This window comes from Cavia porcellus, unplaced genomic scaffold (assembly GCF_034190915.1).
Source record: "Cavia porcellus strain 051 isolate PalLab524CR breed Dunkin Hartley unplaced genomic scaffold, mCavPor4.1 scaffold_24, whole genome shotgun sequence".
Taxonomy (NCBI): domain Eukaryota; kingdom Metazoa; phylum Chordata; class Mammalia; order Rodentia; family Caviidae; genus Cavia; species Cavia porcellus.
The window spans coordinates 13,163,678-13,452,035 of NW_026947507.1; the positions used below are offsets into that span (position 1 = coordinate 13,163,678).

Sequence of the window (288,358 nt, forward strand, 5' to 3'; positions counted from 1 at the left end):
TGAAGGTATCTGCAGCTATTTTGAAGACAACAACAGGCATTATGGTAACCATTGTTGATTTCATATTGTTTTGAAGTCCTGTATTACTTACACTGGTTTGTTTTCATTTGTTTTATTTTCCTTGGTTTTATCCTCTTTAAAATAAAAACAATAAAAGGCATTGTATACAAAAATATAAAAATCTACACTAAATTCTCCATTCTCATTAAGTCCTTGGTATTATCTGCTTGCCAATAATGGTTTTTCATAAAATGGTGTTTAAAGACATGTTTCTTTAGGTAATGTTTGCTTAAAAGAAATTATTTTATGACCTTTAATAAAATGATGCTCTTCTTTTTGTCTTCTCTCCCATTTCTGAGATCTGTTTGGCTTAAATGAATAATACAGTGAGCTTTTTCGGAGAAATAGGTTAAAAGGGCAAACTGTTGAGATAGAAGATTTTAGCTAGCAATTTCCAACGAGAACACAAGATTTCCTTTTTATCATCTCTGTCAGAGAAGGAGAGCAGGATGTGGAGTGTAAGGACATGACAGGCAGAAAATACTGTCTTGTGACACCAAGTTTCAAAAGAAGAGATTTTAGAAAATAGTCAGATATTTTTTGTGTAATTCTTTTATTTTATTTGATGCTACTGGCTTATTGATGCTTTGAAGTTACTCAAAATATTGCTTGCAAATCCCAGTGTAACTCTATGAGGTTTACTTCAATGGTCACACTTTTCATAAGACATAGGAGGTTAAAAAAAAAAAGTTAGTGTGTGTTATAGTCAGTATATATAAGGGAAAAGATTTAATACAGGACACAAAATTTATAGGATTACTTTACAATATTCACCCAAAGGGTCAAATGCAAAAGTATGCAGAAGACCTGTCCATGCACTAGAGACTCAAAGAATTCAGGGCCTGGATCCCAATGCAATGTCCTACACAAGTCCAGGTGAAGACCTCGAGCCCACAGCAATGTCTCATACAAATCTGGCTCAAGGTTCTGCACTGGGAAAATTCAAAGTTCAGTGGTTGAAGCTAAAGAGTCTGTGCCAGTGGGATGAAGGATCTGTGCCAGCGGGCTGAGAGCTCTGCACTGGAGCCAAGAAGTGATTCTCAAGGTAAGGACCAGAGCTTCCCCAAGAGCCACAGCCATCATCATCAACAGTGAGGACCTGCGCTCCTCTAATAATAACAGCTGAGTTCTTATCAGAAAAAAACATCATAAAAAGTTTCTCCAGAATAATCAACAGCACATCGTCTTCTCCTTCTAGTTTCCTTTTTATGTTGCTGGCAACACTCAGGTGGACCTTCCATACCCAGCACTATACTGATTCACCTCAGCTGGGTGTTTCAAATTGACCATTAGTTAATCCACCACAGTATATTTTTTCAGTTGGACAGAAGATGTTTAACAGACCACTCTATGGCTCCCCATTGATGAAGTCTCTAGTAATACTAGCTAAAGATCAGGTCTGAGTCCCCCCTACATGGACTTCCAACTTTAAGGAAAAGGGGAACCTTGTTTGCAGTGTAAGGAGCTTACTCCATGCAGCCAGCCCTTGAAATTGAGATGCAGGCAGAAAGAATGGCAGTGGTAGGGACCCTGTTGGATGAATCAGTAGAAATTTGATTGAACAAAAATTTAAACATGTATTCTGGAAAAAAATTGAAAGTAGTTCAGGCCTTTTTCAGCTTAGGAGACACACTATCAATGAAGAGGCCACTAAGTATAAATGATTGTGACAAATGCTGCCATCCCAGTTTCCAGGGCTCTACTCTTTGCTTCTATGAACCATGTTCAAACAAATGTCTAGCTGTTAGGTATTCTACTTAGCATTCTTCCTGATTTATAAATGCTTTAAAACTTTACTCCTAAAATAGACAAGGAAGGTGCTGATGCCATAGAAAGAATATGATTTTGAAGTAAATCAAATCTAGTTCAAATCCTCTGTACCTACACATTTATAACATTAGACTGTATCTTTCTACCCCAAATATGTACATAAATAACTATTAGCCAAGGTACTATAAAAGAGTAACTTAGATATATAGCATAATACCCGGCACAGGACAGGTGATCAGTGAAGTTTACTTGTCTCTATTGTTTGCCCTGGCAGGGGTTGAGCAGTCCCCGGGATTTACCTACATTGGCTGTGGGGGTAGTAGACAAAGTTTTGAATCATGCCATGTCGCATACCAGATGTGAGATCCCATGTTTCTGTTTTAAATAAGAGGCAATGACAGTGATAGAATAGGTGTGCCACATAGTAGGATGCTAAATGTTTAGTTTATATGTTTAAACTTAGAAATAGGGCATTGCTCACACCCTGTGAGAGCCTCACATATGGCTATATCCTCTGAACTCGTTCCCAGACTATTTGCCACTTCAGGTTCTGCTTCATGTGTCTGTCATTGCCTTAAGAGAAGTCCCACTGAATGACTAAGCCAGGTATGAAGGCTGACTTAAGGTTCTATAAAAACCCATGAAATATTTTATTCCAAAACAAGTTTCTCTTCACCTTCATCTTTACTGCTCAGTGTAATCTAATTTTACCTGCAACACCAATTCTGAGATAGGAATAGGCTTCTCTCCTGAGGTCTGGTCACGTTTTGTGTTTCGGAATGGCTCTGACCTGTCATATCCCTCCTTTCTCTCCCTTCTCAGGGCTTGCTTTCAGACTCAGCATGATTTAAACCTATGAAAGAAAAGTTAGTCTCAATAAACTGAAGAGTAAGTCTAAGAATGATCTAATGATCTCAATGCTCATGTTTTAAAAGAAAGTGACTGTTTCATAAAGGACTGGTCATTGCTAGTTCAGTAAAATAATTTTCTGCATTATCCATGGACCTACCTGACTTTAGTGCATAATTATTGATAAATAATGATGAGCAATTTTCAAAAGAAACCAGCAGAATCTTTTAAAACTAGGTAAGGGAAGTTAAAAATCTCTATGTTCTTAGCATGTATACCCTATATAACACATACAGAACACCTAGTATTTAAAAGCACTTTCAACCTAACAACAGGCAGGAGACTAGAAAGATTCCACTAGAATTTTGTAAAGTGGAGTGAAATGCAAGGTTTTCATTCCCAAAATTTATGCATCCCACATCAAACCCAAAGATCAGAAGAGTAAATGGTGAGAAAGAAGAGGTGTTTCATCACCAGATGGTTAAATGTGGTGTGACAGTGTTCTATTAGAAGTTTGAAACATTTAACACATGTTCACTTCAATTCAAACACACCCAGTAGAAAACATCTGGAGACACATACACGGAACTGTGCTATGGGAAACATCTGTATATAAGTTACACACTGTGTTGGTTATTTGTCTGTTGGCTCCTAACTCCACTCTCATTCTGTCGTCCTTCTCTGTAGAGGGGCAGAAACCTGAGAACTACATTTCCCAGACTCCTTAGCTGAATGATTTCCAGTAAGGCTCTACCAATGGGAGATTACTTGTGGGAGTCTGGAAGGAAGGTGGAAGGGAAGTGTTTTCATCTGATGAAGTCTTTGGCAGTGCTGGCAGTAGCACCAACAGCAACAGGAGTGGTGGCGGGTGAATGTGATTCAGTTCAGCCAGGAAAATTTCAGTCGTAGAGGTGAGAGGTGCTTCTGCAGCTGCCGCTGCCCAGCTTTCCCTAGTTCTAGATCTGGCAGCATCAGTGACAGGAAGGAGTTTAGCTTTTTGTTTTTTTGTTTCCTGAAAAGTTTCCAGCATAACAAAAGGACAGCAAAAGGGCACTCATGGATTCGGGATAACATCAGTTTTTCTTTATTTAGGCAGTAGGATGGTGGTAACACCTTGCAGTTACTAATTTCTAAACTATCTTCCCTTTTTTCCCTCCAGTCCGTCAGCATATTGGTAGCCAGTTTCTTATGTTCTGCTCCCGCTACTGAAATTCTTAAAGTAGTTTCAGTTTGGCTGACTGGATACTGGCCAATGCACATGGGTCCAAAGTAGGCACAAAAGGTGAAGGCAAATCAAATTAAAATTCCAAAATGTTCAATCCTGTACCCCATTTGTGTTTAGAGATTTATAAAAGACAATGCATAAGCAACTGTTTACCCTAAAAGTCTACAAAAACTTAGCTCCCTTTTGTTGATCCTGTAGTCTCCTCCAGGGAAAAGAGGTTAATGCAATAAGCATTCTAGACAAAAGACTTTCCTTTGAGAAATTGTGACTCATAATCTTAATTACTAATGGCATTAGTAAAAAGTATCTTTCACCAAGAATCTTTCATATATTAGGTATTTAAAGTGTCGTTTAATTTGTCATGCTGACCCTAGAAATAGGACATTATTTTTATACATATGAGGAAAAAAAAGATTTGTAATAGCACTGTGCATTGTTTAGTGGTGTCATGAAGCAAAATTTCAACAAATTGAGCTTTAAAAATCTAGATACGTTTTGTTACTGATTTATGAATCTGGCAGCATCTAGTCTCCAAAATTGAGAAGATCCTTCAGGGTTTGTCTAGCAGTGGAATTTTTAAGGTAACTTGAGCATTAATAAGGAAACTGTGTTTTTCAAAAGCATACTGATTAACATCAGGTTACTTCCCTTGTATGGGTGAAAGCAGATGGAACTTTCTTTTGGTGCCAACTCAGCCTCTTTTGGTGCCAACTGAGCCTCTTTTGATTGGACGCTGTAGATCTCTTAGGGTTTGTTTTGGAAAATAGGCCTATTTGAGGATTTTTCTATTTTTTAAAGTTTTGGTTTCATTATATGATGTTTAACCCCAGTAACTCCAGTTTGGTTTGGTCTGTGGGGTTCTATATAGGAGCACAATCCAAAACAATAGCCTACCTTCAATTTTATGTAACAAAGGCTACCTGTTCCTCTTTTTTAGGATGCATACTTTTTGCAGGACTTTGTCATGTCCTTGTCCAGTGGTGCAGTCTAATTCTTCACTCTGTAGAATTTGAGATCACCTGTGATATTCTTTGGCCCAAAGAATGTGCCAGGAAAGACATTTGAGTTCTGCAGGCCAGACCCAAGGGATCTGGTAGGTTCTGTCTTCATCCACATGGGACTTTGTCCAGTAATATCCCAGAGTGCAGCAGGCTTAGCTATAGAAAGACAGGACGCTATGTGGAGAAGCCACAAGATGCCCCAGCCAGCAGCCAGAACCAATCACCAGGGATGTGCGTGTGGCTGTCTCTGACCTTCTCTTCAACTGGCTTTCACTGAATACAACTGCAGCCAAGGCAAAACTAGAATGCAAACAGCCAGGCTGACCTATGAAATTACACAAAAAAATAAATCATTGTCTCAAGCCACTAAATCTGCTATATAATAATAGCAGCGCGGATAAGAATACATAATGCATGTAAATTTTAAAAGTTTATTACCATAAAAAACATATTACCATTAATCTCCCTTAAAATATTCCTCCTTAATTTGAGCTCACTTATCTTACCATTTCTGACACATTTTGAAGCAGTTCTGAAAATCTGCTTTTATAACTTTATGGGGGTAATTAAAAATACAGAGAATGCTGCTACCAATTGCCACACAGTGAGAAAGCAGACTCCTAGAAATATTGTGATGTGTCCACATTCACCTTATTCACCTGACCTGACACTGTGTGACTTTTGGCCCATTCCCAATGCAAAGTGACCAGGACAAGTAAACATTTTGAATCCGTTCAGGACACTGAGGCAGCCATCAGAAAGTGGCATAAACAGTGGTGGAAACAAGAAATGCTTTGAGCAGGCAATGTGTCTTTTACTGTAACACATTTTAAAAATTTAAGCATTAATTGTATTGTATGATCATACATCATATAGCCAATAAAGTGGTGATTTATAATTTCTTTGTGTCAATATCCATTTTATCTTCATTTTTCTGCAGCTGTCCCAATTCCTTTTGCAATATTTGCTAAAAAAAAAATGCTCATCATTATTCTGGGTTGTTTGATTTTATTGGCTGTGATGGTATGAATAGCTATTTTGAAGAAAATAAGACATCATAATAGCTAGTGCTGATTTAATATCTTGTTTTAAGTCCCATCAAGCTTTTGTTCTTCTGTCTCCATCGGTTTTATCATGTTGTATTTTATTGGATTGTATTATATGTAGTAGTACAAACAAAAATTTTTATAGACGAGGAGATGATATAGAAACCATTGTTTATTTTCTGTTAGTTGGTTCTGAATACCCTGTAATACTTTCATTCTGTTGAATGGTTTTGCACTGTCTTGATATGTTTGATGCTATAGTATACGAAGTTATACTCAAATATTTCAAGGAAAGAGACACTATGGTAACTACTGTTATGTTGGGTTGTCTTGTGAAACACTATGTTGCTTAAATTGTTCTGTTCTGACCTGTGCTTTTGTGTTGTTATGTTCTCTTTATCTCAATTTCCTTCTTTTATTTACTTTTAATGAAAAAAATGCTTATCTTTCCTAGTTAGGGGTTAGTCACATGACTCAATCCAGTCTAATGGGATGCCCTGTCTATAGAATGAATGAATGAATTCATTACCAATACCTCCTTATTCATTGTGCTTTCCCAGGGAAATGAAAAGAGAGTAGTCAAAACGTGTGTTACACAGAAATAATCCAAGAGAATTTCCCTAATTTAGCAAAAGGTAAAGATACTCAGATGTATGAGGCATACAGGACCCCAGCCACTTACAACCCAAACAGAACTACACCCAGGCATATAATAATCAAAATTCCAGAAATCCAATATAAGAACAGAATATTAAAAGCCGTCAGAGACAAGAAACAGATCACTTACAAGGAAACACCCATCAGAATTACAGCAGACTTCTCAGCACAAACCATCAAATCATGAAGAGTGTGGGGGGAAATAATTCAAGCTTTGAAAGATAATAACCTCCAGCCAAGATTGATATATCCTGCACAATTGTTCCTAGAAATTGATGGAAAAACAAGGTGCTTCCAGGATAAAGAGGAACTAGGGGAATTTGCAACCACCAATTCAACTCTACAGAGAATACTGCAGGATAGTCTAAAAAAAGAAAAATACCAAGATTCCAGAAACAGTGGCAGAGAGGCCACAATGAATGGAGCAGAAAGCAAAATGAAGAAGACAAACTGACAACTAATGACAGAAAAAGAGCTCAACAGAAATGAGGCAGAGAAGGTTGGATGGTAGGAACAGTTATTTTGGAGAAAACAAGACATCATAATAGCAAGTGCTGATTCAATATCATCTTGTTTTGAAGTCCCATCAAGTTTTTGTTCTTCTGTCTCCATAGGTCCTAATACATTGTATTTTATTGGATTTTATTATATGTGATAATATAAACAAAAACTTTTATAGACAAGGAGATTATACAGAAACCATTGTTCATTTTCTGTTAGTTGGTTCTAAATACCCTGTAATACTGTCACTCTCTTAAATGGTTTTACATTGTCTTGATATGTTTGATGGTACAGTATACGAAGTTATACTCAAATATTTCAAGGAAAGAGACACTATGGTAACTATTTTTATGTCGGGATATCTTGTGGTGAAACACTGTTTTGCTTAAATGGTTATGTTTTGACCTGTGCTGTTTTGTTGTTATGTCCTCTATTATCTCAATCTCCTTTTTTATTATTTACTTTTTTATTTTTATCTTTTTAATTAAGGGAAAAATTTAAAAAGCAGGATATATTATAATAACCTACTTTGATTTCCTATTAACTTGATTTGAAACTCTGTATTGCTCTCACCATCTTGTTTTGACTGATTTTCCTCTATTCTGTTATGCTTGATAGTACCAAGTTTGAGAGTATAGGCAACAACTGTGAAGATAAGATTCATTATGACGCCCATTCTGATTTGACTATTATCTTCTCTTGAAGTCCTCCAATGTCTCCGATGTTTTGGTTTTATTGGTTTTGTTCTTTACTGTTTTGTTCAATTTTATTATAACTGATGATATAGGCAATTATTTTTAAGATAGCATGAGGCATTATGGTAACCATTGTTGATCACCTTGTATTCTGTTTTTACATTATGTACTATGTCCATCCTTTTGATTTGACTGACTCTGTTTTGTTATGTCACATTTGGTTTTACCCTCTTCAAAAAAAGTAATAAGAACTGTGAGAGTAATAAAACCCAAAATGTGTAATTGTCATTGTACAGAAGAGAGGAAAAGAAAGTGCTCTAAAGGATATAACTGCATGTATATTTAAGTGTATAAGACAGATAACCATATTACTGAGTTTTATTGGATCATTGAATAGAACTGTTTGCAATCTCACTGTTTGAATGTCTACTTTATATGCTTTAATTTTGTAACTTGAACACCTATTTCTAAGATGACAATATGTAATCTATTAAATAGTGATTTCCTACTGTTTATTCTTTCTGAAATTCTGTATACCTTGTACCCTTTTTCTGTTTTTTTTTTCTCCTTAAAAAAAATTTTAAAAAAATGTGTGTTACAAAATGATTAGAAAAAGAACAAGAAGTAAGGCCCTGGATACAGAAAAATCAGCTGTCAGATAAACACTACAGTGATGGGGTCACCAAAGGCTGGGTGGACTCAGGCAGACGGGAAGGGCTCGGGAAAGGACAGACAGGTACATACTTCACCCACCCTATTCCTCCTCATAAATTAAAGATTTGACACGAATCTTTGACTTCTAGCAGTAAACATGGTGTTATATTGGTCCATCTCCTATTAAGCAATGTTGCAGCCACTTTGATATGTGCCTTGCACCTGCAATAAAAGTTCCAGAGTGATTAGAACACAGATCTGTACTCTCGTCCCTGGACCCCTCACCCCACTTTCTACACAGAAGGTTCCCATTTGTTTCTCTCTAGAGTTACAGGCTGAGTGGGTTTGCTTCACTCAAACAGCAATGTCATATTTGGCATAAACTGCAAGTAACAATCTTAATTCAGGAGTCTGAAACAAGGGTAAGGGCTCCTTGTTCCTGCAGGATTTTTTTCGTAAGTCACTTGAGAGTCATAAAGAGAACTCCAAGAATTAAATATGCATGGGTGTGGGTGGATACAGGGTTTTTTTGTTTTGTTTTGGTTTTTTTTTTGAGGGAGAAGAAGGTATGAGTCAAGTTTCAGGGCAGATTTTGGTCCCAAATAGGAAATAAGGGGAAAGGGAATACCCAAAAAAGGGGATATTTCACAATCTCCACTTTAAGAAGATGCCCACACCCTTGTTTTTCACATCCTTTTATCGGGTGCTGAACTGTCTGTCAAAGATGCTTCGGTTATTTTTTTTTTCAATACAAAAAGAATTTTGTAAGTAATAAAACTCCAAAAGAATATGGAGGAAAGACTGATACATTATATTTACATAAACTAAACCACCTACCAGACACTAACTCAGAGACTAAGGAAAGTGCCACAAAGCCTAGACAAATACAAGAATTATACTTATTGTTTACTTATTGATTGATTGGTGTGGGGATAAGAATTAAAAGGGGAGGAGCATCTGAGGGAGACGTGTTGTGTTTGTCCAGCACCACACTGTTTTTGTCACTGTGGCTTTGTCTTTTTCAACTTTTGTTTTGTTTTGTTTGAGACACGATCTCACTGTAAGTTCAGAGTGGCGTTGGACTCACTATGTGGCTCAAATGACAATGAGGGTATCCTCCTGCTTCAGCCTCCTGAGTGCTGAGATGTAGGTAGGTAGCATGCTCAGTTTAGTAGCATAGCAATATAACTTGAAATCTGGGATTGTGATGTCTGCCAGTTTGCTTTTGTTGCCAGGATTGCTTTTGCTATTCTGGATATCTTCTGGTTCCATGTGAATTTTAAGATTCTTTTCTCTAATTCTGTGAGGAATACTGTTGGTTTTTTTTTTTAATAGAAATTGTTTACACCTATATATTAGTTTTAAAAGTATGCCCACCTTGATAATATTTGTTCTGCCAGTTGAGAACAGAAGATATATTTCTATTTTCTGATACCTTCTTTGAACTCCTTTTTCAGGGTACTATAGTTTTCATTACCAGAGATCTTTCATTTCTTTTGCTAGGCTAATTCTGAAGTATCTATCTTTTCTTAAAACTATTACAAATACTATTATTTCTCAGTAGGTTCATTATTTACATACAGGAATGCAATTGATTTTTGTGTTTTGAGTTTGTCTCCTGCTACATTATTGAATTTGTTTATACATTCTAAGTGTCTTTTGGTGGAATTTTTTGTGTCTTCTATGTAAAGGATCATATTGCCTGCATATGAAGATAATTTGGCTTCTTTCTTATTTATCTTTTTTATTACTTTTTCTTGTCTGGTTACTCTGGCTAAAGTTTTGAATACATACTATCTTGAATAGGACTGATGATAATGGACATCCTTGTCTTAGTCCTAATTTTAGAAAAAAAGCTTTTAGATTTTCTCCATTTAATATGACATTGGGACTAGGCCTGTTATAAATGACTTTTATCAGGATGAGATAAGCTCCTTCTATACTTATTTTTCTTCAGGTATTTTATCATGAATGAATGTTGGATTTTGTCAAAGGCATTTTTGTGTATGTTTTGAGATTGTCATGTGATTTTTGTTCTCGCTTTTGTTTATGTGATGTGTTGCATCTATTCATTTGTATATGTTGAACTATTCTTGCATTCCTTGGATAAAGCATACTTGGCATGATGTATGATCGTTGTAATGATTTTTTGCATTCTGTTTGTCACAATTTTGTTGAGGATCTTTGCATCTCTGTTCATTAATGAGTTTGGCCTGTACTTTTCTGTTTTAGTTGAGTTACATTGATTGAATACTAAATATTAAACCAACTTAGAATTCTTAGAATAAATCCTACTCATTTGAGGCATATAATACTTCTTATATAATGAATATGTTTTGTTAAAATTTTGTTTAGGACATTTGCATCTATGTTCATGAAAAATGTTAATCTCCTTTTTTCTTGTGATTTTGATGTCAGTGTAATATTAGTTTAGATGAATAAATTGGAAATTATTTTTTCTTATTCTACTTTTTGGGCAGGTTTATATAAGACTGAGAATATAGTTGAGTATCCTTAATTCACAAATTGAAAATCAGAAATGTTCTCAAATCTGAAACTTTTTGAGCATCAATATTCTACCATTGAAGAAAAATTACAATTGACCTCATATGAGTTGTAGCCAAAATATGCTCTAAATCTACACTAAAATACTGTATAAAACCACTTTTAGGCTATGCTAGTAAGGCTTACAACTGAATTTCTTATTTAGATTGGGTCCCATCCCAAGATACCCACTGTGTATATGCAAATTTTCCAAAATCTGAAAGTTCATATACACTTATCCCCAGCATTTGGGATAGGGGATATTGAACTTGTATTTCCTCCTTAAATGTTTAAAAGAAACTATCATTGAGGCCAACTTGGTCTGATGATTTATTTATGTGAAGATCTTTATGATTCATCTTTTCTTTTGTGTAGTTTTAATAAGAAACCTGATACAATCTTCATTTTTGTTTCTCTATTCGGAATATCCTTCTGAAAGGCAATAATACCTGCTAAAGGGACACAAATGATAGGATTTCTATAATATTACATGTTTACTATCTTGAGAGTGTTATGCATTTTTACATTTTTAAGTTTCTTTTATTGAAACTTTTCATAAGGAATCTCAGATTAGACCTTTGAAATCTCTCAGGGCTGGGAAATCAAGCCAAGAATTCATTACTAGACTTCATTTGAAATTCTTAAAAATTTGTAGAATTCTTCTCTTCATGAGGTCTCCAAAATATCCTATGGTTTCTCCTGTTAGGAAGTAAGTTTTCTGACATCCCAGTAGGTCTGGGAATCCTGTAAGTCAGCTATGATGGTGTGTTTCCCAAAAAAGCTTCATAAACACTATAGAGAAAATAGTTAACCTTATTTCCTTTACACCATCTGTTTGTATCTGATTTTATGCACCATTCTCATATAAAACACTCCAGCCAAAGCCTTGATTATATAACCAGATTGTCCAATTGTATCTTGTTTCAAGGAGGACATACTCTTACTGAACACATATAAATAATTATATTGCCATGGAAATAAGAATATTCAATAACAGTTTTTGAATATGGAAGTATTAGGTAGATAGAAAAATATCAATGTTTCATTTTTGTCTACAGATATAATCGATTAAATAATATGTGTTACAAGTTTCTCTTAAGGAAAAGAGTTCCGTCTACCCATAAGGTACTATGCTAAAGAACCAACAATATTCCAAACAAAAAGCTGTAAAAATTGTAATTCTTCTTTAAATCACTCAGTGCTTTGTGTTTAGTTCTCGTTTTGCTTAATTTTGCGTTAGAAGTTTCTTGAACTTGTCAGCTTCTCATCTAGAGTTCTGAAAATCCTTGCTCAGTTCAGCTATAGGACATTAAAATTATTTAAGCAATTTTTACTCTAGCTTGTCTGTCATGGTGTTTTCATGGGTCCCTGAGATAGTCCCTTTTTGTTAAAGGTGTATCAATCTGATTTACAGCTGATGGCAAGAACTTTGAGAAAAGAAACAGAGAAAAACAAAAGCTATCTGTAGATAACAAAAGAGCTGGAGATGACCCTAGGTCCATAACAGTTCATTTGACAAGGAAAATTTGTCCTATGATATACTTTACTCATAAATAATAATTGGAATTATAACTGATGGACTAATACTGTAACATATCATGGGCAGTAAAGGGTTGTCAAACTCCTAGGAAGTTAATATAGTCTCTGAAATATTCATATTATTATTATTATTTTTTTGTCTTTTCCCTTTTTATCGGTACTGGGGATCGAACTCATGACTGCCTGCTTGCAAGGCAAGTGCTTATGCTGCTGAGCTAAATCCCCAGCCCTGAAATATTCATATTATTAATATTTATTTATAAAAGTCTGGGGATGTAGCTCAGTGGTATCATGCATGCCTAGCTTGTGTGAGGCCTGAGTTTGATCCCCAAGAATTGCCAATTTTTTTAAATTTTGCACATACAAATATGATCTATGGAAGGTTAAGTATCTCTTTTCATTTAACAATTGTCATACTTCAACATATCAAATTAACCTAACTATTTTTAACATTTTCATTTTTACATATAAAACAAAAACCCTTTAAGATTTTCCAGGAACTCACTGGAAACTCCCTAAGTCAAGATTTGATTTGGGGAAAGAAAAATTTAAAGAAAAAATGTCAAAATGGGAGTAAATAAAATCTTAGACACTATGAATACTTGGCTGTCTATTTAACCAAAGTGATAACAAAAGATTTCAAAAGTAATTATAAATGTAACATCATTATACATGAGAGAACAGCTTTTTCAAAAGGTAAGAAAACTTATTTCTCTTATTACCAGTCAAGGAAAGCATAGGAAATTAGTCTGGCAAGAAATGGAATTTTTATTTAATAGGTGGATTTCTTAAAAGAAGGAAGAGAAAAGAAAACAGATACAAGTTTGTAAATATACACTTAAGATAGCTAAGATGATTGTACTCCTAATTCTATTAGTTCTTAGAACAAAACAGCTAACAGCCATAGGATTAGATCAATTTTGCATATTTATATCTGGTAACCTGAGTAAATCTTTTGAAGATAACTATGAAAAATAACAACCTTAGTTATGTTCCTACCACCTTGATTTGAAAGCTTATATTGTTATTGTTTTGGGATCTTCATTAGTGTTACTTATTTGTCTATTTTATTTCTTGCTTTTGTTTTGTTTTTCCCTCTAATACAAAAAGGATAGTTGTTCATGTATTCATGCCTAGATCTTTTCCTAAAGAATTTATAAGAATTGATTTTATTACATGTGATGGTATCAACAGCTACTTAGAAAAAGCCCTGAGACATTATAGTAGCCACTGCTGATTTCCTATCATCTTGTCCAATAATGGTTTTATTCTTTGTTTTGATGGGTTTTAGTCTGTTTTCTATTATTCTATTCAATTTCAATATGTGTGAAGGTATAGTCAGCTATTTTGAAGAGAACAAGAGACTTTACGGTGGCCTTTGTTGGTTTTCAAGGCCTGTAATGCTTTCATTCTTTTGTTTTGATTGGTTTTATACTTTTATCTTGATTGCATTCATTGTGTGTGAAGATATGGACAACTATTTTGAAGAAAACAAGAGACATTATGGTAGCCACTGCTGATTTCCTGTTGTCTTATTTTGAAATCCTGTGTTGCTTGCATTGTTTTGTTTTGATTTGCTTTGTTCTGTTTTGCTTTGTTTTGTTCTCTTTAAAATAAAAAGGCAAGAAAAAAACTTTTATAATATTTCATTAAGGGCAGATTAATAATCCAAGAAAATGCTCTTATTTATTTATTTAGAGAAAGGATCTTACTAGGTAGGTTAGGCTGGGCTTGAACTCACTGTGCAGCACAGGCTGGTGTCAAACTCCAAACAATCCTCCTGACTCAGCCTCTTGGGTGCTGAGATTACTGGTGTATGCCACCATGCCTGGAAAAAATTGTGATTTTTAACAGAGAGGAAATCAAACTAGTTTTCCATCAGTGAACTTTAAGATTAAATTTCATTTTTAAAAACCTTGCAGGTAAAATCAACACTCTCTAGCCACTTTTGTCTGCATAAGAGACAATTTCTTTTCCAAGACTTATTTTCTGCAAAACTTTCTCATCTTTTTATATTCCTTTAGTATTTGTCCTAAAATTTTTCTCTTTTTCATTATAGAACATTCAGTCTTTTTACTTTAGAACAAAATTACTCTTTTTCACTAATAAAAACTCATCTGACAATCCCTGCATACTTACATGCAAAGTTCTTTGCCTTTATGATTTATTAGATCATATATTATTTGCACACATATATTATTTATAATTTTTAACACCAGAAAACTAGAATATAAACAATTTGTGAATTGTCTGTTGTGGACTAGGAATCTGTAACAGACTGGCAAATTTTACGAGTATACCATCTCACTAATTTTATGGTCATCTGCTTCCTCATACTGTGATTTTTCAACATGACAAAAAAAGCCTTATTTGTTAATAGATTCAAATATATTTAGTCTCTTTGAACTATATAAAAATAAGGCGCCTAAAGCATATAAAGGTAAACTTACATATGGTTTTTAAAATAAAATATAAATTTATGCTTAATCTTTTGATAGCTTATTTTACGTACTTTTATTTTTAGTACTAAGCATTGAACCCAGGCCTTTTGCATTGAGTTACATTCTTAATCTTTTTAACTTTTTTTTTTTTTGAGACAGAGTCTTGCTAGGTTGCTAAGTTGCTCAGGCTGTGTTGGAGTTTGCAATCCTTCTATCTCAACCTTCCAGAATGCTGGGATTAGAGACATGTGCCGTCACTTACAAATTATTAATGGGATATCTATTACTTAATGCACCTTAGCATAAGGTTTTGAATTACCAAGAGGAATTTGAAACTATTTTAAATCAGGCATATTAAAACATTAAACAAAGCTAGCCATTATTTCAAGTTATTTGCCTGTTAACTTTTTTTTCAGCTCATGCACATTAAGTACGTATCAAAAATCACACACATGAAACCCTGAAAATAGTTAAGCACTTTTTTGTGTGTGTAACTCTTGCACTTGATATGCATGAAGTAATGGATATCAAATAATTTGTTTTACTGCATTTTTAATGTACATTATATAAGTACATGTGTACTTATATTGAATTTCTAATTTTAATAAACTTGTAGCTCTAAAAATTTTTCTAATCTAGTATATCTGGTAGATATAATATTACTGTAATCTTAACTCTGCAGTATATTTTATATTTTTTTCTTTGCCTGAACTGTGTATCTGGCAGGTGGAACAAATTAAGAGTTACCTGCTCATTTGTGGACATAATTTTTCATCAATGATTGTGGCAAGATTTTGGGGGCTGTAATATGTAGTTGCTTGGCAGGGTGGTGGGGGGTGGGTTGGGGAGAGGTCCTGAAATCCTCCAAAGGCCCCCAGTTCAACTGACTATAGATATCAAGGGACCAGAGTGGGAAGGGAAGTGGCTGGAGGAGTGGACAGAGGATGGGATGGAGGGAAGGAGGTCACAGTCCAGGTTGCTGAAGGAAAGAACAAAGTTGATAATGAAGGAGAAGCGGAGGCAGTGGGAAGGGTGAGATTTATAGGAGCTGGTTAGTCACTAAAGTTCACAACTGTCCTTGGTAAAATCATGCCAACAGGAAGGAGGCAGACAAAGCATCAATGTGGTGGAGCACTAATCAGCAGGGACTTGAGACTGGTGGTTCCCAGATGACTGAATGCTCCCCTGGGAGAAACAGGATCACACAGAAAGCACAATGATCTCATGCAAACACAGGAAAACGCTCCAACCCAGAAGTCAAAGGAGAAATTCTGATTTGAAACTAGCACCCATGAAGGACACACAGTCCAAAGAGTACTTTTTAAAAAAATAACCCTGACACTCTGACTCAGATAGCATCCTCAGAATCTGAGATTTGTTGTTGTTGTTCTGTTGTTTGAGACAGTGTCTTACTATGTAGCTCATAGTAAACCTTGCACTCTGGGCAAGCCTCCTTCAGCATTGTGAGCGCTGGGATTACATGATATCCTGCTCAGACTCAAGACTCAAAGCCTACTCTTGCTGTGTACTTCAAAAGTCTGATACTGGAGCACGGGTGCAGGTATTGAGCTCCCCCATCCATCAGTCGAGTGCAAAGACCAAGTCTTCAAAAGTGTCCACTCACCTTCTCTGTCGGAGGAGCCCAGCGACTAACTGATCCTGCCCATTTCTTGGCACTATATTCTTAAAGACGTTATTCTCACAGTTAATAACATGGTATGGAAAATTTTATTCAAGAATATTTTGATAAATGTCAAAACTATTGAAGTAAGAGAGTGAGACCAAGAGCTGCCTCTTTAAATGTTGCGGCAAAGACCCTGGAGATCTGTGGCCAAGGACACAACGAGGACATGGGGGTGTCTGTGGGTAGAGAATTCTCAAGCATTGTAATTAGTAAGAAAGCAATCAAGTGGAAGAGCATTGTTGCCAAACTGACTTAGAACTCTTTTTAAAGGCAGACCAGCGTGATCCAACGTCAGAAAATTCTCCATAAATTGACTTAACAGATTTCTTGGTATATCTAGACAAGGCAGGCTGCACGCTGTGGCTGGGGACTAGGTGTGAAACTAAGGCACAGAAGAGTTGATCCATAAGTTTAGCCCCTGCGGTCGTCTTTGTCAAAGCCTCTCTCTCCATACGGTATGTTGGCTCATATCAGTAGGGAAGATATTGTGGATCTCTCATAGCAAAAAAAAAAAAAAAAAAAAAAAAGCATCAGGGCATTCACAAGTTCTGAAAGTAAATGCTGGTGTCTGAACTGGTTGCTTAAGGTAAAAACTATTTTTTATCCTATGATTTGGACATACTCCCCGCAAAGTTCTTGTGTTGGAAATTTAATCTTCAAAATCACATGTTAATGGCATTTGGATGGAGGGGAAAGGCTTGAGCAGGTAATTACTATCAGGTGGCTCATGACAGCAGGTTCCCCATGATGAATGGCAATAATGGATTTTTAGGAAGCAGAAGAGAGGCCTAAGCTCACATGCTTCCTTTGTCTAGCCGTCTGATACCTCTGCCAAGTGATGATGTAGCTCAGTGAAGCACCACACTCTTCAACTTCCTACCTTCCAGAACCAAGAGCTATTAAATCTCCATTAGTTATAGATTACTCAGGCAATAGTGTTCAGTTATAGCAACAGAAAAAGGGCTAAAACACTTAGCTAACTTTCATTTTATGAACCCGTGAACAAAATCAGCTCTTACTCTGGTTCTTATCATTTCACCAATAGGATTGATCCAAAGCATAGGCAATAAAAAGGAATTTTAACTGTCTGACAGTGGACAGATTCTGCTAGACTCCAGGCTAGGAGGACAGGACAGAGAGAAGGATTGCTTAAAACGGAAGCCTACATGTAGGCTTAGATCTCTAGCCCGGGCTCTGGTTAGAAATGTTAAAAGGTCATAGCAAAAATGTCACACTATCTGTAACTACCTTTTAAAAAATTTCTGTGGTATAAGAATTATGATATCTATCTCTGGGATTTTAACTGACAGCCAGGTGCAGCTCACTAATATTGAAAAACAAGATACTTTTTAGGACTGAGTACATAATCCAGGGGTTTATTGAAATTGGAAAGACCTTAGAAATTCTTGCTCTAGAGGAAGATGTGAAATTTCCCTTATTTTTATCGTAAGTAAGTACCAATAGCTTTGTTATTTACAATGATAAATTTGAGAAATAATTTTCATTGATGAAATAAGAAATGTTCAAAATATGGAGGCTCATTGGAAATACTACCCTTGTACAAACAGGATACTATTATGTAGGAAGCCTATGGGAGATATGGCCCCTGCCAAATGCAGTCTCCGTTTTAGGATTTGAAACAGGACCTGTATCAACAAATTACAAGAAGGTCATTGCACCCACATCTGAAGGAACGGTCAGTTATATTTTGTTGTTAGAATATTGTTACACCTGTTTAAGTGACTCTGTCAGGCAAGGCATTGGTCACAGTGCCAAAACGACAGGGAACCAGCCCTTCACAGAGTTTACAGGACTGGCAGAGCAGTTTTTTGAGCCTATTGGCTTCTATTTATTTGATGGCCAGATTCAGTCTGAGAACTGCTTTCACCGTGACACACCATCTGTTAATGAAACCAAGGAAAGGAGATCTACAGCCTTCACCCCCCTCTATTCCAGGCCCACAGAAGCTACACACAAGTGTTTGAGTCTTTCTTCCCTTAGTACTGCATGAAGACACTGCAGTTCTTCTACTGAAAGGATTTAGAATACTTAACTGTGATGTCAAAGTAGGATCAGCTAAAAGAATGCTCCGAGGAGTCAGTTTTAAAGTGTGCATATTTGTGTTTATATGTTAGTATGTGTACCTGAGTGAACTCTGGCTTTTGAATGATAAAATAGTCCAGCCAGGCATGATGGCACACACCTGTAATCTCAGCACCCAGGAGGCTGACACAGAAGGATCTCAGGGAGTTCAAGGCCAGCCTGGACTATGTAGCCAGACCTGATCTCAGAACAACAAAAATACCAAAAATACTGTAGCCAACCAAATTCCCTAAAGCTACAAATACTGCTCATGTACTACCTGAGCCAAGCATGTCCTTTTTAATTTAAAAAAGTTCAGAGAACACCCTCCACTTCAATTTCCTCTGCACCCAGGCAATTATTGTATTCGTTTCTCCTTTTAATATCTTTCAATGCCACCTCATGGTGTGGTGCGCTGTTGCTCTCTGACCCCCATCTCATGGCTTTGTGCTATGCATGGAACATTCAGCAACTCTGTAGTTTTCTGTCAGTCAGCTTTTTTTGCAAGTAAGAAAACGTCTACTCCTTGCTGTTTACACTGTGAGACTCCTTTTGGGAATGCTAGGAATAAAAAAAGACCATTAGAATTCCTCAGATTCATTTATATTCTAGACACTTAAAAAAAGCATATTTCCTGGGTAATCATAATATTAGCACTACGGTCAGTTGTGAGCCAAAACACTACTAGGGATGAATGATTTTAGACAATGTTTTGGCATGATTTTATAGTAGACAAGTGACTGTCTACATCCACTTTTCATTGTAAAACTTATTTTTCTGATACACACTCATGTGCACCTTTGAATATGTATATGTGTAATGATAACTGTCATTCAAAAACTGCAGAGAGTGCCACGCCACTTCAGTGAAAAGTCGTGCTAAAGGAGCTACTGTTGGTTTAACTTTTTCCCTCTTTTGACCTTGATCTAAGTTTTGTGGCCACTCTGGTATAAACATACTATCGCACATCTGTTAAGTTTAAATGATTCCATGTCGTTGAATGGCAATAAAGATTTCAGAAAGGACCTTTGCTCTTTGTTAATAGCAAAATAAACGTTTCTATAGGAGAGCAGTTATCTCTTTTTGAAAGGCTTGAGGATGAGTATAGGGGCAGATTTGCAAGAGAAAAGCATACAAATTTATTGAATACAAAATTTCCCTTTCCTTTTTTGTTAGCATATGGTTTCCATACATGAGTAAATTCCTTGCTGGATACTGGTACATAAACATATCACATTTGATGGGTCTTACTTCCCCTCGCCATCCACTTCCTCCTTGTCTATCCGCAACCCCAGATTCCCATCCTATCTCCATAAAATCTATCTCTGATTCCTATAAAGTATCTTTTATTTGGTTCTTAACTTTTGGTGTCTGATTTATTTCACTTACTACAATGGTCTCAAGCTGCATCCATTTTCCCACAAATGACTCAAACTTATCTTTCTTTATGGCAAGTAGTATTCTATAATACTATTTTCTTTATCCATTCATCTATTGTTACTATATAGGCTGCTACCAAGATTTAGCTATTAGACACTGTGCTGTTATAAACATGGCTGTGCATGTAACTTTGTAATATGGTGCCTTTAACTCTTTTGGGAAGACCCCCAGAAGATGTATTGTTGATACAGTCCCCATTTGTTAATTGTCTTTTTAACTTGATATGGTCCCATTTGTTGTCTGTAATTCTTGTACAATTGTAATTCTGTTCAGAAAGTCCTTGCTTATGTCTGTCTCTTTAAGAGTTTTACAAAGTTTTAGTTCCAGTAGATTTTCTGTTTTGATATTTAGATCTTTGATTAAATTTTGATTTAATTTTAGTGCAGTATGAGAGATATAGATCTAGATTCATTCTTCTGCATGTGAACAACCAGTTTCCCCAACATCATTAAAGAGGCTGTCTTTTCTTCAGTGTATACATTTGGCCCCTTCGTCAAAGACTAAATGGATGAAGGTGACTAGGGTTGTTTCTGCATCCTCAATTTTGTCCCATTGATCAACATATCAGTTTTTATGACTGTATCATGCTATTTTGTCACTGTAGTGCTGTAATACAATTTGAAATCTGAGATCATGATGACGCCTTCTGATTTCTTCTTGTTGCTCAGGATTATTCTGGCTATTTTGGATCACTTCTGGTTCCACATATATTTTAGGATTTTTTTTCTAGTTCTGTGAGAAGTGGTATGGGAGGTTTAATGTACTAGAAGTACATTAAATCTGTATAACACTTTGGTAATATGAAAGTTTTGGCAATATTGGTTCCATTTATACAGAAATAGGGGATGTCTATTTTCTGTTTTCCTCTTTGATTTCTTTTTCAAAATACTATAAGTTTTCATTATAGAGATCTTTTACTTCCTTAGTTATATTAATTCCTGGGTATTTAATTTTTTGAAGCTATATAAATGGGATTATTTTCCTGATTTCTTTCTTGGTCAGTTCATTGTTGGTGTGCAGGAATGAATGCTATTGGTTTTGCATAGCACTACTTTGCTGACTTTGATCATTAGTTATAGGAGTTTTTAGGTAGATTTTAATGGGTCTTGCATGTGAGGATTATGTCATCTGTGAGTAAGAGTAGTTTAACTTCTTTCTTTCCGATGTAAATTCTTTTTCTTTGTTTCCCTTTCATAGTTGTTCTTCAAATCTTTCTCTTTTTTTTGGGACCGGGGATCAAACTCATGACCTCGCGCTTGCCAGGCAGGTGCTTAAGCCACTGAGCTAAATCCCTGGCTCTGCATGATTGTTCTTGCTAAATTTTTACATACTACATTGGATAGGAATAGTGATAGTGGCTGAATTTGTCTTATTTTTCATTTTAGAAGAATGCTTTCAGTTTTTCTCCATTTATTATGATGTTGGCAGTGAGTTTGTCATAAATTGTATCAGTTTGAGATAAGGCTCTATAACTATTTTTTTTTTATCATGAATGGATGTTGGAAAATTGTCAAGGGCTTTTTCTGTTTCAATTGAGATGACCATGTGATTTTTATACTACTGCTTGTATCGTATATTGCATGTCTTGTTTTATGTATGCTAAACCTTGCATTCTTGAGACTAAGTCAATTTAGCCTCAGTGCATGATCTCTATAGTAATTTGTAGCAGTCTCTCTGCCAGTATATTGTGGTGATTTCATATCGGTTTCTATGGAGATTATCCTTTAGTTTCTTCCTTGTCCTTCTATTTTTTTAAGTCCTTGTTCTGTTTTGGCACTAGAGTGAGGCCAACTTGAGGCAACAAGTATGGCCTGTTCCTTCCCTTTCAGTTTCACAGAAGATTTTGGAAGTATTGGCATTAGTTCTTCCCTGAAGTTCTGAAGTTCTGGTGGACTTCTGGGTGAATCTCTTAAGTCTTGGGCTTTTCTTACTGGTTTTTTAATAAAAGTTTTTATTATTGCCTCTATTTTATCACCTATTATTGGTCTGTCCAGGATTTTTAAAAGTTCTTCTTCCAATTTTGGTAATTCATAAATGTCTAGGAAGCTCATCATTTTTATAATGATTTCCAATTTAATGAAATGTAAGTTTTCAAAATACTTTTTTATGATCCTCTGGTTTTCTGGGATGTCAGTTGTGATTTTACCTGTCTATTCCTAATTGCACTGATAGAAGCATTTATCTAAGGATTTATCAATCTTGTTTATCTTTTTAAAACACCAACTCTGATTTGTTGAAGTTTTGTATCTTTTCTTAGTCTGTTTCATTAATTTCACTGTTCTTTATAATTTCTTTTCTTCTAGTTTTGAATTCGAATTTTTATTTTTCTAGGACCATGAGACGTACCTATTAGCTTATTTGTTTTAGAGTTAGTACATTCTTTTTTGAGACAAGGTATATATGTAGTCCATGTTGGCTTCAAAGTTTTGGCAGACCTCCTATCTCAGCCTCCTGAATGCTGGGATTATAAGCATAAGCCACCTTCTCAGTTGCTAAATTCTTTTAATGAATGTATTCACAGCTAAAAACTGCCTTCTTAAAATAGCTTTCATTGAGTCTCACAGACTGTATTTGTGTTATTTGATTCTAGGAACTTTTAAATTTCTTCTGTTATCTATTGGTTATTTGGCAACATATTGCTTAGTCTCCATGTTTTTGTGTAGTTTCTGCTGATTTCGAGTTTCATTACACTATGATCTATTGGAAGCTGATCAGGCTTCAAATCTCAGAGATGAGTATATGGAAAAGGATTAAATAAAGACAGTGTAAATATGGTTTGTGAGAAGTCCAGGAAGGTCACAACGCTCTTGGAACTAAAACCAAGACTTCTCTGGATTGGCCATAATATTTATTGGGTCCTTAACAATTCAGGGGATGTGCAGAAACTGGAGGGGACATCTAAGGCAAAAGCCTGTGGAGGGAGCATGGAAATGAGCAGGGCCTTGACAAGTTAGAACAAAGACATTTAAAGCTGTAAATCTTGCTAATTAAGAGAACTGTTTGATCTCTAAGGTTGGCAGTATATTGCTCTGGAACATGGAGTGTCCCCCACACAGCTGAAGTCTTATCTTGCCTTCATAGGCATGAATATGAGATTTTCAAACACAGTTAGAGGTTCCTTTGTGGCCAGCAATCCCTTACACAAGTCTGTGCCCAACAATGATCTAATAGTATTCAAGGGATTATTTCAAATTTTTTTGTATTTATTTAAGCATGCTTTATTGTCCCGACCTGTGGGTAAGTCAATGGAGACCCTAGAGGGGGAGTGGGGATGAGAAAAAAAGACAAGAGACGCGAAGAATAGAGACAAGACAGTGTTCTGATCAAGTCTCGTTTATTAAAAAAAGGGGCAGTGTTTATATAGAATGTTAGGGAATGAGGTAGTTGGGTTCCAACAGGTCAGCAGATAACCTAGCAACAGTGGGAAGTCTTAGTGAGACAGGGGATTACAAGTAGAGGTAGTTCAAAACTTCTGCACATAGGAAATCACCGAGCGTGGGCTCATTATCATAACCGCTGCATGGGCCAACCCACAGGGGCATGTAACTTCGGAGAAAATAGAAATTTAACTCCTAGAAGACGTTAAGATGGCTGTTGTCTGTTGATATAAGACGGTGGCTAATTACAGGGTCTCCCACACTTGATGACCTACGATATGATCTATTTGGGAAAAAGTTCTGTGTGCTGGTGAAAAAATGTGTTTTCTGTTGTTGTTGGATGAAACCCTTTAAAGTATTTGTTAAGTCAGTTTCACTCTTGTTGCATGGTGCAATTTGATTTTGAAAATTCTTTGGTCGATTTTTTTTTTAGTTGAGCTATTTTTGCAGACGGATGTACTAAAGTCCTCCACTATGGTTGTATTGGTGTCTATGTGTCCTTTTATGCTTTATAAAGTTGCCAATGTTTGCTGCATAAATATTTATAATTGTTACCGCTTCCTGTTGAATTGCTCCTTTTACAATTATCCAATGGCCATCTTTAGTTCTTCAAATCAATTTTGGCTTGAAGTCTTATGTATTTGAAACTAAATTAGCCACTCTTGTTATTTTCACACTCTAGGTGTATGGAATATTGCTTTTTACCCTTTCACTTTCAAATCTATAATCTTTCTTTTGGATGAGGTATGTCTTTTGAGGCAAACTATGGTTTTGTCTTGTTTTCTGATCCAGTCTGTGTCTTTTGATTGGGGAGATTAGACGGTTAACATTAAGGACTGTTAACATTAGTGTAAATTATTTACTGAATACGATCATTACATTATTTTCCATGTTTGTTTCTTTATTTTCTTGTTATATTTGATACACTGTCAACTTGAGAAGTTTAGAAATTTAACTGAGACTCAGCAGGGAGCCAGAGTCTTTACTTTGCAAATATCCTGAGGCTATGCAAGAGGAGGGCCTAGAGATGGTGTGAGTGCTACACCCACCCTGAAGGAGGAGTGGCTTGTGTGCAGTATAATGGAGGAAAAGAGGCTTGCTCTCTCCCTGCTTTTGCTCTTGCTGCTTTGTTGTCTTCTGCCATCTGAAAGTGTTACCCTTGTGCCATGCTACTCTGTCTTGGAGCCAGTTGACTATAGGCTGAAACCTCCACAAACTCTGAGCTAAATAAACCTTCACTTCCTTAATTTTGGGTACCAGATATTTTGTCCCAGCAACAGAAAAAAGTGACCAAGACACTTGTTTATGCTTCCAGTTAGATGTATACTTTCCTTTGAGCTCTTTGGTGGGCTCTCTTTTTCTGCCTAGCATTCCCCTGAATATTTTCTGCAATGCCAATTAACTGATCATTTATTTTTCTAGTTCTTTGTCATAGAAAGTGTTTACTTCTTTATCAATTTTGAAGGATAATTTTGTAGCACATAGAAGTTTCAGTTGACAGTATTTATTTATTTATTTATTTATTTATTGTTTTAGGGATTGGAAAACTTCACTCCAAGCTCTCCTGGTCTTTAGAGTTTGTGCTAAGAAACTTACTGTTATTCTAATAGGCTTACCTTTACTTGGTGTTTTTCTCTAACACCTTTTAGTAGTATTTCTCTCTCTTTCTCTCTTCTGACTACTGACTTACTTTTCCATTGGATGAGGTCAGTCAGTGATGTGGTGTGTGACTTAGGGTTGCATTCATTTCAGTGTCTCTTGGCATTTATGTCTTTCTGACTCCTTTTTTTTGGGGGGGAGATGGGGATCCAACTCATGATCGCATGCTTGCAAGGCAGGTGCTTATGCCACTGAGCTAAATCTCCAGCCCCTTAATTTATGTCTTTCTGTGCACCTTAAGTCACTGTTATTTCTGCCTAACTTTCCAGCTAATGAGCTTGTGAGGCATCCTCCACTTGCTCTGGAGGAGCATCTGTCCATACGCTCCTGGATGTGGCAACCATTCAAGCTGAGGATTATCCCTGATCGTATTGGCAAATGGGTAAAGCAAATAGACCACCGAGCTTCATGGGGAAACGGCTGTGAGGAGGGAATCAGGTAGTCTGCTGGACTTCCTTCCAGCTCTTTCAGACCCGGCTCCCTCAGGAAGCCGCACAATGCTCTCCTGCTTTCTAACACCGAAGGAAAGACTTCTGTGTCCTTCTTTGGCCTGATTTTGTCATCGATTAAATTTCTCAAAGAGTATATGACTCGCCTACTTCATGATGTCTTTTGTGGCTGTCTTTCAACCACAATGTGCTAGAGGGATCCCAGAAACTCTGAAGTGTAGTTGTGTGTAGCTCAGTCTTAGAAGTTTACCCTTTCCCCAAATGGTTCTTGATTATATCACTTCCAAATGTGATGGATGCTGCAGTTGATTTCTTCTCCAACTCTGTCTTGTCAAGCATGTCTGTTTCAGATAAATCCCCATGCTGTATTTGCAGATTACAATAATCATGGGTTTTTCTTGTGGCTAGTGCTACTAGCCAGGTCTGATTTTTTTTTTTTTTCTGGGACTGCTGAACCGCTCTGGCCTTTCCTTGTGTTTGTGGAGACAGGTAGCCTCCCCTGGGAGCTAGAGTTAGTGTTACAGGCTATTTCCCTCGTTTCTCCACATTGTCTTCAGCTTCTCCTATTTGTTTATGATTTCTAGTTCTTGTGTTAGCTTTTCCTTGATTTCTGGACTCTTCTTTTTCTCTTCACTAAGTCTTTGTTTTTCCATGCTGTATCTCCCTTCCAGATCTCAGAGATACTTTGATATTCTGCCAACCTTTCCTCTGTCATCTTTAGTTTTCCTAAATATAACTTTTTCATGATGTGGGATTTTCATATGAGAATGAAGACCAAAGAATGACTTAAAGCTGAATCTTTTTAATAGTAAGTTTAATGGAAAATGGACAGCTATGGAGAAATATGATTGGTGAAGGGAATGACCTAATGATAATAAACTTAACAGGTCTATTGGTTCAGCATCGTCTCTGCAATTCTTCATCCTCAGAAATAAAGATGTTCTTTTTGTCTGAGTACAGCAAGGGCATTTTTCATAATGGTTTTAGGGTTTGCTTTAGTAGGAAGTTAGAAGATTCCTCCTGGGTTTTATGAGCTGCTTTGGGGGCAGAAAAGCAGGAAAAAGTTACAGAGATCTTGAATTTTGTTCCTAAAATTCCTTCAGTTTAAAATATCCATCATGCCAATCATTACTTAACCACTCTGAACCTAGAGTTTTTTGCTTTGTAAAATGTAAGTAGTATTCCCCCATGTCCCATGACATTTTAATTAGGAGAATAGAAGAAAGTACTATACCAGTTTGTGGAAGACAGTGTTACCATCTTTTGGGGTGCTGAAGTTTCCTCCTGGTGGTTTTTAGATTCTTCCTGACCTAAGCAAAGAATTGACCAAGACAAGTTTAAATGGTAGCAGTTTTATTAAAAATAAGAAAAGAAACAAGTTCTGCCCAAGCAATTTTGGGCCAAGTAAAAGCAGAAATATATCCTACAGTGCAATGTTGGACCAACATGCAAGAGAGAACACAGTGACAAAAACTCAGTGTGGACTCTCATTTTTGGGTCCCACACTCCTCATGATGATGTCAGGTCTAGGACATCCTAGGACATATCAAAAACCTACTGCAGTTCTCCTAAACAGTCCCCGTGCAAGGCTTTGGGAACTCTTCTGTGGCTGTGTTCCAGGATCATGTCATACCTCCTTTCCCATACAGTTTTAGCCATGCTCTACTTTTCCGTCTTAATAGTAGATGTTTAATAAATGTTAGAGCTCTCAGTCTTATTTTAAAAACAATACTGTAGGTGTACTCCATGCATATCTCTTATTTAATTTTTACTTTTGAAACCCCAAGTAGGTTGTAAAACTCTTGAGAATAGGGACCTTATACTCTTTTTGGCTTTTAAAAAATCAATAGCAATATCATACGGAATTGGTGCATATTAATTTTTGTCAAGTAAATACCACTGCTTGTTAAATCACACTAGAATAAAATAGTGCTGACATTATATAGCCTCCTTTAATATCTGCAGATAGTCTGGAGGTTACTGTTATGAATCAAGGAAGTCCCTTAGTATTGAGAATGGGACACTTGGCCCGGCATGAGATATTTAGAGAGGAATAGAAAAGGTTTGGAGAGCTGGTAGTCTCTTCCTCTGTGCTCTAAGACAGAAATGGGAGAGCACATCCTGCTTTGATTCAACACCTAATTGGTACTCAGGCAGCATCTGTGCAGACAAGAAGAAAAAGAATACACAGTCTCCTAACTTTCATGATCCTTTCAAAGTCTAGAAAATCCCTATTGGCTATGTGTACAGAGGCGTGCACACAAGTGAGAGCAAACAGCAAGTTGTACATTCTCTGAAGTCCACATGGTTGAACTTGAGCTTGACAAAACATCTTGTGTAGCAAATACACCTGGAACCATCTTAAGGTTAAAACAGCACGGTTTGGACAGCAAAAGCTTTTATTTTGCTCTGCCTTGCTCAGCTGGTCGCCCTGAAGGTTAGGCCTACTCTGGCTTGCAGAATCATGGTTTTTCCCTCTTCGTCATTTTAAAATTCATTAAATGTGAGATTGGGAAAATGTGGAGACTTACTCAAAGCCAGAAAGCCCTCAGACCCAAGAAGTTCCAGCTATTTCCACTTTTCCAGAATCAATCCCCTTTTTCCATGTTCAGTGCCATCTCATTAAGACATAGCTTTCTGTCAATTCCATTGTTTTTGTTTTGGATCCGCTAAGCCTGAGTTTGGTCAATAACTTTCAATTCAATGACTGTCAGCCATTCATTTGTCCACTTATTCAATAACTCCAGCATCTGCTGTGTTCCCATTATGTGCCAGTAACTGAATTTTATGGAGGCACACACAGTAGCTCAGAGAATAAATAACTTCCCCAATGCCAATAGCTGCTATGAAATAGAACTCAGATGCAAGTCCTCAGAATTTAAACCCCATTCTTTTTATTCAATACATCTTATAACTGCATCTAGCAAAAAACAGAAAAGTGATGATGATATAACTATAATTATTGTTCATTTCACTCAGTGGACTTTTCAGCTATATTATTCAACTGGCTGCCGCTATTACCTTACTAAATACCTTCGTCTTTATTTTTTCCAGTCAATGTGCCTTCAATTCAGGAGGAGAAAAATAGATTTCAGATGGGAGATTAGAATGATTCATTTATAATGTGCTATATCTTGATTGTAAGAGTTCCCTTTTTAAAAATAAAATAATATAACATCTGATTTGGGGTTCAGAAAATTCTGGTGCTTTAACATGCAGAAAAGCCTGAGAAAGAAGGTGCCTTAGAATCAAGGTCCCCACAAACACAGGGAGAGGCTTTCTCTGCCATTTTTGTATCTGTCTTACAGTCAAAAAGAACAGAATTGTCCTCTACCCCAGCCCTGAAACCTCATTATCTGTAACAGAAGACTGAGAAAAGTGATCAAACCTGGCCAACCTTTGTCCCAAGATAATGTCTGTCTCTTGGGCTCAATCAAATTTCAGAAAGAATAATTCATAAGTAAATTGTGATATCACAGGTCTACTTATTCTCCTTAATAAACATTTATTATTCTCCTAACATTGCCTGTGCCGCTTCATTCCCTCTTCCCAATAAGAGGTTATATAAGCTTTAGCCATCTGGTCCTACTTGGAAACTGATACTAACGCTACATGTTACTAAAGTGCATGTTACTAAAGTGTATGACTTTTCTCTTAATAATCTGCCATCATTAATGTCTTCTTAACCTGTCTGCTCATTTCAGTGAAGCCTCAGAGGATGGAGTGGGACTCTCCATTTGCTCCTATACCTGAGGAGGAAGATGACCTTTTCCCTTCTGTCCTCTTAGAAATTAAACTGACAAAACCAAATCAAAAAACCAAAAAAGCCTAGACTAACAAAACTGAGACAAAAGCTGATGTAATTATATTGGTAAGCACTGGTGTTCACAGAGAAATGAGACTCAAGGAGGCAAAATTTGGGGTTCATGTACTATGGTAGACTAGACAAAGCAAAAGAGGTTTTAAACTTCTTGGGCAGGGGAGGTAAATTATGGGAAAGTAAAAGGCAGAAATATGCAATGAATTGCCTACTTACTCAGATTTTTTCACAATTAATTGTCATCGTAAGTATTAAGAGTAGTCTCTGCAATCTATAGAATGAAACAAAACCCTGCTAGCTTCAGACAGAGGAATTATACCCAGATTATATAAGGAACTAAAAAATGTTGACACCAAAAACAAAACAAGAAAAAAAAATGCTCACTCACTAAATGAATGGATACTTCTCAAAAGAAGAAGTACAAATAAATGGCCAATAAGTACATGAAAAAAATCTGATATTCTTAGCCATCAGGAAAATACAAATCAGAACGACACCGAGATTGTATCTCACCCCCATGAAACTGGCTATCATCAGGAACACAGAAAGCAATTCTATAAATGCTGATGAGGGTGTGGGAGAAAGGGGAACTTTTCTACACTGTGGTAATACAAATTAGGGCATAAATTATGGAAATTAATATGGAGGTTCCTCAAAAAATTTTAATATCAACTACCATTTGATCCAACTACATTACTCTTTGGTATGTCCCTGAAAGAATTAAAGTGAACACATCACAGAAAAATCTCTGTATTTATGTTTATTGCAATACAATTCACAAGAACCAAGCAATGGAAACAGCTTAGGTGCCCATCAACAGATAAATGGATAAAAAATGTGGTATGTAAACTAATGGAATATTATTCAGCCATTAAAAAATAAAATCATGTTACTTGCAAGAAAATGAATGTGACTGGAAACAATTATGCTAAGTAAGACAAGCCAGACTTAGAAAATCAAATATCACATAATTTCTCTCATATGAGAAATCCAGAAAGAAAGAAATCAAATAGAGAGAGATGTCATGAAAGTAGAAGAAAGTCTATTAGAGAAAGAGAAAGTGTTCAGGAAAAGGGTAACACAGGGGATAAGAGATAGAAGAGGAATCATCAGAGTGTATCATGTATAACGACATGAACCCAATGGTGTATATAACTCATATGCCCTAATGAAGGGGAAAAAATGAAACATTTACAAATGGGAATTTCTTTCCTGTTTTTAGACAGGATAATGGAAGGCAAAGGACTAATTGGTTTTAACACAAAATATCCTTTATACCAAAGTAGCATCTTGTGGGGTGGCAGATTCTGGTATCCTTCATACTTAAAAAGCTTGGGTCTATAGTACTACTTGCTAGGCATTAGTGCACATTATTTGCACTACTATTTATCTCTTTTATAAGGATATAAGCTACTTACGGGGAGGAGAATAAAATTTATTTTTGGAACCAAAGCGTGCATTGCAGTAGCTTTACTCATGATGCGTAGTCCTAGATCATTTCTATCATTCCAGAGACTCTGTACCCATTAAGCAGCAGCTACCTTTCCCCTCCCCCTTCAAGCCTCTGTGCTCCTTCTGTCTCCGTGAATCTCTCAATCCTAGCTGCCCCCTCCCTATATGGTGCATGAGGCAGCATTTGTACTTTCTGTGTCTGGTTTCTTTTACTCAGCAAGGTTCATCTCAATGGCAGCATGATGTCAGAATTCTGTTCATTTTAATGGAAGAATAATGATTTATTGTGTAAATATTCTGCTTTGTGTTCATTTATTGATCTGACTTTTAGTTTGACAAAATTTGGCTTTGCTGCTGTTATGTTGGGCTTGGCTCTCAGTAGACTGAATAGTAGGGCTCACTGAATATGTCACGATCCTTCCAACTCGTGTGTGTGTGTGTGTGTGTGTGTGTGTGTGTGTGTGTGTGCGTGTGTCTGAGACAGGGTCTCACTATGCAGGCATCAAGCAATCCATATAGACACCTTCCTATTTGCCAAGAGATTATGGAAATTTGGCCTTCATAGGCAAGGTATATGTCAACTATGATATTGATAATAACTCAGATTGTGCTAGATTTCATGAGCCAAATGACAGAGGTCTTGCCTGATTTGCAGACAGAATTTTGTGGCAGGGGATTAGGAGGCAAGGTATAGGCAATGGGGACTTCCTTGAAGCAGAATTCTCATTGTCAATACTTTTGGGAAGTGGCCAATCAGAGGAGAAGAAATTAGGAACAAGAGGCAGAGTTTTACATTTCTGTTAAGAAAAACTTTTGCTCTCTGTGAATTTCTGGCAGATTGGCCTCACCTACAGGATGTTCTGTGCTCCTATGTGGGGCCAGCCTGGACTGCTTCCAGTAAAATCCCACAAGTGTTCCAAAACCATCATTTTTGAGATCATACCTTGTGTGTGTGTGCACGCGGGTGTGTGTGTGTGTGTGTGTGTGTGTGTGTGTGTGTGTGTGTGTGTGTATGTGTTTGAGACAAGGTCTCAGGCTGGCATTGAGCTCACTTTGTAGCCCAGGCTTGAACTTGCAATGATCCTCCTGCCTCAGCCTCTCATCTTTGTTCAGGCTGGCCTTGAATTCACTATGGAGCCCAGGATATTTTCAAACTTGTAGTAATCCTTCTGCCTCAGCTGGTACAGGTGCTGGGGTTACAGGTGCATGCCATCACATCTCTCTTAAACTCTGCAAGGCCTTATCAAAAGTTTTACCACTAACTACTATGGATTCAGTATGGAGAATCCCCAAAATATAAAACTAGACGTTCCATTTAACCCAACTGTTCTCCTTCTAAGTATCTTCCCCAAAGAATTGAAAGCATCATGCCACAGTGATATATGCATAACCATCTTTACAGCAGCCCAATTTATAATAGCTAAATCTTGGAAACAGTCCATATGCCCATACAAGGATGAATGGATAAAGAAAATGTGTTGTTTATATATAACAGAATACCATGCTGCCATAAAGAAGGATAAACTTGAGTCTTTTACAGGAAAATGGATGCACCTTGAGACCTTAATTTTTTTGTGTGTCTTTTTGAGACAGAGTCTCATTATGCAGTTCAGGCTGAGCATGAGCTCACTTTGTAGCCCAGGCTAGCCTCAAACCTGCAATGATTCCTTTGCCTCAGCCTCTAGAGTGCTAGGGTTATAGGTGTGTGCCACCACACCTGGCTGAGACTTCAATCTTAAAAGAAAGAAATCAGACACACAAGCTTAAACGTTGCATTTTTTCTGTTGTGTGAGAAACTCAAAGGGTAAATAAGTAGCATAACAGAGGATAGATATTGGGAAATAGGAAGAATATGCTCAAAAGGGAAGGGGAACAATGGAGAGGGGAGGGAAGGAAGGGGAAAAAAGGAGAGAATTGAAAGTAAAAATGGAAAAAAAGCTTTTGTAAATGAGGAGGGCAAGAAGGGTTGAAAGGAAGGGAGGATAATGAGGAGAAGAACTAAGATATATTATATATAGAGACAAATTCCCTATGGTGATAAATAGATACTCATTAAAAACAGTTAAAAACAATTAAAATCTGTCTTGGTTACTTGTTTTTCATTGCTGAGACAAAATACCTGACATCCAAAGTTAGGGAAGGAAAGGTTTATTCCTTACAGTTCTTGGAAATCTCAGTCCATACTCAGTTGGCTTCAAATGGCAGGAGAGCATGGAGGGCTGCCATTCATGGCTGGCTGTAAACAGCAAGGTGTGAACTGACAAGGAGACACACACCTGCTTCCTGCCATTACATAGTATTCTGGCTCCATCCCTAGTGGGGTGTCGCACTCATGCCACCAATCTGAGCGCTAGACAATGAACCAATCACAAATGCTAGATTTGGTCCAGTCCATAATTCATAAGGCTTGGGGGCCACTGACATAAACCATGACAAAATCATACCCCACTTTCAGCAGAATGTAGAGGGGAATGAAGCAGAGTAGACTGCAAGGGAGAGAGCAGATGCCCCTGTCTAGAGGCTCCAATGGGGTGGTACAAATCACCGGAGTGATGGCCAACTCTGACATGTTAACAACCCAATGGAACCCAGTTATGCAGCTCAGGGCAGGAAAGAAGAGACTAGCTGATATTCACAAGGAACCTCGTCCTGAACATGCAGGACAGGACCCAAGGCACCTCCAGAAATATCAGAAAGGCCCTTTGAGTATTTTAATTTCCTGGTTGGGCAGATGGGGAGGTAACTGACAGCAATTAAAATATGAATGGAAACCTGGCCCTTTGCTGTAGCCACCAATAGTGGAAACTGGGTCCTTTGATCAAAAAAGGTGGTAATACTTGTCTGGAGCTTTAGAGATTATGAAATGATCCATTAATATCATCTCTGAACTTTCCACAATAATTTTGGGGAGAGGTATAGGCATTGTAATCATTATTATACAAATGTAATACTTGTGGCTCAAAAACGTGTAAGTGACTTGCCCACAGTCATACAGTTATTAAGCCAGAGAGCAAGGACACAACCCTAAGTCTCAGGACTCTAAATTCAGGGCTTTCTCTGTAATACGTGGGGGTGAGGCAGGGGATAGACCACCCTAGCCTGCTGTCTGTCATAGGTGAATCATTGCAGTATGTACATGATTGAAACCTTATTTTGAGATGGGATCTTTGCAGATGTAATCAAATTGAGATGAGGTCATTAAAGTGGGCTTTAATACATTCTGACTGGTATCCTTGTGGGAACAGGAGAATTTGGGCACAGACAGATACAGAGAGAAGAATGCCATGTGAAGACACAAACAGAGAGGAAAGGTGGCCATGTGAAGACAGCGGCAGATTAGAGGGATGCAGCTACAAGCCAAGGAGTTCCTGGAGGCGCTACACACTGGAGTTGGTAAGGAGAGATCCTCCCTTCATTTATTTGGAGGGAACGTAGCTATGCCAGCACGTTGATTTTGGGCTTCTGGTCTAAAGACCTGTGACAGAACATTTCTGTCATTTTACACTTTCCCCACCCTCCAGTTGTGATACTTAGCTACAGCAGCCCTAGGAGACATATTCCTACCGATGCAGTTAGAAACAGAGATGCCGATGGACAGATTCAAGGGAAGCTGTGTGAGTGCTCTGGCTTTGGCCTTGAGCTTTCCTTTTGATGTCTTGCTTCAGGGTGACTGGCAAAGGGAGGGCTGGTATGCTAAGGCAACTAGTATTCACTCCATGGTGTTCATGACACCCATTATGCAGATGATGCCAGGTCAAGTTCTCTGGGAAATGTGTCTTTAATTTTTCTCTCCTAGCTACCCCAGATACAACTGATGAACTGTGATTTGACCAGGCTTCAGACTCATATCATTTTGCTTGTACTTTTCTATTGAAACCTTAGTATCACTTGATCTTAGCTAAAAGGTCAAGAAACTATCAATTCAACTGAACTATATTATATTGCTTCTGTGTTTTCTTCTTTTGAAAATAGTTCAAATTTTATTGAACAAGTTATGCATTTTAACTTTTCCTTTGAAATAAACAGACTTTTAGAACAGTTTTAGGCTTATCGCAAAATCGAGCAGAAAGTGCAGACCATTCTCAGAAACTCTTTGCTTCTGTATACACGCAGCCTCCCCAACTATCAATACCCAGATAATTTGTTACAAGAGATAAACCCTAAATTAACACATCGTCATCACTCAATGTCCATAGTCAAAGCAAGAGTTCACTCATGTGGTGTCAATTTCCTCTTTACAATGTATTTTTAAAACTTTTTATATACTGTGGTTTTCTCATCATCTCCAAGCCCATGATATTGGGAAGGCTTATGGTCACTTTTTTCCCTTAAGAAACTTAAGCAAATAGCTAACAAGCAATAGGACCAAGACTGAGGTCCACAAGTCAGATTGCCAAATCTGGTGTGGTGGTGCTGTCTTTTGAACTTTCTGTAGTTGCCACCCACACAGAGTGGCTTGTGCCAAATGTTTAGATGTCCTGCATCGTACCAGCACACGATAGGAGCTTAATAGCTATTTATTTCATTGGAGGTGAAAGTCTTTTGGCTCAATATCCTGTACTTTGTCCTAAAAATTCACTCCAAGGAAGGGTCATGAAATTTTCCCATAGAGCCTCAGCTCTATCTCTTTCCTTTCTTCTGAATTTCCCAGGGCGTTGACTTCATGGCTTGCTTAATCCCTCCATGTGTTGATAGGTGGGCAAGAGTGAGACTTCAACAGTTTCTGTGCAAAACTGACTTCTAGGGCTGGCTGGATTAGAGGGTGGGCCATTACTCATGCACTGCTTACCTTCACATCTGAGAAGTATCCCCTATAGCTGTGCAGCAAACACCTCCCAGTGCTGAAATGCAGCCTCTACTGGAGCAAAACAGGATGCTTGGTTCCCATTGCATGTTAAAACTGACCAAAGGTCCAAGAGAAAAAGTAAAAAAAAAAAAAAAAAAAAAACCCACAAAAAAACAAAATACAAAAAAAACCCATCAAAGCCCCCCCTAGAGCAGCAGGGAAATTCCACGCAATCAGATTCTAGTTCTTTCATACTGGTGGTAGCTTGCTGAATGATGAGCCACCAGTCCTGCGACTGTGCCTCTGAAGAATGACTCATCAAGGCATTGGTGGTACTGATGCAAATGTCAGCCCCAGCCCCTGTTATGAGCTAAAGGTCAGCAAATGAGCCCTCTGATATTTGGGGTCTGGGGGAGCAAATGAATACTGAAAAAATCTGCAGTGCCAAGACACACCCATCTATCTGGCTTCCACAGGGCCAGGTAGTGACTCTGGAACTGTTTCCGGAGGCAGCAGATGCAGGGGCAGCCAGGCATTTAGCTGGCCTGGTGAGTGTGGTCTGTCTTCTGTCCTTCAGACTGAGTTATATTTGCCTGTCCTGTAGGATGAATTATGTTTGGCTTACACTTTTTCCTATCTTGAGTACAGCATGCAGGGTAACCACACATCCTCTAAGATGTGATAAAAATGAGGTCAAGAGATCTGAATCAAACTAGATGTTGTTACTATGCGAAGAACTCAAATATGTCTTCTGCAGTGAAGGGAACATTGGGAATGGAGAAGCCTCTCCTCTGCCCCATCTCTTTGAGAAATTTTTTGTCTGGGGTAACCTCTGTCCTCTGGAATCTCATCTTTCCTTTGGTTCTCCCTGATCTTAAAGCTTTGTCTTATTTAACTTTAACAGAGCAGAGAAACATTAATGGGAAAAGAAACATGGCACAAATGTCCTTGGCTTTCCCCTCGGTGTCACAGAACTACACACTTTGAGCTAATGGCTTTGAGGAATAACGACCAATATGGTTTTCTCCAACTTCCAAGAATAAGAGGTAGATTGTAGGAGGTTGAGGATGGCTAGAACTTGAAAATAATAGTGCAACACATCTACTCTGGTGTATGCAGTGGCTGAAGCTGGAGATCAATCACAGGTGTGGGGCTAAAGCAAGGTCAACTCTGAGAACATGCAGAGCCCAAGGCGAACTGCATAGCCCAGCTCTTCCAGCTCTGAAAAGGCAAGGTACCCAGGCCAGCCAGGAAAAGGAGTTGCTAGGCAGGGAGGTTGAAATTGACATCATCCCCTGGAATGTATAAATAAGTGTGCTGTGGTGGTTGAGCAGTTTCTTTTCTCTCAGGAGAGAGGGCTCCACCTGACCTCAGCTTTTATCCCTTTTCTTTATTTTCCCATCCTCTCACCATCCTTTCCCCTGGGAGCTTCAAGAGCTGCACTGGTACATGGCACTCAGGACGTAGTACCGTCCACTAAAAGAACAAAATGGGGGTGGATGTGTGGGGGATTCTCTGTCCTGTGGAAAGGCTTTATCGAGCAGACCCAGCTCTAGGCCCTGTGCCCTGCCCTTGAGGTCTATCCTCACTTTGCAAGGAGAAATTTCTAGAACCCAAACCTGACTATGCATACTATAAATTCTGCAGATTCAGTGTTGGTTCCCAGCCTCAGCAGTTAGAAGAGACCCCTCAGAGTAGGCTCCAGTTTATCTCTGTAGCAGGTTACTCACAGCTCCACAAATAGCCAGTGCCCTTTGTTCCAGTTTTCTTTTATGCCTAACTTGTACTTTAAGACTCAGGCTCTGAGAGATTTCTGAGATGGCTGCCTAGCACTGACCACTTGATCTGAGTTAGGGGCTTGGCGCTAGGGGCCTGACATGCTGTGTCTCTGCTATAACATTAAGCATATACGGTGAGTCTTCTTCCCTGTGTTGTCATTAAATTATGAGATCCTCAAGTACAGGAAGCATGTCTCCTTTTTGCTTTTTGCAGTACACATTTCTAAAATATATATATACTGAATCCATATTTTCTGCCTGTTGCAGTGTGGTAAGCTCTGTAGATGCATCCATAAAAATATAAAAATATAAAAATGAAAGTGATTGTTACCTATTAATTCTAAGGGTAGCAAAGCATCATAAGTCGAGTGGCAGACATTTAGTGAATCACAGGTTGGGTGGATGGAAATCCCAGATCTGCAGTGGGCTGCGTCCTCCTGGAAGGTGTGAGGAAGAGAGAATGTGCTCCACTCCTTCCCCCGGCTTCTGGTGGTTATTGGCCATCTTTGGTTTGTAGAAGCATCACTCCAATTTCTGCCTTCATTTTGATGAAACTTCCTCCTGTACCCAAATTTTTGCCTTTTTAGGAGATAATTTGGTAGACTGAATTAGAAGCTACCCTGATGACTTCATTTTAACTTGATTAGGTCTGTAAAAACACTCCTCTCCAAATAAGATCACTGAGGAGCTCCGCCTGTATGAAACTGTCAGGCCCAGCTTGGTGCTGCCCAACATGGTGCTGGACTCTAAGAGGACAGCATGTCCCTCCAATACTGATTTCTAGGTTTTTCTTCCAAGCCCTAATAGAATTTTCCATTTTTCCCACGGGCTCTAGCGTCTCCCCAATCAGCTGTCAATATGTCATTCTGTCCGCCCCTTCAAACTCTACCCCTGTCAAACTGAATAAAGGCCCATGGTTTCTTGTCTGCCTGGAAGGAGTCTTATGTTCTTCTCCTGTGCCCCACAAATGGCCTTTTTCTTTTTCCTGCCTTTGGTTTTTCTACCGTGCCAAAAAACCCTAACAGTCACATTCTAGGGGGTAAGATTTCAACTTCTAAATTGAGAGGAATAAGATGCCATGCATAAAATGGCCACCATGGGGCTTGTGATGTAGTTGGAGGTGCAGACAGTGCAGAATGAGGGTGGCCAGACGGACAACGGCTTGTGCTCACCTCCAAGGCATGTCCAGTCTCGACCTGCTGATCAGGTAACACTTCCACAGCGAGACTACTTACCCAGAAGAGATAAGTTGGAATTACTCATGAGATAGGAAAATCAGGGGTGGAAAGGAATGCTCACAGCAAAGGAAACAGCATGAGGGCAAACCCTAAGGCAAGAGAGAGCTAGCTCTTTGCAAAGCTTGAAGAACCTGATTATCAGAGCATAGGAGAGTGGTATCAAAAGTGGGCAGGAAGGAAAGGGAGATCAGCTTGGGAAATGGTGGGGTGGGGAACTCCTTTCATGCATAGGGACAGAGGAACAGGAAAGCCACAGTGACCCTGTCCTCTAGGGAAAATGAACAAGTTACCCAGGGTGATGGGGTAGCTGGGCGTGAGAGCTGGTGAATGGTTTGGATTTGAGTTCTTCTGCCTTGGGCAAAGCTCAGCAGGATGTTCCTGTAGGTCTCTGCTCAAAGGCACCGAGAGGCAGTGTCCACACTGACTATGGGTTTGTATGTTCCTTGGGGTTTTTTGGTGTAAGCATGGAACTCAGTTTTTCTGTTATTATTGTGAACATTGCTATTGCTGAGGAGATATGCCCAAGGATGGAGCAACACTGTGCTGTATCATATCGTAAAAGCCACCTGTGTGGTGTCTTGGGGATGGGAAATGGGAAGGTCATTTGTTCCCTGGCAATAGGTTATAAAGTCATCATGTGAGTAGAAATAATATTCAGTGGTTCATGAAAGGAGAAGAGCAATGACCAGGGAAGAAAGCCTGGGGAAGGCATGCTGGATTTCACCTCTCACAGAGCCTCAGAGTTGCCCAAGCCTAGGGCAGTGTGCTTAGGCGAGGTGAGAAGTATGTCTGTCTGTACAGTTTAACTGATTGTTCAACCCTGAGAATGCCTGCCTCCTTGGGCTTGGGCACCTGCATGCTCCATTGTCCAGTCACCAGGCTATCCTGGGTGCCAGATGGAGAAGGCAATGGCTCAGCCTAATTGACCTGTGCATGACCGTGGACCTTGCTCAAAGCCTTGTGAAACAGGTTTTCTTACCTCATCTTTCATGTCAGCTGTGTATCCGCTCCAGGACTGGGCAGGGCAAGGATCAGTGAGAGTGACAGGTGATAACACAGAAACTGAGCCAAGCACCATGGCGACAAAGCGCCCCCACAACAAGGTGACCTCTCCTTGACCTCTATCTCTTTTCTAGGGGTGACGAGTGGACATCAAAGTCTCTTCCTATCGTAGTTAAGAAGATACAGAGCCTCATGTTCTTCCAGATCTTGGAAATGAGATTAAGTTACTAATAGAATGGGAAAGTAGATACATAAATTACGAGGATGTCCCCAGTGTTCACTTAGGAACAAGGGACTGAAGGTACATAAGCAGTATGGCTGGAACTTAACAATACAATGCTGAATGAGAAGAAATAGTAGGGGATGTATGACACTGTACACAAGGTAAGTCAGAATATATGACTTAAACCACAATATTTTTAAGGAATTGGCACAAATAAAAATACAAAATTAAGCACATGCCAACAGTTACCTCTCAGGAGATGTGGGGGGAAAAGCTAATAAATAACCAAGGGAAAGGCCTGCACGCCAAGCAATGATAATGTGATTATGTCTTCAATCCCAGCAGCCAGAGGTACAAAAAAAGAAAATCCTGAACAAGTAAACAGAAACCAACACAGCTCCCCCTACCCCAGTGTCGGGAACTTTGTAACATATCTGGTAGGCTTTGTTGACAATGGGTGGAGACTGACATGGCCTTTCCTTTTTGTTATTCTTTTGACAGAGCCATTATTCCCGGTGTTCCATTAATGAAAATTCATAACGTCCATTTATCTATCCATTCATAAAAATTTATGAGGTTTTCCTAATTGTAAGACCTTCTCCTTGCTCTGGAAGGGGCAGAGATATGAATATCTTCTCCACCTCTTTCTTAAAGAAGTTTTTTTTTTTTTAATTCTTTTTACTAGTAGTAGGTTTATTTGTTTGTTTGTTTTTTGTTTTTGACACAGATTCTTTCTGTATTGCCCAGGCTATCCTTGAACTTCTAGTACTCCTGCCTCAGCCTTCCAAGTAACAGGGATTATAGATATCTGCCACTGTACTCAGCTACTAAAGAAGATTTTAGTTCAACCACGTATTAGGTATTAGAGACTTTGTAAACTTGGACTTACTGGGCTATATACATACAGCTTGCAAAGACAATATTAACAATGTCACTTTTATCTTCTCTAGTTACAATGGAAGAGGAGATAAGAGAAGTAATAGTTGGAATTAGAAAGTTGCATCGTTTGATTTTATGAGTTAAACCCCAAAACAACCAAGAAATATCTGCCACTAAATAATAACAGTACCCAGCATCCCCTTTTAAATTACAATGTATTAGGAGCTGATCAGGGTCCCAGTCTTATGGGACAAGCTTACAGTAAAGGATAAAATAAAAGAGTCAATTCAGTATGGATGTGGGGGTCTAGGAAGGTAAAAGCTCCTGAGACTAAGACAAAAGATCTCTTTGGAGTGACCAGCATTTTTGGGGTCATTAACATACCAGGATGGTGAAGGAAAGTACCTGGAATACCTGAGACAAACGGAGCATGAAAATGAATGAGGCCTTGAGAAAGTAAAGCAAAGACATTCCAAGTAGAAAATCTTTGTACAATGAGAGAACTGTTTGATCTCTAAGGTTAGCAGAATTGCCCTTGAAAATTAGGGCAGCATCTGCAGCCGTCAGGTTATCTTGCCTTCAGATGTGTCCTGGTGTCACAGACCACTATAAATCTCTACTGTGACCATTGGTATGGGGAGTTCTATTTCTGCATCAATTAATTCTAAAGCTGGCTCAGCACCACCTCATGTGATCTCTATCAACATGGTTAATTTGTGTTGTCTCTGTTACTGATTGATTTAATTAGGTTTTATTTTGGTCAATTTCTTCTGTCTTTTTTAAAGAACTTGGTTTTTAGTTTATTAATTTTCTCTAGTATTTTTCTTTTTCCTCTGTTTTATCAATTTGCACTCCAATCTTTTTTATACCCTTTCTGGTGCACTGAGTTTCAATTGCGTTTTTGTTCATTTGTGTAGCTTTTGTATTTTGATACGTAGTGAGGTCTTGGACTTGATATCTTTCTGCTATAAGAAGCATTAAGTGTTAAAATTTCCCTCTAAGAACTGCTTTAAGTTAACCTATACTTCACAATATGTTGTATTTCCTTTTTCTCTTTCTCAGAGTACTGTAAAAAATTTCTAACACTATTTAAAATACGTCTGATTTCCCTTTGGCACCTTTCTTGGACTATAGATTTTTTAGAATTGTGCTATTCTGTCTCTAAATATTTGAAGATTTTTGAAATATCTTTCTATAATGCCTCTAATTCAACTACATTCCTTTTAAATTAGTGAACACTATGACTTTAATCTTTTGAATATTGAGATCTTTATTATGTTATAGGATGTGATCTATCCTTGTGTAAGTTCAGCATTTATATAAAAAATTGTATATGCGGTTGATGCTAGGTATTGTTAAAAAATTCCCATTAGATCTAATTGGTTGATATATACTTGTCTGCTATATTGTTGATTTCTCATTATTTATCCTATTGATTACTGATGGGGAATTTTAGAACTCTCTGGCAAAAGTTATGGATTTGTTTATTTCTCTTTGTTGTTCTATCCATTTTGTTTCATGTAATTTCAAGCTGTGATGTCAGGTGAATAAATGTTCAGTATTTTTATAACTTCTTGAATACTCGACCTTTTAACCATTAAAAAGTGATCTTCTTAATGGCTTATAGTAATTTTTATTTTGAAATTTGATCTCCATACTAGTAAAATAGTCATACTAGCTTTCTTTTAATTGATATTATCATGATATAGTATTTCTCACAATATTTTTCTATTAATCTATTTTTTTAAATTTAAAATGTGCTTTTCCTAGACAGCATATGCATTTTGATGCAATCTAACAGTCTCTGACTTTTAATTATAGTGTTTAGGCCATTTATATTTAATTTTACTAGTCATATAATTGGCTTAAAATTTAAAACATTCTTTTTTGCTTTCTATATTTTTATCTCTTCTTTGTTAATTTTTGTCCTTTTTGTTTAGTGTTTTCTTTATAGTCTAAAATTTACATCTCTAACAAATCACAGTCTAACTAAAAATAATTTTTTATCATTTTATATGAAATACATTATCAGTTGTACTGTCACTTGGGGTCTGTTTAACCTCTCATATATGTAGTTTTCATCAAATTTTGAAAACTTTGGATATTATTTTTCAAATATTTATTGTTTTCTCTCACTCTTTATAGATCCTACTTACATACATGAGGCTGCCCATAACTCAATGGGCAGATGTCCCACAAATCAATGGGACGCTGCTCATTTTTATTTTCAGCCATTTCTCCTGTCTGTGTTATATTTTGTACAGTTTTCATTGCTCTGTTTTAAAATTCACCAATCTTTTCTTCTTCAGTGTTTAATATTCCATTAATACCATTCACCGAACTTCTCAATTCAGACCCTGGAAGATTCACTTTCAGAAGTTCAAATTCTGTCTTTGTATCTTTTTCTTGACTCCTGTTCAGTTAATATGTTCAGTCTACCTGTTATATTTTTATGTGGAATGTAAGTGGAGTAATTGTTACTATTTGTGTCTACTAACTATATTATTTATATATATATCTGTTTTTAAAAGATATTTACTTTTCTTATTAATATGGGTATATATTCTTGCTTCTTTAAAAACTGGTAATTGTGGGGCTGGGGATTTAGCTCAGTGGCATAAGCACCTGCCTTGCAAGCAGGCGGTCATGAGTTCGATCCCTGGTACTGATAAAAAGAAAAAAAAAGTGTAAAAAAAAAAACCTGGTAATTGTTTATTAGATGCCAGACATTACAAATTTTATTTGAGTTTTATGCATATTTATATTTATCTAAATATTCTTGAATTTCAATATGGAATGCAATTTTAATTGAGGGGAGGCTTGATTTTAAGGTACTTCAGGGGGAGCACGATAGCTTTTGGTCAAAGCATACTTCTTCCTAATACTAAGGCTAAACCCTCCTGAGATCTTTATGAACTGCAAGGCTTTTTTCAGGATTGGTTGGGTAGAATACCAGCAGGGCCCCTCGTGTTCCTTTTAGCCAGTTCTCTCTCCTGCCTTGGTAATTTCCTCAGAGGCATACTCTGGTCAGCTTTTACCCAGAATCTTAAGGTCACTCCTCTGCAGGTATTTTGTAGCTTTCATTTCTTCAGTGCTCTGTCCCACAAAGTAGCTGAAGTCATAAAACCTACGGGGCTCAGCTAGGGTTCCTCTTCTTTATACCAAGCCTTAGATACACCCTCGTGGCAGTAAGATTGGTCAGTCACATGACTCACCTATCTTTGGGAAGGTGAGCCTGGAACACTTGATGCCTGATATCCAATACCTAAATACCACCACTGTATACATCTTGTGCAGTTTTTAAAATTGTTTCAAGTAGAAGAGTAAACCTGGTTCCTGTCTTCATCCTGTTTGGAAGTACAGATCTGGTCATTTCCCCCCTGTATACCCAAGCCCAATCTCTTTGTGCTCAAGCCTCTGAATCTTGCCTAGATGCAAATATATTTTTTCATTATCACTGAATAATATTTTGGTGATAAAGTTTTTGGGTAGTGTTTTCCTTTTCTTTTGACATTCCACAATGCTTCCTAATATTCTTTGTGATTCTTAGTGTTGTAGAAAAGAAGTCAAATCAGCTAATTTTTCTAATGTATGTAATGTGTTCTAAATGTTTTCTATTTGTTTATAATGATTAGAATTTTTAAAAATTAGAATATGATCACCACTGGTTGGAATGTATTAAACTTTTCAAACTGTAGATTCAGACTTTCTTCAAGCAAGATATACTTCTAATTCTTTAATCATATCTTTCCTCCATGGAATAGTTTTCTTCTATTGGAAATCCTAATACAGGTCCACAATCTCTCACTTGAAGTGGGTGTGTATTTAAAAAATTTCCAACAGAAAGACATAAACTGAACTGATAGAAAGCTTTTTTAGCCAGTAAAAATATGAGTGTAAATATTCATATAGTTTACTGCTTCAAAAACTAAAATGTTTGAATTCCAATATTCTCCTCAGGAGGTTATATAATATATGCAATATGCAAATATACAAGACAGTATAATTTCTAAAAACTGAAAAATCTGAATTCCAAAAGCTATTCTGGCTTTAGCAGTATCAGATATTTGATTGCAAATGTGTAATTGATAGAACTATGGGGGACCGGCGGTGGCTGAAAAGATAAGAAGTATGAAATATAAATGACCTTTATATTGAGAATGCGGGGAGAGACACCCCGGATCCTCTGGGGGGCAGCATCTCCCCCCTGGGTCAATGATCTCTCAGGAACACGTGGAGTGGAGGCATATATGTAGCTTAGGTTGGGGGTGGAGCTTGAGGGGGCATTAGGGATGCACAGGTAGCCCATTGGTATTCTTTTGGAGCTAGAGGTAAATTCCTAGAGGTGGGGGAGAAGGAGCTCCTTGGTTTTGCCTCTAAGGCTTCACTGGCTACAGTGTCCTGTCTGGGCCAAAACTCTTTCAGTAATCACATATTTATTTCCCTAGATCTATCCTCAAGGCTAACTTTCCCCTCGATATAACTCAAATTTGATTTTTCCCTCTAAAATTTCATACTCTTCTCCGTTTGATTTTCCCAACTACTAATGGGCTGGCACAGTAGCTTTTATTGTTATTCTGGTATCTTAAGAGCAACCATTTAGGAGACTATTGTTATTCAAAGGATTATTACTGACAGTTTCCAAGAGGTGAGGTCCTACCATTGCACGTGGGGTCATAGGGAGAAGCATGGGCTTGATCCAGAGACAGAGCAACTCAAAGAAAACATGCAAAGAGCGTTCACTGGGATATCTGTGGGAGAACAGTAAGGCAGGGTAAGCAAACAGTATTGGCTAGGTTAAGTGATTTCAGTCCACTCCAGGGCATCAAAGCTAACTGTTTGGTATCTGGTCCTGGGGTACTTAGGGCAGGGAGAACAGGACTCTGCATATTCTAGAGCTATGCTTTAGATAAAAGCCTAGATGAAAGGAGCTGGTCAGCAGTATGGATTTTGGAATGGCTAATTTGCATATGAAAAGCATACCTGCGGGTTAGTCCTTTGTTATCTGTAGGAATTAGCATCCATGGGAGGGGCATCTCCCCAGAATCAGTAAGACTTTCAGAGCATCAAAAAATGTAGAAAATGGAAAAGCATGATTTGAACAATAGGCACATCTTTGGAAGTGGGGTATTATTCAAGGTAACAAAAAGTCAGCAACATTCCACATCCTGTGCTTACCACTCTCTGAATGTTATCTCTAGATCTTATAACAGCCTTGTAAATATGATATTCAGTATGCACTTTATTCAGTTTAGATGAGAAATATGAGGGGTTTTCTCCTCCCCTGAGATACTAAATAGCTAATAGTTGTCATACAATGTCTAAGAGTCACAATTCAAAGTCAGATCTGCCTAGTGAAAATTCATTCTTTTAAAATAAGTATTGATATTCCAAATTTGTAAATCGTAACCACCTATCAGTGAAAACTGAAAGGGTTTTGGCCCAGATAGGACACTGTAGCCAGGAAAGCCTCAACTGGAAGCAGGAAGCCCCAATCTCCCCCGCCCCTAGGAAGTTACCTGTGATGCCATCTTCCTGCCCCTAGAAATTTACATGTGGCGCCAAACCTAGGACCAATGGGCTACCAGTACATCCCTAATGCCCGCCTTAGGTTCCACCCCAAACTAAGGCTATTTACATGCCCCCACGCCACATGTCCACAGAGAGATCGCCCGACGCCAGCGGTGGGGGTGCTGGTCATCTCTCTCAGTGTTCTCAGAATAAAGGCCGCTTTTTATTTTATACTTTTCATCTTTTGGAAATATTTTTCATCTTTTGGAAATAATCCTAGCAAAAACAATCCTCTGCAAGTTGGAGAGGATCAGTGACTTTATGAATTCTTGTTTCTCTTCATCACTCTTTACAAGAACCCAGAAATTAGCCAGAGATAGTGTCACACACCTGTAATCCCAGCCCTTGGTGAGGTTATTTTTGCATTTAAGTCCAGCCTGGGCCACAAAGTGAGTTCAAGGTCAGTCTGAACTACATAGCAAGACCCTGTTTCAAGAAACAACAAAACAAAACAAGAAGTACGATTTGAATCATCCATATTCATTTCATGAGAAAACTATCCTGCCAGTGCTGAGAACATAGATACAAGTACAGAACATAGTGAAACTTATGATAGAAGATCGCCTATCATGTGGAGCTAAGGAGACTTTCGCTGTATTTCACGGTGGGGGGATATTGAGATCATGGATAGCTACTCTTAGTGTGCTGAGCTGCAGTCTGATTTCCTTGGAAAGGGCATCGTGGTATTTTTCTAGTCACTCTGCTGTCATTTCTGTCTTACAATCTGCAAATATCTAACGGTCATTGTTTAATGACAGGAACTATTGACTCTTTTCTTCAACAAACACTTCTAGGAAGCTGTTTTCTCCTCCCTTCTTACAGCCATCGTAACCGTTGTTACTAACCCATGTTCGCTAGACTGCAAATGGGCTGTTTGTTTTTAATAAGCCTGATGTCATATCCAAGAAAAATAAATCCTTAAAACTTTACTGGGTTCCTTTATACTTGTAGTATTTCAGAATAAATTTTTATAACTTTATGCATCCCTTCCAACTACTTTGGAAAGTGTAACTCATACAGAAATGTGTTTCTATTGTAAGAACAGATGAGGAAATACTCACAATTATTTTATAGATAAAATACTTGTGGTGCCAGGATCCAGAGGTTGACTAATTCAGTTAATCTTCATACCTGCCTTATAAATAGGTACTAAGATGACTCATTTTTTAGATGTGAAAGTTGAAATTCAGAAAGTCAAGTCTTATATCAAAGCTGCACAGCATTAAGAGTGATGCTGATACTTTGACTTGCTGTAATTCCAAGTTAGAGTCTTTGCCACAAAACACCTTGCTAATTCACATGAATCTTAGTACACACATTTTCCATTACGTATGCCGATTCCATTACAGATCAGCTTTCTAGTTCTAGAGGTCAAACCAAGGATAGATTCTTTTTTCTTCTTAGTAAATAAGATTTATCTAGAAAATACAGACTCTTAAGGGATTGGTAAAACCAAGGCAAACTTCTCTAATGGGAAGAAAATGAAGGATCTTTGGACAAAAGAAAAAGGAGGAGGTGCACAACCCCAATTTTTGCTAGTGAGAGCACAGGCAGTCTTGGGCCATTTGTGGGTCTCCAAGACCTGCTGTTTCCTGTGTGTAGGGGCAGTCCTGCTTCCTGGGGAGAGTGACCAAGCATTTGGGATCTGTAATCCCTGTCATAACTCATCTACTTATCTTTTAGCAGTAGCAGCTAGAGTCTAATCACACTCAACATAGAAAATCTGCTACTTTATCATGACTCTGTGTCAGCCAGCTTTATAAATTAAGGATCAATATGGAGAACGTTGATTTGGAACCTAAATGTATCCCCAAAGCACATGTGTTAAAGGTTTGGTCCCAAGTATAAAAAGTGGTGCAAACAAGGTGGAACTTTTAGAAGGTGGGGGCCAAGGAGGGGACATTGGGACCTTAGTCTCGTCTCTCTCTCTCTCTCTCTCTCTGTCACTTTGTCTCTCTGTGGGCCTCCCTTTCTCCCTGTCTGTCTGGGTCTCTGTGTGTCAGGCTGTCTGTCTCTGTCTCTCTCTCTGTGTCTCTCTATCTCTGTCTCTCTATCTCTGTGTCTGTCTCTCTCTCCCTTCTTATCACCTTGAGATGTACAGCTTTGCCCCACCATGTGCTCTGCACCATGATATTCAGCCTCACCCCAGCCCAAAATGTACTGTGCAAGCCGCCCACGGGCTGAAACCTCGGAAACCAGGAACCACAGTAAACTTTTTTTCTATTGATTTTCTCAGGTATTTTGCCATAGAGATACAAAGCTGAGTACCTCAGAGACCAGGAAGGACAGTCTTGTATGAAGTTATATTTGTTAGAGGACCACTAGTCTTCAAAGTGAGTTTTTCCTGAGGCCCCATCCATTGCAATACACTGTGAGGGATTATTCTCCAAACTATCCAGATCTTACCGAACATGTGGACAAAAGAAATGTGAATAACATAAAATACTATTTTTTAATTAGAGTAGCAAACATCAGAATTTTGAGCATGTAGAGTATACCAGAGTGTTTTCTAGTAGGACTATTACTGCGGTCACATTGGTAGGCAATTTGGCAGTAGCTATTAAAATAAAAACATCTCCTTTATGACTCAGCTGTTCCATTTCTCTGAGACTCCCCAGAGCAACATTTGCACAAACAGAAGATATGATGCACCATTATTATCTTGTTAGCAAAATTAAAGTAGTCCAAGTACCCAGCAGTAGACGAATACCTCAAGAAACTGTTGTTCTGAGAATGTAATCCTCCTCAGTAGTTACAGAAAACAATGCAAGTTTCTTTTTAAAATTTAAAACAATTTTATGTTTTTCTTAAGTTTATTGGTACAGTTTAGATATACATAATGATCACATTCATCGTAGAAAATTTGTGTCTATACATGATATATCTCGATCCCATTTTTTTCCTCATTTCCCTCCCCTCCCTCCAATCCCTGCTTCTTTCCTTGTTTACAAAAGCTTTGTTTCCATTTTATCCTTCTTTTCTCATTTTTTTCTTTTCCTTTTCTTCCTTTGCCCCTCCCTGCTTTCTAGTTCTCCTTCCCATCTGAACAATTTCTTCCCAATTCACAATATCTATAGTTCATTTTGGTCATTTACACCTTCATTTTATCACCCCAGAGAGACAATGTGATTTATTTCACTTAAGAGTGTGTCTTGAGGTGTACCCTAGAAATGTCTCAAATTTATCCTTCTTTATGGCTGAATAGTACTCCATTGTATAAAAAATTCTTCTTAATCCATGCATTGGTTGACTGGCATTTGAGCTGTTTCCAAGATTTAGCTATTACAAGTGTGCTGCTATAAACATGGTTGTGCATATATCACTGTGGTATGATGCTTTTAATTCTTTCTGAAAGATACCCAGAAGGGAATAAATGGCTCAAATGGGACCTCTAGTCTTAGTTTTTTGAGGAAAGTCCACACTGATTTCCACAGTGGTTGCATCAATCTATTGTCCCACAAAGAGTAAATAAGCATTCTTTTTCTCCACAGGCCCACCAGCCTTTGTTATTGGCTGATTTATTGATAATAGCCATTTTTTCTGGAGTGAGATGGAATCTCAGCATTGTTTTAATTTGCATCTATCAAATGCTAAACATTTTTTCATAAATTTATTTTCTGTTTCTACTTCTTCACCTGAGAAGTGTGCATTCGTGTTGGATGCCATTTTGGATTGAGTCTTTAACTTTGGGGTGTCTGAGTTTTTTCATTTCTTTATATGTTCTGTATATTAATCTTTTGAGAGACAACTGGTAAAAATTTTTCCCTCTCAGTGAGTTTGTCTCTTCACCCTGTTGGTGATTTCTTTGACTGTGTAAAATTTTCTTTTTAATAGAATGAAATCCCAGTTGATTCTTGGTGATATTTCCTGTGCAGTCAGGATTTTATTCATGAAGTCTCTGCCTACAACAATGTATTCAAGAGTACTATTGTATCTTCTAGCAGATTCAGTTTTTCTATTTTAATATTTAGATCTCTGATTAATTTCAATTTTAATTTAGTGCATGGTGAAAGACATTGGTCTGATTTTAATCTTCAGCATACAGAAAGCCAGTTTTCCCGCAGCATTTATTAGAGGCTAATTTTTTCCCAGGGAAACTGTTTGTTCCCTCTGTCAAAGATAAGGTGGCTGAGGTAGGTTGGAGCTGTTTCTGCATCTTCTAATCTGTTCCCTTGATTCCTGGGTCTGTATTTTTTTTTTTATCACAGTAGTATAATTCCACATCAGGGAATGTGATGCCCTCTATCTTGCATTTGTTGTCCAAAACTGTTTTTCCTATTTATGTCTCTTCTGGTTCCAAATGACTGTTAGGAATGTTTTCCCTATATCTGTGAGATATGATAATGCTATTTTGATTAGAACTACATTAAATCTTTACAACAATTTTGGGAGTACGAACATTTTCACTATGTTGGCTTTCCCTCCCCAAGAGCAAGGGATGTCTTTCCATTTTCTGGTGTTCTTTTTGATTTCCTCTTTCAGAATACTGTGGTTTTCAATTCAAAGATCTTTTACTTTCTTCAGTTGATTCCTGAGTATTTCATTTTTGGGGGGGGGTGCTATTTTGAAAGGTGTGGTTTTCCTAATTTCTCTCTCAGTGAGTTTGTTATTTGTGTATAACACAATTTTACAGATTTTTGAGTGCTGACTCTGTATCTATCCAGCTACACTGCTGAGTTTAGTCATTAATTCTAGAAGTCTTTTGGTGGAGTTTTAGAGGTCTTCTATGTAGTGTATTATGTCATCTGTGAATAATGATAATTTAACATCTTCCTTTCCTATCTTTACTCCCTTTATTTCTTTCTCTTGTCTAGTTGTTCTGGATAATGTTTCCAGGACTATATTGAATAGGAATAGTGATAGTGGACAACCTTACTTTGTGTCTGATTTTAGAGTGAAAGCTTTTGGCTTTTGACCCTTTACTATGATGTTGACTGTCAGTTTGTCATAAATGCCCTTTATTGGATTGAGTTAAAGACCATCAATTCCAATTTCCTTTAGGGTTTTAATCATGAATGGGTATTGGACCTTATCAAATACCTTTTACACATTTATTGAAATTATTATGTGATTTTTGTACTTGACTCTGTTGATGTTATATATTACATTTATTAGTTTGCATATGTTGAACCCTTCATCCCTGGCCTGGATCCTACTTCATCATGGTGAATAATCTTCATGAGGTTTTGCTGCATTCAGTTTGCCATATCTAACTGAGGATTTTTGCATCTATATTCATCAGGAAGATTGGTCTGTAGTTCTGTTTATGATTGGATCTTTCTCTGGTTTTGGTATCAAGGTAATACTTGCTTCCAGGATTGAGTTTGGAAGTACTGCTTCTCTTCAATTTCATTAAATAGTTTGAGGAGTTGTGGCATTAGATATTCTCTAAATTTCTTGTAGAATTCAACAATTTCTCGTAGAATTCAACATAAGGACTTGGGGTTTACTTTGTTGGTAAATTTTTAATATATCTTCAATTTCATTGGCATATATTGGGTAATTTAGAAAATTTGTAACTTCTTGATTCAGCTTTGATAATTTGTGTGTATCCAGGAATCTGTCCATTTCTTATATGTTTTCCTTGTTATTAGAATAAAGTTTCTCAAAGTAGGTATCGATGATCTTCAGGATATTTACAGGATCCATTGTGCTTTCACCCTTTTCATTCCAAATTGCATAGATCTGAGCCTTTTTCTTCTTTTTTGATAAGATTGGATAAGAGTTTATCAATTTTATTTAATCTTTCAAAGAACCAACTCTTCATTGACTCTCTGTATTGTTTTCTTAATCTCAATTGCATTAATTTCTGCTCTGATCTTTATAATTTCCTCCTTTGTATGAGCTTTGGGCTTGAATTAATCTTCTTTGTCTACAAGTTTGAGGTTCAATATTAGGTTATTAATTGGAGTTTGCTCTGTTCTTCTAATGTAGTGCTACAATTTTTTTCCTAGAAGTATTTTCATTGTATCTTTAAATTCTAGTATGCTGTATCAGAATTATTTAATTGTAGAAGCAGTCTAATTTCTTTATCTGTGATTCATCAGTTGTTCAGGAAGGTGCTATTTAATTTCTATGTGTTTATGTAACTTTTGTGATTTCTTTTGCCATTAGTTTCCTATTTCATTGTATTACAAACTGATAATTTGTGTGAGATAATTTCAATTCCTTTGCATTTATTTAAGCATGTTCTTTGAGCTAGTATCTGGTCTGTTTTGGAAAACATTTCATGTGCAGCGGAGAAAACTGTGTATTCTGATATTGTGGGGTAGAACACTGTAGATATCTACTAAAACCATTGGTTCAAAATTTGGTTCACTTCTAATATATCATTGTTCATATTTTTGTCTAGTGATCTATTTATTTGTGACAGTCAAATATTGAGGTCCTAGACTGAATTGTGTTAGTACTCATTTGATTTTTTCAAGTCCATTAATATTTGCTTTATATAGTTGGATGTACCACCATTTGGTACTACATATTTATGATTATTATCTCTTCTTTTTGGAATGTTCCCTTAACAAGGGATGAACATTCTTCATCTCTTTTGATCAGTCTTGATTTTAAGTTCATTTTGTTCTACAAAAAGAATAGCTACTCTTTCTCTTTTCCAGTTTCCTGTCACATGAATTACTGTTTTCCATCATTTGACTTTGCACTCTGAATTCTTTATGAGTTAAATTTATTTCTTATATGCAGCATATGGTTGGACCTTGTTTCTTGATCCATTCTGCCAGTCTGTTTCTTTTGACTGCTGAATTGAGACCATTTACATTGATGGTTATAACTGATGTGTATTGGCTCTTCCTTGTCATTTTATTTTCCTGTTGTTGGTTCCCTGTCTTTCTCCTTTGATTAATTGCTTGCCTTGCTTGTTGAATTCTTTCTATTGGTGTTTTTGGAGTTGTAGTCTTTTTTATCTCTTTCTAAAATATCCTTAGAACATTTTGGAGAGTTGGCTTGGTGGTCATGAATTTCCTTGGATGTTCTTTGTTATGGAAGTATCTTATTTCTCCCTTGATTTTGAAAGATAGTTTTTGGAAGGTATATCAATCAGCATTGGAGATTTTCTTTCAGAACTTTAAGAAAACTACAAGCTTTCCATGAATTAAGGATTTGTGTTGAGAAGTCTACTACTTCTGATAGGCTCTCCCTTACAGGTGATGCTTCTTTTCTCTAATAGCTTTTAATATTCTGTTCTTTTGTTGGCTTTCTATAATCTTAATTATATGCTTTGGTGTAGAATTATTTTGGTCATGACTAATTATAGTTCTATATGCCTTGCTTATCTCTATGTCAAGTTCTTTTTCCATGCTTGGGAAGTTTTCTGCCTTTACTATCTTTACCTTGGGTCAATCAGCTATTTATACTTTCAATAAAATTTTTAATCTACTGGATATCTTGGAATCTGTTTCTTCATTTCTTTCCTGTGTTGGGCATTCATGCTTTCTATGGTTTTCCTAAACTTCTTTATTTTTTAAAAATCTGTATCTGCTCAAGAATTCCTGAGCAAGCCCTTCATTTTGATCATCATCAGTTTTTTCACTTGAGAGATTATTTCTGATCTGATTCCTCATTCATTTTTTTTAACTTCTGCTGCTACCAGTTCAGAAAATTCAAATGGGTGGCTTCTGATTTCCTCTATCTTGTTGTTTCCTGGACTTGTGATGAGTAAGTCGGAGGTCTGGGGTTGCATTTTGTTTCTGTGTGTTGTCACTTTCTATTTGTAAAATTTTGTTTTCCATGTTGATGCTTGTAAATTGCTTATGGTAGATAGCCTTATGAAAGGTATGGAGGCTTTCCTAGGAAATGTCTATTGCTCAGAGATGTCTTCTAGGTATAACTATTAATTTGGTACTTTTAATATTAGGAGCATGCTTGTAATTATTTAATAAAATCCAACATAAGTATCACACAAAATTGTGGATGTTCTCTAAAAGTCAAGAATTAATATTAGAAAATTAAGTACTAAAATTACTCACAAAGAAACCCTTTAATGGAACAGATTTAATATGATGGAAAGGAAAAGAGATAAAGGAAAGAGAACAGGGAAAAAACGTGGATGATAAAAGAAGTAGAGAGTGAAAGAGAGAGGAGAGAGAGACTGAAATTTTTGCTATTTATTTTTAACTTCAATAACAGTTATTTTCCACCTCTGGTAACACTGGAATTTGAGTAGATTTGTGTCCTTACTGATAGAATTTTTGGCGTGGCTAAAAAGATAAGAAATATGAAATAAAAGTGGCCTTTATTCCGAGCATGTGGAGAGAGAAAATCCACCCCTGACCACTGAAGTCTGGCTTTCTCTTTGCCAGACACAAGGTGTAGGGGGCATACATATAGCTTAGGTTTGGGGTGGTGCCTAACGGGCATTACTGTTGCACAGGTAGCCCATTGTAATTCATTTTGTGCCACAGGTAAATTGCCTTAGGGGCAGGAATATGATCTCAAGATAGAGCCCCTTGGATCCACCTCCCAGCCTCCCACTGCTGCAGCATCCCATTCAGGGCAAAATCCTTTCATTCCTGTCTTTTTATTATTAGAAAAAAGGGCAAAGTTTTTTTTTCTTTTACTATTTCCTGCTGAAAGGAGGCGCTGTTATGGGGTTTAGGAGGGTCGACAGGATGATAGTCGAGTGCATGTAGAAGTTGGTGCCAGGTGTTTTAACCAGGATAACTTTATCACTGGTGAATGCCCCCATGTTAGACTGGAAAAACAAAGAGACAAGGTGTCATGAGGATGCAGGCCACTATCATATTTAAGGGCCCAGGTGAGGTAGAAGGAAAGGTGCCTTTGATTTAGATATGTCATTTTATCAGGACCATGTTGAGGTAGAATCATTGCCACGGTAAGGTCGAATTCTGAAAAATAAGTGCGGGGTTTAGAGGAATGAAGTTATGAGAGGTGATTATTTCCCCATCTGAAAGTGTAAAAGCTAAGAGGGTAGATAGGTAAGGCTTGTCTCTGATCCAGGAGTTGAGCTGGAAAGTATGGCAGGGGGAGGCCATGGCTGTATCACTATAGGGAAGGTAAGGGCCTAGGCTTTCAGGAATGTCATGTGTAACCAAACAGCTGAGGGTAGACAGAACTAAGACAGTTGTCACATAGAACAATACAAAGATGATCTTACGCATGATGTGGGAGTCTTTGGGAAAGACTGATAGGAGTCCTGTTGTAAAAATGATAATTAATAAAACATAAAAATTAGGAACCAAATTGGATAACAAAACATGACTTAGCCTGAGAGCTGTGGCTGTGGGGCCTTCATGAAACAGAAATAGGTAGGTGACAGAAGATGAGATGACCACTCAGAATGATCAGATTTAGGGCTGGGAGGGACTGCTTAGCCTGAGTGATGTGAAACCAGGATAGGAGTCCAACAATTTTGACCACTGTGGGGTTGTCAAGGAGACCAGATGGGGGCCGCTTCACCTTGGTTGTAGTCCTGTGTATTTAGAACATTTGAGATAAATTAGATATCCTGGGGATATGGGAGGATCTGGTTTGGCCCCTCCAGAGGGTTGAGGAAGGCAGAGATCAGCATGTTGTCGTAACAGATGTTGGAGGAAGGAGAGGACTGGGATATAGTCAGCAAGAGGAGGGAGACTTTAGGGAGTAGGAAGATTGTGGAATAAGAATGGCCTGCCATACATAATTTCAAAAGGACTTAAAAAGGTAGGAGCCCAGGAAAGTGCCCTGAGCTTGGCTAAGGTTAAGGGCGGAAGTTGAGGCCAAGGTTGGTATAGTTCTAAAGTGAGTTTTGTAAGGTGTGTCTTTATGAGGCCATTTGCCTTTTCTACTTTTCCTGAGGATTGTTGATAGTATGGGATATGTAGGTGCCAGGTGATGTGTAAGTTTGAGGGTAGCTGTTGAATGATCTGAGAAATAAAGGCAGGACCATTATCTGACTGAATACTCTGAGGTAGGCCAAACCTTGGGATGATTTCCTGTAATAGGACTTTAGTAACTACATCAGCTGTTTCCCTGGTTGTGGGAAAGGCTTCTATTCACCCTGAAAAAGTACAAACAAAGGTGAGAAGATATTTGAGAGTTTTATGGCAGGGCATATCTGTAAAATCTAACTGCCAGTCCTGACCAGGGATGTGTCCTCAAAATTGATGGGTAGAAAAGGAAGGGGGTGCTATGTGTCCCTGAGGAGAGGGCCTAGCACAGAGATGACATGTGTGAGTAATCTGAAGAATTAGTCTTTAGAGAAGGGTGTGTGACTCCTGGGGCTAAGAGTTTGTATAGGGCCTGTGATCCTATACGGAAACAGTTGTGTAAGTCAGAGATGATGTCTAGGGCCTGCTGATCTGGGAGAACCAGTTTTGATCCCTGGAAAATCCATTCCTGAGTATTTAGTGTGTAACCTGGTTTATGAAGTAGCTGTAGCTGCTCTGGTGAATAATTAGGTTGAGGAAGACTGTTTGGGACTACCGGGAGAAGATGAGAAGGGCAGGGCCCTTGTGCAGCTAACTTGGCCTGTGAATCTGCAAAGGCAAACTTGGCCTGTGAATCTGCAAAGGCATTGCCTTGAGCGATAGGATCTGTAGAGTTCTGGCGTCTTCTACAATGAATAACTGCTACCTGCTTTGGGAGTTGTGCTGCCTCTAAAAGTTTAAGGATAAGAGGTGCATTAATGATGGGGGTTCCCTGAGAGTTAATAAAACCCCGTTCTTGCCAGATAGAGGCATGAGAGTGTAAAATGCTAAATGTATACTTTGAATCAATGTATATATTAATGACTTTGTCCTTGGCTAGTGTAAGAGCCCTTGTAAGGGCAATAAGTTCTGCCCTCGGGGAAGAGGTCCCAGGTGGCAGTGGATTTGCCTTTATAACTTTTGACCAGTTAACTATTGCATATCCTGCCTTTTTTTGGCTGTCTGTGTTTGTTGAACTGCCATCTATGAACCATGTGTCAAAGGCCAAGGAGAGAGGTGTGCTACTGATGTGAGGGAAAGGGGTGGGGGTCGTCTGTAAGACCTCAATACAGTCATGGAGAGGAAGGCCATCTAAGGTGGGAAGTAAGGTTGCCACGTTAAGAGGACCACTAGTTGCAATAGAGATGCAAGGGTCTTGAGAGAGGACTAGGTGTACCTGTTGAAGGTGAGAAGGGGTCATCAGAGCAGGGAGTGCCTTGTGTGAGATAAGCTCATGTGGATGATGAGGTGAGTGTACTGTAATAGACTGCCCTAACGTAAATGTTTTAGCCTCGTGTGTCAGAAAGGCCGCAGCCGCAAGGGCTCAGAGACAAGGAGCCCATCCTTTTACTATGTTATCTAACTGTTTTGACAAGTAGGCTACTGCTTGAAAAGAAGGTCCCTTTGTGTGTCCTAGTACACCTAGAGCATGTGTCCGGCAGAGAGAAAGCCAGACTTCAGTGGTCGGGGGTGGGGATTGGGGGGGGTTCTCTCTCCACATTCTTAAAATAAAGGCCACTTTAATTTCATATTTCTTATCTTTTTAGCCACGCCGAAAATTCTATCACTTACACATTTCCACATGCTTGAAAGTGGGAAGTTTAACAAGATAGGGAATGGGGAAGAGTACGATTGGTAAACTCAGATAAATAAAAGAAATAATAAAAGGTCAAAGAAATAAGGAAGCTTAGAAAGAATTCTGAATCTATTAGCCATGAGTACAAGTCCTTTTCTTTATCATTCTTTTACTGCAACTGAGAAACACCATTTCACCTGTTGCTCTTAGAGCTGCACCTAGTGTTTGCTGATTGTGCAGAGGATGAACAATGTAAAGTCCTGAGTATGCTTTACAATAAGTGGGCTAGGAAGGAAGCCTCGGAGGACCAGCTTAGACTGGAAGGCAGATACTTTCTCAGTGCTTAGCCCTTCAGCCCAGAGAAACTGGTGGAACCAGCTTTAGAAATCTGAACAACAATGCACTTTGTTTCTGTGGTGAAGGCTATAAACATTTAAATGCTGTTATGGGTGATTTGTCAATGGACTTACTTAACTTGCAGTCTGATTCCAAGCGTCCTATTATTTCTGCTTTTGAACAATACTGACACCAAGCATTTCAATGGGCTGACAGGAAAATAAGATCATGAAGGGAGAGGTGAGAGGAAATGATATGAATATGTGTGCACACACATGCATGTACACACACACACACACATGTTTACACACAAAAGGGACCCCAGCAGAATGGTAAATATAGCTCAGAGGAGAGTTAAGGGAATAAGGGCTATGTGGGCATTAAAAAAACTATTTTGGACAAGGTTTAGCTTAGAAATAAAACCGGTTCATGTCCTACAGGGCAATAAGACATATCTTTGCAGGTATCTTTTCTGTTAAACAAAAATTGTTTGCATTTACCAGACAAAAATCTGTAAGTTCACATGTAACTTTACAAAATGTGGACCTTTACCCAGAGGTAGATAGCAAATCAAACAAATGTGCATTCCATCAGACAATTAAGTGGTTTATAATATATTAAAGGGATATGCTGCCAACCCTGTGACTTATTCTAGAGTTTTGGTATTTTCTTAACATTGCTATCAAAAACAATGGTGATACAGCATTTTGAAGTTAATCACTAAAAAGCCAAAACTATTGGTTCTAGTTCTCAGGTTGGCTTTACAAACATGTAGAATAGCCAACTTTTGTTTCCTCTGTCAGAAACATTGGGGGACATGTCTTAATTGCTTTTTTCTTGTTGCTGAGACAAAATACCTGACACAGAAATTTAAAGGGGAAAGGGTTTATTTAGCTCACAGTTTGTAGAAGTTTCAGTCCATAATTAGCTGACTCCACAGCAAGGCAGCACAGGGCAAGCGTCCATAGAGTCAGAAGACAGAAAAAGCACCAAGAGGGAGAGGGACAGGGACAGGGACAGGGAGAAAAAGAGAGAGAGACACAGGCCTATTTCTTTCCTTAATATTGTGTTCAGGCTATCCATCCTAAGGTGATGTAGCACTCACACCCATAATCCTAGAATTGGACCATGAAATAATTGAAAGGATTTTTCCCTGGATGGGAAGCTGCAGTGGTGGGAGACTGGGAGGCGGAACCAAGGGGGCTCTATCTTGAGGTCACCTTTCCCGCCCCTAAGCAATTTACCTGTGGCGCAAAATGAATTCCAATGGGCTACCTGTGCATCAGTAATGCCCCTTAGTCACCACCCTAAACCTAAGCTATATGTATGCCCCACACCATGTGTCGGGCAGAGAGAAAGCCAGACCCCGGAGGTCATGGAGTCTCTCTCTGCATTCTTAAAATTAAGGCTACTTTTATTTCATATTTCTTATCTTTTTAGCCATGCCGAACATTCTATCAATAATGAAAATATGAATCAGAATGCTTTTGGATTTGGGTACAATAGTGTGGTATTAAAGTTTGCATCTAAAGTGCCCCCACTCACCCAACCAAAAGATCATATGCTGAAAACGTGGTCTCGAGCTGACAGCACTACCGGGAGGTAATAGGGACTGGAGGAGGTGGGGCCTTGTTGGAGGAAGGTCTTATACATTTGAAGGTATTTTTGGCCCTTGTCCCTCCTCTTGCTCTTGGTGCCTCCTGTCCATGATGAGGTGAGCCACTTTGCTCCACCACATTTTCCCTGCTGTACTGTTCCACCTCACCAGGAGTCTAGAAACATCAGAACCAAGGGACAGTGGGTTAAATTCTCTGAAACTCTGAGCCAAAATAAACACCACATCCTCTAGGTTGACTCAGGGGTTTTATCATAGCAATGAAAAGCTGATTAACATATATATCTATTAAAACCCTAAGGTTCAGGCTAGTAGTAACACAACAGGATTTCATTTGCTGTGAAATAATGCACATGGGTGCTTTTCCATATTTTTCATGTCATGGAACACATAGCAAATGACAATATTTTTCCAGCCACTGGGTTCAGTAGAGAAACTGACTGGTTCAGCAAGATTGGCTGCCCAGATTCTCCTACATCTCTAGGAAAAGGCCTCTGGGGACCATTTTTATTCCTCTGGCTCTCATAGCAGGCAAAACATTGAGGCTGGTTGTGAGAATTGACTGGACTGGTAGAAGATTGTCTGTTAGAAGAAAGGGTGAAGTGAGCTTTAGTTCAGGGAGTTTGAGGAAACGCTGCAGACTGACCTGTCCAAGAGCCTGGGCCTTTTCTACGTAGTCTACATGGGCCTGAAGAACACTGAGAAGCTGACAAGTAGAGACTGGCCTTGGGCCACTTTGGTGGCAATGGGGAGACAGGACTATTCTAGGACACTGACATTTCCATGACCAGGGTAGAGCAGTTCTGCTATTTTGAGATCATCTCTTGCCTCCTGCTGTAGAAACCTCAGCTTCTTGCTGAGCTTGCCAGTGGGTAATGTTCCCATGAACAGCATGGCTAAGATGGATCTGTGGCCTGTGGTGTGCAGCTTGCTGGAGATGCCAGATTGATGTGTCAGCCCAAACATGGGGCTCAGTGCCTGGAAGTACACTTAGGGGAGTATGCTGCCCTCTGGCTAAGCACACCAGCAAACTGTGAATGTAGCCAACTCACAAAGCATGTAGGAAGCTGCTTCCCTGTACCCCAAGTCCTGGACGGTGTATTCTCTTACATACCCTGAACCTAATTGCAACACTGAGCTGACTCCACCACTTAACTCAACAACCAGACACTGGACCAGTGACCAGAGCAGCACACAGGGGACCTTGCCTGGCTGCAACCTTGACTTGCAGCCCTGTTTCTGGGACACTTGACAGCACAGTGCCAAAAAGATCCTTCTAGTGTTATTTTTAAAAAATTCTTTCTTTCTTTCTTTCTTTCTTTCTTTCTTTCTTTCTTTCTTTCTTTCTTTCTTTTCTTTCTCTCTCTTTCTTTCTTTCTTTCTTCCTTGCTTTCATGAGAACTGTAGCATTCATTAAAAAGAAGACATTTTTTAAAACGTCTGACCAGTTCCCCCGACGCCCAGCCTGCCCGGGCCTCCCAGGCTGGCAAAGGCAGCATCTCTCCCGGGCCTCCCTGCAGCACAGCAATGGTCAGCTTGTTTACACCAGGCATGAAGTTCCTGCCTCACTGGTTATAGCTCTGAATGAAGAGCAAAAGTGAAACCTTGAAATGAGAAATAAAGCAGACCACGCTCTGGGGGAGGAGAGTATAATTTCTGCCCACGAGAAGAAGTGAGAAACCAGTCTTTCAAAATCAATAGTCAAAATTCAGCTGTAGCATGGTCCCAGAACTCCTCACATTCTTCCCAGATGTGTACAGAGAATGTTTACTTTGCTTCTGTCTTACTGTTCTGCTTTCCTTCATGAGCCTACACCCACTAGGTCATAGGAAAAACAAACCAGCTCTGTGTTAGTATGATCTGGTAAACGGCCTGTGTGCAATAATATAAACTGTTCCAAGGTTAAGGGGAGCACTCAGTCTTTGCAGCAGTAATACGCGAGCTCTTGGATTTCATTGCCTCCCGGTTCCTCTTTGATATAATACCTGTACTATGGATGAATTGGCCATTGTAATTAATTTTCTAAAATGAACACATTTTTTTTTCAATTTTAAAAACATGTTCCTAAGTTAGCAAACGATGCATATGAAAACATCTACAACTCTTTCCAAGTCAACATCCTATCCCCAGGTAAATACTGTTAGTTAGATCTTTCCAAATGTGTTCTCTGTAGATGTACAAGCATAGCATAATCTTAAAAACAGATGGGTTTTCAAATTTTTACATGGAATCACAATATAAAGCTTATTTTATAATTTTTTGTTTATTTCTCTTTGAGGCGAGTCTCACCAGGTTTCCTGACTGACCTTGAACTCCAGAGCTCAAACAATTCTCCTCCTTTGGCCTCTTGAATTGCTTGGATTAGAAATGAATGCCACCAACCCTGGCTTCTTTAGCATTCCCTTAACAGCCATTCTTGTCAGATGAATCCAGGGCAGAGGAAAGGATTGAGAGAAAAAAGAAGCGCTAATAATTGCTCTCGGAAAACAGACATAAGTTGATGATGTTTGTTCAACCTGGTTCTGGAGGACAGGTGTAGCTTTTGCAACCTCGTGGAAGAAGAAACACTTATGTGTCTATACTTACTCTCCAGTCTGTGCCAGAGGTGACTTCTGGGCTACTTCCTGTCCTATTGTCTGCTGAAGTGCGGCTGGCCTCTTCTGAAACCTTTGGGATAATGAGCTGCAGCCCCATTGAAATGCATCCTTGCTTTCTGTTCATCTGTCACCAGCTCGCCTTCTATCTCTCAGCCATCGCCTGTGCCATCTTAGTGAGCTGCTAAGCGACAGCTGGGGTTCTTTGGGGAACTGAAACTTCTTCCTCTGACTGCCAACCCTGAGGTTCTCAGGAATCCCCTTGTTGAGCTCGGTGTTTCTAAGGTCCCCCTCTTCCCGCTCAAAGGCTGGTCTTGAGAGGGGAGTTAAATTAAGTCCAGGGTTTGTTCCCCTTTGTCTGTCTCTCCTTCCCTTCCGCTTGAAGTCTCTCTGATCCAGACAGGCAAGCTGTAGACTTCGTGTTTCCTCGGGTTACGTTGTCCTTCTGTCCCAGACCACACCATGGCTCAGCTGTCACTGATAAATTGGAGGATTTAGTCTGTGTGGAAAATTGATCTGAGTGTGTGACTTGGGTCATCTAATTGGTTTTTAATCTACATAAAATTGAGAAAAACCTCTCAACAGCAATCTGTTTTCGAGTTGACCACTTTACTGAAGACACACACACAAATCCAAATCAATAGCAATGTTGAACAAAGTATATATAGTATATATATACCCTTTTCTCAAAGCACTCAATCCTATTTTATCAAAGAGCAGAAGGCCTTAATTACCTACCACACACGTGTGTGATACAAGGCTTCGTATTTCCGAGTCCTGCCACACTCTTTGGCTGTTTTACTGGTGTCTTTTTTTTCCCCAGCTCAAGATAGGGAAAGAGGGAAAGAAAAGTGAGAAAAGGGGCTCCCACCACCCACATAACTGTAACTGCTGCAGCTCATCAAAACAAGAGTCCAAAACAGTTGCTGGAAAGTACCTTGAATGGTCCCTTCATAGAAACAGCAGCAAAGAGAAAAAAACAGCAATCAATGGTGACATCAGGCTGTCACACTCCCCTTACTGGTCCTGCATTTATGCCCTCTTTTATAGATTTTCCCACTAGCTCGTTGGGTCCTAGTCCCTCCTTTAAGCTTCTCCTAGAATTTGAGATAATCAGGTTCTGTCCTCATGCCTACATGGTCAGCGCTGCTGGCACCTTGAAGGAGAAAACATAAGGGTAATGAGCCAGCCAGGGAGTGGTGGCACTATGGCACCAAGGGATTTGGGAAAAGGCAGTCCTGGGTCTGAATCTACGACTTTGAGTCTCAGTTTTGTCATGTGTAAAATGAAGTATTCTCATCTGGTTAGGCTGCTGTGGAGGAACTGAATATGTCCATGGCTCACATCCTCTCCTTTGGAGTTAGTTTGGTGTTTTTTTGTATATGACACCACATGAAGATACATCATAAAGTGGTAAAAATGTCCCACTCAAATCTCCAGCATTCAATGTAATCTCTCCATAATTCACTTCTTGGGCCAGGGGTGTAACTCAGTGGTACAGCACCAGTCTGGCAAGTGTGAGGCCCTGAGTTCAAATCTCAGCACAAAAAAAAAGTCTTCATATCTTACGCATCATCAGCTATTTGTTTGGCATAATGCTCAGAAATTATAAAAAAAATGGAAACAATTAATATTATTTTAGAGCAGTAAGTATGTTTGATGTCATCATTCAAATCATCACACTTTTAGTCTGCAGACTCACAAGTACTTTACAGTCTGTAAATTCACAAGGAAGAACCTGATTCAGATGTTGGGATATCCCCTCACCACAGTCTCTACTGGTGAAAAATAATGCCAAAACAAAACCTAAGAGACTCGACTTTTGTTCTGAAAACTTCTAAGCAGCTGAAACATCAGGTCTTGGGCGCAGCTTGGGAGGAAACACTATGCTATCTGGAAACTTCTCAGTTCCCAGGGAAACTCCCAGCTGACACTCCAGAGGCTGCAGATGAAGTGTTTGCTGGTTCTGAGGAGCTGACAGGAAAGCCTGGAGAGAAGGACTCAACCTCAGGGAATTCCTCCTCTGCACAGTTGACTCACAGCCCAGCAGCTCTGCTTGCTCTATGACAGGAGTTCTCGCCTCCAGCTACGGGCACTGACCCCAGTGGAAACTGCCCAAACTGCTGTGGCCTGGCAGTGCAGGGCACAGAGCCCAGAGGTCCTAGTACCATTTCCTCTCAGGTGTAAGCTCTGAAAGTTTTTGGTTTCCTCACGATCCCTTAATAAACTCATTTGTGAGCCATTTCAGTGACCTGGAACACCCAGCTGGCCCAAATGCATTTTTAGCTCAAACCTCAGCCCAATTTGAACCACTCCTGCTTTTCTTCTTGGAAACAGGAAGCAGGGATGGGAAAGGAGGGCACAGAAGAGCAGGGTGGGGATAAATGGAAATAACACCTGCTGTGACAGGTGTTTGATTCCGTCAGTGGGGCACTGGCCAGGGTGAGTGGGTAGTGTAGTACAGAGTGGGTAGTATAGTGCTGGTGTCAAAGAAAGAAACAAAATCAGACATTAAAGCAGCGAGTAATATATTAATGCATAAGTAATAGAGCCCAATATAGACTCAACACAATTTCAACTTGTCCAGGGGTAACTGAGCACAAAGGGAGAAGGAGAGGGAGGAGGGTGAACAGGAGCACAGTAGGCTCAGGAAGGTGAAGTTATAAAAATCAGGAAAAGGGGTGCCCCCGCATGAAATGTATTTGGATTTGTTAGTGGCACTCGGGGAAGTTGGATTCCTTTCCACCACAAAGGTAGGCTGGGCGACAAAGATGGCTGAAACAAAGAGTAGATATTTTAGGAGCCTTGGGTTTTCTTAGGAAGGATTCTAAGGGGGTTAATACCATCTCAGGAATGTGGTCTTGGGTGGTTAGAAGCCATGGAAGGGTATGTGTAAATGTCCCCAGATCAAGATTGAAGCCTAGTGGAGAAGAAACTCAGGGAAGCCTGACTAGAGTTGGGTCCAGGAGAAATTCTTAGTGGTTACCTTTATGTTAAACATCTTCAAAAGTAGCCCTTCCTGTGAGCTCCCTGTGATTCTGTGGCCAGGCTCACTAAACATGTATTCAGGGTTGCAATGTACAGGATGAGCAGAGCTTGGGAAAGCAAGGGACCAATTCTAGCTCTGTCCCGGGCTGCTGAGAGAGGGCAGAGCCCAGTAAACTCAGACAGTCGGTGAAAATAGCCAGGCATTGGGGATGGATCTTGGTCCACCTCCTTCTAACACTCACTGCAGACAGATGAATTCATTGTGGCTCCATTCATGACAGCCACACATTGTCACAGCTACCTCTGTGGCAGCCTCACAGAGAGCCAGGATGGTAGAGTTTCTGTTAAGCCCTTTAATGGACTGAGTAGGTGTGGTGCCACAGGGGACAGAGCTGTAGAAGTATTGACCTTCCTGGCCATATGCAAACTCTGTCAGGAACCTTTGAAGGTTGCTTTGTGGGCCCCAAGATCTTCTTGGAACCTGAAGGGTCCTGGAGACAAAGTTCTGGTCTTGTCCAGCAATGACTGAGAAGTCACATAGTACCCCAAAATAGAGGTTCACAAGGGAGTATTTTATTTTTATCTTAGTGACTGCTTGTTGTTAAAGGAGGGGTGAGATTCTAGGAAATAACTCCTCATTTTTAGTATTGACATGAGTCCAGAAGATCCAGTGGATTTTGACCTGTAACCCTAGATGGGCGTTAGAAATGCCATGAAGTGACCCTATACGAGGCAGTTAGCCTCCTCTTCATTCATTCATTCATTCATTCATTCATTCATTCATTCATTCAGCTAACAGACTCCCATTATCTGCCGTGGCTCTGTCCTGAGTACTAGAGAGAACAAAACAGAAAATTTTCACCCTGACTCATGGGATTGACATTGTAGGGAACAGAAGTATGCACTTTTCTTTTAGAAATACTTTTGAAGTATGGCATGTAGGAAAGAGTCAAAAAATAAAAAAGAGGAAGAGAGTAAGGAAAGGAAAAGAAGTGGGAAAGCAGAAAGAGAAGAGCTAGAAGCAGAGAAGCCCGTATCAGAGCCTGGAAGATCTGTCGCACATCTTCAGGGTACGGCTAGTGATCACCATGGTTACTGGGCCCTGAGAGCCAGCCAGCCCTGAAGCTGAAAGCATATTTCTGTTATGACTGTGTCATTCATATGTGACAGTTCCAAAGCCTCTGTGTGAATTGACTAAAATTCACTGGCACATATCTTCTACTGAGAAAATGACCCGGAAGTTTCTAAGACCAGGCATATCTAAAAAAAAACTCAAAATATTTTACGCAGAAGGTAGTAGGGCTTCCTTTGAGTTTGTGATGATTTTATCGGAATATGGTAGCAAATATAGAAAGCAAGCCTGGTGTATGGAAAATTGGGCTGCCGTCGATGAGGAAGGGTTGCAGGCCTAGGAAAGTCTGAAGCATGGATATTGCCAGGACAGACCTGGGTGGGAATGCACTGTAAGGTGCCCAAGCTGGCATGAAGCCTGAGGTCTGTGAATGCAGGCCTTCCAGTTCATAGGCAGAGCATGGCCACACTTGACAAAGGTTAACTTGCCCCCTTTTCTCCTTTCCCAGGGTTCAGATCTAGTCACTTGACCTTCAGGAAGACTTCATGTATGCACAGGACATCAAAGTCTGCTTTGTTTCATTTTTCCCAACACTATACTGGTTCCCAGAATTCTGGTGGGGAAGGGAGAGTCCCTCCGCCTTCCAGAGCGGGAAGCCAAGATTGGAGGGAAGAAGCGCAACAAAGTGGCTGCTCTTGCACGTGTCCTTTCATGCTCCACCCCATCCCCACTTGCATTCTCACCACACTACCCACTGGGGTGTGCCCCATGTTCTTGGGAATCCAGCAGCCACCAAACCTAGTCTCACTGAATGTCCCCAGTATTTGAGCTATCTCAGTATCAAAATCCAAAAAGAAAAGTAGCCTTTCCCACTGATTTCAGCTAAGACAACTGAGACTTTTAAAAGAATAAAGATTGTTTAATCAACAAGAAGAGAAAAGGAAACAAAATTGCAAATAACTGTGGGTGAATTTCTAAAACAAATATGTCTCTAATAAGCATCTAAATCCTCCTGGCGGTTTGACTCAGCCTAGGATGAGCTCCAGGCTATTAGACACTAGACTAAGCTCTTCACCTACTGAATTTAGCTGGAAGCATTTGGGTTTCCCACCCTTTCAGAACCAGCCTGCAATTTAGAGGAATGGGGTGGGGTGGTTTCCTGGTGATCCCTGCTGTGTTGGAGCTGTCCAACAGTTTCATCCCCACGTGCTGCTTCTACTCACTTGATAAAGACAATCACTCCATCTGACCTGCTGTCTTACGTCAGGCACTGTCCTAAATTTTTCACAGAATGTCAGAAGGAGGGATGGATGGATGAACAGTGGTAGCTGTTTGAATGCTTATGATGATCCAGTAGATACTCTGAAAAGAGTGTGAGGAATTGGCAGAGTGGAGTAGGAAAGAGGCCAGGGGTTTAGTGCACAGGTGAAGCTGTAGCTTAGGTGGAGCTAGGGAAAGAGATGCGGCAAGGCCAATTGGCATGTTTTTATGGACATTTTATTTCAGTAGCTTCTGATTTTGGAGTGAAACAATGAAGTTTATGAGGAGTTTGAAGACATGGTGAAGGAGGGGCTGCCGGTCTGGAAGGAAAGATTTGACTTCAGAGTGAGAAACAGGCTGGACTAAGGAAATGGTATGAAAATTTCTCACTTGAGACTTATGACCACAAATTTAGGTTGAGATCAAGTGTCACGGCTTTGGGATTTCCCCCAGCCCTTCAGATGCAGACTATGTGCACGGCTGGAATGAATTGGGCCATGGTTTTATTTGGGGAATAAGAAAGCAAAGAGGACAAGGGCATCTGAAATTTATAAAAGACGGGGAAGTTGTCAAGATCTCTCAGGAGATGAGGGCTGTGGGAGTATACAAAGGATGAAAAGACATCAGGTGGACTGGAAGACAGCATAGAAAGGCAGGATTAGTAGAGAGCAGCATTTGAGAGGGTTAATGATTATATGCTCTAGGGTTTTAGAAGGAGCAAATGGGATAGGTAAGAGATGTTTGGGAGTTGGAGTTATGGACAGGTATTACTTTTTGAGCATGCTGTGATTATGAATTAGGGTGTTATCTGGAAGATGGATAAGGCAAGAAAAGGGAATATGATTATTAGTAAGCAAATTTCACACTGCAAAAAGGAGGATTACTTTGGGAGGATTACTGAAATCAGTGGTTGACAAAGTATAAGTGATTCAAAATAAAGTTTTATTGGAGCACAGATGTGCCCAATTGCTTATGTATTACCCGGTTCATGCTACAGTACTAAGGCTGCAAGCGGAAAATATCTATTATCTGAACTTTAACAGAAAAAAATTTGCCCACTCTTGACTTAACTGGATATTGGATATGGTTGATAGTCTTAAGTGAGCATTGTTTAACAACAATAACAACATTAACAACAGCATGTAACTGGAAGTAACTTTGACTGAATTAAGGAATAATTCTTCTGTCCTGTATAATAATAAGGAATAATTCTTCTGACCTGTATAAATTCCACTTGTATTATGTGATTCCAATTAAGTCCACTCTAAGCATAACAAAATACTTTGGGATTAACATATTAATGTTTTATCCTGAGAATCTCAGCTTCATCTGCAGAGTCAGGAAACTAATTCTTCAGAAGATCTTTCCAAGCTCCTTTCCTTGGCTCCTGGCTGTTCAGTAACACATCAACTAGCTGGTTTTCTTCATAACAAGTCTACATTTGTGCAGAAGAAGTGGCATGGAGTATGTTTACTTGCTGTGAAAAACCACTTCTTTTCAGTTTTTGTAGATGTTCAGGATTTAAGATACAACTTTGTCACAGTGTGTATAAGTTTCATTGTGTAACTTTTCTTTGTTATTACATGTATGTCATCTCTTTTCTATTTTGAAAGTATACATAACACTCATGACTTATTTCTATAGTTAAATTAAATTATTATTAGTGATTGTTTTTGATAAAAATTTGAGTCACCTCTTGTGAGATAGAAATGAGTGAGGAACTATGTATAGTATATTTTCTTAGCCCACGCGTGGTGGGTTGATAACTGATGGTCAACTTGTAACACCAGCTGAACTGAATCAGCATGGTGCTAAGGGTCGATGGCCCGCCTGAGGACTGTTGCCAAGATGAACAGGACAACTAGAGAGGAAGAGGTTAGCATTGTTGGTTCTCCGTAGTGTTGTTGGTTTTCCTGTTGTCACTGGTTCTTCTGGGGAGTTTGTCAAACTTCATTCTTGATATAAACTTGGCCATTCTTATCGTCAGAGGAGCTCAGGACCTTGTTATCACTGAGAATGGCTGTGGTTCGCTTGGGGGAGCTCTGCTCCTTACTTTGGGAATCGCTTCCTGGCTCCAGAGGGAAAGGTGGTGTGCTGTTCTAGGAAAAGCTTGCCACACTGGCTTCCAGACATGAACTTGGCTATTCTCATCCTCAGAGGTGCTCAGGACCTTGTTGTAGCTGAGGATGGCTGTGGTATTTTTGGGGAAGCCTCCTGCCTCCAGTGCAGAAACCTTAAGCTTCTGGCACAGAGCTTTGATCCCATTGGCACACACTTTCTAGCCTCCACCATGGACCTTTGGGTCTTCTTAGTGCAGGTCCGTGGGACAGACTTGCATGAGTCATTGTCATGGGCTCTAGACCTTCAGCTGGACTCTTGCAGGACACTGCTGTGGGATGCAGGCCCTCAGCTGGATTCTTTGAGCCTTAGTGTGTGGGCAGATTTCCTGCACTTCTTGTATTTCACTCTTTGAGTGACTATTAGAAAATAACTCTGTAAATTATATGTCCTACATTGTGTTATTCACTAAAAATATCTTTTCAGTGTTTTCTCACACAATGGCTTGCTGTTGAATTTTTGAGTCTTACTTATTATGCTTAAAAACTTTCGATATGCATGTAGTGCCAGTGACTTCTGTCTCTTACCAAGCTGCTGATATGTAACAAAAGTCACACTGATTTTGCATTTTTCTTTAAGTAATTTCAAGAATTTGATTCTGTATTATGGACATACTCAGTGTTTCTGAAGGAAATAGTCATGTTTTGAGTTCTAATTAATTCTCCTTGGTAGAAGTTGTTTCATTTTTAAACTTAGGTGTAGTCCATATCAGAAAATTGTTCTTCCTTGGACTATTGTTTTTATTCAAGTGCTCTGGTTTCTTCTTCAGAAATACCAATATTATCCATAGAATAGTTCGGGATACTCTGTCATCTTCTGTCCTGTGATTTTCATCTCTGTGTACTTTTCTTCGCGTTCTAAAGGAGAATCTCAAGTTGCTTTGATATATATTCTTTCTGCTTCTTCAGTTCTGCACTTCACTAACTCCAAGGTGTTCTTTTTTTTTTCTTTTCCCCTTTTTTTCCTGTACCAGGGATCGAACTCACGACCCTTATGCTGCTGAGCTAAATCCTCAGCCCCCTCCAAGGTGTTCTTAATTTTGCCAGACTTTCTTATTATCTTATCTGCCATGCTATTCAAGCCAGAAACCCAAATCATGCTTAAAACACCACAGTCCCTTATATCTGTATCTGGCTCATCACCAGTAAATAGCTGTTTCTACCTCTCAAAATTTCTCTAAACTGTCCATTTCTCTTGACTTTTACTGCTATTACTGAACTTCAGTTCAAAGTGCCACCGACATCCTCTGCCTTTTTGTTTTCTCTGTTGTCCCTTCCAGTCCATTCATGACAAGGTAGAATATTAATGTGTACAGATATGTATTTAAATACATGCAAATGTGTGCAATATGTGTGTAAACATGGTCACATACTCACACATGTGTACTTGCATACACAGATACGCACATTGTCACATGTATATGTACACTCAATGGCTTCCTTTTGTATTGTGACCCAAGGTACTTTAGCTCCAAATGTTCTCCATGAACTGATTGCCACTTATGTCTCTGAATTCTCCCTGTACTTTTATCAGGCACACTGATCTTTTTGGTTCTTCAAACATGAAGAATTCTCACCTTCAAGTGCAATGCTTTCTTATGCCAGTAACACTTGTCCTTTCCACAGCTGGCTCAGACTAAACAATGTTCCTTACATAAACCTTCTCAAACTACTCTCCAGTACAATCGGCCACCAGATCTACGAGGTCCACATCCACGTAGATGGATCACGAATATTCGTAAAAACTTTGCATATAACTGAACATGCATAGAGTTTTCCTATTTGTCATTCCCTAAGTAATATAGTGTAACAATCGCTCATAACACTTGTGTTGTATTGCAGATTATGAGTAACATACAGGTGCTAGAAGTACACAGGAGAATGTGAAGAATTTATATAGAAATGCTGCCCTATTTTGTATGAGGAACTATTCTGGTATCCACAGTGGCTTCCAGAGAAAAACTTCCATAGACACCAAGGAATTATGTCATCTGCTATTCCTTATATCAGCGATTTGTTTATTTTCCTGAATAGATTATTCATTATTGTATTGTTTATAAACCTACAATATACAAGCTGCATCACAAGTGCCATCATGTCTGTTCAACATGTCCCTGCGCTCTCCATCCCTAGCCTGAGACCTGAATCATAACAGGGTCTTGTTTTGTTTTTTTTTTGAGACAATGTTTCTTAGTTTGGGATGCTGCCTATGCTAACCTCAGACTTATGATCCTCCTGCCTCTGCCTCACCAGTGCTGGGATTATAGGCACGCACCACCATGTTGGGTTATAATGGTTCTTAATATTTACTGAAAGTATTAGTTATCCATGTTCATGTTCCTTGATTTTCATCTCATCTTAGATCTTCTGGTTTTTGGTCTCTGTTTAATAATGGCTGGCTTTTTATACCCTATCCAGGAAACTCATTTCCTGAATCATCTACATTCTGCTAATAGGTTATTTTTAGAGGTTTGATTCTTTCCATCATCTAAATAAACTCTTTTCCTTCCTTCCTCTGTCCCCCTCCTTTCTTTTTTCTTATAGTACTGGAGATTGAATGCAGGGCCTCCCACTGGGAAAGCACTTGATCACTGAGCCACAGCTCCAGCCCTTTTTGGCCTTTAGTTTTATTTTGAGATAAGGTGTTGCCCCGTTGCCCTGGCTGACCTTGTACTCACAATCCTTCTGCATCAGACTCGAGAGTAGCTGCGGCTATAGGTGCGAGCCACTGTGTACGGCTATGAATTCCTTTTTCTATTGCTTTTCTAAAATTAGTTTTCCCCATACAGTTTTATACCCTTACTTATTCATCCTTAAGTGAAGTGTTTCTTAGGAGACAGGGCAACTGGTGGGCGGCAGCCTTGCCCCCTGCTGAGGGGTCCTCCTCCCAGAGGATGAGGAATCAGTTTCTTTTTTTTTTTTTTTTTTTTTTGGTCTTTTTCCTTTTTATCGGTACCAGGGATCAAACTCACGACTGCCTGCTTATAAGACAGGCACTTATGCCACTGAGCTAAATCCCCAGCCGAGGAATCAGTTTCAAAGCTTGTTCCCAGTGTCTAACATTGACCTATGGTTCTAACTGGTTCTTTGAGACTCTTCTAAGTCAAGGAGGGCATGGAATTTAATCTAACACACTGCTAAACGGGTTTCTTTCCTATGCTTGTCTTCAAAAGAGAATGTTCTTATGGGCGCAGCTTGAAACCATACTCATAAGTGAACTAAATCAAACTCGCATCTGTGAACACCGAATAGTTTCCCTAGTGTAGGAAATGATTCAAATATATAAAAGTACGTGATAATCATGATTCCCCATTATGTGGCCTTGAAGCCTTATAAAATTTTCACTCATTAATTGGAATGGCTTTATTCTGGGCTGTTTGATATTATGGCCTGTGATGCAATGAACAGCTAATTTGAAGAAAATAAGACATCATAATAGCTAGTGATGATTTAATACCATCTTGTCTTAAAGCCGCACCAAACTATGGCTCTTCTGTCTCCATTGATTTTATCATGTTGTAGCTTGCTGGATTTTATCATATGTGGTAGTATAAACAAAAATTGTTATAGACAAAGAGACAATATAGAAACCATTAATCATTATTTCTGTTAGCTGGTTCTAAATACTCTACAATGCTTTCATCCACTTGAATGGTGCTACACAGTCTTGATATGTTTGATGCTATAGCATACGAAGTTATATTCAAATATTTCAAAGAAAAAGACACTATGGTAACTCCTATTAAGTCGGGTTATTTGGTGGTTAAGCACTAGGTTGCTGAAAGTGTCATGCTTTAACCTGTATTGTTATGTTGTTATGCCCCCTTTTATCTCATCCTCTCCCTTATTCATTAAAAAATTATTTAATTTTTTAAATTCCTTTTTTAAGCTAAGGGGAAAAAGTCAAAAATCTAGCAGGATATATTATAGTAACTTTTTTGATTTCCTATCAACTTGAAGTCCTATAATACCCCCGTTATCTTGTTTTGACTGATTAGACTCTATTCTGCTCTGTATGAAAGTATCAAGTATCAGAGTATAGGCAGCTACTTTGAAGGCAATAAGATTCACTATGATGCCCATTCTGGTTTGACTATTATCCTCTTTTGAGGTGCTGTAAGATTTTAGGTTTAGGTTTTATTGGTCTTGTTCTCTAGTGTTATGTTTAACTTTATAATACCTAAAGAGAGACAATTCTTCTTAAGGATATAAGAGGCATTACGGTAACCATTGTTGATAACCTTGTACTCTGTTTTTACATCATGTGCTATGTCTATCCTTGGTTTTGACTGACAGCTTTGTTTTATCATGCTTGATTTTATTCTCTTACAAAAAAAAAAGTAATAAGATCTAAGGGAGCAATAAAGCCCAAAATGTGTAAATTTTGTTGTAATAAAGAGAGGGAAAGAAAAGTGCCCTGAACGATGCAACAGCAAGGGTGTTTAGGTGTGTTACATAAAAGACCATATTAATAGTTTGGATTGGATTACTGAACACAACTCTTTGCAGTCTCACTGTTTGAATGTTTGCTTTGTGTGCTTTGATCCTGTGACCTGAAACACCGTTTCTAAGATGATAGCGAGTAATCTATTAACTGGTGATAGCATACTGTTGTTTTTTTTTTTTTTTTTCTTTTCTGTAGTTCTGAATTACTTGTACCCTTACACTGTTTTGTTTTGTTCTGCTTTTTTTTTTTTTTTCTCTTTTTCCTTTTAAATAAAATGTTTAAAAAAAGAGAGAATGTTCTTGTAAGGACTGTTTTCCCTAAAATGTAATGGCTGCACACAATTTCTTCTCCTTTCTGTACAAGTGGTTTTGTTTTGCCTCTTTTTTTTTTGTTTGTTTGTCTTGTGCCCCACCTCCACCCCAAGTTTCTGTCTTGAATGAGGGCAGATTAAAAGGGAACTGGAATGAGAGATTCCCAATAAGGAACTGGGGGACTCAAGCAGTTAACTCCACTGTGATTTTGAAATGTTGCAGAGTTCAGCCCCTTGAGTCCTGGAGTGAGAGAGTACACTAGAAGTAAGAATTTTCTCCCGATCTTTTTTAGGTGATCTCAGTTTCCTGCGGTAAAACCTGACTTCAGCCAGTTGGTGACTCTGCCTGCCCCCTGTTCTCCTGGCATGTAGTCACACGGCCTTGTCCTGTATTTTCCATTCAGTTTGCCACTGAGCTTGGTTTTGTAATGCTGTAAACTTTCATTTCTTTTTTTTCTGGAGACTGAGAAAAGTTGCATTTTAGGGATGCTGGTGAGATCTCATTATGAACCAAAATTTTATTATTTTTTATGATAGACTCTGAGCTAATTTTTTTCAAAACAGCATAATGACCATCCAGTATATGCCTTTTTCTTAATCACCATGGTTTAGAAATGTGCATTAAAGGAAATTAAAAGAGAAATTTTGTATTACCATATTTGATTGAGACTATAAAGTATTTCTTCCTCTTTGCTACAGTGAACACTTATTCTGTACTTTCTAGCCTATTAAATCTCCCCTTTCTTTTCTATTTTCATCTATATTGGAACAGGTATGGTCTAGAAAAAACGTTTCTTGAATTTGTTTTTTTTTAACAAGGATATTATATTTTTTTACAGAGTATGAATTTATTATGGGTAAAGCAGAACCAGAGGAATTAACAGAACATGTACATATTATTCAGCAACAGGGACATTTAAAAATATAAATGAAAAAAATATATAAATGAAAATATTTTAGTAAATGAATCATATATTTAATGACGCACATAGGAACATAAATAGAATATAGTTAGTAGGTGTTTTATATATAAGTGGAATTATAAAGCATGTGTGGTATCACTCAATATCAGAATTTAAAATATGTACTACATGCAATTACAGTAGGTATAAGCTTGAAATTTACGCACACACTACAAGGCATCTTATTTACTTTCAAGGCAATAATCTAGGGACCAAAAGTAAGCTTTAGTGCATAGTGGCACACAAGCTCTAGACTGTAGATTAACACAAAATGGTGAGCAAATACTCACAATATGCCTATTGATGTGGTAAAGCTAAAAACCATTTCAGTTAAAAGCAGTTACAGGGTTAAGCGATAAAATAGTATTTTGAAACGAGAGCCTCCCCTAGTGGCTATTCACTTGCTGGATTCTAAAACTGCTAAGAACTCCATGGTTTCAGGAAGGCATCTTTTCCAAGTTGCTGTCTTTGTGCTTTTATTTAATATCTGTGTGCTTGACTTAGATTTCAGCCTTCACCACCTCCTTTATCAGGAACCCTCTTACGTTGTTAGTGGATGTGTCTGTGCAAGCCGACTCACTTTTGCTCCATTTGTAGGGTATCACAGGCAGCTGGAGATTCTGTAGTTCGAGATTATTGGGTGGCACACGAGAGGGGGGTCTTTAGTCCTAGGACCACATGTTTTGTGAGAGGAGCTGCGTTCCACATGCCTGGCTTGCTGGCAAGTCGTGTAGTTGTCCTGGGGCCTCTAGAGAAGAAATTCCAAGCTTACTTTCAAATATCATTAATGTAGGGATTTGAACATTAAATCAACAATACATGAACATTTAGGGTACACATTTGAACCATAGCAGTGACCTTGTTTGATCCCTAGATCTGCGCTCCTAGAAGTTCACGTAAGTGACAGGCTGAAGACACTGCTGTACTCTGAAGCTAATACATAAGTTTGTGATTCAAGACTGTCCTGTGCCTTTGCGGCCCCCTCCAACCTTATGACAGGCATTGATAGTCAACTGCCGCAGTCTGCTAAGGAGCACTCCACTACAGAGGATTCCTCCTGTCCTCCTCATCACACAGCTCTAGACACTCCCTCTTCTGGTACACTTGATCCTTCTTGAAGCATTTACCGAGCTTGTCTTTGAATTGCATTATCCTCATGTTCAGAGACCAAGTCTCGTACAATGACTGTTTCGGATTTGGTTTTGTGACTTCCTAGCATATGGGTATTCCACATTCCACAAAGCTACTCCAGCTTCTGCCAGTCAAAGGTTAATACCCAAAGAAGGTGAAAATCTGCTTTAAAATTGCTGGCGAAAGGTGGACTGAGTGGCAGGAATATAGATTTGGGTTTGTGTAGCAGTGTGGGTTTCCATAGAGACAAGATGCAATTGAATCAAACCCATGAGTAAACTTTTCCACACTGTTTTCAAGACTGAAATTAGACTGGGAAAGGGTATTTACTGACTAAGCAGATACAGTTAGAATTTTGACAGTAAAACCCTCCAAATAGGTACAGCCAAGGAAGAGGGAAGTGATTCCCCCCACAAATGTGCAAAACCCCAGATTGAGCCTCATGTGCTATTTCAGGGTGGCCTATATGCAGAATAGTCCAGTTTTGGGAATAAAGGTTATTGCAGTACAATCTGGAAACCCACCACCCTCAAGAAACCCTTCATCAGCACAGTGGGTATAATTTGAGGTCTTTGGGTTTAGTGAAAAACAGTATCATGCTTTGTGAGCCCAGAGTCTCCCACTAACTGAGACCCAGTCAGGAAGGCCAGAGGTGTGATGTGCTGCGGTTGGAAGGTAAAGCCTGGGACACCTCTGAGCTGCAACCCCTGAATTAGGGCCTTAGTTCGCCAGAGCTGGCAGTGACGTGGAACACTGCTGCTGTCACTTTCCCTCGGCTGTGTAAACTGGGGAGCTTGGGATGACTGGGCGGAGGAGGTGGAGGAGGAGAAAGCAAAGGTACTGTCTCCCCGCCTGCCTTCCACCTCCACAGAAGCAGGAGTTGAGATCCCACTCAGCTTCAGTGATGGGAAAAGCTCTCTGCCAGGATCTTGGGTGTGTGTGTGTGTGTGTGTGTGTGTGATGTTTAGTAAGTTGTTTATAAGAAATGAGAACCTCGGTTGGTAAGGATAAATTACATTTTTGAGAGAGAACACAGAACACAGGTAGCTCTAGAGCTGAGGAACAATTCTGGATTTTTGACATAAGGCTCAAATTTGCAGCTTTCTAATTGCTATACTTGGAAATTTTATCCCCCCCCCAAACTCATGATGAGGTTTAAGTGTTACCTTAATAGTGTTAATAGGTGGGAACTTTGTGAGCTGGTTACACCTTGAGAACTCAACACCTTGAGAACATAATTCTGGGTGTGGTTAGTGCTGTTATAAAGGGGTGAATCAACCCCCTCTCACCCTCTCTTGCCTTGAGCCTCTGTCATGTGATGATGCCAGAAGGCCCTGACCAGTGGCTGACACCTTTGTATTGGACTTCCCAGCTTCCACACTGTGACCCAATACATTGCTTTTCCTCATAAATTTCTTGCATGTCTTGCACTGTTCTGTGGGCTCTCTCTGTTGGAGATTTCATCTTCTTGGAATTTAGCTCATGCAGCTTATTTTTGAATTATGCATCAGTGAAATGTTAGGAAATTTTTATACCACTCTTACCAATTTTGATGGTGGTGACAGCAACAAATTTCTGGCAGTTTCCTTTATAGGAACTCAATTGAGGACCAGAGATATAGTCTAAATTCAGCTGCTTTATCCTCTTACCTCTGTGCCACACACTGAGTGTCAGCAGGATAGTTGCGCAAGGGATGTGTGCTCACATTTTCTCACATGCTGACCAGTGGGTTTGTTTGCCCTGGCTCAACAACTGGGGTGATGCCTGGGTCACCCGGAGAATCCCACCTAGTTTTTCTGATCACTTTGGTTCATCTGCTACCTTAATTCCACTTTCCCATGGAATCCACCTTAAACACAGGCTCCAAGATTAGGCTGTGCACCTCTTTGAGAGGCCACTATTCTGCCTTACCACACAGCACCTCCAGTTTATGAGGAGCAGTCCAGTATAGTCTCGACTTTTGAAGATCCAAAAGTTCTGAGTTTCAGCCATTTGGGAGGAGTGATATACTGAAGGCCCCTGACATGTTTTAATGGTTTTACTTCTTGATTACTAGGCTAGTAATGTGTTAACATTTCAACATTCCTTTGTTGATCTCAGTTATGATACTGAGATATTCAATTCTCATAGGAACCATTTGAAATTAGTGTTATCACTCTAAGATTTGTGTAGATGGAAGCACAAAATTATATTCCTTTATCTAAGGCTCATTCATAAAACACCGACAAGAAAATTCAGATTTTTTAGGTCTTTGGTGATCTTAGCCTCCCTGCACATTTCTGTCCTTTGGCCACTAGAGGGAGACAAGTCTTTAAAGAATTGTTGCTTTTCATGTTTGTTTTTGGGTATGGTTAGATGAAAATACTGCCTGTTTGAACATGGTATTCAAGGCTGACCTCATGGGCTGACAGTGAGGGAGATAGTCCTGCCCTCATTTCCAATGCAAACCTCAACGAACAACTTTTGCCATCCTCTCTGTGGCTCACTGTTCTGTAGTAACCCCTGATAATCAAAGCTAGGGTCTTGAGAACCCAGCCATTGATGCAGTAACGTTAAAAAAAAGCCTCTGTTTTTTTCTCCCTTTGATAGTTAACTCTGTGCAACAAAAGTCCAATAAATTGTCAGAACTGCTATATAAAAACATAGATTCTCAAAGATTCTGCAAGTGCTATCGTGTAGTGTCTAAAACAGCAAAACTGCGTAACAGAGAAGCCCTCACTTTACAATCATAAGTCATCTGACTGATGCTGTTCCGAAGTTTGGGAAATGATGCATTTTCTCTGTTAAATTTCTGGGTTCCCTGGTGTGGGATTTGTTATTGAGAACTTCTAGTTTAAAATATGAAACTTTTATAGTAAAGAGTGTCCTTCTTATGAACTAAAATGTCTTACACGGTAATCATGGGAAAAAAAGGAGCCATAAATGCCAAACAGCCAATTTAAGAGTGTAGTGATGGTAGGCAGGGTTTCCCAGGAATAAAGTAGTTTAGCCAAGTGTTGAGTATGATACACCTTTAACACGTGAAGGGCCATCAGTGTCACGTGCCTTCTCTCTCTTACACCTGTGCAGAGAGTCTGATTCATCCCTAAAATCACTGCCATAAAAAGTCTTTGTTACAAATTGGGAATATATGACATATTGTTTATGTTTTAAGAAAGTAAAATTCTCTCAAACTATGAATGTAAATTAATGATACAGCTTGAAGAAGCCAGATGCATTATTTTTTATTCACATTTTGGAAATGGACAACAAGATAGATATATGTAAACATAAGTGAAGGTCAAAATACCATCTCTATTAAAATATCAGGAAAGTCTTTTTGCAGTGTAGATGAATACATGGAAATAGTGCCTGTGTAGGACACACTTCTCTTTTATACCAAAGAGATGCCGATACAGAATGGCTTTGTCTTTGTTTACTGCTGTGACTGAACACGGCAGAGTAAGTAACCTTGGCTACAGTCTGAAGGCTGCAAGCTCAAATTCAGTGGCTGCAAGGAGGGAGGTCCTCACTGCTAGTAAGGACTGTCTGCGTCCCACAGCAGTGGAGAGCGTCAAATGGCAGGAGAGAAACGTGGAAGAGACAAAGCTACGCGAGCTTTCACAAACAGACCCATTTTTTCTTCTTCTTTTGACCTTTGTTCATACATGTTTGCAGTGCATAATGATTACATTCATTGTGGGAAATTGGTACATGAATAGAGCACATTTTAATTCCCTTCTTTTCCTCCTGCCTCTATGATCCTTTTGTTTTTCCAGCATCTGATTCATTTATTTATCTAAGACCTTATGAAGTTAATTATCTTATACACAGATTGAAAACTGTACTAATTGGACAATGAACCCATGAAACATGTAAGGCAATTACAGTAAGTCAAGGCACCTTAGAAACTTTTAGATACATTGTCTGCACTGGATTGTAATACCATTTTTCTCCCTTTCTCATTTTTCCTATTGCTGGTCATTTATTTTGTAATACATATATGTATATATATATTATACATATATTGCTGTACATCTATCTATCTATCTATCTATCTATCTATCTATCTATCTATCTATTTATATTAGGTTTTTCATGTAAGAGAAACCATGAAATATTTCAGCTCAATCCATTTGCCTACAAATGGCTCTTTTTCCTTCTTTATGGCAGAATAGTATTCCATTAAATATAAATACCACATTTTAATCCATTTCTCTGTCAGTGGACATATAGACTGTTTCTAAGATTTAGTTATGAATTTTGTTCTTATAAACATGGGTATGCATACTTTAATGTGATACGATGTCTTTAACTCTTCTTGGGAGATTTATGATTATCTTGTTTTTCATTATTTGTTTTAGAAAGTTAGGCACCTGTATTTGGTGGGTATATTTTTGTAATTGTTAACTCTTCTTGTTACATTGTCCCCTTACCTTGTATGTAGTGGCCTTCCTTTTCTCTTCTGATCAGCTTTAACATGAAATCTATTTTGTCTGAAGTTAGGATAACAACTCCCCCTTTCCTCAATGCCTATTGCATGGAACATTGTTTTCCATTCTTTGATCTTTAACCTGGAAGTATCTCTTTGAATTAAATGGGTGTCTTGTGTGCTGCACATTTTTGGGTTTTCTTTCTTGATTCATTCTGCCAATCTGTGTCCTTTGACTGAGGAATCAGGATCATTCACATTGATAGCTGTTACTGAGAGTTACTGACTTGTTCTTGTCATTGTGCTGTTTTCTGGTTGCTGATCCCCCCATTTTTCCTCTTTTACTTAGCTAATTTTTGCCCCCGGTTGGTCAGGTATATTGATTCTTTTTGACTTATTGACATTGTTGGCTTCACTGTCTCTTTCTAGGATATCCCTGAGAAATTTTGTAATGCTGGTTTGGTTGTCATGAATTTATTGAGTTCTTCACTATTGTAGAAACACTGTACTTTATTTCCTTAAAGGAAAGCTTTGTAGGATACATAAGTTGGAGTTGAAAGCTGTTATCTTTTAGGGCTTGAAACACTTCGCGCCAAGCCCTCCTGGACTTTAAAATTTATATAGAGAAGCCTGTTGTGATTCTAATGGGTTTGCTTTTGTATATGATTTGTTATCTTTCCATTACAGCTTTTAAGATTCGTCCCTGTGATAGTTTCTGAAATTTTGAGTATAGTGTGGAGAAGTTCTTTTTGGTCATGGTTATGGTATCCTGTATGCCTCATTTGTCTTTCCAAATACAAGGAAAGAAATAAACACAAAGTTTTCTGCCATTATTTCTGTAAACCAGTTTTTATGCTATTTGTGCTGTCTTCTGATTTTTCACTCTTTCCAATTATTATGTTAGTGGTTATAGAATTGACTCTATTTTATTTTATCTTATTGTTATTAAGGTGTCTTTGAGTAGTTGGTCTTTGAAGCCATACTTGTCTTCTAGTTCTGAAATTCTGTCCTCAGCTTGGTCCATCCTGCTATCCTACTTTGAGTATAAATTTTAATCTCTTGGATTTCTAATTGAAATCTTTCCCAAACTCTAATTCTTTGTTAAACTGGAACAGATACAGTCTTACAAAAACCCATTATCCATTAATCCATGGATGTATTAATTAATTTATGAGAGCAAAACACTCACAACCTAATCACCTTTTAAAGTTCTCATCTAGTCTCACTTCTTAATTCTTCCTAATGGGGATTAAATTTCATTGGGGGTTTTAATGGGGACATTCAAGTTATAGCAGGCCTAAATAAATAGCACATTTTCCTTCTGTTGTGTTAACTTTCAACAGTAAGGAGGTTGTTTGTGAATGGCAGTAAGGGCTTGTTTATGAATTCTACAAAAAACAGGAACCTAGGCTGGTGAGACATTTGCCATACAACTTCTGTTTCTGGATCTAAAGAGACGATTTCTGTTGTTCCTGCTTTCCATCCCATAGGAAGGAGGGAACAGGCAGTGCATTGAAAATAACTCTGCTATTATGGGGAAATAACTTCTTCTACAGTACTAAATACAATTTGATGGTCTCTCTTGTCTGCAAAGTAGACTGAGAAATAGGGTCTCTAGCTAAGAGGCAATGCACTCAGCTAAAACTCAGATGAAATAGAAAATAGAGTCAAGAGACAGTTCAGTTTCCTTGGGTAGTCAACTTTTCTGGCCACGAACATTTTCATGTATTTCTGTCTTCATATGGAGAATAAGTGTATTTACTCCTCCAAGAGAAACAGTCTTGGGTCATGTCAGCTCAAAGTCTGAGAACTCTGGGTGATTATACCATTTCAACAGGTCTAAGCAGGGCTTTTTGTGGCCTAATAATGTATAAACAGAAGACTTGCTCACTGTATAGAGCAGGAAAGGATCACTAGAGGAGAAGGCAGAAAGACAAGCTCAGGAGCCACTCGTCCACAGAAATGAGCAGGTTACGCTGCACTTGAGGATGTTCCTCTGAAGCTTTATTAGAATTGTGTAGTGAATACATCAGGTCCTGCACTGTTCTTTGTTTTTATTACTGCCTCAATTTTTATTACCTTTTATTGATCTATTTATGGCTTTTATATATTTTGGCCCAATTTTTGGTAACTCATATTTGCGTAGGCATTTCTCCATTTCTTCTAGGTTCCCCAGTTCATGGAAATATAAGTTTTTGAAATAGTTTTTTATATCCATCAAGATTTCCATTGTGTCCTTTATCTTTTTTAAATTCTAATTGCGTGGACATGGGCGTCCCTCCCCCCTTTTTAAGTACATTTGGCTTTGGGTATAATAATCTTGTTCACGCCTTTTCAAAGAACCAATTCTTTGATCCTTTGCAATTTTAAAATTTTCTTTTTTTTTAAAATTTTTTAAATTTTATTTAAGGAGAAAAAAAAGCAGAGAAAGAGTACAAGTTATACAGATTTACAGAAAAAAATAAACAGTAGGAAATCACTAGTTAATGGATTACATATTGTCATCTTAGAAATAATTGTTCAAGTCACAAAACTAAAGCTTGTAAAGTGAACATTCCAACAGTGAGACTGCAAACAGTTCTGTTCAATGATCCAGTAAAACTCAGTGATATCATTTTCTATCTTATACACTTAAATATACATGCAGTTATATCGTTTAGAGCACTTTCTTTTCCTCTCTTTTGTACAGTGACTATTACACATTTTGGGTTTCATTGCTCCCACGGTTCTTATTGCTTTTTTGGAAGAGAGTAGAACCAAATGTGATCTAACAGAACAGAATCAATCAAATCAAAAGGGTGAACATAATAGATAATGTAAAAGCATAATACAAGGTGATCAATAATAGTTACCATAATGCCTCCCGCTATCTCTAATAGAATTGCCTATATCATCAGTTATAATAAAATTGAACAAAACAGTAAAGAACAAAACCAACAAAACCAAAACATTGGAGACATTATAGGTCTTCAAAAGTAGATAAAACTCAATGAGAATGGGCGTCATAATGAATCTCACTATCTTCACAGCTGTTGCCTAAACTTTTGAACCTGGTACTATCAAGCAAAACAAAATAGAGGGACATCAGTCAAGAACAAGATAGTGAGAGTAATACAGGGCTTTAAATCAAGATAATGGAAAGTCAAAGTGGGTTACTATAATATATCCTGCTATTTTTATTTATTTTTCCCTTAATTAAAAGGATAAAAATAAAAAAGGAAATAATGGGGGCTGGGAATTTAGCTCAGTGGCATAAGCGCCTGCCTTGGAAGCAGGCAGTCGTGAGTTCGATCCCTGGTACTGATAAAAACGAAAAAGACAAAAAAAAAAAAAAAAGTAAATAATGAAGTGGAGATTGAGATAAAAGAGGGCATAACAGCAAAACAGCGCAGATCAAAACATAACCATTTAAGCAGAATAGTGTTTCACCACAAGATAATCATGAAATAAAAGTAGTTACCATATTGTCTCTTTCCTTGAAATCCTTGAGTATAACTTTGTATACTGTAGCATCAAATATATCAAAACAATGTAAAACCATTTAAGAGAATGACAGCATTACAGGGTATTTAGAATCAACTAACAGAAAATGAACAATGGTTTCTGTATAATCTCCTTGTCTTTAAAAGTTTTTGCTTATATTATCGTACATAATAAAATCCAGTAAGATACAACCTGTTTAACCAATGGGGACAGAAGAACAAAAGCTTGATGAGACTTCAAAACAAGATGATACTAAATCAGTATTACCTATTAAGACATCATTTTCTCCAAAATAGCTATTCCTATCATCCAATCTTCTCTGCTTCATTTCTGTTGAGCTCTTTTTCTGTCATTAGTTGTCAGTTTGTCTTCTTCATTTTGTTTTCTGCTCCATTCATTGTGGCCTCTCTGCCACTATTTCTGGATTCTTTGTATTTTTCTTTTTTAGAATATCCTGCAGTATTCTCTGTAGAATTGAATTGGTGGTTGCAAATTCCCCTAGTTCCTCTTTATCCTGGAAGCACCTTGTTTTTCCATCAATTTCCAGGGATAGTTGTGCAGGATATCTCAATCTTGGCTGGAGATTATTATCTTTCAAAGCTTGAATTATTCCCCCCCCCATGCTCTTCGTAATTTGATGGTTTGTGCAGAGAAATCTGCTGTAATTCTGATGGGTGTTCCCTTGTAAGTGGTCTGTTTCTTGTCTCTGACAGCTTTTAATATTCTGTTCTTGTATTGAATTTCTGGAATTTTTATTATTATATGCCTGGGTGTTGCTCTGTTTGGGTTGTAGGTGGCTGGGGTCCTGTATGCCTCATACATCTGAGTATCTTTACCTTTTGCTAAATTAGGAAAATTCTCCTGGATTATTTCTGTGAGTAGCTTTTGTAGTTCATTTGTTTGTGTCCCTACTTCTTCTTTTATGTTCTTAATTCTTAAGTTATAGATCCTCTTATCATCTTCTAGTCTTTGTATTATTGCTGTTTGTTTCTTTGTTACTTTTAAGAAGTTTTTCATTTCATTCTCCCATATTAAAAATCTGCCCTCCAGTTCAGATAGTCTGTCCTTAGTTTCTTTCAAGCTGTTATGCCAGTTTTCGATAGAGTTTTTAGTTTCCTGGTAGTCTCTTTGAACCTGCTTCACGTATTCTATGCTTTCTCTATTTTCTCCATCAAACAATTCTCCCCTCTTTTTCTGTTCTTCCATTCCACCATCTGTTTTTTCTTGGGTGGTGCTTAGCATTTCTCTAACTATTCTGCTTATTTCTAGCTTCAGGTCATTAATAACTTCATTCCTGAACTGATCTATGAGGCTCTCTAGATGGCGCTTTATGTCTATTGGTGCGGTGTCTGCTATTGCCTGTTTCTCAGGATTGGGGGCCAAGGAGCCTTTCTTGTTGCTGCCTCTTCCCATATTCTTTGTTCCTTATATATGCAAGCTTATATAGGAGGCCCAGCTTCCCTCTCTGTCAGCCACAGCTTGATCGAATTGCGCTGGCTAGGTGTTCCCGCCCACCGCAGCACACCAGGAAATTGCAGACCAGGCAGCCTACGCGGGGCCCGCCCCTCCAGGCCACCCTCAGGATCTGGGATCTGGGTTGTGCTAGCCTACTGGGTCTCAGCCAGCAGCGTCACGTAGGCTAGGCACTTCTCACCAATCCCGCTTGAGAGGGGGATACGTGGCTGAAGTCGCTTCAGTGCCCTGCTCCCGCAAATCTGCCCAGTCCCAGAATGTCCTCCGCTGGAGTCTCTTAAACTGTGGAAGAGTGTCAGTTTCTCTCACTCACCTCACCGCAAGTCAATGCACAGCTCCCCACCCGTCCTGTTTTCAACTCTGTTCGTCGATTCCCGTTCTCAGAGCTTCCGCATGTCTCTCTCTGCCGAGCCGATGTAGACACAGCTGCCGCACAGCAGGAAACCCAAATCACAGCTTCCAATGGTGCAGGCTCCAGCTTCCACCCTGAGGCTTTTCTGTTCGTGTTATAGCACCAGGACTGCATTCCAAGTTGGTTTCTCTCAGCCCAGTTTGTTCCTGGGTCAGCAGAGCATATCTCCACCTGCTTATGACTCCTACTCCGCACCATTCTTGAATTCTAGGCCGAGTGTTTCAGAGAGCCTCCGTAGCTGCTGCTATCTGTCCGCCATGTTCTCCCGGAAGTCCTTAAAATTTTCAATTTCATTAATTTTGCTCAGATTTTTACAAATCCTTTTATTGTACTAGTTTTGGATTTGGGTTATTCTGAATTTTCTAAGATCTGGAGATGCATAAGTAGGTCTTTTTTTGGAATTGCTCTATTTCTTAATCCTTGCATTCACAGCTATCCATTTTCCTCTTAAGAGTGCTTTCATTGTACTCTGGGGTTTGGTATATTGTACTTCCATTGTCATTTGATTCAAGGAAATTTTAAAGTTCTTCCCAGATTTATTCTCTAATCCATTGATTATTCAATGTGTTATTTAATCTTCATGTGTTTGTACAGAGTCTATCATTTCTTTTGCTTTCTAATTTCGTTCCTCTATGATTTGATAGTATATAAGGGTGGCCAGGGATCTAGCTCAGCGGCATAAATGCCTACCTGGCAAGCGCAAAGTTGTGAGTTTGATCCTTGTACCAAAAAAAAAGTTAGTATATGAAGGCTCATGTAAGATTGTATTTATTTAAGTATGCCTTATGGCCAAAGACATGATCTATTTTAGAAAAAGTTTCATGTGCTATTAATAAAAGGTATGTATTCTGTTTTTGTCTGAAATATTTGTAGATAAATGTTAAATCCACTTGTTTAATTCCAAAATTTCTTTGTTGATTTTTAGTCTAGTTGACTTGTCTATTTGTGAAGTATTAAAGTCCCTGCTATGATTGCATTGGTGTCTATCTGTCTTTTTATGTCTCGAGTTTTGTTTTATGAAGTTGGGTGTGCAAACATTCATTCCATATATATTTTCAATTATTATTTTTTCTTTGTGAACTGTCCCCTTTACCAGCTATGTAGTGCTGAGTTTTGGTTTTAAATTTACTCTGTCTTTGAAAAGGTACCTTCTGCTCTTGCTTGCTTTTGGGCTTTATTGCATGAGGTATTATTTTCCATCCTTTCATTTTCAGTCTGTGTATTTTCTTTTGGATCAAGTATGTCTTGTGCAGGCAACACTCAATTTAATTTTGATTTTTAATGCTATCTGTCAGTCTGAGCTTTTGGTTAGGAAGTTAAGACTCCTGACATTGAGAATTATTATTAGGGAGATACTATTTATTGAATCCTGTCATTGCATTTTTTCCATACTAATTCCATTTTTTCTTTTTATTTAATTACTCTCCCAAATAAATGCATACTTTCCTTCCTCTCTCTCTCTCTCTCTCTCTCTCTCTCTCTGTCTCTCTCTACTTCTTTTTTTGTAACCAGGATGGAACTCACAACGTCACACCTGCCAGACATGCTTATGCCCCTGAGGTAAATCCCCATGCCTAGATGCATACTTTTCTTTGGACTTTTTGGTTCTGATTAGCCTCCAGGTCTCTAACTAGGATTCCATTTAATATTTTCTGCAATTTTGGTTTAGTGGTCATGTATTTCTTTAGGATTTCTGTGTCCTGGAAAGTCTTTACTTTTGACCATTTTGGAGGTTAATTCATACTTGCTTTTTTTTAGAGCTTGAAAAACTTTTGTCCAACTTATCTTAGTTTTTCTTGGGCAGAAAAACCTGCTGTTATTTTGATAGGCTTGTCTTTATAGGTTACTTGCTGTTTATTCTAACAGATTTTAATATTTTCTCTTTTTGTTGAATTTCTGCAGTTTTGATTATGATGTGTTGTGATGCTTCTTTTCTGATTATGGCTATTTAGGGTTCAAATTGCCCCTTATACTTGAAAATTAAATTCTTTACTTAGATATGGAAACTTTTCTACTATGATTTCAGTGTGTACATTTTTATAGTTTTTGAATCATCTTCTAATTTTTCCTTTATTCCTCTAATTCAGACTTTTTTTTTTTTTTGAGTCATCTAGCAGCTGCTGGATCCATCTTCCATGGTATATTGTTTAGGACGTCGCTGAGTATGTGACCTATTACATCAGTGTTGTCTTCAAGTTCTGATAATCTGTCCAAACCTTGGTCAAATCTGCTATCCATCTGCTACCCATTTTTTCCACTGAATTTTTCAGTGGTCAAATTTGTACCCATTCCTTCCACTGAATTTTTCATATCCTAACTTTCTGTTTGGCTTCTCTTCATAATTTTTACTTTTTACCTAAATGGTTACTCATATCCTGTATTATCTTAACTTCATAAGCTTATTGCGTTGATTTATCATATTTTTAGTGCTTTTGTGCTGCAGGCTGAAGATCAGTTAGGTAAAAAAACCTCACCATAGAGATATGTTTAATTAGATTCTGTCTTTGTGTGATGTGGTTAGTGGGTTTAGTTACGTTTTGACATTTGTACTTCTCTTCAATCTATGTAAGTTAATATTTGAGGGTCTTCTTAGTTCAGCTTCCTTCTGGGATCTTGACCCCCAGCACCACTTAAGAGAGGAAAAAACAAATGTTGATGACACTTGTGTTTGGCTAGACAGTTGCCCTCTGCCCAAGAGTTGAGGTTAGCTTTCTGGATACTGAGCATGAACTCAGGCCATGCACTTGCAAGACAGACACTTAAGCCACTGAGCTAAATCCCCAGCCCTTTCTGGACTGTTCCATTCTCTTCTCTTCTTGTCTTCAGTTTCTCTGTGATTTCTAACTTTCTTATTGGCTCCTCATTGAATCCTGGAGCTTTTCTTTCCTTTCTCTTCACTAACTTACTATTTTCCAGGTGTCTGGCTTCCAGGTCCTAGAGAGACTGATTTAACATCCTCATAAATGACATAGAGGTAGTTGTAGTTTTAAAGGTCAATGTTTACATTTTCTCAGGCAAATTCCTTTACCTATGTGTAACTGAAGCTCCCTTTTCTCCTCTGCAAAGTGAAGAAATAAGGACTGAGTTATTTATGTAATCTCATCTATATTTACAACCACGTACTTTGTGGAGCATACTCCCTTCTTTTAAAGTAGTTCTTCCCTCCAGCAGCAACCAAGACTTGGCAAATTTTTGTCAAGGTGTTTTAAATTTACATGCTGCTTCATTTTACCTTCATATTTCACATTTTAAATACAAATTCAAACACACTCTTTTTGACAAATTATTTTTTCCAGTTTTCTTAAAAAACAACACTGAACAGTTTCTACTTATTTTAAATGAGTTTCTACATTTCAACTCTTGTGATTATTAAAAATTGATCGTATTTCCCTCTGCAAGCATGGTGATTTTCTATTTATCCAGCAATGACATAAAGTGCATTAGGTCATTTGAGTAAGAGAATTTGAGCCAGGATTCAGAATTCTTCATTCTTGATGGTTGTGCTGAGATCATTTCCCTAGCTTTATTTTGAAGATAAAGTTCCTTTGTTACCTTGAATCATGGTTTAAATTAGGTTAACTTCCCTCCTTTTTCTGATTTATATGATGAGGTGATTGCTTAAAGATGGTAATTCTCCTGCAGTCCAAATCTTGACAAATGGTACCACTCTGTCATCTAAGGCAGAACCTTGGGAATTATCCAAGATGCTTCCCTCTCCCTTACCACCCACATGTTCCATTAATCACCACATCTTGCTGATATTTTTAAACATGTTTGTAGCATAATATCAAAATATCAAAAAGCATAATATAAATAACAACTGTGAACCCATCATTGGGTATTTGGAATTATAACATCTTGTCCCATATGTATCAGGTATTTTTTTAATAAGTAGATTAATACATACAAAGGTGAAACCACCTGTCCAATTCTGACATTTTTCTTTTCTTTTCTTTTTTTTTCCTATCGGTACCAGGGATTGAACTCACGACTGCCTGCTTGCAAGGCAGGTGCTTATGCCACTGAGCTAAATCCCCAGCCCTGACATTTTTATTTTCAATGGCAGACCTCTGTCCTGATTTTGGTATTTTTAGTTTGCATGGGCTTTGTATTATTACCATAGAAAGTGTCATACTGCATGTCTATCTGTACATATTTTATACTTTATGTCTATCATCAACTTATCTCATTCAACATGATTCTTCTTTTAAAATTTTATTTTATTTTTAAAAAAAGAGGGTAAAACTAAACAACAAAGCAGAACAAAGCAGATCAGAAGAAAACAGATTGTAAGTGACACAGATTTCAAAATAAGACATCTGGAGATCTACAGTGGCTGTCATAATGTTTTCTTCTAAATAGTTGTCCATATCTTCACACATAATGAATTCATACAAAACAAAATAGTATAAAACTGATCTGAACAGAGTAATGAAGGCATTACAGGCCTTCAAAACCAGACAATATGAAAATTAAAAATGGCTGCCATAATATCTCTTGTTCTCTTCAAAATAGCTGTCCATACCTTCATGTATCAACATGGTTCTTGAGATCTATCTGAAAACTAGACATTTAAGACTAATTCACTATTTTGCTCAGTTTTATAATATTCTACTACATAAATAATTATGTCATTTTCAAAAATTCTTGACATCTAGATAATTTCTACTTTTTTATTACAAACACTGCTGCAATAAACATTCTTGTGTCTGTCTTCCTGTATAGACAGACACATAGCTCTTCTCTGGGGGCACAGTGACTGTGGTGCACTGGAGTCCTGCAAATACCATAGATGCAGATATCTTAGGATGTTTATCTCCTTTACAGTAAGGGTAGGTGGCTGGGGACCTGAGGTATTAGGGATGTTTGGGTTGTGATCAGCAGCAGCCTTCTGCATCTGCCCAGTGAGTGGTTTGACCTTTGTCTAGAATGGTGTTGGTACCACATGGATAAATGCTTGGCTACATAAATCAATCAAAAGGGAATAATCCATATTCACAGTGACCTTATGACCTAATATTATTTTTTTAATTTAAAAATCTAATTTTTATTGAACATATTGGAAGTACGTATTGTTTACATTCATCATGGAAAGTTGGTACATGACACAGCTTAGGCTTTATTATTATCCTTATGTTATAGATAAGGAGCCTGAAACACAGAGGTAGTTATGTAACTTGACCAGAGTAAACTGAGCAAGTGGTGGAAGTGGTGACTAATGCCTCTGTGCCGTCGGGTGAAGTCTGCTGTGTTCCTCCAGGTGAGTACCCAGCAATGGATACACTAGCTCTTCAGGTAAATGCATCTTCAAGCTGCCTAGAAAACGCCACATCGCCCTTCAGAAGGTCTATACCCACAGTTCCACCAGAATCACGTGAAAGCTTCTGTGTCAATTCAATGGTTAAGCAAAGTTTACGTCTGTCATGTGCATTTTTCTTGATTTATAGTGTGACTGAGCAGCTTTTCATAAACGTTATTGTGTTCATGCTTTCTTGTTACGTGACTGTTCATATTCCATGTCCTTTCTCTTGTGTTTCCTTGCTGTTTTCTGAGAGTTCATTATCTATCTGGATACTAATTCATGGTGTTGCATATTTTTTGTGTATATCTCCCTCCAGTTCCCAAGAACTGATATATTGAGCTATATAGTTCAAATACTATATTTTAATTTTAAATTTGCTTTTTTTTAAAGAGGAATACCTACAAATCACTATTTCTGAGAAAATCTATAGTTTTTCTATACTAGTTGAGTAAATTAGAACTACCTCAGTGTCAGATATCAGAGAAGGTTAAGGATTTAACTTCCCAAGCAGAGTGAATATAAACAATATATGAAAAAGATAGCTTATATCTTTCATAATTTTTGTTTTTATTTTTTATTTTGTTTTTATTTTTAGTACATATTCACAGTACATAATAATTACGTTCTCTGTGGGGAATTGGTACAGGTGCAAAACACATTTTAATTCTTTTTTTTTTCAAAACAGGATTTTGTTATCAGTTCAGGCTGGCCGTGAATTTATCATGTAGCCTGGGCTGACCTTGAACTTGTGGTGATCCTCCTGCCTGAGCCTCCTGAGGGCTGGAATTACAAGCATGCACCACTACACCTGTTTAAACCATTTTTCATCCTCTTTGCCTCCCTTCTTTCCCTTCCTCCATCTCGTGATTTTCTCATCTGAGAAAAATCCATCTCCCACCACTTATTTCTTTAATGAACAAATCATGTCCATGATTTTCTTGAACAAAGCTGTATATTGGATTCTTTTTTGTTTGTTTGTTTTATTTGAAAGAGAAAAAAGTAGTCATAAAATAAAACAGTTTCAAAATAGGCTAGTAGGAGAGAGGTAGTAATTAATACATTATGTATAGTTGTCTACGTAGTACTTATTCAGAGTACAAGATGTAGGTCCACACAATGTTAGCACAGATATTTTCAATGAGCTAAGAGAAACTTAGCTATCTTGTGTTTGATCCTAATTAAAGATTATAAATTATTTGTCATTGGAAAAATCAAAAAAATTTTTTAATCAAAAAATATTTTGACATTACATAAAGTCTCTGACTGTGAGAGTAAGGACTCTTAGAAACTTTCCTATCATAAAACACAGAGTAAATGTAAACTTACTTCTTATGGAGGGACATACTCTAAATAACATTCTTTCATATCTTCAAAATACAGGGGAGTTGTTAGTCTATCACTTTGCATTTTCAAAACACATATCTTCTCAAGTTTTCTGCTACTAATGATCAGGATTCTAGTTTTAATTTGATCCTTTTAACATTTTATCTTGAAAAACTTTTAAACTTATGGAAAATTGCAAAAATTATGTGGATTGTTCTTATAAACACTTCTATCAACTTCTCCTAATGTAAAGTCACCTGTAACATGGCTATCAAAATTAAGAAATTAACATTAATAAGTACAACTGACTACAGTCCTTATATGGATTTACCAATTTAGCCTCAACTCCTCCTCTGCTCAGGGTCTCATATAGGATCTCACATTGCACACCTTGAACCAGTGAAAAATTGGGTCTTGCTACGTGTCTTACTTTTTGTGTTGCTGAGACAAAATATTCAGCACACAATGTTAAAGTGCGAAAACTTTTTTAGCTCACAGTCTGTAGAGGTTTCAGTGCATAATCTGCTGGCTCCAAGGCAGGAGCAACAGTTTATGGCGGTAGAAGACAGAAAAAGCAACAAGGCAAGAAAAAAACAAGCCTCTTTCTGTCCCCTATCCTGTATTCAGTCTACCTGGATTAGGGTGGTGCCAAATCAATCAATGGACTGATCCCGCCCTTTCCCAGCATTGCACTATGAATCACATACTCTAGAGTCAACCACCTCCAAAAAACCCTATGACCACTTGAGGCTTTGGGGGACATCTGGAAACGAACCATAACACCATGTCAACCCCAACTGCCTCGACTGGGGACAGTTTCTTGGTTTTCCTTCATTTCTCATGATATTGATAATCTTGAGGGACATTAGGTAAATGCCTAATCTTATTTCATTGATGTTTTCCCTTGATTAGACTGAGGTTTTGAGTTTTTTGAAAGAGCATCACTGAGTGAAGTACTGCTCTCATCTCATTATCTTGGAGGTAAATGACTTCACAGGCAACATTCACCTTCATCCTTAGGTTAACATCGTATTTTCAATGTTTTTCCACTATAGATTTACTTTTTTCTCTCTCTTCCACTCTATTCTTTGGTAGCAAGCCCTTCAGTCAGTTCACAATTGATGAATAGGTATGCACCTGCTCCTGAAATGGGAAATATTATCAATATTGTTTAGAATTTTTGAAAGGATGGTTTATTAATTCTCCCCTATATGAGTGATTATTTATTTAAAACAGCATGGACTTGTATATTCATTTGACATTTTTGGTTATATTCCAATATTACAGTATGTACTTCATTGTCTAAATTGTTACAACATTGATCATTTAGGGCTCTTTCAGGTTGGTTTGTATGTCCCTTTGACATGCTTCATTTTTTTGGCATTTCCTTACTTTCTGATTCTGTCAATAATTTTAGCATCCACCAGTAAATGCCACCTGCATTAGCTATTTCTGTAGTGTTCCTCTTAGTTTATTAAAGAAAAACTAAAGAAATTTAGAGTGTATTATTTTTTCTTTGACACAGGCTGTGATCTTTTCAAGTTTTAAGTATTGAATGTATCCTCCCTATCTTCAAACACAAGCTTTAAAAGATCTGGGTTTAAATCTTCAGTCTATCTGGATACACACTTCTGCCACCAAATGTATGGCATTTTTTTCCTCCATTCTAAACAATCCTCCAGTGTGCTCTCTCCCTCCTCTCTCTGTCTCTCCACTCCTCTCTCTCAATTCTCTTTTTTTCTCTCTCTTTCTCTCTCTTGGTTTTTGAGGCAAGGTCCCACTATGTAGTCCAGGCTGACCTTGAACTCATTATGTAGCCCAATCTGTCCTTAAACTTGCAGAGATCCTTCTGCCTCAGCCTTCCAAGTGCTGGGATTGCATTCCAGCCGCATGCATTCCACCACATTCAGCTGCAGTTCTGGATACCAGCTGAGTATCTGGAGTTAGAACAGGCACCACAGGTTGAGGGCTCACAAGACTCCCCTCACTCAGACACCAACTGAATTCCCTACATTACCTCACCTCTTGTACTTATGGCTGCCTGGTTATATAAATCAAGGGTTCCCATGACACCCTTATCGGGCTACATCATTTACTATACTGCTTTATGGAACTCAGAAATACTCCATCGGCTAGTACTGCTTTATTATGAAGGTCACAGATCAGGAGCAGGCAAAGGCAAACGATACAGAAAGCCAGGAGGGAGGGAAGGCATGCACAGATCCATGGCCTCTTTTTATGTGCCATCCTCCTGTCCCTGCCAGGGGTTCAAGATTCTGGAAGCGCTCTGAACTCTATTGCTTAAGATTTTTATGGCAGTTTCAGTAGGTAGGCATGATTAACTAAATCACTGACCAGCAAAAGTTAATCAACATCAAAAGCTTTCCATCCGACAGCTCCCAGTCAATCACGTGACCATGAGTGTAAAGAACAATGCTCTGCAGAGCTGTGTTACTGAGCCCTGATGTTTGGTAGGTTAGGGATATTGAATGCATTTTCAATTTATGATGCTTTCGTGTTGTGGTGGTTTTACTGAAACAACTCTGTCATTACGTTAAAGAGTATCTATACATGATTTCCATAATGGGAGTTTTTCTTTGTTTTTGCATAATATAAAAATTCTACTCAATAAGAGACCTTTGCTCTTTAAAGGAAATTTATGCTCAAATTTGGAATTATTTTATCACTTAACAAAAGTTTGAGGTTGAATCCCCAGCAAAGGTAAGGAGAGAAGTGTGGCATCTTGAGTATCTGGAAATGTCTCCCTTGTTGGGATGTGAGGTAGGGGTCAGCAATTTGTTGTGCTGGAAAAATGCAGCCTGGCTCCTTACACAGGAGCTGTGCTGAAAAGGCCCCATGTCGCCCTCTCCAAGAAGTCCTCAGGAGACCAGTGGGCAGCTGCAGGGCCTGCATGGGAAGGCCCTCCACTGTCTGGGCAGGAGACCTGAGAGAGAGAAAATAGCAGCAGAAAATGGGTACATTTTTCTCAGTCCCATTTCTGCTCCTGTGATTTCTGGCTGGACAGGTACTGGCAGGAAAGTGGACTTTCTGTTGTTGGATGCTGAGACTCATCATTTTCTGGGGATCCACCAGATCCTGCCCTGAGTAGGGCTCTACACCTTAGTTACAGGAAGAAGAATTTCCTTAGTTGTAGATTGCTAAAGTCTTGATCCATGGTGGCAGTGGTTACAGAGTGGAGATTTCATGGACCTTTGCCTTGTGTTGGAGTCTTGGCCTCCAGTCAAAAATAGTTCCACACTATTGAATCTGCCTTTGTTTAGGGGTTGGCCCCATGGAACCCAGTGTTGTCATACTGGGTTGTTTCTCTTATCCTATTCTTTCCCTTTGATCATATTATTTGAAGCAAATCCTGGGCTGCTTCACTTTCTTTTTAGAGTCTATGTTTTAAGAAAATTTTCATTGTGTGTGTGTGTGTGAGAGAGAGAGAGAGAGAGAGAGAGAGAGAGAGAGAGAGAGAGAGAGAAAGAGAGAGAGAGAGGGACAGAAAGACAGAGAGACAGAGAGAGACAGACCAACAGAGACAGACAGAGACAGAGAGAGATGTTTTAAAAGGCTTGGATATATTTACACAAGGTGCTCAGATTGGAATGACAATTTTCTGGACACATAATTTTAGGTCCAAACTTACTCTTGAAACTTTAAAATATCATCCCTTTCACTTTTTGAAGCTAGTGTTATTGTGAAAAAGGCTAAAACCAGTGTAACTCTTGTTCCCATGTATGTATAACCTTGGGCTAAAGTTTCATTGGTCACCTGGACCCATAATGCTCAGCTCAGGCTAGTGGACCATGGTAATATTTTATATATCTAAGAATTAATGTAGATTCTAGCCAGAACCTGAACATTTGTATTATTTCCAGTTCCCTGACACATAGTCATTCTGATATATGATCTGGGGGAAAGATTGGGAGAAACAGGAACAGTACATATTTTTGCAATTTCCAAGTTCTCTGTCCTTATTCATGGAGACAATCATTCAAAGATCCTTAGTGTATACAGATTCAAGTCTTAAAATTATTGCAGAGGCCAAGACTGTCGATTTAAACTAGAATTCTGTCCATTATACTTAGAACTCTTCCACTTACATAGAGCAAGTATCCTTATTAGTAGAAATTCCATATATTCTTTTCCAGGAGCACCATTAGCCAATGCCATAGGCCTCTAAGTGCCAGACAAGTGTGATTATAGTTGTGATTTTCTGCTCCATTATGATAGCCATTACCACCATGTCAGTTAAAGACCACTGATTCTATGTTTGAAGTGAGACAAAACATCATGCTTGGGAGTACGTGGTAGAGAGAGCTGCTCCTTTCATGGGGCTCAGGATGCAGAAAGAGAGAGTAAAAGGCAGAGGTCCCAATATACCCTTCAAGGTTCTCCCCAGTGACTTATTTTCTCTAACTGGGCCCTGGCTCTTAACGTTTTCATCATCTCTGAATGGCACCCCTAGTTGAGCAGCAAACTTTCAACGCATGAATGTGGGTCACAACAGGCCTTGTGCAATGACTATTAAACACTTTGATTTGCTGGTTTAATCAATTGCCCTTTAGCTCTTATTTTCAAATGTTTCTAGTTGAAAAGGCATATGAATAAGAGTTCACTAGGACTAGGGGCTGGGGATTTAGCTCAGCGGCATAAGTGCCTGCCTTACAAGCAGGCAGTTGTGAGTTCGGTACCCATAAAAAGGAAACACACACACACACACACACACACACACACACACACACACACAGAGTTCACTAGGATTTACTTGGTTTGAATTCCATCCTGTATATTTCTTTGCTCCTTCATATATGACTATGGATATGAAAGATGCTTATTTAGCAGTAATTTGCTGATCCAACTAGATTATAAAACAATATGATCATGACTGTTATCATAAAACAATGCAAATTACATAAGCCATGCCTTCACCTCAGATACATCACAGCAATATCCATAGAGCCTTGAGAACCTTGGAGTGGTTTCGGAAAATATTTGTTCAGAGCTTCCCTCCTCAATAGTTGCATGGGGCACTCAGGGAGCCATATTTTGGATATACCCCTGTAAGAGCAGAGAAAAGTAGATAGTCCATTCATGTTTATCTTTATGATTTGAAGTGTCTACATGTTCTTAAAGCTAGGCCATCCACGGTGCAGATCATAAGGGCATTCTTTCTTATTGTAGCTCCTGGATCAGGGTCCAGAAAATTTTGAATGCTAAAGAACTGACAGAGCACGGCACATAGTGGAATCTACTGCTTCCTTGCATCTCACCATGGAAAGCAATTCTTTTAAAGTGTGTGATGCTTGGTACCTATACATCTGTCATTTCTCCAGCACATTACCCCTTGCCTTCCCTTCCCTCCCCTCCCCTCCCCTCCCCTCACTTCCCTTCCCTTCCCTTCCTTCTTTCTCCCTTCCTCTCTGCTCACCTCCTATCTCTTCTCCTCCCTTTTCCTTTTCTTTATCCTCTCTTCTTCACTCTTTTTGTTCCTTTCCTTTATTCTTCTACTCCTTTTTTTTTCTTGTTCAGACCAAGAATAATATCCTGTAACTCAAATAAATAACAGTGTGTCTTCAAACTAAAAAACATTAAGAGTAAACTCCCCTCTTTCAAAAACATTTTAATAAGAAAAAAATTCATTACAGTTGCAAAAAAGCATTACCTTTTATTGGAAAAAATGAAATTTGACGCTTAAGTCACCTGAGATGAAAATGGTAATTTGTTGAGGTGTTTCAGCATGGTTTTGAATGTGACATTGAGCCTTGAGAAGATTTGATTTTAAACACAATAGAACAAAAGAATAAGGAGAGGCGTGGACAGTGGGGGGAGGGGTGGGGGTGGTTAGGAGAACCGCTGTAGAATCCCCAGAGGGGAGTGGCTGGTGTGAGAGTCTGCTGAGTCCCTGGAAAGATGGGTCTGAAACCTTGCCTGGTCCATCGAGATCTAAGCAATAGTGTAACACTGACATCTAACTTTAAGTACTTGCTATGACATGTATGGTTTATCTGCTTTTACATTGATTATCTCATTCAATTTTAGATTAGAGGGAAGACTCACTCTAGGGAGACCCCCGGATCTAGGGACTTAGTGCTAAGCCTAAGGTGTCCCTGCTCAGTGGTGCCTGGCTGTCTTTTGCTGACCTCCTTGGTGCTTTTCCATTTCAAATTACCATCTTCAAACTCTTCATCCATTTTCATTCTCTGGAGGAGGCTGTCCCAGACAACCTGTCAGAAAGGATCCCTGGAATCTTTTCTCTGGTTCTGTGCCTCCTCTCTAAACCAGATCCTCTTACAAATGGCTTTCGTCACTCATAGTTATTTGTATTTGAAAAAAATAAAGTAATAAGCTTGCATATATATGCATATGAAGAACAAAAAAATGCCTTACACTTAGACAAGCACTTGGTCTGTTTTTAGCTGGTATTTCTTTAGAGGTAGTGTTGTAAAGTTTTCAAATAGGGTCACCTAAATTCCTTGTCTGTTGTTTACATACTAAACTAAGAGCTTTTGGTTACTAAATTGTAGGTGAAGAAGTCACAAAGTTTAAATCAGGCAGTGATGTGGGAGGACAGCAAATTTAAAGATGGCCTTTTCCCTGGTTCCTCCCTTAAGTTAGGACAGTAACGAAGTTTGTGTTGTCTTTGCCATCTTCTAAATTTCACCTCTCTCTGAGTTTGTATTTCGGGAACATTCACCCAAAATAATACAGGTTGGATTCTCTCCCCTAGTGTTAAGTCTGGGTCATTTGAGAGCTCAGCCTACCCAAAGGCAGTAGATCTCTTAGTCTTTGTAGTAAAGGGTGAGCAGAGATGTTTTCTTAAAAGGGAGTGCTGCTCCTTTAAATTCTGAGAGTGAACTTGGCTCAGGAAGGCCAGCAGCTCAAGGTCCAGCCCCTAGAAGAGAGAATAGCTACAGATCCTCCATCCTCAGTCTTTGCAAGGGGACAGCTGTGCCAGCCAGGCTCTGGCAGGCTCCTGGCAGCATGGCATTGAAGCTCGGGGCTCTCCTGCTGGCCCTGGTGCTCAGCCTAGCTCAGCCAGCCTCTGCCCACAGGAAGCTCCTGGTGTTTCTCCTGGATGGATTTCGTTCAGACTACATCAGTGATGAGGCTCTGGAATCACTGCCTGGTTTCAGAGAGATTGTGAGCAGGGGAGTAAAAGTGGATTACTTGACTCCAGATTTTCCTAGTCTCTCATATCCTAATTACTACACCCTAATGACTGGTGAGTACCAAGCAGCCTCTTTTTGGAGGGAAGGGGAGGCTTCACATTAGTGCCTGGCATTGGGAGTCTTATTTAAATGTGCAGGTTTTCTTAGTTCCTTGAGATGCAAAAGATGCACAAGAGTGTCCATTCTTGGCTAACATTTTCTTTTTCATAATGGTGTTGTTCCCCAAAGCTATCCCAAGGATTTATTCTGGATTGTCAATGTGGACAAAAGAAGACTATATCAGTAGATGATATTTGATGATGCTTAAAAATGTCTATTTGTTTTACAAATAAAAATTCTACCTAACAGTATGTTTTCTAAATTCAAGTGCAAAAAATGGACAGGTATCCATGTGTCTGTGTCAAATTTCTTTTGTCCCTTTGCTTCTCAGTCACCTGTCATCCTAGGTTTATGTTTGTTGGCTGGTTTATCAATGTGGTAATTGTACAAGTTCCCCATGGACTCCCCAGATGGGAGTCTTGTTCCTGGACTACTTGGAGGAAGTTTTAGATCAGACCCTTCAATGCCTCTTCCCTCCCTTGTCTTTTTGGATCAGATAAAAAGAACAAAGATGAAAATAGTTGTGTGGTTCAGGTTCCAGCAACAGTTTTAACTTCTAGCATCTTTAGCAAGGAGGCAAGTAAACAAGAACACACTCCCTCCAAAGGAACAAAACTTCAGTTAACTCAGACTGCCTGAGTTTGGTTCAGCCGATTGCCTAAAGATGACTTGCTTCTGTAATTGCTAGAACTCCAAATGTGATTCCACAAGCCTGATCCTTCATGTGTACAGTAGTTATGCAGCCTTCTTTCTGCTTACATTGTTGAATTTGTCGCTTTTGATCTGTTTTTCAGTTAACTTTTGTGAGGGCCAACAAGAAGCTTTCAGAATTTAGCAAACAGTCCAGGCAGGCTGTTAAGAATGCATTGTTATTGCAGGTTATGCAGGACTTAACTATGTCTTCTGAGTCTCGGGCGTAACTTTTTTAAATTATGTAAACAGGAAGGGGATGAGAACTCTGATATCTCACGACAGATCTCTGTAGAACATGAAAATCAAAGGAGTCCAAAATATGGATATTCTTAGCTCTGTGTCCTGAGCACAAGGAGAACCTAATAAATTATGTTAACAGAAAGAAATGAAAACTAACTCTGCAATCTCTAACTTCATATATGGGTACTATACATAGGTACTTTGTTCATAAAAATGCTAGAGGCTGATGCTCAAAATAAGAAAAAAGATGCTTTGGTGAAACAGTGAAGACTTGGAGAGAAAAAATATCAGACTATACACAAGCAAGGAATTTATTTATTTGTTTTTCTATTTCCCCAACAGACAAATAACCAGTCTCCAAGATAAACAGAATTAACAAAAGAGTCTCTCGCGCCCTCTTGGCACACTTCTGCCCTCTGGGGAAGCAGTTTGCAGGCTGCTGGGTCACACATAGCTGTTATTGTTGTCCCAGCCCAACTGCGGCTCTGGGCTGGGAGTTCCACACATGCAGACCACCCCCCCTCCAGTTGTCTTTCACAGCTTTGCTGCGAGACACAATTCATAAACTGCCACGTGCAGCTTCCTCAATTGCAGTGGAAAATGAACAAAATGCATTTTAGGCCGTCAGACTCCAGTAAGCTAAGAAAGACCGTTAAAATCCCCATAGAGAAACCAAGCCAGTGACATGTCCTTTTGCTTGTCAGACTCACACTTCTGATTTGACATAAGAAATAATTTGCACAAAGCCTCTGTCACATGGAGATGTACCTTCTTTTCAAGCTCTGGGTGTTCTCATTTGTCTCTTAGGTCCAAAGGACCCTTTTGAACTTTTTTTTTAATTGGTACCAGGGATCGAACTCATGACCACCTGCTTGCAAGGCAGGTGCTTATGCCGCTGAGCTAAATCCCCAGCCCCCAGAGGACCCTTTTGAGAGTGGAAGAGTACAGTTCCAAGAGTCTAACAAAGACTTTACCCTCACTTTTGAACCAAGGCTGGTCAGAGGAGGTCACAGAATCTCCAACATGCTATGCCGATATATTTTCAGATAAAAAAATGTATTACCTAACTTGACAGTCAGCTTGGTACGTAAGTTAACTTTTCCATTTTTTCTAGAAAAATACTGTACCAGGATGTTCTACAAAGCCTCATGTTTATGGGCAAATGTCTTTGGGAATGATTTATCTTGTATCTGTTGAGAAAACACAGCTCTGAAACAGACTTTGCAGGTGAGGTGATGGCAGGTCATGAAGCTATCATCTCCAACATCCTAGAAATGACTCAGGGATACGTTTAGATGATTTAATTAAATATAACTGTACTTATTTTCTACCTATTATTGAAGAACTCTCCTTTTTTGTATGAAGATGTATGTATCCATTGGGGACTATACTTAAACATATGGATTGAGCATTTGAGGGTTTTACGGGCCAACAAAATTGATATGTGAGATCTTTTTGGTACCAAAAGATACTCTTTTTTAGCATTCCTAGGAATTCACAAGAGAGGATGTGAACTCACTTCATTTCTTGAATTTTTGTGCCTAAAACAGAAAACCCTTTGTGTTCCTCTCCTTGCATAGTGAAGAATGAAGGGTTACTAGGAAAAAAAAAAAAAGATAGTCTTCAAGTTAGTAGAACTTGCTCAGAGTCCGTACAGGGAAGACTTTGGCAAACCAGGGCACTGCACTGCACTGTCCTGGACCTCAGTTTCCCCAGTAAGGTAAAATGAGATGAACTCCCAAGCACCAAACAGGCCAGGATATCAAGTAGTGCTGAGTGCAGACACGAAAGTAATCAATAATGGGGAACTTAGAAAATTAAGACTGGCCCCATTCTATAGTTTGGTTCCCAAGGCTTCATGTATTGAAGGTTGGTGCTTAGGGTGTGGTATTGAGAAATACTGTGGAACTTTAGAGGTAGGACCTAAAGAGAGGTCTTTAGGTCCCTGATGCAATCTGCCCTCATAAGGGACAGAGAAAGTTCTTCTGGGCTCTGTGTGCTCTTGCCAGAGTGAGACGCCTTATAACACTAAAAGCCTAGCCTCTCATATGTTCTCTGGCTTCCTGTTTTGGAATGGAATTTCTGCCACTCAGGTGTGTTCCCACCATGATGTTATCTGTGTTCACCAGAGCCCAACCAATGGAGCCTCCCAATCTGAGAGTTTCAGAACTACAGAACTATGAATCAAATTACCTCCTTTTCTTTATAAAATTACATAGCCTTGGATATTTTACTACAGTAACAAAAAATATGCTACACTCTAATATCCTACACTTGAGAGGCCTTCACATAGAAACTCAGCAAATGGCTAAAACTCCTTAGAGAAGAATTTCACATGGGAATCACACAGATGAGAATGGAAAACCAACTCATACTGTAAGAAACCTTGGAAATCAGCTAGCTGTGGGATGATTACTTTTTTTTTTACTCCAAACATATTTGCATTGGGACAAATGTGAATAAAATTTCAGTAGTAATCAAGAAAATGAAACAAGGAATTTATTGCTGGGAATGTTGAATCTTAAGCCCTTTTATCCAGTTATCTTACATTCCAATTGAGGAGGAAAGACGTTAGGAGAGTTGATAATCTCTTTAATATTCTAAGTGAATGAGAAGGGGTTGTGTGATGAATTGTGCCCCATGATCCACCAAATTCAAGGTGACATCCCAATCCCCAGTAGCTTAAAATGTTAACTGTGTTTGGAGAGAAGCTGTTTTGAAAGATGATTAAGGTAAAGTGGGGCCATTAGAGAAGGACATATTTCAGTATAATTGGTGCTCTTATGGGAAGAAGAAGAGACACCAGTTATATGCGTGCACAGAGTAAAGGTCGTGTTACTACTCAGCAAGGAAGAGGCGTTCTGCAAGTCAACGTGACAGGCCCCAGAAGAAACCAACTCTGTCCACACCTTGATCTTGACCCTTTAACTTCCAGAAATTGTGAAACAATAAATGGCTGTTGTTAAAGCCATTCAGTCTGTGATACCTGTTACAGAGCTCAAGCAAACCAAAGCACAAAGGATCAGAGTAGCTTCCTAGTACATGACAAAGGACAGTAGAGAGGAAAATATTTTAAAGATGGCTCTAGTCTGGAAGAAACAGCCCTAAGCATGGCTTCATTGATTAGATCTGACTTTAGGTATAAACTCTTTTTCCAAGGATCTGTGTGTAGATCAACTTAATGCAACTGCAGTTTAAATGTTACAGAGTGTTTTCTGTTTCAGTTTCTCACATTGGGTCTTTGTATAAAGTTTTTCTCTCCTTAATGATAAATTCACATTTGATTTAGTGAAATTTAACAAAATCAATGGAGGAAGGTGTGATTTGTTCAATCAGGTCAAAGATTTCTCAAGTAAGAGAAATTCTGCTTATTTTTTTAAGACATTATAATTTAGTGTTGTTTTGCTAAAGCTGATGGCAGTGTTTCTTTGCAATTTTTGAATTCTTCTGGTTAAGATGTTGGAGAAAGTAGCCTAGAAATGCCCTGAGTAGCAGAGAAGCTAGTCCAGAATTATATGTTTACTGTGAACTATCCACAAGACCCAAACATGCAGAAATACATTACAGTATCACCATTTCAAAGTATACAGTATACCGTCATTTCAACATTTAAAAACTAGTAAATAAAGTACAGAGAGGTTGAGGGATTTGTCCTAGATGTCTCAGAAGCTCAGTAACAGAATTGAGGCTGGAAAAGATACTGAAGGCCTGATTCCCATGCAGCCCTAATGTAGTGCTGAGCCTGAGTCTTGGGCTGGCCAGGAGGCTGTGCATGGTGCCTTGAGATTCAGATCAGAGGTCTTCTCGGGACCAGCCCACATGGCAGTGAGAACCTGAATAATACTGATTTATTAATCCTCCATCAAAGCAAAAGTTGAGATGTTAACTGCTCAGAATTATTATCTGTGCCAGTGCATTTCCCATCACATTCCTAGAAACTGTATGTGATGCAAATTCTTACTAGCTTTCAAGGACCCAACATTCTGCAGCAATAGACTGTAACAAGGTATGCATCCTCCTACTTTTAAGAAAACATCTGATTTAAATTAAAACAGTCCTTGTTTGGACCAAAGAAAATGATTGCAGAAGATACTTGCGCAATTGCATTTTGAATAAAGCCCACACCCTCAGCCTTCTAACGAACTCAGGCTGTTGAGAAGAGGTGTCCACAAGCCTCCACCCATCTGTAACACCAGGGAGAATGGACACAGCCTCTTTCTCCTATCTGCCCTCCCAGATCAGCACTGACCTGGAATTACCCCTGCATGTTGCTCCTTAGATTTAGATACATCCTCAAATAAGTGATCTGCCTTTGGGATACCCTATTCTTCCTTGCCTGTATCTCTTATACCAAGTTCATACACTGGTGATCTCTTAGTGCTCCAGAGTTTACCCTTCATGCTAATTTCCTTACAATCGTCCCTCTTCCTGACAGTCCACTTGGGTACCAGGACCCCTTCTCCTCTCTCCTCCCAGTCCTGCCTCTGTGTCCTTTTCACCTTCCTGATCTTTTTCTATCACGGCCTGAGTCAGCTGCAGTGTCAGGGTCCATCTCAAAGTGTCCACACCTCCCTCCTTTGCTCCCACCTGGTCAAAACACCCCACCCAGCCCCATGGCTGCCTGGCACCACCTCCCTGCTCTCACTCCTCAGCTCTCAACCCTCCAGACCCTCTCATCTGTCCTCCATGGAGAAGCCAGAGCAGTTCTTGTGAAACACACATCTGTTCATTCAAATCCTCCAGGAGATTTAGTCTTCACTGCAAGTGAAATCCAAAACCTTCACAGAACTGGCTGCGTGGGCTGTCCTAACTTAATTCCAACCTTTTCCCCAATGGTCTTCTCTGGCAGCCACACATTCATTACTTGAGTGTCCCGCTGGTCCAGACATGTGTCCACTGCAGGACAGCTGCATTTTCTGCTTCTTCTAGTTAAGTGCTTTTCTCTTAGAGAGACTCAAGGTTTGATTCTCTTTTTTCAGATCTCTTCTCCAAATCCCTGTAGCACAGACATGTCTTTCCCAGTCACTGTAACTAACATTGCCTACCATCATTCATTTTCTATTCTTCTTTATTTCTTTTTCATCATAGCAGCAGCTTGCTTAGTTATTTCCATCTCCTCAAAATAAAATGAATTAAAGAAACATTTTAATGATGATCCAAACATGCAAAGTTTCAGGGAAACTGAAGATTATCCCAATTTGCTTTTAGATACTTTTAAACCAATAAGGAGGATATAAAAAGCAAAAATTGTGCTGTGCTCATATGAAAGTACTTGAGAGCCATTCAGGTAAACTGATTATCATTTATGCCAGATAATCTTATTATTCTCAAAGTATGTCTTTTAATTTTGTTTTAAATTATATTTAAAATAAGGTTGGAGGCGGCAAGAGGGTTGGAGGGAGAGTCATACATGAGAAGTGCCCCAGATATCAAAGGGGACAAGATGAAGGGAAAAATTTAACTAGAACAACAGATGTCACCATACAGCCAAGATTGCTGAAGCTGACAAATCAAAAGCAGCCGTAAGCAAAGAGCAGGCAACTCATGGTCGTCTCAGGGACCTGTGAGGGGGGTTTTCTCTGGTCCTGGCTGTCAGACTTAGGGGCGAATCTGGTTTTCAGGGCCATCTTGGTGTTCTCAAGACCCAGCTCATAATACTTATGTGGCCAGTCTGGATCTTCAGACATCATGAGAAGCTCCTTAGATATTTTAGGACATGAGGGCGTGTTAGAGGCTGACTTGTATCCACCTTGAAATTCGTGCTGTGGAGTTCTAACCCTCATATCTCAGAAGGTGACTACATTAGGAGATAGGGTTTTTAACTAGATAATTATAAAATGAGGTCATCAGGATAGGGTTTAAACTAATATCTTTGGTATATTTATAAAAAGAGGAAATAAGAACCAAAATAGGCCCAGCAGCAAAAGCGTGTCAAGACACACAGAGAGGATGGACGTCCATGAGCCAAGCAGCAGGCCTGAGGACCAGCCCTGCTGACACCTTGTTCTTGGACTACCAGCCTCCAGAACCGTGACTGCACATGTTTCCTTGGTTTCAGCTACACAGTCTGAGGTGCTTTGTTATAACAGGCCCCAGAACTTAACCAACCACGATTGTAATGCTAGGCTGCTCATGGAAGAGTGAAGAGTTATCAGACAGGCCGCTTGGACCCTCAAGCCTACTAACTGTGAGATTCCAGTAAGTCTTGCCCTGAAATCAAGAAACTTAAGGTATTTTAGATTCCTAGGGTTCCACAACAAATTACTACATATTGGGTGGTTTACAACAAAAGGCTAGAAGTCTGAAATCAAGGCGTTAGCAGGAACATGCATGCAAACATGTTCATGCCTTCTCTTAGCTGTTAATGTTGCTTCTGATCCTTGATATTCTTTGGTTTGCAAATATATCTTTGCATCCATGATCCAAGATGTTCTCCCTATGTGCCTTTCTCTGTGTTTCTTCTCTCCTTGTGTTGTAGTCAGGAGTTGTGTGGAGAACAAGTAGAATCAGGACATGGATTTTATAATATTATTTTTATAATGGTCATCGCGACTTAACACAAGAAAATGCAGGAAATCCATCCACAACACCAAAGACAGAATATTTAGTCAAGGACCTAAATCCCACAGCAATGTCCTACGTAAGTCCAGATAAAAACCCAGAGCTCATGACAATGCCTCCCACGAGTCCAACTGGAGGTCCAGAGTCCACAAGAAGGACTCATGCCAGTCTCTTACGGATCCGTGCCAGGAAGGCCCAAAGGTCAGAGGTGAAAGGAAGTCCATGCCAGCGGGGTGAAGGAGCTGTGCTGGTGGGATGAGGGTTCCACACTGCAGCCAAGAAGTCACACTCAAAGACCAGGGCTGTCCTGAAAGACACCACAGCCATCCTCAGCGACACAGAGGCCCCGAGCTCCTTCGATGACAAGCACAGTTGGGTACATGCCAGAAAGCTAGTGTGAGAAGTTCATCCTGGAGACCAAGTGGCACACGTCTTCCTCTCTGGAGCCAGGAAGCAATGCTCGATGTGAGGACCAAAGTTTCTCCAGGAGAACCAATGGCTCAAACAGCAATTCATGGAAGAACCCACAATGCCTTCATGCAACAACACAGTAATGCCTCAATGCCTCAACAACCTCCTTCTCCTTCTCCACCTATTTATGATGGCAACTTTCCTTAGGTGGAGCATCTTCACTCAGTGCCATGCTGATGTAATCCAGCTGGCATTAAGTTGACCACCAGTTCTTAATCCATAACACCTTGTAAGGATAACAACCATATTAAATTAAGATGTGCTCTAATAATCTCTTCTTGAGTACATTTATAACTACCTCATTTCTAAAAGGGATGTACACAGAGGGCTAGAACTTCAACATGTTTCTTCCATTCAACCTGTAACATGCTGCAGTGGCAATCCACTACAGTTATCAATGTAACTGGTGGTCACCTTAAACATCAGCTGAACTCAATCATTGTGGCCATGAGCATGGATGACCCACCAGAGGACTGTTGCCAGCATAAAAAGGAGACCTTGGAGCTGGGGATTTAGCTCAGTGGCATAAGTGCCTGCCTGGCAAGCATGAGATCATGAGTTCAATCCCTGGTACCAAAAACAAAACAAAAAACAAAAAGGAGACCTTGAGAGGAAGAGTAGCATTGTGTGTTCTCCTAAGTGTTGCTGTTATTTGGGGCTGTTCGTTCTCCTGGAGAAGCTTGTCATGCTGATTTCCCTGATATGAATTCGGTCATTATCATTGGAGGAGCGTGGGACCTTGTCACTGAGAATGGCTGTGGTTCACTTTGGAGGAGCTCTGATCCTTGAGCATCACTTTATGACTCTGGAGGGGAAAATATGTGCTATTTAATCTCCAGGAGAAGATTGTCACATTGGCTTCCTGAGGTGAACTTGGCTGTTCTCATCTTTGGAGGAGCTCAGGACCTCACTGTCTCTGAGGATGGCTGTAGTACTTTTTAGGGGTCTTTATTTTGAGTGTGACTTCTTGGCTTCAGTGTAGAACCCTCAACCTACTAGCACAGATCCTTCACCATGCTAGCATAGACTCTCCAGCTTTCCACTGCTGACCTTTGGCTCTTCCCGGCTCAGATCCATGGAACAGACTTGCATGAGTCATTGCGGTGGACTCTAGGTTTTTAGCTGAACTCATGCAGGTTACTGCTATGGGATCCAGGCCCTTAGCTGGATTTTCTGTCTTTAGTGTTGTGGACAGATTTTCTTGTATTTAACTCTAGGTGACCATCATAAATAATAAGTTCTATGTCCTATATGTAGTTGTTCTTCTTGCAACCTTAACTACAACACATGTAGTGTAGTGCAAAGTGTTACGAATTTACTATTGATGGTCTAATTTCATCTATTTTGTCACTTTTCAACTTCCAGAATTTGAATATCACTCTTCTAGTTTTAATATTTTTCTTGATAAAATTAAAGAAGTAAAACTTCCCTAATAGGTTTTTTGTGGGGACAGGGATAAAATACATGTGTGAAATTACCATTATTAAAACCACATATTACACATGGTATCAGTAAGGTTAGATTAACATATGGCATTAACATGAAATTCCAAACTATACTTGAGTCTTTAAATTTCTCATTCATATTCTGGCCTTTGGTAATTAACTCTCCTCTTTTTTCTCTTCATTCTGGGGCCCAGGCTGAAAAAAGGGGGCTTATAAACGAGACATGCTATTCCCACACAGAAAAGCAGGGATAACTTTTAATGTTAATGAAATGTGTCACAAATACCACATTAGTATTGGTTGCATTGTATAAATTTGTAGGATTTAATGTCCTCCGAAAACCTAGATGAGAAAAAGATTTTTAAAAACACCCTTAATATAAAATAACAACTGAAGGGTGGAATAGCAATACAGAAGGCCAAGAGAAGAAGTGTTTCAGAGCTATGAACAGTGTGCAGTTTAAATGAATGGCAGATAAAGAAGTGTCTGCAACTGAGACACAGAGGTGCTATTGGGGGTTTTAAGGGACTTCCCCATCTCCCTGGAGAAACCACGTGGTTTCGTACTGATACCATGTGCAAGTATAGATACCATGTAGATCTACAATTAAATATTGGAAGTGAGCAGAAAGATTTTAGTAAATGATAAATTTTGGGCCAAATATTGAGAGAAATGAAACTCATGCAAAGGCTGTGTTGATAGATGGGATGTAGCACAGCCAGCCTGAGAGAGGTGAACATGAATAAGAAAGAGGAAGGATTTTTTTGTGTGTGTCTTTTTTCTTTTTATCAGTACCAGGGATCAAACTCACAACTGCCTGCTTGCAAGGCAGGTGCTTATGCCGCTGAGCTATATCTCCAGTCCCAAGAGGAAGGATTTTAAACCTGTTTAGCAATTGTGTCAGGGTTGGAGGGCAACAGATAAATGACTTGGTAAAGAAAAAGAAAAAAAAAAACAACAAAAGAAAGAGGAGGAAATACATGCAAATAATAGAAGCTTTGAAAACTAAACCAGAGACAGTACAGCAAGTCCCTCCTCTATCCTTTCCCACTTCAAATATTTGGGCAGCTATTCTTTGTGAAGGGCAAGAGTTGAGTTTGAAGAGCACCCTTGATGTAGGACTTGCTGATTGGCTGAGACATCACTATGAAAGAATTGAAAGGACGGGAGCTTGAACTGATTCCAAGGCTGCGAGATACTCACAAGTCTGAATAAAGGAGCTCCTATTAGCACAGATGGGAAAACTTCAGGGGATGTTTATTTCAGTGAGATTTATTTGGGAAGTAAACTCTCATCAAATTATATTTCAAATAGAGCATGATATTCACTGGGCTTTAGCCCTTTAGAAAAATCAGAAATAATGTGTTAAAGGAGAGTTCTAGAAACATGTAGCATGACCATATGAAGTAGAGAAAACAATCCTTGGGTCTCAATATTTTTCTTGTCACCCAGCTTGTAAAAAATATTTCTCATAGTTACACAAGTAAAACATGTTTTCTCATTTGCAAGAATTTTGGTCTAAATTTTGTTACTTATTTCCCAGGGACACTTAGCAACAACCTTCTGCACTCCCACTTAAAACCACAGTCTCTGTGATAAACCCTGGTGAAACTGCCCAAAGAAGGAGTCGGGTAGGTAAGGTATCAGGCAACAGAAGCCATAAAGAGCTCTAATCTAAGAAAAAGATGTGTTGCAAGTATTTACAAAAATAATGTCTCCTGGCACATCATTATTTAAGCTTCCATCAACAAACTTCTTTACAATGAAATGCTACTTTTTTTTTTCATTTCTGTTTTTCATTTTTATTAGTACCAGGGATCGAACTCACGACTACCTGCTTCCAAGGCAGGCGCTTATGCCGCCGAGCTAAATCCCCAGCCCCTGAAATGCCACTTTTAAAAGAGTACACTTCTCTTGGCTTTCATGATGATGATAAGGGCTCCTTATATATGGCACTTGACTGCTAGAAAGTCATCCCCTGAAGGAGGGAGCAGTGAGGGTCATGGATAAAGCTTTAGAATGTGGTGAAAGCTTTTGATTAGAATAACAGCAAACCCTTTTCCAAAGATTCATCCACATGGAGCCATTGTGATCAACAAACCATAGCCCATCTGACACGGCTCTTGCTTCCTCGGAGCCCAGTGTTGATTGCTAGGACCACATGCCTCCTGGAGCTCTGGGAGTCTGGTGGAGTCATGCTGGTCTCAGGATCAGCTTCTCCGGGAATGTGATACCAAACATGGGTTGAAGGAATTTAAAATTAACTCAGAGGGAGCCTGACTCAGCATGTTAACATTTCTTTCGGGGACTCTTTAAATAACACCTACTCATGTTTCATAGTACCTCTCTGTGAATAAAGCCATTGTGTCCTAGTCTAACTAGGCAGCGACTGGGACAGGCCGGGGACTCCTGTGGGTCCTGTGGACAACATTTGGCGCATGTTGGACACTTTGCTTGACCTTAGCCAGCACCTATCCTCAGCTCTTTTGGTAGCAAGGAAACAGGTCCAGCAGCCAGCTCTTAGAATGTTGTGGATAGATCTGTTGAGACAAAGGACTGTCCAGCCTGAAATCATAAATGAACTCTGAGTCTGAAATCCTGCATATAATTTACTCCTGGAAGATTAATTCTCCCTGACTGTCTTTAAGAGGAAGAGCTCTGTGGTCACTGAGTCTGAGTGAGGCAGCCTCTGTGGGGTCACTGCAAATGCCTGCAGCAAGAACACGAACCTGTGTGCTGTGGATCACCAATGGAGTGGGCCCGGTTCCCAGGCCTGTCACTGCCTGTTGTGAGCGGCCTTGTCCATTCGCCTCAGTATGTGCACGCAAAGGCTCTGATGTAAGGCACTGGTGGACCAGAGAGGGCCCAGGAATGTGAGTCACAGGACCAGCTTTTTTCCAATTCTACTTTCTTCTGAATCAACTGGGACTTTGGGTAAGTTGCACTATCCTCCTAGTCCTGGGTTCTTTTTGCTTTAAAATGAGAGGATTGGATGGGTGAAACTCTGGGATTCATTATACATTAGTGAGTGCCAAATGTACACTGGGGATGTTCTAGGTATCTGGGATGTGATAGTGAGGTCCCAAGGACAGAAACAGAAGGGAAGAATAATTGGAAAGGCCTCTGCATTAGACTCTGTACCCTCTGACCCTGTAGGCTCACAGCAACTCCACTTGGGCTGAGTTTAGGCATTTGAAGAATGTCATCTTCAGATAACCCCACTGGATGCTGAGAGTCCCTGACAAGGACTCTGACCTGAGGAGAGTTAGGGGGAGCAGCTGGAAGTCCCCATGTCTGTAGCTGTAGTGGTTGAGATACCGACAGAATTTGCCTAAAGGAGTCCTGGGTCTAGGTCTCTTTCATATTCTGCACACAAATTAAATAAATTTGCCCACTGGCTCTGCAGCATGTCTGGTTTTTCCCTGTAAAATTATAACAGGTAAACTTAAGAAAAAAGTCTGCTTTAATGGTTGAAGGCAAAAACCTTTAACCCAGGTGTCTGGGAGAAAACCTCAGATACTATATTCTTCAGTCGCTCATTAGCAGACCATGGTCCTAGTGCAGAGCACACTCCCCAGCCCCTTTCAATCACTACCGTGAAACCTGGACTTATGAAAACATGCCTAAGGATCATTCCTTCAGGTCCATCCAACCTGACTATGCGAACTCAGGTGTTTTCCTTCCCTCTCTGGGTGCCAGTTTGTAAAGTAGTTGGTCTGGAAGACATTCCATCCCTGGGCTAGCCAAAGATGCAAGATGTGGTGACACTGAGATTGGGGATAGGAAGGCATGAGGACCTCGGAGAAGACAACAGGATCTACATTCTTGGGTCCAGCAGCTCTTGGAAAAAGCTGCCAAGTCACTTAGCCTCAGATGTTCCCACCAGTGTGTTCTGTGTGTAAGTGATCAGCTACTTTAAAATCTTTTCACTTATGTTTTTCAGTCGTGGTCACATAGGCTCCATAGTGTGAAGCAGACTCTCTTCCTCCCTTCCTTCCAGACAGGTAGAAGGTGGCACTAAGTTATCCCTGACACCTACATTCAGGGGTGTTAAGGACCAGCAAATGACTTTTGCCAATTGTAAGAAAAATATAACTTTAAAAATATATACGGAGCCAGGGGTGCTGGTGTACACCTGTGATCCCAGTACTCAAGAGGCTGAGGCAGGAGGATAGCTGCAAATTTTAAGTCACCCTGGACTTAAAGCCAGTCTGAACTATATAGCAAAACCCTGTCTCAAAAAACAAGAAACCCCATAAGGAATTAATAGTGATTATGATTCCCTACTGAAGTGTCAATTATATAGATGAGAGATAAAGATGTCTTGTTGCCTATCTTTTATTTTATCCATTTGAAATGTGAAATAAAAATGCCTATATTTCTCAGAACATGCTCATTTCTAGCTAAATAAGCAGAAATTTTAATTCAACATTAAGACATGGATTTATGATTCAGTGAAATATATTCATATATAAGTCTTTAAAAGACTTTTCCAGCTTAGTATGTATAAGGCTAGTGTGTGAGAGACAAAGTGTGGTAGTTCGGGTTAGTGTTTCTTAAATTGTATTGCAGGCCATTGAGGAGCAACCAGCCAGGACTCAGAAGGCTCACTATTATCTTTTGAACAGCATTGGCCTGCCACTGTCCCGCTGAACAACAGGGCTAGTGACAAGCTATGAGGCCCGCTGCAGCCTCTGAATGTCTTCCACTCCCAACGTGGTCCCTTAAACTGTCCCCGTAGGCTGGGTCAGCCCATACATCAATTTACCTTGCTGTTAGTCCACACTCTCTCCGGAGCTCAGTACAGGGCAGCCAGTCACCACATCTGGACGCAGTGTTTGCTCAAAAGAGACTTTTGATTTATGCTTGTTGGACATCTTTGGCTGTCTGACACCACAGTGGAAGACTTACCTTGTTTCTTTCTTCTGTACTCTAGAGTTTTGCTGCTGAATGCTGTCCTTGATGTTCCTCTGTTTTCTAACAGCCTTGCTAGTGCATTCACATGCCTAATTTGATCTCCCTGAATTCTGCATTCTTTTGGTCCATATTCTTAGGTCTCCAAGTTACCTCCACTCATTTTCACACTGAACATCCGTCTCATCCCCAGTGCCAAAAGCAATACCATTGCCATGTTCAGCCTGTCACCTTGGACTTTTCATCACTCGGATCTTTGTTTTTTTTAAGGGGGGTGTCTTTGTGGGTGGATCCAAATTCAGGCTCCAGTTACTCCTAGTCGAGTTCGTTCTTCTGCAGTTTAGCCATCTGGCCTCAGTGATACCCTTCTATGTGCATTCCTGTGTGTGACTTTCATAGTTCATCTTAGCATGTTTTGAGTAAAATATAACATTAAACTATGTGAATGGGCTTGGGAATATGTAAAAAAATTCACTGTATCCCAGTTCAAATCTCCCTCAAAGACATTTAAAATTATAAAGTTGTAAAGCAAATGTCAGAAATGCTACTACATTTGTCTTATGGAGCAGAGTAGAATACTAAGGTCTGAGACTTCAGGTCTAAGAGCCCAGGAGAAGACTTCATCAAATATGGATCTCTGAGTCGGGCCAACATCTGTCCTCTCTCGAGAGTCAAGGATGGAAGCCCAGGCTTTCCTTCTGAGCACCTCCAGCTTGTTTTCTCAGGTTTCTCTGTTTCCCTAAGTTCTCATCTTTGCTCTGCTTTTTCACAACTGGGCTTCCATGAGTGGCTCTTGCTTGGTTGCTCATTCCTATTACCATCTCTCACAATGTGCAAGCCAAAAATAAAGACGGGATTCAAAGCTGTGTGTGTGTGTGTGTGTGTGTGTGTGTGTGTGTGTGTGTGTGTAGATCTCATCAAAGATATCCTAGAGGGTAGAGTCACTAGAACATTAGGTGTGGTGTTTGGACTTCACCATTCTCCCTACTTATACCGTGGGTAATAACTGAAGGCTGGAGGCAATTCCTTCAGCTCCTGTCATAATCTCACAAGTCCTGATGGAACAGATTGGAAAATCTGGATACATTGACTCAGGCTTGTAATTAGAATACTCTGGTGGTGGTGGTGGGGCGTTTAGGCAGGAAAACGAAAAGTTCGAGCCTGACCTGGGCAAGTGAATGACCTAATGAGACTCTGTCGCAAAATAAAAAATAGAACGGGCTAGAGACACATCTCAGGACAAAGTCCCTGAGTTCAGTCCCCAGTACCACCAAACAACAACAACAACAAAAAGCATGTCCTCCAAATTTACTCTTAGCTTGTGTCAACATGTATCACAACTTTTAGCTTAAATCAAATGAAAACAATTGTGACTTTATTTTCCTGATAGCCCACCACCTGTTGGACTCAAGTTCTGAGCTGATTAGCCAGCTGTGTATGTATCTTGAAAATGTACCTCAGGAGCTTCCTTCGAGGGATAAACTAACTTTCTATCAAGAGGTTACTAGGGTCCTTGTGACCATTTTCAAAACCCTAGTACGATGGGTCTTTAAAAGCATTGTCTCTCTTCACTCCACTGTCGCTGTGAGGAGGCCACCCTGAGAACAGTCTTTGCTTTGGCTGGTAATACCCATTGCCTTTGTAAGTCCTCCTCCTATCCTCTCCACCAGACTCCAGCTTTCTTCCACTCACCTTGCTCTTCTAGGCCAAAATAAGATATTCTTGCACCAGAAGACTTTGACTGGTAGATTTCAGAACCAGTTAATGCCTTGAGATCTGATTTTTTTCCATCTGGCAATTTTCCATTTTTTGTCTGAATCACAGATTCTGGTAATTACACTGCCCTACAGTGTTACTGTATACAGTGCGTTTACACATGCATATTATCCATTTAAGGATCTACCAATCATCTACTAATGTAAGATGTGCTGTTCTCAGGATAACAAAGACATGACATATTTTTGAGAAAGCTTGCAATTAATTTGAAGGAATTAAATATGTGTTGAAATAAATATATCCATAGGACAAAATAGAAAAGACACAAGAGAAGCAGAGATCACTTCTGTGAGTGCGAGAAGAGGAGTGTTTGCTGAGATGATAGTTATTTGAGTAAAGTCTGAAAAGCTTTGGCCCTTGGAGGAAGGGTCTTACAAATAGATGACAAAACACAAGCCAAAAGTCAGAGACAAGAGTGACAAGGGGAGCTGGGCCTTGAGGCAGCTAGTCTTCCTGTTTTGAGAAATGTAGGTTTAACGACCAAAGGAGATCACTGGAGTCTAGGATGACAATGATAGTCTCTAAATCAGGTTCCCAGTTGCAGAATAAACCTAAGGTCAAGAATTTGACAGGTTCTTTGGAGCTAGAATTGTAGGACCGATTGTATTAGGGAGATTAGACAGAAAACATCTCAGGATTGGATTAATCTATCAGTCTCCATGTAAAGTGGATCTAAATTCCATAAACTTAGGTGTACAAGAAACAGTGTATTTCTGTATTTACTTTAAGTAAATGGAAATTTATGGATGATCCTTGAAGACACTTATGTGAAACCAGTTCAGAGACCAAAAGAAGTACGCTTGTTGCCAAGAACTGGGAGCTGGTAAATGTTAGTGTTTGGTGCATCTAGATTCTTCAGTTTGGGCTAAGAAAAATATCTGGGACTGGCAATCTAGCTTAGTGGCATAAGTGCCTGCCTGGCAAGCACTAGGTCATGCGTTTGATCCTCAGTATCAAAAAAAATCTAACTCCAATGGTCAGCCCACTGGTCCTCAGGCTATACAAAGGTCCTCGAGTCACATGGAGTTCTAAAGGCCTGGGGCCATGGCCCTTATCATTGGCCCACACTGGTGGTCATGTGTTCCCCAGATCCAGGCTTTGTTGCTTTGAATTGAAAACCTTGTGCTTCCCACATTGCATCTCACAGACATCAGCATCAGTCCTCTGTGAAGTCCTTCTACTCCCATGGACAAGGCAACTCTTACTTATTTCTTCCTGTCTGGGAAAACTTTCTACCAGGACCAGCTCCAGTGACAGCATCACAGTGTGCTCGAAGGAGCTCAGGAAGCAATGCTGTATCAGCTGTTCCAGAAACTATGACCTCTTTAAAAAAAAAAAGAATGGGTATCTCCTTGACCCATGTACATGGGAAATACACAGGTAGAAAATATGCTAGTTACTATTTCAATAAAGTATTTCAACATAGTACTACCTCAGTGGTTCATATTCTTGCACTTTTGGCCATGAAGACTTAAAAATATCAGTCTATCAGTGATCCTTACAGTAGTGGAAAATTATATGAATAGATGAGTCCTCTTGAGAAGACTATGGCAAGAGAAGAGAAATGAGGCAAGATGGACCTGAAAGCTTGCGCACATTTAGGGATTATGATACAGAAGGAATGGGATACCACGGGAGAAAAGGAAAAAGCACAGGTCTATCTAAGACCATCTTCACAAAGGCCTAAAACTAAATTTAGGATTTCAGCAAGTTCCAAGAAGTAAGGAAAGATGAAATTCAAGCAGAAGACTACTACTATCAAATAGAGAAATTAAATAAAATAACCAAGCAATCATTAGGTTTGAAAATATGTACTACATATTGGAGAGACCACTAAGGAAATGGAAAGAAAGACTAGCACCAAAGTAAATTCTGCATTAGGAGGGTTTGGAGGTTGATATTTTCCTGAACAGCTGAGAATCTGGAGGATCTGACTTACTTATCAATATGACAATTAAGTTCTACTATACATGGATCTATATTGTTGTGACCCTAATTGGCCTTTTAAACATGGCCAACAGATGTAAGGTTGAATTTATATTCAACAAAATTAGTGGTTTTTCACAGCATTAGATTTATTTTATTTTTTAAAAGCAAAACAGAAAAAAAGGTAGAAATAATACAGAATTTCAAAAAAAAGTGAGAAATCAACACCAGTTAATATGTTACACACATTATTATCTTAGAAGTAATTGCTCAAGTTACAAAATCAAGGCATAAAAATGAATGAACTAACAGAGAATTAGTAGTATAGTTATCTATCTTGCACACTTAAACATACATACACTTGTATGTGTATATGTACAAGTTGTTTTTTCCTTTCGAGCATTTTCTTTCTCTCTCATTATTACAATGTCTGATGTACATTTTGGATCTTATTACTCTTTCAGTTTTTTATTATTATTTATTTTTACACTAGAAAGACAGTATGATATTTACAAATGTGAGTCTGATAAAATTAGTGTGTTTTAAGTGTATAATAATTTTAGTATACTTACAGAGTGGTGCAATCATTCCCACAATATAATTTTAGAATTTTCCATATTCCAAAAAACAAACCTTTGCCTCATAGAAACTCTCCATTACCATCCCCAGCCTAAAGCAACCACAACCTTTGCTGGGTATTTTGTATAAATGATATTGTTATGGCCTGTATCTAGATGTGCCTCAAAGCCTCAAGTAGTTATAGTTTGGACTTTTTCAGAGGTGGTTGGATCTAGATTATGTGATGCTAGGATTGATTCATGGTGCAGTGCCAGGATAAAGGGCTCTAGGAGTATGGGGGTGAGCACTACCCACCCCTAAGTAGCCTGGATAAGGTATAAAAGAGAAAGAACTTTAGTCACCCCACTTGCTTGCTTTGTTACCTTCTGCCTGCCATGAACTGTTTCTCCCCTGTAATCCCTGTCTGCCACATCTTCTGCCTTGGAGCCAGGTGATTTTGGACTGAAACCTCTATGTACTGTGAGCAAAATATTGCTTTCACCCTTTAACCTTGGATGTCAGGTATTTTGTCTCAACAATGAGATAAAAGTAACTAAGACAGGTAACACTATATCATTCTTGTTTATTACCAAGAAGTATCCCATTGTATGAATAGACCACATTTTAAAAAATATTTTCATTACACAGTTAGGCTAGTTCTCCTTTTTGGTTGCTGTGAATAATGCTTGTTTTTTGGTCTTGCTGTGAATAACGCTGTTTTTAACATTTGGGTACAAGTCTTTGTGTGGACATATTGTCAATTCTCCTGGGCTTAAGAGTAAGATTGCCAGGCTATATGGTAATTTAACATTTTGAGAAATTGTTAATTTTTTTCAAAATAGCTGCACCATTTTATATTCTCACAAGCAGTGTGTGAGAGTACCTATTTCTCTAAATCCTCAGCAAAACTTTGATTTTTTTAAAATTGTAGTCATTTGAGTCATATACAAACTGGCATTTCTTTGTGGTTTTGATTTTTCATTGCACTAATGATTAATGATGTTAAGCATCTTTTCCTGTGCTTTTTGGATATTTGATAATATCTTTAGAGAACTGTCTCTTCAGATTTTTATTTGCCTTTAAAATTAACCTCTGCATTTTTAGCTCTAAGAATCATTTCCTTATTCTGGATATAAATTCTTTATGAGATACATGAGTTGCAACTCATGACGTGGTTTGTCTTTTCAACTTTTTGATGGAGTGTCTTGAAGTGTGAAAACATTTAATATTAATGAAATCCTATTTGTCAATTTTTCTATCACCATTTGTCCTTTATCTGTCATAACTAAGAAATAATTGCCTGAACGAACATTATGAGGGCTTATTCCAATGTTTTCTTCTAACAGTTTTATACTTTAGCTGCATTTAGATTTGTGACTCACTTTGAGGTGTGTGTGTGTGTGTGTGTATAATGTGAGGTAACTGCCTCAGCATCATTGTTGGAGATACTCTCCCCCCCCCTTTTTTGAAATATTTGTCAAGACCCAACTAAAACAAAATATTAGGGTTTATTACTGAGTTTCCAATTTTATTCCATTGATACATATGTCTATCCTTATGCAAAGATCAAATTGCCATAAATAGTACAGCTTTATGGTAAATTTTGAAATTGGGATGTGCAAGTCCTCTAATTTTGTTCTTTTTGAAGATTGTTGCAGCTTTTCTGAATCACTTGTAGTTTTGTATGGCAAGTAAGATGGTCGTGTCAATTTATATAGAAGAACCACTGAGAGTTTTGATGGAGACTGTGTTGAATGTGTATATAAGTTTGGGGAATATGAATCCTAATAATAATAAATCTCCTGATCATGAACATGGGATGTCTTTCCATGTATTTTGATTCTAGCTTGCATCAATGGTGTTTTGTAGTTCTCAGTACCAGTCTTGTATTCCTTTTTTTAAACATTTCTAAATATTTTTGATATGGTGAATGGAATTATTTTCTAATTTCATTTTTCATCATACATAAATTATAACTGATTTTTAGTGTTGAACTTGTATTTTTGTATCTTGATGAATTTTTAAAATAATTCTCATGACATTTAATTGAATTTTTTAGGATTTTCTGTCTATAAAGATATACAATATCACATTTTTTGCAAATAAAGACACTTTCCTTGGAGATGAGGTCTTGCTACATAGTTCAGGCTTGCCTTGAAGTCATCATGTAGCCCAGACTGGCGTTGAACTCATGATGATTCTCTTGCCTTAGCCTTCCAACTGCTGAGATTACAGGTGTGTATCACCACATCCATGGACAATCACTTCTATTCTAATAAGGATACTTTCAACTGATTTATATAATCACCTTGAGATTTATTTAAGGACATTTTACAGAAGAGATAACTTAACTCTAGAGGGGTTAAGTACCTTGTCTGAGATCACTTGATCAGGAAATGAGACCATCAGGATCATACCAGAGGACCCTGTCACACACTTTCAAGTGTTCCACACGATTTCCGGTTGGCTGAGTCAGAATCTGAGAAAACAATGGGTGGCCTATGTTTCTGCAGCACTCACATTGTGCTCCTTTGTTATAACAAGCCAGATTTGATCAAGGAGGGAGTAGAATGTACATTTCCCAAATGTCGTATCTATTCTGTGGCATTCTCACTGCTGGGCAAATATAATCCTCATAGAACCCTGTAAGGTGGTCACAGTTATTCATACTTTACAGAGGAGGTAACCATGGCTCCGAGATTAAATCACTCATCAAGATCACATAAGTGGAAGAACTGTGAGCCCAAATTCCTCTGATTCTCCCATGACATCAGCTGCCTTTTCCTTCCTATTCCCGAGAAGTGACTCTCGGGGCACCACCACCCTGTGTAACCATCTGAGTGTGTGTCCCTTACACAGTGGGGCTGTAGCTGCACAATCCACGTGACATACGCCTGCACACAGAGACACCCATAGTGCACGAGTCACTGCCTTTCCAGGGATCCTCCAGAATAAGCAACCTCATGGGTAACTGTTTTTTAAACCCTCCTTTGTGTGTCTCAATGAACAATGTGAACAATAAGCTCTCTGGGGTTGAATATAAAAGAGAGGATTCAACCTCAGACACTTAGCTACTCATCTGAGATGGCTAAGGCTGCACAGTTGTGAAAATGGTTTAAACAGGCTTCTTTTGATAAGCCACATCTGGGATAGTGACCAGACCACCAAAATGTAGCTCTAGAGTAGCTGGTTCTAATTACACTTGGCCATAGGGACTTGAGACAGCATGGTGGTCCCGGTGAGGGCAGGCTCTGACTCCCGATCCTAGTCAACTGACACTTTGTAGGAACCTAAAGCATGCTTTTGTGCTTTTGTTCTAAATTACTTGTGACTATTTTATCCTAGATAACTAGCCAGTTTTCTTCTAACTATTCTTTTCCCCATTCCATTCTCACTCCTTACAGAAAGAAAATTCCTGTTGCTAATCTAGCAAGGATGATAGTTTTAGTCTTATCATAAACAAAAGATCCAAATGAAAATGCACAGGTCACCTCAGATGTAGCTCTGCTGTTCTATTTGCTCTTTTCTACCCTGGGCCAGTCGCCACCCAACCCACAATAGGTTCTAGGATCGCAAAACAGATATGGTTATACTTAACTATTTTACGAACTTTGTCAAATATTGTAAGAGGCCAGTCGGCACCAAATAAACTCTTAACAGTTCACCTTTTCAGGAAATTGCAGATTGGTGAGTGGTCCAGTGCTCCGGTGGTTTAAATTTTTTTTTTTTCCTTCACATTGCCCAAAGGATTTTAGGTTTTGTAATTATAACCAAGAGTCTGGAAAAGTCTTTGGAAATAGCAGCTCCCTCAGGCGACTCGGTGTGAGGTACAAGGTATCCTATTTTAGCTCAGCTTCCATTTCCAGGTGGTTTCGTGGTCAGCAAGAAAATATGAAATTTTTAATAACATGAAATAAAAAGACAGTCTTTTGCCAAAACAAGATTACTTTCCATTTCACTTGGCCATATTTTATATTCTCACAGTTCATTGCCAAATTCAGCCTCTTCCCCTCACAGGAGCTCCCATTCTGAGCTCGTCACATGTCAGTCACTTCTTGGGACCAGTCCCCTCTTGCCTGTCTCTTGGAGATCTTCACATGAGGAAAGACTCAGGTTCTAGTCTGGGCTATGGAGACATAGAAACTTGATTTCCTTGGGCAAAGTCATTTTGGACTCATTTCTTTTCTAAAAAATGAAGGGACAAGGACTACAAGAATAAATTCAGATACTGCTGAGAAATCCTCTTTATTATCTACTCTTTCAATAGCTTCTGATCTGTTTCTCCCTGCTTACCTCTGACCTTCTTGCCTTCTGCTCGGGGTTTCTATTTAATTCTGTGTCCTCTTCACTGCTCTTGTTGCCAAAGTAGAACAAAACCTCAGCTTAGTGCAAGCGATGAAGTCTCCTGTCTGTACATGTACTGTTCAGAACACGAATGCAGTTTTTCATACACATCCTTCTCCTAAGTAAGGCTCAAAGTTTTGAAAAGAGGAAAACACAGCCTCACTGGAGGTAGTGCTGAGACGTTAGAAACTTAGGCCAGAGACTTCTCTGCTCAAAATCACATCCTTCGCCATGAATTTCCCTGAGGAACAAAGTTGAATTCTTTTGGGGAAATACCTAATGGGCTCAATCCCCCTCTGGTTTGTAATATAGTAACCCCCACTTAGAGCCGTGGCAGTGAAAGGGGACCCACTGAGAGAAGAAGCATGAGGGACTATTTATTATATCAGGGAAGCATGAGGGACTATTTATTATATCAACTGCAATCTCCTGCCCCAGCTCAGCACTGCCTCCTCAGCAGGGAGAGATGTTCCTTCCCAGTCTCAGCTCTGAGGCAGCCCGACAGCCTGAGAGTGAGGGGCGGATCACAAATGGAAAGTTGAGAAAATTAAATTTTAAAGGAATGACAAATGCATTTGCTTGCTTAATTGCTTTGTCATTTTGCTTCCTAGCAATCTTTCTGTATCTGTTCTGGTTCAAGTCTAAGTGTTAGCAAGGCAAGAGCTTGACTTCTGCGTGGAAAGTACTATGTCTTCTATCCCACAGGGACACAAATGAAATGCAAAAAGCCCTGTGTCCATGGCCCAGGGGATTAACAATTAACTTCACATTTATGGAGCTTATGAGATCTGTATTTTTAAATAATCTTCCATTTAACAGGTGGTGCATTTTCCTGAATCATTGCTCATCAGAATTGTTTCTCCTTCACATTAAATTGGTCCTAGATTTTTAGACCTCAAGGGCAATTGTCATCCTCTTTCACCTGTGGCTTCTTCCACACTGGCGCCCTCTCAGGGTGAGACACCTGCCCGTGGGCCAGGTTATTCAGAGTAGCGCAGCTCCGGGCTGAAAGTTCAGTTTGTGTGCTTGCCTGTAATACAAGCATCCCACAGGTTTCCAGAATTATGGATAAGATTGGGAAAGGAGCCATGAAACGGCAGTTGGTGAGGAAATTACCTTCTTTGCTTGAAACACAAACCGAGGACAATGTTTGATTTTGTAAAACAGAACTGTGCTGATATTTTAAGAACATGTTTGCTTTCTAAGTCTTGGAATTTACCCCCACAGAAGCCAACCTCGGATAATATTTTCTTAAGGAGACACCTCTAGGAGAGGCTTAAGACACAATGTAAACCAAGACTTGACTTGGAGAATTGAAACGTAATTCCAAGAATAAAAACAAAAGACCACTGGGTTTGTGTAACCCGTGGCCACGCCACATTCTTTCCTGCCTGGTCTTGGTAAGAGCATGCTGCTTCAGAGTGAGCTCACGAAAGGGCTTGTAACAGGATCCTCTGCTTCCATAATGACCTAGTCTGACTCCAACATTCAGTATCAATCTTATTTTTATGAAAAAACGTATGCCTCATGAGATAAGGGACTTTATCTTGTTCAGTGCAATTCCCCAGCTCTGGGACAAGTCCAGCCTCATTCATTCATTCATTCATTCATTCATTCAACAGTATTTTCAGAATAGTCTCCATGTGGACATAACAGATGTTCATCATTCATTTATTCAAAAGTATCTATAGCTTTCTGTGGGCCAGGAAACACACACCTCCAGGCCACGGAAGGACACATGAACAAAGCAGGACAAAGTTTGTGAAAATGATAAGTTTGTTTATCAGGAAATGATACAGACAAACAAATAAATACAATGTCAAGTGGCAACATATTCTGTGAAGAAAGTTAGAGAAGTTTAGGGGCACCTAGAGCCACCAGAGAGTGCCATTTTCTATACAGTAGTGTGGAAATAGATTTTTCTAAAAAATTTTATTAGTGTATAATAATATTACCTGGTGGAAGGGTTTATTCTGGGAAGTTGGTAGGAAGCACACTTAATGTATCTTTTTTTTTACACTTAAGGTATCTTGATCAGTTTCAATTCCTTACTGTTATCCTTCTTTCTTCCCCTTCTGCTTGCCTCCTTCCCATCTCCATTAAGTCGACCTTCTGATTTCTGTTTCTCTCTATATTAGTTGATTAATTTATGTTTTTTTAAGTTTCTCATATAAGAGAAATTATGTTTAATTTTTGGAGTCTGGCTAAGTTCACTTAACATAAATGGTTTCTAGTTTGGGAACGTAAACTAACACAATTATTATGAAAACTGAAATGCGCAAATGATTAAACATAGAAATACAATTTGACCAAGGTTTATCACTCGAGTATATTCCTGAGAGAATACATGCATGTTCATGTTTATAGCCGTGCAGTTCACAATATCTAAGCAGTAGAAACAGCCTAGATGTCACCAACAGATTCATATGTATCTATTAACATATATTATACATTATATGAATGTCCAGCCATACAGAGTAGTGAAACAGGTCATTTTCTGTAAGTGCCTTTCTGATAAGATGGACATTGAGTAGAGACCTGAAGAAAGTAACGGAGCTGGCTGTGAAAGCAAAACTTGCCAAGCCAAGGGAACAACAAAGGAAAGCCCTCTGAAGCCAGCACATGCTTGAGATGTCAGAACAACAGCCTAGAACTTGCACAAATGCAGTAAACTGGAATGCTGGGGGGCGCGGAAGATGAAGCCTTGTAGGTGAAAAGTGGTGTGGTGGCCCTGACAGTGTGGCACCCAGATCTCCTGCTGCAGGGGGCAGAGGTCATTGACATTTTCAGGTTGCTGACTCCTTGAGTCTGTCAGTAGATTTTAAAGCCTCATTTCTCCCAGGCTGTACCTGACAAGAGACAATAAGGGAGGTTCTAGTGCAGCCTGTTCCTCCAATGAGTGACTTGGGTTTGAGTACAGCCTTCCATCTAGCCAAACTTCCTTAGAATTTCACAGGCTCTTTCTATCCACCTCTTGCTTTCCCATCTTCTTTGACAAATGTTAGATGTTCACAAAGATTTTCTTTATCTAGAACAAGTGCAGTAACATTTTTCTGTCCTGCTCTTGTCTTGATGTCAGCTTCTCAAAGGCCTTGAACTGAGAAGAGGACAGAGCAGGTCCCCGTAGGTTATGGAGCGGACTTTGGCTCATATGCTGAGTACAAGGGAAACCTTTGGAGGGGTTTGAGTAGACAATGATGTGGCAAAACTTCCAATTTAGAAAGGTGAAAACTTATATTATCCTGAGGAAACTCTGCCTATGGCCCAATAATGTCTAGTCTCAGGTATATGCTCTAAAGAAATTGGTACGCTGTGTTGTCAAAGTGTTTGGTATGAATTTAATGCAGTGTAACCTGTTTTTTAATGTACTATTTTAGTTATCTAATGACTCGTACAGATGCTCCTTAATCTATATTGGAGTTACTTCTTTCTGTCTCTCGTCTCTCTCATCTTCTTTCTTTCTTTCCATGCTATTGAGGATTAAACTCAAGGCCTTGTGCATACTTGGCAGTATCTCCAGCTGGAGTGACATCATGTCACAACCATGACAAAGTGAAAGTATCTCAAGTCAAAAAAAGTATTTAATACACCTCACCTACTGAACATCGTAACTTAGCAATAGCACACTGTAGAATATTGGTTGTGTACCATTGTGTTCAGGCTCATGCGTTCCCTCTGTGGTGACAGACTGCAAGGCCTGGACAGCAAAGAAAATGAATGTGCTGACAATTTTATCTCATGCTTTGATGTTTCACAGGCCTATGTTAATTCTAATGATTAAAAGTCACTTTGAAGAAGGTTCAACTGTCAGATTTCTTTATACACTGCTCCAGTCTGAGAGTGCCCAGTGTAACAGTCTATCACTCAGAAGTCAGTTGCTCGCATCTAGTGCTACCTTGAGCTCTGAACCTTGGCAAAGTCCTCTGTTATGGCTTGCAGTTAGATATTCCCCAAAGCCTTATGTTTGCATATGTGTAGCCTTTTGGAGGTGGCTGGATCTAGAGTGTGTGGGTATATATTAGGGTGTAGATTGGCTTAGCAGAGCTCTTGATGTGGATAATGGGAAGTCACATCCTGTGTGTGGGTGACCCCAACCAATTGGTTTGTATCCCAAGTGGAATAAAGGGAAAGATGAGAGGCCATCTGATTGCTTTTGTCTTGCATGCTCTGCCATGGACTGTTACTCCTCTGCCAGGCCTCTCAGCCTAAAGCCAGCTGACTGTAGACTGAAATCTCTACAAACCCTTCTATCTTAATCTTTGGGTGTAGAGTATTTTGTCCCAGCAGTGAAAAACATAACTAAGACATCTTCCCCTCCTGAACTTCATTGTGACCGCTTGGAGAGGCAGCAAGGCACTGTGCTCAAAAGCTCTACTCCAGAATGACTATGCTAACATAATGGTCTTGAGCAGGCCATTTAAACTGTCCAAGCTTCCATCTGCTCACCTATTGTTATGCTTTGTGTCTAGATGCCCCCCAAAGCCCCATGCAGTTTTAGATGGGGATTTTTTTTTTGGGTAACTGAATCTAGAGTATGACTGATTCATAGTGTAATGCTGGGATTAAGGTACTGGGATTTAAGGTGATTATTTCTGAATCAGTTCATTGATTGGATTGGCACCACCCTAATCCCAGTAAGCTGAATACAATGTAAAGGCCAGGAAGAGCCTTCTCTCTTGTTCTTGTTTGTTATTTTTGCTGTTTCCTGCTGCCATGAACTGTTTGCCCATCATGTGCCACCTGCCTCGGGGCCAGCCAATTATGAACTGAAACATCTACAAACTTTGAACTAAATAAACTTTTCCACCTCTAACCTTGAGTGTTGTACATTTTGTCTCAACACAAGAGAAAAGTAACTAGAATGCCTATTAAAAAAGAAAATAGTGGTAGTACTTGCTGCACAGGGTTGGTGTGGGAATAAGACTAACAATGCTGGAAATGTACTTCCTATTCTAGCTGGGGTAGACTTGGTATTTGAAACCTGTTAGCTGTGATGGTGAAGATGTTGCTTGGAGAAGACGATCTATTGACCAAAGGTGCGGCATCTGGAGTCAGCACACTGGTGTCAGACTGCTAATTCTATCCTATGACTTTGGGATACTGACTGAATCTAAATCTCTGTTCAGTAGAAACAAGAATGTTATGTGGCTTATAAGACTGTTTTGTGCTGACTATGTTTGTTCAGAACCTCTCTTTTACTTTATTACTGCCCCACATACACCAGGCACCTTTGTGTACATCTGGCTCTGTGCCATTGGTGGGACAAGATGTTACTGTGGTGTGATAGTTTATAGATGATCTGGCCCAGGTAATCTACTCCCGGGGTCTTTTCTCATACTAAAACATTCTGATTGTAAAAGAATCTCTACTATCTCAATATTTCAGAACAGTAACTCATCTCAAAATCTCCAGTTATAGGTAAAGTTTTTATTTATCGAGATTACCGTGTTACTGACCTACATGTTGATAATGTGTAGATTTCCATTCTAGTAATAGTTTTGCTTCTTTGCAATGGTGTGATACAATGCACCCCTTGCAATAGTGAGCTGAAGCAAAAGCTTTTCTGCCATTTACTCTTTTTATTTCAATTTCAAATTTTTTATTAGTACACGTGTTTGCAGTACGTAGTTTTACGTTCCTTTTGAGAAGTTAGTGCATGTATATAACACATTCACTCTGTTTTTCATCCCATTCCTTTCTCACCTGGGTTGCTGCTCTCCGCTTTGTAAAATGCATATGCCACAGAAGGCTGATGTGGTCGTTCTGGAAATCACTTAGGACAGTGATTGGCATATAATAAAAGTTGCTGTTCTTGGATGGTTATCATTTGTTATTATTACCTATGTTAGAGGTACATAACACCTTGCATATTTCATTGGCTAAGGGCTGAAGCTTTAAGATCTCATCTGTTATTTTGGAGTTGACTACAATAAATCTATTTGTATCCTCTCTTGTTTCTTCTCTCTCATTTCAAAAGTTGTGCTTAGAGCGTCTTCTAAGAACTTCTCTTTTATTATTCAGTAGAGTGTGTTCATATGATCTTTTTCCCTTCTTGTCTAAATTATACTAATTTCTAACTGAATTAGATTTTTCCTCAAGTCTCTTTTCTTCAGGATTATAAAAATGATAATCTTCAGGATACTCTGACCAAACCACTAAGTGTTGTCCTTGAGTAGATCACGGGCAAAGGCCCTCACTGCTTGGTTTAGTGTGTTGGATATTTTCCACGTATACCTTGGCTGACATTCTTCCTGCTTATGCTCAATAGTATGTCATAAAACCCTGAAAAGCTGTGCTCGTGTGTTCCTAATCCTGTGCTTTTCACCATGTCTAACACTGAACCATGAGAATCATACATACTCTGGAAATGAGTGAGTGTTTAAATCCTACTGAGTCTAAGACCTTTTTCAACTTTAATTCTTTCTTTTGGGAATAAGATTTCCCATGGTGACTTGCCAGCATGTAAGTAGGAAAACTACTTTCTATTTCCTTAGACATTTTCAGACTTTTCAGATTTAGCCACTTGACTCCTTTGGGAGAATGGCAAAATTCCTAGAATAAAATGCTAAGTGCATGAGCACACACACACACACACACACACACACACACACACACACACACACACCACATAACAAAGATAATGTCCTCATTCTTTTTTAGCATAACTCAGTCTTTCACTCCAAACAGTTGTGCATGAACTACCTTAAGAGAATTTCAAATCGATATCATTTGTGTCCAGGATGATGAGCAAAATCTGGTTGAACATTGCTATTGGTTTTGTTCAGACTGTTTCTATCATTATGTTGAATGTCTGTGGTCATAAATCCCATCTTTCATTTGGTTTTACCTTGGTTATCTTCTAGAAGTTGAGTTACTGGATCTAAGCATTTAGTTAACACTTTTTAAGGTCCTTGGTAAATATTACTGGGTTATTCTTCCAGCAAAGGGCATGCTTATGAGCTTCCTGTAGTAAGGCATGAGTGCAAAATTTTCCACCCTCTTGATCACTATTTTTTAACTCTATATTTTGAAATGTGAGTCTGATTAGTTTCTACCTTAACCATTTTGACCACGTGACATATCTTAGAGTCATCAATGTGTATCGGCCTTCTGTGGGCAGTAAGACTGGAGGATAGAATCCCCCTCTAGCCTTAAACTCAAGAGGAGAAGGTGGAGCAAACATAATTACCCACAGGAGCCCAGCTCCTTCTCACAGTGCCCGCTGCTTGCCTTTGGTCCATGCCACCTCACCTCCTTGCCAATCTCCCCGCTTCCATCCTGGTTTCATCCTCCACACAAATGGCAGGTGGTGTGGGAGAGACAGGAGACTGTTTATGCTGAAGTCCTTATGCCCACTAGTGGTGACTGGTGACCAGCCTGACATCACCAAGGAGGGGCAGGGAGTTCAGCAAAAGGAAGGAAATGTAAGTTTCATCACTTGGGGGAGAATGAAGGTGCTTCAGGATGGAGCTATTGGCTGAATTTCTCTCATAAGGTTTAGGAACAAGAAGCTTCTCCCTCCAAACACTCATAATCCTTAAAGCTCCTAGAAGTCCCTTGATAGAAGGAAAATCCCTCAGCACGCCCCCCAGAGTAAAATCTAAATCCACACGTGGTGTCCGCCCCTACCTACCTCTGCAGCATCACTCCCTTGTTCCCAAGCTCCCCGAGTTCCTCTTTCTAAGAGCACTCTTGTCCCTCTGGGGCTCACCATGGCTGCCTCTTTGTCGTTATCCATGATGTATCTCAGTGCCACCTCCTGTCCTCAGAGACGTGTTCCGAGGCCCCCAGAGCCAAGGCATCACCTTCTCCAGGGGTTCTGCATTGCTCAACTTCACCACCTTCTCACAGCTTCCTGCCCTGTCTTCTCTACTAGTTCATGTTTGTTAACTCTCTTCCCTGTCGTTTATTTCTCCGTCCCAGCACCCAAAACACTGCATTAAAGAAAAGCATTTTAAACAGCATGTTACATGACCATACAAGTCTGTAAGTAACTATATCAATACATCCACTTACCCTACCAGTGCAAGAACTGGAGTTAAAATATAAATACAGTGTGAGAATAATTTCTTTTTTAAATGATGGAAGTATGATTACACACACACACATACACACATTGATGTATGTGGTTCTAATGCTTATCCCTTAACGAGTTTTTCTCAGACTGTACTGTCCAAGGAAAGATGCCACAGCAAATCTCATTCTAAGTGTTCCTTATACGGTGCTCGTTAATAATCACCCATCACGTGGTATGTCCCCTTTTGGAACCTAATGGACTTCTGGGGCAATTCAGACCAATGGATACAGTAGATGTTTGTGTGACTCCTGGCTGAAAGTCATAGAAATGCCAAGCTTTTTCTCATTGTTCTTTCTTTCTTCTTCTTTTTTAAAAAATTTTATTTAAAAGGAAAAAGAGAAAAAACAAAACAAAACAAAGCCGTGTAGGGGTACAAGCAATACAGAACTACAAAAAAAAAAAAAAAACAAAACAGTAAGAAATCACCAGTTAATGTTCTTTCTTAGACAGAGCTGCCATGCAGTGGGGAGACCACACAGCCATGTGGAGAGGACACAGCAGGTGTAGCAGTAGTAACCCATCGAGGTCCTCACCTGTTGGTGAGCCACATCAATGACCTGCACCACCTTCCAGCTCTTAGGCTCCCCCAGCCTTTGAGCTCCCCCTGTTGACACCACTTTCAGCAGAGGCATATGCCTTCCTCACGGATTTGTGAGCTGAATAAATGACTATTGCTATTTTAAGCTGCTAAAGGTTTGAGGTGCCTCTTACACAGCAACAGAGCGGTGAGGCACCCATGCACTCCAGGGTAAGAGATGCAAAACCCAAACAAAAATCTCCCCAAATCCTGCCTGTTTCCAAAGAAGAATTTCATTCAGAAAGGGCAAGATTTTGCAGCTCTAATGGAAGGATGAGATGGCGGTGACGATCATCAGTGATTGCTACAACCATTAGGTGAAGGCAGTGGGAAATTGTACAGAAGATGGACTGGGAAGAGACCATCGGAACTCACTGATCCTTATTAGTGGGCATTAGGAGGCACGAAGTGTGATTTGAGGGCAAGCAGCCAGCACCACCTCCAGGGGATTCTTGTCTACGGGATCAAACCTGATTCTCCAGATCAGATATCATCCTCTGTATTAAACCAGTGCAGTAGTGAGGATAAGAAATATGTGAATGACATCACAGTGATGCAATCAGCCAGATCTAGAATGTGGAATGTTTTTTGGACAAACAACCCCCTTTTCTCAATTAATACATAGCGGATAAATAATAAATAACTCAACTGGAGGAGAAACATGATAGATTAAAGGAAACTAAGAGACATAACCAGATACAACATGCGGGTTTTGTTTAGGTGATGATTTGAAGAAAACATGAGCACAGAGGTATTTTTTATTTCACTCTATTTTATTAGTACATGATACCATGACATGACAATGAGATTTATTCTGGGAAGTCGATATATGCATTTAACATGCCTTACTTATTTGAGTCATCCATGCCCCCCCCCCACCCTCTTCTGGTCTCCAGAAGTTTATCTCCTGGTTTCCTGTCTTCTCTCATTTATTTATTTATTTGGTTTTTCAAAGTACAGAAAACATGCAGTATTTGATTTTCTGAGTTGCTGATTTTACTTCACATGATGGTTTCTAGTACCATCCATTTTCTTGCAAATGATGTAATTTCATTATTCTTTAACATTCCACATTTGTATGTATATACATTTTCTTTATTTATCTGTTGATGGGCATGTAGGCTGATTCCACAGCTTAGCTATTATGGAATCTTGTCTAGAAAAATGGGTATGTAGCTATCATTATAACATACAGTCTGTGATTCTTTTGAGAATATGCCTGGGTCTAGTATAGCTGGATCAAATGATATTTCTATGCTTACTCTTTTGAGGAATCTCCATAATGATTTCTGTAATGACTGTACTAGCTTACATTCCTGTCAACAATACAGGAGGGTTCCTTGTTCCTTAACCAGCATTTACTGGTTTTTATATTCTGATGACAGCTATTCTAAGCTCTAAGACTATCAATGCAGTTTTAATTTGCATTTTTCTGATGACTAGGGTTGTCAAAAATTGTTTCATATACTTTTTGGCTATGTGAATGTTTTTCTTTTGAGAAATATTTGGTTTATTTGTCCATTTTTATTGGATTCATTGTTTTATGGTGGTTAATTTTTAAACAATTTTTGTAGACACTAGATATTACTCCACTATCAACAAAGTAGCAGAGATTTTTTTCCCATTCATTGGGCTGTCCATTCAGTCAGTTAATTGTATACTTTGCTGTGGAGAAGCTTTCTAATTTGGTGTATGTTAGGTTTTTGGTGCTGTTGAGAGGCAAAGAAAGAGAGAGGTAAGAAAAAGCCTTTATTGCTGGCGCGGGAAGAGTGCAGAGTTTGCAAGGACACCAAAGAAGATCAAGCTAGGAGTTGCTTTTATGGGATCAGGATGGGGCGGAGACTACCTGAGCAGACAGGTCATCACGTTGGGAGAGGACTGGAGGACTTTTTGACAAAGGGGCTGGGGACCACCTGAGAGAATATTGGGACTGCAATTGGAGGACCTTTGGCATTATGCAAAAGGGCGACAGACAGTTTATTGTTTTGGGACCAGAAGATGAGCACAGGAGTCAGTGTAGGATAGATATGCTGTTGTTTTAGGGGTCAGCACCATGACAAACTGCCATCATATAGAACCAGGCAGAGTCCCATGCAAGCAGAACCCATCAGTATAGTTACGGATTCTTGACACTATTTCTTGTATTTTTGGAGTCCTGTTCAGGACCTATGACTTGCCTGGACCTATGACTTTGTCTATAGTTTTCTCCCACTAGTTCCAAAGTTTCTTGTACATATATTGTTAAGAAAATCAGGAAAATCTGAACATGGACTGGTATTTAGGGACACTAAGAAATTATGGTGCATCTTGTTGAGTGTGGTAACAAGACTGTAGTTTTCTTGCAATGACCTTCAGTATTGGAGATAAGCAAGAAGTATTTATTATTTAGGATCCACATGGGATTTGCTTTAAAAAAATGCTCCTATGTGGTGAGAAAGAACTATGAAGCCAGAGCTTCCTGGTGTTTGTTGTTATTTATCACTCTATTGTTGTACACTTGAAAATCTCCATGTAGAGAGTTTTGAAGTTGGGTCTAAGTTCTTCAGGGGGAATAAACTTAGGCTGTCAACATTGTAATGCAGTTCCTGTGAGATTTGCTGAGGGAGTGAACTTTGTGGGATGGAGCAAAGATACGCTGCTGAGGCCTCGTGCTCCGGCCTTGCACAGCTGAGGGCCAGCATCTTGGTTCCAAAGGTTTTCATTGGCCTCTCAGCTAGGGCACAGCCTAAGTGCTCTGAGCTCCACAGAAAGATGCCGCCACAGACCGATGGTCACTCTTTGGTGACTGATGCAGGCAGACGAGCACAGGACAAGATAAAATGAAACAAGCAACAGAAATCCAGCACCTGTATTTTGAGTGAGAGGAGGCTCTGGTGGCTCTGCCCCACAGAAGCACAGGAAGGGTCTGGGGGTGAAGGGGGAGCAGAACTAAGGGCTTCTCTCTACCTCCCTCATCCTCCCTCTGCTGTCTCTCTTGCCCTGGGTACAGCCAGGGTTTGATTTTCCAGGGCACAGATATGCATACTGAGGATGTTTCTTTCCAGCTTGACCATCAAAAAGAATTGATTCTCTTGGCATAAGGGACACAGAGTCAGTGCTGGGATGAGATTTCTGTCCTTTGCTGCCTTTGAAAATTTCCATAATGGAGAATTTTTAATCTAGACTAAAAATCCAGCCTGGATCCTGGATCAATTGTCACTTTGGCCAGCATTGGGCTCCCTCTCTGGCTCATTTTGGATGCTCACCTGTCTCAATAGCCAGAGAAGCCTGGACAAGCAGTCTTCTGGGTAGGTCTCGAGTGGAGAAGAGGAATTTCTTGAAGGAGAATTAGTTGTTCCTAGAAGGGCAAAGGAGCACTAGGAGTCAAATGTCCACTGCCATGACCATTACAAATTGGAGCAAAAACATCATTGATTTTAACCAAAAGAGAAATGAAGACGAGGAAGGGGAGAAGGAGCCGGGGTCAAGGCTAATAAATACCAAATATGAAGCAAAAGTTTAAAACACAGAAGTCAAGCAAAAACGGGGACTGGAGTGGGAGTGGAGAGGAGAATGAGGATGCGGACAGAGGAGACTTCCGGACAATGCCCTGGGCCTTATTTCTCAGGTGCAGTGTTCACTTTGTTGCCGTGACTAAGGGCGACCACTCTAGCATGTGTGGTGGCCGGCCTTGCTCCTCCTCTGTCTATATTCATGGCATTTTTAGCATCTTCACAGGCAGCTCCAAGAATCCTTTGAACCTTGCGGCATCCTCAAACCGGAAGATGCAAAAATGGATCACAGGGTTGGTGCAGCAGCATCTCGACAGGATGCTGGGAGAGGCTGCGAGTGGGAGCATTCTAATCGCCAGTAGAGGGCAGTGGCGGACCAGGCATTTCCCAAGCACAAGAAGGAAGCGTTCTCAGCCATCCAGAGGCCCACATCCGGCCAGTTTCTTCTGAGTGTATCGTGAGCTGTCTTGCCATCCTCCCACCTTCCCTGTTCGTGAGCAAAGCAGATATATAGTAAAGCTTCTTTTATTTTTCCTCCAAGGGGATTTGAGAGTTTGACTTCGAAGATGCTGTGTAAATACCATGTAAGAAATAATCTGCCTCACCTCCCAGAAAACCATAAAAAATGCATACTTTGATATTGTTGACTTGCTGTTAGTATGCATTCACTCAGGGCCTTCAGTGTCCCTGGACACTGCACTAAATCATGAAAATCATTCCACCTGAAATCATTCCACTCTGCCAGGTGCAAAGCTTATCAAGTTCCACCCTGGCACCGCAAAAAGGGGGGAAATCCCTCTCCGATGGGAAAACCTAGATTCAGCGAGTTGTGTGAGGTACCACAGCTAGGGAGTGGTGGAAACAGGATTTGAACTTTCATTGACTGGGCTCCAAAATTTGTTCTGCGAGGCTACATGCTTCTTATTGGCCCTGAATTTCTACCTTCACATCCTACCTTATGTTTCTGTTTTTAATTTAAAAGGCTTCCCTAGTGCTAGTGCTGTCTACTGCTTGAACTGGGCAACTACCACATCAAAAAGATACTTCTCACTGCTAGCAAAGTGACAAATTGCTCATTTGGGTTATTCTTTCATCCATGAGGGAAATTATCTCCCAGCATATTTTATATATGTTAAGAACATCCAAGAAAAATGACACACACCAATCAGTCAGAGTAGTGCAGTGTTCACACCAGGCACTTCTGTTAATAAGATGATCTTTAATAATTATCAATTGGGAAATATAAAGTGTGGTTACAGTGATGACATTAGCTGTAGTGACAACGTTAACTCTCGTGTCTTAAGAGACTGATCTCATTTCTTCGTGACCACTTATGGCCCACGCTGTGACTTCAGGCCACCATCATACCTACCTCATATCTTCTAGCAGTAGTAAATAAAATCATCCACATTGACAAAAATGAGTTTTTAAAAATGTATAGGATGTAACAAACATTATATGCTTACATTAAATAGTTTAAAACTAAACAGATTTTTGCTTGTGAAGAAGACACAATAAAAGTGAAAAATATTTACCCTTCCATGCAGAGAAACCACACAAACAGCCTAAAATATATGAATAGTATTTCTTCCCATGTGAAAGATTGAAAAGTTTCACAACTCAAGAGGAATTGGGCAGGCAGAAATAGTGAACCCAAGATGCACCCTTGTTCTGCTGAGGCCTACTTTGATAAATAAGCACAAGAAGAAAATAATCTCAGAGAGATTTTAGGACTTTTAAATGAAAATTAAAAGGATGTTGAGGCCCAGAAATAATGGCCAGCATCAAGAAATCAAATAATAACAAATGCTGAGAAGGCTGTGGTGGAGGTGGAGGTGGAAAAGGGAGCTGTCCAGACTGTCGATGGGAATGTAAACTGGTGTGACCACTTTGGAAATCAGTGTGGAGATTCCTCAAAAACTGAAACTAGAATGTCCATTTGACCCAAGTATTCTCCTTCTAGGTTTCTTCCCAAAAGAATTAAAGATATTATATTACAGTGTTAACATTTTTATGTCAGCACAATTCATAATAGCTAAATTTTGAAAGTGGCTTACATGCCCATTAGCTGATAAATGGACCAAGAAAATATGCTATTTATACACAATAGATTACTTCTGTGTCATAAAGAAAGATAATCCTGAATCATTTGTGGTGTAATGGATGTACCTTGAGACCATAATATTATGTCATATAATTTATATTTTAATTTATATTCATTATAAAAAAAGACCAAATTAAAAGCTAGCAAGTTTGTGAGACAAATATTTCTCAAAGAAAAAGAGTATCAAGAGGTAGTGGGAGAGAGGAGGTAAGGAAGGGAAAGGAGATGAAAAAAGAAATTAAGGGTGTGTCAGGATGTGTCATGTGCATGTACCAACTCCACACAAGGCATGTAAACATGTACTGCAACCATGTATAAAAGAAAAAAAGGAAAGGAATCAAGAGATGGATGGAAGGGGAGAGAGGAAAGGAAAAGTGGGATTAAGAAAGGAATGAAGATATATTATGTACATGTACTAATTCCCACAAGGGATGTACGCATTATGTACTAAGATAATGTACTAATAAAAAATACTGACAGCATTAAAAATCAACAAATGCTATGCTCTGAATATTTATGTCATACCCCTCCTGCAAGTCTTTACTTCCAAGGGGATGGTGTTAGGAGGTGGAGCCTTTGGGACTAGGTCCCGGGGGCGAAGCACTCACAAGTGGATGTAGTGACTCAAAAGGGCCTCTTGTCTTTTCTGATGGGTGGGGTCGGAGTGAGATGCCTGTCTCCTGAGGGAGCAGCTCCCACCAGACTGAATCTGCTGCTGTTTGATTTCAACGTCTAGCCTACTCCACTGTGAGTAATAGATGTTTATGGTTTATAAGCAAAAATAATAAAAGAAAGAAGGAAAGATGGAAGAAAAAGAGAAAGAAAGAAGAAAGGAAGAAAGGAAGAAAGAAAGAAAGAAAGAAAGAAAGAAAGAAAGAAAGGAAGAAAGAAAGAAAGAAATGTTCTTTTATTGGCTTCTTGCTGAAAAATTAATTTTGGTTGATTAGTTGGTTCCTTCCAATCTGGGCCACTGAAATTAACTGTTAGTTCCTACACTAAGCGGTTGGGTCTCATCATTTTCTATCAGCTCCTGGAATTAATGGTGTGTCCAGTAATAATTTAATATATAAACCCTTTTGTTAGAGATCAGCCCTGGGTCAATCCGGGTTCTACACCAACTGAGAAGTTTGCCTGGAGAATATGGCGTGTATCCAAGACCTCGCTGTGCCTTTTGTTGACTGCATTAAACTGTCTCCCAGTCCCCACCACTGCCCCAGCCAGGTCCTGAGGCATCCTGCTGCCCTTAGTGTCAGATGGAGCGACTCTTCCACCTGCGGCCAGGCAGTGTGTGAGGGTTAGGACCTGTCCTGCCATTCACCAGCCTCATTAGTGTGAGGACAGCAGCCAACCTGTGTTCCTGGGGGAGAGGAGGAAACTCAGCAGATGGAAGATGGAAATTTTACCTTAGCAAGAGGGTGGATGTGCTTCAGAAGAGAGGTTTTGACTAAATTTCACATATAGAAGTAGGAGTGCTTAAAATAAGAAATGTCTCCCTTCAGGGATCTACCATCCTTTGAAGGCACTAAAGGAACTCAACAAAATGGTATGTCTTTAAAAATCTTATTTTCTGTGTAATAATTCAGCTGTTTTCAAATGTTGCACAGAGGCAAAGATGGAGTAAATTGGAAACTTCTTAGAGCTTTGATTAAAAAGAGCTTTATAACAGTATAAACATTTAAAATCAAAACTTACACTTTTGTTCTCACTCAGAGAAATGATTTTTTTTCCTTTTACAATATTCTAGTTGTTATGGATTTGCACCATGTTAGGGGGCACTTCAAGAATTAAGTAAAATTAAAGAGTATGGTTTTTTAGTTCAGTGATCTTAAAACTATGAGAGTGCATGTCTCTAATCAAAAATATCTCCCCTTTAACATTTTAGGGCTATTTTTGTTGCAGTCCCCACACTTCACACTATAATCAAAGCCTGTTATCTCGGTCTTGCAATATTTGTGACTCAGACTCTAATCATGACTTGTGTCTGGCACATACATCAGTTGCTTTTACAGAGTGCAAATTGTGAACTTTTTCTTTCAATTTAATCTTGCATATTTCATTTGAAATCACCTTTTTAACCTACTCAAGATCTGTGTTTGAGTAAGTTGAGAAAATGAAATGTTATTTCCTAACAGAGGTGATCTGCAAAGCAAATTTCAATTTGTAAATCAGATAGCTTGAGCAATGGATTGTTAATCCCTCCATGTCTCTTGAGTGGAAAGTAGTCATTCAAAAGTTCACTAATCTAAGAGTGTCTGACTAATCCTTAAACTCTTCAAATCCTCAAGGAAAAGTAGCCAGAGGAGCCTAGTAGTCTGAAAGTCTGTGTTATTTAAGATTCTTAAGCTTCCTGGCTCTGAATCTGCTATATAAAGATACTTCTTGGAACCATGTCATCTGAAGCGATGTATATACATTCAATCTAAAATGCAACCATTAACCTGAGACCCTAGATTTCAGAACCTTTGGAGCCTTTCTTTCCACAGCTGGATTCTTTCCAGGGGAGAGGAAAGCTAGGATTACCATCTCTTTTGTTAGGATTGTGTATCTGACAGCATTCCCTCCTTTAGAGATATTTAAGATAATTTTTGTGTGCTATAGTTCATTGCAAGAGAGAAGAGTATGTCTGGTATTGTGCAGATCTGGGCACCTCTGTGTGTTCTCTTCACTGAAAGTCTGAATTAGACCTAATTCATAAGGCAATTGCTATTATGATGACCAAGGCCTGTGAATGGAAGAGATGGCGTGATAGGAACAGTGGTGGTGACCACAAAGGTAAAGAGTTTGAATCAGAGAGACCTAACTTTGTGCCAGAACTGTGCCTTCTCCCCAGCCACTCAGCCACTTGTGCTGTCGTTCACTCACCTGAAAAGTGAGGATAATGCCATCTCTTAGAGTTACATTTAAGACTATGGATTTCATCCCTCCAGAATCTAACTCAACCCTGGAATGCCAGAGACTGTGCTTTCTGAGTGGGCTCAGCCCTGGGATCTCACCACCCAGCCTGAAGTTTCCCCTGAATTTATCCTGTCTGGGAGGCGGAGGTTTTCTAGGTTGCAGATTAGTAAGCACAGCAACCATAACATCTACTCTTTTTTTTTTTGAAGGCATATTAAGTGCTGGGAATTATCTGAGGGGGATATACTAGTTATTTTCTCATTGCTGGGACAAAATACTTAACCTACAAGTTAAAGCAAGAGCACTTTAGTTTAGTTCACAGTTTGTGAAAGTTTCAGTCCATAGTCAACTGACTCCTAGGCAATGTGGCATGGCAGAGGAGAGACAGCCCATGGCAGGGCAGGGAAGAGGCAGAATGTCCCCTCCCCTCTTTATTTATTTCAGCCTACAAGCCTATTGGTTGGGTGCCACTCACCCCAGGGTTTTTCTTTTCTCTTTAGTGAATCCATTCAGCCACACCTAGAGTCATGCTAACCCAATCAGTAGACCAATCCAGTTATCCTGCAGCCATAATCCATATTCACACATCCTAGATCCACCTATGCATGCATGAGGATTTGGGAGGACGTCTATACACATGCCATAATATGGGGTATGTTCCAAGACCACCACGGGATGCCTATAACCACTGATAGTATTTTTTTGTATCAGAAATTGAACTCAGGATCTTAAGTTTGTCAGACAGGCACTTCACCACTGAGCTATATCTCCAGCCCAACCACTGGTAGTATTAAACCATGTTTTTTCATGCATATATTCCTTTGACAAAGTTTAATTTATAAACTTGGTATAGTAAGATCAACACTAATAACTGATAATGAAATATAACAGTTATAATAATATACTACAAGAAAAGTTATGTGAATGTAGCCTTTCTCAAAATTTCTTTCTATGCTCTACTCGCTGTTCTTATGAGGATACAAGATGATACAATGCCTACATATTGAGATGAAGGAAGGTAAATGATGCAGTACCTGTGAGGTATTATCGTTGACCACTCCCAGGAAGTCATTCTGATTTGTGTGATGAAATCTCAGATCCTTCTGCTCCATGACAGGGAACACAAATTATTCCTTGCCCAATGTATCCCTGGTGTATATGCTACCCACCTGTTAAGATTTAGTAGCTGTCTTATTTATGAGATACATATATTGTCACAGCACCACAGTGCTTGTGTCCAAGTAAAGAATGGCATGCAACTTAAAACATATGGATTATTTACTTCTAGACTTTTCCATTTCATATTATCATGAATGAAACCTTGGGGAACAACTGTATTGAGTGTCAACTCATATACTGTGTTAGGAGTAAGGACTCTGGGCCCAGGCTGCCTGAGTTGTATGGCTTGGCTCTGTTGTATGACACGTGTGAGATTTTGGCAAACCACCTCCTTTGGACTTAAGTTACTTTACTTATAAAAGGAGAAGGGCCTAATAATAGGATTGTCCCCCTAGGCTATTCTGAGAATAATGCTATATTGGTTTCCTGGGCTTGTTATAATAAAGTGTCACAAATTTAGTGGTTTAGAACAACAGAAATTTATTCTGTGTTTTGGAGGTCAAAACTGAGAAAGCCAAATGTCAGCAAGGCTACATGCCCTTTGAAGGACTTGGGATGATTCCGCCTTGATCCTGTCGGCTTTTAGTTTCCCTAGCAGTTCTTGGCTTATAGATGACTGTATTCCCCCTGAGTCTGTCCACATCTTTTCCCTTGTGTGTTTCTGTCATTATGTTTAAATTTCTTCTTTGCATAAGAACACCAATCATGTTAGATTAAGGATCATTCTATTGACCTCCTTTTAATATTTGTAAGATGATATTTATAAGAATTCAGTTTTTAAATAACATCATTCTGGAGTGCTGGGTTTAAAAGTTGAACACGTACACCCATAAGGGGTGTACTTAGAACAATATCTGGAACGCGGTAGCACTGACTGTCATCTCTTCCCCATCCTCTCCCCACTCTTTCCTTCCTTCTCTTGCTTATAACACTAGGCTTGAACTCAGGGTCCAATGAAGGCTGGGCAAAGATACTTTGGGGTGTCTTTAATAGTTCAGCCCCATTTTATGCTCACTGCAATCTAATCAAGGTAGTATTAATATTCTTATTTTGGAGATAGAAAAGGTGAAGCTTTCAGAAGTTAAGGATAGTCTCAATTCCCACAGCTAGAGTGGGAACGACCCTACCCAAACTGCTGTCTGACTGCATACCTTTTACCTGCTTGATGTTGCCACCACCTCCTAGATATGGACTGATTGGCTGCAGCCAGGCTCCCCACACCTGTCATGCATGATTCAAAAAGCAGATTTCCAACAGGAAGACTCAGGGCTGGCCTTTAACTCTGGACTAGACTCTCAGCTGAGTGCTGCCTCTAGGCAAAAATGTTTGTGTTATAAAAGAATGATTCCCAAGAATCTTATTAGTATTTTGTAACCTGTATTTACATCACTACATTTTAACTAAATATATATGCCTAAAATACCACCTCATTTTTCTCTTTTGACCAGCTGGTTTTGATGTTTGGTAGACACAGCCCCAGTAATCTAATGGAACACTCATAGACCTCAGAAAAACAAAATGAATGACTTTTAGAAATTAAAGAGTAATATCTGTCTCTGAAGGTGATTATACACAAGGAAGTAAGAAGACTTCTATATACAGTCCTTATGGCACAATGACGTTTCTGTTAGTGATGGATTACTTGAGTTATCCTAGTTCCATAAGATTATATCACTTAGAGATGTCATAGATGACTTCATTTGTAGAAGTACATTCTGTGATATTCACACAATGATGAAATCACCTACCAATGCATTTCTCAGACATTTTCCTGTCATTAATTGATGCATGGCTATAATCAAGAAATTCTTCATTGGCCATAAAATCTGATTGTTTAGTGATACAATCAGCTATGCAGTTGTTTTTCTGCATATATGTTTGGAGGCATAAATAAAATGGCAAAAAAATTGCTGAGCATCTTGTTGAAACCAGTATATGTTTGTGTTCCAGAGTACAAATGTAACTACTAAATCTATTTATCATGAAAGTGAAGCTTAAGGTACATTATGTTACAAGCCAAGAAATCAAGGTTGAGGTCACCTTTTTCTTTGGATTTTCACCCTTCTCACCTTGTGATAGTTGTATCCTGGGTCAGATGTTCAACCCCTTCACACCTAAAGTACATAAAATGCACGAGTTATTCCTGTAACCCCTGAAATTACAGGTAAAAAGTTAGACGAGGAAGCCACCTGAGGTCTTCTCCATTTCTGAGATGTGAGTGGTACCATGAGATCTCTCAAATCCCACTTCAGGGGATGTCCAGCCCACCTGCTTTCTGGTGTCTAGTTAAGGCCCTTTACCTTGTGACCAATGTGATTTTTTTTTTGCCATGAACATGAAATAAGATGTTAATAATAATATCATTAAGACGGGCTGGGGATTTAGCTCAGCGGCATAAGCTCTGCCTTGCAAGCAGGCGGTCATGAGTTTGATCCCCGGTACCGGTAAAAAGATTTAAAAAAAGATTAATGATATCAGCAAGAATGAAGAGAGGGAAAGGAAAATTAGAGGAGGAGGAAGGGAAGGGGATTAAAAAAAGAAATAAAATGTAATGTGTATGTGTGCCAACTCCCCAAGATGACTGTAAAATGCATATACTGAAAATATGTACTAATAAAACTTTAAAATACACAATATAAAAGTGGAAAGGGAGATGGCCACATGCAGAAGGGGCTAGGGCAAGGGGTGTTGTCACTTTACAACAATGTGCTGTCCCAAGAACTAATCCAGTCACTGGAGATTTAGTCCCCTCCCATGAGGTCACACAAGCCTATTGATCAGATGGAGCCTCCATGACCCTAGTGACTTCCTCTAGGTCTCATCTCTTAATGGTTGTGTCCCCTCCAAGCCTGCACCCTGGGACCAATCTTCCTGCACATAAAAGTCTGGTGAGAAAACAATATCCAAGCCATAGCAATGAGGACAGCAGTTGTGACCAAAAGGATGAAGATATCCTTGAGGATGTGACACCAGCAAAAGACCTCATGTAAAAGGAACTTATGAGGTTATTTAATGGCATTGAATGCACAAAGAATAAAATTTTGGAAGCTAATACAAGCCTAGAGTGTAACAATCCACCAAAGCATAATAAAAACGTTATATTGTGTTTTGGTCTAGAAGAAAGTGAACACTATTCAAACCATTTTGTTAAGTTTTTAACTAAGAAATAAAACTCCAATTCTCAATGTTTGAAGTTGCAGTATACTAGTACTTCATCGTTTTATTATGTGTCTTCATTTGTCTATGTTACTAGTTGTAATTGACAGTAAGAACAATGTTAATATTTTGATAATGTTTCAGTTTTTGTTTTTTGAGACAGGGTTTCACTTTATAGATGAGGCTGGTCTTGAACTCATGACAGTCCTGGCTCAGTCTCCTGATAACTGAGATTACAAGTGCATGCTATCTTATGCTGCTTTGACCACATTTTTAATGGTTATTTTTCCCACTGATTATTAAGATAGTTTCATATGGTTTCATCTTTCAAAGGCGTTTTCATAGTCCCATACTCCATGCAAAAGAGATACTGTATTTTATAATAGCTATTATCACAACAATTACTCAGATAAGAAAATGAGGCTTGAGAGAGTCTAAGCTACTTGTCCAAGATTATACACTTAGTAAATAGAAGAGCTCCTGTTTGTGGTGCCTCACTGTTTTCCAACTGGTCTAAAATGAAGACTTATCTTTACATGTCTAGCAGCTATATATTATTTGACAAATGCATTGTATTAGTACATTTTTGTATTACAATAAAAAATACCTAACTCTGCATGACTTACAAAATAGAGAAATTTATTTGGCTTATTATCGCAAGATCCAAACATTTGGTACCAGCATTCTGGTAATTCTGTCTCCACCACCCCCAGCTGCAGCATAACATAGCTGAGAAGTGGAAAGGAAAAGGGTCATATGCCAAAGATGTCAAGAAAGTGGGGTGGCTGTACTTTACAATAACCTGTTCTCTTGAGAAATAACTCATCTTATGAAAACTACACGATTTCCTTCCAGAGGCAGAGCTTCCTTGGCTGAATCACCTCCCCCTGAGCCTGACTTCTTAAAGGTTTCACCACCTCCTAACACCCCACAATGGAGTGCAAGCTTCTAGCACACAAACACTTGGGGGGCCATGCCCTAACCAAACCACAGCAGGCATGTTGAATGAATTTTTTAAAAAACAGTAAAGGAAGTAAAAGAAGACACAGGATGTGAAGGCTAGCTGCCATTGGAAATATATAATGTGGTGCAGAGTTGTTCAGGCTTGCTAAAAAAGCTCTAGAGATGGTCATTAATTACATCAGAACACAAGTGAATAAGACTATAAGAAATAAAAAATGAAAATGTCGTATTCAGTGACATTAATATGGCACTTCTACACAGGGAGCTATTCCATGTGCTCTCTCAGAGACAATGGAGCTCAAATGTTAAAGACCCACAGAGATGTCCTTTGATTCTCATTCCTGAATACCACCTGAGATTGTATTGTCTGACGGAGTCAGGGAAGTTTCTACCAAATCCTTAAGCAAGAGTCAAATAACCAAACTGTAGCAAAGCTCTGTTTGCAAAGTGCAAACTAGAGAAAAATCAAGAAGATTTGCAGATGTACAAAAATAGAGATGGGTCAGGCAGTAGCATGGAGATGAGCATTTGTGGGCTGCAGAAGTGAGAACGCTGTGTTTTGTTTTGTTCTGTTCTGTTCTTTCAGCCACCGCTTCTAACCAGGCAACAAAAATGAAAGAGCCAAAGAGCGAGGATAGGTAAGAAAATCAGCTTGAATAAGAGCAGGCTGAGACCGTCAGTCCTACTGTAGTCATGGAAGGGAGGTCGAGTCAGCTAGGAGAGGAGATTTGGGGCAGAAGAGAGAAGGTATAAATATGTCTTCCTACTGGATTCAGAAAGGTCCAGAACAAAGGGACACCCCTGGGGATTGGGATAGCATCTGCAGTTGAGCCTTTGAGAACACACCTTCTGATTTCAAGTGAGCCAACCCACCAAAACAACCGACTTTCTGAATATGAGTTTGAGATGACTTTCTTGTTGAAGAGCTCTACGATATAGAAATTCTCTAGGAAAATGTTTTCTGACTCTGTCTTTGCCCATCTTGTATTTGTCTCTGACTTTGTCTCTGTTGCTGTCTGGGTTTCAGTTTTTTACTCCAAGGGCAGAGAGTCAAGGAGGTTAAGAGTTTGGACGCTTTGGGGTTCAGAGTCCTGCACATGAATAGAGAGGAGGAGAAATGTACTAAATGACACTGGGTGGTTTGGGAGATATGCGAGTTCTTCAGCAATTATATTTGTTTACTTCCTGCTGCTTTAAATCTGGTATTTTCTGAAAACTACTTCACAGGAGGCCTTAGCTTGTATTTGGGTTTAAAATGGTTCAACAGTTCAAATCTGAAGGCAGAGATGTTGCCTATTGGGTAACTTCCTATTGTTCCCATATCTGATATCCCTACCTTTTCTGGTCTTTCATTGATGGTTAGTTGAGAGCTCTTTTTTGGTCAGTGATCTCAGTAATACCTTTCATATCCACTTCCAATTTTGCATTTCTGAAAAGTTTCCTTCATATCAGCATCATCAGGTGAGATGTTCTCGCTACACTTGGGAGGGTGACAGAGACCATATACTGGGAAAAACTGATTCCATTGGATGCTATCATGATTATCTTTCCCTGTGAAAGGTAAACAAGCATCATCAGGATGACAAAAGTTCTTGATATGGAAATAATTATTTTGAATAAGGGCGAAAATTAAATTTTAGTTATAAGAGTGCTCTTGAAGTTTCATATAACTGAACCAATAAGAAGTATGTTCTTACTTAATGAGTTGGGTGGTGCATACTTGGAGTTGTGTCCTGTAACATGGTAGGTGAGGATGGGTATGATTTTCCAGTTATGCCTGCAACCTGGTCCCTTTCTAGCCTCCATCCTAGGAAATACGTCTCTTTCCTGTATAAGACCTTCTGTTGAGTGTTAAGGATGGGGACCATTTATTCCTATTTCAAGTTCTCTGCCTGTTACAGTGTATAATAATATGACTGTACATGTATGAACATTTAATAAATGTGAGTTAAAGTTCCTTAACCATTGGAAGAATTGTTCAATATCTTAGTTTTTTAAAAAAATTAATAACCCACATATAAAGCTTTAGTTAAGATCAAGGAGATCTTTGGGCAAAAACCATTGTGTTTAGGTTTTTGAGTTTTAAATTCCAGGTGTCAGTTGTAGAATGCCTTGCTTTCTGTGATGAAATGAAAGGTTTTTCCTTTGTGTTAGTTTCAGTGTCCAAATTTTCAAAATCGTATTTTATTGTTTCTTTTTGTTTTTGTTTAAAAATAAAATGTTGGTGAGAAAGAGACCAAAAGAAACAAAACAGCAAACAAACAAACAAACAAACAAAAAGGCCACTTTGATTAAGCCCAGTTAGGGAGTTCAGTGAAGCCCGTTTCACACTAGTGCCAAGTGACGCTCACTAAAATTGCAGTAATTTTTGATGCACTTGCCAATGTTTGTGTTATTTTTACTTTAAAGATGTAACAGATTGCTCCAAAATAAATAATTTAAGCCTAATATTTCAAAAGAGTCCAACGCTTGCGTCTTTTGCTTCTGGCTTCTCTTCTGGGACTGAGCTGTGCCCCTCAGTACCAGCCCTCATTTCTATAGAACAGTCTATTTGGAGAGTTGTTTTCTGGCTTTGTTTTTCAAAGCTGAGTATTCTTTTCCACCATCCTATTCCAAATGTCACAGATTGCATCATTGTTCAGCACTGAAGAAATAACTCCCTTTGACTCAAGAGAGGAGAGAACAGACACGAGATCAGTTAAGGTGCTGATCGTGTGGGAGGAGGATTTGGAAGCAGTGCAGAGAGAGCTGTGGGGTGAGAACATATCCCAGGTCTCCCAGAAATCAATTGTTTCTATTTTGATTGGTATTTAGACGTCAAGCCATGAACTGAGAGCCTAACACTATGTACAACATCCTCATTATAACTTAAAACAGCTTAAATTTGCCTGCCTGGCCTCTCCGAATGGGATCCCCATCCTCAGTCAATTAGTAGACATCTCACCAGATTGTTGGTTTTTATAGTACAGTCCAAAAAAGAAGAAAGATCTATAATTTAAGGAATCAACAGAAAATCTTGATGATGTTCTAGACTTCCAAAATGAGTATGAATTGCTTTTATATTCAGAAAAAAAAAAGAAACCCACAAAAATCTGACAGCTTTGTGTTCTCATTCATGCAGGTCGTCATTGTGAAGTCCATCAGATGACTGGCAACTACATGTGGGATCCCAGCACCAATAAGTCATTTGATATCGGCGTTAACAGAGATAGCTTGATGCCACTGTGGTGGAATGGATCAGAGCCTCTGTGGGTCACTCTGACCAAGGCCAAAAGAAAGGTCCACATGTATTATTGGCCAGGTGAGTATGCTGGCCTCCAGCATCCTCCAGTCTTCCAAATAAAACAACATGGAGTCTTCCAGAGAAAGGAATGCTCTTGTTTAAAGGCTGTGCCATGATTTCAAAAGTGAGATTCTTACTTAAGAAAAGTCTTAAATGTCTTAAATTTTTGCTTTGAACTAACATGCCAAAAAAAATGCCATTCCCTGTTTCCTTTGACTTGATAATACTGCTGCAATATATCATGTTTCTTTCATGTGCAAAAATTTAGGTAAGTGGCAGATATCAATTATAATATGTTTGTTAAATATTAAAAAATAATTGGTGTACCGTTTCTATAGATATTTGAGCTCCCACACAGTATTGAAAAGAGAATTCAAAGACCTCATAACTTTTTGGTAGTTCAAAAAGTAGTTTTCTCTGTGTCAAAACTCCCTTTGTCAATCCTAGATGACTAAAGAACTACATTATTTTACTTACTGCAACTGTAACCTTCCTTGTTTACTGTGAGAAGTCCTTGGAATACTTCCACACTGGCAGTTAATATATTTCATTAAGGATGAGCGAGTGCAATGCTAACAATATAACCAATTTACCATTGATGGTATTCACTCATTCATTAAGTGGTAAGTAACTTGACTTTTCCAAGCTCATGGCCAAAAGCACTTTTCTCCTGATTTTCAGTGTTGTAAAACTTGTAATTGACAGTAGGGACAAAGAAATAAGGGGAAGCCTAGAAGAAAGGAAAAACTGAAAAAAAAAAAAAAAAAAACCCTAAGTGAACAGCAGCCTAGTAGGACATGGGGAAAAGCCACTTGAAGGTATCTCAATGGCTTTGTTTAGTGGGAGGGAACTGTGGAAATGTGCTGGGTTATGGGGAAGGGAGGCCTTCATGTGTAGGGAGCCTGGAGAATAGAATGAGTAAGCAAGGCTGAAGCACGGATGGCCCACAGGAGGGCAAGAGCTTTGGTAGGAGTCTGGAGGAGGCTGTATGGAGGGGCCACATGGAGAGCTGCTCAGGGCACTCAAGGGTGTGCTAGCTCTCAGAGAAGCATAGAACTCATACAGATGGAGACACAAAAAGCACCCACATCCGGGCTGTGATGGGAGCCACAAGAGCTGACACAGTGAAAGGCATGCATAGGTGAGCTCAGGAAGTCCAGAGCAGGGTGCAATGTCAAAACCCAGCAATAAATAGATAAATTAATAAATAATCAGGCATAGACTCGCCTTGGTAACAGAGGTGGTTTGAGGGGAATCAGTAAGAATTCTGAAGACACGTGGAGTTCTGTCCATCACCTAGCCTGGCATGAGAAGTTTGTAAGCAGGGGAGGGTTTAGGAGACCTGTCTTATCTCAGATTGAGACTCAGCTTTTCACAGATTTGGGTGTTAATTAAGGATGCAAATCAGTGCCCGGGCCAGTTTAATGAGACACAACTGGAGGAACCAAATTCATGGTTGAGCCAATCACAATGAGTCCTAAACTCTAAAGATTTTAGTGCACTTCAAATTTATTCTCAGAAGTATTATTATCAACAAACACAAGAGGTCATATGTATAGACAAAAGAGAGGGAATAGATTGGGCTCATTACCTTAGCAACCAAAACCACTTTAAAGAACCATTAAGATGAATATTGCCACAACACCATAGGCAATACCTTCCATAATAGCTGGTTGGTTTCCCTTGCTGTATCTTAAGTTCTTCGTGCTTTTCAGAGCACCTCCCCCACAAACATGCCCCAACTCTTCATGTGACTCTTCCCTATCTAATCCATTGTCCGTGTGATTTTTCCACAGCCATGGATACAAATGCTGTGGCAAAATGAGGGAGGGGGAATCCTAAAAAGGGAAAGTTGCCATATTCTAAGCTTCTTTCTGCAGCATTACAGAGCATTATGTTTTCTCTCATTTGGCAGAATATGAATTTATATATCACTGAGGAGCTAGTGAATTTCAAAGCTAACTTGCATGTAAAATATCTCATTGCTTCTCCAAAACACTTCCTGAAGGGCAGGAAGAGGCCAATCACTTCCTTTGACTCACAGTTTAATAGCTAATGTGATGTGACAAAAATGTCTTAAGACCAGCTACGGTGTTAACAATCAGGAGGAGAGAAGCTAAAGTAATAGCTTCCTAGAATTTGCACAGTGACTTAAATGAAGATGCTGTGTTGAAGCCTTGATAGAAATTAGATGAAACATTTCTTAGACACTATCTAGTCCTTCAAATCTGGTTACCCAAGAAACAGCTCTTAGAGAGTTGGTTGTTACTTCTTCCCAGCCCAGCCAGCAGTGCCCTGGGAACTTCATGCCTCCTAGTCAATGACTGAGAGACTAGTGGTTTAACTGCGTCCTTTTGGTCTGCACCCTGTTCACCTCCAGCCTCAGCCAACAGCCCCGTAAGTGCTCATTTGTCTCTGGACATTAAGTGAAGTGCAGTGGCATTTCTTCCAAACATTACTTGATTTTATTTTTCTTCTTCAACACTCTTCATCCTTCCCTACTCCCTGTGAGACATTGTACAGACCTCTCGATGGGGCCTGGAAAATTTTCATTGCTCCAGTGGGCTGTGTTATGACACTTTGAGTCTCCACTAAGTCAATATTTAGAAGTGCAATTTAGAAATGGCAGCAGTTCAAATCTTCTTGTCAGGTAGATAAACCCTCAGACTGAAAAATTGATCAGTGGTGAGGAGTCCAACCTACCCCACCTCAAACCTTGTGATATTTAATACTGTCAACAGACCCTTTAGATTCCCATCCAGTGTTATCATTGAGGATTGTGGGGAGAAATGTGCCTTAAGAAATGAACCCCAACCCCAAGTTAACCAGGAAGACATGACTGGGACCCAGTGCTGTTCTGTAAAGGAGAAGAGATAAATTTGTATTTTTCACTAATGTTATTCCTCTATCCAAGCTCTTCAGTTTGATGTCAAAGGAATTTTGTTGAAGGACAAAAGGAAAATGTTCCAATATTTATTTCATATTGGAGAGCAACTAAAGCAAAGCATATTGGAGAGCAAGCAGCGGAGGATTTCTTGAAGGAGGAGTGAGGGAATTGGTGTGGATGCTAAGATACTGTATAGCAAGCGTTTAAACTTCTTGGACAAGCAGTGCTACCTTACACAGTGGCAGTGGTTTCTGAAAAGCATTCTTACACCTTTATAAAATACTGAAAAAGGAATAAAAATTGGTACCTTTTAATAACCTGTGGTTAAAACTCTGACATTCCAAGTCTATATCTTTCATCATCCATTTCGCAGCTGTAATTCCCTACAACAAAATAGGAAGTCTTGAGTACAAACCACTCCTATGCCCCTGGAATGGCGCTGAGTGTGGGTCTGGACTTTTCTCCCTATCACTTCCTGTCTAGTGCAAATGTTTAGACCAACAAGATACCATTATTTAGAGAAGCACACATTGCCACCTGCTTTCTCTCCCTCCCTTTCCAGAACTGCAGTGAGTGGGGAGTTAGCATGCAGGTGTTCAGTTCAGCTACCCTTGCATTTTGGTTGTTATAAGAGAGGACATTTTTTTTTCTGTGTAAGTGAGTAGCACATACTGACTATTGGTTAAAAGTTATTAGTTACCTACAAATTCTTCCTTTTTCCTGCTGTGGTGGGGCCTGACACTCTTCCTTTAAGTTGACCTCAGCTGTATACAGCTCAGACAAAGGGAAAACTATGAGCCTATTGTTTATCCTATACATCTATGAGTCAAGATTATACCTGAGTCATTAGTTCTATACACAGGATATCAAAAAATGGAATATTTTTCAGGCAGACATTTAACAATGCTAATAAAAAATATCTGTATAGTCACTAAATTTCCCAGTAAAATTCACCAGTTTGGCATTAGACTTTAAGATTTATGTAATTTTAGAACTAAAATAGGCTTAATACATAATGTGCTCATTCCAACACTTAGAAATAAAGAAACTCCTTAGGGAACAGATTAAAAAGTATAGATCTCAGGTTTGGGGGTGGTAGAGTGTTTGCATAACATGCATGAGATGCTTGGTTCAATCTTTAGCACCTTAAAAAGCAAGAACCCTACAGGCCTCCTTTGCAGAAAAATACACCCACGCATACTACACTTGCAGTTTGTGCTTACATAATACCAGAAAATACAAGATTAGTATTATCAAGTTAATTTTTGTTATAGTAATGTATATATACTTATGATACCAGACTGATTTTATTTTATAGGATGTAAACATGTTAACAACTCATCAAAGTATCAAATGTTACTTAAAGTCCTTTAATTAATATTTTCAGGCACTGGTAGGCCTGGGACAAAATTCTGTAAGGCTCTGAGTGGACATCACATTACATCATATCCTTTGTCAGTAACTTTGGCAGGCTCTGGATCACTAATATTTTCCTGTGTCAGCAGGAAAGGATTACAAATCCACATTTGACATGTGAGATTGTCTCAAAAAAAAAAAAACCAACTGATCTGCAAAATCATCCCACAGAATTTCTAGGCAGCAACAATTTCTGCTGCAGAGAAACTGAGAGGTGTTTCCTTTCTAGACTTCTGGCTGCAGGAGCAATTCCTCTGGCTTTGAAAGTTTAGATAACTGTCTGTTTGCATCTATTCTTCTTTTGCAAGATGGTCTTGGGCAAAAGAGCTCCTAGTTCTTTTTTTTCCAGCCACATCCATTATGTTGATTAGAAGTCTTACAGAGAAATCCAGGGATGAATTTCCATTTTCACAAATCATGGTGAATCCATTTCTTTGCAAAACCTCTTTTAAAGAGGATAACTCAAGGCTGTGGAATGGGGTGTCAGCTAAATACTGACACTGTCAGCTAAATACTGATACTGACTCCCTCACTGTGTACCTCTTCCTTGAGAACTCTAATGAAGGAAATAGATAATCTAATATTTGCCCAGATAAATGTAAAAAGCACAGTTATGAAAGGTATAATAATGGGAAAAATGATTATGACATCATCTAATAAGGGATCGGGTGTCAAAGATTTCCCAGGACCTGAGTTAACACCTGGGAGGATGGGAAAGGTGCAAGAGTGGGGTGTGGGCAGAAAGGAGGACCAGAGTGAAGGAATTCTGCTTGTGAAGGTCCTATGAGGAAGGAGAAGAAGCACAGAAAGGCCAAGAAGCTTCAAGAGGGGAGAATGGACGTGATATGGATAAGGCAGAGAGGCTGAAGACAGGGCAGGAAGCCTGAGCCAAGCTGAAGAACAGTTTTGCGTAAGAGCAATGAGAAGTCATTGGAAAGTTTTAAGGATGGAATGACAGGATTATAGTGCATCTCAAAAACAAAACCAAACAACTCTGGCTGCAAAGTGGAGAATGGAACGGAGGCATCGGAATGGATGATTAAAGGGTGACTGGGAGGGGAAAAGTATGTGAACACACAGAAGGAATAAGCATAGCTTATGGTAACAGAGGTGGTGAACAATGGCTAAACTGGACACATACCCAGGAATTAAAATTGGCAGGACTTGGTGATGGATGGATTTGGGTAGGAAAATGGCAATGACAGGCATGACATTTGGTTTTTAGCTCACTGAACTATGTGGATGGTGGATTGTCAATGAAATTGGAGAAACTAAGAGGGGAGCAATTTGGAGGCAGAGCAAATTGGCTCTGAGTTGCCTATTGGAGAAATTACAAAGTTTCATGTGTTTTTTTGCTTGTTTACATTTTTCTAATTTTTTGTAGCTAAGATACACTGATTGTATAGCAAGAAAGGCAATTTAGTTTGTTTCAACTAATGTTTAAATGTTCTCAACATTATTAGTCACACCTGGGAATATGTAAATATACATCATATTCGGTATTATAAATAATCAAAAGATAAGGTACACCAGAAGATGTGTATAAGTTATAAGCAAATAATATGCCCTCCTATATAAAGGATTTAAGCATATATTTTCATACTCTATGGAGTCTTAAAGCAAGCAGATATATAAAGAAATTAGCTGTTTCAGTTTCATTGGTAGATTAATAAAATTATTTCCATGTAAATTACTTTCAACTCAGATTTATTTTAACCCAACTACATATTGGTTTACTTATTTGTGGATTAATCATTTGGCCTTGATGGATCGATAAAAAGGAATATCCTAACATGTGTTAGAGAACATCTCTAGGAGGATTTCCAACTGCATTTACCTGCCCTCAACTTCCTAATCTATGTCTCAGGGGCCCGTGTTCTGGGCAGTCAGGGGCAGAAGGTTTTCTCCAAAAAAGAAACTTGGGAATCAGTTTGCTGTGCTGTTTATTGATGTATTAATACTGACTCTTTTCTTCTGAGGCCTGTATTCCAGATACATGGGACCCTGACTGTATATGCCACATCCCTGCTATCAGGAAACTTACCATTTAATACTGCAGCCAGCTATGTAAAAAGCAATCATCCCAGGGTGACATGTGCAGTGAAGACCAACCTTGGGTTTTAGCACGTCCTTTTGCAGCTTTTGTGGTGGCTCCCTATCCTAAAACCAATGGAGTACCTCCTTAGAAATGGAAAATAAAATGGCATTTGATTTAATGCTGAAGGAAAAAAATTAAAGGAAATATGGGAAAGGATAGAAAGGAAAGGAAGGAAGCAGGGAGAGAGGGAAGAGAGGAAAAGGAAAAAGCCAGCAGGGAGGGAACAGTAAGGTGATATAATAGAAAGGAAGAAGAAAAGAGAAGATGAACACAGCAGAGGGAGAGTGCAGTCGAGCATCCCCGAAGCTAGGTTTTAGGGGACAGAAAATTTGTCAGGCTCCTGTGCTGCTTTTGTGAAGGTCTAGGACACACCCTCCTCCTGGCAGTACCCTCCTGGCAGCGCTCAGCCTCATAGCTGTGAACTCTCTTCTGCCCCGTTGCTTACACCGTTCCTTCACTTCTCTCCGCCCTCTCACATGAACAAGATATTTCAACTAGGGCCAGTAACTCATTATCTACAGCTATACAACATTCCATTCCAACAGTCCTCAATGCCTCTCTAATCTAAAGGAGCAAGTAACTTGACTATTGTAGCCTTTGGTAGGATGCAGTGAAGAAAAAAATTTTGTGCTGTAAAGTTAGTCACCATTGAGGGATCCTGGTGGCCTCTTCTTGGGCTGATACTGATACATGCTTTGTGCCATGCTTGTACTGTTCCTGTTCATGGGCTTTAGTAGGGTCAAGGTTCATCTCCACCAGGATGGCCATCTGACCCAGAGCAGATGCTAATGTGGGAAGCTCCTGAGCTCAGCGACACAGCCCTGCCACTTCTATTGGCTTTGTCCCTGAGAACAGGCACTGAAAGCTGATCTTCTGGCTCCCAGAGTGCTCCCGTAAGGCCCCTCTTCCTGCAAGGATCATCCAAGGGACTCCAGGGAAATGCTGCTCTCTACATCCTCCCTCTCCAGGTCTTCTAAACTGAGGAATTTGAAGTTTAGAGAACACACAAACAGGAAGCAAGTGAGCTGGATGGTCATCTGTGGTGGTCTGACTCCAAATCACATGCAAGTTTTCATGTGCTGTCACCTTATCTCTGGCCACGTCTGGCAAGGGCTTTGCACTGATGGAGCATCCAACCAGCCTTTAGATTTGTGAGGCCAGCTTCCCAGAGCATATCCCAGGGGTGGTGGATTCAGAAGGGCAGGAACTCAGCAAAGATAATACCTTTCTGTTAGTCCTCAGAAGAAGAATATGACCATGTCTTTGATTTCTGGTGTCTAAGAGCATCCTAAATCCACTTTTCAAGGTCTGGCTTCCTACTAAGTCTATGCTATATTCTTTTGTTGGTGTAAAACACCTCCTGGAGCAAGACCAGTATGTGTGCAAGGGACCACCCAGCCTTTGCTATGCCTTTCTTAACCAAGTCTGTAGCCACTGGCATTGAGTTGAGCATTTCTCAGGGATTTCAATGTTATGAAACAGAGTGGTAGCAATTTTATCCTGCTTAAGCCCTTCATTGCAGACAGCTGACCACTCCCATGCCTGCTCTTCCTATTCTCCCTACACTGCACTTCCAGCACTTCACTGGGGCTCTTGGGGAACTATGGTCAAAGACATTTAAAGAAAAGGGTCAGAACACAGGTTCCACATCTGGTTAGCCACTGTCTAACTATATTCCCTGGGGAGAATCACTTAAACTTTTTGTGCTCCTGTTTTATCACCTGTCAAGCCAGAGTGATGATATGTACGTCTCAGGTGTGTTGAACATGTTAAATAAGGTAGTTGATATGTACAAGATGTGATTACAGTATGTTTTTAGGAGTTACACTCTATCTCCAGCTTCAGGTTCTATAAAGGGGCTTAACCTGCATTCATTCGAATGTATCATGTGAGTTTACCCTGAATCAAAACTAAAGCTGCAGTGTCACACAAGGAACACAAATGCACATAAGCTGAAGAGTGAAAAGCAAATGATGTTTTAAACTGCAAGGGAATTCTAGGATGGACTGGAAAGGCTGGTAAGGGACAGCAGGCTTTCTAGGGAAGAGATGGACAGAAGCAGCCAGTCATCATAAGGAGCGAGTATGTGAAGAAGTAGAGGACAGCCTTACATTTCGATGCCTAGAGATCAGGAATCAGGACTCAATGAGCAAAGTACACCATGCACATGATGGGCGCAGAGGTGGAGCTTCTTTTCCCCAGCTACTCAGTCATTAGACTGGCTTGTCCAGCAGAGTTGGCTTCCTGCTACTCACTCAAAGACTGCAGAGAGATGGCTTGCAGCGCCACAGAGACAGCACTCACTCCCTGTCCCTGTTATTCCAAGCCATCTGAAAGCCTAGGAGACCAAGAGACTCCAGGTATTGGGATAAGACTAGTGTGTAAGGGCTTGGTGGTGACAGAGGGTGGAAAGGAATCTCTTCATAAGGGCTAGAATTCTAACAATCTAGGTGATCTCTGCAGAAAAGAGCTTGTGGGTATTTTGTGTCTTGGGTAGGCGGAGGCTACTATTATCCAAATAGCAGGAAAACATCTTTGAAGAGAAGACTTTAGTCAGGAATACCATGTGGTGCAGAAAAATCAAGATGTTCCCTTTGTTTGGAGCATGGTCACTGGTCTCAAGACTGAGATCTTTGAAGTGTATGCTTCACACATGAAGATGCTATTGCTAGCTGTGGTCAAGGCGACCCAGACCATACTGTAATTTCAGTAGCTGTCATCCATTCTTTACATGGCCTCACTCAGGAGGAGTTACATTCCTGAGTATGGGCCAGAGGTTTTTCCTGATCTAACACTAACCAGCAAATATTGAGATTATAACCTTATCTTTGGCCTCATTAAGCAGAGACTCAGCACGGCTAAAGGCATGATTTCCTTCTGATCTTGCTTTCTAGTTAGTTATTTTTTCTGCCCAATAGGTCATTTTCAGTTGAGTTTTCAGAATCAGCTTTAATAGATGAACTACTTCTCATGTAATTTGTCTTCCCCAGCTTGCTTTCATCCCTGTATGTGAGGCAAAGTTTCAGGAGCATCCTGTGCTCCTGCTAGCCCACTTCTCCCCTCCCTACATCAGAAAAGGGCCACCACCATAGGTCTCCTTGCCCCATAGGCCAGGCTAACCCTGGGGAAAGAATCTCTGTGATCAAAGGCCATACTTCTCCCCAAAGACATGTTCCCACAAGCTCCTGTGCCTCAGATGTATTTTCCTGGTAAAGGTTACATGTTTCTACGAGAGTTAATTGGCTTAGCTGTTTTAATAAGCTCTCTTGAGACATGTATTCAACAGTTGCACACCTGTCTCACATCATATAAAATGCAGCTTGCTGGTGTTATTGTTACAAGATGTGTCAAAATTGGCAAGCAGGAGCTACACTTGGAAGGAGAGACCTGTGTTCTAGGGAGTTCACAGAAATGTCATTTTTATAAGCATAACTTGATGGTCTTTGTACAAAGTAGCCAGGAAAACAGCGTACCTGGTGCAAAATACCAGACCTAGTAGGCAAGGAGACCTTGAGTCATTCACATCTCCCATCTGATGTCTTTGTTAGCTGTGAAATAGTGGAGTTTGATGTAAAGCTGCTGGATATGGGTGTGAAAATTGTTAATTACATGATCTGTAAGGGATTGATTTATGTCATAGATATTATACATTTGCATGTTTGTTTTGACAATTTTTTGGGTGATGATTTATGAAAAACCAAGTGTATTAAAATAACTGTCTGATGGATGGAAGTTCAGTGTTTTGAAATTCCTTTAAGACTTTTATTTTGTACAATGGTGCATAGGTAGTTGTTCTTTATAAAGTTCCTCTGTATTTTATGCTCAGGACACATTCAGTAGGTTGTAGGAAGTAGCATGTAGTGCTAATGTTCAGCAAGCAGGCTTATTAGAGACAAATATAAGATTAGGTCATGAAAAATGAACCCCAATTAAGAATAATTCCTTTCCAATTTGGGAATCATAAGAAAATAAGATGGTGTAAAGAAAAAGCATGCTCTCAAAGTTAGCAGAAAGCCACAATCTTACTCCCAGATCCCTGCCTTTGTTCATTTCCTCATGGGTCCCCATGGCAGATTCAGAAACCATGCTCTTTTTTGCCTTATTTTGGGCAACCACTAATGATCTTACTGGACCAAATTCTATGCTCCCTGAAGCCGTGGAAATGGCCCAGAGGCAGCAGCATAAAGATTGAGCAATGCCCGTCTATGTTCACAGACAGCTTGTAATGGATTCAGGGGAAAGGTCCACAGACACCTGATTAGAGAGCTATCTCAGAGACCCACACAACATGACTCCTTCCAGTCTGCTGATCTATGTCAGATAAAGACTAAAGAAAACCAAAGAAAGCATCTAAACAAATCCACCTGGGAATAATTAGCTTTACTCTCTCTAAAACTACCAATTCAGTTTACTGTGTGCTATATTACATTGCCACTGTAGTTCATTTCTTTCTGGCTTTCCTTCATCAGCCATTTCTTCATTCTGGATTTTACATTAACAATAAGGTGAAATGCTTTTCCTTCCGAGATTTCACCCAGGAGACACCATCTGGACAGAGCAGGGTGTACTTGCCGCAGCCTTTGTCTGGCTGGATACTCATCCTGCCCTTTCTCGGGTCCATGTGGAGTTCTGTAGCTTCCATCCAAGTTAATGGTGTCTGTAGGACTTGCATTTGGAGCATCTCTGATGGAACTGATAAGGATCCTTTCACCCTATTGTCTGGCTCTCTGATTATTTAAATATATAATAAATTATAAAACCTCATTGGCTCTTCTATGAAGAGCCTCTATCTCTCTCTGTTCTGCTTACAGAGCTACAGTTGTGCGATGAATCCAAGGAGAACAGGTTACATATCTCATTTCTCCACTCCACTTCACTCCTATGTGAACATTACATAGAACAGAGCTACTGCTGAACACTTTCCTAGCTTAGGTGTCTTCAAATTGGGTTCTGAAGGCTATTGAAGGACAAGAATAATTTTAAGGGAATAGTTTAATGACCTCCAATTCTCATAATTATTACTGAAGTTTCTTGACTGACAGTATACCCCTCACTTATTGTATTTAAGGCATGTTAGCGCTCGTCCATGAAGAATCTTGGGAAGGTACACTGCTACTGCCATTACCGCATTGTTCAAAAACCTCCAGCGCCAAACAGATGGACAGCTCAAAATATTGGTGTAAACGTTTGGAAATTATTTAAGAAAAACGTAACTGACTTGTCAACTGAAATATTTTAAAATTTATGGTAGATCATTGTGTGAATTTTGGCATTCAGAGAAGTAGTTCAAAGAATAAAATGTCATTGGCACAAACGACTTTTATTTCCATCTACTTATTTATATGAATAACTTAACACTTACATTTAATGAAGAGATTTTGAATTTATCTACTTCTAGAGATTAGTCATATTCATTCATGAATATATGAATTAATTTTAAGAAGCTTCTCTGTTCATTTCCTTAAGAAATGTATTCCTAAACCAGGACAATGGCATGTACCGATAGTCCCAGGTATGCAGAAGGCTGAGCAGGAGGATGGCTTGAGCCAGCCTAGGCAATATAGCAAGAATTTGACTTGAAAAACAGAGTGGAGGAGGGTAAATTCACTTTTAAAAAGTTGCAAAGTTTTTAAATTTAAAAATCATTTATTGAAATCTTAAGTTGTACTTGGTACAGTGACAGGCTAAGTTGTTGTGAAACAATTTTTCTGTCTGTGAACTAGAAATGCTGATGGGCATGGTGTATGCGTGTACACGTGTGATAGATCAGAGGTGTACCAAGACCTAGAGAAAGGGTTGCATTTGCATATTGGTGCCATCGCTCTACTCCAGTCGAATGCTGATCTCAAAAGCAGTTAAGCAGCAAAGCACCTGGGCTGCACTTCTGGCAGAATCATAGGATCAGGAAAGGACAAACATTTAAAAAAGAAAAAAAATTGAAGTTCAGGATCCACCAAGGGAAGAGACCCAGTAAGCAACCCACACTTTCTAATGGGAAAATGAAGGGCAACATCTTAGGAGAAAGAGGAGCTAGAAATAGACAAAGAACAAATGCTTCTTAAAAACCAGGTTGAGTTTTGAATCATTTTAATTCCTAACTAAATCTGTTCTGGATAGAAGTGGGCTGTCCATAGCCTAAGTGCTCATCAAATGCTTTCTAGAAGATAATAACATATGGAGAATCAAATAATTTATGATTTTTCATGTTCAACATGTATACCATTCAATTAAAAAAAAAAACTCAAATTATCAGAAAACCAGGAGTGGCCAAAAAAGTAACAATAAATGCAGCACAAAATAGACTCAAAGCCAAAAATGAGTCACGTAGCAGAGAGCACTGTAAAAGAGCTATGGAGCCAGGCACGGGGGTACATTTCCACAATCTCAGCAGTTGGGAGGGTGAGACAGGAGGATTATCAGGGCAGCCTGAGCTCCTAGTGGGCTCAAGGCCAGCCTGAACTGCATAGCAAGACCTGGCTCTGCAAATAAATAAATAAATAAATAAATAAATAAATAAATACATAAATATATAAAGTGTTAGGTACTTCAGTAGTGAATAGTATTAATTTCAGAACTGAAAATCAAAGAATGAGAAAAATCTTAAAAGTAGGCAGAGAAAGTTGTTTAAAGGAACAATAATAAGACTAACAGCTGACTTTCCCATATTGCCACCAGGTATAAAAGAAATATTACATTCTTCAGACGTAAGGAACATAGTTACAGATGGAAGGTAAGAGGTGGAAGAAAGAGTGAAGAATAAGACAAAGTGTAAATATGAAAGTAAAAATAATGTTTTAATAATTATAATCTTATGAAATATTACAAATCAAAATCCTACAGAGAATGAAAACAGGGCACCTGAAGCCCAAAAGATGTGAGAGTGTATTGTATAATATATTCAAAAGTTAAGTGTTGATCCAGGCATAGTAAGGCATACTTATAAACCCAACTAGACAGGAGACTGAGGCAAGAGAATACAGAGTTTGAAGCCTACCAGGAAAACTTAGACCCCCTGACTCAAAATACAATAAAAAAATCATGAGGATGTAACTTGGTGATAGAACACTTGCCTTCTTCCGTACCCCCTCAAAATTATTCAAAGGTCTCTGCATTGTCTGGTAAGTTATAGCTGTGAAAAGTTATTTTAAATTTTATTGAGTAATATTTCAATTTTGATCACCTATAGGACACTTTACAATGAAGAAACTAACCCAAATGTATAAATAACAAGCTAATAAATAGCCAACTAGTGGGAGAAGGGAAGTGTATCATCTTCATCATCATCATCATCATCATCATCATTTAACTCAAGAAAGGCAAAGTTATCAAATATGTGATGAATACAAGACATTACAGGGCTTATTTAACTAGCAAGTTATCAGTTAACACAGTAAATGTAATTTTAACATAGAATAACTTTTTACATTTACTAATATTTTTCTATTATGTTATGAATTATTCTTGCTAAACAGGGATTATATTCATGTAAAGTTCAAAAGCAAGCAGAACTAATGTGCAATGTTAGAAAAGTGTTTATATTTGAAAGAAGATCGACTAGAGAGAGGATGGCAGGAGGATAGTGTGTAATGTTGATGCTCTGGCTCTTGATCTGAGAACTGGTTACAGCGCTCAATTCATACAACAGTACATGTAGCATATTTTCAGCTATTTTGAGTTATGTTAAACTTTAAAAGAATTTATGTTGAAAACAGTATCATTCCACCAAATAAAGACAACAAATGACATAAGATCCTCATTAAGGATAAAAATAAAAATTTTATAGTGTTAAAACATTACAAACAATACCATTTAAAAATATACATCACATAAACACTACAAGATCTGGTACTGTTATATTAATATCAGACAATGTAGACACTAAATCTAAAATATTTTTAAGTTAAAGACATTTCATATTGATATAAAGTTCACCTACCAGGAACATATAACAATCCTAACTGTGCTGCTCCTTGTTATATACTCTCAAAGTAAATAAAGCAAAAACTAAAAGAACTAAATGAAGATATAGACAAATCCACAGTGATAACAAGATCCTATAATACACCTTTTAACTAATAGAATTAGAAAGCAAATATTAGTAGATACAGAGAATTTTTGCAACATAGTTTGCAGGTTTACCTAATTGTGGTATCACCAGACAACTGCACTCAGCAATAGTCGAGTGCACATCATTTTCCAGTACACATGAATATTGATAAAAAATGACCATATAACAACCATAATATATCTGTCAACAAATTTTAAAAAGTCTGAAACCATGTAGAATGTGTTCATAAATTACAATACAATTAAAATAATAATAAAATATTTTTTGTTTTTTTGAGACAGAGTCACACTATGTAATTCATTCTGGCATTAAACTCAGTATGTAACCCAAGATGGTCTCCATCTTCGCTGCAATCCTTCTGTGTCAGCTTCTCAGATGTTAAGATCACAGGCTTGTGCAACCTTGCTTAGCTAAAAGTTATTTCTAATCCTCATACAGTTCAAAAATAACTAGAAACTTTTAAATAATTCATGGTTTGAAGAATTATGGAATTTTAGAAAACACCTTGAACTGACTGAGAATGAAAATAATTTCTATGATGCAGTAAGATAAGTGGAGGAAACAGAAGTATGTTCAGTAAGGAATTAATAGTCATGCACATGTATATTAAATAAGAAAAAAAGGGGGACTGGGGATTTAGCTCAGCGGCATAAGTGCCTGACTTGAAAGCAGGCAGTCTTGAGTTCGATCCCTGGTACCGATAAAAATGAAAAAGACAAAAAAAGAAAAAGAAAAAAGGCTGAAAACAAGTGCTCTTGTCCTCCATCTCAAAACAAATTAAATTCCCTCAAATAGGAAAAAGACAATAAGATATAAGAAGAAATAAATAAAATAGACTTAAATATACAATAAAAAAGTGGACAATGCCACATTTGTTCTTTAAAATAATAATAATCAAGTGAATGAAATCTTTACAAAGCTTATCAAGAACAGAGAAGACAAAGATAACTAATAATAAAATGGGAAGATGAGCATCAATATAAATTCTAAGAGATGAGAAAACTAGAAATAGACTATGAAAATGTATTTGAAAGTTAAGGTGAAATAGATAAATTTCTGAGGAAAAAATATCAAAACTGAAAAAATGAAACATAAATAGAAAGAAATGCTTCTATATTCATTTTTAAATGTTCCCTAAAAGAATATTCTCACATTAAATGCTTCCAAAAGTAAAATTTTCATAAAAACGCATAAAATCTCTCAGTAAACAAAGCTAGAATTTATTAGAATATACTTGGATAACTAACACTGTATATGGAAATTAGTTGTAGAAAATCCTGATTTATTATAGATCTAAGGAAAAATGCAAAACTAGTTTCTCAAACAAAGCAGTTAAGTATCTATGGAACCACACTGTGCTTGCCACTGCCCAGGTGATCCTGTCCTCCATCCAGAGGACTGTGCTGGGCCTGAGAGATCTCCAGAGACATGGTAGGGCCCCATGTAGGGCATACCTGATAGACAGGTAGCACTTGCAGCCTGAAAAACAGCCAGAAGCTAAGGTAACAATGTGAGCCACATCAATACTCCTAGGCTAGTCAGCCCAGGAACAATACAGAACTCACCAACTACCCCCGCAGGATGAATTCAGGTGACTGGCCCCTGCCCTAGAGCTCATGAACAGTCACTGGGGGAATGCCAGCCACACGATGCACAGGGCTGATGCACACGATGCACAGGGATGAGACTAGCAAGACAAAATGACCAACAGACAGTAAATTAATTTTGCTTAAGGACAAGGACACATGGACTAGAACTAGAAAATGACAAAGTAAAAAAAAAACAAAATACAAACTCAGACCCCTCGCCCACCCAGAACAAGTACAAGAGAAGAAGAAATTGTCATAGAAGAAATTGAAAGACACACAAATGAAAATTCTGAAAAGATAGCAAGTAAAATTTAAAAAAATCCATCAAGCTACAGAAGAAATCAAATCAGAAATAATTTTACTGATAAAAAAAGAACATCCATAATGAAGGAATTGCTCAGCATTACTAAAGAAGACATGGATTTTAAAAAAATAAAGGAGCATAAGAAAATGATGGAAACTTTTAATGAATGATATAAGAAAGAAATAGAATGCATGAAGCAGATTCAAAGTGATAATCAAGAAATTAAAAATTCCATTGAAAGCTCGAAAATCCTCTTGGATGAAACCAAAAGTAGACTCTCAGATCTTGAAGACAGGATTGTAGCTAGTGATCACAAACGGAAAGATCTCTTAAGAATAACAAGGGACAATGAAATAACTATTCAACAGTTCCAAGAACACGTAAAGAGAAATAATGTAAGACTCATAAGTGTCCATGAAAAAGCAGGTGTCAACACAAAGGACACACAAAAAACTTACTTGCTAAAGTAATAGTAGAAAATTTCCCAAGGATGGAAATAGAATCTCACATATAGATAAGTGAGGCGGATAACACTCCAAACAATCATAATTAAAATAAATCTACACCCAGACACGCAATAATCAAGATCCCAGAGATTCAGCACAAAAGCAGAATATTAAAATATGTTACAGAAATGAAACAGATTACCTGTGAAGGAAGCCTATTAGAATCACAGCTGACTTCTCAACAAAAACCCTCAAATCAAGAAGAGCTCGAAATACAGTTATTTCAAGCACTGAAAGAAACAACTTCCAACCCGGATTGATGTACTCTGAAAAACTATCTTTCAAAATTAATGGAGAAGTTAGGTACTTCCATGACGAAGAACAACTGAAGAAATTCATGACTTCAAAACTAACACTACAAAGAAAGATACGTAGAGATCCATATCTACATAGAAATAAAAATGCCCACAATTCAAAGAACAAAACCAGAAAGAAAACAGCAGACAGGGCAGGCAATTAAACAGAGGGGAAAAAATAGGGAAAATAACATGACAAAGATAAGCAACATACATCAGTTATCCTACCAATGTAAATGGCCTCAGTTCACCAATTAAAAGAAATGGATTGGGAGAATGAATCAAGAAATAAGAACCAACAATGTACTGTATATAAAAAACACACTGAGCTCAAAAAGAAACTCATAAATTGAAAGTCAAAGGATGGAAAACAATACTCCATGCAACAGGAACCCAGAAAAAAAGCAAGGTAGCTATTCTATTTGCAGGCAATATGTACTTCATATAAAAAATGATTCAGAGGCAAAGAAGGTCATTACACACTTGTTAAGGAAAAAATTCAAGAGGAAGAGATAACAATTATAAATACATATGCACCAAAATAACAATTATAAATACATATGCACTAAATATGGAATACCTAACTATACAAGAAAAATATCAATAGAGACAAAAAATCAAATAAGCAGTGACACAATTGTCCAAATACTCCATTATCACAGATAGATCAACTAGACAAAAATCAGCAATGAAATAGAATAACAGAACCAAACGTGTGAACAAATGGACTTAGTAGAGCGTTCTACTCAACAACATCAGAATACATTTCCTGCTCAGCTGCACACTGATCATTCTCTGAAACAGACCATTTACTGGCCCTTAGAAAACTACTTCAGTAAATACAAAGAAACTGAAATTATCCCGTACGTGTTATCTGACCTTAGTGCAATGAAATCAGAAATTAATGGTGAAAGAAACCACAAAAACTCTGTTAACACATGGAAATTAAGTAAAACCTTCCTGAACAATCAATGGGTCACTGATGAAATTAAAAAAGAAATTAAACAATATGTATGATCAAATGAAAATGCAAATACATGATACCAGAATCTGTGAGAGGCAACGAAAGTAGCCTAAGGGGAAATTATGGTGGTGAATTCTCACATCAGGAAAACAGAACAAGCAAAATAAACAATCTAATTCTTCTAACTCAAGAAGAAGTCAACAAACAACAAATCCTGGAGTGGAAAAAGGAACCCTTCTGTACTGTTGGTCAGTGTAAACCAGTATACGAGCTGTGGTAATCAGTATGGAGATTTCTTTAAAAACTAGGATTGGAGGTCCCATTCACACCAGCTATTTCATTTCTGGGTATTTTCCTAGGAGAATTAAAAACATCATACTGCAATGACATATGTGCCCCTGTGTAAGCAGCATCATTTGTAATAACTAAATCTTGGAAACAACCCAAATTCCCATTAACTGATGAATGAATAAAAAATGTATATTTATACAACGGAGCACTACTCAGCTATAAAGAATAATCAACTTGAGGCTTTTATAGGTAAATGGATACAACTTGAGACAATACTGATAAGTGAAATAAATCAGACGTACATGTTAAGCATCAAATTGTCTCTCTAGTGTGAAAAACTAAAAGAATAAATACGATTCAAAATGTGTAATAGATATTGTGAAGTTAAAGGAGAAGAAATTGCTTGAAAGGAAAGAACAACTGAGACGGAGGAAAGGAGAAAAGAGGGAGGATAGGAATGTGTGTGTGTGTGTGTGTGTTGCTTATCTCTATTAGTTCATTGAAAAGAATGCTTTTTGCTGACATTTTTTATCAGTTTTTCATTTCTTTATCTTATAATCTGAGCAACTGCTTTAAAATAACAATACATGATGTGTTACCCATTGTTAATCTTCTTTTATCTTATTTTGAAATTCTGTATCATTGTTTTTATTTTTTCTTTTTAAAAATAAAAAGCAACCTTGAATTAAAAAATATTTTGTATGGCTGGGGATTTAGCTCAGCGGCATAAGCACCTGCCTTACAAGCAGGTGGTCGTGAGTTCAATCCCTGGTACCGATAAAGAAAAATGAAAAAGATAAAAAAAAAATATTTTGTAGGTAGAAAAAGTGCCACTAATAATATAGAAAAATGATAAATGAAATAATCATTAAATTAGAAGCTTCCCTTCTTGAAAAGACTTTCAAAAGGGCAAAAAATCACAAAGAGGACAGAGATACAGTAAACAAAATGTTCATATCTAGAATCATAACAAGTCCTATAATTAAAATTGTCAACTGGGTAGTAAAATAGAAGAGATTTGAGCTAAAGTTGTACACAATTAGTCATTCAAATGGTAACATACGTAAAGATAGTCAACGTCATTATTTATTAGAATATGCAAAATAATCCTAACATGATATAACTCTTCACACCCACGGTAATGGTTAACTTTATGTGTCACCTTGAATGGCCAGGGAGTGCCCATATTAAACGTTTTGGGGTAGTGTCTGTGAAGGACTTTCCTGATATGATGAGCTGTGAATCAGTGGGCTCAGTAAAACTGTTTGTTCTCCTAAATGTGGGTGAGCCTTGTCCAACCACTGCAGGCCTGAACAGAACAAAATGCAAAGGGCGGGGAGCTCATCTCCTCCTGCCTAGTGGCTTCAGCTGGCACAGACATCTGTTTTCAGTGCTCCAGAGTATCAGGCCTTTGAACTTAGACTGAACAACAAGCACCAACTTTCCTGAATTTGAAGCGAAGCAACAGATGGCAGTTTGAGAGAAGTCTGTCTGTCTGCTTGACTGTCTGTCTATCTGTTTGTTCTATTGGTTCTGTGGAGAACACCGACTACACACACTATGATGGAAGATGGTTACTTTATAAAATCCAGCAAATCTAAATACTGATAAAAATACAGGAACCAAAATTCCCATAAACTGCTGATGGGAACAAATTGATAGAAGAACTTTGAAAAACTCCTTGGTATTAATAAAGGTGAACGTACATATACTCCAAATTTAACAATTCTATACTTTGTTAACAAATCAGACCTAAGTGCACCAAAGAACGTGTGCACAAATGTTTGTGTCAGTGATGTCCATAATATTTAAAAACCAGAGGCAGGTCAAATGTCTAAAGGACCAATGATAGAGTCATACAGTGGTGGTTTTTATTTTAACTGCTATATTGGAAGTAAGTTGGAAACATCACTAAAAAGTAAGTTTTGGGTTTCTTATTACAGCAACAAAGGATTTATTTTGGATAATTTAAAGAAAACATGATTAAATACAAAAGTGAATTATGATCTGTTTTTATCAATTAGGAGTTATCTACTGCAAATAACAGAGAACATATTAAGAGGGGGTAAATATATGGATTTATTTGTGTTATATAAGAAGTGTTTTATGTGGTTCGCAGGCTTAACAATGCCATTTTTGAAACTCAGACTCTCTTTATTGCCCATATGCATTGCAGACCAAGTTGCAATGGTTAAACTATAGATTTAGCCTTTATGTTCATCCACAGATACATGGACAAAGAAATGTGGCATACATACAGAGTGGAATATTAACTAGCCATAAGGAAGTCTCAAATCACGTCATTTTCAGGAAAATCGATAGAGATCATCGCATTAATAGAATAAACCAGACTCTGAAAAACAGGTCACATGTTTTTTCTCGTATATGAGATCTTTAAAAACATAACAGAGAGTTGCCATGAAAGCAGAAGGGGAACTATCAGAGAAGGATAAGTGAGGGGAAGGAAGCAGAAGGGGAGAAAAAGGAGGCAATGGAAGGACCGAGATGATCAAAGCATATTACGTGAATGAATGAATCTGCCAAAGGAAATCCATTAATCAGTATAATAAATATGCATTAATAACATTTTAAAATAATCTCCTGTGATGAAATAAAGCTTCTCACTCTCAGTTTCTCAGATTTCAATGCCAGTTGTTGGTCCACAGGGGAATCCAAGGAAGTCAGAAAGCTTTCCTTTTTCTATTTTAAGACATACAAATGTAACAGGGAAGTTGAGGATGACGGCTGTTTAGACACCCCTTCCCCAAGTCCACCCAGCCAGTCACTAGTTCTTGACCTTTTTCACGTTTCGTTCTATTTACTCCACTCTTTTTTAGACTTAAGTGTGCTTTAAATATTTATGAAAAGGAATTCACCCTTTACAAATTATTTTGGTCTTCTACCACTCATAATGTCAATAAATGCAAATGACATCATTATTCTGAGTCTGCATGATATTTCCTCATGTGAACATACCATTATTAAACCACACCTGTCTTCCCACAAGTTTAAACTGTTGCCTTCGTATTACAAATCTTGGTTTGTTAAGATGTGTTCCTAGACATGGCTTGCTAGGCAAAGCATGCATATAATAAAAATGTAATGAATTCTGCCCAACCACCCTAGTCTCAGTGGATGAGTGCTACCCAAGAATCCACGTCAAGAATCCCACACACATAGTGGGATTCTTGCAATTTGCCTTACCTGCAATTTGCTTTCCGTGATTTTAGTTATTTGTGATCAAAAATATTAATGGGAAAACTCTAGAAATAAAAATTTCATTGGCTTTCAATTTACGCCCTACTGAGTAGTATAAATCAGGCATGCTCATGTTCCGTTCCACCAGAGCCACAAACCATGACTTTGTCTAGTGTATCCACACTGGCTTCAGACTCATGATTTATTCTCTTGGAAGATATTCTGGTTATTGAATCAAATGTCGTGATATTGCATTGGTTGCAGTCAAGTGACTCTTATTTTACTCAATATTTGCCACCAAACATGACTAGTTTGGTAATTCAATGTATGCTAAGAGAAACTTTAAAATTTTTCCTTTAAATGAGAAAGCGAAAGTACAGTAAATACTTTGAGAGACTACATGCACAGAAATCACCATAGACTTGTTATAACTGTTCATTTTATTAGTTATTGCTGTTAATCTCTTTCTTGCATAATTTATAAATTATACTTTATTATAGGCACTGTATGTGTGAAAATAGACAATATAGTAATCTATTGGTTAATGGCAGAGATGTATGTGTCATTGGCAATTTCCTCATTGTACGAATATTATAGAGTGTAATTACACAAATCATGGCTGCAGCACCACTAGGTGATATGATCTTGTAGGACCGCTGTCACACGCATCCTGCTGTTGATCCACGAAGTGTACAACTCTTGTAAAGTGTTCCCCACTGCCCGCATTCCTGACACCCACACAGTCATTGTTCCACGGTTTACCATGAAATAAAGTTATGGATTATTAATCAGCACTTTAAAAACTCATAGAAAAGGCTGGATTAAGAGTTTTTAAGTGCATTAAAGTATATTCATACTTTGGTACAGATCTGTTTCCTCCATGAGTATGTGTATTACTGTACTGTGGTACAGAGCAATATGAGTATCTCATCAGGGTTACAGACAAAAAAATTCACTTGCTCTCATAGAGGAACTCTCATGCATGCCTCTTGATTTCCAGAGTTCACTTCTTATTTGATAAGAAATTGTATAAAGGTAATAGATTACAGTAGTGAGGGCAACATTCCTCATTTGCTCCAGACCTAAATGAAATGGAGCCCCTGAAGTTTTAAGATGCAGAATTTTCACTGTTCATAATAACTTGCCTGTAAATGAAGTTTTTGTTTCATTTTTACATCAATTTACAGGAAAGTTTTCCTTTTAATTTAGAGGTGCTTGGATTTATTTTTAGCTATTATAATTAAATTCCTAATTTTATTACCTGTGGTAAGATAATATGCATTGTGGCAAGTAAAATTTCTGCTTTGGGGAGGTTATTGAGATTTTTATTTATGAAGCAGGATATGACTAGTTTTCCAATGTTTATGTTTGAGTAAATGTACATTCTGTGATAATAAGATGGAATTTTCAGCATCTATTGAATCCAGCCTATTGACACTACCATTCAAATCTTCTATATCTCTATTCTTTACATTTTAACTGTTATTACTTTTCCACCAAGACTACAATCTTGCATTTTATATTTTCAAGATTTCTTTGTGTGAGCATACTATGATATATAAGCAATCTTGCACATTCGTAACTGTTTATGTAGATTTGTAGCTGTTTCAAGCCTTTGAAATCATTCACATTTATTTTGAAACTAATGCACTTAGTTTCCTCCTTTTTTATGTTTTCTGTATTGGCATTTTCTCAGTAGTTTTCTTTTTTTCACTTTCCTGTACTTTGCCATCTGATCAATTTTATGCTTTGTCATTCTTTGTTAGTGATTTGATAGCTGTGCATAAAATTTTTCTTTTGCATATTCAAATCCTTAAAGTCAGTCTCTAGACTGAAATATTTTATAATGGTCATCACTTCTTTTTGTCCTTCCCTGCTTCTCTCTACATATCAAAATAATTTGGAACTATGTATTCAAAATATTAAAATTTAAAATGTTATGTACATACCTTGTGTTTTAATAAAATATTTTTACATAACTACTGCAACTTTTTTAGCTTGGACTGAACTTTATTGGTTCATTGTTAATTGCTGTTTATCTTAAAACATCATTGCACCATTCTCAGGTTCCTTATTTTCACTTACTTCCTGGTAAACTTGAGTGATTATTAATGGTATATTAAGTATAAATTCTGTCAGAAGCTACCAGAAACTGTTACTATTTTAAGATGATAACTGTAGTTTTAGAGTTACACAGAACTAGATTCAAATCTTGGCTGTTCCCGGTGCGTGCCTTAGGACACTGAGAAAATCTTTTCAATCCTCTTGAGTCAGTTTCTGAAGTGTAAAACTGAGGTGTTACCCACTACCTTACAGGACTTATGAGGGTCAAATCAAGAAAATACATAAGCAGCAAGTATTGTGCCTGGTACACAGTACCCAATCAATAACAAATTATTTATTAATCTTTACACAATACCATTCTTAATACTATTCACATATTAAAACCATATTATACACATGATAAGCATTCAATTAAGTTATTTTGAAAATTTTTAGATAAAATTTACAGACAATATAATGGATAAGTCATAAGAGTACAGTCTGATGCATTCTGAAAACTGCACACACCTCTATAACTAACACCCGAATCAAAATAAGGCATCTTTCATCATTATTTCTCCTTCCAGCCAATTACTTCTCACCCACAGAGGCAAACGTTTTCTGATTCTTATTGTCACAGATTGTTTGTCCATTCTCAGACTTCATGAAAATGGAATCCTCCTTATACAGTTTGTTGGGTCTGCTTTCTTCTGTTCAGCATAATATTTTATTTTTATTTTTATTTTTTTAATTTTATTTAAGGAGAAAAAGAAAAAAAAGCAGAAAAAGGGTATAAGTTATACAGAATTTCAGAAAAAAAACAGTAGGAAATCACTAGTTAATGGATTACATATTGTCATCTTAGAAATTTTTGTTCAAGTTACAAAGTTAAAGCTTATATAGTGGACATTCAAACAGTGAGACCAAACAGTCCTGTTCAATGATCCAACAAAACTCAGTGATATCATTATCTATCTTATACACTTAAATATACATGCAGTTATATCATTTAGAGCACTTTCTTTTCCTCTCTTTTGCACAATGACTATTACACATTTTGGGTTTTATTGCTCTCACAGTTCTTATTACTTTTTTTGGAAGAGAGTAAAACCAAATGTGACATAACAGAACAGAGTTGGTCAAATCCAAAGGGTGGACATAATAGATAATGTAAAAACATAATACAAGGTGATCAACAATGGTTACCATAATGCCTCCCGCTATCTCTAATAGAATTGCCTATATCATCAGTTATAATAAAATTGACCAAAACAGTAAAGAAAGAAACCAACAAAACCAAAACATTGGAGACATTACAGGTCTTCAAAAGTAGATAATAGACAACCAGAATGGGCGTCATAATGAATCCCATTATCTTTGCAGCTGTTGCCTAAACTTTCGAATCTGGTACTATCAAGCAAAACAGAATAGAGGAACATCAGTCAAACACAAGATGGTGAGAGCAATACAGGGCTTCAAATCAAGTTAATAGTAAATCAAAGTGGGTTACTATAATATATCCTACTTTTAAAATTTATTTCTCCCTTAATTAAAAGGATAAAAATAAAAAAATAAATAATAAAATGGAGATTGAGATAAAAGAGGGCATAACAACAAAACAGCACAGATCAAAACATAATCATTTAAGCAAAATAGTGTTACACCACAAGATAATCCCGACATAAAAGTAGTTACCATATTGTCTCTTTCCTTGAAATCTTTGAGTATAACTTTGTATACTGTAGCATCAAATATATCAAAACAATGTAAAACCATTCAAGAGAATGACAGCATTACAGGGTATTTAGAATCAACTAACAGAAAATGAACAATGGTTTCTGTATAATCTCCTTGTCTATAAAAGTTATTGTCTATACTATCACATATGATAAAATCCAATAAGATACAACAAAAGCTTGATGAGACTTCAATGTAGTAGCATCAATGATGTAGTATCAATGATGATACTAAATCAGCATTACCTATTATGACATCGTTTTCTCCAAAATAGCTGTTCCTATCATCCAATCTTCTCTGCCTCATTTCTGTTGAGCTCTTTTTCTGTCATTAGTTGTCAGTTTGTCTTCTTTATTTTGTTTTCTGCTCCATTCATTGTGGCCTCTCTGCCACTATTTCTGGATTCTTCGTATTTTTCATTTTTAGAATATCCTGCAGTATTCTCTGTAGAGTTGAATTGGTGGTTGCATATTCTCCTAGTTCCTCTTTATCCTGGAAGCACCTTGTTTTTCCATCAATTTCCAGGGATAGTTGTGCAGGATATATCAATCTTGGCTGGACGTTATTATCTTGCAAAGCTTGAATTATTTTGTCCCATGTTGTTCGTGGTTTGATGGTTTGTACCAAGAAGTCTGCTGTAATTCTAATGGGTGTTCCCTTGTAAGTGATCTGTTTCTTGTCTCTGGCAGCTTTTAATATTCTGTTCTTATATTGGATTTCTGGTATTTTGATTATTATATGCCTGGGTGTAGCTCTGTTTGGGTTGTAGGTGGTTGGGATCCTGAATGCTTCATATATCTGAGTATCTTTACCTTTTGCTAAATTAGGAAAATTCTCCTGGATTATTTCTGTGAGTAGCTTTTGTAGTTCTTTTGTTTGTGTCCCTACCTCTTCTTTTATGTTCTTAATTCTTAAGTTATAGATCCTCTTATCATCTTCTAGTCTTTGTATTATTGCTGTTTGTTTCTTTGTTATTTTTAAGAAGTTTTTCATTTCATGCTCCCATATTACAAATCTGGCCTCCAGTTCAGATAATCTATCCTTAGTTTCTTTCAAGCTGTTATGCCAGCTTTTGATAGAGTTTTTAGTTTCCTGGTAATCTCTTTGAACCTGCTTCACGTATTCTATGTTTTCTCCATTTTCTCCATCAAACAATTCTCCCCTCTTTTTCTGTTCTTTCATTCCACCATGTGTTTTTTCTTGGGTGTTGCTTAGCATTTCTCTAACTATTCTGCTTATGTCTAGCTTCATGTGATTAATAACTTCATTCCTGAACTCGTCTATGAGGCTCTGGAGATAGTGCTTTATGTCTGTTCGTGCTGTGTCTGCTATTGCCTGTTTCTCAGGATTGGAGGCCGAGGAGCCTTTCTTGTTGCTCCCTCTTCCCATATTCTTTGTTCCTTATATATGCAAGTGTATATAGGAGGCCCAGCTTCCTTCCCTGTTGGCCACAGTCTGATTGAATTGTGCTGGCTAGGTGTTCCCGCCCACTGCAGCGCACCAGAGAGTTACGGACTGGGCAGCCTATGCGGGGCCTGCCCCTTCAGGTCACCTTCAGGCACTGGGACCTGGGTTGTGCTAGCCTACTGAGTCTCAGCCAGCCGCGTCACATAAGCTAGGCACTGCTCACCAATCCTGCTTGAGAGGGGGATATGTGACTGAAGTCACTACAGTGCCCTGTTCCCGCAAGTCTGCCCGGTCCCAAGATGTCCTCTGTTGGCACTTCCTAGACCATGCAAGAGTCCCAGTTTCTCTCACTCACCGCAGGTCAATGCACAGCTCCCTGCCTGTCCCGCTCTCAATTCCGTTCACCAATTCCCGTTCTCAGAGCTTTCGCGCGTCTCTCTCCCTGCGGAGCCAATGTAGATGCAGCAGCGGTGGCAGGAAACCAAAATCACGGCTTCCAATGGCGGGGGCTCCAGCTTCCACACTGAGGCTTTATCTGTTCCTGTTATAGCATCAGGACTGCATTCCCAGTTGGTTTCTCTCAGCCCCGTTCATTCTTGGGTCAGCAGGGCATATCTCCTCTGGCTTAGGATTTCTCACTCTGCACCATTCCTGGATTCTAAGCTGGGTCTTTCAGAGAGCCTCCATAGCTGCTGCTATCTGTCCGCCATGTTCTCCCGGAAGCTCTCTCAACATATTTTTAAAATGCACTATTTTGTAGCATGCATCAGAAGTGTATTTTCAACTATTGTATAGTATTTTGTGGGATGAATATACCAAAATATGTTTTCCTATTCCCTTATTTATTTGGATTATCTCCGGTTTGGAGATATTCTGATCAAAATTACATGAACATTCTTTTTATAATTTTTAAAATTTTATTTTAAAGAGGATAAGACAGAATAAAACCAATCAAAACAAACCAGTATAAGAGGTACAGAGCTTCAAAGCATTATGAAGTTAACAATAGTTACCACAATGTCTTTTGATGTCTTTGAAATAGCTCCAGATAACTTCAAACATAGTAAAAATCAAACAGAACAGACTAGATTAGAAACTATAAAAAATAAAATAATGAATGCAATAAAGAACTTCAAAATAAGTCAAAATAGTCAATGTAAATCCAAAATTGCTACTATCATATATCTTGCTGTTTTTGAAATAGCTGCTCCTGCCATTAGATTCACGTAATCAAACAAAACAAAAGAGAAGAAAAATCCAACCCAACAAAACACTGGAAATGATACAGAACTTCCAAAACAAGACCATAAAGAATCAACAATGACTGCAACCCTCAGAAGGAGAGCCCCCCTAGATGCCACACTGCATATCACTGTCCTCTGAACCTATGATCAGACCATTGGCTCTAGATCTGCAATGTTAGTGACACACCAAAGCACCACAGGAATCCAAATGCATTTCACCTTGATAGCTATCATCACAGCCTGTGTTTCTCTGGATAAGCCCATCGCTTATGATGTGTGTGTATGGGCTGATTAGTGCTTCTTGTTTGCCGGTCCCTACACTGGAAGGCCTGGGTTCTGGCTCTTCCCAGTCTGGTGGCAGCCCATGCATGGGCTTGCTTCCTGTGTGGCCTTGTTCTCTCTAGCTTCAGTCCTTGAATGGCCCTATGAACATTGTTACACAGGTCTTTTGTAGACACATTTTCATTTCTCTTGTGTAAATACTAATGGGTGAAATTGATGTCTGATTGGGCAGGTGTATATTTGACTTTATAACATGCCACTGAACAGACTTATGAAGTGGCTGTTTCATTTAAATATCCTACCAAGAAGTTATAAGTATTACTTATCTTTACTATCATTGATATTTTATAGAAACCCACTCTAATATATCTTCATCAACTTGCTTGTACTTAATGTTGCATGCATAGCTTTTTCTCCATTCCTTTTTAAAAATCAATGTATTTACACTTCTCTTGTAGACAGAATATGTCAGTCTCATTTTTAAATCCAGTTTGCCATCTCTGCCTTTTAAACAAAGTGTTTAGATAATTTATTTTTGCTATAATTATTTATACAGTTGGACTCAAGTCTATCATCTTCATATATTTTGTCTTGCTTTTGTTTCTGTTCCCCTTTCCTGATCTTTCCCATTAGTTGAAAAGTGTAATTTTAGACGTGTATTTTATCTTTCCTAATTGATTTTAGATTTTGAGGGCTTTTCCCTTAGTATTTACTTTATACATTCTTAATTTATTCATTTTCTACTTTAAAATAAATTTATATGTTCTCTAAGCTGGGCTCAAACTCACTATCCTCCCACCTCAGCCTGGGATTACAGGTGTGTGTCACCATGCTCAAGTACAGTGCTAAATTTATTATTTCACTTTTCCATATACATATTTACTATTTCTTATTATCATAAATTATAGTTGTATATGTAATTTTAGTTGTATATGTAAATTCTATCATATATTGTTATTAATTTTACATTAGTCAATAACCTATAAATTTTTTCATTTATGTTTGCATTTTCAGGCCAGTATTTGTGGGTCAGAGTGTCTTCACTATTTTTTCTTAATTATAGGGCACATTTCACTGTTTCTTGGAGTGTTTGATCACTTTTATTGTATGTGAAGAATAATATTATTTATTTTGTGAAAAACTATAGTACAGTATCAGATATTTTCCCGGGAAAATTCCATATATTTTCCTGTGTTAGTCCTCTGGGATGGCACCTAAATCAAACCTAGTTTGTAGCTGCAACAGATTTGCACTTTTTGAATATTTACTTATGTTCACTTTAATACCAGTCTATATGTGAACAAAGATAAGAATTATGATTCTAGCAGGTCTTAGGATTTCCCCAATGGAGAACTTTGGTGTTTTAAAGAAGGAATCTATGCCGTCAACTTCTGAGGTCACTGAAGAGTCTTTTTCCTCTTCAGAATTATCCGCCATTTGGAACCTTCCTCTCACTTCAGATATTCGGGCCCTTTCACTCAGGGGAGAGTTTGTGCACTTTTTCTTTTTCTTTTTATCGGTACCGGGGATCAAACTCACAACTGCCTGCTTGCAAGGCAGGCGCTTATGCTGCTGAGCTAAATCCCCAGCCCTGAGTTTGTGCACTTTGAAGATTTCTCTGGCTTCTCCTATTCTGCCCTCAGCCTTTGATAAGATGCTGTCATGATCCTTGAATAAGTTAAAATTAATTATAACCTTGCCTTATTTTATTGTGCTTTACTTCTTTGTGCTGCAAAGATATTATGCTCCTTAGAAACTGAAAGTTTATTATTACCCCATCTTGGATGAGTCTATTATAACCCCATCTCCAACAGCTCGAGAGACTGTTAGTAGTAGTTCTCAGCAAAAAAATATTTTAAAATTAAGGTTTGCACTTTTCTAAACATTATGCTACATTGCACACTGGATAGAGTATAGAATGGTACACATTACTTTTATGTGCACTAGGGAACCAAAGAGTTCATGTGACTTGCTTTATTGGGCTATTTGCTTTATTGCAGTTGTCTAGAACTGAACCTGCTATGTTTCCGAAGTATATCTGCATAATTTTTTAAAATAAAAACTCTATCACAGTGCAATAACATCTGTACTTTGCCACATATTGCCTCTACCTTTACTACACACTACACAATTTTGCATGTTATTAATCAATAAAAAACACTTTGCATACTACTTTAAACCAAGGCCAAAATAAAATTCTCAGGTGAGTTATAATATTATGCCAATGCTGAATCCAAATTCATTATAGTCAAAAGGAATGAAATTTGTTAATATTAATAAACATACTTACTGTTGACTACACAAGAACATTTATGATTGATACTGTAGTAATGTGCAATTACCAAAAAAGACATGCTATTTCTTTATCTCCAGTCACGGCCAACATTCCATTATTTGAAAACTCCCACAACCATGTATTGGAGATACCAGAGTATAAGGCTCTTAATTTTTTAAAAGGATGTGATATCTTATTTTTGATACTAAGCACTGGGTGGATATAGAGTAAATAATTTTGAAAGAATAATCAAAATTTATGAATAGCCTTTGATAGATAAAACACAGGTATCTGTGTTAATATAACCAGTCAAGATTCCACTGGCATTACCTACAATAATAAATATTTCTCCAGAAGCCATGAGCAACGTTTATTCGTGGGTCAGATGGCCCATTTGTCCTCACCCACTGACAAGAGAGATTCCATCTTTAAGTTCTTTCAGTTTTCCTAAATGAACCTTGTTCTCCCTGAACCCTAGAAAATGCAGTCCGGGGTGATTCTCCCACAGAGCACTCCAGTCTTGCAAAGCTGTGCCAGATGTAGGGACTCTGCCTGACAGCTGCCCCACCATCTTTCAAACCAGCTGGAACCAGCTGGCAGAGGTATCCAGGAGTAAGATCTGTGTGCTTTCTGACAAGCACCTCCTTGCTCCCACAAGTCCTGCTTGTCCTACTTTGACTCCTTTCTACTGGGGAGTCTTACTCTCCCAGCTACAAGACAGAGAAAGAGAAACGTCTGCTCTCCTGACACCCATTGTCTGGCATGTCACAGTTTTTGCTGTCTTTCACACATGCACAGTTGCTTAGAAGTTCTCGGAACTTTTGCTTGTGCTGCGGTGTTTGCCTGGGATGTCTCTCACATTTCTGCACCCATCACTCTTCTTCCACCAGACTTGACTCTGGGATGTTCCAGGAAGGAGACCCTGACTGATTCATTGTTGTTTCCACTATGCCTGAACATAGTGACTAGCTCAGAGGAGGTGCCAAATAAATATTTACTCAACTAAAGTAAACCGAGACTGATTCACCCCTCTCCTGCTCTGTGTTCTGATATATGATTATGTCTCCTCTTCAGGGTCTTCTGCTTGTCCAAGACTCTGGGGAAGAGAAACTGAGCACACATCACTACTGATTGCCTTTGATTCTTTTACTGCATTTTGGGAAAGACAGGGTCATGGCTCAAAATTCTTGCTTAAAATTAACTTTTTTTCTTACTAATTGAGTGGAATGTGTCTAAGCACAGCCAGTCTTATAATACCAGAAGATAATGAAGTATTTATTTTGTAATTGTCTGACTAATCAGATACTATCCAACGTTAAATTCCATAATAGGCAAAGGCATACCAAAAGACTTAGTTATGAAAAATCTCTAAGATAGAAATTTAATTGAGGTAATTTTGTGCATAATTAATTTTTATTTGTTTGTACTATCCAGGTTTTACCAGGGCTCTATCTTGGGAGACCAATGTTACATAGCAATGACATTTAAGAACTTCTCCAATTAAGCAGAATTGCAATTAAATACATTACCTATCCGCAATAAGCTAATTTAGTTCAAGGAAATGTACAAAAATTTTATTTTGACTAATGATGTAGGCTCATAACCCTCTATTAATCAGAGAAGAGAGTAACCATTTGCCTTCTTTTTCCTTCTTAGGCTGTGAGGTTGAGATTCTTGGTGTCAGACCTACTTATTGCCTAGAATATAAAAATGTCCCAACGGATATCAATTTTGCCAATGCAGTCAGCGACGCTCTTGACTCATTCAAGTAAGTGTCTCAGATTCTTAGCCATCTCACTGTTATTCTTGTTTCAGGACCAATAATGGGTCCTAAGGTGAATCAAGAGGCTCTAATATAGGTGAAATCATGTCTCCAAGCGTTGACATACAGATTGTCAACTGCGGGGAGGAAATGATTATGATTAAGTAATTTTGGGTGAGGAACTCTGGAAATGTTCCATTAAGGGCAAGAAAACTCCTTTTTATGTTCAGTGGAGAGCAAGAAAACTCCTTTTTATGTTGGACAATGGTGAAGCGAAATAAATAATAGCATTTTCCTAATCATAATTTAGTGAACAATTATATTAAAAGGTATCAATAAATATTTGGCAAAAGGAGAATCTATAATTTAATAAATTGGGAAAATTTGCTTCTTCATCTACCCTTTTCTCAGAAAGTATAAGGTACTTAATGTATCAGAACACACGCATGATTATTTAAAAGTTCTCAGAACTTTTGCTTGTATTGCTGTTTTTGGCTGGGATGCCCCTCACCTTTTTTTTTTTCTCCCATGGAGAACAATGACACAAGATTTGAAAATGCAGAAATTAGTACAGTACTGTTCTAAATTGCACACATGAGTCTCAAGTCTCAGTGAAACTGATCAAGGAGACAGGACAGGACAGTTTCCAGCCAGTACCAAAATCACTGACAGGAGTCGTGGAGATGGGAGATGAGCTGCGGGTCTGCATTAGAAATCAGCAACCAAAAGGCTAAGGATGGTGGTGGCCCTCACATGCCCAGGGCTTTGTCTAGAAGTCACCAGGGCTGTTAAATGGGATTCTAAGGCAGAGAACTCAGAGGAATGAGAGTGTAGGGACCACAGCAGGACCTTCGCACTCACAAAAGAAGGAACATATTCTCCAACAAGGAACTCTGTGAGAGTTAAGGTATATCAAGCAGATTGCTAGCACTAAACACATGAACTGATAATTCTAAGACTGCCTCGGACACAGAGATGGCCAGCCATGGACCCCATTCTTTCATTCCTCTTCTGCTCCCAGCATTCATGCTGAGGCGCAGTTACCCCATCAAACTAGCAAATGGAAAAAGACCCCTGCTTTCTCTGATTCTTAAAATATTCTACTTCGCTGGTACCGATAAAAAGGAAAAAGACAAAAAAAAAATATTCTACTTCCATGAGATTTATCAAGAGGCATTTAGGATACATAAGAGTCCATGACTTAATTGATGGGTTGGCACAAAAAATTGACAAGCAACAAATTTACAGGTTAATACTTTATTTCTGTGAGGAGAGGGAAGGGACAGAATATGCAGAAAATAGCCTTTAAATAAATGCTCTTTTAATAAATTATAAATCTGCTTTCTTTTGCTTACACACAAGAACTCAAAAGCCATACACGTGATGGTCAGAAATACTGTATTGTAGTCTGGTTTGTGTCAGCAAAGCAGAAGAGCACAGTATGTACAGCAAATGAACAAAACTGGACTTTTGGGATAGTTTTATGTCCTCCTAATTCTGGTCCCAACACAATTGAAGGGCTAGCCATCTCTGAAGCCTTTTTTATGCCAAATGTAAAAATTTGGATCATTAAATAACACATCAGTCTGTGTAGCAGTGTCATCTCTTTTCCATTCATCTTGCCTTTCCATGTGAATGGAACCCCAGCAGCCATTCACAAGAGTCCCAGGTCAGCTCTTGCTGACAAAGCTCTGCCCTTAGGGACACCAGAGGGATAAGTGCTGGGCTCACAAGAAGAAATGTTCTTCTTGTGTTTTTGTTTTTCTTTTTCAAGCAAAGTGGAGAAGTCATAGAAAGATGAGGAACTGCATCTTTACCTTGGAAACAGGGAGGGTTTTCTTAGTGATGTTAGCAGTATACTGGTGGTGGTGGTGGTGGTTGTGTGTGTGTGTGTGTGTGTGTGTGTGTGTGTGTGTGTGTGTGTTTAGCAAAGGCCTTGGCTTCTGATAGAAAAGTCTACAAAGAACTACAGATGTAGAGAGGTAGTCTCAGGTTAAGCCCCACATGGCGTAAGTTGGAAGTAAGTTGCCCAGTTCAATACCACTAACATTGCAGTTTAAATACATGGCCTTGAGCTCTGTGAAACACCATTCACAAAGTCTGTCATATGCATGATGCCCCTGCAGTTGGATAGTGAAGGCCTGAGCAGAACTAAACCAAGCCATGCAATTATCTTATGAGATCTTCAACTGGTAAAATTAACAGGGCCAACCAAGAAATAACCTCTTTGAATAGTATGCGAAAAGGTACACACTCATCATCTCTATAACTAGGCAGTACTTAAAATGAGAGAAGATGGGGAGAAAAATGAGCCAGATAATACTGCCAAGTTAGGACCCTCCCTAGAGAAAATGAAGCACTTTCTTCAACCAATCTATGCATTGTTAGAACATTTCTCATTATCTTCTTACAGTGTAGGCTAAAGACTAATAGTTGTGGGTCACTATTTTCCTTTAAAAATAAGTTTAACCTCTGTCCTCTTTTAGGAGCAAAGTAGATGATAGCTATGACTTAGTACGGCCTCCAACAATCCAGACTGCTCTGCAAGTAGCAGCTTGTGCAGGCACTAATGTGGCTCAGAGGAGTCATAATTCTCATGGTATGTGTGCTTAGACAAAATCGTATAATTATTTATCTTTTTATAATATAGCCATGAGTGAAGAAGCATGTCTACAAGGCTGTTGGCTCACATCCCTGGTTTGGGGAGGTTTTGTTTGTATTAAATGGGAGTTGAACCCAGGGTCTTTGCACTAAGCCACATCCCTAGCCCTCTGGTTTTTGTTTGTTTTTTGTCTTTTTGAGGCAGGGTCTTGCTATACAGTTCAGGCTGGCCTAGAACTTGTAGCAATTCTGCCTAAGCCTCCCAAGTGCTGGGATAACAGGTGTGTACGATCACACCTGGCCAATACTTTTTTTAAAAAAATTTGAGGCAGAGTCTCACTAAGTTACTAAATTGCCTGAAATAAAACCTGGGACCTCCTGCCTCAGTCTTCCAGAGTGCTGGGTTTACAGGTGTGCACCACCTTGCCTGGATACCTCCTGGTGTTTGTTCAGCTCTATCCCAAATTCTTAGTTGTAATTTGAAGCACACCTTGAGTTTTCAAATATAAGTGCCTGAACATGCACACACATTTCTCTGTGGCAGTGCTGCTCCTGAGACACATGACCACATGAGACACAGGGAGGATGGACTTTGACAGAAAGCAGGACAAGCTATTAAGGTCTTGGACATCAAGTCCTACCCAGGAGACTTCAGGGGAAGGTTCATGCAGCTCAGAAACCTGCACAGGCCTCTGCAGGGGGTGATAGCACATTGCCCGCATTGCATCTGGCTGTTGCTTTCCTGTGCTCAGGCGCTGTCTCCAGTCATGTTTGTGAGATACTGTCTTTGAATTTAGATATTTATTTAACATAAAGGAAGGAGAAAGGACAAGAATTGATGTTTTTAATACCCATTTGCCAGCACTGGTTAAAGTGATGTATTTCTATTAACTTATTCTATTCTTTGCTCTGCTATATTACATAGGTATTGTCCCCCCCATTTTATAGAAGAGACCACTGACTCTGAAGGTTTAAATACCTTAGCCTCACTCTCACAACTGGTAGGTGGGAGAGCCAAGACCCAGCTCTTTCCGCCTGGGTTTAGCACCCTGCCTCCCGGTGCCTGTCCTGTATATGAAGAAGTGACTGAAAAAAATTTTGCATTCCTTCAAGCCAGTCCACAACCAGACTTCTTGCTTTTTCTAACTCTTTATTTTTATTTACTTATTTATCTTTTTGAAACAAGGTTTCACTATGCAGTTCAAGCTGGCCTTGAACTCACTTTGTAGTCTAGGCTGACCTCCAACTGGCAATAATTCTCCTGCTTGACCTCCTGAGTCCTGGGATTACAGGCATGTGCCAGCTGCAACCAAACTTCTAAGACTCATTGAAAGAGAATCAGACACAGAGAGGAAGTTGAGAACCACCTTCCTGTTCTCCTCGATGCTAACTATGGGCCGGGGGCTCCTGCTGGACTGACGTCAGTGGGCCTTCGCAGTCTGTTGAGTATTTTACACATTCAGTGCATAGAGCCTGGTGCTCTCTGTGCTCTATTACTACACACAGGTACTCAGCAAGTAGCACCCCTGTATATTCTACCACCTTGCTGCCAGAAAAGAGAGAGTTTGTGATGTGCATAACTTAATCCATCATTCTGAAGGGTCTGCTTGCAGGATATTTATGGCTCAGTGGGGACGAAAAGGCACATGATGCTCACGTGGAAGTAAGCCATAACATGAGCAGTTTTGGGGGTAGATAAAGCAGATTGTAGGCGAGGAAGCCCCACTGAGTCCTGGCCGCACGAGAGAGCCGGGCAGTGGCTTCTAAGCACACAGGCTCGCCAAAGTGTTGGTCAAGCAACACAGCGGTCATCCTTGTCAAGCTCCACACTACTAAACACAGATCCAAAAGAATCTTCAGAATCCCAGAACCTCAGTGGCCACTAGTATTAATAAAGGGATAAGTGGATGAGAGGTTATCTCCACAGGTCACATGGGAGCCACCTCTAATGTCTTGGCTTGAGACTCTCCTCCCTGTGGACTAAGAAAGAAGGGGACATGGGTCCAGGCTCACAGAAGACCACGTCCTCTTACTTGCTGTGAACACACACTCAACAAAAGTGATATAAGAACATCTAGAAGGAAAAGAGAAAAGAGAAGCATTTCTTTTCCCTTCTGTCTCTTTTGCTGTATATCAGAATCTTTATAAACATCGGTTCATTTAATATCCAGTGTAGACACTTACATGGGAAACCTGAGGCTTACAGATAATTTTACAGTTTCTCTGAGACCTAACTGCTGAGAAGAGAAGTCAGAGTTTGAATGCAGATTTGTGTAGTTCCAATGCTTCTGTCAGAAGGTAATTTTCAAATTAAAACTTTGTCCTGTACTCACTACATTTTTTTCCTGAGAACTACGCCAAGGTTTAAATTAATTTACTACTGAAGAGTCAGGAGGCTGACCAGGCTGCTTAGCAGGAGATCTGGAGAAATACACACAGGAAGAGAAAAAAGGAGGGGATGATAATATGTGATGCAGAAATGCTTAACAGCACAGAGAATAATCACAATATAATTTGGGGCAGGGGCTGGGGGTTTAGCTCAGCAGTGTAAGTACTTGCCAGGCAACCACGAAGTCGTGAGTTCAATAATAATTTGGCGAACTGCTTTCTCTATCCATCAAAAATAATTTTCAACTTATCAGTTTCCCTACCAGTTGACAGCGAAGTTTATAGACTCTGACCATTAAATCAGTAGTTTAATCTGATTTTGAAACAAGGTAAATGGACAGTGTTCTAACATGGTGCTGAAAAGATAGGTGGTCATTTTGAGGCCCTATTTCTAAGTTTTGGCTTACTTTCCTTAATTGGCAATAACTAAGTCTCCTTTAAATTGCCTCCATTTCTCTGTGTCTGTGTCTGTCTCTGTGTCTGTGTCTGTCTCTGTCTCTCTGTCCCTCTGTCCGTCTGTCTGTCTGTCTGTCTCTCTCTGTCTCTCTGTCTCTCTCTGTCTCTCTGTCTCTCTCTCTTTCTCTCTCTCTCTCTCTCTCTCTCTCTCTCTCTCTCTCTCTCTCTCTCTCTCTCTTTCCTTCTAACCCACTTCAGCCAGGCAAATGGGTCTGACATTATGAAGTACTTTTTATATTGCAGTGAAATCTGGACCGATTCCTAAAATAATGGGAGACTTGCATGTCCCCAAAGCTCCAGGGCACCTCACAGCTTTCAGGGAACTGGGATGATGGCCACATGTCCTTCTGGCATGGTTCCTGGGCCTAAAAGCTATAAATGGCCAACAGCAGATCTGCAGGCCTCTCTGCCCATCTCTCCTCACCCAACCAATCAGTTACAAATGAGCTGACCAGTGATGGAGACCAGACCCATCTGGAAAACAGCTGGCTAACCAGAACTTATCTGCTAAACTTCACACAGGCAAGAGCCCTCAGAGACTTAGTTCCCTAGTGAATCAATGAAACCTGAACACAGAATCTCACTTGTGCAACCCTGAAATTTCAAGCATCCAAAATCAAGTGCTCCAGGCATCTGAGAGTGACAGCTTCCTGACACAAAGCCATTAAGTAATTTTTTTAAAATTTTATTTTAAAGAGGGTAAAACTAAACAGAACAAAACAGAACAAAGCAGATCAGAAGAAAACAATGTAAGTGACACAGATTTCAAAGCAAGACAACAGGAGATCATCACTGTCTATCATATTGTCTCTTGTTTTCTTCTAAATAGTTGTAGATATCTTTACACACAATGAATTCATACCAAAAAAATCGTATTAAACTGATCAGAACATAGTAAAAAAAGACATTTTAGGCCTTGAAAACCAAACAATAGAAAAACCAACAATGGCTGCCATAATGTCTCTCATTCTTGTCAAAATAGCTGTCCATACCTTCGTGTAGGTTGAAATTAAACAATACAAAACAGACTAAAATCACTCTGAACAAAGAATAATAGTACTGCTGGATTTCACAGATGCTATGGAATCCGCACTGGGTACCATAGTGTCTCTTTTTCTTCAAAGTAGCTGTTCATTTCATCATGCATTATATAATCAATTTTCATAAACTCTTTAGGAGAAGTTCTATGCATGTATAAGTCTCTACATGTACACCTATCTGTATTAGAGGGAAAAACAAAACAAAATAAAACAAATTCCTAGAAAAACATGAAGCAAAAAAGACAAATAAATAACAATAGCAAAGAGCCCCAAACACTGACAATGTAGGCCTTCGAAACAAGGTGGTGTGAGCATATCTGGGGTTGTTATTTTACATAATGATCTTCAACAGCTCCTCAGATCACCATACAATAATATGCACAATTGTTCCAGTCCTGTGAATGTTAACTATTTTTTTCAAGAACTAATAGAATTTGTAGCACAATCATCTTAGCTATACTGTGTTCATATAAATTTTAGATATTTTTTCTTTTCCTTTCCTTTTTTTTCCCCTCATCTTCCCTGAGATATTATTTTTCCCTTTTAAGCAGATTCCTATCCTTTCACTGTATTTATTGAGTTTTTTGTATCTTTTGTACTCTTACCATTTCTTACACTAGGGAGACTATGTGATATTCATACATGTGAGTTTGATTTATTTCACTTATGGGTATGGTCTTGAGTTGCATCCATTTACTTATAAATATCTCAATGTGATCATTCCTTATAGCAGAGTAGTACTCCATTGTATAAAAATACTGCATCTTTTTTTAAAGTTTTATGTAAAGAAGAAAAAAAAGCAAAACAGAAAAAAAGAGTAGTAATAATACAGAATTTCACAAAAAATAAACAGTAAGAAATCACTAGATTATAAATTACATACTGTCATCTTAGAAATAGTTGTTTAAGTTACAAACTTAAAGCATACAAAGTGCACATTCAAACAGTGAGACTGAAAACAGTTCTGCTCAATGATCCAACGAAAACTTAGTAATATGGTCATCTATCTTACACACTTAAACATACATGCCGTTATATCCTTTACAGCACTTTCTTTTCCTCTCTTTTTTACAATAGCAATTACATATTTTGGGTTTTATTACTCCTACAGTTCTTACTGCTTTTTACACTAGAGACACAATGTGATATTTATAAATATGATTCTTATTTCACTTACAAGGCTAGTCTCAAGTTGCCTCCATTTACCTAAGATGGCCTCAAGATCATCCTTTTTTATAGCTGAGTAATATTCCATTGTATAAAAATACCACATCTCTTTCATCCACTCTGTGATTGATGGGCATTTTGGTTGTTTCCAAGATTTAGCTATTACAAATTGTGCTGCTATGAACGTAGGTGCACATATATCACTATGACATGACCTTTTCAGATTTTTTGGGAAAATATGGAAGAGAGGAATAGCTGGATTGAATGAAACTTCAAATCTTAGTCTTCTAAGAAATCTCCATAGTGATTTCCATAGTGGTTGCACCAGTCTACTCTCCAACCAACAATGGAGCAGTGTTCCTTTTTCCCTGCAGCCTTGCCAACATTTGTGATCAGTTGTTTTCTTGATGGCAGCTATTCTTTCTGGAGTGAGATGAAATCTCAATGCTGTTTTAATTTGTATTTCTTGAATGACCAGTGATGGTGAACATTTCTTCATGTATTTATTTGCCATTTGTATATCTTCATCTGAGAAATGTATGTTCATCTCAGAGGGTCTTTGAATTTGGGGGCTCGATATTTTTCAATTCTTTATATGTTCTGGATATAAGTCCTTTGTTTGAGGGGTTGCTGGCTATAATTCTTTCCATTCTGAATACCACATCTTTTTTTATCATTCCTCAGTTGATGAGCATTTAGGTTGTTTCCAAGATCTGACTATTACAAATTGTGCTGCTATAAACACAGTTGTACATAATATCACTGTGGCATGATTTTTTAGTTCTTCTGGGAGTATGCCCAGAAGTGGAATAGCTGGATCAAATGGGACTTCCAATCCCAGCTTTTTGAGGAATCGCTAGACTGACCTCCACAGTGGTTGCACAGTCTACACTCCCACCAACAGTGCAAGAGAGTACCTTTTTCCCCACAGCCTCTCCACCATTTGTTGTTGGTAGTTTTCTTGATCCTGGCCATTCTTTCTGGAATGAGATGGAATCTCAGTGTTGTTTTAATTTGCATTTCTCTAATGACCAATGATGCTGAGCATTTTTTCATGCATTTATTTGCAATTTGTATTTCTTCATTTGAGAACTATGTATTTGTCTCAGATGCCTATTTTTGGATTGGGTCTTTGAATTTTGGGGATGTGATTTTTTAAAATTCTCTATATGTTCTAGAAGTCCTTTATGAGAGACAGTTTACTAAGATTTTGTTTCTCAATTTGTGGGTTTTCTTTTCACTATGCTGGAGGTTTCTTTTGACATGCAAAAACTCTTTAATAAGACATTATCTCAGTTACTGATCCTATGAAGTATTTTGCATGCGATTTGATTCTTGTTCATGAATTCTCTACCTATCCCTATGTCTTCAAGATTTCTACCTACTTTGTCTTCCAACAGATTTAGTGTTTCTGTTTTGCCATCAAGTAAATTCTGATACTTAGTAGCTGTCCAATCACATGGAGATTTGTGAGTATGGTAAATACCCTTGGGGAAACTCGTCAAGTGACTGGAGCATCACAAATATTCCATTAAGCCATGCCACAAGTAGCCCTTGTTTATGAAAACTGCTCATCATAATAAATTCACTGACCGGAGCCGCGGGAGACAGGAGACCAAACTCGAGCAGGATCAGCTCTCAAACTTTATTGCGTACAGCGAACCGGACCTAACAAGGTCCGCCACCCTCAACGTTGGTTCCTCTTCTGCCCGTTGGGGGCAGGAACAACCTCTTATAAGGGGAAGCAGTATCCAATCACAGAGAAGCGCGTCTAACAAGCTGATAGGCTAGCGTCACGGGTAACTGGGCAGACATGACAATTTGGCGGGCTTGTTCAGGCTGGGAAGAACCCGGAAGCAGGAAATGGGCGCCATCATAGGCGGCTTCCCACATCTCCCCCTTTTTTATTTATTAAAATAGGATGGTCTGTGGGTCCCTCCAAGGTGTCTATGACCTTGTTGCTGTTAGACACCTAGGAGTGGGCCTACCTTGTAGGCCGAGGCATGAGAGAATGTAGAGGTCTATACCCTGCTGTGCATCACCCTGTTTTGTGCATATCCTTGCGCCAGGACCATGCTCAAGGTGAGTGGTTCATTTTTTTGCAGGGCCAGGCTTTTGTGAACCGAACCTGGATGCATATAGACATTCATTCCTGCCTTCCCCCCAACCTTTGGGGCGGATGGCACTGCAGTACCCTTGGTCTCGCATCTCAATGCCAATAATTTGACTCCGGGAGGGACCCCTGGCCTTATAGGCCATGTATATCTGAGTGGAGCCTGTCTTAGGTTGACCGGGAGGGCTTTTCCCGTCTTACCTGTCATTGGCTTGCCCACTCAGCTCTTATAGCTGATGTTCTGCAATGTGAAGGAGATATGCGGCGGCCTGCTGGCCTGATGGGCCACCTGCTGCCATTTGCATGGCTGCCATAGCTGTGATCTTAACCTGCTGCTGAGTTTGTATGAGGCGATCTAACAAGCATTTAATAACCACAAGCCCCACTAGGATGGCCACGGCAATCAGGATCCAAGTAGTCAGGTTGGGCCAGGAGAACCCCTGACTGGACCTAGTTGGATACCGTCCATATTGTCAAGTTCCTGACCGACTATGAGGGACAAATTGTGAAACTTAGGTAGGTAGGTGTCTTGCAGCCAAGCTGTCATATTTTTAGCAGTGTTGGTCAAATTTGTGCGAACAGGGGTGATTAATAGGAACCCACAGAATAGAAAAGGCTCCAAACCAGACATTTTAGTTTGTAGATGGTCTCGGGCGCTGAGCGTCGGTCCCAGAAGGGTCGAGTTGACTTGTGTCCGCGGGCTTATCCTCCTGTGCTTTATCAGGAACTGGTGGGGAGTTTACTGCTCGTGTCAATCTTTCCGGGACCCACAGCGGTTCGCAGCCTGGTTCCTGTGGGAAGATACAAACCACACCTCGGGTCCAGCTAACCACTGGATCCGGGCCCATCCATTGTCCTGTAAGGACATCTTTCCATCCCACCAGCCCTTTGTTGGCCGGGGACGGGTTATTGTGCTCCATGGCAGGGGAATGATTATTGTGATTAAGGTTTAAAAAATTTATGGTAAAGAGTGCCAATGATATTCTTCCTTTGGGCGTTAGGCCATGGCCTATCCCCTCTTTTTGCTTTTGTAAGACACCCTTGAGTGTCCGATGTGCCCGTTCAATGATCCTACTCCATGTTGAATACCTCGGAATATGGAGGCTACCGTCGAAGAGGGTTTGATGGGACCTGCCGTCTCCAAAACTTGGAGAGCATTTACCACATATTTGGAGTCTGACAGGAGGTTAACGTCGCCTGGAAAGCGACGTAAGACCTCCTGTATTATCTGGAGCTCGACCACCTGGGGTTGGTCTGGAGTAAATTGGATAGTTTTTGGCTCTTGACCCATAACCACATATGCGCCTATGCCTGATTTGGAGCCATCCGTGAAGATTATTGGAGCTCCAGTTATGGGGTATGCGGATGTAACCTTGGGAAAAATCACAGGGTGTACTGTAATAAACTGAAGTAGTGGGTCTTTTGGGAATTGATTATCTATGGTCCCTTGAAACGTACACCGGAGAATCGCCCAGGAATCTAGACACGTTGTTAAGATCTCAATTTGTTCTCTTGTGTATGGTACATGTAGGGAGGAAGGAGGCACCCCAAAGTGTTGTATGGCTTGTGAGATGCCCTCTAGAGAAAGGGAAGCGACCGCGTCTGGATAATGGTCAATAGCCTTAGCAGGAGACATTTTTGGATGGACCCAAAGCAAGGGTCCCTGTTGCCAAATGACAGCCGTGGGTTGTCTAGCTGTCTTGAGAACGCACACGCAGAAGGCAACCCAGGAAGTAGCTCTCCCTCTAACCAGGGCGGTGCCATAGGTTGTGGGCACCCTCCGGCGGCCACGGGCGGAGGTGGCAGCCCAGGGAGCAACTCCTCTTCCGGCCACGGCGGTGCAGTAGGGCCTGGCGCCCTGAAGGGGGCGACCATGGGTCGCGAGCTTGCCAAGGAGCGGAAGGGCTTAAGCTCCTCCCTTAAGGCGGAGTAGCTTGGGCAGGGTGGTGTTTGGTTCCCCTTTTTATCTTCCCGAGCCCTAAGTTCCTCTTTTAACGGTGTAGGAGGGTCATGCTTAGCAAAGACGACCTCCTCTTCTGAGCCTTCCGAATCCGAATCAGAATTAGAGCCCTGAGGGTCCTCCGGAGACCCACAATCGGCAGTGGCTCCGGGCTCCTCTGAGCATTCCGATCGAGCTCTATCAAAAGCCTGTCGGGCTGTATTAGCGAAGCGAAAGCAAAACAGATGCAAAGGGAAAAGAAAAGAAAAAAAAACCCAGCGTCCACTCGTGTGGCGCTCAAAATCTGTTAGGTGCGTCCACCCAACCCAGGTGACCCAGTACTCACCTGTCCCGGGAACCGCTGTATCTCACGTAGCTGATCAGGGTGAAGAGAAGAGGCGCTCGGGGCCTTCCGTTTTTATTGGGCCAGGTCCTCCGTCGTACCGCAGGTGACAGCAATCGCACCTCCCGGCCGAAGAGGCACGTCGCTGAGTCTTCTTTGAGTCCCCGTACGGGCCACCAGATGACCGGAGCCGCGGGAGACAGGAGACCAAACTCGAGCAGGATCAGCTCTCAAACTTTATTGCGTACAGCGAACCGGACCTAACAAGGTCCGCCACCCTCAACGTTGGTTCCTCTTCTGCCTGTTGGGGGCAGGAACAACCTCTTATAAGGGGAAGCAGTATCCAATCACAGAGAAGCGCGTCTAACAAGCTGATAGGCTAGCGTCACGGGTAACTGGGCAGACATGACAATTTGGCGGGCTTGTTCAGGCCGGGAAGAACCCGGAAGCAGGAAATGGGCGCCATCATAGGCGGCTTCCCACAATTCACCACTCTATCAAGTAGGATTTTCCCATATACAATCCCTCCCTCAAAAGTGTGAACATCTAAGCAGATGATTTGCTGTGTGAATCAGTGCATCTGCAGTGCTAAAGATGCAATCACATGAAACAAGTGAACAGTGGCGCTTATCGTCAGGAGAGACTTTGTGGAAGATTCCATTCTGTTCAAACACGGTGATGGAGGGAAGGACATAAGCCCTATCTGTCTAATGAACATGGGCCTCAAACAAATTTCAGGAAATAAATGAAAATGCCATTACCTCATGCAAACTTTTATCTATTCCCTACACCCTTCAAGGACCTCAAAGTGACTTTTTGTATTCTACTATGTAGATGCAGAGGGAGTTTGGGTTAGTCACTCACACATTAGCAAAGATGAATAATGATAATATCATTTTCAGCATAATAACTTCATCCAATCCACATTGTGGAGGACGGTGGTATTTGTTTTGCTCTAAAAAAAGAAAAGAACTTTTCCCTTAACTTAAAACCAATGTATCCTTAAAAAACTATTAATAAAGTACAACTGTGAATGGCCAATTGGGACTCACAGCATCACTAAAGAGTGTGTGACCATAATGAAGGAAATTTCCAGGCAGAAAGGGAGTTTGGTCCTTGGTTTAAATGATAGAGTAGATGTCGACCTTTGCAAGCAGTTTTCTGACTTTGGAGTGGACTTGCATTTCCTATTTTAGCTGCATCTCAGGACTCTATGAGGCCTTCAGTAACTCCTAAAACCCTCTTAGGCCTATTTCTTTCTTGATGAAATCTGCATATCCTGTCCTACATGAATGCTTTTCACTATAAGTCGAGTTTGGAGGCAGAGTCAACCTCTACACACAGTCCACTGTGGGTCTAGAAGTGAAAATGACCAAGTTTCACTGGGCTGTTTTTGCCTTGTCTCACACCCAGCTTGCTAGGTGTTGGTCAGATTCATATAAAATAGTAACAACCATTTCCAAAAGATCACTTAGGCTAAGCAGAAGGCTTCTGCATTGTTGTGGGCTGTCAAACTCAGTACTTTGTGCTTGTGTTCTGAGATCCAGATTTGAATTTTGGTTCCAGCCACTATTAGCTTTGTGAAGCTGGCAGTGTCTTGACCTCTGAATTCTTTTAATGTTGTTTTTAAGATTGAGTAAGATAATGTGTGTAAAAGACCACACTGTGATGTTTGACCAGTCAATGCCATTTACTGAGCACGTATTATTATATAGTGCACTGCCAGTTATAGAATTGCTACTGTGCATTAAATGGAGAGAAAGAATTTCAGTTCAGAGAGGGGACCCGTAGGTGGACGATCACAGCAAGATATGCAAATTCATGGCCTGCAAGTGAGCATAGAGTTCCATAGGAACACAGAAAAGCCACCCCGCCTGGCTTCAGGACACCAGAGTAAGATTCCTGGAGGAAGGGACACTATCCTTAGATCAGACGAGGATCAGGTGTAATTCTCATTGAGGAAACCAAGCTGTGAGGCTGTTTACCTGCCTGAGGATAGTAGGATTCAAGCCCCCACAGAGTATGGAGATGTAGTCATTCATTACTGGAGCTCCAAATGCTGGAGAGGCCATATCAGGAAAAGTCATGCTATGTATGTGTACATGTGTGTTCAAAACAACTTTCCAAAGAGGAATAATTCAATTTGCCAAGGGTATTTTTACCTCTTGTAAAGCCCATACAGAGAAATTACCTTTCTTTTCCATGGCTTAATTTTTTTCAGTTCTTATTACCATCACTGTCGTCATTGTCCCCATCTTTGTCATCATTGTTGTGATCTATTTCAGGTGCTTTACTGGGGGGACAGGGAAGTGGGCAAAGCCACAGCTAGAGATGAAAAGTCACACATGGACATCACTCTGTGAGGGACAGAATGGACATTAAATGATGCTCCTCTCCCCATCCTCACTCCATAAGCCTCCTCCTCCCATCCCTAGCTTTTCATTCTTAGCCAAGCATTGAAAGTTAAAGCTTGGAGGATTTAGCTCAGCAGCGTAAGCACCTGCCTGACAAGCATGAGGTCGTGAGTTGATCCCCAGTACGGAAAAAAAAAAAAGAAAGAAAGAAAGAAAGTTAGATTCTACCATCAATGCTTTGGCCAAGAGGATGAGTCTTTGGACCCATAGAAGTGTGCTTACCACTGAAATTCACTGTATAGTCACCCTAGAGACAGTCTTCCATGGATCCCCCATATAACAAGCATCCTGGGACATCTGGTGAAAACAGGCCCTAAACACTTACCTATTTACCTCCCATCTTGCCAAATGATTAGGTCCACAATCTAGTGTTTTACCTAGAAACTTCCTTAAAATCCAGCAATAGTTATTTAAATGATTGCTTCCAGGTGTTATGACCTCCAATGAAAGCAGACAGTAAGGGCAGAGCTATAAAAAATATCCTCTGCCTGTTAGCACATCCTCCAACTCTTAGAGATGTGATAAGCAATTCTATACAGAATGGGGGTGACCAATAGACACATTTTTCAATTTTTGTCACAAAGGTGCTCACCACTAGCAAGTCTTGGGTCAGTATTCCTCCAGCTGGTTCATCTTGAGATAGGGGCCTTGCCTGATCCACAAGACAGGGTTTTGGGGGATGCCAGTGCCTTCACAGAGGGCTGATGGGTGACAAAGGACTAAGACATCAGTTACCTCTTTCAGCCATGCCTCTCTTACCCTGTTCCCTGCAGGAGTGGCCGGGCTGACCTTGTGGCCATATACCATGAGCGCATCGATGTGGAGGGCCACCATTATGGCCCTTCCTCGCCCCAGAGAAAAGACGCCCTCAGAGCTGTGGACACTGTCCTGAAGTACATGACACAGTGGATCCAGGTGACTTAAGCAAGGACTACAAGCTTGCCACTCTTTCTTGTTACTTTTGTGTTCTCCTTAACCACCTCTCGCCAGCACCTTCCTTCTCTTCTTCACGCAACACTTCCATCATTACCAAGTGATGGAGCATCCTAGAGCCCCAGTGAGGGCAGGGGGCCAAGGAGAGGTTGAAATGACCTTCAGGTGCATCATTACCTGACCCAGTCGGAAGCTGACCCAGTCCTTAAGAATCCTAACAAACCTGCTTGACTGGAGAGGGGAATAGACATGGGACCCAGTTGACTGACTAAATGCAGGTTTTGTTTCTTTGTTATTTTGTTTCCATTTTTTGTTTTTATTTTACTTTCCTCTTTTTTTATTTTTTTACATCTATCATATGAACAAACAAGAGTGCTCATACAACCACGCAAGTTGGTTAAAAATGTAAAAGAAAATAAAAAGCAAAGAATGTGGTTTGCAAAGGTAAAGGCCTGGTCTTATTTTTCTGCACATATTGGGAAGGTAGGATTCCCCTCCCAAAGTGCTTTTGCCATGATTCTGAGCCGCTTCTCGTCAGGGAAGATGGTAGGTGATTAAATTCAAAATCGAGAAAATCTCTCTTCTCCCATCATTTGCAGTCTAAAGACACCTCAGTGCAAGACAGCCTGCCTCAGTGGGTGCTGAAGCACTGCCTTTGCTCTCCCTCCAGGAACGCGGCCTGCAGGACCGCCTGAACGTGCTCATTTTCTCAGATCATGGAATGACGGACATTTTCTGGATGGACAAAGTGATCGAGCTGAACAAGTACATCAGCTTGAAAGACCTGCAGCAAGTGAAAGACAGAGGGCCTGTCGTGAGCCTGTGGCCAGCCCCGGGGAAACACTCTGAGGCAAGAAATGTCTTGGTGGGGGACTGACCTCGTTTGCCTCGGCCGTCCCATTATCCTGGTCATGTCACTGTGTAGAGCAGCAGTAGAAGCTTGCATTCATTTTCCCTGACTCTGGTCTTCTCTATAACAGTATCTATCTTTACTGATTTTTTGTTGTTGTTGTTGTTGGCGCTGGGAATTGAATTCAGGACCTTTGCCCTGAGCTGCATACCCAGCCCTTTCCTATTTTGAGACAGGCTTGCTGTGTTGCCCAGGCTGGATATGCATTCTTGAGTTCTCCTGCTTCAGCATCCCAGAGTGCTGGGATTACAAGTGTGCACCGCCACACTCAGCTACCCCACTGAATTTTATGAAAATCAAATGAGATAAAAGATGCCCAATGAGTAGTACGTGCCCAACATATGAAAGCAAGCTCGTATTAGAGCTGTTTTATTAGCCAAGGTATAGTACTGCTTAGGTAAACGAGGGGACCATCAGAGGCAGACACTGAATGCTCTTTTTTTGTAAAGAAGCTGGCAGTCTGATTTGTTCCTATGTATTTCTAAGCCAAGCATTGCCCTGGAGATGGAAGTGATGAATGAATGGAGGGAGCTGAGGCCAGTGTGCAGCGGGCCAACTCCTTACCTCGGGAGCCACGCCCCTTGTGGTGAGATCTCAGCTAAAACCAGAAAGACACCACCTGGGGCCCCTCTGCTTCTTCCTGTATGAGTGGTGAGATGAACTCACAGCTGCCCCCAGCTGCTGTAGAGCACACAGAATCATGCTGGGCCCACTGAACAGACTATGCATGTGTCACTTATTGTGACAAACACTGCCAAAGGAGAACGTCCCCATTAGGGCATGGTTGAGTCCAGATAGAAGGAACTCAGCACCCAGGGTTAATTAGGCCACTATTTACTATTCTTTCAAAATAATGGCATAGCTGGAAGCACGTGGTGAGCCATATAGAGGAACTAGGAAAGGACAAGTGGCACCTTGGGCTTCCTGCTGAGCTTTCAAGCTGCCTTGTCACCTGCCAGTTCAGGCTGTATAACTTCTGCCCACTCTCAGATCTGGAGCAGGAAGCAACGTTTTTTTTCTCAGAGGAGTTGAGGCTGCTGATAATGGAGGTTCCAGTCATGGGGAGCCAGGAAGAGGCCACCATCCGTCCTCATGGCAGGCATACACTTGGCTCTAGATACTTGTCATTGTCAGTGGACCCCTGATGGAGGCCGAATTCCATTTCTACCCCTGAGAGAAACCTTCCCTGACTGCTGTCATACAAGAGTCATGTAATTGCCACTGTTCCCACCTTGCTCCTTTCCAGGAGACGCTTCTTCATTCTCAGGCTCCAGGTTAGAAAGTGGAGGTGCTGAAAATATTTACACAGTATCCCCAATGGACTCCCTAAAAATGAAGTCAGGAAGAATATTTTATGTGTTGGCAGATTCATGAGAAGCTCTGTTTCCTTGGCAAGGAATATCATCTTTGTCTCCAACTTGGCACTGAGGACCGTGCTGCCTCCAGAATGCTTGGGCACCCGCAGCCCACAGGCTGGGATGGCTCCTTCCAACATGATGTTTAAGTCAAGCATTGCGCACAGCCTATGGCAGTTGGTAGATGGCTCAAAAAGAGGGTTCTGTTTGGGTGACAGTTTGCATGTAATGGACAACAGTCTGTGAGACCTGTTGTGTTTTCACCAGATTTTTCATTTATCTAAAATCTTTCTGCAGATGCACCCTACTTGCCTTAAGAACTCTGGACCTTCTTAAGAGGGAAATCTTAACTCATGGACCTACGAGAAACCTTCTACTAAACAATCTAAAGACAAATTGCTTTTCACAAGCAACTTGATACATTCAGTGTTACTTTCAGTTATACCTAAGACCATATGATTTGACTAAAGGCCAGCCGCCAGCAAGTCCACATCAATCAGTTGATTTTAATTTTAGCCACATGCTCAAGCAGCTGCTAACTGTTAGAAGGATGTATAAAGCTTACATCTTTGTCATAAATTAACAATACAGTTAATAAACAATTACTAGTACTTTCAAGATTCACGTGCAGGCAAGACATACTCTCTAGGACAAGTTAATCAACGTTGTTTTGCTTTGACCTTTGTAGTATTTAACACCAGGCAGGCCAATTTCTCACTTGCTTTTTTATTTTGGTATAGTACCTTTCACATAAATATATTTCTGCAATATGTTCATTAGCGATTGGATATATACAAGAGAATTAGTATAGTGTTTGTGAAGTATGGAAGATAATATTGCAACAGTCGCCTGATGTTCACCAAAAAGTTAAGAAGTAGAATATGGCCATTACCCGGGATCTCTTCTGTTTGTCCTCCCCAGATCCCATAAACTTTGCAGCCATCTATGAAAAACACACTCTCCTACATTTTAGGCTTTCATTTTCATAATTCTCCTTATAGTTTTAATACATAATGTCTTATTTTGTAGTTACTTGAACTTTATATAATAGCAATAGTCCCACCTGTATTTTTCAGCAATCTACATTATTTTTCCTCCACCAGAGATCTCTAATATTCTTCTAAATGTCTTGTAGCTGTGATCCACTCATCTTGTCTGCAGTACAGTATTCTATTAAAGAGTCCCTCCCGTATTTCTTTACCTTTTGTACTATATTGAGCACCTGAGCTGTTCTGTATGACTACGACTTCATATGTTTGAGGGATTTTCGCTATATTCCTAGGAGTTGGGTCAGAGAATAAGAATCTCCAGCCTTAGATAAAACTAGCTTGTTTTCTGAACTACTCAAAAGTCTTTTACTTTTTGTAGTCAAATCTACCGGATTTTGGTAAAATTTTTTTGATCCTCAACATACTTTCTTAAAAAAGTATAAAATTGGCCATTCTTGGTTTCCTTTTCAGATTTATAACAAACTGAGCAGAGTGCAACACATGACTGTCTATGAGAAAGAAGCCATACCGAGCAGGTTCTATTACAAGAAAGGGAAATTTGTCTCTCCCTTGACTTTGGTGGCAGATGAAGGCTGGTTCATCACAGAGGTAACTATAAAATGTGTGACAATTGGTTCATTATACAAACTCTATCACATAGTCCAGAGACAAATAATAATCATTCAGCTTCTCTACCTAAGACATTTTTTCTCACCTAGGTGTCACTTATTGTCTTTAGGGAATTAAAAAGGCTTGATCAGGTGTCTTTGTAGACATAAATCCAGAGTCACAGTTTAGACTCCATGGCTCCACAATTCCTGTGTTTCAACAAACAAAGAGGCCTTAACTCAGTTACCCAGGCTTACAATGGAAACTGTTCAGTTGCAAGCAGAATAATTACTGTGAACCAAAGCAATTGCCTTAGGGCAGTGAAAAGCAAGGAGAGACTCAACTCTGCTTTCACCTCTAAGAGAAATGTTTGGCAAACAGAACTCCTTCCATCCAGGTTCCCATTTTGCCAGCTTGATTTTACAAGGGAGATTACCTTGCATTTCTGACCCAAACCTCAATTGCCTCAAGGCCTGAATAACTCCACAGCATCCTCCTTGTCTGCCTGGACAGGAGATCATCGGGCTCTGGAATCTTAGGATTTGGAGCCAGGACAGAAGCTCCGCCTTCAGGGGAATCTGTGGTCAGGCCCATCTAGAATCTATTCTTGACGAGGCTGTGAGTTACTTTAGAGGAGTTTCAAGGTAAGTTGCACTTCGATCACACTACTAGAAAAATACATCAATAAAAAGAGCCTCAGGTAAGAGTACTTGGTTGAGGCAAACATGTATAAGACATAAGACTAGTTGGTAAGTCACCTGACAGAGAGCAGGTGGTCACTAAAGGCATACTGGTGGGTGGGCAGCAACCTGGACATGGAAAACTGGGGGCTGTAGGACTAAATTTCAGTCCTCCGGTAGGACTGAGCCATTCCTTTGTGCTCTCAGATGAATGGAGGCATCTCATCACTGAGGGACTATGAATGAAGCAGATCTAGGCAAAAATGTCAGCAGCAGAGGCCACCTAACCCTTCAGGGGCAAACCGTGCCTCCTTCCGCCATGCAATTTAACAGGTGTCCAAGAAGGTCACTTCGGCCATGAATGCTCACTCCTCCAAAATCCAAAAGGCTTCTCCCTTGAACCCTGGTCCAAGCTCACTCAGAGAGAGATTATTAGGCTCCTGCAGGGCTGTTTAACATGATATCCTTGGGGCCTCGCACTGAACACTCGGGCATCCACTGTGCCACCTGAGTACACCCTCTCCAACTTGGGTCTGTAAAGCTGGCCTTCCAAGTTCAACACAAAGCTTGCGGTTTTAATTTCTTTCTTTTTATAACATTCAAGTGGAATTACACTGAATTTTAAAGAGTAAACGGAGTATGAGGAGGAAGCTACAGTTAGTTTCCCGCCGTGTCTTTTCATGACTATGTATGTGTCTGTTGTTTGCTTTCTCATATTTGGCTGAAGCAACTACATCAAGAGTTGATTCATGGTAGGGAGGGAGATGGTGAAATGCAGTGCGACTTGGGGTATTTTGATGGGCCACAGGCTTAGGTAAGGCAGTGGCAAGCCAAAGGTCACCATGAGATGCCCTACCCACTGTGGTGGGAAAGGCCTTGGGTCCTTCCAGGAAGGCCAAGAGCACTGATGAAGCGGCTCCAGGCAGTACCGAAGTCATTCTAGCTGAGGCACATCCAGCAAGATGCACATCTTCCCAATGGACCAAGAAACAGTGATGGGAGACCTCAGGGTACTGGCTAAGATGCTCTTGGTATAAATAGTAGACCATTTAAATAATGGCTTGAATATTTAAGATTTACTGTCTCACTTAACTGGTGGTGTAGAGGCAGGCAGTCCCAGAGCTACTTAATCCAGCATTTTAATGATAGCGAGTCCCAGCGTCCAAGGTACAGCAATTTATTTGCCATTCATTTTAAAGTCACAAAATGCCTGCTGCAGCTCCAAGCATCACATTCTCTCAGAGCACCTCAAAGCTGGAAATGTTTGTATTTCTCTGTGTATGTCTCCTATTTTTATCAGGGAGCAAGATGTATATCTTAGAAAACGTGTATCCTGCTATGCAAGCAAGTTTTCTGGGACTCTGAAGATTATAAGCTTTAGATAAAGGAGGCTTTCTCTTCATGAAAGAGAGAATAATTACAAAGGCAGAATTAGGGACTTAGAAGGAGCCCACACACCTGACCAGGGCGAATAGTAAATGTTTCGCCAGTGCTGCAAATCTGCTTCTGCCTGGGAGCCACTAGCAGCTTCCCTGTGGCTGGGGCATCCTGCAGTGCTGGGTGCTGAAACCTGAGCTGTGCGGAAATGCAGCCCCCAGGGTTGCCTTCAGGACGGAGCGCAGAGGCTGGGAGTTAGGTAGACAGGACTGATGGAGAAGCGGGGTGAGAGAGCGAAGAGAAGCCCTCTTCCATCTGATGCAGCGCGATGGCCTCTTGGGGAGGTCCGGGACGAGTCCGGGGTTGCAGCGGCCTCTGGCCTCCGCTGTTTCCCCTCTCACGGGCACCCCCCCCCCACGCCCTCCTCACATTCCTCCTCTGCGGAAAGCTGGCAGATCCCTGTCTTCCGTGGGTGCAGCCATATGGCGATTGTACATATTGTTATTTATTACTCGTGTGTGTGCTGCACACACCCATATGTTCCTCTGAGTAAACTGAAACTAACAGTAAATCAGTTAGCAAGGATTCCCCAGTATTTATGCCACAGCTTATGAAGGGACAATCCCACAGGACAGAAAGGAAAACTGTCCAACCTCTGACAGGAAAGCAGCTTTTCAAAGACGTAATCGTTTCAAAAGGGAGCCTTGAGGTAACTTCAAAGATATGTGAAACATAAAGAGAAAGAAAGAAAGGAAAAGAAAGGCAGGAAGGAAGTAGGAAGGTAGGAAGGAGGCAGGGAGGAAGGGAAATGATGCTAATCTCTGAAGAAAGAAGATTGCAAATTAGAGCCCATCCCAGGCAACTTAGAGACCCTCAAAATAATACATACATACATACATACAGGGCTGGGGATATGTTCAGTGCAAAGACCCTGAGTTCCAGCCCCAGTACCACAAAAGAAAAAAAGAAAGGAAGGGAAAAGGAAAGGAAGGGGAGGGGAGGGGAGGGAAGGAGGCCCCCACAATATAATTGAGATATACAAAATAAGATTAGTTCTGAAAGATTAGTATTCACTCATACAGAGACTATGGATGATGCCTCACAATTTATGTTCTTATTATTTGAAAAAAGTAATAGTCTGCCTTGCAAGGAGGTGGTCGTGAGTTTGATCCCCAGTACTGATAAAAAAAAAAGTATTAGTACGTGTTTGCAATACACAGTAGTTACATCCATTGTCAAGAGTTGGTGCAGGTACATTGCACACCTTCATTTTTAAATCCCCCTTCTCTTTTTCTCCCTCGCCCTTCCTTTTATCTCTTGGTCTCCTGCCCATTTGCAAAAGATCTATCTTCCTGTTTCCTATTATTGATCTTTTACTTTGTTCTTTAAATTACTTATACTTTTGGCTTCTCATATAAGAGAAACCACACAACATCTAAGCTTGTCTTGCACTCTTAATTGGTAATGATGAGTGCTGCAAAACCAGGTCCCATGATCCAGCCTGGATCCTCAGAAACTTTACAAGCGCCCCCTTCTTGGAAGTTTCGATGAATTGCACATGAAGCTATTTTACACTTTGCACATAAGAAATGTATCAAAAAATTTTTCCTTTAAATTTTGGAATTTAATAAAAATAATAATAGCTATCTTGAGTTAAATACTTTCTGGTTACTATTTCTAATATTCTCCATGACTCTGCATTGTGGCTATTATTAATTGTGAAAGTATTATATTGGAACAGAAAATGAAACCCAAATGTAGTTCAGATTCTTAGCAGCCAACTCAGAGAAAAAAGTGCTATCAATTTCATTAATGTAACTGATGGTGTCTGTGACATATGAACACATTGTTTCTCTGGACAATCATAATTGTCCCCAAGTCTCTTTTAGTCACTCTTTTTTGTACCTTAGTTTCCTAGCCTGATTATCATGAATCTATATCTTACTCCTATTCTTAAATTTAAGAACTTTTACTTTTAAAACAGCATATGTAAAACTTACAGTTTCTGATTCTGCTTCAATATAACACTGGGGATTTATTTATTTGTTTATTAGTTTTCTAAAAAATCATAAAACCAAATTCTCTTCTTTTCTTATTGGCTTAGGCTTTTTTTCTCGCATGGTTCTATTGTTTATTGTAGTTTCTTGACTACAATAAATTGAAAGCTGTGTTCTATATCCTTGTTCCTGCTCTGTGCCAGGCCTATTAATCTCTCACATTCTTATTTGTAAAACTTTCCCCCAAATCATAAAAAACATTTTATTTTGCTCTCTAAAGTACATACCAATCCACAATGCGTGTGATGATGCTCTTGTGCTGGATCGTACTTCATATCTACAGTGGGGTCAATTCTCAGCCCCAGAACATCTCTCTGGGTCTGGGTTGAGTGGCGGATGAGTCTGTTTCTGGTTTTGACATGATTAGGAAAACAGCTGAGTCAAGCCAAATTGATGCAGGACAGGGGCCAAGGCCACCCCCTGCACTCTTCCTTCCCAGAGCTACCTTTCCATAAACAAGAAAGACTCCGTGTCTTTGGTAAAAAGATAATTCTCATATAAACACCAACCTTCTGCCACCGTTTTAGGTTTTTCAGACTCTACGGCAGCTGTTCTAACAAGAAGACTTAACCAACTTCATTTCTGCTGAGAGAGCAGTCACTAATAAGGATAAAGACAGGGAAGCAGATTTAATTTGTCACCTGGAATTGCACCAGTAGCCAGTGTGACTGCTGGCACCGCCATAGAAAAGCAAGCTTCTCACCCGGTGCCTCCAGCTTGCTTCTGTTCCTGCACAATTTAATGTGCAGGTGGGATTTCCAACTGCTGCCAGTCCTTCCTTTGGTCCCCCTCCTTGAAAGGGCAAGAAATCTGAAGGTGTTTCTGTTTGCAGAAGATTAGTCACAAACAGGAAACAACAACAATAATAAATAACAACAGGCAACCAAAATCAGACTACAGACAGAAGTCAAACCCAAGCCAGCTGCTTCAGCCAAACTCATTTCTTCAAAGACAGGAAATGGGGTTCCTAACTGATGGCCATGACCTGTCACTTCCTCTGGAAACCTTTTTCATTGCTTTTTCCTGCCAGGAGATGAGTCTCCCACTCATGCCAGGGACATCGGTGCCCTGCACAGTAGGCTCCAGCACCCCTCACGCTGGCTCCAGGGGGTTTCTAGCCGGGCTTGTCCCCTCCTTCCCCTCCACCAGGTGCCTGGAAATGGGTAGGGCACACTGAGTTGTCCCCATGTCTACATCTATCCACAGACCTTGCGGGAGAAGTCCCATGATGCTAATATCCTTGGCATATGGGTCGGGGAGAATATAGAAAAATATAAAGTTGAGAAATAATGTATGCCTTTCCCACCAAACTGGAGTGCACTCTTCCCTCCTCATCCATGATAGCTATGCACTTACACAATTGGTCTAACTTGAAAATATTCGTGGAGTGCCTACGGTATGCAATGTGCCATAGTTCTAACTCCAAAGTGGGGAGCCACTGACAGTCCCTGTCTGCCTGATGCATACAGCCTGGACAAAGGGCCAGACATCCAATAGGCATGCTACAAATACATAAATGTGCAATTATAAAATGTGTTATGTGCTCTAGAGAAAAAAGGGTGAAGAAGAGCACCTAGAAGAGGAGAAACCCAGGTTAGCTTAGGGGGCAGGAAGGCTTCTCCAAGAAAGTGATCTGGCAATGGAAGCCAATGGGGTCAGTATTGATGGGGCAGTGGGAGGAAGGGCTCTCCAGGCTAGGGACAGGATGCAACCGCAGCTCTAGACCAGAGATAAAGAATAGAATCTTTAGTCACAGGAGAGCCACAAAAATTCTTGCAGTTCTTTTAAATAGAGACTATCAATCTTATCTCACGTACCTTTGATCAGAAATGGCAGGTACTGTCATCTTCCTCTTTCGTGTCCAGATCATTAGAGACCTGAGTGCCTCTTACCACCTACAGAAAGATTTCAGCGATATAAAGGAATCATGTCATTTTACATTTTATAGACAGTAAATATGCTGAGGGAAATCTTTTAAAAGTTTAGTCAACAACAATGACAAGAGTAGTATCTTGAATTAAATACCTCCTACTTAGCACCTCTGTATTTGTAGATAACACAATTTTAGCTGATTAAAGAAGCCTCAGAGCTTTAGACCCCCTGCCTAGAGGCTACAAAACTCGGAGCGACAGAATCTGAATCCAAATGTAAGCTTTAAGTGCAGTCAATTCAGTTCTGTGAAGATCCCCAATATTTTATTAAAACGGTCAATGGATATCCAGCGTCATATTGTAGCAGCTAGTGTATTCCCCTGGGGTCCAGAGGTCTCCCAGCCTTTCACTAACAGAAACAGAAGTTCGATCATACTGCTTTCTTATTTTCCTGCCCATGTCAAACTGCAGAAATGTCTAGAATTGCTCAACAGCCCACTTTGCCTCCTTTTCCTGTTCTTACCCCCAGGCCTCTCCTTTCCTATCACTAGTCATCAGTGATTCACACATACTAGCGCCCAAATGTTCACGTTTGTGAAAATAATTTTTCCTGTGCAGGGTTTACACGTTGAGAATTTAATGATCAGGAGGGTAATTGTGCTCTCCCAACATAACTTCAATCAGCCTAACAAATAATAGGATCCTCTCCTCCCTAGCTCCTGCTTGTCCTTCAAAACCCAATTCAAATTCCATCTTTTCCTTGAAACACCTGAGTCCCTAATTACTCCATCTTAGAATTTTCCTAAGACCCAGAATCTCTTCGGCTGTTCCTGTATTTGTTTGTCAGCTTCTGAGCTTTTGCTTACTAGGATGGACGTTCCTAGAGGGCAGGTCTTTGGCATCTTGACCTGACTTCTCCCTGTGGAATGTCATACATACAGAGTCAGTAAATGTCAGTGGCATGAATGGATCAATAAACAGGGTGGCAGCTGATTCTCGGTTACGTATCGACCAGCTGTTCACTTGGTAGGTTTATAAATCAATTACCAAGTAAACAAGGAGGAAAGACAAGTCAAGCCTTCAACTTTGGGTAGTTATTAGTGGCTCTAGAAGAGATTTCAATGGAAAAAGAGATTGAAACCACAAATGGCAACTCTTTTAATTTACCATTAGCCCAAAACTGCAGTCCAAGAGCTGGACACATCAGCTGTCCCCAGTCCCCACACAGCTTTCAAGGGATGATTCCTGTGGCCTCTCCTGGATAGCATCCACTGCATGCCACTGAGGCTCAAAAGCACTAAGGTGAGTCAAGATCCTGTAAAAGATTGTAAACACAGTGTATCGTTATTTTTCTGAGTTCCTCATTGAGCTGGGAAGGAAAAAAAAAAAGGTAGCAAATTCAGGCCCAATCTTCTGCAGATTTTTTTTTTTCCTGAAAGCTGGCAAAGGATATAAAATGCCAGAATCAATTCTAAAGCCTGTGGTTGAATAGCAGTTAGGCCTGGGCCCAAAACATTTGGGGAAATCAGGACAATCTGGAAAGCATGGCTCCCGAGTTCTAGTGGCAGCTAGAGTCCAGGCCCAGCTTACTGACCTTTAGAAAGCTGATGCTGAGCACTGGAAGTGGCTCACCTTTGTGGTGATTAGGGTCATCTGTCTGGCGTGGTCTCCTCCCAGCACACTTCAGTAAGTGTGATCCCAGGAAAGAGAAAAAAGAGAAAACTCCTCCCCTGCACTGGGTGCTTTCCTCCACACTCTGCTCTGTTTCTGTTTCCCTTGTCTGGCATTTTCCGTGTCAAGGATCAAGCTGTGTATGGCGAGGAGCTCTCCAGGGTCAGGCCAGAGGCCTGAGGTTGAATAATTAAATTCTGGCTTAGGAAGACAGAGACAAGGAAGCTGTTAGAGGGACAACTCTTAGTACAACATGTGGCAAACACACACACACACACACACACACACACACACACACACACACACACATAAAACCACTGCTCCCCAGGGGCTTCTAAGGGTCTCCCGACAGGAAGCCTCCCTGGAGGACAGTTTAAAATTGCAGTGCCATAAAATCTAAGAAACTGTGTTTTATAACAAAAGCCAACCCTAAATTAACCTGGCAGCAAAACCATCTGAGCCAAGCAAACTGTCATCACTTCACAAGTTTTTGTTGAAGTCCCCTTGACTTGAACATTACTGGGTGCCTTCTTCAGTCTAGAATGATGTCAGTTTATTCTGTTTTCTGAGAAGTAGGAGACTCTTATTTTAGTTATGACCTGGGAGAATATAGGATACTAAATTTTTATTAGGTCCCAACACACCTTAGATAGGTTTTCATGTTTTATTTATTTCCATCTGACTACATTACAGTAGTGTTCACCTTATCATGCTCTGGTGAAAAATCTGAAGAAAGAAAAGTGGGAAACTTAGGTCCCTGACCCCTGACCTGGAAGACCTATCCTCCTAGTGTTAGCTAACTTTGTGTTATTATGAGATAGTCAACATGAAAGGTTTATTTTAGCTCACAGTTTCCAAAGTTTTAGGCTATGAGTGTTTGGCGCTGTTGTTTGGGGCCTGTGGCATCAAAGTCTATCATGTGGGAGCACATGGTGATAGAGGCTACTCACCTCGTGGTGGTCAGGAAGCAGGCAGGAAGGGACAGAAGTCCAAAGTCCTCTTCAAAAGTTCACCCCAATGACCTAAGCTCTACCTCTTAAAGGTTCCACCACTATCAACAGCACCATGGGCTGGAAATGAAGCCTTTAATACATGGTCTTTTGGGGACACTTTAGATCCAAACTAAAGCAATGGGAAAAGGGAGAAGACAGCCAAAATGAGTAACAATCAGCACCCATGAGCAGTAGAATGAGCCACCAGCTGGAACAGTCTAGTTAGGGATCTGCCTTCCCTAGCTCTGCCAGTTGAGTCAGCATCCAGTTGATGCCTGATTCAAAGCCACTGAGACCTTGTGGACTTTTTGAGAGGGATACTACATGCTGCACCCAGAATCACACAAAGGAACAGAAAGTAAAATCTCTGATCTGAGGATGGCAATCAGTACAAACAGGACATATCCTCCCATCAGGACAAATGCTCCTTTAGCATGGTGCATGCTGTAATTCCAGCACTTGAGAGACTGAGGCAGGAATATTGATTCAAGGTCAGCCTGGGTTACATAGAGAGCAGAAGGCCAGCCTGAACCATATAACAAGACTTAGTCTCAGAAAAATGAAGGGATTATTAAGAAGCAGTTTCCTCTCTCACTCTGACAACAAAATGACACATATAAAATAGGGCCCAGGACAAACTCAGGATAATCTGGGTTCAGCCAGGCTTAGGAACTTGTAGATAGTAAAGTGCCTTGGCTTGAGATGCGAGCCATGATTGTTGCCTCTTAGGGACAAAGACCAGAGAAGAGGCACCCAGCTTGGGCAGAGGAACCAATCAAGGACCCACAACTGTCCTTCTGGCCAGAGAGGGAATCTCCATAGAATAGTTGTCAACATCCTCGGTCACCTAGGTAGAGGTCTTTTGAGGATGTAGGGTGAGATCTGGGGGCTTGATGCTGCCCTGGCAGCTGATGACCCTCTGCTACCTCAGGGATACTTTTCTCTGAGGCTTAACAACCATTTTCTAATCTATCTTGTAGAGAAATCAGAAGGTACAGGTGAGAAATGTACATGCCGCTGTACTCCACAGCACAATGATAAAAACAAGTAAACACCCAAGAGTAATCCTTGTGCAAACAGAAAGTAAGGAACACAGACTGTTCAGGTGGCCTCCTGCTTCTCCTCGTCCTTCCGTCCCTCCTTCTATGTCCACCATCTTTCCCACCCAGGCTCTGACATTTCACCCAGACATCCTGGCTTAGTACCATAAAGGAATCTTAAAATGAGGAATTAAAAGAGATTGGTTTATTAGATTTCTGAATGAGGGAAATAGGGTAAATGCTACTTTTTCTTTAAAGATGATGGAAACAAAAGCCCTTTTAAAATATTTATTTTGAGACAGGGTCTCACAAACTTGCCCAGGCTTAAACTTGCAGTCTTTCTTCCTCGGCCTTCCAGAACACAAGGTTTACGGATGTGCACCACCATCCATTGCTAAACCTGTAACTTTTAGCTCATAATCATTCCCTGGCCTCCCAAGCTCATAGTAGGCATTATCATGGCATGCTACTAAGGGAACACAGGTGCCAATACAGAGGAGTCCAAGCACAGCAACTCAGCCACTTCTCATAGCATTCCCCTGTGAAACTATCTATTTCTGGTTCTTTCCTATGGGAAATGACTAACCATTGAGTGGCGCATCACAGAGGGCCAGACATTGGCTTCCCCAGACAGGGAAGGCTCCTGGGAGGTGCCAGGAAGTACCGAACAGGTCAGGCTACAAGGGGACTTTCTTTAAATTCCTTAGCATTGAGTGCATAGTAGCCAACTTGTCTAGCTAGCCTGGGACTGGCCTGATTTTAAAACTCAAGGTCTTGCATCCTGGAAGCTCCCTAGGATAGCTGGTTGCCTCCAGGTTAACACAACCCCAGGTGGTCAGGAGAACAGAAACCCCGGTTTCTCTGGCCTCCTGCAGCATCATTCTAATGACTGCTCTCTCCTCGTCTTCTCTTCTGACCTATAAAGTCTCCTTACTTCTCAGGGCCTTCTTGGCATCAGGCCTTCAGCTAAGGGAGCTCTCAAGGGGCCCATCGCTGTGGAGCCTTAGGATGTCCCAGCCTCTCGATTAGAGCCTTGTATGTGGACTCTTCATCCCTTCACGCCAATGCACACACACTCTTACAAGTACACACTCTTACAAGTACACACTCTTACAAGTACACACGTATATGTATGTGTCTACATGCTTACACTCTCACAGAAACATATACGCACTTCTATATGCACCTATATCAGCCCAGCCCTATCCTACTGGCTGATTCTCACCATAGGGCTCTTTTTTAGACCCTGAACCTCTTGTACTGCTTGGGTCCCAGGAATTGCAAACTCCCTTCCTCTCTGAGGAATGAGAAGTTCTTTGGATGCAGGAGCTCTGCCTTTTCTGTGTCCCCAGAAGCCTAGGCCAACATAGACCCTGAGCTCAGTGTACAAACCATCCTCAACAATGAACAAACCATCCTCAAAGTCACTGACTTTTCTCTCACTGGCTCTTCAGAGAGCACTACCCTCCTCTGGCACAGGCTGTTGGAGAAGAAGAAATGTTGCCGGCCTGCATTCTCTCTCTCTCTCTCTCTCTCTCTCTCTCTCTCTCTCTCTCTCTCTCTCTCTTTCTCTCTCTCTCTCTCTCTCTCACCTTGTCCCTATCCCTACCCCCATGATGTCACTAGATGGCACTATATAGCAATCCAAGGACATGGCAAGTGCTGAATGGGGACAGCTCTTCAACCAGTAGCTTGAAGACCCACGGGCTGACACGTACTTCTCTGTCAGCACAGCCCTGGCTTAGGAAGACAATATGGTATATGACACACAGATGCCAAAATCCACCCAAAGAGAGAAAAGGAAAAAATCATCGATGTGCCATTTTGAAATTAAGGCCCTTTGTGTACTGTAATGCACCCAGTCACTCAGACAAAACTTGCCTTTGGATGCAACTAGTTTATTACTGTTTTTTAAATCAGTAAAGACAGTGTTATGCTAGGGCAATTTGTCACTTTGATAAAAGTGAGAAGTTTATCTACGATTAAATGGATATCCCATTCCTTTGGGGCTAAAGTTTTCATTGTTGAGTGTGTTTCTTGTGACATAAATAACTGCAATATTTTAGATTGTAATTTTTTAATAAGGCAGTCAGTCTTCACCCCTCTCGCCTGCCATGGGGTGCAAAGGTACTACAGGGCTCATGGTTGGGAAGGTTGTTAAAAGTAAGTGCTCTACTTATTGTGCTAGGCACCACTGCTGTGTAGACTGTGAGCAGAAGCACATTAAGTTAGCTGATGAAGCTAAATCAGGATGTGTTGAAAACCTCACCATAGATAGATGAAGCACAAAAAAGTATGAAAAGTTAGAAATGCAATAAGCTCATAAAACCTGTTCGTGGAAAAGTACAAGCCACAGCTGGAGGAGAGACAAGGAATGATGGAAATTCAGGAAACAGAGAGTCAATGAAATAGGGCAATTTGGAAAGCAGAAACCCTAGGGAGCGATTTATGGGGTGAGACCGGATGGGTGTGCAATGCGATATGACAGCAAAATATGCAAGTGAGTTCAACTCTTACAGCTGAAGAGCCTTACCCTACACCCTGTGTTATGTGGTCAGCAAACTACATCTGTTTACTGAGCACCTATTGTGTGGCGGGTGCTTACCACATGCTAATGTCATTCTCCAAAATCCACAGTGCCTGAAGATGGGTACTGTGATCCCTGTATCCTGCAAAGAAACTGAAACATGGAAAGGCTGAGTAGCTTGCCAGGATCACAGATAGAAGGCAGTAAATTGAAATTTAATCCAATAACTAAACAGATTCTCAATCTCATCTCTATTTTGTACCTGGCCATACTCTTTTGGTAAAGACAGGAGGGGAGGGCACCTCACTGTCCATTCTGCCAGGAACACTGCACTGACCTCTCACTGTTTGATGGTGTCAGGTGCATGCAGGCCAGGAGACAGAACCTAGTCCCAGTTCCTGCATCAATTCTTTCTAGCTGTGTGGCTGTAAGAGGATCACGTATTCTCTCTGTGCCAATTACAACATGAGGAAAATTACGTTGTCCACACTGGAATTTGTGACAACTAAATGATCACGATATTTGGCTCTGGGGAATTGTCTCGCTCACTAAATACATGGCACGCTACTAGTTTTGTGAGCCAGCCTCCAAAGTGCTGGTAGTTTCACTGTTTTGAATTCACTAACGTATCATGACCAGCCAATTTAATCTCTTGCATTTGGAGTCTGTGTAATATAAAACCGGGCTTAGCAGGAAGATGATTGGAATATTATTAGGAATGAATTGTTGGACTGCAATGAGTGACTGGGTTGTATTCAATGGGTTATAGCATCCTCAGGATTCACAAAACTTTTTCAAATTTTTATTTTGCAACAAGTAAGCATCTGTAGTCTAAGAAATTTATCACATTATTATTATTATTATTATTATTATTATTATTATTTCAGTATTAGAGATTGAGCTACTTCCCAAGTCTTTTTTAGTTTTTATTTTGAGACAGCTTCTCATTAAGTCATTAAATTACCCAGGCTGGGCTCAAATTTGTGATCCTCCTGCTTCAGCCTGCCAGAGTGCTGGGATCATGTGTGTGCATCACCACAGCCAGCCAGTCCAAGAAAATTTAGTTCTAAATGTAACAAGGAATGACAGTTCGGGAACTCATCTGTGTTGGTGACTTTCCTCTCATTGCTGAAACAAAATACCAAAAGTCTATTGAGCTCACAGTTTGTAGAGGTTTTAGTTCATAACCGGCTAACTCCAAGGCTAGGGAGAGGCAGTTCGTGGCAGGCTGAAGGTAGCAAATCCACAAGTGAAAACCACAGCTGTGTCTAGTTCTTATATTTTGTCTAGGCTACTTAAGGTAAGAAGCACTCACACCCTTAATCCTAGCGCCCTTGCATGCAGCATTGTGCCATGAATCAGTCTTTGGATTCAGTCACCTGTGAAAATGTCCCATCTATGACTGCCTAAGGCTTTGGGGGGACATACTGAAGCAAGCCATAACATTTTGCCCTGGACCCCAAAGACTCATGGACTTTTCTGTATGTGAAAGGAAATTACTCTAGCTCTAGGAGTTGCCAAAGTCTTAACAGTTTCAGCGTTGCTGAAAAGCTTAAATCTAAAATCTCCTCTGAGATTTAAGACAAACTCTTAGCTGTGAGCTCCTGTACAAATGAAAAGAAAGTTAAGCACTTTTAACATTTAACAGCACAAGATAGACATTTTTATTTTAAAAGTTACAAACAGAGAAATGGCAAAAAGAGGGGCTAAAGCAAAACCAACCTCTAGTAGGGCAACATTAAACCCTGTAATTTCACTTCTAACATCCCTGGAAATCTGTGGCAAGCTGTGAACTCTGAAGGGTTTGAGTGGCTCCATCCCGCGGCCTGCGGGCAGCTGTAGCTCTCATGGCTTCTCTCTGGGGCTGGCTCTGCTCCCTCCTTGCAGCTTTACTCAGACGATCCACATTCTTCGCTTCTCTGGACTTCTGGGGTCTCCACTGCACTTTTGGCTTCCCACCCTCAGCTTCATGCATTGCCCTCTCAGGAACACATGGCCTGGCCTCCCAGGCTTCTTCCTGAAAACTGGGCGGGAGCTGTCTTGCATTTTACATTTACCTAAAGCCAACACCACAAGGTTTGCCTCCCACTGAAATAGTAGCCAGGATGTTTTGTTTTCTTTTGTTTGGCTCTAAGAATTGAGTGCCTGAGAACAAATTTTGAGGAATCATTTTTAAGGCTACCACCTCCATTCTGGATCATGGTGTTCTGGGGCTCTCTTTTTAAAGTAAAGACCTCTGTAACGCTGAGGCTGTAATGACTGGAGTCTTATTGGTTCTTATGATGTCTTCAGGCCATTTTTTAGGCAATGAAGATCTCTTCTTCTCTTTCAGTCCATAACTTTATGGAGCTTTTTTGCTGACCAAACTCACAATGTTTTAAGTCATTTTTCTGGGATCTTTGTTCTTGATTCTTAACATAAATCTGGCTTAAACGCCCTCTACAGTAGCCATGCCACCTCCTCAACATTAGACTGCCTGAAATTATTTTGCAGGATTAATTAGTCTGCCATCCTTAATTTCAGTCTCAGTTAAATCTCTGGTAATGAGTAAAATGCAGACAAACTTTTTCTAAGGCATAACACACATCATCTGGAGTCTTTAACACTCAGTGCAGTTCTGTTTCTCAGCAAAAACCTCCTGAGCCTAGTCTTTACTGGCAGAATTTTTATGACCATTTTGGTTTTCTGACTCTGACCAGAATCTCCCATCAGGTACAGCCTCATGTGTTCCAACTTTACTTTTTTACCTGACATCTCTACATTTTTCCTAACTCTTCCCCTTCCCCCAAGGCAGCTCCAAAGGCTCCTAAATGAAACAGTTACATAGAGTCACAGCAATGACCCTACCAAATTCTGTCTTACCTTTCTCACAAAATATCTCACACCCAAAGTTAAAGGAGTTAAAGGAGGGAAGGTTTGTGTAGCTCACAGTTTGTAAAGGTTTCAGTCCATACTCAGCTACCTCTAAGGCAGGGTGGCATCTCAGACGAGAAACAGCTCATAGAGGGCAGAAGGTAGCAACACAACTCGGGACATCTATAGCTTTTTCTGTCTCTTGTATTTTCTTTAGACTACTTAGGTGGGTAGTACTTGCATCCTTAGTCCTAGTGCCCTACAGCCTAGCATTGCACCATGAATCAGTCTCAGTATCACACACTCTCAACCCAACTACCTCTGAAAAAAGCTCCACCTACGATTGTATGAGGCTTTGGGGGGACATCTAGACATCATAACACTGTCTCAAAAGAAGAACAGTTGAGGGAAAGGAAGGAAGGTCTTCAAGGCCTAGATAAGAATATGTGTGCCATCTTCAAATGGTTGAATAAGTGGAGGGAACACGAGGATAGTGGTGAGCGACTCTTCTAGACTTCAGTTGCTAATAAAATGAAGTGACTAGATAGAGAGCATGTTTCCCATGAAGACTTCTCCAACACGAGCTGGGAATCTCACAATTCAATTCAGTTCCAAAACTAATACCTGAAGTTAGCATAGGCCTGGGAGACTGCTCCCATTTTAGCACAACATGCGTATCTGTCTTGGACACAAAATTCAGTCACTTCAGACTTGATAACAGTAGAACACATCACAAGACTTAGGAAAGTGTTATGCTTGTGATTACAGTTTTATATGACAAAGTTTACAGGTGGGAAACAGCCAAATAACAGAGACACAGACAACAAAGTATGAAGTATAGAAGCGGAAGGACACAGAATGTCTTTTGAACAGAGGCTGCCTGAACCATGTTGCTCTGGAGTTCATATGGCTGTCATTGTTTAGAGGCCAGTGATCACATCACTCATTGGTCACATGACTGAGTTGAGTATCCTGTGCTTCAATCCTCCCCATTGGCAGGGGACAAGGATGTTAAGCTCTAACCTTTGAATTAGGAGGTTTGTCCCCCCTGTGATAACTCTCTATCCTGAAACTCTGTAGTCTTCCAATCTTGTGACTTCAGTCCTCCACCTCCTTAGCATAAATTCTGGTAAGGGAGAAAAAGGCTCATTGTGAATAACAAAAGACATTTCTATCACTCAGGAAATTCCAAGGGTTTTAGGGGCTCTATGATAGGAACCTCAGACAAAGACCAAATGTACTTTTATTATACCACAGATACATTTTAACATCCTTTATGTCTCTAACATGCTGTATTTAGTGGTTCTAAAACCAATTACAAGATAAAATTCAACTCAGTAAAAGAAAATACCTCTTAACCAGAGCTCTTCTGTATTTTAAGAAGATGCCACTGAAGAACTGAGCTACCTGGACTAGGAAGGGGACTAGCTGAAATTGGATGAGCCCAGTTAGGGATGCTGAGGAGGAAATCTCCACCCTGGATGGCAGTTGCCCCACATCACCATTGTGGAGATGTGTAATATCATTGCCTTCCTTGATTTCAGAGTCGCGAGATGCTACCATTTTGGATGAATAGTACTGGCAAGAGAGAAGGCTGGCAGCGTGGATGGCATGGATATGACAACGAGCTCATGGATATGAGGGGCATCTTCCTGGCCTTTGGACCTGGTAGGGAAAGAAATGACCAAATACCCTTAGTTATTCCCAAGAAAGTATCTTTAATAGGGGACTAATTACCCTAGTAAAGACCAGAGTGATGTCTTTATGGATCCTCTTTATGAGCCAAGTTGAGAAAACCCAGCCGCTTTCCATGAAACATCTTTTGCTGGCTTCCTTTCAAATGCTTCTTGGGTTTGGCAATTGTGGCCAAATACTTTTCCTTGTAAATTTTAAATCCTGAGTGCAGTGAAGAAAATGTATTCCACATGTTTGTGATTCATTTCTTACTTAATTCATCAAAATGTTATTTCACAGCTATCTGATATCCAGGAAAGCTTATCAGACACCATGTTGCTGACAGCTGTGAGTCTCAAAGTTGATATGATGGCTTCCAAGGGTTGACTCTTGCATAGTTTCTCCCAGTCTAGAGCACCCATCCCTGTGGGTTTATTTGGTTTAGAGCCCAACCAGAAGCCAGGATGTCCTTAAGGGCAGGCTCTGAAATGACCTTGAGATTGACTTTGAGAATGAGCCAGAATGGCTAGGGATATCTTGGATTTGCTGCACCTTACTAGATCAGATATATTCTAAATGACTAGGAGGAAAGGGGGAAAGAGAGAGTCTATTTGATCATTTGATTTAATTGAAAGAGCACTAAACTTTATATTAGAGTTTACTGAATACTTTACAGATCCTACTACCACCTGAATACTCCATTCTTTGTAAAAATGTAATGGAGGGGAGAATGATTCAATAGTTATAAACCATCATTAGACTAATTTATGAGTTACTCTTCATTTTTACTACCGATCACCCTTTTATTAAATATAATTATCCTACTATCTGTACTAAAAATGTCTTTTTCTGGATGTTGTTAAAGATGTTCTAAGAAAGTCCATGATTTTCTTTCAAATTATAGAATAGGCATCTACTCATAGACTCTGCTCTTCTCTTCAGTAAGACGAGATCAAAGATATGGCAACTCACTCTCTTGTTTGGTTTTGGTCACTCTACTTACCACAAGGTAGCTATTAAGAACCATGAGGTGTCAGTTTCTGCAACCTCCATAGATGTTTTGGGGAGTCCAAAACACATTGGTCCAAATCTTTTCCCACATGTGATCCTAGTTCTCAAGTTCTGAAGTGAGAATCAGAACCAGTAACAGCAAATGTTTATGGAGCACTAACTGGGTTCCTGGCATTGGCCTCAGAAGATGTCTGAGCTGGCTGTCACTGACTAACAAAAGTTATCAACAGCTTCATGTCAGCCAAGTCCTCAATCAGCATGCTACTCTCCAAAGCTGGAGAAATCAGGAATGTCTTGAAAACTATGTTAAAGTCAACTAGAGGTTAAGTAGAAGGCATTCCAGAATCATGGAATGAGAGAATATCACTAAGCAGAGTTCTCAGTCAAAAGCATCACCTCCTGTATCCCCAGAAAAGTGAGATCATAAATGCAAAATAATTGCTGATTGAAAGGGTGCATATGAGCAAGATTCTCAGGAATATTTTATAGCAGATCCAAATCAAGTCCCAAACTGAAACTGTTGAGCAAAGTGTACACGCAGTATTAACTTAATTCACTGGGGAGATTTTGTCCACTAATAGAGGGCTTCATCATATGCCCCTTTAACACTAAAAGCCCTCAGTTCTTTACAGACAGAAAGGCGATCCCTGATGAAAATGGACTGTGCTAATTGCAAAATGCTCCCAGGCAGATACAGTCTTGAGAGCCTCCCACAAACTATTGCATTTCTGCCTCCAATTCTCATGAAAGATTAAACAGCTTTACATACTGTTTACTCAGAAGAAAATTTAAGAGCAAGGCCTTCAATAGCTATCTTGCTGTGCTTGGAGATAAAGGTGCACCTTGCTGATTAATTGTCTGTGGTTCTGGCTTAGGGAGGAAGCTGGGCATCATTGCAGCTGCCCAGATACCAGCCTTGGAAATCAGCAAGTCTGGTCGGGCAAGGAGAAAGGGAAATAATTCTGGAGATAGCCTCTCTCCGGTTAATCCCAGTTTCTAATTTGAACAACCTAATCTTGCCCTGGAGAACTCTGCATTCAAGATAAGACAGCAGGAGTGTGATTCAGTGAGCTGCTGCGAGCTAGCAAGCCTCTCTCAGACAGCAGCCCAAGGTAGACAGGGACAGCGGGAACTTGCAGAACCTTCTCTGTTTAGGAGACATATGTTTAACAGCCTAAAAAATTTAGACCCTGAGAATAGCCCATAGGATTCCTAATCTAGGTTCAAAATGCTATCTTGAACTACAGAGCTTAATGGATCCTCCCAAATTGGACTAGGCATTGTCAATTCAGGAATTTTCTAGAAGCTTTTATTTCAAACTCAGTCGTCTCTACATTGGGCCAAAGTTCCACCTTGAGAGAATAAGAGCTCATAAATTAGATAGGAGGGGGAAAATAATTATTTTTCCTGTTTATGTGCATAAGATTGGCTTTTGTTCTTTCAAGACAGAAAATAGAAAATCTCTAATGATTTTGTCAAAAGACTTTGATCTCAATTTTACCTGTAAAAAGTTAGATATGATGTTTTGTTTTGTTTTGTTCGAAAGGCTGGATGAGGATGTCTCACATGCCCTATGCCCCACACATGTGATGGACTGTGAGACTGTCGTATCCATGTCATGTGACAAATCAAGAAGAGAGAGAAGAACTGCTTCCATGTCACTGGGACAAACTTTCCATTGATTTCTCAGGCTGCAGCAGATTCTTCTGGTGGGGAAGTGTAACCACCATCCTCATCTAATTGTGTAACTTGCTTTGATGTGAAGAGGGGCTGACCCTGTATTTCTCCCCTCCTGGAAGGATTGAGGGTTTTTAAACTAGTTTGTGTTCTGTAATGATGCTCAGCCTTATCTTTCCTGCTCCAAAAGAAAAATTAACTAACTACATAATTTATAAGGTAAAAAATTTTTAATCTGAAGTTTTTCCTCACTGATACTTATAATACATGTTTATCATAATAATGATTGTAATTTATTGAGCATAACAAGTGTGTCTGAAACTATGACTTAGGTACCATTACCCCTCCCCATTTCCTGTAGAACCAGTGTGCCTTTTTACAATTGAATTCAAATTTTAATTCCCTAAAGTGAGCAAAATCCATTACTTGGGAAGTTATCCCAGATCTAAAATGGTTATAGGACAGAGTTTTCTGCATTTAACATTTTTTCATATTTTAATTCCAGAAGCAGGATTTAACATTGTTATTTTTGAACTGTGTTATTGCTACTGTTTGATTAGCTTTTAGATAAAGTATGTGTGACCATTTTTGCAAAGCAATTATATAAATTATTTTCCAAGATAGAAAATTGGCTTCACAACTACAAACTACCCATTTCCTTTAAAAGTCTTAGATAAACTAGAGACACTGATCTTTATTGATACCCTAAAAATCTACCCCTGAATTCAAGCTTAATGTTGCCTTTGGGTATTTTTTTGGACATTTTGTGGGGAGTCTAAAAGCAAAGTTGTTTATGCATCTTTCTCTGTTATCATGTTCAGTCCTTAAGTGGACAAGTGGTTTGTATTCAGCATCTGAATTGCTTCTATAGTGGAGGAGATTCACTGGATGAAGAGCCCTCCAATGCCCTCCAGAGGCACCTTCAGCACTCCCTGATGACTGTGCTATGAATGGCTAGTTGTACCCTTTATAATCCTTGAATCTTTATATTAGTGCTTCAGTTTGAGGTAGGCTTGGGTTAGAGGCACCATGTTCTTCTTTAGACCTAAAGGAGCCTTCCCGTGAGTCCCTTGCTACAATGTCAGTTTGCTCATTTTCCTCCTAGCTGTCATTTCATGTGTCCCCAAAAGGCTCCTAAGAAGTGCTCAAGTGATCTTCCAAACATATTTAGAAAACCATTGCCATTGCTATTGAGTGATCAGCACCAAATGCATTATACTGCTTCACATTTCCTCAAGACCTGTGCCCTCAATCCTGGCTAGACAGATGTTTCAGAAGATGAGCATGCCACTTCAGTAGAGTCCTGTAAGATAGTCAGCCTTCTCTGACCACACTGGCTCTTCAATGCCCTGTAGAAATGGAACAGCTTCGGTTTGTCTTTCTGTCCCAGTAGAAATGCTACGTCACAAAGAGTCCAATTAGACACAAAGAAAGTGTGTTTGCGTGCTTGTCTTGTTGAGAGACTTGTCTCTGGATGAGTCATGCTCATGGAGAAAGCTGATTGACACAGCTGATGTTTTAATCCCAAAGTTGCCTGGAACTGAGCATGATTCCTCTACACTGTGACTCAGCCTCTCTGTACCTGGGGATCGGCCCTGACAGCTTGTTTTGTTTGCCCTTCCTTTTCAGATTTCAAACCCAACTTCAGAGCGGCTCCGATTAGATCTGTGGATGTCTACAACATCATGTGCAACGTGGCAGGCATCACCCCACTACCCAACAACGGGTCCTGGTCCCGGGTGGTGTGCATGCTGAGGAGCCAGGCCAGTTTGGCCGCCTCTGCACAGAGGCCCAGCTATGCACTGGCCTTGATTTTCCTCTTACTGTTTGCATAGTTGATCACGTGTATTGCTTGTCCCAAAACATTGTCAACCAAGTGTGCCTCCAAAGTGGAATGATTTTCATTTTCTATGTGAATAATAGCTTCATTAACACAGTCAGGGCCATATAATCCATACACATATTATTTTTGGATGATTCTGTGCCTAAAACTCCCTCGTTTTTGAAAGCACCCAAACTTTATTTTTCCTGAAAATAGGAAAATCTTAGCCTGTCATTCTTTTAGCTCTCTGTGTTACTCTCCTTTCTCTTTAGATAGTTGCTCCAGATTAGCTAGCTAATCTGCCCCACAGGAACCACACCTCAAGGGGATATTCTGTGGTCATCCCTCCCTGTCTGACTGTAGCCAAAGGAAGCCCTCAGACCAGGCCCTTGTCTTCCCTGTCCACACTCAAGAGCCATCTCTAGCGGTTTGTGGCCACAATCTTCTACTGTTGCTTCCATTCTAAATGAACAGTCTACAGGAAAGCAATAGCTTCTGTTGGTTTTTAATCCTGCCCCTGGAGTTTTTGCATCTTATACAAATTGCCAGAAAGAACATAACCTAAGTCGGGATCACCAATCAACCAATTAAAAAATCACTGAGGACAGAAGAACTCATAAAACAAAGTAAAAGACATCAATCCCCCCTGACTTGTGAGTACACAATAATTTCTCTCTTGCCTTGAAAGCAGAAAAGCTAAGAATAGATATAGACTTCTGTGAGATTTATTGCCAGCATATCATTATATGAAACCTACAAACAATAAGCCTTGAACATTAATGAAGTGACAGTCAGAGTGCCTACCTGGCTGCCTCTATTGTGTGGTGGTTTCCTTAGACATTGGCACTCTGTTTCCAAATTTGGAGAGTCACCACAGTAACACCTGGCATGTCAGTACAGGCTGGGGAAGGGATGGATATTGAACCAATGAGGATATGACCAGGGCACAGAAATACTAGTTCATTGCTGGACAGACACTATATTAAGCATAAGTGCTATCGTTCAGTAGTCCTGAATCAGAGCTTAGCTGACAGATCTGAAGGCAATCCTTGAGTGATATAGAATTCCATAGAAAATAGTGGGGAAGATGGAGGAAGGAATAGAGAGAGAATGGCAGAACTGAATCCCAGTCACTGACCAAGTCATCACAGGATTAGGAAACAAGTGTCAAAGTGGTGGTCACCGGAAACCTCCAAGAAGAGTCACTGAGCCTGAGCTGATATAGTTTTAATTTACTCTTCTAAGTTGCTATAGGAGACTTTTTAAGAAAGATTCTTAAATGATCGGACTCTTGTCTATGTATGCACAGTCCCTGACTGATGATGGTTTAACTCTTGGTTTGATTTCATGAAAATGCAAAAGCAATGCCTACTCAGTTGAAATCTTCTTTTCAATTTTAAACTTGTGATAAGCTAGATGCATGCAGTCTGTCACTTGTCTCTGTGTCTCAGAAAGCCACACAATCATGGAGAGACAACTAATATAGTGTCCTGTGTAGCTATGTGATCAGGTTTAATAGGTTTGGTGTATTAAGTGCATTTTCCACTTATATGATGATGATGTCTTCAACTTACAAGGTTTTTGTTTTTTGGTTTTTTTTTATCGGTACTGGGGATTGAACTCACGACCGCCTGCTTGCAAGGCTGGTGCTTATGCCACTGAGCTAAATCCCCAGCCCCTACTAGGGAGTTTATTGAAACTACATACCCTCATCATAAGTCATGGAGCATTTGTATATATATATGAATTCTATTATTATATTCAAAATGTGCCTAACTAGATGAAGCCCATCTGCATGTGAGACTTTGTCAGGATGAGACAGCACATGAGATCTTAGGAGATCAATACATGAGGAAAAGGAACCCTTACATCAACATGCACCTTAACTCAGACAGGCTGAGAGCCATCTACAAGCCGTGAATCGTGAGACCAAAGGATCACTTCTTAAAAATATTGACTTCATCTTCACAAAAGATTTCTAAGGGTTTATGTAATATATTTTTGAAGCTCCAGTAAACATTGAATCAATTGAAAAGGAGGCAAATCAGTCTTTGTTGTGTGGTTGAAAGCAAATTAGTACTTTCAGAACACTGGCACTGGTTTTTGAAACAGACGTCTATTGTTCAAAGTTTTCTTTCCCCTTAATGGATGTGTTTTGTTGAATTAAGTGGAGCCCACTTCCTCCTTCTTGAAGGAAGGAACTCTAAGACGTCCCTAAGCAATTAAGTTAAAAGTGAATCATCAAAATCAAGAGGGGATAAACACATACATGGTCAAGTTATGTAACAAAATTCTAGATATTTGGTTGAAAAAATATAGTTTCTTAGTAAGTACTGTTAAATAAGTGAATGAGAATAAGACTGCAGTGAAAAATCAGACTCTGAATGGAAAAAAAATCTTTTTGTCTAAAATAATGCATGTATTTCAGTGGCTTAATTGATCAAAATTTGTTGTCTTTTAGTTTTGTTTTAAATTTGCATTATTTCCCTAGGTAAATTCCATTTTGCCTAAATGTGTTATGTTCTACAGGAGTAAAATGTACCAGGAATATATATTAGGCTCCTTTCTTCTGGATTATTTTACAACATCACTGCTAATTCCAAGAGGAAGATAATTAGGTGGACTTACCAATAAGAAATAAAAAGAATGATCCTTAAGTAAAAGATGAATTGAAGATCTACTTTCCCTGCCCATGAGCCTAATTTCCAGAATCCAATTCAAATAAATTCTGTAAACTAGAACATGTTAAGGACATTTTTTCTAACCCGGAAGGGTCCCGCATTTTTAACATCTAACTCTCTTTACTTTTAAAGTGATCTGAGAAATCCACATCAGATCTTAATTCAGTTATAGATAGTACTTTGCAAGTTTTCTGGGCGTTTAAGCATTGTCTGACTCACTTTCAGAGATGCCAACTCACAGGATCTGTGATAGGGCCTCACACAGCGTCTTTATGTCACATTGATCTAAGCTTTAGGTTTGCTTTAGGGAGAGGTATGTTCTGACTTGATTTGGGGAATCTAAGTCCCCTGGGAGCTATTTCTTAATCAGTCAGCATCTCTGGGGGCCACTAGGCTGACACTGGCTGTTAACCCCACTGGGTGAGGCTTCCAGCCTTCAAAAACAAAGCAGATCCGTAAGTCCCACTGGGTGGAGGGAGCTCATCTCACCCACCCCTCATGGCTCTAAGATTCTCGAAGGTACTATCAGACAAACGAAGACATTTGTTCAAGACACAGAGCTATTTTGAACTTTCTAATGAAATGTGAAAATTTGTGTAAATAGCAAGAGATTTGCAAAAGTGATTGTGTGTTTTATCTTTTTAAGCCATTTGCAATAGACCAAAGTCAGCTACTGTAAACCACTTGCTAGAAGAAAAAGAGAAGGTAGCTTTGACAGATTGATTATAAAACATTGGTCTCAGGTATATATGGAAATACATGTTGCGTTGAAATTATAAAATAGCACCTAATACAGTGCCTTAAGTGTTTAATAAATGTCCCATAAATATGTGTTGAAAGAAATAAAGAATAAAAATCATTAGAGCGATTTGCTTAAACTTCAGTTTTTGTCTTTGTCTGCAGTTCCTCTAAATTACGAATTTTCCACTTTTGGCTGCTATCGTTTCTTATTACCTAACTGAGCTAACTCATGTACTAAACACGTTCTATCCCAGCCTTAAAAATTAGACTGCAGGAGAGAGAGGGGAGGGGGAAAAGGAAAGAAGGAAGGAAGGAAGGAAAGAAGGCAGGCAGGCTGGCTGGCTCTTATTTTAAATATATTAAGAACATTATCTTTTAAAAATGTAATAGTTTATTGAGATTGAATTCACACACCGTATAATTCTTCCAATACGTACCATTCGATGCTTTTAGTGTATGCATAGAATCGTGCATCCATTCCACAGCCACTATCAGAATCTTTTTATCACCCCAACTGCATACCTACTAGTGCATCACCAGCCTCTCTGCAAACCTTTTTCTAGGTAACCACCAAGCTACTTTCTCTGTTGGCAGATGTGCCTATTCTTGATATTTCATCACAATGAAGTTTTGTCCTTTGTGGATGGCTTTTTTCATTTGCATAAGGCTTTCAAAGATACAACCTGAACCAGTGTATAACTCCTTGTTTAAAAAATAAATAAATACTATTTCATATAGATGAATATTTTATTTCTCCATTCATCCATTGATGAAAATTTTGTTTTTCTTATTTTTTAGATATTATGAATGATGTTGCTCTGAAGAGTTTTGTAGACAGGCTCTCATTTCTGCTGGGAATACACTGGCTAGTAGAACTGTGGTCTCATAGAGTAACTTTATATTAAATGTTTGAAGAACTACTATTTTCCAAATTGGTTTCCTTGTTTCCATTCCCACCAACAGTGTATGAGGGTTCCAGTGCCTCTGCATCCGTGTCAATCCCTGTTTCTGTCTGCATTCCTGTATCACTGCCCTCACAGTGACTTTGTGAGGGGCCATTTCCCTGTGGTTTTGTGTTACCCTCATGACAAATCATAGTAAGTATTTTTAGGTGTCTATTGACATATGTAATGGAGAACTATCCACTCAAATCTTTAGCCTACTTTAAAATTTTTCATTTGTATTTCTTTTTTATTGATACACATTTCTATGCCTAGCTTTTGTTGAAGTGTTTATCTTTTTCTTATTGAGCTGTAAGCATATTTGCACATTCTGTATGCCAGTCCCTTAGCATATAAATAATTTAAACTATTTTTCCCATTTTGTAGGCTTTCTTTTTACTTTCTTGATGCCATTCTTTGAGGTCAAAAATTTTTTTTTAATTTTTTGAAGTCCTGCTTATTTCTCTTTTCCTTTGATTAGCGTGCTTTTTCTGGTTTTATTCTTTCTTTCTTTCTTTCTTTTGTCACATCTAATCCAAGATCGTGAAGATTTCCTCTCTAGTTCTCCTGAAGGTATTTAATTTTAACTCACATTCATGATCTATTTTGAATTAACCTTTGCTGTATGTTGTAAGAGGGGACAAACTTTCATTTGTTTTTATTTGGATATGTAGTTCTCCCAGTGTTGTTGAAAAGCATATCTACTTTCTAAAGAAATGTTAAAATGATTCCATTCAACAGCAACTTTTTGTTTGTTCATTTCTTTGTTCTGAGACAGGGTGTCACTATGCAGCTCAGGCTGGCCTTTAACTCAGTATGTGGTCTAGGCTGGCCTCAAACCCATGGTGATCCTCCTGCCTCAGCCTCTCCAGTGTTGGGACTGCAGGCACGTGCGATCTCACCAGCTGAAATACTTACTTTTTAAAAGGCCCAAGTCAGTACAGCAAGTTGAATTTTTGTACTTCTGATTACAAAGCACTGGTTGTACAGCTCTTAAATACATGTTCTATCAATGCGAGAAGAAACATCTCCAATCGATGGTAGGCTACAATGCTGCTCTTAAAAACAGCTCACACTCACTGGCAGTATCTACAGACTATTATAGTGAAGGATCCTGAGCCATTTTCACTGTGCCTGTATCAGAAGCCCCATTTCAACCACGAACCCTGGGTCAGACAGTCTCCATCCAACTTTACCATCACATTCAAATCTGGTCACAGCTAGAGGACTCTCTGACTTCAAGGAAGAAAGCAGCAATGGCCCTGAATGCTGCTTCTCACCTGCACCCTTGGCAGAAGCTCTCCCAATGCAATAAGACACACACACACACACACACACACACACACACACACACACACACACAGAGAGAGTTCTTGGAGTTCTGTGAGACCCCAGCTCAGCCTCCTCTCTTCTACATAAAGGAGTTTCTAAAACAAGTCAGATCAGGACATTCCTGCTCTAAAATTCCTACTGTCTCCTGTGCACACACTTAGCATTGTACCAGGCTGGCTTGAATCTATCGTCTGCTCGATGAATGAATGACTATGCAACTTATGCGTATTTTACTGTACTGACCTCCCACTTTATTGGCTCGCCATGTCACCCCATTTCCAAATGAGAAAGTCCTTGCCTTACTATTTTAATCTAGTCTTCAGCTTTTTCCTCTAATTCCATTTTTTCCTAATTACTTCACTTTTATTTCCCTTTCGTACTGAGAAATATTGTACCCTACAATTATCTTTATTTCTATTTTGTTATATTCATAAAAATTTATTTTGCATGCTAAATACATTTTGCTTCCCTGTACATTAGATTATAACTTCCTTGGAAGCAGAAAAGTTGCTTGCTTGCCTTTCTTTCTTTTTCTTTCTTTCTTTCTTTCTTTCACTTCTCTCTTTTTCTCTGCTCTGTCTCTCTCTTCTGCTTCCTTTTTTAAAATGTTAGAGTTTGAAAGACCTTAGTAATTGACACACCTGCACCCTGAATCATTCCAAATCTCCTAGAGATACATATAGGGAGAGCAAAATGGCACCCTTGTTTTAGAAAGGTGATAGATGTTAGTAAAATATGGTTTAGAATGCCACATCACTGAGTTAGACACACTAGCCATGAAGTCTTTGCACCTATAAGAGTCAGAGGATGGAGGAGCAGAAGGAGAGGAAGAGGCTCGTTCCACGTTCATCAACCAGGTAAACCACTTCTTCCCTGGGAGACACGAGTGCGAAGGCAGAGTTGGAACTATAGCTAATATCCCTGCGGATGAAGATGGAGCATCTTTAGCCCTGCAGTATGACCTTAGTGTGTATTTTTGACGTTGAGGAATAGAGGATAGAAGAAGATCAAGAAGCAGCTTCTGTCACTGGGAGACATGCTGTGAGGAGACCAGCAGGAAAACTGAGAGACGTGGAAAGGGCTAACAGTTTACTCTGAAGAGCAACAGTGAGGCCACAATGCTCAGGGGCAGTGGCACAGGCAAGTGTTCCAGTTGGGCACATGGGATCACCAGGGGTCTGGATCCAATTGATGAAATGCATGCTTTATTTCTGCATTCACTCTGAGTGCCCACTTCTCATCCCAAACTAATTCAAAGTAGGTAGAGTGAAGCATCCTGGTGAGACACACCAAACACACCTTGACTCCTCAACGTAGACTTTTGGTAATATGTGTACGGTGACCACATATATTACTTTACCATGAGTCCTGAACTGGAATGCACTGACCATTTTCAACTCTTAGAACTAAAAATAATTTAAAATGGTTTATAATTGAATGTAAATGTTATATAGGTTAATATAAAATACTATGAAACTTATATTATCTTGGGGTGTTTGAGAATCTAGCTATCTTGTTTGTGGTTTCCAGATACGTAGAATCCCAGGACAGGAATCGTTTAAAGGCAGAAGAGGTGTGTGTTCACAGCATAAGCAGGAAACACCAGCCAATAGTACACTGAGGGTGCTAGATGCAATGATTGCTTGTTATGGAATACTGAACTTCACCCGTACAGTAACCTGTGTCAAAATCCTAATAGATACAGTGGCGTGACAGTTGAAAAACTGAATGGGAGCTTTTATTGCCACCCTAACACTAATGATGATGCTTGTAATTTGTGAATAGGGAGCAAGATCTTCAAGAATCCGTGTTTAATTGCAAGATATATCACTAAGTGAAGAGCTACCAAAAGTTTTAGATCATTCTAGTTTATATAGCAGTTAGAGCAAACAACCATATTTTTGTATATTTCATTTTGCATCTGCATTTTTATCTTCCATTTCTGGAGGACAGCACAAGCTTCCTGGGTCGGGGACAGCTTTTTTTCTCAGTGCCATCTGGGATCCTGTTGGTGTGGCCTGACTTGAAGAGGTGTCAGGTGTCGTGGGCTTCCCCACTTAGAGGGCATTTGTTACATTTCAGTAATGTGCAGATTGGTGGGGTTAGGAAGGGCGGGGGGGGGGGACACAAGTTATTTAGAATCTAAGGATGAAAATAAAAGGCAAGAGGCAGGAGGGAAGCCAAATGGTGTATTGAACCAGAAGGCATACAAGGTATGTTGGAGGCAAAGGGTCACAGCTGGAGAATCCAGAAAGAAGAAGCACAAAGACACAGCAGTTTGGAGTTTCCTGCTGAATGCTGAATACCTTTTAGGTTTCTTTTCTGTACCACCCAGTAGGCTCGCTGAACCAGAAGCTCTTAACAGGCATCACTCTGGTGGTTCCAGGAGGCACCTTGGAAAGGAGCCTCACAGAGTTCACCTCACTCTGCCCTTCCTTTAGGCTGCCTGTTCCTGCTGGCTGCCCGTGCCCCGTGGTTTGTTCAAATTTAAGACACTCCAACCTGGGTTCCACACTTTTGCCAGAAACCCTTGCAAATAAGGCATGATTATATAAAATAGCATTTTCCTAATCATGCCTCTTACTTGAACTCAGGCAAAATCCTTTTAAAACTTTTGAAAATCATACGTTTGTCAGGAAAATTCACTCTATTTTTGGCAAGTTTAAAACACAAACCATTTTATTTGACCCAGAGCAGAGCTCTGGTGTGGTTTATTCACACTCACATTCATGGAATCATGTCAGGCATGTCATAGACCATCAAACGTTGGAAAAATAGACGCACATAAATTTGAGAAAACAAAACATTGACTATGTAATATGATTGCTTAAAATTCTGGAGCTGCCTCTGGGACCACCTGCACCATGTGGGGGGAGTTCCCCTCCAGAAGAGATTCAAATTGGTAGAATCAGGAAAACAGCACAAACAAAACCCTTTAACCCTGTGGGCGAAACTGTGTCCCATCACCCCCAAAACTGTGCTCAAATCCTTCTTCCTGCCTGTGAATGTGAACTTATACGAAAATAAAGTTTTTGCAGAAGTAATCAAGTTAAGATGGTCATTGTGGATTAATACATGTTCTAATCCAACAACAGGTAGATTTGTAAGAGGGAAATTCAAACTCAGAGACCCAGAGAAAGCAAGGAGGTGACAAAGAGATTATAAACTGAGGGTTACTATGCATTGTCAACAGATACCAGAGGTTGGAAGGAAGCCTTCTTCACTGGAGCTCTTGGAGAAATGAGTTCCTTGTAGACTTCTGGCCTCCAGAACTATGAGAGAAAGCATTTTTGTTGTATCAAGCTACCCAGTTTATGGCCAAACATTACAACAGCTACAGGTAGCAGCTTCCAACTGCTCTGTGTGTGTGTGTGTGTGTGTGTGTGTGTGTGTGTGTGTGTGCGTGTGTACCAGGAACTGAATTCCCTAACTCACACTTGCCAAGCAGGCACTGTGCCACTGAGCTACATCCTTAGCCTCTCCAATTGCTTTTTGAGTCAGTCTCAAAAAGTTCATCAGAAGTGTCTCAAGCCTTTCATTTCTACCAGGTCTGGGTCTATATTCTGTGGATCCACAAATAGGAAAACAAATGCTCAGTGTCCTCACAGAACTTACACTGAAGTCCTATGCTCTTCCATCTTTGAGTAGAATTGAATTCTGATTTCTGAACGACTAAGTGTTCTGGGGCTATATATTTTGAAAAAATAACTTAAAAAAATAAAAATGGCTGGAAGATCACAACATAAGAAAATACCAGCTCAAACTAAGAAGATGGAGGCAGAAAGCTCAGCCACCAAGTCCCACTAGAGTCCCCATTCACCACCTCCTTCAGGGTCTTACTGTTGTCCACGTGATGCCCTCTTTCTGCTGCTCTTTGTCTTTCTTGGATAATTCTGTTTGCAAAACCAAAGATGATTGTGTGGCTCACTTACTTAAAACCTCCCTTGTCTCCTCATTCCTACAGAATTAAACTCCAAATTCTGCCCTCAACCTATGGGTTGATTTCTCCCTACAAATCTTCATGCTCCATATCAAATTTAAAACAAGCCCCCACCCACCCTCCAAGCACCATTCTTCACTATTGGCCTTAGGTTGAGGATGCTTCTTCCCACTCTGTCCAGTAAACTTTTATCCATCCTTCATAACCTTGATTTTCTAGAAAGACTTTGTGTGTTCTTATACTTTTAATTGTTTTGTTTATTTCAAAGCAAACCACACACTGAATAATAATGATTTGGATTTTCCAATCAAGCTGGAAGGTAAACAGAGTGTTGGGAAAATGTCTTTTCATTTTGGGGGTTACTAGAGGTTGAGGAGAAAAGGGGGAGGGAGGGGTGCTCAGAGAGGCTGATTAGTAGACTAAGTCGCAGTTAGATGACAGCAAGACATTCTGGTGTGCTACTGAATGATGGAGTGTGTATAGATAACAATAACAATAACACACTGTACCTTTCAAAAGCTAGAAGAAGGAATTTTGAGTTTTCGCCATTAACAAATGATAAGTGTTCGAAGAAGGTAATACATTTAACCTAATTTAAACACTCTGTGGTGCAAACATGTATTGAAAGATTACATGATATCTCATTACTGTGTATAAATTTTATATTTTTAGATATCTTAAAAATAAACAGCAGGGCCAGGGATGTAGTTCAGTGGCACAAGTACCTACCTGGCAAGCGTGAGATCATGAGTTTGATCCCTGGTACCTAAATGAATAAACACATAGATGGTAAAAACTATTTGGCAATTGTCTGTTGAGTAAATGAATGACTGCTGAATGGATTAAGTGAAGGGTTAGGATGCTCTGTCAGGAAGATCATCCGAGTGCGGACACAGCTTCCTCACAGGAATGATGGATTGAACAAGCCAGATGCAGAAAATGTTTTGCAGAAAGTCACAGGGTTTGAAAAATGACTAGCTGTGTGACACGGAATCCAGAGGGCAGGGGGTTCTTTGTCAGTGTTTCAGCAGCCCCCCTCATTAGTCATGTAGAAGAAGTGGAGCGGTGGGCAGGAAGGGAGAAATGATAAATTGGCTCTGTCGTCACTATATTTAATTTGACTTTTCAACAAGACTCTAGTACAAGCTGGTGCTGTCACTTTCCCTGTTCCTTGGAAGAGACAATGGAAAGGAGCCCAGATCCTGAACACTGAAGGCTTAGCACGTGGAAGGGGAAGATGAATTCCAGGCACCATCTCCTTCATTCTGCCACAGGGTGGGATTCGCCTTTGATAGCCTTCAGCAGCAGGAGGACTGGGGATCCTCTCTCCTCTGCATTGTGCTGGTTACAATAGCCACAGAACATCAGCAGACAGAACAAGGAGCTTTATTCCATCCTATGAGGGTGCTTGGACCCTTCCTCCAGCTCCCACAGTTGGGGAGAAGTGGTAGGGCTGGAGTGGCTGTGGGTCCAGGAGAAAGGGGGTGAGGAATTCATTCTGCCACCTTTAAACTGACAGAGCGAGAGGGAATCTGGGAGCACATGATAGTCAGCCCATTCCAACAAACTAAGAGAGATTTGAAGACAAAGCTCCAATGAGCAATAAACAATACCTCCACCTCCAAAGACCAGAATCTTCATGGAGTAAGCAGGTGGTTTGTGGAAGACTTGGGCCTTGGAGAATAGGCTGATCTCTGCCTCTGAAACTCTAACATTGGGAAATCTTTGGGAACTGGTATCATGAAATGTACTTTATATACATTTTCTTTAGTTCACAACAGACAAGAAAGCAACCTAGAGATGGAATGACTTGCCAAAGGTCACAAAGCTAGGAAAGACAACCTGGTCAGGGTTAGGCCCAGATATGAAGAGAATGGTAGCACGAGACCCTGCCAATTGCTTAAGTCACCTTCTCAGTGCACATACAGGAGACATTCTGGGGGTCAGTGTGGATGCCCTCAAAATTATATGTGTTAGTTTTAAGAAGTGGAAGCTTCATGAAGTGACTCAGGCACAAATGGGATTAGTGTCCTTATCAAAGAGGTATCAGAGAGCTTCCTGGACATCTTCTGTCATGTAAAAATACAAAGAAGGCACCATCTAGAAGGAATGCTTGTTGGTGCCTTGATTTTGGATTTTTATGCCTCCAGAACTGTGAGCAATAAATTTCTATTGTTTAGAAATTACCCAGGCTAGCAGCTGGGGATTTAGCTCAGCGGGCTGCCTTGCAAGCAGGCAGTCGTGAGTTCGATCCCCGGTACCGATAAAAAGAAAAAAAAAAAAGTTAAAAAAAAGAAAGAAATTACCTAGGCTGATTCTGGCTGCACTCCGAGAACTGTGGAGTTTCAAGCAAGCAGGTGGGTGCACACTATCCCCGGAGCCCAGACTATTTGGGACTCTCGCACCGTCTGAGTGCAGAGTAAGGGCTGGGCAGATCTGGGGCACCTGCATCCACCTCCCCGTGTGTCTGGAGGACTGTGGATTTCTAAGCAAGCAGGCGAGCATCACCAGTTCCAGAGGTCCTGTGGCCTGTGGTAAGTGCCCAGTGCACTCTGGCCCAAGCCCCGCCTGTTTGGACCCTCGAGCCTTCCAGGTGCAGTGAAGTGGCTAAGTGGGTCTGAGGCACCTACATCTCCCTCCCCATTCTGGCTGTGCCCAGAGAACTGTGGAGTTCCAAGCAAGCCAGCGGGCGCACAGTGTCCCTGGAGCCCAGCCTATCTGGAACTACGTTCTAAGCAGGCAGAAGACCACCACTGGTTCCAGAGGTCCAGTGGTCTGGGGGAACTGGGTGCCAGAGTCCCAGGGGCTGCGAACATAGAAGTGGATTTCCAACAGACCCTGAGGAAGCTTTTATAATACTTGAAACACAGAAATATAGGAAAATGACAAAACGAAAGACCAAATTACAACCTCAAACCTCCAGCCCATCTCAAGAAACCCTAGGAGCAATGTATATAGAAGAAAATATATGCCATTCACTTCAAATATCAGCCATAATAGCTACTGAAATAAACAAGCAACTCCAGGAAGCTTTAAAGGAATTCAAACTCGAAATAATCTCCCAGGTAAAAGAAGAAATGATAAAAGAAATGAAAGAGATTCTGAATATATCTAAAGAAAACACAGTTAAAAAATTAGAGGAACTAAACAAAAAGATAGAATCCCTAGATGAGAAATATAAGAAACAAACAATACATAAAGCAGATGCACAGAGATATACAGGAAATAAAAAACTCCACTGAAAGTTGTAAAAATCACCTCAATGAAAGTGAAGATAGAATTTCAGAGCTTGAAGACAGGATTGCAGCTAGTGAACAGGAAAGGAAAAATCTTTTAAAAATAATAAGGAATCAGGAAATAACAATTCAATAACTGCAAGATGATGCAAAGAAAAACAAAGATTGATAAGGATTAATGAAAAAGAAGGGGACAACATAAAGGATGTCAAGAGGATATTTAGAGAACTAATAGCTGAAAATTTCCCAAGCATGAGATCAGAAACCAACATCAGGTTCAGTGAGCCTATAGAACTCCAAATAGTCATAACCAAAATAAAACTACACCCAGACATATAATAATCACCATCCCAGAAATCCAAAACAAGAATAGATTATTAAAAGCTGTCAGAAAGAAAAGACAGATCACTTATAAAGGAAAACCTATCAGAATCACAGCAGACTTCTCAGCACAAATAATAAAGTCAAGAAGAGCATGGAGTGAAGTATTCCAGATCCTTAAGCAAAATGATTTCCAACCTAGACTGATGTACCCTGAAAAACTATCATTCAAAATCAATGGTGAAATACGATACTTCCATGACAAAGAACAGCTGAAGTACTTCATGAACACTAAGCCAACCCTGCAAAAAATATTGAGAGACAGTTTAGATACACAAAGGAAGAAACCACTAAGCAAAGCAGATAATTAAACAGAACAGAAAGATAAAGATGCAACAGCAGAGAGATAACATGTCAACAATAAACCAGCATTTAACAGTAGTAACCATTAATGTAAATGGTTTCAATGCACCAATCAAAAGAAACAGACTAGCAGAATGGATCAGGAAACAAAATCCAACCATATACTGTTTACAGGAAACCCATCTAACCCAGAAGGATACTCACAGACTGAATGTCAAAGGCTGGAAAACAATATTTCACACAACAGGAATCCAAAAAAAACCAGGAGTAGACATTCTGTTTGCAGACAATGTGAACTTTAAATCAACAATGATCACAAAGGACAAAGAAGGTCACTATATACTCATTAGGGGAAAACTCCAAGAGAAAGAGATAACTATCTTAAATATATGTGCACCAAACTCCAGAGCACCAAGTTATATAAAACAACTATTAACAGAAATGAAAAATCAAATTATCAGTAACACAATTGTAACAAGAGACCTTAACACACCATTGACACCAAGGGACAAATCAACCAGACAGAAAATGAGCAAAGAAATAACAGAACTGAATCACACCTGTAAACAAATGGACTTGATAGACATATACAGAATGTTCCACCCAACAACATCAGAATACACATTCTTCTCTGCAGTTCATGGGTCATTCTCTAAAATAGACCATATATTAGTTCACAGAACATGTTTAAACAAATGCAAAAGAGTTAAAATCATCCCTTGCATGTTATCAGATCATAGCGCTTTGAAATTAGAAATCAATGATAAAAGATACTGCAAAAATCCCACAAATACATGGAAACTGAATAACACATTCTTGAGTAATCAGTTGGTCCCAGAGGAAATTAGAGAAGAAATTAAACAATACCTATAAGAAAATGAAAATACAGATACAACTTAGTGGAATCTGTGGGATGCAATGAAAGCTGTCCTGAGGAAAATTTATTGCACTGAGTTCCCACATCAGGAAAACAGAACAAATACAAATAAATAACCTGATACTACACCTCAAACATCTGGAAAAAGAGGAGCAAGTCAAGCCCAAAGCCAAAAGAAGGGAGGAAATTATAAAAATCAGAGCAGAAATACATGCAATAGAGGCTAAGAAAACAATCCAAAGAATCAATGAATCAAAGAGTTGGTTCTTTGAAAGAATAAATAAAATCGATAAGCCCCTAGCCAACCTTATTTTTAAAAAGGGAGAAAAAAAGCTCAAATTCATGCAATAAGAAATGAAAAAGGTGAAATCACTACAGACTCTACAGAAATACAGAAGATTATCAACACCTATTTAGAAAACCTCTACTCTCAAAGGTTTGATAATACAGAAGAAATAGATAAATTCCTAGAAACATATGAAGTACCAAAGCTAGATCAAGAGGATGTAAAATTGCTGAATAACTCAATCTCTATTAATGAAATTGAAAATGTAATTAAGTCCTTACCTACAAAGAAGAGCCCAGGCCCAGATGGATTCACTGCAGAATTCTACAAGAAATACAAAGAAGACCTATTGCCGACACTCCTCAAACTATTCAATGAAATTGAAAGGGAAGTAATCCTTCCTAAGTCATTCCTGGAAGCAAATATTACTCTAGTACCAAAACCTGAGAAAGACCCAACTAAAAAAGAGAACTATAGGCCAATCTCCCTAATGAACACAGATGCAAAAATCCTCAATAAAATATTGGCAAATAAGATGCAGCAAATCATCAAGAAGATTAAGTGGGATTCATCCCAGGCATACAGGGATGGTTCAACATACATAAATCAATAAATGTAATCCACCATATCAATAAAGCCCAAAGTAAGAATCACATGATCATTTCTATAGATGCAGAAAAAGCCTTTGATAAGGTCCAATAATCATTCATGATAAGAACTTTACAGAAAATTGGAATAGATGGTCTTTACCTCAATATAATAAAGGCCATCTATGACAAACCAACAGCCAGTATCATACTAAATGGCCAAAAATTGAAGGCCTTTACTTTAAAATCTGGCACAAGACAAAGATGTCCTTTATCACCACTCCTATTTCATATAGTACTGGAAGTACTAGCCAGAGCAATTAGACAAGAGAGAGAAATAAAAGAGATAAAGATAGGAAAAGAAGAAGTTAAATCATCATCGTTTGCAGATCACATGATACTCTAGAAAGAAAACCCCCTAAACTCCATTGAAAGACTCTTAGATATAATAAATAAATTCAGTAATGTAACTGGATACAAAATCAATACTCAGGAATCAATAGTATCCCTATACACTAACAACAAAATCACAGAGAGAGAAATAAGAGAAGCCACACTCTTCACACTAGTAAGCAAAAAAATGAAATATTTAGGAATTACTCTTACAAAAGAAATTAAAGACCTATACAGGGAAAATTATAATACACTGAAAAAAGAAATTGAAGATGATTTCAGAAAATGGAAAGATATCCCTTGCTCATGGATAGGAAGAATAAACATTGTGAGAATGACCATTCTCCCAAAACTGTTATACACAGTCAATGCAATCCCAATAAAAATACCATCAGCTTACCTTATAGATCTAGAGAAATCACTCCTAAAATTCATCTGGAACCAGAAGAGACCTAGATTAGCAAAGACAGCTCTAAGCAGCAAAGGCAAGGCAGGAGGCATCACAATCCCTGACTTGAAGTTATACTACAAAGCAACAGTAGTAAAATCAACATGGTACTGGAATCAAAACAGAGCCGAAGATGAATGGAATAGATTAGAAGATACAACCACAACTACAAACACACTCAACCACCTTATCTTCGATAAAGGAGCCAAGCAGGTTCACTGGAAGAACAACAGTCTCTTTAATAAATGGTGTTGGAAAAACTGGCTCTCCATTTGCCGAAAACTAAAACTAGACCCAAGCCTATCACCATGTACTAAATTAAAATCTAAATGGGTCAAAGATCTGAATATTAAAACAGAAACACTAAATCTATTGGAAGACAAATTGGGTAGAAACCTTGAAGACATAGGGGTAGGTAGAGAATTCATGAACAGGACTCAAACCACACGGGAAATACTTCCCAGAATCAATAACTGGGCCATGTCTTATTAAAAAGTTTCTGCATGTCAAAAGAAATCTCCAGCATAGTGAAAAGAAAACCCACAAACTGGGAAAAGATCTTAGTGAACTCCCCCTCAGACAAGGGACTTTTGTCTAAAACATATAAAGAATTAAAAAAAACTCAGACCCCCAAAATTCAAAGATCCAGTCCAAAAATGGTCATCTGAGATGAATATGCACTTCTCAGATGAAGAAATACAAATGGCAAATAAATACATGAAAAAATGTTCATCATCATTGGTCATTAGAGAAATGCAAATTAAAACCACACTGAGATACCATCTCACTCCTGAAAGAATGGCCAGGATCAAGAAAACCAACAACAACAAATGCTGGAGAGGCTTTGGGGGAAAAGGGACTCTCCTACACTGCTGGTGGGAGTGTAGACTGGTACAACCTTTGTGGAGGTCAGTCTGGAGATTTCTCAAAAAGCTGGGATTGGAAGTCCTATTTGTTCCAGCTATTCCACTTCTAGGCATATTCCCAGAAGAACTGAAAGCATCATACCACAGTGATATATGTACACCTATGTTTATAGCAGCATAATTTGTAATCGCCAGATCTTGGAAACAACCCAAGTGTCCATCAACTGAGGAATGGATAAAAAAGTTATGGTATTTCTATACAATGGAGTACTACTCAGCTATAAAGAAGGATCACATTGAGATATTTATCAATAAATGGGCACAGCTTGAGACCATACTCATAAGCGAAATAAATCAATCTCACATGTGTGAATACCGAATAGTTTCCCTAATGTAAGAAATGATTCAAATATATAAAAGTATGTGGTAATCATGATTCCCCATTATGTGGCCTTGAAGCCTTATAAAGTTTTCACTTATTAATTGAAATGGCTTTATTCTGGGCTGCTTGATATTATTGCCTGTGATGAAATGAATGGCTATTTTGAAGAAAACAAGTCATCATAATAGCTAGTGCTGATTTACTGTCACCTTGTTTTGAAGCCCCACCAAACTATGGCTCTTCTATCTCCATTGGTTTTATCATGATGTATCTTGCTGGATTTTATTATATGTGATAGTATAAACAAAAATTGTTATAGGCAAAGAGATAATATAGAAACCATTGTTTGTTTTCTGTTAGCTGGTTCTAAATACCCTACAATGATTTCACCCACTTAAATGGTTTTACACTGACTTGATATGTTTGATGCTATAGTATATGAAGTTATATTCAAATATTTCAAGGAAAAAGACACTATGGTAACTACTATTAAGTTAGGTTATTTGGTGGTGAAGCACTAGATTGCTGAAACTGTCATGCTTTGACCTGCATTGTTATATTGTTATGTCCTCTTTTATCTCAATCTCTCCCTTATTCATTATAAAAATTATTTAGTTATTTTTTATGATTTTTTTAATTAAGGGGAAAAATTAAAAAAAATTAGCAGGATATATTGTAGTAACTTTTTTGATTTCCTATTAACTTGATTTGAAGTCCTATAATACTCCCATGATCTTGTTTTGACTGATTAGACTCTGTTCCGTACTGTATGATAGTATCAAGTTTGAGGGTCTAGGCAACTACTTTGAAGTCAGTAAGATTCACTATGATGCCCATTCTGGTTTGACTATTATCTTCTTTTGAAGTCCTGTAATGTTTACAAGGTTTAGGTTTTATTGGTCTTGTTCTCTACCATTTTGTTCCACTTTATAATACCTAATGAGATAGACAATTCTTTTTAAGGAAGCAAGAGGCATGATGGTAACCATTGTTGATAACCTTGTACTCTATTTTTACATCAAGTGCTATGTCTATCCTTGGTTTTGACTGACTGCTTTGTTTTGCCATATTTGCCTTTATTCTCTTCCAAAAAAAAAAAACTAATAAGAGCTAAGGAGTAATAAAATCCAAAATGTGTAAATTTTGTTGTAAAAAAGACAGGGAAAAAAAGTGCTCTAAAGGATACAACTGCAAGTGGGTCTAGGGGTGCTAAATAGATGACCACATTAATGTTTTTGGTTGGATCATTGAACACAACAGTTTGCAGTCTCACTGTTTGAATGTCCACTTTGTATGCTTTGATCCTGTGACTTGAACAACTATCTCCAAGATGATAATGTGTAATCTATTAACTGGTGATTTCTTACCTTTTTTTTTTTTTTAGTTCTGTATTACTTGTACCCTTACAGTGTTTTGTTTTGCTTTGGTTTTTCTCTTTTTCATTTTAAATAAAATTTTAAAAAAAAGAAATTACCTAGGCTAAAGTTTTGTTACAGGAGCTAGGAGAGATCAAGACAAGAAAACAAAGCGAGTGACCTGCTTGACAAACATAGCCCTCCGTACTATTTTTGGCTACCCTAAAGCCTTCCATGTGATATTTGGTTTCCAGGACGAACAGTGCTTACCTGTGGCACTGTGTGTGTAATATTCATAATAAGTTACAAGCTTTTTTTTTTTCTTTTAACTTTTTCTTTGTTTTCAAAAGTATTTTGCAGTGAGTGCTGAAGGTTGAATTTAGGGCCTTGTGCGTGCTAGGCAAGCACTCTACCAAATTCTAACTTTTGAACCTGAGTGACTATTTCTCAGCAATGGCTGCACAAAACTACCTGAAAAAAAGATTTAAAAGAACTGAAGTCTAGGTTCTATCCTGGAGATTTTGACTCAGATATTCAAGAGGGGGCCTACAAGTTGAATTTTTCCAAATTCTTCTCATGTGATTCCATTGTTCAAATAGGATTGAAAATATCCTAGAGTAAGAAAAAACAATCAATAAAAGAAGAAAAAAGTAGTAAAAATTAGGCTTTTGTTACAAACCCTGAGGAAACATTTATGGTTTATATAGTTTTAATATTAAAGTCTGTGTGTATTAGAAAATTCATCGTATTCTATCTGGTGTTTTTTAAAAAATGTGGTATGCTAGAACTTCTTTAGTGTCAGAGTAAAAAAAAAATCAGCCTAAAAGCAATTTCCATTTTGGAATAGACCATGATGAAGAAGAATATTCTTTCTATAGTGAGACACAAGTCTTTTGGAGCCTTTTTATAGATAGATTGTTTGTAACTAACCTAAACAGAAAGATCTACTGATCGAGCAGAAAACCACTCCACTGGTGCAGCTAGAGCAAAATATTTGGGAGACTAGCTAGAGAGACAAAAGGTCTTGTTCTGAGCCACAAAAAATAATTTTAATGGTGGTCATAATTTTGTCTTTGAGATTAAGAATCTTCATCTAGTTTACTCAGAACTAAGAAACTGACTAGGGACCTGAGTTCTGTGATAGAGTGCTTGTCTAGCATGCTTGAGGCTCTGGGTTCAATTTCTAGGATTGAAGAAAACAGATCTAGCAATTAAATTAAAATCATCTATAGGACATTTATATTTTGGGAGGTCAGGTCTATACTTTTTAAGGAGTAGAAGTTTGGAAAAATAAACAAAACTTTTTTTTTTTTGAGACAAGGTCTCGCTATGAAATTCAGACTGGTCTTGAAACTCACTATTTATAGCCCAGATTGGCCTCAAACTTGCGGTGATCGATTGTCGCAGCCTCCCTAGTGCTTTAATTACAAGTAGGTACCACCATGCTCAGCTCTTACAAGATCTTTTTCTTTCTTTCTTTTTTTATTTTTTGGTACCAGGAGTTGAACCCAGGGCCTTGCACTTACCAGGCAAGTGCTGTACTGCTGAGCTACCTCCCTGTCCCACAAAACCTTTTACTCAGCTTGATTTTTAATGTTTTTTCCTGATATTTATTTCCAGATTCTGTCTATCACTCAGTATGCTTACGACACTATTTGTTACACTTTTGGGTAGGATCTGTAGGCTTCTTGTGCCCACTGTATCCTTCTCACTATGATTACTTTGCAAGTTTTAGTAGATGATCAATGCTTCAAATACTATAATTATGTCACCATTTTCATTTTACTATTATTGCTTCCCCTCTTAATAGCTATCCATTTTCCCTGAATTAACAAGGTCCTGTTTTATTTATTCTTACAGTTTTCTAGGTGTTGATCCTTAATTATTTCCAAGTACTCTTTTACAGATCTTACACATGAAATCATGTAGCTATTTGAGTCATAACTTGAAATATGCTTTACTGAAAAATTTCACATTCTATAAAACTGTGCACTAAAGGCCACAAGAGAAGGTATTTTATAAAATTAGAAAGAATCCCTTGAATGTACCTTTTTCTAAATTTAGAAAAGCTGGACCAGCAGCACAGTGCCTGCCTAGCAAGTGCAAGGTCCTGAGCTCAATTCTCAGTACCAAAAAAAAATTAGAAAAACTAATTTTAAATAAAAGTTTAAAATGTCCTTGAAGTCAAATGCCATTTTAAAATGCTACTTAAGAATGATAATGGAAAAAAGATGTATTTTTATACAATGGAATATTTCTCCGTTATAAAAAAGGATGATCTTGAGGCTTTTATAAGTAAATAGAGGCAACTTGAAACTATCCTCATAAGTGAAATAAACCAGACTCATATTTGTAAATATTGTATTGTCTGTCTAGTATAAAAAGTAATAAAAAACTGAAAGAGTAATAAGATCCAAAATGTATAATAGATATTGAGATAATGAAAGGGAAAGAAAGTGCTCTAAAGGATATAACTGGATGTATGTTTAACTGTGCAAAATAGATAAACATACTACTTTTTGTTAGTTCATCAAACAGAATAGCTTGCACTATCATTGTCCATTTTTTATGTTTTGATTTTGTAACTTGAACAACCACTTCTAAGATAACAATGTAACTAGTGATTTCTTACTGTTATTTTTTGATTAGTCATTTCTTACTGTTACTTTTTGAAATTCTGTATTGTTTCTACCCTTTTTTCTGTTTTGCTTTTTTTCTCTAAATGATAAAAAAAATGATAATGGATAGTAGAAAAATAGCCTGACAATGAAAGCATGCCAGAAAGACGTGCTCATAAAACAAGTCAAAACTATAACTTACTATTATGAGATAAAATAAAGTATATTAAGAAAACAACACTATAAGAGAGAGCAATATAAATAAAATTATAAATAACCCAGAAAAGGTAAGAGATAAAGAAAAATAGTATTAGAAATGATGTCTAGACTAAATGGATAACAAGAATCAATAATCACAACAGATAAGGATATCCTTTAATTTAGGAAAAATAAAAAGGTAAAAGTGCAATTTTGAAAATCTAAAATAAAAACTTCAAGAGAAATGTCAAGTAATAAAGACAACAATTAACATGTAGATACAAGGAGTCTAAAAAACAAAGCAAAGGGCAAATATTAAAGCTGGTTAGCAAGTTTTTCATGGTTAAATTGCTTTTCAAGAGGGCTACTCTAATTTTTTTAGCTATCATTTGAAGTCTCAATTTTTATAAATCTCTGTTAAAGATTTTACACACACAAAAAAAAAATTACAGGTTTTGGAAGTTTCATCTTTGCAGTCTGTTTTATCTCATTGTCATTTTCCCAACCATTGAAAAAAGTATTGTAATTTACATAGAAATATTTTTGAAATGCTTCAACAATAGTATTCTGAAACGGAGTTTATTGGTTTATACTTCGAAAGTCTATCCCTCAAAGGTCAAAACTCATCTGAGAAATCAGACTAGATCATTATCTGTGTTTATGGATGATATTTCTAGGTACGTGTCTACATGTCTATGGTTCTTGTCAATGATATTTAAGCAAAGAGAGCTGTCAACATACACACTTTCATATTCTTATGTGGCCCCACCCTCTCTTGGATTCCAAAGAGAAAGAAGGGAAGGATTGCCTGGGGCAGAAGTCTCTTCTGGAGGAACAGTGTTCGGGTCACACTGATCCAGTCCAGTGGAATGATTGGCACTATCAGTAACTTTCCCTCTTCTATCCAGTAGCTGTGACCCTCAAATGTTTATTAAGTACAAGAGGAAGAACTAGGAACTCAATAAAGGAAGGAAATTTTTCTGAAACTAAAAACATAGAACTGATTCTATGTATTGAAAGAACACTCCATGTACCTGACAGTACCAATCAAAACCACAAAACCAAAATATACTGGATGTTAAGATGAAGGAAAAAAACCTTTTGAATATCTAAGCAAAAACAAAGGAAGCGTTCATAATGAAAAGAATTTTCAAACATGATTTTTATGGCAGAATAAAATAGATTAACATGGTGAAATAGACGTAGTAAAAATGTGCACTACAGATTTTATATCCAGAAAAACTGTTTCAATGTGAAAAGCAAAATAACAATCAGCAGAGAAGAATTCAGGTAATATTTTTACCATCAGTCCTTCCTGCTGAATCTACTAGAGAAAAAGATGAAAACAACAAAAATGACCATTTTGACCAGAAATGTTAGAAAACACTGACATAGGGTCTAGGAGCATACAAAACACACACACACACACACACACACACACACACACACACACACACACATACACACACAGGAGAAAGCACAGCATGTAATGCCTATGTGCTCTGCCAACATAGACATAATACAAATGCTTTCAAATGGGAGGAGGGTAAAAGGAGAGAAAATATGCAATTTAAATAAAGTTTTTAGCAATCACATTGGTTGCATGAATATTTATACTGTTATCCTGAGACTGTTGTGTAAATAATGTACCATAAAGCATATAAGTTAACATAGAATAGTCCAATTACATCATCTTCTACATCCGGATTCTTGTGGAAGGAAAGAGATGCAAATATAAAAGCAGAGAAGATAAATAAAAGCCCTGATTCCTGAATTTGCATTAGAAATATCAGTAAGTACCCGTTGTAGTCAGAGATTTCAAGTGAATAGATTTAATAGAGGACACATAAATTATAAGATTATTTTGTAATATTTATTACAAAAAGTCAATTGCAGATGCGTGCAAGAGAACTCTCCCTGTGCTAGAGACTCAAAAATTCAGCTGAGGGCCTGGATCCCTGCACAAGTCCAGCTGAATACTTAAGAGTCCACCTAGAGGCCTAGAGCCCATGACAATGTCTCATGCAAGTCTGTATCAAGGGCCTGCGCTGGGAAGGCCCAAAGGTCAGTAGAAGGAGCTAGAAAGTCTGCACCAGCAGGGTGAAGGATCTGTGACACAAGGATCAGAGATCTGCACTGGAGTCAGGAAGCGATGCTGCAGGTAAGGATCAGAGCTCACCAAAGTGAACTGAAGCCATCCTCAGTGACAGTGAGGACCCGAGCTGCTCCCACAGTGAGAACATCTGAGTTCACATCAGTATTACACACTTCTCCAGGAGCATCCACAGCACACCACTTCCTCTCCAGTTTTCCATTTAAGCTGTTCACACCAAACCTCAGGGGGGCCTTCCACACCCAGCACCAAGCTGATTCAGTTCAGCTGGGTGTTACAAGCTGACCATTAGTTAATCTACCACAGTATTCGTAGAAATAATATATTTTAACTCTGTTCACTAAAAAGACTTACAAACAATTACATACACATTAGCATGCCTGGTGTTCAGCTTGTGGTTTTTAAATATCACTTTCTACTAGATGAAACCAGGAGCTCTTAAAGACAAAGCTGGTTTTAAGTAATCAGTCATTTCAAATATGTCTAAAACAAAAGCAAAGAAAATAAAACCTTAAAAATTACACTAAAGCAGTGGTGGTGGTCTCTGGTCTGGCAGGATTATAGGCAATTTAGTTGATTTTAATTTTCTTCTTTCTATTTTATTTTACTCATTGCCTCCAATGAACCTGAAACTGAAAAAAAAAAGACCTTTAAAACAAAAGCAACAAAATTAAATTATGAAAACACATATATGAAATGAATATATTTATGCATATCTTTTGAAAGAGATCATCAGGCAGCCAAAAGAGCAATCCAAAATCATTTTTAAAGGAGCCCTTCTTTACAGTAACTATGTACACATGCGTCTCTGCAACACAAAGATTCTTTAATCTTTAGGCAGAAATGGCCTTGGGACTAAGTTAGGAAATTAGAGCTCAGCACCTGCCACGTGAGACTTTATCCTTCCCTGAGCCTGCCACAGCCCTGAGTGAATAATGCTCTGTCAGCCTGATGCAGAGCGAGAGCACTTAGAAGGGCCAAGACATGGCCTTTCCCTTCCAACCCTTACCACTTGGCCCTAGGGAACTGGGAGCTGTAGATAATTCTTTTCCAGAAGACATACTATTCCAAATGAGTGTAAAATGAAAAAACATACCTCCTACCTAAAGTGTCCCAGCAAATCCTATTCCTCTACCTGAAAAGAAAATGGACAATATACACACAACATCTTCAGTAAAATATTTCTACCAGAAGTACTCTCAAACGGGCTTCCACGACCATAGCAGATTTCAGTGGTTTCAGAAGTGAGAGCACAGGTTGACTTCCAAGGATGAAAGCAATTGAAAGCTTTACTTTGGACCTAGATTTTCTTCCCAAGTTAACTACCACCATTTCTCTCCTTCAAAATGAAGGCAGTTTCACTTTTATTTATTCTTCAGGAGTGCAATGAAGATTAAGAGAAGATGTTTATAAATACCCTAAATGTCCCTGAGAAACATATCTGTATGAAGTGTGAGTTTTGCTGCATGCAATGCTACTTTGGCATGCGTAAAAATAATGGAAAGGAGTTCTGAAGGAGAATCAGAGTCTTAAAAATACCACACAGAATTGCTTCTCGGTTGCTGAGAGTGTTATGTAGGTCTCTGAATGTAACTGACTGAGAGCCAAGTAATTATAAAATGTGGGGCAGGGACTGATCAGCAGCTTCTGAGAACACTCCACTTGGATGTGTGAATGGGGTTGTCTGTCACTGGAAGTTCAGCAAAGGCCATGGTGAGTAAAACTCAGAAGTTCCTAGAGAAACTGTCATGACTGAGGGTCGGTGCGGTGTTCTTAAGCCTCAGTATGTCTGACCTAACCCGAGGATGTGGCTAAAAGGCCAATCTCTCGGCCTCACCTCCAGAAATTCTCACCACTTGGCTGGCATTCTGCCTAGGAGCCTGCATTTTAATAAGCTGATTCCTATTTGCACCGAGCTTTGAAAATTAGTAGTTTAAACTTTACCGTTTGAAAGCTTGTAGAGAACTAACACATCTCTCTGAAGGCAGAGAAGAGCTGAGGCTGTCCGAATTCTAACCTAGTTCTAAATTTTGTTTCAGAATAGAGAGTGAAGAGAACTATAATAATAGACAGCAAGCAAAGCAAAATTTCCTGGGGCAGGCTCCACACTATTATCAAGTACAGCCACATTATGTACCCAAAATAACCAATGGAAAGTATCTGAGGCTGTCTAATAGCAGAAGTAAATAAATCTTCCAGATTCACGCTATTTAGCATGGTATCCTCTAGGCACATGTGGCTGCTGGACGATTAAAATATGACTAATTTTGGAATCAAGATTCAGTGGAAGTTAAACGCATGTCAGATCTCAAGGGCTGAGTGCAATGTATGTAATATTTCATTTGTTTAAAAACTGAACACATGTTGAAATGGTAATTTTAGGATATATTGTGCTAAATAGGATACATTAAAATTAATTTCACCTATTTCTTTTTCTAAATGTGTGTACTGAAAAATTTTAAATCACTTGTGTGACTCACATTATATTTCTATCAGACAATACTGTTCTAGATCAATACATTATCTGGGTCTTAATTTATAGAATCCCTTAACCTTGAGGTATGCTCTGTCTAGATAATAGCAGGGTGCCAAGAACGCCTATGTCATTGTTAGTAGGGCAAGGTGACAATTGCAATGGTTTCTCAAGAAAGTCAAAGAATAGAAACCCCTGGCCCTGCCCATTCGTTAGTGCAAATAGCCTTCCAAGTGCAAAGTCACAAGATAGAAGTTCATAATTAGAAAAAAATGAAAAGCCAATGCATCCAAAGCTTGCGAACCCATGTGTGCTCCAAGCAGCACGTATCTTCTAGTGTCCTGGTTTTCCCTTTTCCCAGTGGAGAAGGGCAGAAGGGGGGACGATACAGACACAGAATGAAGGGGTTGGCACCTCGTACCCCAGATATGGTAAGCGCAGATTTGTGCCATGTCATTTACACCTGGAGAGGACCTTGTCCCTGATATAATCCCATATAATCCTGTCCACGGTGAATTAAAAACAATATTTGAAAAATATTCCTTTAATTTAAAAAAAGTCATTACATTGTTACTCAGGTTCTTTTGCCACTGGCCCAGATGCCAAGAAGACACAATTAAAACATTAGCAAAGTTCTTTTTAAACGACAGAATAAGCACAAATAACTTTGTAGGTTATTTGGGAGCATAACAAATTTTACACCTAGAAAAAAGTGTAAGAAAAGAAAATTCTCACCTTGCTAACTAACTAGAACTGAAAACAAATATTCAGATGTGTTCTGATTTTTGAGCTTCCTTGGACACTTCTGTCTTTCTGGGTGTGTTCTTCTGAGGCCCTTAAAGGGCCTTGTGTCTCCAGTCCTAGAGATTTTAGAGACAACACAAGGATATTGACAAGCTCTCTATAATGAGGATGTGGGGGGACCTGAGGGGAACTTAACTCTTGAGCCAGCATCCGCGGCAACTTTGCTGACACAATTTGTATCAGATTTATTCTTGGGTAAGATGTGCAGTTTATGGTGAAATTTAAAAAACGTTTTCAAAATGCAAAGTTCATAACATCTTTCCCTGCTCTTGCTTCAGGTGTATCCTCACTCATTTAATAGAAGAAAATGGACCAGACTAGAAATGAGATTAAATCATAATGGGAAATTGTACTTTCCCGTCCCCAAATCAGCTACCTAACCAGTAGAGCAACCAAGATGGCTGGTGGCATCTTAGACCAGAGTGTTGAGTTAAATTAAAGTGGCAACGTAGGTTAAGCAGAAGTTTATGAGAAAAATCACAGACATGCTCCCTAGTTACATACTCTGTGTGACAATGTATTATTCCTCAGCCATACAGGTCAAAGGTCAAAAAGTATCCCAGCTCCACCATTTTTGTTTTACTTATTGTAGATTTTGTGACAGGAAATGGGAATTTGGTTGATAATTACCAGGCACACAGATAAGGTTTCCTCATTAAAGTCTCATAAAACCATGAAAATAAATCATTTCAAGTGGGGAGAGAAAGAAAATCTTCTGTTTAGACTTTTCTGTGACCACTTAGGCCAATTATTTCCTCTCTTCCAGTCAGCGATTTTATTTTCAGCTAGCATTGGGTCTGATAATCAGAGGAAAGAATGTGGAGACCTCACAGAACTTTTCTGATTTCAAGTTAATGGCTTGGTATGTCAAGGACATGCTGAGCCTGGCAGAATAAATTATGCAACTGCAGCTGAGGAAACACAGTAGAGGAAACCCGGGTAATACATGTCTGTAGATACGATACAAACGTAAACAAATACTACAATTTTGAGAAAATCGAAATGGTCTGTTTGGCCTGTCCTGCAGATCAAAGCTCTTTAGAGCCAAAAAAGATTCAACTAGAATGGAAACAGACCCTGTTTCCCACTTCCCCTCCAGAGAAGTTCCTTCTTTTTCTGAACATCCATGTCAGGCACTAGGAACTCTGAAACGATTTGCCGTCTCTCAGAAACTCCTCTGTAGCCGTTTCTAAACTCAGACACAACTTAAGACTTCTTCAATTTTTCTGCTGTAATTTCACTGTCTTAAACCTAGTTTGTCCAGAATTCTGAGAAATGTGTGACCACATCAATACAAGCTAGCAATGGCCTTTACCTGAGGACCTGGAAAATATCCGACTCTTGATAGGTGAAGGCCTCAGCCAGTGGAGCTGATTGATACTTGGAGCCTACTTCCTCACCAGATCACCCTGCTAGAGGATGGAGGTAACGCACGTAAATCCAATCATTCCAGACTACAGTGCACCCGATTATTTGTAAGGTGCTTAGTGGAGATACCCAAGACAGATTACTGCAAGAAAAGTTGACAGATTGTCCTAGTTTATCTAGAACTAGGCAAGACCTTCAGTGTTAAAACTGGGTCAAGCTGGACAAGTTAGCCATTTAATCAGTAGACCAGAGACAGCAAGTGAAATTCAATCCAGTGCTCATTTCATTCTTTCTTAAAAGGCTGCTTTTTCTTTGTTTTTCTTATTTTTAGTTTTGGTTTGGTTTTTTGGTTTCTGGCTTTCAGTACCAGGAATCAAACTCAGGACTCTGCATTTGTCAGGCAGACTCTGTGCTGCTGGGCTCTATATGCAGGTCTGCAGGATATAGACCAGAACATCCTATACCTAAATATGGTGCTGCGATGATTATAGCAGTGCTGATTAACCAACCACCAACACATTCTCTTTCTTCTATAGAAAACATCCATTTTCTTTCCCACCTAAGTGTATTCACTAATCTATGCTTTTTTTTTCTTCCTGTCACTAATTACTTGTGCTCTCAAAGAATCCGTAAAACAGCCTTTCCACCACCCAAACTCCCCAGCCCAACAGCAGCCGCTAGACCCACCTCTTTGTCCATAACCTCCACTGTCTAAGGCTTCTCAATCTTGTACTCCCGGGCCTAGCTGAAAGTGCGTAGGCAGAAAGAAAAAGTTGATATTTTGGAATCTAAAATTAGGTTTGTGCTTCCTTTTTGCCACCTGGCAAGGCTTCCAATTGCTCTCTTCTGAGCTTTTGAAGCTCTCAGCCTTGAAGACTATTTTCTATGTAATTATGAAAAGTCTCCCGCTGCCCAGCCAACTTTCTTCAGTTTCATTTGTGTCTTAGTTGATAAGAGGACGTGCCTAAACTGGGCATGGTGATACATGCCGCACTTTAGCACTCCGGGAGGCTGAAGCATGTGGATCATAAGTTTAAGCCCTGCCTGGGCAACTTAAAGACACCTTGTCACAAATTAAAATTAAAAAGAAAATTAAAAATGGTTAAGAATATAATCCATGCCAGGGTCCTGAGTTTATTCTCCAGTATCAGCAGTGTGTGTGGGGTGGCGTGTTTCATGGGAGAACTGCAGAAATATTACCAAGTATAAGGAAGAGATCCTTGGGCATCATCTCTTCACTATCTGAATCTGTGTCTTGTAAACCTCTATTTCCAAATGAAAATATCCAGGCAAAAATTTATTCCTAAATCCACGTGTCAGAAGCTCCTTATTTACCTGAATTTTCATGGGAGTTACAAGGAGAGCATTTTCACAGATTTTGTAGTTGTACTTTTAGGACTTCCATGTATTTGTCTTGCATGTGTTTGTTAAAGATTTTACACGGCCTTGCAGAGGAATCACCAACGTTCACCACCAGGAGCTTCATCAGGTAGATGAAATGCCCTTGTAGAATGCCAAACCCATTACAAGAAATATTTGTTGCATCAATATATGAAAGTGAACATGTAATTTGGGTACTTGTTCCTGCATCCATGCTGTTGTTCATACTAGCTAAGACTTCATGACTGACCAAACTGGGAAGAGTTTTAAACAAGAATTCAAGCAGAGATGTCTTTGATGTTCCAGTGGAAATTCCAGGTCTGCAGCAAATTGTGGGTCTCGAATGTACCATTGGGTCTGCAGAAGATTTTGAGAATGCTCAGCCTCTGGATAATTTAGCCTATATTTAGACGCTGCCTCTGCTGACCAGGCAAGGCCATCCAAAACTTTAAGGCTGGCTGCACGTACACAAAGCACCCACCTAGTTATACACACAGTTCAACAAAATCATAGGCACAAGAGTTTTTAAAATTTGAAGAGGGGATAAAGAATAGCTTTCCAATGGATAAAACTGACAAACACAAGATTAAATTTGCCATGGAGAAACCTGACAATGCTATTTTAGCCGAATGATCAAGGTCAATGTGAACAGTTATAAACCATGTTGGTTCTGTACTCACAAAATAATATGATGAAAATTCCACTTTATATCTGTGATGTTTCTTTCAACAACTTATAACTCCAGGCTAGTCATGATAAAAAACATCAAACAAATCCCACTAATGGAGTATCCTCCAGTACACCTGACCAGCGTTTCTAGAAAATGTCAAGGTCGTCAAGAACAGGGAAAGTCTGAAGAGCTGTCACAGACAAATAAGCCTAAGAAGAAATGACAAGTAAATGTGATAGGCTATCCTGAATAGGACCTTTGAACAGAATAAAGACAGTAAGTAAACTAAGAGAATCTGAGTTTAATTAATAATGATGTGTCAGTATTGGTTTGTGAATTATGACAAAGGTACACTGCCAATGTAAAGTATTAATAACAAGGGGAATTGTGTGAAGGGCCTGGGGTACTATGTATGAACTCTCTGCACTCTCTACTTAGTTTCCCCAAAGCTATTCTAAAAATAAAGTCAGATAACAATGACAAGAACAACAGTAATAAAACACACACAAGGCAATGATACTAGTTTGTCAAAATGGAGAGAAATGTCAAGAATAAAATACCACCATACTCTTGAATTTGTAAGCTGAGAAAAGAGTAGATAGTTAATAATCTTCCTAAGTTAGTTTTCCACTTTACTTTTTAATGTATAAAAGAGTGCTTCCAATAATTAACAAGTAAGCCAAATCCCAAAGGTATGCATTATATAATTCCATTTCCATGAAAAGACCAAAATAGGTAAATCTGCAGGGACATAAAGAAGATAAGTGGTTTCCAGAGGCTGGGAAAGACTAGCATGAGGAATGGGTTTCCTTTTGGGGTGATGAAAATATTTTTACTAGATAGAATGAGAGCTTCATAACAGTGTGACTATATTAAGTGCCCCCAAATTGTGTACTTTAGATTAATTTTGTACTATGTAAATTTTACCTCATGAAAAAATTGACAATAAAATAGTGTAATAATTTTTAAATAAAACAGTTCAACAATTAAATTTAAATAAAATAGTTCAACAATATAATCAAAATAATAATGTACATAAGAAAATTTATACAAAATTTCTATTTTTCTTTGTCATAATTCCAGATATTGGTTTAGCATGATTCTAAAGCTATAAATGACAAAATAAAGTAACTTTTGTTTGTAAAAAAAGTCAGGAAGAAACCATTAGGAGAAAAAAGTTTAGACAGTAAAATCACTTAATTGGGGATTTTAATTTTTAGTTAATTGAATTAATTTTAATTTTTTAATTAATTAGTTGGGTGCAGGGCCTTGAGCACTCCAGGCAAGTACTCTATCCCTGAGCTACCTCCTCAACCCAAGGACTAGACAGCTGTTGAGTGGCTACTGGGCCAGTGTTACTAGACCTCTGTGATTTAGTGATATAGTGTCTTTCAACAATCTACTAGAATTATAATGGATGTATTTAACTGATTTAAACACTATATAATGCAGGCACCTGTCAAAATATTATGTAATCCCAATAATATGTAAAATTTTAATGTTTTGTATATCAATTAAATGTTTAAGTTACAAAAGAAAACTAACATTTCATGATCATCACTTTTTGTTATCTGAAAAAAAAAAAAAAGGGCCAAGCTGAATATTGAAATACCTGCCAGCAAGAATGTCCAGAGGTTCTCAAGTAGAACTTGAGTTAGAGCACTGTGCAGGTAAGTGAGACCAGAGATGAGAGAACAGGCTTTGCGCTGCCTGATAGGGGAATGGCGGATGGTAACTCTGATTTCCTTTCAAATTTATAGTGTGATGACATGATGGGACGTGATGAAGATTTAGGAAGTGGGGCTCATTGGAGTGCAGGGAGACTTAACTTTTGGGTCCGTACTTTTGTCCCTCACCTCTTTCTCTTGGGTTCCTTTCCTCTCTGTACTTCCTGGCTGTCATAAGGTGAAGAAACTTTCCTCTTCCACACCCTTCTGCCATTTCTGCCTCGGAGCCAGCTGATCAGAGATTGAAACCTCTGACACCAGGGGCTAAAATTAATCTATTTTCTTTTTAATTGATATCTTCAGGTATTTTGTCACAGCAACCAAACCTGACTGATGCAACTAGCTAACACAGTATCAATGTCATGTGACTCATTATTAGGCTGAATTGTTTAGGAAATCATGACAAGAAAAAGTCTACCTATTCAGTTCAGAAGCAATTTTTTCAAATATTTTTGATTCTCTGTTGACTGACTCCATGGCTGCAGAACCAGCAGATGAAGACGAGGCCAACTAAACAAGTGTATTGTCAGGAGGATCAGAAAACAGACACAAAGGGAAAGCTGTTAGATATTATTTTAGACCTAAAATGACAGTAAATTGTAGACAGATAAAATGGACACAAGAAAATTTCAACTCTTTAGGTAACTATAACTTAAATAATTCTCAACCTCTTACATACCTTTCTTGTAATCATAGCTAGCATAATAGTGTGGTATCTTTAAGTGTGGTTATTGAGACTTTTTTCATTCATTAATTAAGAAACATCATCAGAGTCTGAGCAGGAATCTTGAGATTAAGAGCCCCAACACTTGCCCTGGAGTCAGTCAATCAGGAAACATGGGAAGCAGAAAATTAGAGTAGACTACTTGACTATGATATATATTCAGGATGCTGAGAAAACAGAAGGAAAGTGGTCAAGCACTTACTTGGGGGATAGGGAGTGCTCCCAGGAAAGGGATTCCACAGCTGCATCTATCTAGAAGGAACTAATCAGACACCGAGAGATGGCTGGGACAGCATTCATGCCTGCGAATAGGCAGCACAGCATCAAAGGACCCCACCGAGCCAGGTTTAAAACCTCAGGTGGCTCTGTTTAGCTGGCCACAGATCTGAGTCTTACACTCACAAGAGCAGTGCAGTACCAAACAGTGAGTTCAGGTCTATGCTCAAATCCTGTCCTTGCCACTGATTAGCTATGTGAGAAATTCCCCCTTTCTCCTATATAACTTGCACTTCCCCAGATGTGTACACACTGTGGTGTGCCTGCCCAAGAGTTTTCTTACCTCAGAATCAAGAGATCTCCACACTATGCAAAGATCCCAAAAGTCAGCAGTCAACAAACAAAGCATCCTCCTAGGGGCAATTTCCCATCTCAGTACTAAGCTTGTTCCGTGTTTTTCCTGTTCTTCAAGTCTCCTTTAAGAGCTGATGTGGTGGGGGCCAGAAATTTAACTCAGTGGCAAAGGCAAAAGCACCTGCCTGCCAATTTGTGAGTTCAATCCTCGGTAACAAAAATAAAAAATAAAAAAGAGCAGATATGGAGAACCACAGAGATGACTCTCCTTGAAAAGAGGAGCAATTATTTCTATTTTGGATAAACTTGGCCCTATCTCATGTATTGATATGTACAGAGCTGGCTAGGTTATTTTTTTTTGTTGTTGTTGTGGCTCCAATTGACTTTAAGCAGTATAAATTAGGCTGACTGAGGAGCCAATATATAAAGCAGAGTGACAGGTCAGTGTTAAGCCACCCAGTGACTCCCCAGATACGTGGTTGAGCCGGGCAGGAAGGACGCATGCTCCACATTGTTGGCTGAGACCAAGCTTTGAGAAAGAGGCTATGACTTCCCAGGGCAAAAAAGATTGTACACCAGAACTGAAACACCAACCTCAAATTATTCGCTGCTATCTCAGTTGTTACGTAGATTATTCTCTCTGGATTTCTTGCCCTCTGCTTATCCCAGAGCTGATCTCAGACCTCTCACTTAGTCCAGCTCACGGGCAGTCACTTATTTCCCACGATTCTCACTGTGACTGTCCTTGAACCGCTCCCCTTGTGGGGAGTTAAAGGCTGGGAATGCTTTGGGTCCAGTTCTTTGTCTCTGTGACCACCATCTTGACTGGACTTACTTGGAGTCCACTCCCAGGAGTGTTTGCCAGGACAGGGTAGACTCTGCTAGAGTAATAAATTAAACCTAAAATCTCAAAGGCTAAAGACAAAAACAAACTCATTATTCATTCATCTTGCACACGCAGCAGGGCCACTGGGCTCTACTCCACATGGCTACACAGGGACTCAGGCTGATGAAGCTTCCTTCATTTTGAAGCTACATTTCCCGAAACTACTGCTCATGAGATTTCTGAAATTATGGTGAAATTCAAAGGGAAGAGTGGGGAACACACAAGGGCTTTCATAGCTAGATTTAGAAGTGACAAAACTCACTTGTACTTACAGCCCTTTAGTTAGAACTGAGATTCCTAAGCCCATCTTAGCAGTAAGGGGGCTGGAAAATGTCCAGGAATTTTCAGTAAACACTCAGAGTTTCTCCTATTCCTGGATTGAAGTAAGCCGGGGCAAGATTGCAAAGCATTTTCATTTCCAGGTTGAAATGTTGAAACATTACCTTTTAGACATCAGACAGACATAAGGAGAAGACCATTGTTAAAAGAACTACTTGAGAACACATTAAACCAGCCCATTGATCCAGTTGGGCTGAAACATATTTGGAGAAGGCACCAAAGTTAGGGAACACAATTAAGAGGATATTGTAACAGTCCTGTTATTCAGAAACAAGATCTCTATTAGCATGATAGAAGGCAAGTGAAAAGTGATGATGGACATTAAATTTTCAGGAGAGGATTAATTACACAGAATGTCAGGATTGGAAATCCAGATTTTAGAGTCAAGAGGTGGTATCTGAAACCACCCTGAGAGCCTGCGGAGGGAGAGAGGGAGATTCACTCAAGTTCTGCTGAGTCAAAAAATCAGCTTCCTCAAAGGAAGGAAGTACGGCCAAGGTGGGATTTAACTTGGCCATCTGTTTTTTGGAAAATTCTTAATGCAACTATGGAATAAAAAATAGGGGACCAAGAATAAAAGTCAGCATTTTAATTTTTGTGAGATTTTGGGACTTTCTGCATGTTTTAATTGTACAGTGAAAACAAATTGCTTTGGCAATGAGATTATAAAGTAATGGTTTTAGTTAATAAAAAAGAAATACTTTGAATGAAAAGCAAGTTTCTATGTCCATGGATTACAAAACCAAATATTACTCCCTAAAATTTACAAGCATTCTAGACCTTCCTTTCCACACACACCTAACACGTCACGGAAACTGGATACTGTGGTTTTATATAGGTGAATAATCATAGTGCACATATGTGCACACACACACAAACAAAGGACACACTATTATGGGCAACTCTGATGATTCCGTCAGTGTCACATCTTTCTCTGATCAATAGACTGATGAATTGGATTTACTGCTTGGAATAAAAAATATCATATTCACTGAACAATGTAAGAAAATTGTCTTTTCTAATTTTTCCAATTCCCTTAGGCCACTCACTTCTAATCTGATCCTATGAATTTTGTTTTGTTTTTGTTTTTTGGTCTTTTTGAGACAGGGCCTCATTATGCAGTTCAGGCTGGCCTTGAGCTCACTTTGTAGCTTAGGCTGGTCTTAAACTTGCAATCATCCTCTTTTCAGTCATGCACCTCCGTGCCCAGCTTTAATGAAACCATGCTTTAAAGGGCAGATATTGCAAAACATAAGCTGTTGTGTACAGCATAGGAGAAACGTCTTTAGAATATAGGTGAACAAGAACAATTCTTCTACAATTGTTTTTAGAAAAAGGTCCAAAATATGTGCTGAGCTGGCAGAATTAAAAGCCTTATCTTTGTATATGAAGGATGACACCCAATTAAAAACACAAAGTGTTTTGACTTCATGTTTGACAGCCTCAATCCATGGGTCACTAGAGTAATTTCCCGTATCACTTTGTGATAAACACAAGAGATAAAAAGGTCTTTGAATCACAAATCATAGTAGTTAAAATAAATAGCTTTGGATTTAGCCAGATTAGGTTGCAGAAGCTAGCTTAGCTGCTCATGAGCGACTTTGGGTGTGATGCTGAGCTCTCTGTGTGTCTTTCTTTTCCTGTTAAGTACCACTAACGAATCCCACCATATATGGTTGCTGCGACTACTGAAGCAAGTCAAATGTTCCACCCTTTGCCTCACACAGTGATTCCTCCACAGAGGAGCTATCCTTAAAACCACCTGTAGACATCATGTTCAACATAAATATTTCCATGTCAGGTGAAGTGGGTAGAGGTGGCAGTGCCAGCTTAGGAGAAAGCATCTTCATACAGCACTTGGTAGTAAATAGCTGTTTGACTCAGGTTGCCTGCATCTCACAGCTTGGGATGAGAGTGATAGGATAGAGAGACCAGGGCGCAGGCAATAATGGCTCAGCCAGGTTTCATTGAGTCAGGAAGCAATGCTGTCCTAGATGCCATCGTCGGTTGTCCTATAATTGCTCCCTGTGTGGATTCTGCCATTCCAAGGGCAAGGCGAATAACCAATTCTCCCTGCTGCCTCTATCTATCCAAAGACTCCACTCTCTACAGGCACCACTCAACACCCCTGCTTTGCCCCATGAAACACTCAGCAGGAGCTGCCAGTATAATAGGCACCAAAGGCATCTGCGTTGGTCAACTTTGTGTTATGATAATAAGTCAAGGCAATTAACTTATAAATAGAAAAAGTTTACTTAGATCACAGTTCTGGAGGTTCCTTTTAAGAATGAGTGACTAGGCTGGGGATTTAGCTCAGTGGCGTAAGCACCTGCCTTGCAAGCAGGCAGTCGTGAGTTCGATCCCTGGTACCAATAAAAAGGAAAAAGACAAAAAAAAAAAAGAATGAGTGACTCGGACTTCCCAGAGAACATGGTGGATAGATAGCAGCAGCTTCGGAGGCTCTCTGAGAAACCGCACTTAAAATCCAGGAATGATGCCTGGCAAGAAATCCTAAGCAAGGGGAGATATACTTTGCCGACCCAGGAACGAACTAAACTAAGAGAAACCAACTGGAAATGCAATCCCGGTGATATAACAGGAACAGATAAGGTCTCAGCCTGGAAGCTGGACCCGCGCCACTGGAAGCTGCGATTTGAATTTCCTGCATCTGCTGCTGTGTCCCAATTGGCGTAGCAGGAAGAGAGGTGCAAAAGCTCTGAGAGTTGGAAGTGGTGAATGGAGTTGAGAGCAGGACTGGCCAGGAGCCCTGCATCGACCTGCGGTGAGTGAGCGGATCGAGGACCCTTCCATAGGAGGCTTCAGCAAAGGACATACTGGGGCTGGGCAGACTAGCCAGAACAGGTTGTTGCAGTGACTTCAGTCACATGTTCCCCTGTCAAGCGGGATTGGTGAGGAATGCCTGGCCTGCATGACACCGCTGACTAAGACCCAGTAGGCTAGCCCAAACCAGGTCCCAGCGCCTGGAGGTGTACCCTAGTGCCTATCTTTGGTAGGTTGACCTGGAGGGGTGGGCGCAGCATAGGCTGCCCAGGTCTCTGTCTCCCTAGTACACTGCAGTGGGTGGGAACACCTAGGCGATGCAATTCAAACAAACTGTAACCGACAAAGAAAGAAACTGGGCCTCCTATATTTGCTTGTATAAAAGGAACAAAAAATATGGGAAGAGAAAGCGACAAGAAAGGGTCCTTGGCCCCCAATCCTGAGAAACATGCAATATCAGACACGGGACCAATAGACATAAAGTGCTATCTCCAGAGCCTCATAGACGAGTTCAGGAATGAAATTATTAACGACCTGAAGTAAGACATAAGTAGAATAGTTAGAGAAATGCTAAACACCGCCCAAGAAAAAAACAGATGGTGGAATGGAAGAACAGAAAAAAAGGGGAGAATCATTTGATTGAGAAAATAGAGAAAACATAGAATATATGAAGCAGGTTCAAAGAAATTACCAGGAAACTAAAAACTCTATTGAAAACTGGCATAACAGCTTGAAAGAAACTAAGGATAGATTAGCTCAACTGGAGGGCAGATTTGTAATATGGGAGCATGAAATGAAAAAACTTCTTAAAAATAACAAAAAAACAAACAGCAACAATACAAAGGCTAGAAGATGATAAGAGGATCTATAACTTAAGAATTAAGAACATAAAAGAAGAAGTAGGGACACAAACAAATGGACTACAAAAGCTATTCACAGAAATAATCTAAGAGAAAAAAAAAAAAAGAAATAATCTAAGAGAATTTTCCTAATTTAGCAAATGGTAAAGATACACTCAGATGTATGAGGCATACAGGACCCCAGCCATCTACAACCCAAACAGAGCTACACCCAGGCATATAATAATAAAAATTCCAGAAATCCAATATAAGAACAGAATATTAAAAGCCATCAAAGACAAGAAATAGATCACTTACAAGGGAACACCCATCAGAATTATAGCAGACTTCTCGGCACAAAGCATCAAATCACGAAGAGCGTGGGGGGAAATAATTCAAGCTTTGAAAGATAATAACCTCCAGCCAAGATTGATATATCCTGCACAACTGTCCCTGGAAATTGACGGAAAAACAAGGTGCTTCCAGGATAAAGAGGAACTAGGGGAATTTGCAACCACCAATTCAACTTTACAGAGAATACTGCAGGATATTCTAAAAAAGAAAAATACCAAGATTCCAGAAATAGTGGCAAGGAGGCCACAATGAATGGAGCAGAAAGTGAAATGAAGAAGACAAACTGACAACAAACGACAGAAAAAGAGCTCAACAGAAATGAGGCAGAGAAGATCAGATGGTGGGAACAGCTATTTTGGAGAAAACAAGACATCATAATAGCTAGTCCTGATTTAGTATCATCTTGTTTTGAAGTCCCATCAAACTTGTATTCTTCTGTCTCCATCGGTCTTAAAAGGTTGTATCTTATTGGATTTTATTATATGTGATAAGTAAAAACTTTTATAGACAAGGAGATTATACAGAAACCATTGTTCATTTTCTGTTAATTGGTTCTAAATACCCTGTCACAATGTCATTCTCTTGAATAGTTTTATAGTGTCTTGATATGTTTGGTGCTACAGTATACGAAGTTATACTCAAGGATTTCAAGAAAAGAGACATTATGGTAACTATTTTTATGTCAGGATATCTTGTGGTGTGTCGGGCGCAGGCGCTCAACACACCCCACCCGGGACGATAAGACCACATCAGCTTCCGCAATGCGCTACGTCCCTCTCTAAATTAGCCAACCTGTGCGCACCTCGTGCTCACTCTGCATTCGCCCCGTGCCGACTCTGTGGCAATCCCTGATTGGCTACAGCTGGATATAGTAGCCAGAGCCTGCGTCCCATTCCCGCCCTGCTTCCTCGTGGCGGCCTGTGATTGGTCACGGCCGAATATATAAACCAGAGCCCGCGTAAATAAAGCGGCAGTTCCTGTTACCACCTGAAGCGTCTCCTGTCTCATTGGGGGGCTGCGCCGGTCAGTGGTGAAAGACTATTTTGCTTAAATGGTTATGTTTTGACCTGCACTGTTCTGTTGTTAGGCCCTCTTTTATCTCAATCCCCCCTTTTTAAAAAATTATTTACTTTTTTCTTTTTATCTTTTTAATTAAGGGAAAAATAAATAAAAAATAGCAGGATACATTATAGTAACCTACTTTGATTTCCTATTAACTTGATTTGAAATCCTGTATTGCCCTCACCATCTTGTTTTGACTGGTTTTCCCCTATTCTGCTTTGCTTGATAGTACCAAGTTCGAAAGTATAAGCAAAACTGCGAAGACAATAAGATTCATTATGATGCCCATTCCGGTTGACTATTATCTTCTTTTAAAGTTCTGTAATGTTTCCAATGTTTTGGTTTTATTCTTTACTGTTTTGTTCAATTTTATTATAACTGGCAATTCTTCTTAAAATAGCAAGAGGCAGTATGGTAACCATTGTTGATCACCTTGTATTTTGTTTCTACATTATTCTATTATGTCCATCCTTTTGATTTGACTGACTCTGTTCTTATATGTCACATTTGGTTTTACTCTCCTCAAAAAAAGTAATAAGAACTGTGGGAGTAATAAAACCCCAAATGTGTAATTGTCATTGTACAAAAGAAAAGAAAAGAAAGTGCTCTAAAGGTTATAACTGCATATACGTTTAAGTGTATAAGATAGATAACCGTATTGCTGAGTTTTTTTGGATCATTTAACAAAATTGTTTGCACTCTCACTGTTTGAAAGTCCACTTTATATGCTTCAATTTTGTAACTTGAACAACTATTTCTAAGATGAGAATATGTAATCTATTAACTAGTGATTTCTTACTGTCTATTTTTTAATTTTGTATTACTTGTACCCTTTTTCTGTTTTTTTCTTTTTCTCCTTAAATAAAAAAAAAATCTTAAAAAAAAAAAGAATGAGTGACTCCATCATTTTGGGCAAACTCCATCATTTGGGAAAGGCAGAACATCACACCCAGAACATGTGGTGAAGCAAATTGCTTATATTGTGATCTAAGAAACCGAATGGGGGTGAGGACCAGCATCCCACAATCCCTTTAGGACATGTCCCAAATAACCTAAAAACCTCCCACAAATCTTTACCTACAAGTTTCCATTGTTTCTCAATAATGCCACCATGGGAACCAATATTTTAACACATGGAGCTTTGGAGGATGCTCATCTAAACCATAGTAGAATGTTGTATGAATGTAGAACACACTCACTGTGTGAAAACTTCAGTAATATACTTCTTTTTTGTGGCAGTGGTGAAATATCTAGAAATGTTTTTGAGGCTGTGGGATCCTAATCAAAGTCTAAAATATTCCGGTTCTTGCACATTCCTCTATGTAAGAACATTAATTTGAAACTGGGAATATTATGAAGTGGGCCATTAATTTATCTTTGCTAATAGAAAACAAAACTAATGCATTTGATCTGGTGGCTCACGCCTGTAATCCCAGCACTCAGGAGGCTGAGGCAGGAGGATCATTGCAAGTTCGAGACCAGCCTGGGCTACAAAGTGAGCTCAAGGCCAGCCTGAAATGCATAGCGAGACCCTGTCTCAAAAAGACAAAAAAAAAAAAAAAAAAAAAAAAAGAAAAGAAAAAGAAAAATAACAACTATTCTATTTCAAATCTTACCCAAAACACACTACTTATCATTTTCATCTATAATACAAAATGTGATACCATAGGAATTTCTCTATATGATAAAAATGATAGTAATTATATAATTTCATGAAGTGAGGAGTACTACTTGAGGATTTTGGAAACTATTTCCTGTTCTATGAATCTTAATGGGGCTCTGCTTTTCTTTACATATCTCCAAAAGAGACACTTAATTTTTTTTAGTTTCAAGGACACATACATGGCATGTAAACTGTCATTCATTAATCTGAGATGACAGTATCTCTAGTTCAATTACTAAAATCAATGTGGAAAGCCAGGCATGGTGGTACATGCCTATAATCATAGCATTTGAGAGGCTGAGGCTTGTTGGTTGCAAGTTCAAGACTAACATGAGCTACAAAGTAAACTCAAGATCAGCCAGAATTGCATAATGAGACACTGTCTCAGAGAGACTAATAAATAAATAAATAAATAAAATATGGAACAGCCTGGAGAAAGCAGAAAATAGAATAAGATCAATTAATGAAACATGAATCAATTACATAGTAGCTCAATTACAGAAAGGCCATAGACCAAAGCCTGGCAAGGAAGCTCTTAGTGAATACCTGTATGAGTCTGACTTTTTGACTGGATGAATCCATAGTATAGAACTCAGAAAAAGAGGTAAAGGCAAATAACCAGGGATTGGAAAGGCTCATAAGTACAACCCATGAAGAGACATGGAATTGAATGACCTGAATCTAGTCACGAGAGCTTTGCAGGGATGATTAATGTCACTCTTTAGCCGGAACACAATTTCTTCTACCACAATCCACATCTCTGTGTTTGAATTTTTTGCTCACCAAGCAATCTACTGAGTGTTTAAATTCTTCAGTGAAATTCTAACTGGAAAAAGGAGATTGAGCATGAGCATGCTAACATCTGGAGAGGAACAAATGTGTGAGAACTACTGGAAAAGATGAACTGTCAAGTATCTTCAGAGTCAACGCCCAGCAATCTGGGTTTCCCCATTCTTATTTCTTTCTATACCATATCAAGAACTCCTACTGACTTGAAACCAGCTAAGTACCTGGGGAAGCAGTTAATAGAAAGATCCACAAGAACTCCAAAATCCTCTTTTTAAAACATTTGGTACATCTGATTTCCTTCATAGCATAATCTTTCTTAGTTCAGTTTAAAACTATGGTATCTGTTCATTTTTCCCAAAAAGTATAAAATAAACATTTTAGCAGACAACTGTATAGTGGCTTTTGTTGTGCTACTTCTTGGTAGAGTTACTTCATTTCTTTCCACAGTGTGGCTTTCTGACCATGGTGCCCTTTGCGGTGGGTACCACATTAGACAAATCACAAGTGGAACACACATCATCATCCATACATGTGAAGTGTAACATTTAGAAAGTCATAGCTCTGGCCTTTCAGGGAGAGAGCAATATTAATTACCTTGCTTCTGGCATAGAAATGACTAAAATGACCCTCACAATGAGGATGTCAAACTGTCTTTTTCAGTCTGACACCTGGACTGAAAATGCTAGGAATCTATGACACAATTAAATGCCTAAGATTACCAAACACAAGTTCAGGCAGGACTAATTTAGAAATCATTGTCAAGACTCACTATGGAATAGACGTAATTTTGGAGGAAAAAAAATTTTAAATGGCAAAAAGCTCTTTAAAGGGTCATATACATGGATTCCCACTTAGAAACTGAGTTTAAAGTCAGACATTTTCTTTGTTTAAAATATAAATTACAGAGAGTAAAAGATGTGTTTAAGAAGACCGTGGTATTGAGCTATCATATCCGGAAAAGAGCTGCTATTTACAGCAAGGAAAAGGACAAGAACTTAATTCTAGATCTCCCTTCTCCCCTCATGTTTTGGTAAAGAACAAAGAATCTGCCTCTGACTAATGTCTGTTGAAGTTTGCCAGGCGCCCATGCTACCATTTGTTTCCACGCAGAATAAAATCGACAGGAAATGGTAAATGCCAAGTGCCAAAGCAGGAAGAAACTATGATCCATACGAAGACGTGCAAGCATTCAAGAAGCCTTAAAGGTATTCCAACTGCACCTTTATAAAGAAAAAAATAATAAAATAACAAGGGAAGCTTAAAATTATAGGAAGCTGTTTTCTCTTTCGTTTCTTACCCAACCAGTAAACATTCTGAACCCATTTCAAGGAGACTGCCCGACTGTCTGTGTCTGCTTGAAAGATTAATATTCAGACTAAATGACTAAGCTACTTTCAAAGGCATGATGGAGGTAAACCAAAGCAAAGCGGGTGAGAAGGGAAATTAACATAAGAACACTGCACACAACCACAGCGACAAACTAAAGCAGGGCCCTCATCAGGTAAACTTTGTTAGAAACAAAAAACACATGTGTTGAATCATAAAACTGAGTTTTAGTTTAGCAGTTTGTGTTTGGACAGAGGCAAGTTCAGGCCCATTGCAAAAAGGGGTGCGGCATGGAAGGAACGGTTGGTGGCTGGAGAGCAGACACGTACACACTCGGAGGCAGGAAGGAAGGACAGGAGGTGCGAGAGGCCAGCCTTGTTTTTGACACTTCTCACACATCATCCCCCACAAGGAAAAGAATAGCTAGAGCCATCTATTCCCCAGCGAGGGTGCTTCCCCTTGGGGGAAGCATGACTTGGGACACAAGGACACACACAGGTACGGGTGGTGGCAGCAAGGCTGGCTGCCTGCCCATGAAAAACCACTAAAACAGAGTTGCTCCTTTGTTCCGATTCCTGAGACCACTTTAAAGGCACAGCCTTCTCGTTTCAGTCATCAGATTACCAGCTCAAATGTCATAAATGCAAAAGACGCCTGGGACAGTATTGTAGAGCAGGCTCCCTGGGTTTCTTGGGTGGCCCAGGCTTTCTCTATCTGGGATTTAGGTGAGAACCTTCAAGCATGTACAGTGCAGGTCTGGGGCAGGGACTGCTACGGAACTACGTCAAGTGAAAAACCACATAACACTCTGGAACCTTAGTGAAGGGAGCCCTATAGAATCTTCTCAAAACAGAGATTCTTGTATTTCTTAACTGTGATTCTGGGTTTGTAATTCTGATTCTTTGGATTTAGAAAAGTGATGTTTCTTACATTCCAGGCTCTTGCCCTCTACCACCTTAGAAAACTTGCTTCTGAGGCAGATCTACCAATTCTGCAAGTGTATATGAAAGGCTGACTATGTACCAGGTTCCTGGCAGCACTTTGGGGTCCTGACCCACACTTGTGCCACAGGGCTGAGATTCCCATTGGTCACTCCCACTCACCTGGTGATTTCTTTTCTAAGCCTCATTTCTAACACTAAATGAAAAGATTTCATCTTCCGTTTAAGGAATACCTGTTGTTATTGGCAGCTGAAACCAGTTTTCTGGACCCTCAGATCTTTGCAGGGCCAGTCTGAAGTGTGAATCCTAGCCGACCATAGTCTTGATCGCTCTTACAACCCTGATCAAATGATGGCACTTAGCACATTATCAAATGATGGCACTTAGCACATTATCAAATGATGGCACTTAGCACATTATCAGAGACGCCATCATTTTACCTGTGAGTAATTCATAGCAGAAAGTTGCTGTACCCAGCGGCCAGACCCTTTGCCACTCTAAGTGGCATCTCTTACTGACTACTTTAACAATATTCTGCCCACCTACTACATTTGCATAGACAAAGTTCACAACAGATTCAGGGTAATCAACTACACCAAGCTATAATGTCTTTCCTAGCCTAGTAAAAAAGGCTGATGAAAGGAGTAGAGTTTAAAGGTAAATGTTTCCCAGCACTCCTTTTGAAAAGTAACACCCAGACAGGAAGAAAGGGAAAAGGCATAATGTGGTAATAAAGAAGCACAAAGGTGTCCTCACTATAGATACACCCGGAAAACAGGATATCCCGCCTCCCCTGAGGAAAGCCTATACTTCCGAGCCTGCTTTTAGCTTCTCTTTACCTCTATCTCTATATCAGTGCCATTTCAGCTTGAGTCCAGTGTCCAGGCTCAGAGCACTTCAATGCTGAGAAATTATAAGAAAAACTAGCCGCCCTTAAAATATAAACATTATTAGTTCAGGTTCAATCATATATTTATCATATTAGTTTGACAGGACTACAGTACAAAATACCATAGACAGGATGGCTTAAACAATTCATTCTCTCATGTCTCCGGAAGGCCCGAAGTTCAAAATTAAGGTGTTAGCAAGATTGTTTCCGCATGAGATCTCTCTCTCGGCTCTACTTTGCCTTGTGTCTTTATATGGTCTTCGCTCTCTGTCTGGTCCTAATCTCCTCATAAGGACATCAGGCACATTGAATTAGGGTCTCAGTTAGGTCATTTTACCTTAATACTTCTTTAAAGACCCTGTCTTCAAATACAGTCAGATTTTGAGATACTAGGGGTTTTATATCAACATACAAAATTGCAAGGACACAATTCAGCCCATAATTCTAACAAAAAACTGTAAAATAAAATATATCATGTCAGTGTAATTGCTACACTTAGAACTCACAAATGCTTCACTTCAGTTTAGAGTCTAACAGTTCCCACTGTATAAACTTTCTAGAAGTTCCCAGTGATGGCTCAACAATTTTATCTGGTTGCAAATTAAACAAATTATTTGTAGACGTATGCCCACAGATACAACTCATATTTCTACACTGATCTGCTTTAATTATGTTTGTCACTCAGCTGTCTGGTGCTGTCTGAACCTTGGCATATTCTTCAAACCTGCTCCTATCCCTTCGCTGACATAAGCTCCCTCAGTTCCCCAGGACAAAAATTTTGGTGTCCAATTATGGATCCCTAGATTCCACTAAATCCCAAAGTAAGTATGAAAATCTTGCAATTCCCTTTCAAAATACAATCATATCAACACATTCGTGTGCCTCAGTCATGGGATATATTACCATTACTTCTTACCTGATTACTGCTTTGGTCTCCTAATGATCATTCTTACCTCTTTCCCTCTACAACCATTCTTAATACAGCAGCCAGTGTGGTTCTTCATGTAAGTCAGACCATGTCAAGCTGTTTCTATGTCATTGAAAATAAAGCCCAAGGCCCCAAGTTGAGCCTACAAAGCCTGCTACATTCTGGCTCCTTTCTCCCTCATAGGGAGGCTCCACCTCCCCCTTGCCCAAGTCACATGGTCTCCTTGCTGTTTTTCCTATACGTTCCACATATTCCTGCCTTTGTGATTATCTCTGCTGGAATCTCCTTTTCCCTAAACAAGACTAACTGCCTACCTCCAAGTTTTAGCTCAGACCTAGCTTCCTTTGCTAGGATGCTCCTACTCACCATATTGAAAGTATCCCATCCCCTTTCTGGGGATTTGAAATCTCCCTTACCCTGCATTTCAATTTACATCTACAATGCTCCCCAAATGTTTCATGTGATCAGTCATGGGACTCTTGGCAGGTGATCGATTCAGGGGGGTTCAGAACTGCATGTGCTGCTAGGAGGTAGGTCTTGGTCAGAGGAGGCTGGCCACTGGGAGCATGTCCTGGAAGGACATGTTATTGTCCCTGGCTCCTCCCTTCTCTCTCTGATTTCTGGCTGCCATGAGTTGACCAACTTTCCTCTGCCAGACCCTCTGCCTACCACTTCTGCCTTGGAGCTACCCAAACATAAACTGAACCTGCTGAAAACTATGAGCCAAAATAAACCTCTCCTCTTTTAATTAATGAACACTGAATATTTTGTCCCAGTGTTGGGAAAACTTGTACCAATGAAGGAGATTTGTTGCTATGATTATACCTGATCATAAGGTTTATAAGTCTTTGGAACTTACTTGTGTGAAGAACTGGAAAAGGTTAGAGGTTCCAGATATTAAAAAACAAATAACAACAACAACAACAAAAAAAACTTACATGCTGTAAACAGAGCCTAATGGATGATTCTGTATGGACTTCAGAAGTGCAAAATATTGACAGCAATATGGACAAGGAAGGCCATGATTATGAAGTTTTATTTGAGAATAAGGTCTCTATTAATAAGTGGATTAGAGACCATGTATATTTCACTCTGACAAAGAACTTGTCTTCATTTTGCCACATCCTAAGACCCTATGTGAGGCTGATTCTGAAGATAGCAGGTTAATTGATCTGGCAGAGAAAATTTCAAGGCATCCCAAAGTTTAGGCTGTGATATAGGTACTGCTATTTATTTTTAGCCAGCTCTTCAGGGAGAATCAAAATGAAAAAGCAGAGCCAAGAGATGTAAAACTTTTCCAACTTGGTCAGAAAGGAAGTTTATGTAATGTTGAGGCCCAGGAGATTGCTGAAAAGATTAGCATCATTTTTTAAAGGCCAGGTATTTTGCCCTGGGACAATAGAAGAGAAAAGAAACTTGGAGTTATTTCAGGACTTTGACAGGCTCCATCTTTGACAGATTTAAGAATGTACAAAGATAAACACTTTGAAAGACTTGGCTTGGATAAAAGAGCCCCAGGGTGCCTTGCTTATGCCTGACAAACTAGGAAAAATACCTCCATGTTCAATCATCTGGGCCTATGCAGCCATGGTCCAAGGGAGCCTAGCTACTACTCAAGGTGGTAGCAGAGCTTGGTATTATTTACATGGTGTTGGATTTTTTAGTACAATATGTCCCTGGCTTAGGAGCATTTGAGTTGCAAACTTTCAGTTATACTGTATGAGACACATTTTATTAGCTTGCATATGAGTCTGATTTCTTAGCACAATTTAATAATTTTTTAACAATTCTCTTAGAGCAGAACTCATTCATAAGTCTCAAACTTATTGTACACCGAATATATGACTTACAGAGTCATGAAGATTTTCACCCAGATTTCTGTGGAGAGCTGGGAGTCAAAGCAATATACCTCTGAGAGGGTGATCCAGAAAACTACAAAAATAAAACTGAAGGTATAACAGAGACACTAAACTTTGTGATATGAGTAACATGAATATAAAGTGAGGAAAGTTGTAGGCAATGAGAAAAGCTGGGCATAGAGAGGTCATGAGGGTAGAGCTCATATTGGAGCTCAGATTGCAAACCAGCACACAGAGCTACAGGATTTAATATTCGTCCTGTTGGTTTTTGGTCTCAACCCTCATTTGGAATGAAAATGTTTACCCTGCACTTTGTATATAGGAAATATTTAATGTTCTTATTTATTTTTACAAGGAACACAGATGAGAATTTGCCTTGAGTCTCAGACAAGACCTTGAAGAAAATGTTAGGGCTTTGTCAATTCTAAGGGATGAACTAAATGTATTTTGTACAATAAGATGGACACGAGTCTTTTAGGGAAAAAAAGAAAGAATGTTGTGTTTTAGATCTAAAATGTTCCCCCAAAATCCCATGTGTTCAGTGATGAGGCTTTCTAAAGGTGATTGAATTATGGGGACCTGATGATTATCAGTGAATTAACCCATTGATAGATTCATAGTTGAATATACTGTTAGAAGGTGAAACCTAGTTAGAAGGAACTGTCACTAGGGATGAGACCTGGAAGAGTATAGTCTTCTGGCTGGCTCCTCACTTCTTTTTCTTTCTTTCTCTCTCTGCTACTTGGTTGCCATAGGTTGAGCAGCCTTCCTAAACTCTGTCCTCCCAGCATGCCATTTGTGCCTTGGAGCCCACTAATCATAGTCTGAACCTCTGCAGTCATGTTATGGATTAAAAACTGGCAGTCAATTTAACACCAACTGAATAAAATCAGCACGGTGCTCAGCATAGATGTTCCACTTGAGGAAAATTGCCAGCACAAACAGAGATGTGGAGAAAACGAGTGAAGCATTGTGGGTTTCTCTAAGTGCTGCTGTTTTGAGCCATTGGTTCTCCTGGACGAGCTTGTCATGACTAGCCTCCCCATGGTGAGTTCGACCATTGGCATTGGAGGAGCTCAGGATCTTGTTGGTGAGAGTGGCTGTGGTTCACTTTGGGGGAGCTCTGGTCCTTACATCAAGCATTGTTTCCTGGTTCCAGAGGGGAAGATGTGTGCTGTTTAATCTTCAGAATAAACTTGTCATGCTGGCTTTCTGGCATGTATTCGAATGTTGTTACTGTCAGAGAAGCTTGGGACCTCCGTGTTATTGAGGATGGCTATGGTGTTTTTTAGGACAACCCTAGTCTTTATTATGAGCGTGACTTCTCAGCTCCAGTATAGAACCCTCACTATCTCAGCACAGCTCCTTCACTCTACTGGCATAGATTTTCTAGCTTCCACCACTGACCTTTGTGCCTTCCCAGCACAGATCCATAAAACAGATTGGTGTGAGTCTTTCTCGTGGGCTCTACACCTCCAGTTGGACTCATGGGAGGCATTGTCATGGGCTCTAGGTTTTCATCTGTACTCCTGCAGGACATTGCTGTGGGACATGGGCCGCTGGCTGAATATTCCCAGTCTTTAGTGTTGTGGAGAGATTTCCTGCACTTTCTGTGTTTAACTCTGGGTAACCATCATAAAATAATATAAATTCTGTGTCCTGATTCTAATTTTTCTCCCCATAATCTCTGACTACAAGAAATCATAAACCAAAATAAACATTTATTACTTTAAGTTGCAGGTTTTGAGTATCTTGTCACAGTGACCAGAAAGTAATACAGTATGGTCTGTATTTCCTTCCTGACACAGCCCCTCTATATTCCAGTATGCATTTATTTATAGTTGGAATCTAAAGTATCTATAAAAGTCTTTTGTTTGGCGGTGGAGCCTGGTTCAGTGGGTCATTCAGGACATGACCTGAAAGAGTATATCCTTGTCCTCGCTTGGTTCCTTCATTCTCTTTCTGCTTCATGATCACCATGATGTGAGCAACTTTCTTCTGTCATACCCTCTCACCATGCTGTTTGTGCCGAGGGGCCAGATGACCATAGACTAAACCCACACAACCCTTGAGCCAACATAAACCTCTTCTCCTTTAAGTTGCAGGTGTTAAGTATTTTGTTTATTGACAGGAAAGTGACTAAAACACCCTCCATTTGGATTTTTATTGCTTCTGCAATAAGATCCCTGTGAGAGAAGAATGTTTTGCCCACTATTGTATCCCCTTTGCCTAGACTGAAACATGCCACACAAAACCCTCCCCAATAAATATTTGTTGAGTGAATGACTAAATGAGTGACTAAAGGTTTAAAAAATTGTTTTGAAACTTGCATCAAAAGGGGCTATTTAATTATAGCTGGAGGAATAACGTTAACAATTGGTAGGGGAACTGGTACTTCTAAAAGTAAGAAATGGCCCTTTTCATAATGTACTCTGGTGGTTTCCTCTTCACTGTTTCTTCCTATAAAACTTTTACAGATCTAAAGAACTATTTTTCATATCCTGATTCCTATGATGCCTGTTCACCTTCTTCCTATTTCACCTTAGTAACTTCAGCATTCATCTTTATTTACAAAGACCATGTATTTTCTGGAAATTTTCTGTCATGAAACAACTTCCAATATTACTGTATCATGAAGAAACTCATTTGACTCAGATTTGCACTATATTTTGTTTTAAATGGTATCATCAATATAACTGAAAAGTAAGGCAAAACAAAAATAAAAGTTCTGGACAGAAGATTTAGCTTAGTGGCACAAGTGCCTATCTAGCAAGTGCAAGGTCATGAGTTTAATCCTCGGTACCAAAAAAACAAATAAAATAAAATAAAAGTTCTATTCAGATCACCCAAAATATAAGGCCAGGTTTTTGCTAAATTTATAATGATCTATTTGTGTGTGTGTGTGTGCATGGTACCAGGGATCGAACTTGCTACCCTGTACTGGGTGGGCAGGTGCTTATGCCACTGAGCTAAATCCCCAACCTAATTTAAATATAGAATTTAAATTATATTTATATGATCTAATTTAAATATAGAATTAATGTCATGTTGAAAATTCACTTTGGAAAAGTTACAAAAGAAACTTCCAAATGAAGGACAATTATAACTGGAGTAAAACAAGACTCTTATAATGTGAAAATTAGGAGAGACATGACACAAATATTAAGATGCTATGGAGAGAGGAAATCAGAGCGATTTAGAACATCCTGAGCTGCCAGTCACAAGGGCCTACACTTCTAATTAGAGGTTCTGAGTCACTTTTAGTTCACTTTTCATATAAGCAGTCGTATGCAAGTTTACTCAGATGAGCAAAGGAAGGTATTATTTATTTAATAAGAGCTAACACTTCTCCAAAGAAACTAGTGAGACAAGTAACAATAATTTGATAACTTCAGAGAGAAAATGGTTAAATTGTTTACTCAAATTCATTTTGAGGAGACTTGCTAAAAACTCAGAAACACAATCATTCAGGATATAAGGTCAGTTCATAAATGGAAGAGAGATTTATAACAGACCTTTAAAATTATAAATGACCTTAAATGATCATTTTGCTGTTGAGAAAAATTAATAAATTGAGAGGATAAGTCTATGGCAAAAGAAAAAAGACTTCCCCTTTGAGATACCACTATAATATAAAGATAATAAAAGATGAAATATATATTAACCTACAGTGTCAAGGAGACTAGAGAGTAGCTATCTGCCTATGAGTGATTTCAATATAATTCTGTAAGGCAGAAAGCCAGCAGGGAAGTGATGTCTGAAACATGCAAGGTAAAGGAAGAGTTAGCAAGTACTCAGTGAGGGGAATTTTGAACAAAAAGATAGGTGGCTGGCCTTGCAAGGTTCCCCCATGCTTAGAACTGGGTATTTTGATATCGCAAAAGTACAAGTGAAACATAAGGCTAAAAACAGGAGAATTACTTAAAGATATTAAATTAAGCAACCAGCATCCCAGGCCTGTTACATAAGTGTTGTTACCTGAGATTTATTACTTCCAAAACTGATGAATCAGAGTTTCTTTTCTGAAAACTTAATATCCACCTTCCTCAAAAGAGACCTCCACATTCTGGGTTTTGTTGGACTGCTAGCATTATAGCTACCTCTCATCTGGTAATCATTTAACAAAACATACTCAGATTTACAAAGCTCAAGATCCACTTTTAGAACACTATTCTTAATATGAATGAGAAACCTAGGATTGGTAAAAAAAAATGCCAAAAATTTTTTTTGATAAACAAGAAACATAATTCCACAAGAAAACGATAATGCAGGAAACAGTAAAGTGCTAAAACATAACACTGTGTATTCTCAAAGAAATTGAAGTCCTCATCCATAAAATGAAAGCAGAACATTTTGATTAAGGAATTGATAAGAAACAAGATAAATTCTTACAGAAGATTAAGAATATGAGACCCACAGAGCTGCACCATAGCTGAACGGTAGAGCACGTATCCAGCGTGTGTGAAGCCGGAGGTTCACTCAGCACTCTCCCCCAGTATGAAGGCCAAGAAAACACTTCACTGGTCGAGAGGAAGACTGAGCTGAGAAAATCTAAAAAAAACAAAATTGAAGACAAAGAACGGTATGGGAGAAACAATAGGAAACCAAAAAGACATAATTCAATAGGCAAATGAGGCCCATCAGTAGACAAATGAGAATTTGGAGAAGAAAAATACAGAAAATAGAGGTGCAAAAATTAATAGAGAAGAATATAGGAAAATTCGAGTTGAAAAGGTAAGACTCTGGAGTTAAATATTGCATTTTAATAAATGAACAAAAGAGTGAATAAAAAATCTAAGGACATCAGGATAAAATTTCAGGATACCATAAATTAAGAATTTAATAACTTCCTCAGAGAAAAATCAAGTAACATACAAAATATCAGATATCAGAGGCAATATTATATCCTGTTAAACAGTACAAGGAAAAGTACTTTCAACTGAAGTTGAATAGTTTTGTGGGTGAAATATAGATATTTTAAGACAAAATCTGCAATTACTTCAAGTCATACTAAAGCTAAAAGAAAAAGCAAAAGAATATGAAAGGCAAAGAATAACAGAGGTTAACTCGGGTGCACATAAATGTAGGCCAGGGGAGGTCTGAGGAGTACGACTACAAAGCAATTAGCCCAGTTAAAAGGAAGAAAATCAGGACTTGAATAAGAGGATTTCTAGAAATCAAGGGCACAATAAAATAACAAATTTTATTGAACATTTGAAAACTTGAAGACATAATAAATGAAAGCAATGCAAAACCATTACCAAAAATAGAAGCTCCAGATAAACAACAGATTGTGTACAAAAAGAAGGGTTATATATGTGACTTTTTAAATTGTGATAGCATCATAACATAAAACCCATCATTCAATTATTTAAAGTGCATAGAACTACGTGGTTCTCATTACTATACATATATTTGCAGTAAGTTTTGAAATCAAAATGCTCTTTTTGTATTCAGGATCTGTAGCAATTTAATATGCATTTTAGCATCAGCATTTCTAGTTCTGGGGAAAAAAACCCAATGAGATTTTGATAGAGACTGTATTGAATGTTCGACTCATGTTAGATAATATCATCATGGTTAGTAATAGTAATCTTTCTAATCCACAAACAAGATGTTTTTATATTTCTTTAGATCTTTTTTGAATTTTTCAATAAAGCTTTGTAGATTTTAGCGCACACATCATGTACTTTTTTGGTTAAATTTATTAATTATTTTATATTTTATTTTATTCTTGTAATTACAAAGGAATTGTTTCTAAAATTCCCTTCTAGATTGTTCACTACTAGTATTAGAAATACAAGTGATTTTTGTGATAATCCCATGCCCTATATCTTTGTTGAATTCATTTATTAGTTTTAATTGTGTGTATGCCTATATTTTCTAGAATTCTTTCAAAAGATCATGTCACCCACAAATAAAGAAATGACTCTTTTAAATATGAATGCTTTTTAATTTATTTTCTTGTCTAATTGTTCTGGCTGAAATTTCCAGTGCATTATTGAATAGAAGTGACCAAAGTGGCATCTTTTCCCTGATCTAATGAGGAAAGCTGTCAGTCTTCTATCATTGAACATGTTACCTGTAAACTATTTTAAATTTCATTATCATGTTAAGTAAGTTCCCTTCCATTCCTAGCTTTTTAAACATTTTTATCATACAAAAATACTAGATTTTCTCTTCTACTTTTTCTGCACTGAGATGACAGGTTTTTTGTTTTTTGTTTCCCATTATTTTTATTATAATGGTACTTTATACTGACTGACCCTTGTATGTTGAATCACCTTTGTATTTTCAGATAAATCATATTGGTCATGGTGTAAATTCCTTTCAGCGTGCTATTGGATTTGTTTGTTAGTTATTTTATTGATGATTTTTGCATATCAATGCATGAGTGGTGTTGGTCTATAGCTTTCATGTGATGTCTTTCTATGGTTTCGTTACTTGGGAAATGTCTTATAGAATTAGTTAGGAAGTGCTTCTCTTCATTAATACAGTTGAAAACTTCAAGAAGAGTTGGTGCTAATTTTTCCTTGCATGGTTGGAAAAATTCACCAGTGAATCTATTTGATCCTAAGCTTCCCTTTTGTGGTGATGTTATGGAGACTGTGAATGACTGCAATCTCTTTGTTTTAGGTCCATTTAGATTTTTCACTTCTTAACTCACTTTTGGTAGTTTTTGTGCTTCTAGTAATATATCCATTTCACTGGGTTACCTAATTTTTGAACATAACTATTGTTCAAAATATTATCTTATAATTACTTACACTTATGCCTGGTAATCAATAATATTTTCATATTCATTTCTGATTTTACCAGTTTGTGTCTTTTTCCCTTTTCTAACTGAAGGCTTGACAATTTTGTTCATCTTTTTAGAAAACCAACTCTTCATTTTATAGATTATATTAGTTTTCTGTTCTCTATTTTATATGTCTTTATATTAATATTTATTATCTCCTTTCTGCTAACTATGGCTTCAGATTACCCTTCTTTCTGTAGCTCCTTAAGGTATAAAGTTAAGTTATTGATTTGAGAGCTTTCTTATATAAATTTGTAAGGCTATAAATTTGTTATGGCTCTAACTATTATCTTTAGTCCTTTGGTTATTTAAAAGTACATTGTTTAATTTCAACATATTTGGGAAATTTCCAGTTATCTTTCTATTTCTTCCCAGTTTTATCCCATGTTGGTGACAAGAGATAAATTATGTAATTGTGATCTTAAAATTTATTTAGATTTGTTTCCTGACCAATATATGGTCTTCCTCACAGAATATTCTGTACATTCTTAAGAAGAATCTATATTCTCCTATGGTTGGTGCAGTAGTCTGTTTGTGTGTATTAGGGCACTAGGTTCATAATGCTGCTTAAGTGACTATGTGACTTTGCAGAGAATAATAATTGCATATTCATAACAATTAAAACACTGGTGCAGGGAACTTCAGGCAGGCTTGAAGCTGGAGCATCCTCCTGGGAAATTCTGTAAAAGGATCAGGTTTAAAGGGTAGAAAAATGACCACGGTTTCATGAAGCAATATTATATTAGAGAAATAAATAACAGAAACCAAATTGAATTGAGAATTGTGTATATCAAATTGTTTCCCAGAAGCAATTTTTGAAAGAACCAGAAGTAGAACCAAGAGAAAATCCCTCATCAAAAACTCAAAATTGTACAGTTTAATCTCAATTTGAAGATGAATAAACTAAAATAACTAACATACATCATTCCTATGGAAAATAATTATAGAACATAAGGAACGGAACACTGTTTTAAGGATGCAAGATAAATAAATTGTTACAGAAACCAAAAAATTCCATGTACAGTAATTCAAAATAGAATCCAAAAAGATACAAAGGCAAATTGAAAAGACACAACAAAATTGATAAGATGGGATAAAATACAAAAAGCATTAAGCTAAAAATCAAAATGGAAATAGAGGTTAAAAGTATCATTTAGAGTCACAATTATAGTTGTGAAATTCAAATCCTAATAGGAGTCAGTATAGAGGGATGTTTGGCTTGCACTAATAAGTGTTTACCTGACGTGCATTCATTTACTTCTGATCACATAGCACATTTCCTAGTCTCCAATAAACAAGATGAATGTGACTAAATTTTGACCATCAGAATGTTACATAAAAAGACAGTATTTTTAGGTCAGTCCCATAAAAGCTTCCTCTATTCCTCTTATTTGCCAATTTTATCATAAGAATTAGCAGAGAACACTGAGATTCTAGGGATAGTGCAACATGAAGTGGAAGGAGTTATAAAACTCTAAACGATTGATGAATAAAAGGTTTCCCAGCTGGAGATATAGCTCAGCAGCCCAGTGTCTGCATGGCAAGCATGAGGTTGTGAGTTCGATCCCCAGGACAAAAGGTGAAAAGAAAAAGTTTCCCAGTATTCTGGAAATTCAATTTAACTCTGAGTGAGAAATAAACACCTCGTATGCTAAACTGCTGAGATTTTGATACCGTCATACTAGTTAACACAAACTGACACTGTAAGTAACCAAAGCAGCGAGATGCAGGGAAAACATGGAGGCGTTCCCTCAGATGACAGAGAAAAGGCGGAGGCAGTAAATATAAAGGAAAATGATGGACATGAAGGACAAAGAACAAAGATCTAGACTTGGGCTGTAGCTGAGGGGTAGAGCACTTACCTCACATTGTGAGGACTTGGGTTCGATCTCTAGGACCCAACCTGTAACAAAATCCATAGTTCTTTGTTGATTAGAAAGACCTTTTTTAAAAGTTAAAACAATCAATTATCAAAGGTAATGTGAAATAAAAACTATCATATTAAAAAATTACCTGGTGATAAAAATTAAAGAAGCTCACTATATTTCAGTCTTAATTAATAAGGAGACTGTTGCATATTTGGATAACTCTAAATTTTGAGAAAAAATGGTAGCCAATCATTTTTGTCTTTCTTCATATCTTCCCTAGGAAGAACAAAACAAAACAAAACTAAACAAAAGCAGCACACTACTTATGCTTTCAACAGTACAAGACAAGAAGGGGGAAAATTCTATAACTTCAAATACCTGCAGATGAATATCTTAAAATCTCCAAATATTTCTCACTACTCGTCTGCCACCACAAGCTTATGGGTATGTATACTATGAAAGGGAAATATTTTGACAATATGAAAAACAGGAGATGTTCATGAAAAACTTAGATGAAGAATTAGCCCCAGAAAAAAATGAATGATACAAGATAAAATAATAAACTCAAATCACAATTTGATAATTGTCAGTTTTAATTACAGAGAACATGTTTGAAAAGAGTAGAATTAGAAGTTGCCACCTCAGAGAGCTCAGTTCCTGAGGTCAAATTAGTTACATGAGGAAATGAAGGAAAAGAACAAGGAATTCCACAATCATCATCATCATCATAATAATAATAATAATAATAATAATAATAATAGTAAATGTACGACACATCAACACTTTTCCTTCTCCTTGACCTTCATCGCCAACCTCATAAAAGAAGCTATGCAAACTGACAGGAGAGAATGGTGATGAATGAGGGACTCTACCTTTGAAATAAATGTGTAGAAAAAAGCAGATTGCATTCATGTAACAGTCCTGTAAAAGACAGAAGCTCATATGGTTCTGTTTATTAAAAACATTATCTAGAAATCCAAATAGGAAGTTAAGGAAACTATAACACTTTAAATTGAACAAAAACTCTTCCAACAATCATTTGTGAAATTAAAATTAATTTGATTTAAAAATATAAAAACAAATAAAATGAAAGGACCAAAATAAACAACCTGGAGTAAATAAAATGAGAGTTGACTGAAAAGAGGGAAATATAACCGGAAAAGATAACATTGGACATAAAATCTGAATGTTAGGGTGTCCGGGTGGGAACATATGCCAGTGGAAACCTAATTTAAAAAAAAAAAACTTTGAAAAGCAATATTTAAAAATCAAGACAATAAAACATATTAAAGAAAAATCAATAAAAGTAATCTGAGAAAGAGGGCTGAAATGGGAGACAGCCAAAGCAGTTACAACATGCATACATGATATCCCTGAAAAAGAGAAAAACAAAGAAGTAGAATACTTACAATGATAAACCAAGAAAAATGCCCCATTTTTTATAATAATTGAATCTACACAATAAAGGAACTACAGAAAATTTTCACAGAATGATTAGAATGTAGAGAATAGAAAAAATGCTCATAGGTCCTTCAAGCCATAAAAAGGTGAAATGCTTTCAAATGCAGGGGAATCAAACTGTCATTAGACTTCCAAAACAGCACACGAAGGTAAGACAACAGTTAAGCAAGATTTTCAAGAAACTTAAAAAAAGAAAGTTGAACCAAGTGTATTTTATCTAGACAAGCTGTCTTCCAGGTGTGGCGTAATAGAAAAGCAGCTTTACATGCGCCAGAGCTCAGAGTGCTATGTGCATGCCTTTCTGATGAGTCTGTTAATGATAAGCATGATCCTACCAAAGACTGATAGGCAAAGTCTGGTAAAGGAACTGATGTGTTTTGTAACTGATTCAGGGCTAAGGCTGGAACAAACACAGGCTCATAGGTAAAAGGATGATGCAGACATGTTATATATTTGAAAACATAAAAGAATTCGAGATAAAGTGAAAAAAAATGGGAGATACAATAGTAGAGAAATAAAATAAGGCTGCTGTATAAGGGAGTAGGTAAGAGTCTGGGGATTCATCTAAAATGATCATTTAGATAGTAAGAAAAAATAGGATGATTTAAAGTTCCCATGAATATCATCAATAGGTACTGTTGGTAAAATTATCAATTTATGGCTTAACAATAGAGAGCTTGCCTACCTACCATGGGTGAGGCTCTGGGTTTGATCTTCAGTGCTACAAAAGATTAAAATTTTAAAAACTATAGTAATGAAAATTAGTTACTTGGATAAGTACATAAACAGCTCTAAAAATTTCCCAAATGAATAAAAAGCAAACATAATATAGTACAAAAAGTAGTCACAACATAAAATGACAAAATTGGGAATAACCATAGCAGTTATATCAATAAAGATGAACGGGTTTATTTCACCAACTGAAAGAAAATTATTTTCAAATTGACTTATAAACAAAATCCAACTGTTTTGATGAATAAAAGAGGTACATCTAAACACAATGTTTCAAAAAGTTTAAACCTAAAGAAATTCATTTTCTCACAAAGTACCTAAGATACAATTCAAGTGGATCAGAAATCCAAGGTTCAAGAAAAATAAAATACAAGTCTACAGGTACTTTAGGAAAATATGGATGATGTCTTTAATAACCTGATTTATTGGAGAAAATTCTCTTAATGAAACATATAGATGCAATAAAATATTGATAAATTTGTCTACATAATATTTAGAAACTCTTGAATGACAAAAAAAATATAAGGAAAAGCAAATGACAAACTGGAGAAAACATTTGCAGTACACATCACAGTCCAGGGGTTAATGTCAGCAAAAGTTGTAAAAGAAAATCAAAATAATACAGAAAAATGAATAAAGGACATGAGTGAGCGATTCATTAAAAGAATTTAAAACTAACTCTTAAACGTGAAAAAAATAGCAAATCTATGAAAAACAGGTATTTTCATAGTTGTGGTGGCAAAGTGAAATAATGCAACTTCTATGAGGTGAACTGGACAAGTTTTAAATATCTAAAGAAATATTCATTTAGCGTTTTGATGCAGTAATCCCACTTTAAAGATTTTATCTTGGAACTGTACCTACAACAATATAACAGAAGGTATGCAAAAGGTTGCTAACTGAGATAGTATTTGTAACAGAGCTGTAGTTATGGAAACAGAATAGTGCTAACATGAAAACCAACAAGGTAAGATAGGGTAGGGTAGGGTAAGATAGGATAGGATAGGATAGGATAGGATAGGATAGGATAGGATAGGATAGGATAGGACAGGACAGGACAAGGACTGGGATGGGATGGGATGGGATGGGGTGGAGCGTGCTGAGCTGGGCTGGGCTGGGCTGAGATAGGATATAGCCAGAAATAAATTCACACATCTACCTACAGCCATCTGGTTCTTTTCAAGGCGTAAAACACGCATGTTGGAAAAAAGATGACCCTTTTCACAAACGGCTCTGGAAAATCTGAATACTTGCATGTAAGATTGGACCTAGATCTCAATCTCTTGTTCAGTGCAAAGATCAACTCAAAATGGATCACAGACCTTATTGTAACACCTGAAACCTTGAAACCACTAGAAGAAAACAGGGGAAACACTTCAAGATTTAGGCACAGGCAATGACTTCCTAAATAGGACTCTAAATAGTCTGGGAAATAATAGCAAGGACAGACAAATGAGATTGCATCAAAATAAAGCACTTCTGCACAGCAAAGGAAGCAACAGAGCAAGGGGAAAGTCAGAGGGTTCATATCTGGAATTTGCATTTGAAGAACTCAAAAAATTTAACACCAAAGCAACAAGAAAACCAATATGCAGGCAAATGAAGTGAACGGCATGTCTCAAAAGAAGTACAAATGACCGATAATTATATGAAAAAAACTCAGCATTTTAGTAGCAAGGAAATACAATTCAAAACAAGACTGAGATTCCATCTTATTCCAGTCAAAATGGCTAGAATCAAGAATAAAAAAATAATAAATGTTGATGAGAATTGGAAAACAGGAACCCTTCTACACTGTTAGTGGGAATTTAAATCAATATGGAGGTCCTCAAAAACCTGAAAACAGAACTATCGTATGAAGCTACTGTAGCACTTCTCAGTTACACATGAAGAAATCAAAGTCCTCTTCCAAAAAAAGTAATAAGAACTATGGGAATAATAAATCCCAAAATGTGTAAATTTTGTTGTAAAAAAGGAAAAAAAAAGTGCTCTAAAGGATACAACTGCAAGTGTGTTTAGATGTGTTAGGATAGATGACCACATTACTGAGTTTTTGTTGGATCATTGAACACAACTGTTTGCAGTCTCACTGTTTGAATGTTACTTTGTATGCTTTGATCCTGTGACTTGAGCAACTATTTCCAAGATGACAGTCTGTAATCTATAAACTGGTGATTTCTTACTGTTTTTTTTTTTTTGTAGTCCTCTATTACTTGTACCCTTACACTGTTTTGTTTTGTTTTTTCTCTTTTTCCTTTTAAATAAAATATTTAAAAAAACTAAATCAAAGTCAGCAGACTATAGAAATCCCCTCTATTCATGTTCGTTGCAGCATCAGTCACAGCATCTACCTTATGGAATCAGCCTAGGTGCCCATCGATACATGATTGGATAAAGAAAATGCATTATATGTGCACAATGGGTACCATTCAGCAATAAAGATGAACAAAATTATGTCATTTTTAAGGAAATAGATGGAACTGAAGATCATTATGTTAAGCAAAATAAGTCAGACCTAAAAGGTCAGGTATGCATGCTTTCTATCATACGTGGGATACAGAAATAAAAAAAGAACATCACAAAAGCAGAAAGAAGACTATTGGTGAAGAAGAAGGAGAATAGGAGTGGAGAAGGAAGGGAAGGCAAGAGGCGGGAAGAATATAGCCAAAGTAAGTTGTATGTGTATAGGAAAATGTCACAGTGAAGCCTGGTCTTCTGTATAATTAATGTATGCTAATAAAAATCCATAAAATGAATAAATAGGATAAAGATTTTTTTGAATGTTAAATTTACTAAAGTGCAAAACATATTCTTCGTAGTTTTAGGAAATGTACACTGAAGTATTTAGAGGTAAATGGTGATAATGTATATAATCTACCCTCAACTGGTGTCAGACAAAGGTGTGAGCAGGAAAGGGAGAGAGAGTAGAGTTGGAAGGGAGAGGGGACAAAAACAAATGAAATCCAGCGTTAGCTACTGAATCTGGATAATGTGTACATGAGTGTTCTTTGTATTAACTATATTCGTGCAATTGTTTGTAAATTGCAAGTTACTTTTTAAAATTTTTTAAATTTGAAGTTATAAAGTTAACAGCAAAATCAGTTGTAAACTTATTTAGTTATGAAAGAGATAATCTCTTAGAGCAAAGTCAAGCTGGACTAGAAACCTAGACTTGGATTTTTTTTTCTGCCCTACTGTGTACCAGAACATATAAATAATCCTTATGGAAATCTGCGAGAATATAATTGTGACACAGTGTTTATATCTAGTTGAGTTAGGCATCAGAAAAATAGTCTTGTAAATTCAAGGGCTCAGGAGGTACATTGTCTTTTTATTTTTAAAATTTTATCTGAAGATACATTCAAAGACATAATTCCAGTGGTATTAGTGAAGAATGCTGAATAAAAGAACTGCCATTGTAGGAAAGCCAATTAATATAGTAGTAAAACTAAAAAATCACCCTAAATAAATAAGCACAAATTAAATTTAAATTGTCATAGGTTGAGAAGATACATAATATAAAAAATATAAGAAATCACAAAGTGGAATTTTATTAATGAAATATGGACAATTGGTGGAGAGAATGGTAGAGAAATATAAGTGAGCTAAGTTCCTTATTTTGTATTGGAGAAATCAGAAGATAATGAATACTAAACTTCAACAATTTATAAACAGTAAGTAAAAAAATACAGAAAAAGGTAAATGTGATAAAATGGCAAATTTTCTGGTTCTGTGAAACACTGCTGTCTTTAAATGAAGAAAAGAGCCAGGAAAAGTTCTTGTTATACTCAGGGCTGCAGGGCAATAGGTGTTGTTGCTGTTGCTTTATTCACAAGAGCTAAAATATACAACCCAAGGCGTCCATGAAGAGGTGAATGGATATGTAATTTAGCCTTCAAAAGGGAGCTTTGACATATGCTGAAAGGCCTTCAGCAGCAACAACAAAAAAAATCTGATTTTAAAATAAACAAAGACAATGGGCATGCGGTAAATGCCTGTAATCCTAACATTTGGGTGAATGAGACAAGAAGATTGTTGTAAATTTGAGGTCAGCCTGAGCTATAAAATGAGTTCAAGGTCAGCCTGAACTGCATGGTGGAAACCTATCTCAAAAAAGACAAAAATAAAGAAACAAAAAATGAAGATTAAAAATAAGCCAAGACTTAAGTACTTTCTTCCTCAAGAAGACATACAAGTGGCCAATAAATACATGAAAAGATGCCCAAAGTCATTAATAATTAGGAAACTTCAAATCAAAAGCACAATGAGCTACCTCCTCATCCCAATTATGGTGGTATTATCATAAAAACAGAAAGTATGCTTTTGACAACTTTGTGGCGAGACTAGAATGTCTGTAGGAATGTATGATGGTACAGTCTGTGTGGAAACCAGAATGACTGCTCTTCAAAAAATTAAAAATAGAACTGTATATAATCTGGCAATTCCACTTCTGGGTATATTGTTAAAAGAACTGAAAGCAGGGTTTTAAAGAGGTTTCTGTACACCTGTGTTCACAGCATGTTTACTCACAATAACTAAAATGTAGAACCTACCCAAGTGTCCAACGACAGATGACGAGCATTCTACAGAAGAAGGAAGTTGTTCCATGGATGATCCTTGAGGACATTATGATAAGTAAAATAAACTAGTTGTAAAAAATAAATACTAGTTTGGTGGGACTTCAAAACAAGATGATATTAAATCAGCACTAACTATTATGATGTCAAACTGTTGTTCTTCTGTCTCCATTGGTTTTATCATGTTGTATCTTACTGGATTTTATTATATGTGATAGTATAAACAAAAATTTTTATAGGCAAAGAGATAATATAGAAACCATTGTTCTTTTTCCGTTAGCTGGTTCTAAATACCCTGTAATACATTCATCCTCATGAATGGTTTCACACTGTCTTGATATGTTTGATGTTATAGTATACAAAGTTATATTCAAATATTTCAAGGAAAGAGACACTATGGTAACTACTATTAAGTCGGGTTATCTTGCGGTGAAGTACTAGGTTGCTGAAATTGTTATGCTTTGACCTGTATTGTTATGTTGTTATGTCCTCTTTTATCTCAATCTCCCCCTTTTTCTTAAAAACATTTATTTTTTATTATTATTTTTTAATTAACGGAAAAAAATCAAAAATTAGCAGGATATATTATAGTAACTTTTTTGATTTCCTATTAACTTGATTTGAAGCCCTGTAGTACTCCCACTATCTTGTTTTGACTGATTTTACTCTGTTTCATTCTGTTTGATAGTATCAAGTTTGAGGGTCTAGGCAACTACTTTGAAGGCAGTAAGATTTACTATGATGCCCATTCTGATTTGACTATTATCTTCTTTTGAAGTCCTGTAATGTTTCCAATATTTAGGTTTTATTGGTCTTGTTCTGTACTATTTTTTTCAATTTTATTATACCTAATGATATAGGCAATTCTTTTTAAGGTAGCAAGAGGCATTATGGTAACCATTGTTGAAAACCTTGTATTCTGTTTTTACATCATGTGCTATGTCTATCCTTTGTTTTAACTGACTGCTTTGTTTTGTCATATTTGGTTTTATTCTCTTCCCAAAAAAAAGTAATAAGAACTATGGGAATAATAAAACCCAAAATGTGTAAATTTTGTTGTAAAAAAGAGAGGGGAAAAAAGTGCTCTAAAGGAAACAAGTGCAAGTGTGTTTAAATGTGTTAAGACAGATAATCATATTACTGAGTTTTTGTTGGATCATTGAACACAACTGTTTGCAGTCTCACTGTTTGAATGTCCACTTTGTATGCTTTAATCCTGTACCTTGAACAACTGTTTCTAAGATGACAATATGTAATCAATTAACTAGTGATTTCTTACTGTTGTTTTGAAATTCTGTATTACTTGTACCCTTATACTATTTTGTTTTGTTTTCCTTTAAATATAAATAAATAAGTAAATAAATAAATACTAGGATTCCACCCATATGCTACCTGTGAGAGACAGAAAGCAGGAGTTGAAGAAAGAGGAGAATGGGTAACCACTGCTTAATGAGTGTGCAGCTTCAGTTGTGCAGGCTAAAGAATTCTGGACATGGAGGATGGAGATGGCTGCCCAATATAAATAAACTTAATGCTGCTTAGATGTACACATTAAAATGTTTAAGAATAAATTTTATGTTACATGTATTTTACCACAATAAAAGTTCTATTAGGAGGAAAATGAAACACTTTAGGATTTATGAGAAAAACTATGCTTCCAACAAATAACACTTCCTTTTAAGGGTAATGGGTCCTAGCTTGCCACTGAATCTTGGTGGAGACCACTGACCATGGGATACCAGGTGCCCAGAACTCCAATACTTACCATCATGAAATGGGTGTTATTTGATAAAATTGGCCACAAAGTTGGAAATTCCAAGTGCTCAACCATTACAGAAGAACAATATATATGAGTTAACGCCTAACCATTCTTGAAGGCATAAGCACATGAGCAGGGTGATCACAAGCCCAGAAAGCTTACACGGTCCACTCTATAACATGCCTCAGTGGCTTCCAGGCCAATTCCTGATGACCAGCTGACAAAGAAGGAAAACGATCAAAGGCAGACTTCCAGATGATTATACCATATGCTAGACTCAGTCCTAAATGAACTGTTGTAATCATTATTGCCCCCATTTTAATGGGAGGCCTGAACACTGGGAAAAAATGTGCTTCCCTTGGGCAATACTCTGCCTGTAAGAAGAGATGGTTGAGACTAAAGTCCTGCATTGATCTATGGAGTGGCTAATAACTGACCGTATGATCAGGGGTGATGGCATAGATATTTATAAAGGGATATAGATATATAGATATATAGATAATAAATAGGGATGAGGTATAAGATGTTTTAAAAAGAAACTTCTTTAACTTGGCATCACAGAAGCATATTCAGCATGCTTTGTGGTTTCTGTTTTGCCTTTAGGAGTATCTTTTGTAAGCAACATTGTGGTTAGCCTGTGGACACATTCCATGATGACCCTGGCCTGGTATGCTACTTACCAAAACCAGTGAAATCAGGATCTTTATAAATAACTCAGTCATAAGGAAAATGCAGAATGGAGGCTTCAGATGATCCAAAAGTACAGAAAACAGAATGGTACCAGATGGGCTTTAGGTTGAGACTAGCCAGTGCTTGATTCCTGACACTGCTGCTTATTAGCTACAGGACTCTGAACAACACAATCAGCCTCTAAGTCAAAATTTCCTTTATTTAAAAAGGCAGGATGTGCTGAGCATAGTGGCAACATGTATCATCCCAGTACTTTGAGAAGCTGGGGGCAGAAGGATTGAAAGTTCAAGGTCAAAGGTCATTCTGGGAGATTTAGCTACTGAATGTCTCAAAAAAAAAAAAAAGGTCAGTGGGCGTCATTCAGTTCAATGTCCCATGCTAAGAAGTGTGTGTGTGGGCGGGGTGCCACTTTACGTTGTCTTACTAGCATGATCAAAATGATTAAGAGTGGGGAGTCCTAGAAGAAAACTATCAGAGCTGAGCATTGAACTCATGGTAAGAGGTCTACATTTCATGTTCAAGAAG

At 39.1% G+C, this 288,358-nt stretch overlaps 1 protein-coding gene and 1 long non-coding RNA gene across 3 annotated transcripts; one reads left to right on the forward strand and one right to left on the reverse strand.

Annotated features, from left to right (window-relative positions):
• The first annotated feature begins 100,062 nt into the window (after positions 1-100,062).
• Positions 100,063-225,461, forward strand: Enpp6 (ectonucleotide pyrophosphatase/phosphodiesterase 6). 2 transcript variants are annotated; one of them, XM_003469173.4, is made up of 8 exons: positions 100,063-100,382; positions 148,860-149,039; positions 181,283-181,394; positions 196,623-196,764; positions 197,453-197,632; positions 200,508-200,645; positions 217,258-217,381; positions 221,705-225,461. In XM_003469173.4, exons 1-8 carry the CDS (start codon positions 100,142-100,144, stop codon positions 221,908-221,910), a joined length of 1,323 nt encoding a protein of 440 aa, XP_003469221.1. In that variant the 5' UTR covers positions 100,063-100,141; the 3' UTR covers positions 221,911-225,461. The 2 variants fall into 2 exon arrangements, with proteins under 2 accessions (XP_003469221.1, XP_013007062.1); XM_013151608.2 differs by lacking the exon at positions 100,063-100,382 and adding an exon at positions 112,209-112,772.
• Positions 190,639-195,383, reverse strand: LOC134472664 (uncharacterized). Its single transcript, XR_010042574.1, has 3 exons — positions 193,439-195,383; positions 191,355-191,944; positions 190,639-191,316 (listed from the first exon to the last, which is right to left on the reverse strand). It is a non-coding gene; the product is annotated as an uncharacterized LOC134472664 (long non-coding RNA).
• Positions 225,462-288,358: the final 62,897 nt, after the last annotated feature.

What these genes read in the sequence shown, in the direction of transcription:
- Enpp6 (XM_003469173.4), top strand. Translation starts at nt 100,142, where the DNA reads ATGGCATTGAAGCTCGGGGCTCTCCTGCTGGCCCTGGTGCTCAGCCTA. An exon ending in CCACATGTATTATTGGCCAG is followed by an intron (nt 149,040 to 181,282) that starts GTGAGTATGCTG and finishes TTTCCTTCTTAG; the next exon opens with GCTGTGAGGTTGAGATTCTT. An exon ending in CCCCGGGGAAACACTCTGAG is followed by an intron (nt 197,633 to 200,507) that starts GCAAGAAATGTC and finishes TTTCCTTTTCAG; the next exon opens with ATTTATAACAAACTGAGCAG.